This window comes from Oncorhynchus mykiss, chromosome 23 (genome assembly GCF_057628025.1).
Source record: "Oncorhynchus mykiss isolate SJ-2025 chromosome 23, ASM5762802v1, whole genome shotgun sequence".
NCBI classification, from domain to species: domain Eukaryota; kingdom Metazoa; phylum Chordata; class Actinopteri; order Salmoniformes; family Salmonidae; genus Oncorhynchus; species Oncorhynchus mykiss.
Window position 1 is genome coordinate 26,080,374 of NC_143044.1, and position 256,819 is coordinate 26,337,192.

The window sequence follows — 256,819 nt, forward strand, 5'->3', positions numbered from 1 at the left end:
ACACATTGGGACACAGGCTATTCCATGGGGAAATCCCGATTCCTGTCCCCTCACGAACTAGCCTATAGAAACTCAATTGGTAGTTAATTCCTCTTAGCACTACACTAACTCTCTGACTGAGCTTTGAAACAGAGCCGTCGTTGTGTCTGAATGGGTTCAGTGTCAGAGATGGTGAGGCTGTACAGTATGTACTGCTCCTTGCCCTTAGGGCCTTATCGCCCAGAGGTTGGTGGGAAAGGGTTGTTAAATGCCAGTCAACATTACACAGAGACATTTCTTTATTTATGTTCCCTTTTGTATTTTAAACATTTGTACATAGTTACAACACTGTATATATACATAACATGACATTTGTAATGTCTTTAATCTTTTGGAACCTCTGTGAGTGTAATGTTTACTGTTCATTTAATTTTTTATTTTCACTTTTGTATGTTATCTACTTCACTTGCTTTGGCAATGTTAACATATGTTTCCCATGCCAATAAAGCCCCTTTAATTTAATTTAATTGACATGATCCACTGTTTGATGATTCATGGTGAGTGGTGTCTATTGTATCAATTAATGGAGAACATTTGGAACGTTGCTTGAACCAGTAACCTTGTTACTGTGCCATAAAGGTTCAGACCCCAAGGCAGAGGCCATACTATGCCTTTATATAGATAACACTTATAGACTAAGTGAAAATCGCTAGATAAATGCTATCCATTATTTTTTATAATTTAATGATTCTTAAGTCATTGCTCAATTGATAGTGTCCGGGTTCATACGTCTACACATGAGGTCCAGTACCAGTCTATAACCTGACTGATACCTGAGACCCCAATCACTGTTGAACTCTGAATGACCCTCTACCTCCCTCTCACTTTCTCTTGCTCTCTCACTCTCTCTTGCTCCCCCCCCTCTCTTTCTCTGTTTTTGTAAACTGTACGCATTTATAAACTGAATTGCTGCCAAGAACATTACCCCCACTTCTCTGATCACCCTCAACCCATCTATTCCCCCTTTCTCACCCACCACCTCCCTCTCCTTCCCCATTCTCCAAGGCTATAATCCCCACCTCTCCTCTTCCACCTCCCTCTTTCCTCTCCTCCTCCAGCCAGTGTACTGCTCCTGTGCTAATATAATTCACAGCTGAAATTAGATGCACTGATGGAGTGCAGCCGTTGCATTCTCCCCAACAGCCTCTCTGTGCATTCTACTATATTAGGTGAGGCCCTATGACACTTTAATCCCTATATAGCACACACATTTTTACCAGAATCCATATAGCTTTTGTCAAAAGTAGTGCGCTAAATAGGGACCAGGGTGTCATTTGAGAAGCACCCTCAGAGCGTATTCACAGGACTGACTGATGATGAGGGTTGTGGGCAGGACTCTCGTTCAGTTTTGAACCGCAGCAGTTGTGTTTTTTTAACTGTTAATTTATTCATCTGTGACTCTGCCAACATGTATAGCATACATTTCCTGCTGCATTTACAGTTAGTGTAGATGTGTGTGTGTGTGCATGCGCAGGCACGTGTGTGTGTGTGTGCACCAACTAATGAAAGTAATTGCCTTGGGCAGTCAGTTGGGCTTGTGATAGAGTGCGTATATTTGATCATATAGCTTGGAGCTCAGTCCATCCAATGCTTCTTCCATACAGCACACTGAGTGGGGGTAGCGTCTCATTTGACCGATACTATATCTGCATTTCTTTCTTTTGCGGTTGGTTGTATGTGGTTGTGAAGTGACTGTTGCAATACACTGATGCTGTTGAACGAAATGCAAATTTGTATCCAATGACGGGAGACCTACTCAAATAAACTAAACTGTTATTTGTCACATGCTTCAGCTGTAGACAGCTGTAGACTAACAGTGAAATGCTTACTTACAGACCCTTCCCAACAAAGCAGAGAGAATAATAACACAGAACTTGGTTATATACACAGGGTACCAGTACCGAGTTAATGTGCAGGGTTGTGAGGTAATTGAGGTAGATATGTACATATACACTACATTGACAAAAATGTGGACACCTGCTTGTCAAACATCTCATTCCAAAATGTGTTCTCCCTTTGCTGCTATAACAGCCTCCACTCTTCTGGGAAGGCTTTCCACTAGATGTTGGAACAGTGCTGCGGGGACTTCAATTCATCACAAGAGCATTAGTGAGGTTGGGCACTGCTGTTGGGCGATTAGGCCTGGCTCGCAGTCGTCATTCCAATTAATCCCAAAGGTGTTCGATGGATTTGAGGTCATGGCTCTTTGCAGGCCAGTCAAGTTCTTCCACACCGATTTCAACAAACCATTTCTAAATGGATCTCGCTTTGTGCACTGGGGCATTGTCATGCTGAAACAGGAAAGGGCTTTCCCTACTTTCCCAACTGTTGCCACAAATTTCGAGGCACAGAATCGTCTAGAAAGTCATTATATGCTGTAGCGTTAATATTTCCCTTCACTGGAACTAAGGGGCCTAGTCCCAACCACGAAAAACCGCCCCAGACCATTATTCCTCATCCACCAAACTTTACAGTGCATTGGGGCAGATAGTGTACTCCTGGCATCCGCCAAAACCCAGATTCGTACGTCAGACTGCCAGATGTGAAGCATGATCCATCACTCCGGAGAATGGGGTTTCCATTTCATAAAGCTCTCGACAAACAGTTATTTTGCTGACGTTACTTCCAGAGGCAGTTTGGAACTCGGTAGTGAGTGTTGCAATTGAGAACAGACAATTTTTACATGCTACGTGCTTCAGCACTCGGCTGTCCTGTTCTGTGAGCTTGTGTGGCCTTCCACCGAGCCGTTGTTGCTCATAGACGTTTCCACTTCACAATGACAGCACTTACCGTTGACCAGGGCAGCTCTAGCAGGGCAGAAATGTGACGAACTGACTTGTTGGAAAGGTGGAATCCTTTGATGGTAACACGTTGAAAGTCACTGGGCTCTTCAGTAAGATCATTCTACTGGCAATGTTTGTCTATGGAGATTATATGGGTGTGTGCTTGATGCTATACACATGTCTGCAATGGGTATGGCTGAAATAGCGAATCCACTCATTTGAAGGGGTGTCCACATACTTATGGATATATAGTGTATATGATTTTTTTAATATTCACTATTAGCAATTGCTGATTTTATGTTCAATACAATTCAACAAAAAGGTAATGTATTGTTGTTTTGCTATAGATTTACTGCAGCATACTGTTAATTATGGTGCATTGTGGATTAATATTGTGGGAGGAGAAATAATAGCTCATTAACATATTTTAAGGCGTGGTAAGTGGCTATGTTGATTTATTACCATTAAAAATATGTTTGTTGCACCCGTTAGTGAGAGTCTTGTACCAATTTAAGTTATATGTGGTATTAATTCCCAAGAAATGTAATTTATAAAGGGAACAGATCAGAGTGGTAGCTGGTGTAGGCCCACCCACTTCGGAGCCAGGCCCACCCACTGGGGAGCCAGGCCCAGACAATCATAATTAGTTTTTCCCCACAAAAGGTTAATTACAGACTGAAATACTCCTCGGTTTCATCAGCTGTCCGGTTAGCTGGTCGCAGATGATCCCGCAGGTGAAGAAGCCAGATGTGGAGGTCCTGGGCTGGCATTGTTACAGGTGGTCTGCAGTTGTGAGGCCTGTTGGACCTACTGCCGAATTCTCAAAAATTACATCAGACGCGGCTTATGGTAGAGAAATAAAGATTAGAGTCTCTGGAAACAGCTCTGGTGGACCTCCCTGCAGTCACTTTCCCTTAAAACTTGAGACATCTGAGGCATTGTGTTGTGTGACAAAACTGCACATTTTAGAGTGGCCTTTTATTGTCCCCAGCACAAGGTGCACTTGTGTAATGATCATGCTGTTTAATCAGCTTCTTGATATGCCACACTTGTCAGGTGGATGGATAATTTTGGCAAGGAGAAATGCTTACAAACAGGGATGTAAGCAAATTTGTGCACAAAATTTGAGAGAAATAAGCTTTTTGTGCATATGGAACATTTCTGGGATCTTTTAACACTTTACATATTGCGTTTATATTTTTGTTCAGTATATTTACCCATGTCCATTTTATCTGTTTTTCCCTGTAGTCACACCCAGTTTGGAAGCCTTTGTTTAGGCCTCTATAAGTGCAAGTAATATAAAACTCCTAGTATACATTAATTTGCTGTAATGTGCAAATGCCTACAGGCAACCTGCTTGCTCTAATACCTTATAATTACAGTAAAATATTGCAGAAATAATTTGATTACAGTTTAATAGTTACTTTTATTGTGTTGTACTGTGTTTTATTGCTCTGGTTACCATGAATATCTGTATCCTTAACTTCAACAATATTTTCAGTAACGGTTACCGAAATGTTTTACTTGCTATGACTCTTGATATGTGTTTTGTTTAATCAACCTTGGTAAAATGCACTGACTGTAAGTTGCTAAAGACAAGAGTGCCCGCTAAATGATCAAAATGTAAATGTAAATGTCAACATTTAAACTTCCAAATAACAATGGGTAGTATGTCGCTGCATGGGTAATTCCAGTAATATACAGTAAATTAGATTACAGTAACATGTTTGGTACTGTAAAATGGATTACCGTAAAATCGATTACAGTAGCTGTAGTGGCCAATTACTGTATGTTACTGTACATTTGACCAGAAATGTTTTACAATGTACACACACGTGCATGTGTGCACACACACAACCACTCCGACCAGAAACTGGCAAGAGAAGAACTGACCCTTTAATTGGATACATGACGATGATGTCTGTCCAGTTAATGAGCCTATAGGATGATAACAAGACAGATATAAAATGTTTTCCTTATATTTTTTCCCCCCTTGTTATGTTTATATTTATTTTTCTGTTTCTGGGGTTATTTTGATGTGTGGTGACCACATTCCAGTCTTCATTGTTTATGTTATATAATAATGACATTTCCTCATGGTGAATTAAACATATACATTGAACCCATTAAGTACATTGTAGCTAGTTACTAATACTAGAATAATAGAACACTTGGGAATGTTCGACTGAAAGAACAGAATTTAAAACTGTCTGTGGTGCAGGTACTTATTTATCATTGTAGAGAGAATAACTACAGTGTAGAGTGAAGAACTACAGCAACAGGGTCAAAGTTAGGTCAGGTGACTAGCAGGACTAGACCGTGGTCATAGGATGAAGACCCTTAAGGCAGAGTACGTCTGTGAATCATATGATATGAGAGGCCCATTTCATATAGCTTGGTCTCTTGTTCCTTCCTCTATAGGATTTATGCCATCTATGTTCACAACCTACTGGAAGGCTAGCTATCATCATATTATAAACCATATTCCAGAAATACACTACACTACATGCTCGTCGAACATCTAATTTCAAAATCAAGGGCAATAATATGGAGTTGGTCCCCCCTTTGCTGCTAAAACAGCCTCCACTCTTTTGGGAAGGCTTTCCACTAGACTTGCTGCCACTCGGATCTGTCCTCTGGATAAATTGAATTGTTAGGGAAACACTACCACATATCACTTAAATTGGTACAGCACTTTCAGTAATGGGTGAGTGAGAAACAACAATACCCTGCACCCACTAGAGTTCAAAAGGTTTTTGGTGCTCCAAAAATGCGGTATGGTACTGTATTCTGAATTACAGTAAATTGCTGGCAGCAATTGGCCAGTAAGTTGCAGTAGAGTTTCAGGACAAGGTCTGTAGAATGCCTAAAATACAGTATATTACTGTATTCTGTGGATGTACAAATGTCTCACTCATGGGTGCAACAAATACAGCCTCTTACAAGGCACGGCTTAAAATATGCTAACGCCCACAAAATATTTCCACAATTTCAAAGCCAGGTATGTCTTGCTCTACCATATGGGAGTCTCTCAAAGCAAGCCTACGTGGCCAAAGTATTTATTATACAGCCAACCAAAACCAAGCTCGCTCTCAGCCACCTCTGGACCTGAGCGAGTCCATATAAAGAGCGCCAACAACTCCAATCTGAATTTGATTAATTTTCTACCAGGCAAGCTGAACATTTACTCTTGTGAGCTCGATACAGAGTGTATGAACAAGGTGACAAGGCCAGTAAACTCCTTGCACATCACATTCGTAAATCTGAGGCCTCACGTTTAATCCCACAAATAAGGACCCTGTCTGGTGCCACCACAGTTATACATAAAGAGATCAATGATCAATTTAAAAGTTTTTACTCTATGCTATACACCTCTGAATCTCCTCAATACCCTTTGCTCATTGATTCATTCCTTAATGGCTTGAATATGCCTTCAATTGATACAGTCGCCCATGACTGTCTAGAAGAACTTACACCTGAGGAGATTGCAACAGCAGTGTCCGCAATGAAAAGTGGTAAATCACCGGGTCTGGATGGTTTTCCAAATTAATTTTACAGGATGTTTTCTGGTCTGCTTGGCCCATTCTTGTCTCAATTATTTGCAGAGTTCCTTAATACCTCAAAGCTACAGTCTAGTCTTATCAGGCTTCAATTTCATTACTATTAAAGAAAAACAAAGACCCCCTGGAATGTGGATCCTATCGCCCAATCTCGCTTTTAAACTGTGATTACAAAATCCTAGCCAAGCTTTTAGCCATCCGTATGGAAGGCTCGCTACACCAAGTAATACACTATGTCTGATCAGGCTGGCTTTGTGAGAAATAGGCATTAGTTTTTCAATATTAGACGCCTTATGAATATACTTTACTCCCCAGCATCGGGGGACCCGGAGGTGGTGGTCTCACTTGATGCGGAAAAAGCTTTTGACCGCGTTGAGTGGGACTACCTAACAGCTGCCCTTTATAGATTTGGCTTTGGCCCCAAATTCATTGCGTGGATAAAGATTCTTTATTTTTCCCCCATGGCTTCGGTACGGACTAACAACTTGTCCTCTGACTATTTTCCCTCGCACCGCGGATCCAGACAGGGTTGTCCACTCTCCCCCTTGTTGTTTGCTCTGGCAATCGAGCCTCTCGCCATTGCACTACACCCTAATGAAGCAATTCAAGGTATAATCAGGACGGGCTTAGAGCAGAATGTCTCGCTATATGCTGACAACCTCCTTTTGTTTATCTCCAACCCTGATACCTCATTGCCACGTGCCCTATCTGTTCTTAAAAAGTTTGGATCAATCTCAGGGTACAAGCTGAATCTAGGCAAGAGTGAGCTTTTTCCTGTAAATAAGGCTGCTTTAAAGTGCTACTTTGCAAGTTTTCAGTTTAGGATTGTCCGGGATCAATTCACCTACTTGGGAGTAAAAGTGACAAGGAAATATTCAAATTTGTTTCAGGAAAACTTGGTTGCTCTAGCAGACAGTTTGAAACAATCTTTTACCTTTGTAATTCGCTACCTCTTTCTCTTATTGGAAGGATTAATGTCATTAAAATGAATGTGTTGCCAGAATTTTTATATTTATTTCAATGTTTACCCATTTTTATTCCAAAATCTTTTTTTAATTCACTGGATCAAACATTCATGTATTTTATTTGGGATGGCACGGTATCATGGATTGGTAGAAAACATTTACAGAAGCCTAAGACACTGGGTGGTTTAGCTCTACCAAATTTTCAGACATACTATTGGGCTGCAAATTTCAGAGCCCTTTTGTACTGGCTGCAGACTGATCCTACTGGCCCTAGACCACTCTGGGTCCAGATGGAGTCTGAATCATGTAAACCTGCTGCACTTTCTTCTGTGTTGTGCTCATCTCTCCCAGTGTCCCTAGGCAAAAAGTGTGTCAACCCAATTGTAAAGCAGTCTCTTAAATTTTGGAATCAGTTCAGTTTAGCCTTTAACCTCCGGGGCTTTTCTCTGTCAGGCCCAATCAATCAGAACATTTTATTTCCTCCATCTTTGAATGATGGAGCTTTTGCTATCTGGCACTCACTAGGCCTCTCCTCACTAGCCCAATTATCCTTTGATGATACATTTGCCTCTTTTGCTCAACTACAGGAAAAGTTCAACCTCCCCCAATCCCAGGAACTTTGTCAGAGCTAACACACCTGAATTTCCCCATAAGCCTGCGAATACAGCTATGGAGAGCATCTTTGAGCTGAACAAGCTTCATAGGGGCGTAATTTCAGATGTATATGCAATCATTAATGACTTACAAAACCCTTCTTTGGTGCCTTTAAAGACTCGATAGGAAAAGGATTTGGGGGAGGAACTTGGGGAAGACACCTGGGAAGCTGTGCTGCACAGGGTGCATTCGTCCTCTTTTAGTACTAGACACAGCGTCATTCAATTCAACGTGGTCCACCGTATCCACTGGACCGGGGCCAAACTTGGAAGAATATTCTCTGATTTTAATCTTACCTGTGTCAGATGTAAAACGGAACCAGCCACACTGTTGCATATGTTTTGGGGCTGTCATAAACTGTCAGGTTTCTGGGAATTCATATTTAAATGTTTCTCTGAACTATATGACACTGTTATAGATCCGTCTCCCCTTACAGCCCTTTTTGGTGTACTGCCCATAGCTACCCCCTGTCAAGAATCCAGTTGGACATTATATACAACTCTTTTAGCTAGCCGGCTAATACTACAGAACTGAAAGATGGCAGTTCTCCCATCTTAGAAATATTGGGTGAGAGATGTGTTGTGCTCTCTGAAACTTAAATTCAATACACGTGGGAACCCCAAACTGTTTTATGAGGCTTGGGCAGTCCATCCTCTCATATTAAAACACAAACAAGTCTGTATTTGACTCCCCTGTGACTGGATGAGCATTTTTTTTGTGTGTGTGTGTGGGGGGGGGGGGCATTAAAGTTGATGATGTGCTTATTGATTGTGCCCTGCGGATGCCTTGTTCGGTCAGATGCTAAAATGTGAGCTTGTTTTGCCGTTTAAATGTTGTTGTTTTCTTTTACAATTTGTTCATGCTCACATAAAGTGATGATTATTTTTCTTCTTTTTGTAGCATTGTAAACATTTTATTTGGTCCAGTGGATGGTTGGTCTGTGGCCATGACTGTCTGTGAGTGGTTGCATTTCTCCACCCCTATCCCTTGACTGCTTACAGGAACAATGGTGAGGTGTTTCTTCTGTCCCTGTACTACAGATTGCCCTTTAACCTTCTGCCCGGTGTGTTTAACTTGTCTAAAGTATGGAATCTTTAAAGCTAGTTTTTTTTTCTTCTTCTATTTGAGTATATTGTTTATATTGTTTTGTGTTGTCTTGTGTGTAAAACTGAATAAACAGAGTTTTCAAAAATATATATATACTTCCACAATGCACCAAAATGAATACTGTAAAACACATTTATGGTATTTTACTGTTCATTCTACAATGTATTACTGTTGAAATTATAGACAGGTCTTACAGTATGCTTTAAAACAAATGTGCAGTATTTGAATGTGCATTCTATGGTAATCTACTGTATTCAGTTTATACAGTATCATACTGTTGACTAATGCAGTAATTTACGGATACAATTACAAAAACTGGATACAGTGTATGTGTGGTGTCGGGGTTATTTTCATATTCCAAAGTTAAATCAGTGGGGAGCATCACAGCGTGAAACAAGCATTCTTAGCCCCATGCAGCACTGGGCTCATACAATATTGAATCTTTTGTCCACTGCAGACTCTATCTGCATGGCTGTGAATAGAAGGGAGAGAATTGGGGCAGAAAACTCTTAACTCCATTCCAAAGATCTGTTCCTGAACACTGTTTTTCTGTTTGTTCACAGATGTGCACTTCTGCCATTTGAGTGCTTTGAGTTGGATACCAACGTTTGTTTTGTAAATAAAGTCTGTGAAAGCCAGTGTGTGTGCATCATACTGTAGTGTACAGTATGTCCTAATACTTTGAAATACGCTGTTATTGTAAGAGCCTTGATCAGTGGGATACGAACGTTGAAATTCTGGTCACTGCTTGTGCTGACTGAATACAATGGGATATAACCCCCCCCCCCCCCCCCCCCCCCCCCCCCACACACACACACCCCATGGTGAGACAAAGCTGAATAGATGAGCTGCCCAGTCTGTTTACAATCCAACTACAATCCTTTCAGATCTCCGAAAGAGAATAATCAAGGATCCAGAGCAATAGGGAAAGCTATGAGGTTGTTTTGGATGGATTGGGCACTATACGCACTACTGTATTATTATTTTGATGGAGTTTTGAGTCCAAATATGTTTTTTTTTTTGCAGTGTGCAGACACCATCCCTGTTCTGGCTCCACACACCTGCAGTACACTGATTTAAATTCAAGAAATGGAGTTCAGCAATCACCTGCCTTCACCTATACAGTGAGCACCATAATTAAGAACATAGAGTACAGTACTGTACAGCAGGGTACAGTAGTATAATTCATTCCCCAGGAACATCTTGACACTGACTTTCCTCCACCCTTCATAAAGACGGATATGAACTATATGAAAGCTTTGCCCTGCAGTGCTATACTGTTTAAATGGAAATGGCGCCTTTCCCCAAAATGCCCCTGGAGATGGAATGTACTGTAGATGGGAGTGAATAATCCATATATGGCTGGATCGGGGGCGTGGTCACACACACACACACATTTTGTTACGGTGGTCCAGGATTGTAAAAAAATATTAACTTACAAATGGGCAAGTTTACAAGGCGAAGGGGGGCCTACCAGGGAGGACTTACTTTGGTACAGTTCAATCAGTCTTAGGGCCATGGCCATTCATACTGTACTGAATACCAGTGTGACTGTTAACCTGTTATGGCTGCATCCCTTTGTTCTCAATTTCCGCCTGAAGACATACCCTAATCTAACTGCCTGTAGATCAGCCCCAGAGGCAAGGATATGCATATTATTGGTATCATTTGAATGGAAACATTCTGAAGTTTGTGGAAATGTTGAATGTAGGAGAATATAACACAGTAGATCTGGTGAAAGAAAATAGAAAGAAAGAGCATACATTTTCTGTTTTTTATTGTTGTAGCATCATCTTTCACATGTACTAGAATAGCCACACAGTCAGATAGGATGCTGGAGATAATTCTGATGGATAACACAAGAGGGCAACTGTAGGTGCGCAAAGTCTCAGACTGATAACTTCAGGAATGGGTGAGCTACATGACATTTAGCATGAAGACACCCAGGTGTCCCACACAAGTTGCCCAAATGTACCCAAGTGGCCGAATTGGTGAAATGACCTATAACTATATATAATGCAAATAACTATAATGCAAATAACTATATACAACATATCAAAAAGCAATTCTAACACACACACACACACACACACACACAAAAAAAAATGTTAAAAAAAAACATTACACCCTTTGGAAGTCCTCGACACAATATTTTGCTGCCTGTGCCATGTCCCATAGCAGTCTCTTTCTGATGTAAAGCAGAGGCAAACTGAACAAGTGGTGCATTTCATGCGACACAGAACACAACGACGCCTTCATGCTGTGCCCTTTTGGCCCTGAGGCACAGTCATGCCTGCAGTAATGAACTGTGGCATATGAACACCACTGGGGGCAGAGGTAGAGCGAGCAGCTTGGCACCGGGGGCTCCCAGTCGGAGTCGCTATCACTGTGAAAGAAAACATTTAAAAAATATTTGTATTGTATGAGCCTTTTATCATCACATAAAATAAACAGATATGTATTGTATAGAGCAGAGGGTGAACAATCACTAAGGTGAAGTGCTGTTCCATTCAACTCCGGCCATTGTTGTGGGCCTGCCCTCCCCTGAACAGCACCCAATGGCTATTTCATATGGAAATGGGGAGGAGTAGCAGGCGCAGTGGCCATGTGTGTGTTTGCTGTTCTACTCCATACCATTTGAATAAAAAAATTGAAAATATAATCTGACATGGAAAATATATATATATCTGACATGGAATATATATATATATACACACACACACACAAACAAACCAACACACACACACACACACACACACACACACACACACACACACACACACACACACACACACACACACACACACACACACACAAACAAACCACACATTTCATTGCAATTTTTAAAAGGTGAATTTGTCTCCCAGTGTCTGTTGGAAATCAGAATGAACCAGGTTTTCCTGTAGGATTTTGCCAGTGCTTAGCTCTATTCTGTTTATTTTTTACCAAAAAACTCAGTAGTCCTTGCAGATGTCAAGCATACCCATAACATGATGCAGCCACCACCATGCTTGAAAATATGAAGAGTGGTACTCAGTGATGTATTGTGTTGGATTGTCCCCAACATAACGCTTTGTATTCAGGACATAAAGTCAATTTCTATGCCACGTTTTTTGCAGTTTTACTTTAGTGCCTTATTGCAAACAGGATGCATGTTTTGGGATATTTTTATTCTGTACAGGCTTCCTTCTTTTCACTCTGTCATTTAGGACAGTTTTCTCCTTTCACAGACATTCAACTCTGTAACTGTTTTCACGTCACCATTGGCCTCATGGTGAAATCCCTGAGTAGTTTCCTTCCTCTCCGGCAACTGAGTTAGGAAAGACGCTTGTATCTTTGTAGTGACTGGGTGTATGATACACCATACAAAGTGTAATTAATAATTACACTATGCTCAAAGGGATATTCAAAATAGTTTACAATAGATGCCCTTCTTTGCAAGGCATTGGAAAACCTCCCTGGTCTTTGTGGTTGAATCTGTGTTTGAAATTCCTTGCTCCAATGAGGGACCTTACAGATAATTGTATGTGTGGGATAAAGAGATGAGGTAGTCATAAAAAAATTATGTTAAACACTATTATTGCACACTAATTCAGATTGATTCACACTATGAAAGCTCATCAGTCTATGAACTCTATGAGCTTGGAGGCACTTACTATCTTACCTGCCTGTTTGTGGCCTCCTCTCTCCCCCTCTCTGCCAGTCTGTCTGTCCATGGGTATCATCATGGCTGCCTCTCTACTGTTAACACATGCATTACACCTTGTAGAGACGGGAAACTTTGATGGGGGTGGGGCCACAAAAAAAGATGAACTCATCATCTCGGGTCTGCTTACCCACATCCAGACCCACACATGCAGTCAGAGCCGGCCCTGCTTTTGGTGACATTTTGTTGGGGAAACACCAAGTGATGTAATGACTCACTGATAGACATCGGTCCCAGTTAAAATGTAAGAAATGAGTGCATCGGCCCAGGGGACCCCAAACTGATCCAAATGTAGCATGCATCGGTCAGAAAATCTATTCAAATGTTGCAAATCGCTGGTTCACGAACATGGTGCAAGGAAAACAACCTCTAACCTCAACGTGAGCAAGACATAGGAGCTGATCGTGGACTACATGAAAAGGAGGGCCGAACACACCCCCATTCACATTGACGGGGCTGTAGTGGAGCAGGTTGAGAGTTTCAAGATACTTGGTGTCCGCATCACCAACAAACTATCATGGTCCAAACACACCAAGACAGTCGTGAAGAGGGCACGACAATGCCTTTTCCCTCTCAGGAGACTGAAATGATTTGTGATGGGTTCCCAGATCCTCAAAAAGTTTATTATCTATACACAATAATCTGTACACAATTCCTGGCAGTTGGAAATGTATCCGTTTTTCCATGGCCTGCATACTAACTTAACATTCCACCCATTGAGCCTGTTTGGAATGCTCTGGATCGAAGTGCACAACAGTGTGTTCCAGTTCCCTCCAATATCCAGGAAATTCACACAGCCATGGAAGAGCAGTGGGACAACATTCTACAGGCCACAATCAAAAGCCTGATCAACTCTATGCGAAGGAGATGTGTCATGCTGCATAAGGCAAATGGTAGTCACACCAGATACTGACTGGTTTTCGGATCCATGACCCTACCTTTTTTAAGGTATCTGTGACCAACAGATGCATATCTGTATTCACAGTCATCTGAAATCCATAGATTAGGGCCTAATTCATTTATTAAAATTGACTTATTTCTTTTATGAACTGTAACTCAGTAAAATCTTTGAAATTGCTACATGCTGTGTTTATATTTTTGTTCAGTGTAGATGCATATCAAATCGTCTTGAAACAGAAATATGCACATCAGAAGGAGTTTCTAACGTTGGGGGTTCCTCCGGCTCCTATGCACCTGGCTGGGATACAGTAAATGATGTGGACAATATTTTCTCTTTTTTGAAATAAATGTTTTTATGAAAACCGAAACAGCATTTGATGTGTAAACAATATAGTGTCTTATGAGCAGGGTTTGTGAGAAAAACACTAAACAAAATCAGTTGTGGGCGGAGCAGTTGCCGTACCAGTCGGTGATATAGCCCGACAGGATGCTCTCGATTGTGCATCTGTAGAAGTTTGTGAGTGCTTTTGGTGACAAGCCGAATTTCTTCAGCCTCCTGAGGTTGAAGAGGCGCTGCTGTGCCTTCTTCATGACACTGTCTGTGTGGGTGGACCAATTCAGTTTGTCCGTGATGTGTACGCCGAGGAACTTAAAACTTACTACCAATTTAAGTTTTCTCTGAAATTGAATCACTCTAACCAATATGCTCTTACTAAGCTGTCACAAGTGCACTAAATAACTGCCTCAACCTGTAAAATGAAGATTAATACAGGATCAAAAAATTCACTCCCAGAGCTTAAAATTAAGCGTTTAGAGCCATCCTCCCAGGATTACTGAAACCAACTTCAAAAGCTCATCTTTCTAATCCTTTATTATTGATATGGGAAGGTAGGGAAATAGGGAGTAAAATGTACCATTAGAGTCCCATTAAACATTCAGCATAATAAGGGGCTACGGCAACGTCACAAAAGATTTAACATACTCGCTATTCAAAACTAAGACGAACCGTAAATACTGTATGATTTTAAAAGATTTCATTGTTAGTTAATTAAGAAACATTTGAAAAACATTAGGCTATTAGGATCCTATGGTTCCCGCCTCTCTCTGGGGTTTTCTCTTCTGTGTATTGAATAACTCCCCTCTAATGACATTGTGGTGTGTGCTAAATAGGCTTGGACTGATAGTTTCTCAGTATTGAACACACACACACAGACACAACATGGGTTCAGATGAGAGGAACATTTAAAAAAAAATTAAAACAAAATGGAAAAGTACAGTATATGACCTTGCTGGTATTTCAACGAACTTTAATCTCATAACAGTACATGATGTAACCGAAAATATCAACATTGACGATGATGTCAAGTCTATCTTCATTTACTCACATTTAAAGGTCAAGAACAACATCCGACGCAAAGTAGTCAGTGTGACACTAATAATCCACTGTAGCCTCTCCTCCCACACAAACAAACACCCCATGGTCACGCTACAGACAGGTAACTTGTTGTGTGTCCCAAATAGCACCCTATTCCCTATAGTGCACTACTTTTACCCAGGGACCACAGGGCTCTGTGGTGGACCATATACGGAATAGTGTGGTATTTGGGATGCATACCTGTGTGTTCCTTACAGGGGCTGTCCACAGTAAGTGTGTGTTGACAGTGTGTATGTTCCCTACAGAGGCTGTACACAGTAAGTGTGTGTTGACAGTGTGTATGTTCCTTACAGGGGCTGTACACAGTAAGTGTGTGTTGACAGTGTGTATGTTCCTTACAGGGGCTGTCCACAGTAAGTGTGTGTTGACAGTGTGTATGTTACTTACAGGGGCTGTCCACAGTAAGTGTGTGTTGACAGTGTGTATGTTCCTTACAGGGGCTGTCCACAGTAAGTGTGTGTTGACAGTGTGTATGTTCCTTACAGGGGCTGTCCACAGTAAGTGTGTGTTGACAGTGTGTATGTTACTTACAGGGGCTGTCCACAGTAAGTGTGTGTTGACAGTGTGTATGTTCCTTACAGGGGCTGTCCACAGTAAGTGTGTGTTGACAGTGTGTATGTTACTTACAGGGGCTGTCCACAGTAAGTGTGTGTTGACAGTGTGTATGTTCCTTACAGGGGCTGTCCACAGTAAGTGTGTGTTGACAGTGTGTATGTTACTTACAGGGGCTGTCCACAGTAAGTGTGTGTTGACAGTGTGTATGTTCCTTACAGGGGCTGTCCACAGTAAGTGTGTGTTGACAGTAGGTATGTTCCTTAAAGGGGCTGTCCACAGTTGGTGTGTTTTGACTGTAAATAAATACTGCAAACAACATAACAGATGCCCTGACCTTCCCCTATGGGGCCCTATGAGGGGTCCCAAATGTCATGCAGTGTTAGTGGTGCATGCACACGCACACACACACACACACACACACACACATAGGCATGCACACACACGCGCACATATGCAGACACACACACATGGTAGCATGCACACACACACACACACACACACAAACACAGACACGCACATCACATTCACACGCACACTCACCACATTCACACACACACTCACACACAGCGGGGGACTGGGATGTAAGCAATATTTGCTTTTGTGTGTAAGGAGAACGCTCCATGTTACATTAGATTAATCCACACACTCAGATGGGAGGGCAATGACCCAGATTAGCCAAGCGCTAAGTCTCTCTCTCTGTGTGTGTGTGTGTGTATGCTATAATAAGCATCAAATATAGCAGTGAATTATACTGTACATTTCCCAGAGAGAGTGTGCTCCAGATGGCTATTTCAGTCAGGCAACACAAAGGGCAACACATTCTCATAGTGAGAAAAAGACAGTGGTGAATTTGCGTTCCTCTACTCTTCTCCCCAATGTGTGCACTTGTTTACTCCACTCTCTTTTATTTTTACGCCTTGGGTATAGATTGGTTTTACATGAGCAGAATGTGTGTGTGTGTGTGTGTGTGCGTGTGTGTGTGTGTGTGTGTGTGTGTGTGTGTGTGTGTGTGTGTGTGCGTGCATGCATGTGTGTGTGTCTTCAGTCACGCATGTGTGTATTAGAGGGATAGAGAGGTTAAAGATCAAAGGCATTGAACAGTGTGTCGTAAAGGCTTGTAGTATTATCATAGCTATGTGTCTATCTTCAGAACAGATCAAAGACACCATCGGTTACAGTACAGCCAACTCTCCTTAATCACCTTTTAGCACACATTCTTCTAACATATCAACAACAACCTCAATAAAATTGTGTTCATATACTGTAGCTCTAAATGCACTCATGTCATGGTGATTCAGGTTCCAGTCCGAGTCACTGGTCAATCCAAGGTGTGTTGTCGACAAACGCATTGCATTTTATTTTTGAAGGTAATGCTCGAGTTGACATATGCAGCAGCGTTTGCCATAAACGTCTGGGATATTGCCTTTAAAGCAGCAGTTGAAACAATAACAAAGCTGTCTCCTAACCCTTGTTCCGGTAAAAAGCTGAGGGATGGGGCTGGAGAAATGTAACCACTCTCAAATTCATAGACAGAGCTATGGATGCAAGGACTGACCATCTGTGATATCAAAATGATAGTTTCACCCATGTTTTGAAGATATATAGTGTTTGTTTACATTTAGTTTGTTTGCAAACATCGGAGTAAAACAATAAGTCATTGAAACACACACCCCCCGCCCTTCTTCTACCCGGAGAAATGTTTATTTCTGTCGGTGCGATGCACAAAGAATCCCGGTGGCTGTACCGACTCCGACAGCTTATCCCCAGAGAGCCATGTTTCCATGAAACAGAGTATGTTACAATCCCTGATGTCTCTCTGGAAAGCAACCCTTGCCCTTATTTAGAGACTGGGCATTGGCAAGTAATATACTCGGAAGAAATGCGTGGTGTGCGGGCCTCCGAAGTCTGATCAGAAGGCTGCTCCGTCTACTGCTTCTGAGGCGACGTTGTTTTGGGTCAGCCTCTGGAATCAGTTCAAATGCTTTGGGTGGTTCGGACAAAGGATCCGCTTCGGGAAAGTCATATTCCTGGTTGTAGTGCTGATAAGTTGACATCTCTCTGATATCCAATAGTTCTTCTCGGCTGTATGTAATAACACTTAAGATTTTCTGGTCTAACAATGTAAAAAATAATACCTAAAAAAAACAAAATACTGCAAAGTTTCCTAAGGACTAGAAGCGAGGCGACCCTCTCTGTCGGCGCCATCTTGCAAAGTAAAACGCCATTCAACGGCTGAGGGTTGATGGTCGAGGGCTGTCTACTTTGCGCTTGAACTGCAGCCTGTACATGTGTTACGTACAAACACGCATACACAGTTTCCATTGTAAGGAAATCTGAACCTTTGAATATGTGTTGAAACAGCAGCTGTGGAAATGTTATGGTTGGCTGAGATGATGGTACCACTGAAAAACTCTCCAGACACTGAACAGACGTGTGAATACACATACATACATGCGCATGCCTACCTATGTGTGCTTAAGTACACAGAACCACTAAAACGAGTATCTAACAAGCAAGATAGTTTGGGAGTTGAGAGACAAGAGAGCAGTGAAGAAAAATAAGTGAAGTGAGAGAGGGAGCAGGAGAGGTCAGGGGAGAGGACAGAGCTGAGAGGACAGGGGAAGAGGAGAGAGAGATAAGAAGAGAGGGGTGCGAGGAGGAGTCAAAGAGAGGGTGTGCTGCACTAACGTGAAGAGACAGGGCCAGTCAGGGGAGCATCTGTTTTTAGAACTTTTCCTCTGTCTTACCTTCTCCTCCCTCTTTCCTCCTCCTCCTCTTTCCTCCTCCTAGAAGAGGCTTGGGGGTAGCTTTAGGTCAGTGGGGGTAGCTTTAGGTCAATGTTGAGCAACACGCCCCTTGCCACGGTTACACAGGTGATGATGATGATAATGATGATGATGATGATAATAATGGTGGTGATGATGACAATCACACATACACAGGCAAGTCTACTCAGCCATTTGTGTGTGTGGCTTAATTTACACATAGGCCATGAATTAAAAATCAGCTTTCTTGATTAGAAAGTATGGAGCTGATGTAGAAGGAAGTGTGTGTGTGTGTGTGTGTGTGTGTGTGTGTGTGTGTGTGTGTGTGTGTGTGTGTGTGTGTGTGTGTGTGGTCTTGTTCCTCTATCCTCGTGGGGACCTAAAATCCCCAAAAGTCCCCACAAGGATAGTAAAACAGAGAAAATGTTCCCTCTTCCCGACGAGGAAAAAGGCTATTTTAATTTTAGAGACTAGGTTTAGGGTTTGGGTTAGAATTCAGGTTAGGGTAAGGGGTTGGGGCTCGGGTTAGGAGTGTGTGTGTGTGGGGGGGGGGTGATGTATGTAAACACAAGCGTCACTGCCTTCGACCGGCAGCTGTGTCTCTCTCTGACACGCACGTACACAAGGACGAGGTCATGCACGGACAAGCATGCACGCATATGCACACATGCGCTCACTCACTCATGCTCATACACACTCATTCACACATACACACCACATTCAAGTTAGCATATTCTACACAGTATTTCTCTCTCATAACATAATAGCTGTAGTTTCCCCGCCCCTAGCTCCACGTAAACACACATCTATTGGCTGTAAGAGCCCCAGGCAGCTCCACGGAGGTAAAGCCAGTGGACTAGAGAGAAGGTGAAAGGTCAAATCTCCTGTTCTCCCTGTGGCACACAGAGATCCTGCTCCATAAGAAACTCAGTGAAGGGTAGTGAAGGGAAGGGGGAAGGAGGGAGAGGGGGAATGTGGGCCTTGAGGGGGAAAGGCTATACGGACACGCATGGTGCTCAAATTGAGGACATATGTCGTGCAGCTGAGAGTCAAGTGTGGAGACGAAGGGATTAGTTTATGCTGGCAAACTGGCAACAACAGTAGCATGGCGCTAGTTAAAAGTGTAAAAAGAAAGTGATGATTATTTTGTTGGGCGAGGGAGAAATAATTTGTAGCATTGGTCAGCGGCATGTATTCATGGATACCAAGGGAATCCAGGCTTCTCCAAAAAGTTTACCAATAAATAATTTATCTTCGTCTCTCTGTTTCATAAATTAACCTCAATTTGCTAGGGGCTGAATGTATCTCACCGGAGAAAGCATCTGAGCAAACAAAACAGTGCCCCTCTGTCTCAGGAAGTGTAGCCCATCTACAGTGGCTTGCGAAAGTATTCACCCCCCTTGGCATTTTTCCTATTCTGTTGCATTACAACCTGTAATTTAAATGGATTGTTATTCGGATTTAATGTAACGGCATACACAAAATAGTCCAAATTGGTGAAGTGAAATGCAAAAAATTTGAGAATTAAAAAAAACTTTAAAGTTGTGCATGCATATGTATTCACCCCCTTTGCTATGAAGCCCCTAAATAAGATCTGGTGCAACCAATTACCTTCAGAACTCACATAATTAGTTAAATAAAATCCACCTGTGTGCAATCTAAGTGTCACATAATCTGTCACATGATCTCAGTGTATATATACACCTGTTCTGAAAGTCCCCAGAGTCTGCAACCCCACTAAGCAAAGGGTACCACCAAGCAAGCGACACCATGAAGACCAAGGACCTCTCCAAACAGGTCAGGGACAAAGTTGTGGAGACGTACAAATCAGGGTTGGGTTAAAAAAAAACAGAAACTTTAAACATCCCACGGAGCACCATTAAATCCATTATTAAAAAATGGAAAGAATATGGCACCACAACAAACCTGCCAAAAGAGGGCCATCCACCAAAACTCACAGACCAGGGACCCGGGCGCGAACCAGGGACCCTCTGCACACATCAACAACAGTCACCCACGAAGCATTGTTACCCATCACTCCACAAAAGCTGCGGCTCTTGCGGCCCTAGATTGTGTGTTTCTTGTTTGAAGTTGCATTAGTGCAATAATCAGGTTCTCTTCTTTATAAGGGTGCTATTCTATTTGTGTAATATAGGATTTGTGCAATTTAGATTTATTTGTGTGTTTTTTGTTAGCAATAGGGCAATAGTGTAATAATTTGATTCTCTTTTTTATTTTGTATTTATATACTACAATTTGTTTCTATTTGTCTTTGTTACTTTTTTTATATTTATGAGTTATTTTTGTATATAATTTCATATTTATATCGTTTTAAATATTATGATTATTTGTGTTGTTCCAAATGTCTGAATAAAAATGACAGTGTTTTTTGGGGGGGTTCGTCCAGGGAGCCGTACAAGCCAGAACCGACACTTTGGGGGGGTTTCGTCCAGGGAGCCATACAAGCCAGAACCGCCACTTTGCGGGGTTTCGTCCAGGGAGCCATACAAGCCAGAACCGACACTTTGGGGGGGTAGGTCCAGGGAGCCATACAAGCTAGAACCGCCACTTTGGGGGGTTTCCTCCAGAGAGCCATACAAGCCAGAACCGACACTTTGGGGGGTTTCGTCCAGGGAGCCATACAAGCCAGAACCGACACTTTGGGGGGGTTTCGTCCAGGGAGCCATACAAGCTAGAACCGCCACTTTGGGGGGTTTCGTCCAGGGAGCCATATACAAGCCAGAACCGACACTTTGGGGGGGGGTAGGTCCAGGGAGCCATACAAGCTAGAACCGCCACTTTGGGGGGTTTCCTCCAGAGAGCCATACAAGCCAGAACCGACACTTTGGGGGGTTTCGTCCAGGGAGCCATACAAGCCAGAACCGACTCTTTGGGGGGTTTCGTCCAGGGAGCCGTACAAGCTAGAACCGCCACTTTGGGGGGGTTCGTCCAGGGAGCCATACAAGCTAGAACCGACACTTTGGGGGGGGGTTGGTCCAGGGAGCCGTACAAGCCAGAACCGCCACTTTGGGGGGTTTCGTCCAGGGAGCCATACAAGCCAAAACCGACACTTTGGGGGAGTTGGTCCAGGGAGCCGTACAAGCCAGAACCGCCACTTTGGGGGGGTTCGTCCAGGGAGCCATACAAGCTAGAACCGACACTTTGGGGGGGTTCGTCCAGGGAGCCGTACAAGCCAGAACCGCCACTTTGGGGGGTTTCGTCCAGGGAGCCATACAAGCCAAAACCAACACTTTGGGGGAGTTGGTCCAGGGAGCCGTACAAGCCAGAACCGCCACTTTGGGGGGGTTCGTCCAGGGAGCCATACAAGCCAGAACCGCCACTTTGGGGGGTTTCGTCCAGGGAGCCATACAAGCCAGAACCGACACTTTGGGGGGGTTTCGTCCAGGGAGCCATACAAGCTAGAACCGCCACTTTGGGGGGTTTCGTCCTGGGAGCCATACAAGCCAGAACCGACACTTTGGGGGGTTTCGTCCAGGGAGCCATACAAGCCAGAACCGACTCTTTGGGGGGTTTCGTCCAGGGAGCCGTACAAGCTAGAACCGACACTTTGGGGGGTTGGTCCAGGGAGCCGTACAAGCCAGAACCGATACTTTGGGGGGGTTCGTCCAGGGAGCCATACAAGCCAGAACCGCCACTTTGGGGGGGTTGGTCCAGGGAGCCGTACAAGCCAGAACCGATACTTTGGGGGGTTTCGTCCAGGGAGCCATACAAGCCAGAACCGACACTTTGGGGGGGTTCGTCCAGGGAGCCATACAAGCCAGAACCGACACTTTGGGGGGTTTCGTCCAGGGAGCCATACAAGCCAGAACCGACTCTTTGGGGGGTTTCGTCCAGGAAGCCGTACAAGCTAGAACCGACACTTTGGGGGGGTTGGTCCAGGGAGCCGTACAAGCCAGAACCGCCACTTTGGGGGGTTTCGTCCAGGGAGCCGTACAAGCTAGAACTGACACTTTGGGGGGTTGGTCCAGGGAGCCGTACAAGCCAGAACCGTTACTTTGGGGGGGTTCGTCCAGGGAGCCATACAAGCCAGAACCGCCACTTTGGGGGGTTTCGTCCAGGGAGCCATACAAGCCAGAACCGATACTTTGGGGGGGTTGGTCCAGGGAGCCGTACAAGCTAGAACCAACACTTTTTAGGGGGTTTCGTCCAGGGAGCCATACAAGCCAGAACCGCCACTTCGGGGGGGGTCGTCCAGGGAGCCATACAAGCCAGAACCGCCACTTTGGGGGGGTTCGTCCAGGGGCAAAAACTGTCTGATCTTTACATAACAAACGCTTCAGTACAGCCTCATGATAAATGACACATTCTTCCTGTAAAAGTAGGCTGACATATTTAGTCAAAGCAACATTAGAGGGAGGTAGAGGTGAGAAATGGGCATAGATTTGTTTAAACTTATATTACTTCATAATATTTCATATTAAAAGTTGTGTCATGTTGGACACACTGGTTCACACTGTTTTAATGCTTCACTATATGGAGTTCTGTAGTTTGTTTGTGTAGCAGAACGACTACCCTGTGTTCTAGTACCAAGTCTACCAACAGAGTTACTGCCCTTCACATCACATTGTGCAAATGATGAGCCCAATTTCTTTACTTTGCTCATTTTGCTGCCTTGTAAAATACACTTTTAAGATAGCTTATAAAGGATCATGCTTGTTCCCAAGCTAAAAGAGTTCATGGTTTGCTCCATGATAAGTGATTCATTAGTAATTTGACCGGGTATTGATTGTGAAAGAGGAGAACGTTTGAGAAGATGCCTCTGCTGCAATGCAGCTATATCACACTGGGCCACGCATCGTTGAGTCTACAGCAACTGTAATAAATGGACACAAACACACTGTCCCTCATGTGTACACACACACACACACTCAGAGACAGACAGACAGACAGACAGACAGACAGACAGACAGACAGACAGACAGACAGACAGACAGACAGACAGACAGACAGACAGAGTTACTAATGGGCCTCTATTGAGCAGAAACCTGGTAATGATCATTCTAATCAATGGTGCCTGCGCGCATCTTTCAATCAAATGCAATGTGCTACGCAGTTGCGATTTTAGCATGTAAATCTTGGTGGGGCAAACTCAACAACAACAAAAAATCGATGCATGCCAGCAAAGCCACTACACGAAACAACACTAAACAATACATTAATTGGACTATAACGGTGACAAACGGTGCCCAAAAACTGTTAGGGCCTACATAAAGCTGTCCCAACAGCAGAGTCCCAACAGCAGTCCCAACGCCTTACCACTGCTACACCTGGCTAACAGTGGAGCCTTGTCTAGCAGTGAAACAGTTCATTCAGGCTTTACTAGCTTTAAAAAAAAACATAGCTGATATGGCTGACTTGCTTAAACAAATGTGGTTTCTACTGACAATTGAGATGTACAAACTATGGTATAAGGGGACGGCGAGAAGATAAGAGGCAATCCGTAACTTTGATTAAGACATTAAATTAATGAGCCCCTTCAAAAAAAATACTTTATTGAGCGAGCTAGGTTGGACGTAGTCAATATAACAATTTATTCAGCACTTCTGAGCTGTACAGCGACAAAATTTAGAACACCAAGTCAGAACTGTAGGATAAATACAGGTGGCATATAAGCAGACAATGAAAACTCTTACAATATTTGATGATGACATTTCTCTAAGATGTTATCGCAGGTACATCAAAATGCTTATGTTTCCAGCTCCATCAGTTCAGTATTACCGAACCATACAAAACAACTAATCCCTAAAAATGTAAAGAAAGACATCAAGAAATATCAGCACTGGAATATAAATCTATATGTATATTATGGTGTGTATAGATAGTATGGACAGTATATGAATATAAAAGGTGTGTACAGCAGTAGTTGAGATGAACCTTGACGAAAATACAGTATATTCATATGAAGTGGGTAAAACCGTGTGTAAACATCATTAAAGTGACCAGTGTTCATGCATGCAATTCACTCGGAAAGTAGTCAGACCCTTGACTTTTTCCACATTTTGCTTTGTTACAACCTAATTCTAAAATTTATTAAATCGTTTATTTCCGTTATCAGTCTACACACAATACTCCATAATGACAAAGCAAAAACTGTTTTTTATATAAAGACAAAATGTTTTGAAATATCACATTTACATAAGTATTCAGCCCCATTACTCAGTACTTTTTTGAAGCGTCTTTGGCAGCGATTAAAGCATACATAAGAGTCTTTTTATGTATGAAGCTACAAGCTTGGCACACCTGTATGTAATAAATGTAAATGTGGCACACCTGTATGTAATAAATGTAAATGTGGCACACCTGGATGTAATAAATGAATCACAAGTCACTTAAAAAAATGCCACTTGATATAATGTTTACATACCCTACATTACTCATCTCATATGTATATACTGTACTCTATACCATCTACTGCATCTTGCCTATGCCGCACGGCCATCACTCATCCATATATGTATATGTCCATACTCTTATTCATCTCTTTACACTTGTGTGTATAAGGTAGTTGTTGTGAAATTGTTAGATTACTTGTTAGATATTACTACACTGTCGGAACTAGAAGCACAACCATTTCGCTACACTCGCATTAACATCTGCTAACCATGTGTATGTGACCATTAGCATCTGCTAACCATGTGTATGTGACCATTAGCATCTGCTAACCATGTGTATGTGACCATTAGCATCTGCTAACCATGTGTATGTGACCATTAACATCTGCTAACCATGTGTATGTGACCATTAGCATCTGCTAACCATGTGTATGTGACCAATGAAATGTTATTTTATTTTATTTGAGGAGTTTCTCACATTCTTCTCTGCAGATCCTCTCAAGCTCTGTCAGGTTGGATATTTGATGATGACATTTCTCTAAAACAGGCTATAGGCTACATGTGCACCACCAAGTCAGAACAGTACGCTAAATTAAAAAGTGAAAATAGACCAAATTGTTAAGGTGAGGCACATGGGCTGCTAACATCGTACACAACATACACTTAGTATTACTTTCTTAGCTAGAGTATACATATCTCCCTGGCATATTACATAATTCATGTAAGAGATTGGTATTTTGCCAACATCTATTTAGGCATATTAAAACACTTCCGTCTTTTCCGATTACGAGTATGATCCGATCCAACTATGAACTGTCAATTACGGATGTGATTACGAATACGAGTATGGTCAGCCCTACTTGTGTGGTGTGTGTCTTTCTGTGTGTGTGTGTGTGTGTGTGTGTGTGTGTGTGTGTGTGTGTGTGTGTGTGTGTGTGTGTGTGCGTGTGCGTGTGCGTGTGTGTGTGTGTGTGTGTGTGTGTGTGTGTGTGTGTGTGTGTGTGTGTGTGTGTGTGTGTGTGTGTGTGTGTGTGTGTAACTGAGTTAAACCTCTGTGGAGAGTCCAGTGGAAGATAAACACAGAGAGAGAGATCATCTCTAATCCTGGATTGAAGCAGGATCCTTTAGCTCAATTAAACTTCTCTACACACACACACACACACACACACACACACACACACACACACACACACACACACACACACACACACACACACACACACACACACACACACACACACACACACAGGAGCCTCACATTCACATACACAAACTTACTAAAATATCTTTGTCATCTGTCCCTCTGATCTATATATTTGTGTCTGTGTTTTATTTAATGTGATGCTACACAATGTTAAGTCTGTTTGCAGTCGGTGTTTAATTCTTCAACATTATTTCATTCCACTGCAAACACTCAAAAAACTGTTTTCCACTCAGGAACAATGACAGCAAGTTACACACTCAAAATGTCAACATAACACAAATACACAAACACAACACAAACACACGCACACATGCACGCACACCGTGTGTTTAACTAAGAGCAACAGTTAAAAGTATTGTCTCCACTGGGGCCTGAAATTTACTTTCCGTCCTGCTGCACACCCAGAGAAACAATGAGCCAGGTTTCATCTGTCGTCCTTATGTATGTGTGTGTGTGTGTGTGTGTGTGTGTGTGTGTGTGTGTGTGTGTGTGTGTGTGTGTGTGTGTGTGTGTGTGTGTGTGTGTGTGTGTGTGTGTGCGTGCGTGCGTGCACGTTTTAGTTTTTTAGTTTTAGTTTTTTTTCTACACTTTGGACAAAAATCTATTTGGGTTTTCCATTGGGTTTTCAAGACTTTGGGTGGTTTACAAGCTACTTAATCTGGGCCCGGTTTCCCAAAAGCATTTTAAGGCTAAATTCAACATTAGAACCATAGGATCCTGGCAGGTAAATGCGGCCAAGCGATGTTTCAAATAGGCCTAGCTCTGTGTGTCACTATCACTAGCTATCACTAGCCAACAGGGAAAGAAGCTAGGTAGCTAACTTGATTCTAACTTGATGTATTACTAACGTTAAAAGGCATTGGCTTGGTGTAAACATGAGTGACAGAGAGTTTCATTTCACCATATTTTTACACCAGTCTCTGCGATATTCCTTTTAAATCCAGGTCACATGCAGATTGACTTCATAATTTAAACATAATCTAACCATCACTTTATGTATTACCCTCCTCCATGTGCAGGAAGTGACATCCCAAAAAACAAACACAAACTATAAACCCAAGTGGCTCTTAGCCTCCCACACATGCTTTCTATCCTCAACACAGAAACAAAAAAAGTGTAACATATGGTAATAGTTAAATCATATATACAAATATTTGTATCCAACTTAGACTAAAGAAAAACTAGCAAATCAGGTCTAAAAAATGCATATTTGTCAAAAACTTTATCATTTCCCCCCTCCCTCCCTCCCTCCCATTTCTCATTACTAAATTAACCACAGTGAGTAGTATGGCTGGTCCATTAGTCCTGGCTGGTTGTATGTGAAATCCCTCCCATCAAAATTATAGAAATGTAATCCTGGAGCAGCTCGCCCACACAGATGTCATCCAGCCAGCCAGCCAGCCAGGCTAAGAGAGCTTTCCTAAACTTTACTAGGGTCAAATCAAACCAAATCAAAGTTTGTTGGTCACGTACACATATTTTGCAGATATTATCGCAGGTACAGATGTTATCACAGGTACAGATGTTATCGCAGGTACAGATGTTATCGCAGGTACAGATGTTATCGCAGGTACATCAAAATGCTTATGTTTCCAGCTCCATCAGTTCAGTATTACCGAACCATACAAAACAACTAATCCCTAAAAATGTAAAGAAAGACATCAAGAAATATCAGCACTGGAATATAAATCTATATGTATATTATGGTGTGTATAGATAGTATGGACAGTATATGAATATAAAAGGTGTGTACAGCAGTAGTTGAGATGAGCCTTGATGAAAATACAGTATATTCATATGAAGTGGGTAAAACCGTGTGTAAACATCATTAAAGTGACCAGTGTTCATGCATGCAATTCACTCGGAAAGTAGTCAGACCCTTGACTTTTTCCACATTTTGCTTTGTTACAACCTTATTCTAAAATGTATTAAATCGTTTATTTCCGTTATCAATCTACACACAATACCCCATAATGACAAAGAAAAAACTGTTTTTTATATAAAAACAAAAAAATTGAAATATCACATTTACATAAGTATTCAGCCCCATTACTCAGTACTTTGTTGAAGCGTCTTTGGCAGCGATTAAAGCTTAGAGTCTTCTTATGTATGAAGCTACAAGCTTGGCACACCTGTATGTAATAAATGTAAATGTGGCACACCTGTATGTAATAAATGTAAATGTGGCACACCTGGATGTAATAAATGAATCACAAGTCACTTTAAAAAATGCCACTTGATATAATGTTTACATACCCTACATTACTCATCTCATATGTATATACTGTACTCTATACCATCTACTGCATCTTGCCTATGCCGCACGGCCATCGCTCATCCATATATGTATATGTCCATACTCTTATTCATCTCTTTACACTTGTGTGTATAAAGTAGTTGTTGTGAAATTGTTAGATTACTTGTTAGATATTACTGCACTGTCGGAACTAGAAGCACAACCATTTCGCTACACTAGCATTAACATCTGCTAACCATGTGTATGTGACCAATGAAATGTTATTTTATTTTTTGGGTAGGGAGTTCCTACATTCTTCTCTGCAGATCCTCTCAAGCTCTGTCAGGTTGGATGGGGAGCGTCGCTGCACAGCTATTTTCAGGTCTCTCCACTGTCTCCACCTTCTAGCTCTGGCTGGGCCACTCAAGGACATTACAAGACTTGTCCCGAAGTCACTCCTGCTTTGTCTTGGCTGTGTGTTTAGGGTTGTTGTACTGTTGGAAGGTGAACCTTCGCATCAGTCTGAGGTCCTGAGCACTCTGGAGCAGATTTTTATCAGTGACTCTCTGTACTTTGCTCCGTTCATCTTTTCCTCGATCCTGACTAGTCTCCCAGTCCCTGCCACTAAAAAACATCCCCAGAGCATGATGCTGCCACCACCCTGCGTCACCGCCAGGTTTCCTCCAGACTTGATGTGTGGCATTCAAGCCAAAGAGTTCAATCTTGGTTTCATCAGACCAGTTATTCTTGTTTTTCATGGTCTGAGAGTCCTTTAGGTGCCTTTTGGCAAACTCCAAGCGGGCTGTCATGTGCCTTTTATTGGGGAGTGGCTTCTGTCTGGCAACTTTACCATAAAGGCCTGATTGGTGGAGTGTTGCAGAGATGGTTGTCCTTCTAGAAGGTTCTCCCATCTCCACAGAGGTACGCTTTGTCAGAGTCACCGTCGGGTAATTGGTCACCTCCCTGACCAAGGTCCTTCTCCCCTGATTGCTCAGTTCTTGGAGATTCTTGGAGACCTTCAATGCTGCAGACATTTTTGGCACCCTTCCCCAGATCTGTGTCTCGACACAATCCTGTCTCGGAGCTCTACAGACAATTCCTTTGACCTCATAGCTTAGCTCTTGCTCTGATATGCACTGTCAACTGTGGGACCTTATATAGATGGGTGTGTGCCTTTCCAAATCATGTCCAATCAATTGAATTTACCACAGGTGGACTCCAATCAATTTGTAGAAACATCTCAAGGATGACCAATGGAAACAGGATGCACCTGAGCTCAATTTCGCGTCTCATAGCAAAGGGTCTGAATACTTTTTTTTTTAAAATACGTTTTTTTTGTGTGTGTGTTTTTTTTATACATTTATAAAATTCCTAAAAACTTGTTTCACTTTGTCATTATGGGGAAATGTGTGTAGATTGGTGAGGATTTGTTTCTCTCCATCCATTTTGCACTAAGTCTGTAACATAACAAAATGTGGAGTAAGTCAAGGAGTCTGAATACTTTACAAATGTGCTGTACATAAGCTGTCTCTAAGGTACAGGGTAGAATACCAGGCGGTAGCCGGCTAGTTCAGGGCAGGGTACTGGGAGGAGGCCGGCTAGTGGTGACTATTTAACAGTCTGTTGGTCTGGAGATACAAGCTGTTTTTCAGGCTCTTGGTCCCAGCTTTGATGCACCTACAATATACTGTCTCCACCTTCTAGATGGTAGCAAGGTGAACAGGCCATTGCTCAGGTGGCTGAGGTCATTAATGATCTTCTTGGACCTTCCTGTGACACCGCGTGAATACAATACTGAAAGAAGAGAAACTATATCATCGACTGTTCTACAGGCAGTGAGGGCGTCATACCATACTGAATACAAAAAATATATATACTATGTTCTAGGGACTGACAAGAGAGAAAGCATCCCGTCATTGGGATTTGGGAGTAGGTTGGATATGGTATTATAACTATAGGCAGACTATGGACAAGTGATTTGAAAAAATAAACACAACATGTAAAGTGTTGGTCCCAGGTTTCAGGAGCTGAAATTGAAGATCCCATACCTTTTTCATACACACAAAAAGCTTATTTCTCTCAAATTTTGTGCACAAATTTGTTTACATCCCTGAGCATTTCTTCTTTGCCAAGATAATCCATCCATCTGACAGGTGTGGCATATCAAGAAGCTGATTAAACAGCATGATCTTCACTCAGGTGCACGTTGTGCTGGGGACTCCTCTAATAAACCACAGCAAGATTGTTGACCTGGTGTCTCAATAGTGTTCTGAAGTGGCTTCTCTCCATTTTTCTCCCCCATCTGGTTTTTGACTACTCTCTAGAATAGCCAAGCCACATATGACCTCTAGTGGAGAAATTGTAGAACTGCATCCAAGTGTGATTCTAATGGAAATTCAATAGATGGCGTAATTATCAAACAAATATATTGAGTAGGGCTGGACTGTGACTGCACCCACATACACACACAGCCAGTGTAACAGGCTATAGGGTCAGAGGTGGCAGGCATCAAAGATAGAATCAGTAGGTGGGCTGGAGGCTGGGTTATTGACTCACAGTCAATATTTGAAGTGCAAAGGTCCCTGATTCACCCCTCTATCTGTCTCTAACACCCTGTCTGCATCCAAAATGGCACCCTATTCAGTACACTACTTTTGACCAAGGCCCATACTTGAGATACATTTCTCCATATTCAATGAATGACCATTGTGGGGAGAAAACCTCCAAATTATTACTATTTATGATCCAGCTAGCTCTCACAGTCTCATGTCATCCATATTTCTCCATATTTCTCAAACGTCAAATTTCTAAGTTGTTGCAAACATCACATTTCGAGGTTACGTTTAGCCAGTAACTCAGAAATCTTAAGGTTAGGTATTAACTCCGAATGGTTAAGGTTTAAGGTTTGGGATAGGCTTAATTAAAACAAAAATCTCAAAAACATTTTTATATCGCTGGATTCAAACAGGCACCACAGGCAGATGCCATCCACCATCGCCGTCTACAATGCCCTAGCAAAAAGGAAACATATTTGAAATTAAGAGTGCTCCTGGTTGCCCCTAGTGGTTGGTTGTTATGTCATCTCCCGACATCCTCAGACGTGGATGGACATTGAATACTGACTTGTATCACGGGTGGCTGTATGACATAGAAGTCTACACACTACACAGCCATGTCTCAGTGCAGCTGATCAGCATAACAAACGCCATTCTCTTGACACAGTGTCACCAAATCTCAGTGGAAACTATGTGGTAGGCCTAGACTATTATCAAATTCCCATCTAGATTGATGTGTGGTTATCTCAAAAGTAGATGGCAGTAAAAAGTGTGAATGGTTGTGTGATGTCATGACACTTCAGTCGACAGGTGTGGATGTGTACGGTGACGTGTCGCTAAGAGACCTGGCCAGGGGTGTGACCTAATAGTCTAAATCAGGGGTGTCAAACTATTTTTGCCCTGGGGGCTGATTTCGGTCTTCAACGAGGACTGGAAGATCGCACTGAAAATTGGTTATATTTCCTCGCAGTCAAAATTGACAAAAAGTAGTCTTCTATCGTTTTGGGAATTTTTTATGCTCTCTGTAGCTTAAATTTCGGTGATTATCAGCAAGCTGGACACAGTTAACAAACTATATGAATGTAGGTCCATTATAATTTCTACAAAGTTTCGAGTTCCCCTTTTGTTTTTTACTCAAACCACCCACGGGCCGGATTGGACTCCCTCACGTTCCAATCTAGTCTGTGAATTCACCTAGCCTGTGTTTTCAGATCAGTAAGAAAATAGAAGAGTAAACAAGGAGAGGAGAGACGAGGAGAGCAAGCCACTTTAGACTTAAGATGCAACCCAGTATTTCCGGTTTGTCTAGATTCAAGAGTGATTAGTTGTCTGGCTGAGAGACTGTGACCTGTTTGTCTAGAGAATTTGTGTCACTCAGACTGGTGGTAAGCCTCCAACTGTATATTTTGACAGACAGATACGGGTTGTAACATTTTAAGTTTTTAGGACATCACCATCAGTGTTATAATCCGGTGCTTTTTGTTATTAAAAAAACAATCTGGAAAAGTTTCGGAATGGTCTAATTTCCCCAAAAATAAGATAAAGGCTTGATTGACAGGAATGTGTGTGCGCGTGTGACAACTGAAGCGTGTATGAGTGTGTGTGTGTATGTGCGACTGTGTGAGTGCATGAGTGCGTGCTTGCATAAGCGTGTGTGCGCATATGTACTTGTGTGCGTATGTGTGTGTGTATGCGTGCATACATGCCTGCGTGTGTGTGTGTAGGTGACAGCTGATCTAACAACAGAAGCACGTGGCTGTCTAGGTGTTAAACCGGTCATGGAGGGAACAGGGAGGCGTCTCTTGGCATGGCGTGCTACAGCCACAGGGACTGTTTGTTTTGGAAGAGAAGAGTCCATCGTTACACAATAATCTTTGTCCAACCCACACAAGAACAGTCACACCATAATTTCCAAGCCACTTCTAAACAAGTAACAACATAACAAATGTCACTTTTTATAAAGGAACTATAATCGATACAACAATGACACGCCCTACACAGACCCCCTATGGTTCCCTTCACACTATAAGGGCACAAGGCGAGACCCAGATGCAGACACGGGAGGCAGATGGTTTGAGTCTCTGATATTTATTATAATTCAAGGGGTAGGCAACAGAATGGTCGTGGACAGGCAAAAGATCCAAACCAGGTCAGAGTCCAAGATGTACAGAGTGACAGGCAGGCTCGGGGTCAGGGCAAGCAGAATGGTCAGGCAGGTGGGTTCAGAGTCCAGACATGCAAGGGTCACAACTGGGAGGACTAGCAAAACAGAGAGAAGGAAAACAAACAACAACAAAAAAAAAGCAGGGAAATGGAAAAACCACACTGGTTGACTTGACAAACAAGACAAACTGGCAACAGACAAGCAGGGAACACAGGAATAAGTACCCAGGGACTAATGAGGAAACAGGTGACACCTGGAGGTGGGTGGAGACAATCACAAAGACAGGTGAAACAGATCAGGGCGTGACACACACGCAGAAAACATTAGATACAGAATGTAGATACAGAATGTCTTGTTTCTCATTGACTTGTGTGTCACAGGCAGGTTGTTTCCTGGGCTATATCTATGAAGAGAATCCCAGGACCATGTTTCCTGGGCTATATCTATGAAGAGAATCCCAGGACCATGTTTCCTGGGCTATATCTATGAAGAGAATCCCAGGACCATGTTTCCTGGGCTATATCTATGAAGAGAATCCCAGGACCATGTTTTCTGGTGCAAAATACATGGCCTTCAGGCTGAAAATAACAAACACTTGGTAAAGGTGAGATTAAGCAGGCCTCCTCGAGAAGACACCCCACCCCATAGCATCCCACTATTAAACTGAACAAAAATATAAATACAAAATGCAACAATTTCAAAGATTTTACTGAGTTACAGTTCATATAAGGAAATCAGTCAATTCAAATAAATAATGGATTTCACATGACTGGGCAGGGGTGCAGCCATGGGTGGTCCTGGGAGGGCATGGCCCCACCAACTTGGAAGCCAGGCACACCCCCTGGGGAGCCAGGCCCAGCAAACCAGCATGAGTTTTTCCCCACAAATGGGCTCTATTACAGACAGAAATACTCCAGGTAGATGAATTATCTTGGCAAAGGAGAAATGCTCACCAATAGGGTTGTGAACAAATTTGTGCACAAAATTTGAGAGAATTAAGCTTTTTGTGCATATGGAACATTTCTGGGATTTCTTATTTCAGCTCATGAAACCTGGGACCGTCACTTTACATTCATATTTTTGTTCAGTATAGGATCCCCACTGGTCACAGGTGCAGTTTGTCACCTGTGGTCAGGAACAGGGGGAGGAGAGAGAGGGAACAAAGAGAGAACAAATGATGACACTAGAGGGTGAAATTATGAAAGTGTGAATATAATTCAAAATTCATGAAATAATAATAATAAGCATAAACATGAACATTCATACATACACTTTCTCATACTCAGCCCCCCCCCTCTTCTAGATAGAGATGGCAGGCACCCGGTGAAGGCTTCCCTTTGTGCACATTGTGCATACATATATTCCTGTGATAGCTCAGTATGCTACTTGCAGATGAAATGTTCTGCTTGTTTCAGCAATGTTGTGCTTTAGTAGAGCAGAATCTGTTAAGTTTGTCCCCTGCTGTTGGAATTAATGTCACGTTAATGTCAAGTTAGTCACAGATACCTGAGGTGCACTGCATGAGTGTCAGTGTGTGTGGGTGTGTGTATGAGAGAGAGAGAGAGAGATGGTGAATGCTTGGTATTGTAGTCAGGTTAAACCTCAATAGTAGATGGTTCATTCACACACAGACCCAGCTAGTAAATTGTACTATGGACACTGACCCATCATATACAGGTAACTTCCCATACAAAGGAAACACCAACATACGGTGGAGTGGGTAACAGGTGCGCTCTCTCACTTCATTAGCTGGCTGCTCTGCCATATATGACAATGACTTCAAATGCAATCCCAAGAACACTGGGAAATGGCAGCACTCTTAAATGTTTTCAAAAAAATACAAAGAAACGCATAGTGGTATTCAAAACATTAGTCAACAAACAGTTGTTAAGGAAACACCAACAGAAAGTGGAGTGTGTAACAGGTGCCCAACCTCACTGTCTTAGCTGGCTGTGCTGCCATACAGTGCCTTCAGAAAGTATTCACACCCCTTGACTTTTTCCACATTTTGTTGTGTTACAGTCTGAATCTGATTATATTGAGATTTTGTGTCACTGATCTACACACAATACCCCATAATGTCAAATAGAAAGTATGTTCTAATAAGTGTTTTCAAATTAATAAAACATGTAAAGCTGAAATGTCTTGAGCCAATAAGTAGTCAACCCTTTTGTTATGGCAAGCCTAAATAAGTTCAGGAGTAAAATTGTCACATTATAAGTCGCACGGACTCAATATGTGTGCAATAATAGTGTTTAACATTATTTTTAAATGACTACCCAATCTAAGTCGGGTAGTCGAGTAATCTAAGTCGAGCAGTGAATTTCAAACACAGATTCAACCACAAAGACCAGGGAGTTTTTCCCTTGGTTCGCAAACCTATTGGTAGATGGGTAAAAAAAAACTAAACAGACATTGAATATCCCTTTGAGCATGTTGCAGTTATTAATTTGACACTTTGTATGGTGTATCAATATACCCAGTCACTACAAAGACACAGGCACCCTTCCTAAATCAGTTGCCAGAGAGGAAGGAAACCGCTCAGGGATTTATTTATTTAACCTTTATTTAACTAGGCAAGTCAGTTAACAACAAATTCTTATTTACAATGACAGCCTACCCTGGCCAAACCCTAACCTGGACGATGCTGGGCCAATTGTGCACCACCCTATGGGACCCCAATCATGGCCGGTTGTGATACAGCCTGGAATTAAAACAGGGTCTTTAGCGACGCCTCTAGCACTGAGATGCAGTGCCAGAGACCGCTGCACCACTCGGCATCCCAAGAAATAAGCTTGCTGCGAAGGGGGCTCGAACCCACGCTAGACTGTGCACTATTGATTGGGAGTCAACTGCTTTAGCAGAGTAAGCCACCAGGAAGCAATCACCATGAGGCCAATGGTGATTTAAAAATAGTTAGTTTAATGGACGTGATAGGAAATAACTGAGGATGGATCAACAACGTTGTAGTTACTCCACAATACTAACATAAATAACAGAGTGAAAAGAAGGAAGCCTGTACAGAATACAAAAATATTCAAAAACATACATCTTGTTTGCAGTAATGCTCTAAAGTAAAACTGTAAAAATATGTTGGCAAAGCAATTCACTTTTTGTCCTGAACACAAAGCGTTATGTTTAGGGCCAATCCAGCACAACACAAAACTGAGTATCGCTCTTCATATTTAGAAGAATGGTGGTGGCTGCTTCCTGTTATGTGTATGCTTTTTTATCTGCAAGGACTAGGGAGTTTATTCTCATAAACATAAACAGAGTAGAGCAAAGCACAGACAAAATCTTAAAGGAAAACCTAGTTCAGTCTGCTTTCCAACAGATACTGGGAAACAGATTCACCTTTCAGCAGGACAATAACCTGAAACAAGGCCAAATGTAAACTGGAGTTGCTTACCAAGATGACCTAGTTATTACAAGTGACCTAGTTATTACTAAAATTGGCTTGACAATCTATGACAAGACTTGAAAGGACTGTCTAGCAATGATCAACAACCAACTTGACACAGCTTGACACATTCTTTAAGACTAATGGGCAAATATTGTACAAACCAAGTGTGCAAAGCTCTTATAGACTTACCCAGAAAGACTCTGTAAGCACAGCCAAAGGGGATTCTAACAGGTATTTACTCAGGGGGTTGAATACTTATCTAATCAAGATATATTAGTGTTTTATTTTCATTTTCTTATTAAAGATAATTCTTCCTCCACTTTGACGTTAAGTATTTTGTGTAGATCATTGACAAAAACTACATTTAAATCCATTTCAATCCCACTTTGTAACACAACCAAATGTGGTGTGAATACTTTCTGAAGGCACTGTACATGACAATGACTTCAAATGAAATCCCAAGGAAATTGGGAAAGGCTTCACTCAATTTATGTATTTTCGAAGACAAAAAAGACTTAACCTCATTTCACCTTTCTATTTTAGGCTGGGCATGCTAACATGCTTCGGCAGTGATGCCTTCATCAGCTCATTGGGAGATGTGCCAAAGCCACAGTTTTTTTTATGCAAGTGCCAAGGTGATAATTACATAATTAATTGCCCAGACCTGTGTGAGGGTGGTGCATAGTGGTATTCAAAACAAACGGTGACATTATACAGTATATACAAATACATACACACATATGGCTTCTAAGTAGTGTTTTGCCATAGCATATTTAATATTGCCAGTGCAGATAGCTGTTTTATGTTCAGATATTCTTATTTTTAAACATATTTTTGTTTGGCCCACATACTGTAGGCTGTACCACATGGGCACGTAAGAATAAACATAATGTTGGTGGAGTTACAATTGATGAACTGTCTCTGGTAGAACTTTCGGCCAGGTAAAGGGTGTGTGAAGTACTTACAGTTTGCTGTGTTGTTACATTGAGCACATCTTCCACACTTATAGTTCCGTGTAGAGGTAACCAGTTTGAACGGTCAGGCTTTTGGAAAGATTGGACGAGGGTGTCCCTGATTGTGCGTGCTCCTCTATATGAGGACAGAGGGGGATTTTCCGCCAGAGGCTGGAGCATCCTCACTGGGCACATTTTTGATTTACTTTTGGTTGAGTTGTCAACTAACGTGAAATCATTGTAAAATCAACAACAAAAAATTACCATGTAATTAGATTTAGGTTAAAAGTTGGGTTACAAAATGACAAAATGCCCTCATGTTCTAATCCAAACAGTTTTACAAGTTGATTCAAGTTGATTCAACACATTTATTTTTGGGGTTTAAATACGTGGAAACAATGTTGATTGAACCAGTATTTGCCCAGTCAGTTTGTAGAATAGGCTACTGTTTTGGCATTTTTGATTTGAACAATGACTGAAGTCATGTTACAATGCACAGTCATGCCATGCTGTTCATTTGGGGCTTCTGAGCTAGAAGTGACGGTCTGGGCATGTCCTGAGCCTGGAGGTGGGCGCGCTGGAGGATTGGACTACAATATCCTCTGGAACCTGTGTCAGCTCTTTGAGTGTAGAGCAGTTGCGACTCAGGCGTAGAAACTGGCCAGGCAGGATATCTGTTTTGAGATGTCACGGATGATTACTATAGAAGAGGAGGACAGTATTCCTCTCTTGGTTTCCGATAGATGGTAGTGTGGATTTTGATCATCCTTGAATATTTTGAGATCTAGGAAGTTGATGCTGTTGGGGTCACTTTCAACAGTGAATTAGAGGAAAGTCCTTGTGTTGTTCAGATAACAAAGTAATCCAGATTCTCTTTAGATAAACACCAAAATAAAATGATGTTGCCAATTTAGCGCTTTAGCGTAATATGGGTAAAAGGGTTATTGTCTTCATTGTGAACACGAGTAATGAGTAGTACATCTGAATCAATTTGACAGTCATTTAAGCAGTTGAGTAGATATTTTGTCTTAAAAAGGATGGCAACTTAAAAAACATTTTTCTGAAAAAAAATCTATGAATTTCGAAAGGGGGTCTGTGACTGATTCTATGCCGTTGATAATACGGTGGAGGGTGAGCAGGGTTCTTATGTACTTTCAGAAGGGAATTAAGGACTGGGGTGACTGGATAGGTGACATTTAGGGATTTGTGCTCATGCTTGGTGATCCAGTTTTGGTCAAATGCATGTTGTAACAAGCTATCAATTTCTGAGGGTCCAACATAAAGTGTCTTAATAGGGCGTCAGGCTACCACGAGCCACCAGAACAGCTTCAATGTGCTTTGGAATAGATTCTAAATGTGTCTGGAACTCTATTGGGGGGATGCGAAATCATTATTCCATTATTTGGTGTTTTGTTGATGGTGGTGGAAAACACTGTCTCAGGCGCCGCTCCAGAATTTCCCATAAGTGTTCAATTGGACTGAGACACACACGCACGCACGCACGCACGCACACACACACACACACACACACACACACACACACACACACACACACACACACACACACACACACACACACACACACACACACACACACACAACCCCCCTTTAAACGTTTGAGACCCCTCTTTCAAAGTCACTAGCCATGGGAGCCAAAATAAGGGGCAACTGGCATTTTTATACATGACCCTAAGCATGATGGGGTGTTAACTGTTTAATTAACTCAGGAACCACACCAGTGTGGAAGCACCTGCTTTCAATATACTTTGTATTCCTCATTTACTCAAGTGTTTCCTTTATTTTGGCAGTTACCTGTCCATCTCTAATGGTAACTCTTTGCAGATTGGAAATATCACACGTCTGCGCTGTGCTTGCTTACGACAATATGACTCACACACAGCCTTAGAACCTGATTAACAAGCAGTGTTTGGGTTTTCAATGGAATGATGTGGCAGTACTGGAAGACAATGATATATCCAGTCTATGTAGTGTCAGAATAATGAGTGTGTATTATGATTACGAAACCAGTGTGTGTCCTTGCATTGGTTGAGATGAGTCACAATGTCATACTGGCTTTGTTTTTTGACCCTGTCTTTGTGGCAGAGCCATCAGGCTAAACTACCTGAAGATGCTGGAACGTCTGTGCATAAATTATTTGTTTATTCTTTTGTGTGCATGTTTATTCGTTTGTGTGCAGGCTACTTTCTAAATGTAATCCATTATAGTTACTACTTACCTGTACAGCATTTGTATCAGTAATATAACTTTTGGATTACCCAAACTCGGTAACGTAATCTGATTACTTTCCATTACTTTTGGATCACTTTCCCTTAACGAGGCATTAGAAGAAGACAAAAATGACCCCTCAAAAGCATTTGGTGTGTGATCATAGTGGTCTCTGACTTGTGGCCAGACTTGCCCAGGAGGAACAAATTTAAAGCTGCACTATGTAACTTTTTGGGGCGACCTGACCAAATTCACATAGAAAGTGACCTGTCGTTTTTTTGTGAAAGCAAGTTTAAGAAGTGGTAGATCTGTTCGGTGCACTATTTCTATGCTTCCCAGTCTAAAGTTTAGTTTTTGCGTCTTTTACTTTCGGTTTTGTAAACCAGCTTCAAACAGTTGAAAATATATTTTTGGGGGCTATGGATTAGGTGAACTATTAGAATTTTAGCAACCAGGAAATGGCAGAGCTATTTCTGCAAAGTGCACCTTTAAACTTCTGCCTTTTTTCAAAGCCAAATTGAAAGTCATTGAGAACAGAAATTATTTTAAAGCAATCCAAGAAGTAATCTAGTTTTCCAAAAGTATTTGTAATCTGATTACAATATTTTAGATGTAATCAGTTACTCCCCAACCCTGGGTGTGTGCGCATCTCTTTGTATGTGTGTCTGTATTGTTTAACCAGCTCTCTCAAGAGACAGCTATGCAACCACCCAAGGCCCTAGCCTTAGGAAAAGCATAGAGAACAGGGAAACATGAGAGATGTGAAGGATAAAAGAGATGGAATATTATACTAATTATTCTGAATCACTTTTATGATGTTTCACCTGTTCAACCCCTCTCTCTCTCATCTCCTCTGACTCTAGGAAAGGGTCCTAAAATAGTCTCTCAATCCATTCCTTAGGGATCCATAGGTGGTGAATATTTTTGTTAGACTAGCACTTACACACCTGGTTCAACTAAAAAAAATATTACCAAGAATTAAATTAGCTGAATCAGTTGTGGTGGGTCGGATCAAACCTTTCAAATATTTCAGACAAAGGACTCAATATAACTGATGTCTAATCACTCTGAACTACTTTCTGTTATCAGTCTTAGTGAATAAATGTGTCGTAGCCAAGTTTACAAGAAGTACGAATTATATTTCCCCACTTCTCTGAAACATGGAAACTGGTAAGAATCTTATCAAACATGCAGGTAGAATGTTATCCTTGAAACCTGGAGGTGAAGAAACCCTGTTTAGAAGGTAACTAAGACTCTCTCTCTCACAATCCCTCTCTGACTGTCCTGTGAGAACTCCATGACAAATGAAAGACTGGTATTGGATCTTGATCAGTAGGCACGAAACGTAAGAAAACAGTCCAAAATGGTACTATCTGAACTTGTTCGGCTCACCCTGATGTTGCAAAATATTTTTCAACAGTGTGCCCTAATGAACATGGCCCTCATGTGTCAGAGTTTTGGGCAACATCAGGGTGAGCCGAGTGTCGGTACAGCTTCTCTCTGACCAAGGAGGACTGCTGGCTCACTGTATGGTGAGCCACCGGATAGGGTGTGCTTTACTACGTAACAGTGGAACATTGAGGTTTTCAAGATGGATTCAAGGTCCAAGGCATTTCACTTAATGATTATGTGTGACTGTGCGTGCATGCCTGCATCTGTACGTGCATGTATGTGTGTGTGTGTGCATTATCTCAACAAGAATCCATACGGTCATACTACCCTTGTTCGATCCAGGTCTTCTCCATACCTTTCAGTGACTCCCTCTACCAGTGTGATCCCGTAGACCAGTAGACTACTTGACAGTATCATACCGTAAATCCTTTTAGGAGACATATCGGTCTCTGGGTGACAGGCACACATGGTTGCACGTCTATGGGTGACCGACTTACCTGTCCGGTAGTTTTGACACATGTACAGTACATTCTATGACCTATTTCCACAACTGAGTTATTGTCTTACAGGTGCTGTACAGCTGAATTCAAATTAACTATCCCCTTTAAACTCCACCAGGGTGGAACATTGGTACAGTACTTTAGAACCCCACTGACCTGGGGAATCTATTCTAGATGTACAAATTAGAGGTTGACCGATTATGATTTTTCAACGCCGATACCGATTATTGGAGGACCAAAAAAGCCGATACCGATTAATCGGCCGATTACACATTTTTTAAATAATGTATTTGTAATAATGACAATTACAACAATACTGAATTAACACTTATTTTAACTTAATATAATACATCAATCAAATAAATTTAGCCTCAAGTAGATAATGAAACATGTTCAATTTGGTTTAAATAATGCAAAAACAAAGTGTTGGAGAAGAAAGTAAAAGTGCAATATGTGCTATGTAAGAAAGCTAACGTTTCAGTTCCTTGCTCAGAACATGAGAACATATGAAAGCTGGTGGTTCCTTTTAACAGGAGTCTTCAATATTCCCAGGTAAGAAGTTTTAGGTTGTAGTTATTATAGGACTATTTCCCTCTATACCATTTGTATTCCATTAACCTTTGACTATTGGATGTTCTTATAGGCACTTTAGTATTGCCAGTGTAACAGTATAGCCTTCGTTCCTCTCCTCGCTCCTCTCTGGGCTCGAACCAGCAACACAACGACAACAGCCACCACATCGAAGCAGCATTACCCATGCAGAGCAAGGGAAACAACCACCCCAAGGCTCAGAGCAAGTGGAGTTTGAAACGCTATTAGCGCGCGCTAACTAGCCAGCCATTTCACTTCGGTCACACCAGCCTCATGTTTACCGCCTGCTTCTGCCTACCACCGCTCAGTCAGATACTTAGATACTTGTATGTTTGTATGCTCAGTCAGATTATATGCAACGCAGGACACACTAGATAATATCTAGTAATATCATCAACCATGTGTAGTTAACTAGTGATTATGATTGATTGTTTTTTATAAGTTTAATGCTAGCTAGCAACTTTCCTTGGCTTACTGCATTTGCGTAACAGGCAGTCTCCTTGTGGAGTGCAACTAGAGAGAGGCAGGTCGTTATTGCGTCGGACTAGTTAACTGTAAGGTTGCAAGATTGGATCCCCCGAGCTGACAAGGTGAAAATCTGTCGTTCTGCCCCTGAACGAGGCAGTTAAAACTTCTTGACGCTACCCATCCCTGTCGCGGGATCATTTTCGTCAGCAACCGCTGAATAGCATAGCGCAACAGTCAAATAATATTACTAAAAAATATTCATATTCATGAAATCACAAGTGCAATATTGCACAACACAGCTTAGCCTTTTGTTAATCCACCTGTCGTCTCAGATTTTGAAATTATGCTTTACAGCGAAAGCAATCCAAGCGTTTGTGTAAGTTTATTGATAGCCTAGCATAGCATTATGTACACTTAGCATCAGGAAGCTTGGTCACGAAAATCAGAAAAGCAATCAAATTAACCTTTTACCTTTGATGATCTTCGGATGTTTTCACTCACGAGACTCCCAGTTACACAACAAATGTTCCTTTTGTTCCATAAAGATTATTTTTATACCCAAAATGCCGAAGTTAGTTTGTCGCGTTATGTTCAGAAATCTACAGGAAAGAGGTGTCAAGACAACGCAGAAGGAAATTTCAAATAGTCTTCATAATGTCCATAGAACCATGTCAAACGTTTTTTTTATAATCATTCCTCAGGTAGTTTTTAAAATATATATTCGATAATATATCAACCGAGTGTGTAGGTTTTTCAATAACAGCGGGAGGAACAATGTCGGCTTTACTCTGTAGCGCAAAAACTCACTCTGAGAGCCCCCATCTATCCTCTTACGCAATGTGATCTTTCACGCTCATTTTTCAAAATAAGAGCCTGAAACTATGTCTAAAGACTGTTGACACCTTAGGGAAGCCAGAGAGAAAGGAATCTGGTTGATATTCCTTTAAATGGAGGAAAGGCATGCATAGGAACAGAAGGGTTTCAAAATGAGGCACTTCCTGATTGGATTTTCCTCAGGGTTTCGCCTGCAATATCAGTTATGTTATACTCACAGACAATATTTTGACAGTTTTGGAAACTTTAGAGTGTTTCCTATCCTAATCTGTCAATTATATGCATATTCTAGCATCTGGTCCTGAGAAATAGGCCGTTTACTTTGGGAACGTTATTTTTCCAAACATAAAAATAGTGCCCCCTAGTTAACCCCACCGTTTCTAGGCCGTCATTGAAAATAAGAATGTGTTCTTAACTGACTTGCCTAGTTAAATCAAGATTAAATAACAAATTATAATAATTTAAAAAATAAATAAAAATCGGCATATTGGTGCCTAAAAAATACCGATTTCCGATTGTTATGAAAACTTGAAATCGGCCCTAATTAATCGGCCATTCCGATTAATCGGTCGACCTCTAGTACAAATGTAGTCCGTTTCAATCGCTGTGCTTTCTCTTAGCCCCTGCCTTTGGCAATGTCTCTAGAACACCGAATAGACCGACAGAAACACACTCTTCTCTGAGTCCCCAAATGTCCTCTAAACAAGACTAATGAGACACACGGTTATGCTTTCAACCGTGATGTTTATGCTTCCCAGAACACAAACAGAACCACTTTGAGACAGCAGCCCTGCTAGCTGAGTATGTGTATGTATAACACAATGTAGCCAGAGATTTGTGGGAGACGAGGCTGGATGCTAACCAAGTCATTTAATAGGAAACGGGCCTAGATGACTGCCTCTTCATTACCACTCTGTAAACATCTGTCAGTGTTGGTCCATCCCAGGCAGACAACACTCCAGAGACCTGTGCCTCACTCTAATACTTTACTCATGATGTACTCCTCCCTCACACTGAGTGTTTGGCAATGTTAACTGGCTGGCTTGTTGAGCCTAGCTGATGTAAATCCTCAGACCATGTTTCAATTCCTCCCTTCCTATCTCCCTCCCTTCCTTCCTTCCTTCCTCACTCCTTCAATGCTTCACTACCTCGAAGTTCACTGATTCACTCTGAACTGCAATACAGGTCTAAAGAGAGATGAATATGGGCTGACCAGAGTACCGTGTCAGTTATATACACACAAGCAATGATAAACAACAGAAGAGGTTGAAACATATTGTTTATTAGAATTTCAGCTCATCAAAATGAAATGTAAACGAACCAGAAGTCAGTGAGATGCTACTCAATGTGTTAGTGTTAGTGAAGCAGGAGGACATCTTGTTGTGTGGACATATTATTCATAACGTGACAAAAAAATATGGAGAGGGAGGGAGAAAAATAAGGAGAGAGACAGGCACAGACAGAGAAAGGGGTAGAGATACTGTATAAAGCAAGAGAGTGTGTGAGACAAAGCGAGAGAGCTAGAAAGACAGACAGAAACCATTGGTAGATACAGTATATGGAGCGAGAGAGAGAGAAATACAGAACGCTGTGGATGTTGCTTAACAACCCGTGAGAAACTATCTAAACAAACCCAGATGAATGGGCAAGACTGAGAACAGTCTCATCATGTCACATTTTATTATTTTTGAATTTAAGCCTTATAGTTACGGTGGTATATTCTGTTCATCATGCTGTTGGCTAACCTACCATGCTTCTACAACAGGTTTCCCCAAACTCTGGCCCTGGAGAGCATCTGGATGTGCAGGGTTTTGCTTCAATCCATCACTAACATACCTACTAAACAAAATCAATTCATCATGGTCTTCAGTCTGACTCTGGACCATAATAAGTTGCATCAGCTGTGTTGGCGCTGGGCTGGAACGAAAGCCTGCACCACTCATAGATCTCCAGGAGTTGGAGATAGATCTCCAGAGTTGGAGACCCCTGTTCAACAGTGTTATTAGACTACTTGTGCAACACTAATGGACTGAGACCCACATCAGAGCCTCTTACAAATGGCTTTAAAACAACAACGGCAATAGAAGAGCAACTTGGTACAAAATCACAATATAAAGGCTTTTTTTCCCCTTTTAAAGGTTTTTCTTCAAAGAACGTAGTGGCACTGATAGTGCAGTCCTTTTAAAACCTGACAACAGTTTATGATGGTCCCCCATTCTATTAGTAAGCTTCCATGTTGTGATAGTTTGTCATCTTTACAGAGAGGGCTATAGAGGACAGAGTAGTCTGAGGTGAAGACCAGGACCATTAAATGCCTCTTTCCCCAGTTTGCTCCTGTATCTTGAGGTGAACAACACAGGTCAGGTTGCAGAGAGTAGTTGTACTGTACCATGACCTATATTACTTACTGAGGTATCCATATCAACTCCAGTTCTCAGGTTAAGATGGGATAGAGCAGTGAACTGGTTGTAGAAGGGAGGATTTGACTTTTTCCTCACTCACTCTGGATTATAATTGCTGTCTTCCAATTGCACTGGAGCTGTGTTTGATTCCAAACGGTGGCATTATCCTGACATTTTGAAGCTACACTATTCCCAGTTGGCAAGATCTTCATGTCACGGTACCAGACATCACACCATATTTGAGAATGGCTGGAGCAAGATCTGTTTGAAACAGACAGGCCCCAAACTAGATAGCATCTCTCAGGTCTGTGGAAGAAAGAGACACATCTGTGAGTCAGGAACAGAGATATACATTCTGGGTTCATTTACTGGTGTTGTTTTGATGCGTCACCACCCACAGGACACAAACTGGTTGAATCAATGTTGTTTCAACGTAATTTGTCAACATATTGGTATGTGAACTCTATGTGGAAAATACATTGGATTTGATAAAAGTATTTAACTGTTGTTTTGAGGGTGAAATGTCAACCACAGGATTATATAATAATAGCAACACAATTTCAACATAGACAAACCTTGTATAAAATATGTTGAATTTGTACCTTCAAACCAACATTAGATCTTCAACGTTATATCCACTATCAGAAAAATAACTACAGGCTGGGCAGCACATCCAACTGGAGAATGGGTTTATCTACAGCTACCCTTTGGTCTCCCATCAAGGGAGGTGCACAATTGTCCCAGCGTCATCCGGGCTAGGGTTTGGCCGGGGTAGGCCGTCATTGTAAATAAGAATTTGTTCTTAACTGACTTGCCTAGTTAAAAAAGGGTAAAAATTATATATTACTGTTCAAAAGTTTGGGGTCACTTAGAAATGTCCTTGTTATTGAAAGAAAAGCTACTTTTTTTGTCCATTAAAATAACATCAAATTGATCAGAAATACAGTGGAGACATTGTTAATGTTGAAATTACTATTGTAGTTGGAAACGGCTGATTTGTAATGGAATATCTACATTGGCATAGAGGCCCATTATCAGCAACCATGACTCCTGTGTTCCAATGGCACGTTGTGTTAGCTAATCCAAGCTTATCATTTTAAAAGGCTAATTGATCATTAGAAAACCCTTTTTTAATTATGTTAGCACAGCTGAAAACTGTTGTTCTGATTAAATAATCAATAAAACTGGCCTTCTTTAAACTAGTTGAGTATCTGGAGCATCAGCATTTATGGGTTTGATTACAGGCTCAAAATGGTCAGATACAAAGAACTTTCTTCTGAAACGCGTCAGTTTATTCTTGTTCAGAGAAACGAAGTCTCTTCCATATGAGAAACTGCCAAGAAACTGAAGATCTCATACAACTCTAACCAGAATAGAAAGAGTGGGAGGCCCCAGTGCACAACTGAGCAAGATGACAAGTACTGTATATTAGAGTGTCTAGTTTGAGAAACAGACGCCTCACAAGTCCTCAACTGGCAGCTTCATTAAATAGTACTCGTCAGTCTACCCGCAGTCTCAACGTCAACAGTGAAGAGGCGACTCCGGGACACTGGCCTTCTAGGCAGAGTTGCAAAGAAAAAGCCATATCTCAGACTGGCCAATAAAAAGAAAATATTAAGATGGGCAAAACAACACAGACATTGGACAGAGGAACTCTGCCTAGAAAGCCAGCATCCCGGGGTCTCCTCTTCACTTCTGACGTTGAGACTGCGGGTAGACTGACGAGTTTCAGAAGAAAGTTATTTGTTTCTGGCTATTTTGAGCCTGTAATCGAACCCACAAATGCTGATGCTCCAGATACGACTATGTAGATATTCCATAAAAAAATCTGTAGTTTCCAAATACAACAGTCATTTACAACATTAACAATGTCTACACTGTATTTCTGATCAATTTGACGTTATATTAATGGACAAAAAATGTGCTTTATATATATATACAGTGGGGAGAACAACTGCCGATTTTGCAGGTTTTCCTACTTACAAAGCATGTAGAGGTCTGTATAACTTAATAGTTGGTACAGAAACCTTTGTTTGCAATTAGAGAGATCATACGTTTCCTGTAGTTTTTGACCAGGTTTGCACATACTGCAGCAGGGATTTTGGCCCACTCCTCCATACAGACCTTCTCCAGATCCTTCAGGTTTCGGGGCTGTCGCTGGGCAATACGGACTTTCAGCTCCCTCCAAAGATTTTCTATTGGGTTCAGGTCTGGAGACTGGCTAGGCCACTCCAGGACTTTGAGATGCTTCTTACGGAGCCACTCCCTAGTTGCCCTGGCTGTCTGTTTCGGGTCGTTGTCATGCTGGAAGACCCAGCCATGACCCATCTTCAATGCTCTTACTGAGGAAAGGAGGTTGTTGGCCAAGATCTCGTGATACATGGCTCCATCCATCCTCCCCTCAATACAGTGCAGTTGTTCTGTCCCCTTTGCAGAAAATCATCCCCAAAGAATGATGTTTCCACCTCCATGCTTCACGGTTGGGATGGTGTTCTTGGGATTGTACTCATCCTTCTTCTTCCTTCAAACACGGCGAGTGGAGTTTAGACCAAAAAGCTCTATTTTTGTCTCATTAGACCACATGACCTTCTCCCATTCCTCCTCTGGATCATCCAGATGGTCATTGGCAAACTTCAGATGGGCCTGGACATGCGCTGGCTTGAGCAAGGGGACCTCGCGTGCGCTGCACGATTTTAATCCATGACGGCGTAGTGTGTTACTAATGGTTTTCTTTGAGACTCTGGTCCCAGCTCTCTTCAAGTCATTGACTAGGTCCTGCCTTGTAGTTCTGGGCTGATCCCTCACCTTACTCATGATCATTGATGCCCCACAAGGTGAGATCTTGCATGGAGCCCCAGACCGAGGGTGATTGACCGTCATCTTGAACTTCTTCCATTTTCTAATAATTGCACCAACAGTTGTTGCCTTCTCTCCAAGCTGCTTGCCTATTGTCCTGTAGCCCATCCCAGCCTTGTGCAGGTCTACAATTTTACCCATGATGTCCTTACACAGCTCTCTGGTCTTGGCCATTGTGGAGAGGTTGGAGTCTGTTTGATTGAGTGTGTGGACAGGTGTATTTTATACAGGTAATGAGTTCAAACAGGTGCAGTTAATACAAGTAATGGGTGGAGAACAAGAGGGCTTCTTAAAGAAAAACTAACAGGTCTGTGAGAGTCGGAATTCTTACTGGTTGGTAGGTGATCAAATACTTATGTCATGCAATAAAATGCAAATTAATTACTTAAAAACATACAATGTGATTTTCTGTATTTTTGTTTTAGATTCCATCTCTCACAGTTGAAGTGTACATATGATAAAAATGACAGACCTATACATGCTTTGTAAGTAGGAAAACCTGCAAAATCGGCAGTGTTTCAAATACACGTTCTCCCCACTGTGTATATATATATATATATATATATATACACAGTGGGGAGAACGTGTATTTGAAACACTGCCGATATATATATATATTGTAGCTAAGCCCTGTTTCCCCAGTTTGCTCCTGTATCCTGTGGTGAACAGCACAGGGATTTACCGGTTACAGAGAGTAGTTGTACTGGACATTGACCTATATTACTTACTGAGGTATCCATTTCCAAAGGTAATGACGTCAAATGACAAAAGTAATATTGAATTGTGTTTGGTTGACAACAAAATATCACCATTTAATGAAATGAATCTACTGCTTGGATAGTTCCATCTAAGCCACTGGTTTGATCCCATTCTTTTTGGTTGAGTTGGAGAATCGAACCTAGTATTTGTTAACAGGCTATTTATTGTATTTCAAAAGTGATAGTGAATTGTGTTTGGTTGTCAACGCAACAAAATATCAACAGGTGATCTATCTTCTGCTTGGATAGTTCCATCTGTGCCAGTGACTTAGTCTGGCTTTACTTGCAGTTACAAATTATTAATTGATGTGTTGGGTTCACGTCTCCATCTCAACCACAAATCTATGTTAAAGAATAGGACAAAATCAAACCCTTTTTAAAGTTTCATTTGATTCCTTCAATTTAGATTTTTGTTTTTGTTGTATAGTATACATTTTAAAGTGAAAAATCTGCATCTCATTGTAATTCCGTTACCATCGAATTGCCCTAAAACATCCATGGCCACATTTTGAGGTTACCATAACTAAACATCTCTTCCTATGTAATTCTATAAAGCGTGCATGTTCAGAACAGCATGCATAGGTCATCGCAAGTCTGTGGAGATCTTCACAATTGCTCTAATAATCTGTGCAGAATCTCAAACAGCATTGATCACTTGCACTATGTACTTTGAATGTAATCTCAACTGCAATCCAGGTCATTTGGTTCTTCTACAAAATGAAGCACAGCGATAACACTTTAATCTATTGTATAAATAAACAAAAGATCTGACATTATATTCCTATTTGAACTTTGCTGTGCTCTTAAACGGTTGAAAGTGCAGTGATAGACATTTGAAACTGTAACGGTTTTCTTTATGAGAAGGAGAGTCGGACCAAAATGCAGCGTGTAGATTACGATCCATGTTTATTGTGACTATAGCAACACGAATCTAAATACAAACAGTGTAAAATAATAAACGTAATGAAAACCGAAACAGCCTAAACTGGTGCAAACTAACACTAAGGACAATCACCCACAAACACACAGTGAAACCCAGGCTACCTAAATATGGTTCCCAATCAGAGACAATGACTAACACCTGCCTCTGATTGAGAACCATATCAGGCCGGACATAGAAATAGACAAACAAGACATCCAACATAGAATGCCCACCCAGTTCACGTCCTGACCAACACTAAAACAAGGAAAACACACACGAACGATGGTCAGAACGTGACAGTACCCCCCCTCCAAGGTGCGGACTCCGGACGCACAACTTAAACCTATGGGGGAGGGTGTGGGTGGGCATCTGTCCGCGGTGGCGGCTCTGGCGCTGGACGTGGACCCCACTCCATAACAGTTTTAGTCCACCTCCTTAGCGTCCCTAGATAGGTGACCCTTCTTAATGACAGCTCGGGACAGAGGGGAAGCTCGGAACAGAAGGACAGCTCGGGACAGAGGTAGCTCGGGACTGATGGGTAGCTCAGCACTGAGAGGAAGCTCAGCACTGAGAGGAAGCTCAGGCAGGTGGTTGGATCCGGCAGATCCTGGCTGGCTGGCGGTTCTGGAAGATCCTGGCTGACTGGCGGATCCGGAAGATCCTGGCTGACTGGCGGATCCGGAAGATCCTGGCTGACTGGCGGTTCTGGAAGATCCTGGCTGACTGGCGGATCCGGAAGATCCTGGCTGACTGGCGGATCCGGAAGATCCTGGCTGACTGGCGGATCCGGAAGATCCTGGCTGACTGGCGGATCCGGAAGATCCTGGCTGACTGGCGGATCCGGAAGAGTCTGGTCGACTGGCGGATCCGGAAGAGTCTGGTCGACTGGCGGATCCGGAAGAGTCTGGTCGACTGGCGGATCTGGAAGAGTCTGGTCGACTGGCGGATCTGGAAGAGTCTGGTCGACTGGCGGATCTGGAAGAGTCTGGTCGACTGGCGGATCTGGAAGAGTCTGGTCGACTGGCGGATCTGGAAGAGTCTGGTCGACTGGCGGATCTGGAAGAGTCTGGTCGACTGGCAGATCTGGAAGAGTCCGGTCGACTGGCAGCTCTGGCTGCTCCATGCTGACTGGCTGCTCCATGATGACTGGCAGCTCCATGATGACTGGCAGCTCTGGCTGCTCCATGCTGACTGGCTGCTCCATGCTGACTGGCAGCTCTGGCTGCTCCATGCTGACTGGCTGCTCCATGCTGACTGGCAGCTCTGGCTGCTCCATGCTGACTGGCTGCTCTGGCTGCTCCATGCTGACTGGCTGCTCCATGCTGACTGGCGGCCCTGGCTGCTCCATGCTGACTGGCGGCCCTGGCTGCTCCATGCTGACTGGCGGCCCTGGCTGCTCCATACTGACTGGCGGCCCTGGCTGCTCCATACTGACTGGCGGCCCTGGCTGCTCCATGCTAACTGGCAGCTCTGGCGGCTCCTTGCAGACTGGCAGCTCTGGCGGCATCCTGCAGACAGGCAGCTCTGGCGGCTCCTTGCAGACTGGCAGCTCTATGCAGACTGGCAGCTCCTTGCAGACTGGCAGCTCCTTGCAGACTGGCAGCTCCTTGCAGACTGGCAGCTCCTTGCAGACTGGCAGCTCCTTGCAGACTGGCAGTTCTGAACAGGCGGGAGACTCCGGCAGCGCTGTAGAGGAGGAAGGCTCTAACAGCGCTAGACAGGCGGGAGACTCCAACAGCGCTGGAGAGGAGGAGGGCTCCGACAGCGCTGGACAGGCGAGGCGCACTGTAGGCCTGATGCGTGGTGCTGGCACTGGTGGTACTGGGCCGAGGACACGCACAGGAAGCCTGGTGCGGGGAGCTGCTACCGGAGGGCTGGGGTGTGGAGGTGGTACTGGAAAAACCGGACCGTGCAGGCGCACTGGAGCTCTTGAGCACCGAGCCTGCCCAACCTTACCTGGTTGAATGCTCACGGTCGCCCTGCCAGTGCGGCGAGGTGGAATAGCCCGCACTGGGCTATGCAGGCGAACCGGAGACACCGAGTGCAAGGCTGGTGCCATGTAAGCCGGCCCAAGGAGACGCACTGGGGACCAGCTGCGTAGAGCCGGCTTCATGGCATTAGGCTCGACGCTCAATCTAGCCCGGCCAACACGCGGAGCTGGAATATACCGCACGGGGCTATGCACCCGCACTGGAGACACCGTGCGCACCACTGCATAACACGGTGCCTGTCCGGTCTCTCTAGCCCCCCGGTAAGCACAGGGAGTCTGCCCAGGTCTCCTACCTGGCGTAGCCATACTCCCTGTTAGCCCCCCCCCAAGAAATTTTTGGGGCTGCTTCTCAGGCTTCCATCCGCTACGTCGTGCTGCCTCCTCATATCTGCGCCTCTCCGCTTTCGCCGCCTCCAGTTCTTCTTTGGGGCGGCGATATTCTCCTGGCTGAGCCCAGGGTCCTCTTCCTTCTAATTCGTCCTCCCATGTCCATACCTCCTCTTTGGGCTGCTCCTTTGGGCGGCTACACTCCCCTGGTTTAGCCCAGGGTCCTCTCCCGTCGAGGATTTCCTCCCATGTCCAGAAATCCTTATTGCGCGTCTCCTCGCGCTGCTCCTGCCTGTTGACACGCTGCTTGGTCCGTTGGTGGTGGGTGATTCTGTAACGGTTTTCTTTATGAGAAGGAGAGTCGGACCAAAATGCAGCGTGTAGATTACGATCCATGTTTATTGTGACTATAGCAACACGAATCTAAATACAAACAGTGTAAAATAATAAACGTAATGAAAACCGAAACAGCCTAAACTGGTGCAAACTAACACTAAGGACAATCACCCACAAACACACAGTGAAACCCAGGCTACCTAAATATGGTTCCCAATCAGAGACAATGACTAACACCTGCCTCTGATTGAGAACCATATCAGGCCGGACATAGAAATAGACAAACAAGACATCCAACATAGAATGCCCACCCAGTTCACGTCCTGACCAACACTAAAACAAGGAAAACACACACGAACGATGGTCAGAACGTGACAGAAACCAAAAATCAAATTGTTTTTCTATTGGAATTTGGTTGTACTTTTAGATGGTTGAAAGCATAGTGATAACACATTGGAAATTCAATACATTTCTGGCTGTCTTATTGAACGGGTGAATATACAATAGGTTGTAATCTCATTGATCAACGTAAACCAAATATTACCCAATTATCCACGTTGAAATGACGTGGTGTCCCCAGTGGGCAGTAGCCACTGGAAACAAAAATAACTTGAAAAATGATTTTTTTTTTTAAATAGATGAAAGCTAGCACAGTGCTATAGATAGCATCACAGCTGTCCCTGTGTGTATGAAGCGGGCCGTAACTCTTCAAACGTATCCCAAATCTTGATTTAGAAGAACCCCGTTGGGAGTATAGTTTACCTACCTAACTAAATAACTGTCACCATGTCTCATCACTCCTGGGTATATTTAGAGAGACTAGCTGAATAGGGCTTAATGACGGCTTCTCTAATGGAGGCTTCTCTAATGGCTTGTGTTGCTTTTCCTTTCTTTCCTCCCTTTCATCTCCTCCATCAATGCCACGGTCATGTGATGTTTGGTCTCCAACCAGCTATAGCCTTTTTTGAATTTACTGCAGCATTCAATTCACTGCTTCTCCAGCCCACATCACAGACTCACATTAGAGACCTGTCCTGGCTTGTTAGATTCAATCATACGTGGTGTGTGTGTGTGTGCGCGCATGTGAGTGAGTGAGAGCGAGAGAGAGTGTGTGTGTCTGCATGTGTGTGCTACTTTCCGTTTTCAGGGTCTAGAGGTATAAGAAGATAATTGAGAACAGAGTGTGCATCTGAAATAAATCTATTCAGGAAATCTCTGGTGGAACTCTCTCCCCCTCTTTCTCTCTTCAATCTCTCTACAGAGAGGTCAGGTGCTCTTGCCAGGTTCACCTGCTCCAATTAACTCGTGCGTCTTACAGAGGAGAGACAGAACTCTGGAGATCAGTGGTGACATGGAGGAAATAGATGAGAAGAAGAGAAAGCAAAGGAGAAAGGACAAGATGATGGAGGAGGGAAAAAAGATCAAGACAAATGTGTGAGAGAAAGTGAGAAAGGAGATGGTGAAAAAGGGAAAAGACGGCAAGCGGAGAAAGAGAATGGTGAACAATTTCATCTCATGTAGAGGACATTTTTTTCCCTTCACCTGGAGCTGCTATATTTTTTTACTCTGCTTCACTAATATGGACCCTCTACTCTACCCTCTCTGGAACGACATTTATTGGATATTTCAAACTTTTTAACAAATCAAAAACTGAAAAATTGGGCGTGCAAAATTATTCAGCCCCTTTACTTTCAGTGCAGCAAACTCTCTCCAGAAGTTCAGTGAGGATCTCTGAATGATCCAATGTTGACCTAAATGACTAATGATGATAAATACAATCCACCTGTGTGTAATCAAGTCTCCGTATAAATGCACCTGCACTGTGATAGTCTCAGAGGTCCGTTAAAAGCGCAGAGAGCATCATGAAGAACAAGGAACACACCAGGCAGGTCCGAGATACTGTTGTGAAGAAGTTTAAAGCCGGATTTGGATACAAAAATATTTCCCAAGCTTTAAACATCCCAAGGAGCACTGTGCAAGCGATAATATTGAAATGGAAGGAGTATCAGACTGCACTACACTGCAAATCTACCAAGACCTGGCCGTCCCTCTAAACTTTCAGCTCATACAAGGAGAAGACTGATCAGAGATGCAGCCAAGAGGCCCATGATCACTCTGGATGAACTGCAGAGATCTACAGCTGAGGTGGGAGACTCTGTCCATAGGACAACAATCAGTCGTATATTGCACAAATCTGGCGTTTATGGAAGAGTGGCAAGAAGAAAGCCATTTCTTAAAGATATCCATAAAAAGTATAGTTTAAAGTATGCCACAAGCCACCTGGGGGACACACCAAACATGTGGAAGAAGGTGCTCTGGTCAGATGAAACCAAAATTGAACTTTTTGGCAACAATGCAAAACGTTATGTTTGGCGTAAAAGCAACACAGCCCATCACCCTGAACACACCATCCCCACTGTCAAACATGGTGGTGGCAGCATCATGGTTTGGGCCTGCTTTTCTTCAGCAGGGACAGGAAAGATGGTTAAAATTGATGGGAAGATGGATGGAGCCAAATACAGGACCATTCTGGAAGAAAACCTGATGGATTCTGCAAAAGACCTGAGATTGGGACAGAGATTTGTCTTCCAACAAGACAATGATCCAAAACATAAAGCAAAATCTACAATGGAATGGTTCAAAAATAAACATATCCAGGTGTTAGAATGGCCAAGTCAAAGTCCAGACCTGAATCCAATCGAGAATCTGTGGAAAGAACTGAAACTGCTGTTCACAAATGCTCTCCATCCAACCTCACTGAGCTCGAGCTGTTTTGCAAGGAGGAATGGGAAAAAAATTCAGTCTCTCGATGTGCAAAACTGATAGAGACATACCCCAAGCGACTTACAGCTGTAATCGCAGCAAAAGGTGGCGCTACAAAGTATTAACTTAAGGGGGCTGAATAATTTTGCACAGACAATTTTTCAGTTTTTGATTTGTTAAAAAAGTTTGAAATATCCAATAAATGTCGTTCCACTTCATGATTGTGTCCCACTTGTTGTTGATTCTTCACAAAAAAATACAGTTTTATATCTTTATGTTTGAAGCCTGAAATGTGGCAAAAGGTCGCAAAGTTCAAGGGGGCCGAATACTTTCGCAAGGCACTGTAACTAATCCTAGTTTGTTCTTACCTTAGTTCCTCTCTTTTAGTAGGCCTATACGGCTCTTCCATTTAACATCAGTGCTTTTATGGGAGATTGCAATTTGTCTGAGTAACTGTATATAATTGTTTAAATGCCAGTGCTTCCCAACCCTGGTCCTCGTGTACCCCCAACAGTACACATTCTCATTGTAGCCCTGGACAAACACATCTCATTCAGCTCATTGAGGGCTTGATGATTAGTTGAATCTGGTGTGCTTGTCCAGGGTTACAATCAAAATGATTACTGTTGGGGAACTGGAGGACCAGGGTTGGGAAACACTGGTTTAAGCAGCTAGCTGGCAGAGTGCCTGTCTTGCTCTGTTTGTCTGTCTATCTATGTCTGTCTATCTATGTCTTTCTGTCTATGTCTGTCTGTCTATGGCTGTCTGTCTATGGCTGTCTGTCTATGGCTGTCTGTTTGTCTGTCTCTCTGTGTCTGTCTCTCTGTCGGTCTGTGTCTGTCTCTCTGTCTGTGTCTGTCGGTCTGTGTCTGTCTCTCTGTCTGTCTGTGTCTGTCTCTCTGTCTGTCTGTGTCTGTCTCTCTGTCTGTGTGTGTCTGTCTGTCTGTACAACCAACAAAATATCAGAAAGCAAAACTCAGTCTGCTTACCTCAGGTGTGTAGCCTATAAGTTGTTATGGCCATGAACCGGAATTGATGTCTGATCCTCTGTGGCTGAGCTGTGATGAGTTCAGAACTGGGAATTTTGCCAACCCCAGTTCAGACACATTCGTTGGAGTTGGTTAGGAGAAAGAGAGTCAGTAGTGTAGGGGTGCTGCTAATCCATTAGCTCCAACTCAGTTGATGGTGTTGTCTCTTGACAGGGTATGATGATGTTGAATCTCCCATAGTCCTGATGTGCTTGTAGTGTCCATTGATTTGAGTACATAATAACCAAGGAATGTCTGAAGCAAATGGCACTGAAAGTGCATAAAAACTGTTAATACTGTCATATTTCCTATCACAAATATAATGTTCAAAGGGTATTTTCATTGGATACTCTCTCTGTCTTGGGTTAGACGTCGCTATATGTTAATAATAATACTTGAATGTGGTTATTACAGTTTGTGTTACCATTGTAATCAATAAAGATAATTTACAATGAGAACCTCTAAGAATAAAAACAAATACACTTTTCCCCTCAATGTTCTAATATGAAACCTGCTAAAAAGGTGTAGAGCACACCATCATTACAACACATCTGGTCCCTTCTTTGGACATCTGCCTCCATTTTAAAACACAAGCCAATTCAAGGCCGTTGTCACAATTCACAACAACTTCATATGAGCCTATTCTTCTTCCTCCTTTTCCTCCTTGTTACCATGGTCTGTGTTGAGACTTCACAGGGTCCCTGCCACTTGTGTCCTGCCCAGCGAGGAACCTTATTCTGGGGCTGAGATCTGAGGCCTGCTCCCTGAATCACTCCCTCCAGGGCTAGTCTTGTATTGATCCAGACTGAGCCGTATTGACTTGAGCTGGGTTAGCGCTAGCCTGCTAAGTTTTGCAGAGCTGAGGTAGGTTCTCTCTGTCTCTCCTAGAGAGGCGTATCTTACGTGAGTCCTCACTGTAACCCATGCCTTTGGGTGTCAAACAGGAGATAGAGATACAAGAATAGCTCCTAGGAAGGTTGAATATTGTACAGAAATATCCTCTTTTGAAACATAGTTGTTATTCCAACACACATGCAAGCGACTCATTAGATGTGTGCCCATTTTCAGTGGTGCAAAAACTTTTAAAAAAGACCCATTGCAGCCGTTTTTATATCTATATCCAATCATTTCTAGGTAACAATTAAGTACCTTACCTTAAAATGGACAAAATGGACTGTCTGGGAGTGGTCTGTGTGGGGAGGGGAAAACTTAAAACTAGCTGTTATTGGCAGAGAGGTTAGAAACTCTCTTTGTTATTGGTCCATTAACTAATTTACCAGGGTGTCACCAGGCAAGCCGAAACTCCCGCCAATGCAAACAGGTTGATTAGACGACTGTATTTCCAACTAGCAAATATTAGGGAATAACACTGATTTAAAAAAATCACACTTTTACAGTGTTCGTTTCATCAACTGTTGTACAATATTCTACAAAACACAGGAAAAAAGCATTTCGACTGCACTGGGCCTTTAAGTAGGACAAATGGCAGGCTATCTCCCTCTCATAATTCAGATCAGGCTAGCTGCTGTTATATAGACTTGCCTAGAGTCCATTTACTCTGTGAGCAGCATGGGTCATCCACAAATGATCTCTGCACCCCTCGGTTTGGGGCCAGTTTCTCAAGTTCCTCCCGATGAGTATTACTATTCTTGACTTGGAGAAGGAGATAAAGTCAGAGCCTTACAACAGGCCCTTCAGCATGTAATGACCGAGTCATAGGTTCAATTGTCGCTGGGGCCACCAATACAAAATGTATGTACTCACTGATGTAAGTCGCTTTGGATCTGCTAAATGGCCTATATTAATGTCCCAGTTCAGTCCTCCCACCACAGGGGGAGCTACCTCCCTGACACAGATTCCCTCTACTACACAGAGCTCTCGTCCGGTTTGGGCAACAGCTGTGTGTGCTTCCTCTTCTCTAGGATCCTGTTGAGTTCCTCAGTGAAGGAGTAGCAGAGAGGAGAACTGCTGTCTGCGTCACTCTGTCTTAACAACACATAGCTGTTACCGTGCATCCTCCGCAAGACGCTGGGTAACGTCGCCGATAGGCCGTTGGGGCTGGGGAAGTCTTGCAAGTCACACTCTGATTGGTTGAGGGCAGAGTGGGGTGTCTGAGGAGGCGGGGGGAGAGGAGGGGCAGGGGGTGGGGGGTCCTTGTTGGGGGACGACTGGCCCTCCCCAGGGACGATCTGGAGGAAGCCCCCTTCATGCGCGTCACCGTCCCCCGGTTGTTTGGAGACACCGTTACCATTACAGATCCCATTCCCATTACAGTGGCTGGAGATGGTCTTGAGCTCTAGGTGGGTGGAGCTACTGTGGCGTTTCTGATGCTGCTTCCTGTGTTTTTTCTTCCTGTTTGTGTGATTGGCAGATGCAGCGGCGGCAGCGCGGAGAGAGTACTTCCCCCTGTGGCCGCCCCGAAGACAGAAGCCCACGTAGAGGAGAACCACTGTGAGAACCAGACACAGACCCCCTAGGATGGTGATCATGGACAGGTACATAGCCTCCATGCTCCTGGGGGAGAGCAGCTCCGAGGTGGGGGGGAGATGGGCCGGGGGAGGGGGTAGCAGGGGCCTCTCTGAGGAGGGGGGTGCGCTGGGTGGAGGAGGGGGGTCAAGGCTGGATGAGTCAGAGTCCCGGGGGGTGTAGTAGGAGTAGTCTTCCTTGGTGGGGTCCATGGGCAGGGGACGGGGTTGGGGCATGTCTAAACGAACTGTCACAGAGTACGTAACCACGGCAACCCGGATGCCATTCTCAAGGGCGTGGCAGGTGTACTCGCCGCTCTGTTCAGGTCGGGACTCAATGACCAGGAGGCCATCATTTCCCACTCTGAAGCCGGAGTCCAGGCCGTAGCCCTGCAGCTCTGACCCACCCAGAGTCCACACTGGGGTTGCCAGGTTGGAGCTGAGTTCACACTGGAGCAGCACGTCATCTCCCACCATCACAGACCGGTTCCGGTGCTGGACTAGCTCTGAATGAATGGCAACACACATACAACATGAGTATCCTCTCAAAATAAGACTGATATACTGTTATGGCTTTCAGAATAGACACTAAAAGGCCCAATACATTGTCCTATGTGTTTGGGAGTTATATGCAACTTCTATACAACTTATCAGACTGCATATATGACTCTAAAATCACTGGTGCATAAAGAATTCAATATGTTACATTCTCCCATTTAAAACAATTGCATCATAATCAGAAAAGCTTGAGGATCTCAAATCCTGAATTGCATAGTATTTTCTAACTTCTTAGTATGTAAAGTGCATCAATGTATAAGTCAGATTCTCTTCTGAAAGTTCTCTTCAGACCTATCAGAAATATGATTAGAGGTGCTATGGAAACGAGGGTGCTGCAGAGACAGCATGCAGCATGCATAACCAACTTTCAAATATTAACACTTAAATCCCTCAACTTTCCAGATAAAATACATCTGCACGACAATACAACTAAGTATGGTCAGATAAGGCCTGTCTGTGTACCGTCTGCTGTGTCGCTGTCACATCCTCTGTTCCCATACAGGACGTCCTGACTCAGGTTAGACCTGACAGGAGAGGAGAGGAGGAGAGACTGTTAGCCTGTCATCAAGTACACACACACACACACACACACAGAACTATTCATGTCACGTTCACCAGCACAGTCAACAAACATTACGCCCAGTTCAGCATTACGCAACAGTTGTGAATGCATTGCAGAGATTGCAACACAGACAGAGATATATAGAAGATAAGATAAGTCAAATCAAACACACAGACACAAGGGCACCAGCTAAAATGATATTACTCAACCCCATCACCTGACAGTGACGTGATGACACACACACACCTGTCAGTCTGTGCTGTGATGTCCACACAGTCCTGTCCATCCCAGCCACAGTAAGGGTCCCGGGAGAAGACACAGTCGTAACAGGAGGTGTACCTGCTACAGGTGGAGAGAGGCAGCTGGACCACACCAGAGGGAGAACCTACATACACACTCATCTAGAGGGGAGAGAGAGAGAGAGAGAGCCTCTCTGTGTTATTGAAAATGGGCTAGAGCAAAAGCCAACAGCAGTGGATCTGGGTTAGCGGTCCTTCACTTAGAATGACAATAAACAAAACATACAAAACATAATACTGGCCGTGTGAGTGAAAATGTGCACCTGTGCGTGTGTGTACGTGTGTGTACGTGTCTGCACGTCCGTTTGTGAGTGTGTACCTGTGTGTGTGAGATGACCAGGCTATCCACAGGCTGTGGTTGGTCAAACAGCTGCAGCTCCTCTATGATGTGTAGATGGCCCTTGACCTCCACAGCCCTGTGCAGCCAGCCATCGTCTGAAACAGGAGACAGAGACAGGGTCACAACACACACACACATACAATGGGATGTACTGTACATATGGTCTGAAGTCTGTTCCATTCCATTACTGGGATGATTGGTGATCGCAATAATTGACTACCTAGTGACACACAAATGAATCACATGTACGCAAACACACAACATAACACATGCACACCATAACCCTCCCCCTCTCTACACCCCCACCAACCTGTGCCCATGAACAGTACATGGTAGTTCTGCCCGTCCAGCCCCTCCACCCTGTGAGCCGCCAGCTGGGTGTAGTCTGTGGTCCTCCTGAACAACAGAGGGCGCTGCTCTGTAGACATGACTTGCTGGGACATCAGAGGGTGTCTCCTCACAAAGTTCAACACGTCGTCTGGCAAGGAGGTGGAGGAGTTGATACCTCTGGATCTCAACTGGTCTGTTATACACTATAGACGAGGGAAGAGGGTATGAGAAGGATGGAGAGAGAGGGGGATGAGAGGAAGGAGTTGACACTTCTAGATCTCAACGGGTCGGCTATACACTGGAGCGAGGGGTTAAGAAAAATACATTCAGAAGAGAGAGGGATAGAGGAGAGAAAGAGGTAGAGTTGAGGCCTCTGGCTCTCAAATGGTCTGGATGGATGGATGAATACATTAATGGGGATAGATACTGTAGATGGATAGAGAGAGATGAGTGGAAGATATAGCCCTGGAATGGTAATCGAACTCATCAAACACGTGTGTTTGATACCATTCCATTTACTCCATTCCAGCCATTATAATGAGCTGTCCTCCCCTCAGCAGCCTCCTGTGACCTATTAGCCACTATGAGTTGAAAAGTCAGTGTGTGCAAGCTGCTTATCTTTCTCCACCTGACTAAGCGAACAACTTCTCTGACTTTGTCCTCTGTAAGATGTCATTGCCAACTCTGCTAAGAGGCTTTGACACTGCCACTACAGTTAAGACCCAGAACCGTTACTTCTTCTACCCCATTTCACAGCTAGACCCGGAGAGCGGAAATTAAGCTTTTCGGCATTGAAACGACACTACTGTGGATCACGACCCGTCTCATTAATGATGTCATTCCTTTGGAACCTATAATAAGTCATCATCATAACTGCACAGAGTCTCGGCCCAGCAATAATCACCATAGAAAATGGCTTTCAACGACATAAGCTCCTTCCATTTGATCCTCATCCAAGAAGCTGCCACTCAGCTCTATGATCACTTTTTCCATCTTTCCTCTCTCTCCTTCCCAGTCCCTCCTCCTCAGTCTGTTTATCACTCTGTTTTTATAAACCCCTCTCTCCCCCTCACTCCTCAACCTTTCTCCCTCCCCACCCTTTATTGTCTCAATCTCTCCCTCTCCCCAGTTCTTCATGTGAGTATTTAGACTCAGTAGATTGGATGTTGGGATGCTGGGGAAAGAGGAGATAGATTAGGGGAAACTCTAAGAAGACCTGACTGGGCCTGTTATATAGAAGTCTGCTTGGACAGCAAAAGACAAGGCGTGTGTGACACTCACTGATCCAGGTCGTGGGTCAGGGACCTTGCCAGTGTACTCGCTCCATTTGGCTCCAGAGTCCTGGTTCTCTATGTAGGGCCCATCAAAGACCCGCTGGAGCTCAGACAGAGAAAACTGGCACACTGCCGACGCCTTCACGTTCTTCCTATAGTACACACACACACACACACACACAATTTAAGGTTGCCGTAACATAAGAAGACGTTGATATGATCAACAGTTGCCCTAAACAGTTTGTGATATCCCACATAAAGAAATAGGGTTTGGGACTATTCCATCTATTCCACTGGTTTCATTAGGTTGGACAAGATAAATGAAGTCACTCAATTAAGAATTCCCAAAATATTGGAGAGAAAACTAATACTATTTGGACCAGGTCTGGTGAAGAGGTACAAGTGACTGTCCCAATCCAGGAGAGCTCATAGCTAGGTTCCTAATACAAACAGTGCTGTCTCCAGGGACATGGTCTGTAAACACTACAGCACTCAGAGAGGACACGTCACAAACTGATTCGGTATAAACATCTCTCTCTCCCAATGGATATGTTCATTGACCTGGGTCACACACACACACACACACACACACACACACACACACGACCGCCAGCAGTAAACCTTAGGTGTTACTACAGCGCCAGCTAAAATAGATCAGGATCAGAGATTGACATAGAGGAGATGAAGAGAGAGAGAGAGAGAGAGAGAGAGAGAGAGAGAGAGAGAGAGCAGGGGGCATGGTGACAAAGAGAATTGTTCAAAGCTAATCAAGAGAAGCTCTACGTCTCCTTTGACAAGTAAAAAAGGGAGTGAGGTGAACAGAGAGAGGGAGAATGAGAAGAGTGTAGGCGTGAAGGATAAGAGAAGGTATGAGTGGGAGAGAAGAGAAGGAGAGGTAAACAAAAGAAGGAATGCGGCCCTTTATGGGAATGGAAAAAAAAGACTGGGAGAGAGCGTTAGTGACCAGAGCTGAGCTACTATATCACCTGATACTCAGACAGTCAGAGGACATTGCGGTCTCTCATACACACAGCCAACCCATCATTGACATTGCCAAGTGTAACCTGACCATAGAGGTCATAACTACAGTCTCTCTCTCATATACATCTCATATACATCTCACATACATCTCATATACATCTCACATACATCTCACATACATCTCACATACATCTCATATACATCTCATATACATCTAGTTCTACTACTACTCACCACTCGAGACCAAAGACGCCGTAGAACAGCGTGTCGTGAGGTGTGTCCCCCGACAGCGTGTACACACTCCTCAACACGTTGAAGTGGAAGTCATATTCCGGCAGGGAACACACCAGTCTGGCCTTCAGGAACGATGTCCACCTCTTCTGGAGGGTCAAAAGACCTCCTCGGTCTCCCTACGAGAGAGGGAGGAGGAGGGAGGGGGGAGGAGGAGGAGAGTAGGAGGGTAGAGGAGGAGGGTGGAGGGAGAGGGGGATGGGAGAGGAGAAGATGGGGGGGAGTGAGAAGAGGACAGGGGAGAAGAGGAGGATGAAAGAGAAGAAGAGGGAACAGGAGGAGAAATAAGGTTAGCACTCAACATATGGACAACCTAAACTAAGTCCAGAGAACATGCCTTTCTTGGGCACAAAGGAGGGTCAAGGGAGGTTATCGTATCTGCAACGTTGTTTACTTTTTCAATCTACAGCTCCCCCGGAGCTAAGACACGAGACAGAGAGCATAGCCATGGGAGTGTGTGTGTGTGTGTGTGTGTGTTTGCATCTGTGTCTGCTTAGCAACAGCACAGCCCTGTGAAAGCCCATTAGCAACCCTGTTGAGAGGGGTGATACACACTAGACATCAGGTGCACTCTGCATTCGAGAGTGTTATCTGCTGCTGAGAAGCGCACACACACACACACACACACACACACACACACACACACACACACACAGCTCAGAGGGCAAGCCAGAGGCAACGTAGACATCAAAACACACTCTCTCTTTCTACTAAAGTCGAGGGCAAGCGGTTTTTCAGGAGCACAATGCTCAGAAGTGTTGACCAGGTGGTATTGTATCTAAGCTGATCAAATCAGATCATTTGACACCTGTCCTCAACAAATAATATCTCACTTTGACATTTTCTTCAGTGTCTAAAAGTCCTTGCCCTGGTACAGTAAGTCAGTGCCTAATGCCCACAGGGCCACCCTACCCTGCTCTTCCTTCATCTCTTTCTCCCTCCTCACCACTCTCTCCTGGCTTCACATGGTGTCTGCTCCTGGCTCTTCTCAACCTCCCTTCCAACCCACACCCTCCTCACTCCCTTACACCTCTCCTCACCTTACATACTCGTCCAACCTGTGCCACTCTAATGTGGCTGTAGTATGGTGTCTCCTCCTGGCTCTTCTCAGTAAAGAAGTAATAGATTTTATCGTCATCTCCGGTGGTACTGCCCTCACTCTCCCTCACCAGGGCACTGCCCACAAAGTCAGCCTCTGGGGAACAAAGAAACACAGACAGCGTAATGAAACATGCCAACTCTTCACTTAGAAATGAATTAAAACTGTTCAAGCAAATAAAACCTATCCTTTTAAATAACAGGCAGAACAGAAGGTGCTGCTTGTCTTCTTTGAAGATCTGGTGACTTGAGCATGAAAATAAGCATTCAAATAGATCTTTGAGAAGGACCATAAAGGCCAAAGAACCTGGAGAGCGGGAGGGAGGGGCTCATAGGTATAGGTCCTTTGAGAGGATTTGATCCAAACCCAGGGTACTCACCATCTAACCAGCGTGTGTTCTTTGTAAGGATCTCTTCTAGCCCCAGGGTACTCACCATGTAACCAGCGTGTGGGTGCCTCCTCTGTCCTCACCGTGGGGGAGGGGAAGTTACGTCGGACATCCGGGAAGCCCCGGAACTCATACTGAGACGCTGTGTACATCTGCTGGTCTGGACCAATACAAGAACAGCAATGGTTATTGGTAGGTTTACATTTCAGAACAAGTATGACATCAGCATTGAGCATAAATAAAAATTGTGAAAAATACCCCCCCCCCCAAACAAAAATAAATATATATAATAATTGTTTTACAATTTGTGTTCAAATTAAAAATGTATATATATATTTTTTTATATCTACACCTGGCCAAAACATTGTCTCTCATGTTTGGTGACAGAACACATCGCCATAAAGGATGTACAGTAGTCATGTATACAGGGTCTAAGAATGGTTGTCTTACCTACGATGAGGCCAGTGTAGCCTGTAGCAGGTCCATATGGACACTTCTCTCGGCCCTCCTCAAACTCAGATGATACTTTAAACCTCCCCTCATCCTACACATGAGAACAGGAGGTTAGGGCAGCTAGTGACACAGTGCTATAAGGGGAAAGCGGGATACCTAGTCAGCTGTACAACTGAATGCCTTCCACTGAAATGTGTGTTCCGCATTTAACCCAACCCCTCTGAATCAGAGAGGTGCGGGTGGCTGCCTTAGATCGACATCCACGTATAGCATAATGTTTCATATTGTGTCAATTACTGTGGAAGGGGGAGAGAATCGACTGACACAATAGCTTGAAGGAGTTTTTCTAAATAGCTAGAATAGAAATAACCCATTGAGAAATTATTATTACATGTTTTATGCATGTTCATTCTATGACTTAGTATGCTTCGATTCCTTACTATGTATGCACAGAGAGGTCTGAAGGCGTAAGTCCCACACATGTAGAGATGAGTTGAGTTAAATCTCTGGAGAAACCTGATGTGGTTATAACACTCTGTCTGTTGAGAGAGAGAATACATTAAGAGAGAGAGAGAGAGAGAGAGAGAGAGCCTATGAGACATGAGAGAGGGAGGGAAAGAAATGTTGAGATGAGTAGATTTAAACCTCCTTGGGAGAGAGAGGGATAAAGAGAGGGTGAGGAAGAGAGCTGGAGAGAGAAAGAGAGAGGTTGTGATGAAGGCACTCTGCAAAATAATAAACATATCACAGAGAATAAGAAAGAGAGAGAGGGATAGGTTGTGCTCTAAGGAGAAGATGCACACTAGCTGGGATATGAAGAAATAAAGATACCTACCTTATTGTCTTTCCCTTTGCTCAGACACTGCTGTTTTTGCTCCGTCGAGGCTTCCCATTCAATCTGATAGGAGAAAGAGAGAGAGCGAGAGAAAGGGAAAAAGGGAGAGAGACAGCGATAGAGGGAGAGAGAGACAGCGATAGAGGGAGAGAGAGACAGCGATAGAGGGAGAGAGAGACAGCGATAGAGGGAGAGAGACAGCGATAGAGGGAGAGAGAGACAGAGAGAGTTAGACAATAAAGGATCAGTTCAGGTGAGAGAGAGACAGCGATAGAGGGAGAGAGAGAGAGTTAGACAATAAAGGATCAGTTCAGGTGAGAGAGAGACAGCGATAGAGGGAGAGAGAGAGAGAGTTAGACAATAAAGGATCAGTTCAGGTGAGAGAGAGACAGCGATAGAGGGAGAGAGACAGAGAGAGTTAGACAATAAAGGATCAGTTCAGGTGAGAGAGAGACAGCGATAGAGGGAGCGAGACAGAGAGAGTTAGACAATAAAGGATCAGTTCAGGTGAGAGAGAAAGAAGGGAGTGTTGTTCATGACAGTTTGAAATGTTTAATCTGTACAAATCTATCACACACTTCTACTACTTGATCTTTGTGGAGCATCTATACTATGTTACTGGAACGTTAACAAGGGTTCTTGGCTAACTACGTTTACAACAGTTTTATGGCAGGGTGTCATGTGAAACAGGGCGTTGAGTTTCTGTCCTAGTGTGGCTAGATTAAGTGACAGAAGATCATAATTTTGTGCCCTTAAGGATAACTAGACAGTGGGCTAATGTTCTTGGAGAGACAGTCACTGCGTCCTAATAATATCTCCCTTTTCCTGAAGTGTACACTCGTTCACTACTTCCCAGTTCCCACAAATCTGAAAAGCATTGGATTGGTGTAGGCATGACCCACATTTTTTATATCAGTCATGTCTTTCAAATCATTGGAGGAAAGTGAACAAGTGCACACTTTGGGAGGAAGGAGTGATAATTAGGACCTAGCCAATGACTCAAGGTGGGGTTGTTTACCTTGCAATAAAGATATTTTGTATAAAATAGTGGGAGTGGTAAGATCCTAAATCCTCTACTGTAAGTTCCCTGAAATCACACGTATGCACAATCTTGCTCTCCCTCTTACAGTGCGAGCTGTGCTGTCTGAGATGTCTGTGGCGTTGAGAGAGAACGCGGCCCCCCGGGCCCCCACATAGAGAAGACCCTTGTCCTCCTCTAGTAGCAGAGTACTGTAGTTCACTACTGAGGACTGGAAACGTCTGCAGCCCAACAGACCTGGGGGGAGATTGAGGACGGGAGGGATGAGAGGAGGGATGAGAGAGAGCGAGAGAAAGAAAGTTAAGAATGAATAATCATTTATTAAAGTACGTGTGTGCCTGTGGGTGCGTGTGCCTGTGGGTGCGTGTGCCTGTGGGTGCGTGTGCCTGTGGGTGCGTGTGCCTGTGGGTGCGTGTGCCTGTGGGTGCGTGTGTGTGTGTGAACCTGACTCAGCAGTATAGCATCTGCTCTAATTAGTTCTCCAGTTGAGAGGCTATGGTATACTAATGACCAGACATAGTGATTAGGGTCGGCATCAGGAACATAGAGATATAATAATTAGCAAATAATTCTAAAACATTTGGAAATATTTAACTTTTATCAATTACAAACCCTCCCCTAGACTGAAATAAAAACACTAAACCCTCCCCTGGACTGAAATAAAAACACTAAACCCTCCCCTGGACTGAAATAAAAACACTAAACCCTCCCCTAGACTGAAATGAAAACACTAAACCCTCCCCTAGACTGAAATGAAAACACTAAACCCTCCCCTAGACTGAAATAAAAACACTAAACCCTCCCCTAGACTGAAATAAAAAAACACTAAACCCTCCCCTAGACTGAAATAATGTTTAAACCATGTCCCTCCCCAATATTCCTCCATGTAGGCCTACCCCGTTCTGTAAATTAAACATGGTCCTTAAGGCAGGTTTTGTGCACAGGTTTTGTGCACAGGTGCACTCCATATTAGCAGAGCAAAACAAGAACATTTAAAATGTTAGGATTTGTCATCGTTACCCCTACCTCCTTGGTACATGCATACATCTGACTATGAGTGATTCCTGTCAGATCCACATTATGACCTAAAGTGAAGAACATTACAAAATATTACATTTTCCCTATAATTTATTGAAAGTGCTTCAGCAGTAACCCATGTACCTAGGGTTATTATTATATCCTACTTTTGACCAGGACCCATGTAGATCACCAAATAGGGAAAAGGGTGGCCCCTGCTAAAGCCCTAATTTATCCAGCTGTATTTCTCGCAGTACAGGAAGTTAGCGGGCTAACCCATACTGTGTGGCTAATTAGCGTTGGAGGCTTACTCACACTGAGAATCAAACACAGAATTTAGCAGCTGTCGCTAACACTGCGAGGGGTCACAGAGGACTACGAGAACTATGTATACAATGTTCAGTTGAGGGGTGGCTAGCAGTGGTTCTGGTTCGATACTTCTGCAGGTGCTAACTACTAATCCCTCACTAGGCTCTGTGTGAGTACAATGCAGACCAATAGATTTTAAAGTCTGTGCCGTGCTCCAGGATGCAACCCCACTCAGTCCTACACGCCAAACCCACAGGCGTCCAATAGAAGTGCAAGATAAATTGTCCGGTCAACAGTCCATTGAACACATCCCAAACACTTTACCTTGGTGTGAGACTGGGATCAGGGCTCTCTGACATCTGCAAGAGGATAAATACACATTGCACAAAGGAAAGGATGCGAGAAATCGTTTACATTCAGGCTGGCCAGTGTGGCAACCAGATCGGCGCAAAGGTGATGTATAATATAAAGAGATAAAAATTCAGTACTCAGTCCCCCGCTCTCTCTCTCTCTATCACTGTCTTGTTCTCCTTCTTTCTATCATCAATATCATTTACTTTTTCAGAGGTGTTTGGTTAGATTTGACTGTGCTCTCTGTCTAGTTCTGGGAGGTGATTAGTGAGGAGCATGGAATCAACTGCACTGGGGACTATGTGGGCGACTCAGACCTTCAGCTGGACAAGATCAGTGTCTACTTCACCGAATCCTCGTGTGAGTCTCTCTGTGTCTTTAATACAGGAGTCAACATTCTATGTCAATCTCTGTAAACATCCTTTGTGTATTTACATTAGTGTATTAATAAAATGTTTTAGTGCAGTAACAGTGATCAAAGTAATTCTCATTGCGCTCTCAAATGTATTAGGGAACTACATGCAGCAATGTGCGCATTTATCCAGTCCATTCCCTTAATCATGTGTCTCTGTGTGATTGTCTCGCCCCAGTCTCCAAGTATGTCCCCAGGGCCATCCTAGTGGACCTGGAGCCAGGAACAATGGACAGTGTGCGCTGCGGACACATAGGACACCTCTTTAAACCGGACAATTTCATCTTCGGTCAGTGGGGGTCTCTGCTTTGTGATGATGTCACCAAACCAATTTTGCTCACTGTGTACATTAATAGCTGCCTAAATCATCCATAAACCAGCTTAAGTTATCCTTATAACAAACTACCTTATCTCCCCCCATGCTCTAGGTCAGAGTGGAGCTGGTAACAACTGGGCTAAGGGCCACTACACAGAGGGAGCAGAGCTAGTGGAAGCAGTGATGGACGTGGTGAGGAAGGAGGCAGATAACTGTGACTGTCTCCAGGGCTTCCAGCTTACCCACTCCCTGGGCGGGGGCACAGGCTCTGGTATGGGGACCCTACTCATCAACAAGATCCAGGAGGAGTACCCCGACCGTATGATGGCCACCTTCAGCGTGGTCCCCTCCCCTAAGGTATCGGACACGGTGGTGGAGCCCTACAACGCCACCCTCTCTGTTCACCAGCTTCTAGAGAACACAGACAAAACTTTCTGCATCGACAATGAGGCGATCTACGACATCTGCTTCCGCAAGCTCAAGCTCCCCACACCCACCTACGGAGACCTCAACCACTTGGTGTCGGTCACCATGAGCGGGGTGACCACATGCCTTCGCTTCCCAGGCCAGCTCAACGCCGACCTCCGCAAGCTGGCCGTCAACATGGTACCCTTCCCCCGCCTGCACTTCTTCATACTGGGCTTCGCCCCGCTCACTAACAGGGGGGGCCTGCAGTACCGTGCTCTCACCGTGCCTGAACTCACCCAGCAGGCGTTCGACGCCAAGAACATGATGGCAGCCTGCGACCCGCGTAACGGGCGCTACCTCACTGCGGCGATGGTGTTCCGGGGTCACATGTCTATGAGGGAGGTGGACGAGCAGATGCTGGCCATTCAGAACAAGAACAGCAGCTACTTTGTGGACTGGATCCCCAACAACATTAAGACAGCGGTCTGTAATATCCCACCCCCTGGACTCAAGCTGTCCGCCACCTTCATAGGTAACAATACAGCCATCCAGGAGCTGTTCAAGCGTCTCTCTGAGCAGTTCACCGCTATGTTCCGTCGCAAGGCCTTCCTGCACTGGTACACGGGAGAGGGAATGGACGAGATGGAGTTCACCGAGGCCGAGAGCAACATGAATGACCTGGTGTCTGAGTACCAGCAGTACCAGGACGCCACCACTGAGGAGGAGGTGTTTGAGGATGAAGAGGAAGAAAAAGGAATAGCCTGAGATCCAGAACCAAAATGTAACTTTCTTAAACCATCAAATAATGGGCCGTACCAACACCAACAAAATCGACAAAATGATGGTGCAAATGCATCCAATGACATTTTCACATGACATTTTTCATGATTTTTTGTTGTTGCTTTGTCTGAGTGTCTATAGCAGTTAGCCCAAGCAGGGTCCCAAAATGCCTTGCCGTCTCAGAAATGGATAGTGACTTCAAGTAGCACTTATTATGTATATAACCCATATTGAAGCCACTTTGTAATTAACTTCTTGTCCTGAATGCATTATGTGTTACGCAATATTTATTTTATTAAAGTTAAGATTTTTTTACTGCACAATGTTTGGAATTCTATTTCTATGGTTATGGTTGGTGGGAGTCAAAGTTCACCTTTATAATAAACTTGCATGCATCTATCATCGCATTTGCAGAGGAACAATAAAATAATATTCCTAATGTCATAAGGAGGTCTAGGCTACAGGTATGCACTATGCTATTTTAGGCATATGTGAAGCAGCTCGCTTGCCAGCCATGGTCCCAGCAATTTGAAAAAAATATTTTTGAATTTCGCGCGCTGACTTTTCAGTGGAATGTTGTCGAGGGGTTCCGTCTGCCCTAGAAAGGTTAATACAATTGGTTGGCCTAGGCTACAGCATACAAATCAGCTGGACAAAAATAGTTGTCTGTGTGAGCGACCTGCTCCACCCGCAGCATGAAACATGCGGCCACGCCGCAATGATCTGTCGGGACCCGCAGGCTCTCTAGCCTACATTCGGTAATAGTAGTCCTAGTCACTGCAGCCTAATATGTTAATTTAACTCACGACTTAAAAGTTCATCGAACTCACAAAGTTAAAAAGACCATTCTGAATAGAGGCACATTCGGGGCTCAGCCCCAGGGGTAAATTATTTTAGGAGGTCTAGAATTTTTTTTCCTTTTCTAAACACATTACATGGAGACATGTAGAATATTTTTTAATACCACAAAAATTAACAAAATGACACAGACAAACTTAGATAATTATAAACAATCTTGTCTTGAGTGTAACCAATAGCCTAGGCCTACGGAAAGAGGGGAGACAAACAGATTGTACCATATGACATCCATCTAGCCTGGTGGAGAAAATGATAGTCCTAAAAAAAAAAAATCTTTCCAGAGGCACAGACTCAATGATAAAGAGTGTGAAGGCTGGGCTTAGTAACCGCAGTGCCCAGGATCATGATCCCACCTAGACTATCTTGGTCAATTCTAAAAGGGAAAAACAAAATGTTCCCGGGGAGGGTCCTTTTCAGACAGACAACTATCCCAACAAATGGCCTGTAGGCAGACATGCCAGAACATTCAAATTCAAAATGAAAGTGGCTTTCAGATGTATATTTTTAGGCCACCCGTGGAGTAAATGTCATTCCGGTTCATCTGCTCTGTTGTATTGTCATCACATGTTAAGGTTGAACACTGAGTTCCTCAAAAGCCTGTGCAAAACAAACTAAGTTGGAATAGTTACCACTTTATTACTATATGTAATCAGTAATGTTAGTATTATTAATATTATATTGGAATATGTAATATGCGTACATATTTAAGGAAAGTTTTAATTTGCAGTGTACAAACTTAAACATGATGAACAGAAATTACATTTACTCTAACGGGTGGCCAAAAATACATATATGAAAGCCACACCTCCAATCTTCTGATAGGCTGCCACCTCTACAAGATATTATTAAAAAGGTAAAAATAATACCTTGACAAGAGGGACTCATCAAAGACCGTTTTCAGAGGGGTTCCTCAAGGAACCTTTTTGAACTGGAAAGGTTCCCCCAGGGTGGTAATTCTTTCAGGATCAGTTTAGCCTTTTGTTCACAACTAATAACATCACATGGACAGGGGGAATCTGTTGCTAGATCAACATTCCTATCCTGATTCATGGAAAGAGAAGACTTGTGGACAAGAAATGTCTGATTTCTTCACCCCGTGAAGGTACTCACACACTTAATTATCAACAATAACTGTACACTCATAAAAAAAAAGGTTCTGGGCTGTCCCATAAAAGAAGATTTTTACCTGGTATAATCCTTTTGGTTTTAATGTACAGTTGCTTGGAAAAGTATTCACCCCCCTTTGCATTTTTCCTATTTTGTTGCCTTACAACCTGGAATTAAAATATATTTTTGGGGGTTGGTATCATTTGAGGTACACAACATGCCTACCACTTTGAAGATGCAAAATACTTTTTATTGTGAAACAAACAAGAAATGATACAAAACAACTGAAAACTTGAGCGTGTATAACTATTCCTTTTGGAAAACACCGTACGTGTTTGCTTATTTTTTTCTGGCCACTCTTCCATAAAGCCCAGCTCTGTGGAGTGTATGACTTAATGCGGTCCTATGGACAGATAACACTGAAGGAGCTCCACAGCGGCGATTGAATTATCTTTGGTCTCTTTGTTGCTTCTCTGATTAATGCCCTCCTTGCCTGGTCCGTGAGGTTTGGTAGGCAGCCCTCTCTTGGCAGGTTTGTTCATTCCATTTTTTAGTAATGGATTTAATGGTGCTCCGTGGGATGTTCAAAGTTTCTGATATGTTTTTTTATAACCCAACCCTGATCTGTACTTCTCCACAACTTTGTCCCTGACCTGTTTGGAGAGCTCCTTGGTCTTCATGATGCCGCTTGCTTGGTGGTGCCCCTTGCTTAGCGGTGTTGGAGACTGGTTACTGTCAGAACAGGTGTATATATATAGAGGTCATGTGACAGATCATGTGACACTTAAATAAAGCCCACCTGTGTGCAATCTAACTAATTATGTGACTTCTAAAGGTAATTGGTTGCACCAGATCTTATTTAGGTAAATACCTATGCACGCACCCCTTTTCCGTATTTAATTGTTTAGAATTGTAACGGCTTTCTTCGGTAGAAGGAGAGTCGGACCAAAATGCAGCGTGGCTATTGCGATCCATGTTTATTTAACAATGATGAAACATGAACTGTACAAAAACAATAAACGTAACGAAAACCGAAACAGCCTAAACTGGTGCAAACTAACACAGAGGACAGGAACAATCACCCATGAAACACTCAAAGAATGTGGCTGCCTAAATATGGTTCCCAATCAGAGACAACGATAAACACCTGCCTCTGATTGAGAACCACTTCAGACAGCCATAGACTTCACTAGAACACCCCACTAAGCTACAATCCCAACACCTAACAAAACCCCAGGACAAAACACATCACATACAAAAACCCATGCCACACCGTGGCCTGACCAAATAAATGAAGATAAACACAAAATACTTCGACCAGGGCGGACTCCCGGACGCACCTCAAAACAATAGGGAGGGTCCGGGTGGGCGTCTGTCCATGGTGGCGGCTCCGGCGCGGGACGTGGACCCCACTCTATCAATGTCTTAGTCCCTCCTCCTCGCGTCCTAGGATAGTCCACCCTCGCTGCCGACCATGGCCTAGTAGTCCTCACCCAGAATCCCACTGGACTGAGGGGCAGCTCGGCACTGAGGGGCAGCTCGGCACTGAGGGGCAGCTCGGCACTGAGGGGCAGCTCAGGCGGGTAGTTGGATCCGGCAGATCCTGGCTGACTGGCGGATCTGGAAGAGTCTGGTTGACTGGCAGATCTGAAAGAGTCTGGTTGACTGGCAGATCTGAAAGAGTCTGGTTGACTGGCAGATCTGAAAGAGTCTGGTTGACTGGCAGATCTGAAAGATCATGTCTGACTGGCGGATCCTGGCTGACTGGCGGATCTGGAAGATCATGGCTGACTGGCGGATCCTGGCTGACTGGCGGATCCTGGCTGAATGGCGGATCTGGAAGATTCTGGCTAACTGGCGGATCCTGGCTGAATGGCGGATCTGGAAGATTCTGGCTGACTGGCAGCTCTGGCTGCTCCATGCAGACTGGCAGCTCTGGCTGCTCCATGCAGACTGGCAGCTCTGGCTGCTCCATGCAGACTGGCTGCTCCATGCAGACTGGCTGCTCCATGCAGACTGGCACCTCTGGCTGCTCCATGCAGACTGGCAGCTCCATGCAGACTGGCAGCTCCATGCAGACTGGCAGCTCCATGCAGACTGGCAGCTCTGGCTGTGCTGAACAGGCAGGAGACTCCGGCAGCGCTGGAGAGGAGGAAAGCTCTGGCAGCGCTAAACAGGCGGGAGACTCCGACAGCGCTGGAGAGGAGGAAGGCTCTGACTGCGCTGAACAGGCGGAAGACTCCGGCAGCGCTGGAGAGGAGAAAGGCTCTAACAGCGCTAAACAGGCGGGAGACTCCGACAGCGCTGGAGAGGAGAAAGGCTCTGGCAGCGCTGAACAGGCGAGGCGCACTGAAGGCCTGGTGCGTGGTGCTGGCACTGGTGGTACTGGGCCGAGAACACGCACAGGAAGCATGGTGCGGGGAGCTGCCACCGGAGGACTGGTGTGTGGAGGTGGCACAGGATGGACCGGACCGTGAAGGCGTACTGGAGAGCTTGAGAGCAGGGCTGGCACAGGACGTGCAAGGCTAGGGAGGTGCACAGGAGGCCTGGTGCGTGAGGCTGGCACAATCTTCACCAGCCGACTAACACGCACCTCAGGACGAGTATGGAGCACTGACCCAGGTGCCATCAAATCCCCGACATGCTCCGTCGGGCGAATATCGTACCTAAAGCACCAACACAGCAACTCCCTCATAACTCTCTCCTCCAATTTCCCCATTAACTCCTTCACAGTCTCTGCTTCGCTCACCTCCAACACCGGCTCTGGTTCTGGTCTCCTCCTTGGCTCCTCACGGTAAACAGGGGGAGTTGGCTCAGGTCTGAACCCTGACTCTGCCACACTCTCCCTGAGCCCCCCCCCCCCCCAATACATTTTTGGGGCTGACTCTCGGGCTTCCTTCCACGCCGCCGTGCTTGCTTCGCAAAGTCCATTCTCCGATAACCTTCCACGCACTGCTCCAACGAATCCCAGGCGGGCTCTGGCACTCTCTCTGGGTCGACCGCCCACCTGTCTATCTCCTCCCAAGTAGTATAGTCCATACTCTTGCTGTCCATAACGTCCTCCCATGTCCTTTCCTCCTTTCGCTGCTGTTGCCCGTTACCACGCCGCTTGGTGCTGTTGTGGTGGGTGATTCTGTAACGGCTTTCTTCGGTAGAAGGAGAGTCGGACCAAAATGCAGCGTGGCTATTGCGATCCCTGTTTATTTAACAATGATGAAACATGAACTGTACAAAACCAATAACCGTAACGAAAACCGAAAAACACAAACTAACACAGAGGACAGGAACAATCACCCACGAAACACTCAAAGAATATGGCTGCCTAAATATGGTTCCCAATCAGAGACAACGATAAACACCTGCCTCTGATTGAGAACCACTTCAGACAGCCATAGACTTCACTAGAACACCCCACTAAGCTACAATCCCAACACCTAACAAAACCCCAGGACAAAACACACCACATACAAAAACCCATGCCACACCCTGGCCTGACCAAATAAATGAAGATACACACAAAATACTTCGACCAGGGCGTGACAAGAATCTTTTGAAACAATACTTTTTTTCATTTCACTTCACCAATTTGGACTATTTTGTGTATGTCCATTACATAAATCCAAATAAAAATCTATTTAAATTACAGGTTGTAATGCAACAGAATTGGAAAAACACCAAGGGGGGTGAAAACTTTTGCAAGGCACTGTAGAACCATATGTGGAAAAGGAACCAAAAAGGATTTTCCTTTTAGGTTCTTAATAATCACTTTTTTTTTTACAAAGAGTGTACTGTGTAGCTACTTATCTAGCGACTTATCAATAACAAGTGACTCTCTATGGGCCGATTTCCCAGGACTAAGAAGCACTTCCAAGGTACAATCTCTACTGTTTGTTAGTTTAGAAATAGGCTAAGTCTGTGTACGGAAAACCACCCTTATATGCAGTAGAGGTTGCTGAGGGGAGGACGGCTCATACTAATGGTTGGAACGGAGCAAATGGAATGGCATGAGACACATGGAAATTACATTTACTCTACATTTACTCCACTCCAGCCATTATCACCTGCCTTTGCTCCCCAATTAAGGTGCCACCAACCTCCTGTGCTTATACGTTTTATATGTATTACACTACGTTGCTGGAAAACCTTGGTAGAGCATGTGCGAAGTTAGGTCTTGTGATGCCCATGTGAATTTACTTTCTTTTTCGGCTTCAGCCCAGCCTAACTGGCAAGTTTCTGTGTTTCATTTCTTATACTAGGTTTGAAATCCTATCTTTCTTCAGGTTTTTTTTACTTCCCAGTGACTAACATTGAGATTCATCAGACACAAAGGAAAGGTTCCATATTACATTACTTCTGGATGACAGTATTACGAGCCTATTGTATTCTCTCCCCTGGAATCGTGTGAGATCTTCTGTAAGCAGAATTGTGAAAGACAATGCCATTCTCTCTCTCTCTCACACACACACACACACACACACACACACACACACACACACACACACACACACACACACACACACACACACACACACACACACACACACACACACACATACCTGTCATTAAGAGTGGGGACAATGTGTGTTGCAGAGACAATGCCTGAGTTTAGGGGTGGACTTAGTGATTTGGAGGCCCCAGGCAGAGACCAGTCAGGGTAATCCTAGCATTTTGCTTCACTAAGGCAGAAGAGAGTATGAAGGAAAATAATAATACAGATAAACTCTTGGTAAATAGTATGGTCTATAGCATATCATGAGGTATTCTTTTATAAATATATGCATTTGAAGTCGTAAGTTTACATACACTTAGGCTGGAGTCATTAAAACTCATTTTTCAACCACTCCACAAATTTCTTGTTAACAAACTATAGTTTTGGCAAGTTGGTCTACTTTGTGAATGACACAAGTAATTTTTCCAACAATTGTTTACAGAGACTATTTCACTTATAATACACTGTATCACAATTCCAGTGGGTCAGAAGTTTACATACACTAAGTTGACTGTGCCTTTACACAGCTTGAAAAATTCCAGAAAATGATGTCATGGCTTTAGAAGCTTCTGATAGACATATTGACATAATTTGAGTCAATTTGAGGTGTACCTGTGGATGTATTTATTTGCTTGACATCATAGGAAAATCAAAAGAAATCAGCCAAGACCTAAAAAAAAACATTTGAGACCTCCACAAGTCTGGTTCATCCTTGGGAGCAAATTCCAAACGCCTGAAGGTACCACGTTCATCTGTACAAACAATAGTATGCAAGTATAAACAACATGGGACCACGCAGACACGTTCTGTCTCCTAGAGATGAACGTACTTTGGTGCGAAAAGTGCAAATCAATCCCAGAAAAACAGCAAAGGACCTTGTGAAGATGCTGGAGGAATTATCCACAGTAAAACTAATCTTATATCAACATAACCTGAAAGGCAGCTCAGCAAGGAAGAAGCCACTGCTCCAAAACAGCCGTAAAAAAGCCAGACCACGGTTTGCAACTGCACATGGGGACAATGATCCCACTTTTTGGAGAAATGTCCTCTGGTCTGATGATTTTTTTTTTGAATGTTTGGCCATAAAGACCATTGTTATGTTCGTAGGAAAAGGGGGAGGCTTGCAAGTCGAAGAACACCATCCCAACCGTGAAGCATGGGGGTGGCAGCATCATGTTGTGGGGGTGCTTTGCTGCAGGAGGGACTGGTGCACTTCACAAAATAGATGGCATCATGAGGTAGGAAAATTATGTGGATATATTGAAGCAACATCTCAAGACATCAGTCAGGAAGTTAAAGCTTGGTCACAAATGTGTCTTCCAAATGGACAACAACCCCAAGCATACTTCCAAAGTTGTGGCAAAATGGCCTAAGGACAACAAAGTCAAGGTATTGGAGTGGTCATCACAAAGCCCTGACTTCAATCCCATAGAAAATGTGTGGGCAGAACTGAAAAAGCGTGTGCAAGCAAGGAGGCCTACAAACCTGACTCAGTTACACCAGCTCTGTCAGGAGGAATGGGCCAAAATTCCCCCAACTTATTGTGGGAAGCTTGTGGAAGGCTACACGAAACATTTGACCCAAGTTAAACAATTTAAAGGCAATGCTACCAAATACTAATTGAGTGTACAGTATGTAAACTTCTGACTCACTGGGAATGCGATGAAAGAAATAAAAGCTGAAATAAATCATTCTCTCTACTATTATTCGGACATTTCACATTCTTAAAATAAAGTGGTGATCCTAACTGACCTAAGACAGGGAATTTTACTAGGTTTAAATGTCAGAAATTGTGAAAAACTGAGTTTAAATGTGTTTGGCTAAGGTGTATGTAAATGTCAGACTTCAACTGTATATATAATTTTGTTGTTGTTGTAATTATTATTATTATTATTTAATGTTACTTGTGTCAGGCCAACATCAAACAAATATTTACATATGTAGATATATTTAAATTACAAAATGAAACAGATCATAACCAACAAACACCAAAACAAATAAAAAAACATACAAAAACAATAAGAATTACACATTCCCTTTCAGTTCTCTGCTCTTCATTTTTCATTGCTTTAATATTTTTTTCTCACTCATTTCATTAACATTTTCGTTACATACAATTCATAATTTGAATGTCACAAAATGTGTGGCTGTGGTAAGAATAGCCATTGGTCCATTCTTATATGAACATGCCCTCCAGCTTTGTTTTGACATTTTCTCAGAACATCTTTAAATTCAAAACAGATGGCCATGAGCGCATTTTCCTTCTTACACTTACAACTGGTATCAGAGAATTCTGCTTTCAATTTATTACATTTAATGGGAGTCCTATGAACCCTTTGCATAATCTTACACTGCATCTCGACCTTTCTGGTACCAGAGGTGGAAAATGCTATCAGAGATACCAGGAGGAATTACCTTGTTATTTATAAGGGGAGTCAGAACAGAAAAGTAATCCTTTCTCCCAAGGTGTTTGCAAATCTCTCTCCAGATCTTAAAGGTGCTGTTAAGAATCGGGTTATGTTTCACTTCTGTGCTGACTGAGTTTCTATCACCAGTCATAACACTGATTAATGAGTATGGAGATGTGAAACAGGAGTCATTACTGACCCAATTAGAGCAATGTTCATCCTGAGCCATTCTGCAGTTATGCGAGCACGACATGCCCAGTTATAAAATAGAAAATTAGGTAGTGCCAGGCCTCCTAAATTATACTGCAGCTGCACTACTAATTTGTGGTATTTTTCTGTGTTGTGCCATATAAAATCTGAGAGGTATTTATTGAGTTCATTAAAATATATATATTTTGTTATATATAATGGCATCGTCTGGAGAAACAAAAGTCTGGTGAAAACCTTCATTTGAAATCAGATGAATTCTACCCATCCATTATGATGGCAGGTCCATCCACCTATCTACGTCTTCATTAACCCTAAGTACAGGTGCAAAGCTGCTATTAGACAGGTTAGCTGCTATTAGACAGATTGTGAAGTTTATTCAACAAGAAAAATTGTCAATTTGAACGGAAACTCATTCAAAGTGTTGTCACTCAAGCTCCCTAGGGGCATAGCTTCTGATTTATAAAAATACATTTTGTATCAGAAAAAGGAGCTAAACCTCTTAATTAAGTCAATAAGAATGGGAATAAAGGTTTCTGGGTAAGAAATTAATAGCAACATTTCATTGCATATAGAGATATTATTATTTTTTAATTTTATTTAACTAGGCAAGTCAGTAAAGAATAAATTCCTATTTACAATGACAGCCTACCCCAGCCAAACCCGGACGACACTGGGCCAATTGTGCGCCGCCCTATGGGGACTCCCAATCAAGTCCGATTGTGATATTGCCTGGATATAATGTTCTTTCATAATAAGAATGACAGCCCCTCTGTTTTTCTCTTATAGGATGAGTAAAAGACTTTGCCTATACAGTCTCGCTTTCATTTCTCATGTTCCAAGTCAGTCAGTACTTTTTTTAGGCGAATGAATTCCTTTCAAAATAATAGTAGGTATCTTTAAAATCATGGGGGTTTGCTGTTGTTACAGAATCCGCAACAAGCAATGAAAGAGCAATAAAACCTGTCTGATCATTTTTTAACATATTTGGCAACATTAAGATAAAGAAAAACCAACCTTATACATCCAACATTACATAACAAAATATAAACACTTCTGCTTCTGAAAATAAATATAACGTGGTCTAGGTCATCGTCTCCTATGAGCATCTTCATCATTGGTCCAAATAAATGTTAAGATTTTACCATTAGCTACCCTGGTACCGTCTACCTTCCAATGAGGCCTTTACCCAAATGGAAGTAGATATAAATGCAATTAAAACTGCATTCAATGTTGCATTCAGTCAGAAAAGCCATTAGCTGATAGATAATTCATATTGAATTAATTATTATAACCTAATAATACTAATGATAAAGTCATAATAATAGTAATAGTGCGCTGGGAAGGAGAAAATAAAATTCATGATTACAAACCATTAATTAAACAAGCTCCTAGTTTAATAAGAACACAGTAGACTTAAGAAAGAAGAGGGATTTGTTCATGACAGCTGGCTTCTTAATCGAATGCCAGAACAAATCCCATTCTGCTTCCTATTATAGACAGCAAAGTCAAACAGAACAACCTCTCAATATTTGAATCCCAGTCAAAGTCAGGGCGAGTCTATAGTGGCTCATTAATCTATCAACCTTAATTATTCGGGCCAAATTATGATTGTCGTCCAACCGCTCAAGTAATTTTATCCCTCTGAGCTCTCAGCTCCAACATAAAAAAACATAGTCCTAATAAATTGAACCTTTCATGAGGAGTAAAAAAAAAAAAAAGAGGGGTCTTTGGAACCTTTATCCTGAGAGCGGACAGACACCCAATCAATATAAAAATCCAAACAGAATAGACTCGTACAATCGACTACTGTTGACCATAGGTGCGCTCGACCCCATCCGCCTCGAGCCGTTGGTCGGCTGAGGCCCCTGCCCCCTGGGTCCAAAGGGATTTTCCAAGGATGAGAAAGACCCCGCCCAGCCGGCCGCCCCGACAAGCATAGAGACGAGCGCACCCACAAACCCCACTTCCACATAAAAGTAGCATCATACGTTGAACCAAAATAAATCAGATCTATGAATAGTTAAATATAATTTTCATCCACACAAAACATTAACAGTACCAGTCAAAGGTTTGGACACACCTACTCATTCACTAATTTTCTTAATATTAAAAATGTTCTACAATATAGAATAATAATGAAGACATCAAAACTATGAAATAACACATATGGAATCATGTAGCAGCCAAAAAAAATTTAAACAAATAAAAATATATTTAATATTTTAGATTCTTCAAAGTAGCCACCATTTACCTTGACAACTTTGCACACTCTTGGCATTCTCTCAACCAGCTTCACCTGGAATGCTTTTCCAACAGTCTTGAAGTTCCCACATATGCTGAGCACTTGTTGGCTGCTTTTCTTTCACTCTGCGGTCCAACTCATTAACAAGGCACACCTGTTAATTGAAATGCATTCCAAGTGACTACGTCATGAAGCTGGTTGAGAAAATGGCAAGAGTGTGCAAAGCTAGCACAGACTGGAATATGATCTGGGATTCATCGAATGGCATTGAGGAGTATACCACCGGTCATCGGCTTCATCAATAAGTGCATCGATGATGTTGTCCCCACAGTGACCGTACGTGCATATCCCAACCAGAAGCAATGTATTACAGGCAACATCCGCATCAAACTAAAGGCTAGAGCTGCCGATTTCAAGGAGTGGGACACTAATCCGGACTCTTATAAGAAATCCCGCAACACCATCAAACAAGCAAAGAGCCAATACAGGATTAAGATTGAATCCTACTACACCAGCTCTGACGCTCGTCAGTTGGGTCAGGGCTTGAAATCTATTACAGACAAAAAAGGGAAACCCAGATGAGAGCTGTCCTGTGACGCGAGCTACCAGACGAGCTAATTGCCTTTCACGCTCACTTCGAGGCAAGCAACACTGAAGCATGCTAGCGTCGCACCTCGACAACAGCCAGTGAAATTGCAGAGTGCCATATTCAAATACAGAAATACTAATTTCAAAATTCAGAAAACATACAAGTATTTTACATAGGTTTAAAGATTAACTTCTTGTGAATCCAACCACCATGTCAGATTTAAAAAAGGCTTCACGGCGAAAGCATATCTTATGATTATTTGAGAACATCACCCAGCAGACAAATCATTACAAACAGTAACCAACCAAGTAGAAGAGTTACACAAGTCAGATATAGAGATAAAATTAATCACATACCTTTGATAATCTTCATATGGTTGCACTCAGAAGATATTAATTTACTCAATAAATGTTTGTTTTGTTCGATAAAGTCTCTTTATATCCAAAAATCTGTTTTTTCCACACGTTTTCTTCAGTAATCCACAGGCTCAAATGCAGTCACAACAGGCAGACAAAAAATCAAAACTGTATCCGTAAAAGTTCATAGAAACATGTCAAACAATGTTTATATTCAATCCTCCGGATGTTTTTAGCCTAAATAATCAATAATATTTCAACCGGACAATAACGTCGTCAATATAAAAGGTAAACAAGAAAGGCACTCTCTCGGTCGTGCGCATGAAAAAGCTCTGTGACACTGCAGGGTCCACTCATTCAGACTGCTCTTACTCCCTCATTTTTCAAAATACAAGCCTGAAACAATTTCTAAAGACTGTTGACATCTAGTGGGAGGCATAGGAACTGCAATTTGTGTCCTAAGTCAATGGATACTGTAATGGCATTGAATACAAAACCAAAAAAATCCTACTTCCTGGATGGATTTTTCTCAGGTTTTAGCCTGCCAAATCAGTTCTGTTATACCCACAGACACTATTTTAACAGTTTTGGAAACTTTAGAGTGTTTTCTATCCAAATCTACCATGCACATCCTATCTTCTGGGCCTGAGTAGCAGGCAGTTTAATTTGGGCACGCTTTTCATCCAAAATTCCGAATGCTGCCCCCTACCCTAGAGAAGTTAAACAGGTCAACATTCACAAATCCGCGGGGCCAGACGGATTACCAGGACATGTACTCAAAGCATGCGCGGACCAACTGGCAAGTGTCTTCACTGACATTTTCAACCTGTACCTGACCGAGTCTATAATACCTACATGTTTCAAGCAGACCACCATAGTCTGTGTGCACAAGGAAGCGAAGGTAACCTACCTAAATGATTACCGCCCCGTAGCATTCATGTCGGTAGCCATGAAATGCTTTGAAAGGCTGGTCATGGCTCACATCAACAGCATCCTCCCGGATACACTAGACCCACTTCAATTCGCATTCCGCCCCAACAGATCCACAGATGAAGCAATCTCAATCGCACTACACAATGCCCTTTCCCATCTGGACAAAAGGAACACCTATGTAAGAATGCTTTTCATTGACTACAGCTCAGCGTTCAACACCATAGTGCCCAAGAAGCTCACCATTAAGCTAAGGACCCTGGGACTAAACACCTCCCCCTGCAACTGGTTCCTGGACTTCCTGACGGGCCAGCCCCAGGTGGTAAGGGTAGGCAACCACCCGTCTGCCCCACTGATCCTCAACACTGGGGCCCCTCAAGGGTGTGTACTTACTCCCCTCCTGTACCCCCTGTTCAACCACGACTGCTTGGCCTAACACAACTCCAACACCATCATTAAGTTTACTGACGACACAACAGTGGTAGGCCTGATCACCAACAACGATGAGACAGCCTATAGGAAGGAGGTCAGAGAACTGGCAGTGTGGTGCCAGGACAACAACCTCTCCCTCAATGTGAGCAAGACAAAGGAGCTGATCGTGGACTACAGGAAAAGGCAGGCCAAACAGGCCCCCCATTGACAGGGCCGTAGTGGAGAGTTGAGAGTTTCAAGTGTTCACATCACTGACGAACTACCATGGTCCAAACACACCAAGACAGTCGTGAAGAGGGCACGACAAAACCTTTTCCCCCTCAGGAGACTGAAAAGATTTGGCAGATTTTCAAAAAGTTATACAGCTGCACAATTGAGAGCATCCTGACCGGTTGCATTACCGCCTGGTTTGGCAACTGCTCAGCATCTGACCGTAAGGCGGTACAGAGGGTAGTGCGTACGGCCCAGTCCATCACTGGGGCAAAGATTCCTGCCATCCAGAACCTATATAATAGGCGGTGTCAGAGGAAAGCCCATAAAATTGTCAGAGACTCCAGTCACCCAAGTCATAGGCTGTTTTCCCTGCTACCGCAAAGCAAGCGGACCAAAAGGCTCCTTAACAGCTTCTACCCCCAAGCCATAAGACTGCTGAACAATTAATAAAAAGGCTATTTACATTGACCCCCCCCCCCATTGCTGCTACTACCTGTTTATTATCTATGCATAGTCATTTCCTCGACTAACCTGTACCCCCGCACACTGACTTGGTACCGGTACCCCCTGTATATAGCCTCGTTATTGTTATTGTGTCACTTTTAATTTTTTACTTTAGTTAATTTGGTAAATATTTTCTTAACTCTTCTTGAACTGCACTGTTGGTTAAGGGCTTGTAAGTAAGCATTTCACGGTAAGGTCTACACTTGTTGTATTCGGCGCATGTGACAAATAAAGTTTGATTTGATTAAAGAGGTGGTTGGGTGTTTTAAACAGCCTTTCTGAATATCATACTTCCCATTTCTACTTTAAAGAATCTCAAATATAAAATCTATTTTGATTTGTTTAACCCTTTTTTGTTTACTACAAGATATGTATGTGTTACTTCATAGTTTTGAAGTCTTGAAGACTATTATTCTACAATGTAGAAAATTGCACAAATAAAGAAACACCCTTGAATGAGTAGGTGTGTCCAAACTTTTGACTGGTACTGTATATGCAGTTAGCCTGTATCGTCCCGTTTGAATGACATGAAGCATGTGACCAGAATGCAATAGTCACCGTTAGTCACCGGCTATTTCACCAATAAATCATATCCAGTTGAAGTGCGTAGTCGTACAGCATACTTCACAACATTACATCATGAGTCATGACTGTCATTTCCTTAAGTCTTTAGTGAGTGCTTTATATCCATTTGACTGTAGTGTGTCCGCTCCCTAACATGCATGCCTGCCCCTGCGTCACTGACCGATTCAGAAATAAAAAGGTGTGGGCTATATGTGCCCAAGCATCCCCCGACATGTAGGTCTACTTTAGAGGCAGGTTGATTTAAATCAAATGAGAATAGTAAATATTCTATAGCATGGTGATGGTTCATAGACCAAATGTAATTTGAGTCAATAGAAGGTGGTAGGCTACTCACATAGAGTACATCTTCTGGTGATTCAAATGTCATAAGGTGACACTTTTGTGTCAGGCTTAAGGTTGCCGGGAATATCATGGAGAACCGAATCCTCTTGCTTATCAGCTCCTCACAGATTCCGTTGAAGCCCCGGCGTTTTTTCCCGTACACTGGCAGAGAGGTCTTGTTGGAAAGAAATCCCAACGCCTTGTATTAGAGTGGATTCTTTGTCTTTGCCACTGACAGGATTGTCTCTTCATCAGTGTAGTTGTGAAGTTTAATGCAGACACACTTCGGTTGGTCTCTTCTCACCTGCCCGGGACCATGGTGCCCTCAGTCAATTTTCATGATGCCCTTCTTCGTCTCCAAGCCAAGCAGAGTTGGTAGCCATGTACCAAAGAATTGGATCGGACTGACCACTTCGGTTCCTTCTCTCAGATTTGAAATGTTAATATTGCCTCTGCGACTTCTGTTCTTAAAATTAGACAACGCTTCCGTCCGGTTTTCCACCGTTTTCTCCAGTTTTGTAACGCTTACAGTTAGCATGAAGTCCTCAGCGGTGGAAATGCGCTTCTCTCCTTCCTCGATTCTCTTCACATTAACATCCAATTTAGTTTCAATTGTAACAAGGGTGGCGGAAAAAGTCTTTAATTTCTCGTCAATTATATTGATAAACTTTTCTGTAATCGCTTTGACAGGTTCTGTGTTTGGTGAAGTTCCAGCCAGCTCTGCTATACTGTTTGCGGTGGCTTTGTCCTCCCGACACCCTAAAAGATGTCTGTTTTTCTCCTTTCTGGTTAGTGCTTTTGGTCGATTCATGAACACTAATCTAGATGTCACATTTAGATGCTGGAATCTCTCGCTAAAACTTGGGTTACACACAAAATAAAGACAAAGTATTTTCATGTTTACCAGCCTTCAGCACGTCGGTCGTGAATCCCATGTACTCTAACTCAGGCGAGCAGAACCTTGAAACGTCCTTAATATTAAAGATTGCGCACCAATTGTTGTTAACAAAGAGACCCCCCCCCCCCCCCCCCCCCGACCTTACCAGACTCTAATTCTGTCCTGCCAACATGTATATTATCCATGTCCTTGTTCAGTCATGACTCTGAGAAGCATAGTATATTACAATTCTTAATGTCCCATTGATAGGATAGTCTCGAATGGAGTTTGTCTAGTTTATTCTCAAGTGATTGCACATTCGCCAATATAACAGAGAATAGAGGCGATTTATTCCCTCGCCACCATATCTCATCAGGGTGCCCGCGCACCGGACTCTATAGCGCCATCTCCTTCTTCGAGTGTCGGGGATTTGGGCCTTGTCCGGAAAAATCTAGAATGTATTTTGCCTCCGACTCACTGAAGTAGAAGTGTCCCTGTCTTAATCAAGGTTAGTGATATCTGTTTTCATGTCCAGAAGCTCTTTTTGGTCATAGGAAAGGATGGCAGAAACAATATGTACAAAAAAAGTTAAGATCAGCTAAAAACAAATACACAAAATAGCACAATTGTTCATGAGCCCATAAAAACATCCTCTTTCTAATACAGAAAGATCAAATCCATTGTCATTATCCCAGAGTACATTAGTCTGAAAAATCGAATACATCCTGAGAGTGAGAGGAGGAGACGAGATAAGTTTAAGTTATAGTCACAGTTGTTCTTCTATAAACCCACAATGGTGTTATAGAGTTCACCTCTCCTAGTTTGGACAGATGAGTGAAGCTGTAGCTCTCGCTCTCTCTCCCCAGATTAATGAGAGAGAGGGCGAGAGAGAGAGAGAGAGAGAAGGGATGGGGGGAGGGGGATTCCAAAACAATATTGTTTCCTTCTATGCGTCCGAGGTGTGTGTGTGTGTGCTTACCGCTGGTAGTTATGGTGATTCTGGGGGTGACATCCAGGTCTATGGGGGGTCTGAATGGGTATCCCACTGTCACACACACACCGCAGCCCAGGAGCAGGAGCAGTGCGGGCAGGGTAGTACACACACACACTGCCATCTCCACACACACACACACCCAGCCAGGGGGAGAGAGCTGCCCTCCTACTACTCCTCAGAGAGGTGGAAACAACACACTCACTCGGGAAAACACACACTCATGCACATGCATTCACATAAACACACACTAGCGAGCTGCCATTCTTCTACTATTCAGAGTAAAGAACTCACACACTCACACCAACTCAAGCAAAGAAACACGATTGCTCCCACACACACCGCTGGAAGGCAGTCTTCTCTCCTCTCGGCAGACACACACACACATACATATATACTCTCTACCACATACACGCCAACAGACACTGGAAGTCTCTCTCGCTCTGTGCTGAAGCCTGAACCAGCTGGCTCATCTCCTTGCTGCAGGTTCCATCTATAGAGAAAACACACAAAAACAAGATAACTGTTAGACTTAACCAATATCATCTACACATACAATACCAGTCAAACGTTTGGACACACCTACTCAAGAGTTTTTCTTTATTTGTACTATTTTCTACATTGTTGAATAATAGTGAAGACATCACAACTATGAAATAACACATATGGAATAATGTTGCAACAAAACAAAGTGTTAAATAAATCAAAACATATTTTATATGTGAGATTCTTCAAAGTAGCCACCCTTTGCCGTGTTGACAGTTTTGCACACTCTTGGCATTCTCGTAACTTGCTTCACCTGGAATGCTTTTCCAACAGTCTTGAAGGAGTTCCCACATATGCTGAGCACATATTGGCTGCTTTTCCTTCACTCTGCGGTCCAACTCATCCCAAACCATCTCAATTGGGTTGAGGTCGGGTGAATGTGGAGGCCAGGTCATCTGATGCAGCACTCCATCACTCTCCTTCTTGGTCAAATAGCCCTTAAACAGCCTAGAGGTGTGTTGGGTCATTGTCCTGTTGAAAACCAAATAATAGTCCCAAGCGCAAACCAGACGGGATGGCGTATCGCCGCAGAATGCTGTGGTAGCCATGCTGGTTAAGTGTGCCTTGAATTCTAAATAAATCACAGGCAGTGTCACCAGCAAATCAGCCCCTCACCATCACACCTCCTCCTCCATGCTTCACCGTGGGAACCACACATGCGAAGATCATCCGTTCACCTACTCTGTGTCTCACAAAGACATGGCAGTTGGAACCAAAAAGCTCATCAGACCAAAGGACAGATTACCACTAGTCTAATGTCCACTGCTCCTGTATCTAGGCCAAAGCAAGTCTCTTCTTCTATTGGTGTCTTTTAGTAGTGGTTTCTTTGCAGCAATTCCACCACGAAGGCCTGATTCACACAGTATCCTCTGAACAGTTGATGTTGAGATGTGTCTGTTACTTAAACTCTGAAGCATTTATTTGGGCTGCAAACTGAGGTGCAACTAACTCTAAATCACTTATCCTCTGCAGCAGAGTCAACTCTGGGTTTTCCTTTCCTGTGGCGGTCCTCATGAGAGACAGTTTCATCATAGCGCTTGATGGTTTTTGCGACTGCACTTGAAGTTTTCAAAGTTCTTGAAATGTTCCAGATTGACTGACCTTCATATCTTAAAGTAATAATAGACTGTCATTTCTCTTTGCTTATTTGAGCTGTTCTTGCCTTTACATGGACTTGGTCTTTTACCAAATAGGGCTATTATCTGTATACCACCACTACCCTGTCACAACACAACTGATTGGCTCAAACACATTAAAAGGACATAAATTACACAAACTAACATTTAACAAGGCACACCTGTTAATTGAAATTCATTCCAGGTGACTACCTCATGAAGCTGGTTGAGAAAATGGCAAGTGTGCAAAGCTGTCATCAAGGCAAAGGATGGCTACTTTGAAGAATCTTAAATATAAAAATATAGTTTCATTTGTTTAACACTTTTTTGGTGACTACATGATTCCACGTGTTATTCAATAGTTTTGATATCTTCACTATTATTCTACAATGTAAAATTAAAACAATAATAATTAAACCCTTGCATGAGTAGGTGTGTCCAAACTTTTGACTGGTACTGTAAGTCTGATCTATGTCAGATTTATTTTATAACTCCAAAGGACAGAATATCACTAAGACATTTAAATATTCAGCAATCATTATCATAACCACAGCAATCATTACTATTCCATATAACTGTATCAATTGCATGTGTATTCCTCAACCCATCACTGTGTAATATGTATAATAAACCAAGTAAACACTTACAGATAAGATAGCGATGGAATGCAATCGAAATCCAGAAGCATGAAATTAGTGTGAGCGTTAAAGCACTAAAATCCACAGAGAAAAGGAGAGAATATAACATTCACATTGGTTGATGAGGCGGAGGAACGACAGCTATCTACAAGTGTTTCTACAGGCTGCAGAGGAATGAGAGGTGGACAGAAGGGCAGAGGGACAGAAGGGCAGAGGGACAGAAGGGCAGAGAGGCAAAGGGAGAGACGTTGTGTGGAGAGAAAGAACGTAGAGAGTCAGAGAGAGGACAGAAAGAGAGAGTAATAGAATGATCCTGCTGCCCACTATAGTAGAAGGGGAGATAGCTTATAGACTGATAGAATAAGAGGAGAGGAAAGATAGAAAAGTAGTTTGATGGGTGCAGTATAACATAGAGCAAGTGTCTAGCTTCCCCTTTAGCTCTCTTCAGTTCTATGGCTTTAGGTCATAAGGAATCACATGCTGTAAAAACACTCGTAGCCCTCCTGTGGAGCAAGGCTCACCCTGTTTCATCTGATTTAGCAGGGTGCTTATCTTTCCCTATTTCTGTGTCTCTTGCTGTCTCTGGGCGATTCTATGCCAGTGTAGGCTGAAAATATTTTTGGTATCTCAGATAGTTCTGGCAATTCTCAAAGAAACGTCATTGGGAGGAAGGATCTCTGACATGCTATTTACATTTATTATTTTTTTTATCAGAAAAAAAAATCATGATGAAAGTGGCCCTTTTTAGACCTATACATACCTCCTGTAAGAGCCTATGAGCCAAGAACCGTATATGATACAGACCAGGGCCCAGCTTCCCAAAAGCATCTTAAGGCTAAGTTAATCGTGATAACCATTTAGCTCAATAGTTCTAATGATGAACTTCGCCTTAAGACACTTTTGTGAAGCTGGGCCCAGGGCTCTAAAGTGCGACAAAACATTTTGTTGTGCGACATGGAATTTTATTTTGGGAGCACTGTGCGACCTATGAAAAGAACCTCCCGGATAATAATTGTTCTAATGATAAGGCCTCACTGTACTGTACTGTTGTTTCCAAGTTCCCTAGAGAAACAATCTAGTGAAGACTCATTAGAGTCACGGTTGCACCATTACTACAACGAAAACGGCCTGCTTCTAGACCAACCAGATCAAAAGATCGGACACATATTACGGCACAATTATTTTTCTTCCTATAACGGATTGCCGGGATGGCATTTTACATTCATAAACCATGTTGTGGGCCTTCTAAAACGACTTGCGTGTCGACGTTGTTAACCATTTGTTTAGTCTTTGTTTAGTCATGTTTCCTCATTGCATGGCTAACAACCTGGTAACTTCCCCAGCGTATTTGGGGGGAGAGAAAGAAAGGAAACGGGATAGCTTCTTCATGAGATCAATGGTCCTAGCAATGAATGAATGACAGGTCTCTTGCATGTTGTCATCACAAACTTGACTTTTTTAAAGAAACAGCGTAGAATCTTTTATGTAATGCATTTCAATAAGAAAAATAGTAATTTTACACAATGTAGGAACCTAATATTCTACAAAGGACTTTGTAATTTCAATGACAGGTATTTGTAGCAACATTTGAACTTTTATAATAAACTAACGTATTTACAGTTTTACATTCTAGCACAACACATGCTTCAAAAGTAGATTGAATTCATGTAGGACCAATATAGGCAGGTGCTCCTAAATTTCTAACTTTTTAAAGTTGTGAGCACCAGTGCTACCAATCTTGTATTTTTATTTATTTATAGCCCTGACACAGAAAGCATCTTAGAGTCATTATACTCCATATAGTGTGCTGTACATAAAACATATGAATATCTCAAAAGTATCCTTTTGATTTAGCGTGTTTTTAGATAAATTGTTAGGAACAATATACTCTTCAAACACATACAATTTCCAGAGTGGGCTCTCTGGTCATTTTAATGATATGACAATTAACCAATCCCAGTCCTCCTTTAGGATTGCACATGCCGTAAATCACCAGCAGAGTTGCTGTTGAATCCATTTTCCCATTCACTGTGTTGGTGGTGCTCATAAAATGTATGGTACCTTCCGAATTAGCAGAGAGCTCACTGGGAATGTGATGTACTTCTATATTGTTGCAAGCGATATGTCTTAAAATGAGAAAAAAAGGGTACTATCGAGATATTAATAATATGTTAAAAGTTGAATACATTTGTGAAAATGTGTATTTCAGAATCTAGACATACTCCTTATGTTAGAGCACAATGTAAGGAGTGTAATGACACCATTTTAAGACTACCTTCTTTATCTAAGATTCTTGAATCCTTGGCTAATGTACAACTTTGTTCCTTTTTATCTGATTTTTGTATTTTTAAAATAAACCAATTAGGGTTTAGGCCTGGGCATAGTAGTACCACAGCAACCACGCTAGTTGTTAATGATCTTGACAATGCCTTGGATGCAAAAAGAGCTGTGCTGCCTTGTTTATGAACCTGTCAAAGGCATTTGACACTGTTGATCATTCTGTTTTGCTGAAGATGTTATCAAAAATAGGCAGCGACAGAACTCCATGTTGACAAAAGGTGTTCCTCAGGGTTAAATTTTGGGTCCATTATTGTTCACCTTGTATATTAATAACATAGGAAACACTGTTAATACTTGTAACATTCATCTCTATGCAGATGGCACAGTTTTGTATTCCTGTGCCACCTCGGTGTAGCAGACCATTCGTGAACTTCAGCATGACATTGATTCAATTCAGAAATCACTTACAGTTCTTAAATATGTGTTAAATACAAGTAAAACCAAGCTCATGCTGTTCTCTAGGTCACAAAATGTTGACCCTGAGGATCTGCATATTTGCGCTACAAATGGAGCCCAAATTGAGCTTGTTTCTCAATATAAGTAACTGGGTGTCAACAAAACAAAGGAGATGATCGTGGACTTCAGGAAACAGCAGAGGGAGCACCGCCCTATCCACATCGAAAGAATCGTAGTGGAGAAGGTGGAAAGTTAAGTTCCTCAGCACACACATCACAGAAAAACTGAATAGTCCACTCACACAGACAGTGTGGTGAAAAGGGCGCAAAAGCGCCTCTTTAACCTCAGGAGGCTGAAGAAATTTGGCTTGTCACCTAAAACCCTGACAAACTTTTACAGATACACAATCGAGAACATCCTGTCGGGCTGTATCACTGCCTGGTAAGGCAAGTGCACCACCATCAACCGCAAGACTCTCCAGAGGGTGGTGCGGTCTGCAAACTACCTGCCCCCCGACACCTACAGCACCCAATGTCACAGGAATGCCAAAAGGATAATCAAGGACAACAACCACCCGAGCCACTGCCTGTTCTCCCCGCTACCATCCAGAAGGCAAGGTTCATACAGGTGCATCAAAGCTGGGACCGAGAGACTGAAAAACAGTAAGGCCATCAGACCGCTAAACAGCAATCCCTAACTCAGAGAGGCTGCTGCGTACATAGAGATTCATATCACTGGCCATGTGTATGTGACCAATAAAATGTGATTTGATAGATTGATGACAAGTTGTCCTTAATAACGCATATATAAAATCTGACTTAGATCCAAGATTGTTTTTTATATCGAAATAAATCATACCCCAGTATTGAAAATAGGAGAAAGATTGTTAAGACAACGCTTCTCCCTGTATTGTATTTTGACGATATTGTTTACATGCATTCGGCAACCTCTGTTTTGAAACCCTTGGACACAGTCTACCATTCCGCAATATGTTTTATCACAGGGGACAATTTTAGGACCCATTGGAGTCTGTATAAAAATGTGGGATGGACCTCTCTGTCTGTAAGAGAGCTGCATTCTCTCTTTTATTTCATTACAAAGCAGTCTTACAGAAACTGCCTCCGTATGTAACTTCATTAATGAAGTTAAGAATCATAAGTTACCAGACCCGTTCTCAGGAATGGATAACACTAGAGATCCCTTCAGTCTCCACATATGTGGGAAAATGTGCAGTTTATTTTTGGCCCTAATACGTGGAACAATCTGCAGAGTTCACTGCAGTTACATGTGCTGGTGCCACGCAGGAAGTTTACGTTATTGATTATATTGTTTTATACACATATGTGTATGTTTTATTATTCTGTTTTTATTGTAAATATGACTCCCTGTTTAAATAAAGGTACAAAAATTAAGATGTCTGTATCAGGTATAGGTCTAAAAAGGGCCTAAAATGTCCACTTTAATCATTATTTACCCCAAAAAATGGTGTGTAATACAAATGTAAAAAGCATGTCATAACATCCTACCTTCCAATGTGAGAATTGCCAGAACAATCTGATATACCAAAACTATTTTTACACTGGAGTGGAATCTTCCCTTCTCCATCACACACACACACACACACACACACACACACACACACACACACACACACACACACACACACACACACACACATACAACTATATACTCTCTAATAATAATAATAATTTGGTGGGTGCTTATATTTGTCCTATTTCACACATACAAGTGTGTATTAATACGCATGTGTGAATATGAAATATGTTTTTGGCATATCCCAACTCTCCCTGAGACACCCTCGGAGAGTGGGGTCATGGTCAGGGTCTGCCATTATCAACGGCAACCCTGGAGCAATTAAGATGAAGTGCTTTGCTCAAGGGCACAGACTTTTCTCAAACAGGTGTACGAATGCACACGCAAACACACTACTATAAACACCCTCAGTCTTCGCCTTCCTAATGTTGTCTCTCTTTCGTGTAATCATTCACTCTCTCATTCCATAAAACAAACCCACCGGAACTCTCGCTCTTACCCCCATTTACTCTCTCTCTCACACACACACACACACACACACACACACACACACACACACACACACACACACACACACACACACACACACACACACACACACACACACACACACACACACACACACACACACACACACACACACACACACACACACACACATCCAAGAGGAGCCTGCAGAATCTCACTTTAGACATCTGTAGATTCTGTATCTGAAAACATCACAACACTCCACAATGCTGTCATGACAACAGATTGCATTGCGGTAGCTAGCTACCTTTTTACCTCTGGATCAGGTAAGCAGTAGACCGCAGGTGTAGAACATAGAAGTAGAGCAACATACCTGTAGATCAGGAGCACACAGAATAGAAATAGAACATACTAGAAGAGATACATAGTTCCACTGATAGAAGGCTATAATATTATGCTATAGTTTTCAAATAGTCCCAAAAATTGTGCATAAAATGTCACAGGGAGAGTCTGATTGTTATCATTTCCCTAAAGTTTCCAATCAGTCAGCTTGTCAGAGATGAGGAGCTCTTATCTTAACAGAGGGAAGGCTGAGTCAATCACAGAGTGCTGCTGGGCAATTACACGTTAACAGAATGACGCTGAGACTCCGATTTTTCACTTCAAATGAAAGCCAAACAAAAACCATTGATTGCAAAGTTAAACAAACCAGTGATGGGGTCAATTCAAATTGAAGGCACTCAATTCAGGAAGGGATTTTAATTTAAAAACAGTGTAAGTGCTGTTTGAAAAGACAGCTTGAAATTTGGCGGGATGGAGTTTTGGCCTGCCTAGTGACATCACCAGGCTGTAAATTAGTTAATAGACCAACTAGAAAGAGAGCTCCAAACCTCTTTCAATAACAGCTAGTTTTAAGTTTCCCCCTCCCCACTCAGACCACTCCCAGACAGTTCTTGCTTGAGAAATTGCTTTTTGCTAAGGTGCTTTTTTAAATTTATTTTTATAAAAAATGTATTAAAAATAAATCACAGTAAGGTACTTCATTGTTACCCAGAAATAATTTGATATTTAAACAAAAACGGCTGTATTGGACCTTTAAATATCTAATTCGAACTAAGATCCAAAGATATCTGCAGAAAGAACGGGGTGTCAACTATGACATGACACCTTGAGTTTGAAAAAATAAATTGTGGTTATTGAACTACAGTAAGTAAGGTGGATTAACACCCTGTAACATAATTATGGTAACAGAATGACATCATGGGTCCCTGATCTGTACTATACAGAAATGCATAATTATGAATGTCATTCTCTTCATGGTGATGTATCCTGAATAGGTACACAAAGGTAGAAAAATGTAATAACCTCCATAGCATGTTTGGGTATTATTCTACACAGTGGCTATTATTCTAATGAGCTCCGCACTCAAACAAGACCACATTTGGTTGGTTTGGACTAGAGGTCGACCGACTATGATTTTTCCAACACCGATACCGATCATTGGAAGACCCAAAAAAAGACGATACCAATTAAAATCGGCCAATTTTGATATATATATATATATATATATATATGTAATAATGACAATTACAACAATACTGAATGAACACATTTTATTTTACTTAATATAATAAATAAAATCAATTTAGTCTCAAATAAATAATGAAACATGTTCAATTTGGTTTAAATAATGCAAAAACACAGTGTTGGAGAAGAAAGTGAAAATGCAATATGTGCCATGTAATAAAGCTAAAGTTTAAGTTCCTTGCTTAGAACATGAGAACATATGAAAGCTGGCAATTCCTTTACACATGAGTCTTCAATATTCCCAGTTAAGAAGTTTTAGGTTGTAGTTATTATAGGAATTTTAGGACTCTCTCTCTGTATACCATTTGTATTTCATATACCTTTGACTATTGGATGTTCTTATAGGCACTGTAGTATTGCCAGCCTAATCTCGGGAGTTGATAGGCTTGAAGTCATAAACAGCGCTGTGCCTCAAGCATTGTGAAGAGCTGCTGGCAAACGCAGGAAAGTGCTGTTTGAATTAATGCTTACGAGCCTGCTGCTGCCTACCACCGCTCAGTCAGACTGCTCTATCAAATATCAAATCATAGACTTAATTATAATATAATAAACACACAGAAATACGAGCCTTAGGTCATTAATATGGTCAAATCCGGAAACTATAATTTCGAAAACAAAACGTTTAACCATTCCGTATTTTATCGAACGGGTGGCAACCCTAAGTCTAAATATTATGTTAAGATTGATTGTTGTTAATCAGATAAGTTTAATGCTAGCTAGCAACTTGCCTTGGCTCCTCCCGTAACAGGTGGTCAGCCTGCCACGCAGTCTCCACGTGGATTGCAATGTAATCGGCAAACAAAAATGCAGATTACCGATTGTTATGAAAACTTGAAAATCGTCCTTAATTAATCGGTCGACCACTAGTCCGGACTGCATCACATTTGTGCCAATCATGGAGGTCTATGTTTCACAAGGTTGGACATCACTGTACAGCACAGTTCAGTACAGTATAGTGTCATACAGTTCAGTAAAGTACTAAACTTTAAAGTACTGTATTGTACTGACCTATACTCTACTCTAGTTTTTTACTGTACTGTGGTTCCAGCTTGCCTCTGAGAATAACATTGACATATACACAGACATGGTGACTGAGTTCATCAGGAAGCATATAGGTGATGTTGTTCCCACTGTGACTATTAAAACCTACCCAAATCAAAAACCGTGGATAGACGGAAGCATTCGTGCAGAACTCAAAGCGCAAATCCCCGCATTTAATCATGGCAAGGTGACTGGGAATATGGTCTAATACCAACAGTGTAGTTATTTCCTCCATAAGGCAATCAAACAGGCAAAACGTCAGCACAGAGACAAAGTGGAGTCGCAATTCAACGGCTCAGACACAAGACGCTTGTGGCAGGATCTACAGACAATCACGGATTACAAAGGGAAAACCAGCCACGTTGCTGACACCAACATCTTGCTCCTGGACAAGCTAAACATCTTCTATGCCCACTTTGAGGATAACACAGTGCCACTGACACGGCATGCACACAAGGACTGTGGCCTCTCGTTCTCCGTGGCAGATGTGAGTAAGACATTTAAATGTGTTAACCCTCTCAAGGCTGCCAGCCCAGACGGAAGAATGATGTTCATTAACTATAGATGAGCCTTCAACACCATAGTACCCTCCAAGCTCATCATTAAGCTTGGGGCCCTGGGTATGAACCCCGCCCTGTGTAACTGGACTTCCTGACGGGCCACCCCTAGGTGGTGAAGGTAGGAAAAAACACCTCCACTATACTGATCTTCAACACAGGGTCCCCACAATGGTTTATGCTCAGCCCCCTTCTGTACTCCATGTTGAGCCATGACTGTGTGGCCACGCACGCCTCCAACTCAATCATCAAGTTTGCAGATGGCACAACAGCAGTAGGCCAGATTACCAACAATGACAAGACAGCCTACAGTGAGGAGGTGAGGGACTGGGCGGGGTGGTGTCAGGTTAATAACCTCTCCCTCAACGTCAATAAATTGAAGGAGCTGATCGTGGACTTCCGGATACAGCAGAGGGAGCACGCAGTAGAGAAGGTGAAAGCTTCAAGTTCCTCGGCGTACACATCATTGACAATCTGAAATGGTCCACCCACACAGACAGTGGAGGTGAAGAAGGACCAACAGTGCCTCTTCAAACTCAGGAGGCTGAAGAAATTTGTATTGGCCCCTTAGAACCTCACAAACTTTTACAGATGCAGAATTGAGAGCATCCTGTTGGGCTGTATCACCGCCTGGTACGGCAACTGCACCGCCCACAACCGCAAGGCTCTCCAGAGTGTTGTGCAGTCTGCCCAACACATCACTGGGGGCAAACTGCCTGCCCTCCAGGACACCTACAGCACCCAATGTCACAAGGCCAAAAAGATCAAGGACAACAGCCATATGAGCCACTGCCTCTTCACCCCGCTACCATCCAGAAGGTGAGGTCAGTAAAGGTGCATCAAAGCTGGGACCGAGAGACTGAAAAACAGCTTCCATCTCAAGGCCATCAGACTGTTAGATAGCCATCACTAGTCGGCAACCACCCGGTTATTCAACCCTGCACCTTAGAGGCTGCTGCCCTATGTACATAGACATGGAATCACTGGTCACTAATGATGAACACTAGTCACTTTAATAACGTTTACTCATTTAATTTGTGTTATACTGTATTCTACTGTATTTTAGTCAATGCCACTCCGACATTGCCCAACCTAATATTAAAATATTTCTTAATTCCATTATTTTCATTTTAGATGTGTGTATTGTTAGATACTACTGCACTGTTGGAGATAGCGAAATGCTTGTGTCCCTACACCAGCAATAACATCTGCTAAATATGTATATGTGACCAATACAATTTGATTTGTACTGTCCAAACTTCTAAGACCCCTTCTCCATCTGTTTGACCATAAATCAAAGCCTTTACTTATTCCTCATTTTTAGGATGGAAATGTGTTAAAAATGTATATGTCTTCATTTCTCAAAAATATAGACTCAGCTTTCATTTAACACCAAATTTGATGTGCTCCTATGAACTTCACTTTAGTGCTCATAGGGCTTTTTACATGGAAATGCCATCCAGCATTCAGATGGCCTGTCAAAAAAAAAACTCTTAAAGATGTGACAGAGGAGGAGAAAACGTCTTCATCAGTTCCTCACTGTCTGGAGGGATCCAGGATCATCAGACAGACGGACAAACAGGGTAGTGTAAAGAAGTGTCCATAAAGCACACAATGTCTTAGTTCTGACAGTCAAGTGTATGAAGAATCTTTATTGAGTACACATGTGTGCGCAGACACAAACTTGCATGCTGCACACATACAGCAAGATGTGTGGATAATATTGGGCTACTGACCTGTAAACTGCTTCATGAGAAAAATACATCAATTGATCAATCTTAATGATGCAACCACAGGCAAAATCGGGGAGGGGTGAGACATCTACACTTCTCTACAGAAGATAATCCCATCAACCCTTTGCCCTGTTTGCCAGTCTGCCAGCCCAAAACATACCCCATGCTGCTTCTTACCCTCGCGCTAATCCAGTGGTTGTCAGAGTGGGTCCCCAGTCCTTTCCATAGGGTATTAGCGATTAGCTTACGGGACTCATCATTTACAGTAGATTCTGACTATGACCCACTGTGAGATTCCTTAGAACTCATCCACTAAACCGAGTTTAGAGTATTAGGCAATTACTGTGTGTCAATGAGCTCTGTCTAATGAGGATATGGCAGATTGGATGACTAAGGCAGCTCCATCCGAGATGCCCTCGTTCACATCTCAATATAAAGCCTTTTATTATGAATGTAAGAACTCTTTATGAAGGACCAACGATGGCTAGATAACTTATAATGACAAATATATCCAGCCCCCTTTCACATCTTGGTATAAAGCCATATTACACAGACAGTCTTTGTGTGTGTGTGTGTGTGTGTGTGTGTCAGCCTTCCTGATTAGTTCTACATCTCTTATCTATAATCCTTTTTCATTTATGATCCTTCCTTCTCTAAAAGTTAAAATAAAATCCTTGTGTGTGCGCTCGTGTCACATGTGTAGTGAAAATGTGTAGTGACAATTAGTGAAAAAGATGACAGTCGTTGCCATTGAATTTACATAGAGGCAGAGAGACAGTGTTTTTGGTCAAATAAAAATATATGGGAACAATTTAATGAATGTAAACTGTTTTTCTCTCACAACAATACACTCCCCCAGCTGGAACATGGAAATCTATAACACCATTCACTAATAATAGTTTCCCTTTATTCAATGGAATAAAGAGTAGGAACAAATCTGTGTATGACACTGATGGTCTCTACAGTATAAAATAAAGAAGAGGATAACACAAAAGAGGAAGTATGAATTAAAGTTATTGAATGCAGCTAACAGAGAAGAGACACAAAAAAGACAACAAGACACTGACTCGGTACTGGTACTCCTTGTATATGGCCTTGTTTTTGTTTTTATTGTGTTAATATCTCCTTTTTGTTTAGAAAATATTTCTAAATATTTCTTACTTTTTAACTCTGCATTGATGGGAATGGGCTCGTTCGTGTAAGTAAGCATTTCACTGTAAAGTCTACACCTCTTGTATTTGGAGTATTAGATTTGATATTATTTATTCCTCCTCTAGAATAAAGAATAACTTTAAGACCAGTTACGCACTGCTTATAATGAATAAATGATTTGTTAAACATTTATGGAGTCAGTACCCAACATTATTATCTTCACATTCTCCAATCAAATTGGGAATTGTAGCATTGATTGCACTTGATGTCATTGATACCTTCAGTATGGAAGAGAGTAGTAATAATCTGATCATTACCAATCTCATCACTGTGTTTTTAGATGATACAATGGCCCTTGTTCCATTTCTAAAATGTACAATTTCCTCCTCCCTTCCTTGAGGTAGGCCTAATCCTTGATCTTCTATGACTGTAATGGTGGGAATGCATTTGAAGTGGTACCTTGCTGTCACCTATCCAGTAATGTTAGATCTGGGGCCTATGTATCAAGTGTCTCAGAATAGGAGTCCTGAGCTGGGATCAGGTCCTCCCTGTCCATTTAATCTGAATCAATGTGATCTACCTGTGGTCCCTGGTGCTCTGATGTGATTCTCATGCGAGGTTACCTGGTATCCCATGCTAACAATGCTGGCTGATTATGACTCACAAATCATTGTAATCCATAAACAACAATGAACAAAACACTAATCTGTTATCTGGTCTCGTGGGTGGGTATATGAAACAAACGTCTAGCAACCCAACATTTGCAAGTTCGAATCTCATCACGGCCAACTTCAGCATTTTAGCAACTTTTCAACTACTTACTACTTTTACCTACTTTGCAACTACTTAGCATGTTAGCTAACCCTTCCCCTAACCCTTTAACCTAACTCCTAAATTTAACCCTAACTCAAATCAAATCAAATGTTATTTGTCACATACACATGGTTAGCAGATGTTAATGCGAGTGTAGCGAAATGCTTGTGCTTCTAGTTCCGACAATGCAGTAATAACCAACGAGTAATCTAACTAACAATTCCAAAACTACTACCTTATACACACAAGTGTAAAGGGATAAAGAATATGTACATAAAGATATGTGAATGAGTGATGGTACAGAACGGCATAGGCAAGATGCAGTAGATGATATTGAGTACAGTATATACATATGAGATGAGTATGTAAACAAAGTGGCATAGTTTAAAGTGGCTAGTGATACATGTATTACATAAAGATGCAGTAACTCATAGCCTAGCTAACGTTAACCAGCTAGATTACGTTAGCCACCTAGCTAGAATTCGTAACATATCATACGTTTTTCAAATTCGTAATATATTGTACATTTTGAAAATTCATAACATATAACATGAATTGTAATTCGTAACATATCTTACAAAATGGTTGATGGATATCCACAAATTAATACATATGATATGAAACGTAACATATACTAAATGGAGTATCTCGGATTTAAGTACAGAATAATACGAAATACTCTGACACCAGGTTGACATAGGCGGCTTGTCTATTTGCCTCTCAGAATGGTCATTTAAACTCCACTATACATGTCTTGGTAATAGAATAACAGGTAGACACTAAATTGATTATGATCAACTGTCTTGAGTGGATAGCCTTTCACCGGTTATTTAGACAGAAGTCCCAAACGCGCTTTTCTGTGACAGGGTAGGAAATTCATCTAACAGAGCTCCTATAAAAAGCGTTTAGCCTATACTAAATCAACTAGCATGTAATCAATTTGAGTTCGTTTGCTGTAAGTAGGCTATATTTCTACATAGGCATAGCCTATCAATGATAAACAACTGATTTTCTGTCAGCGTCTATGCAGTTAGGTATAGCCTATATAGCCTACTACTTTTTATTGAACACCAGTATCGTCATTTGTCCATTGTCTCGATCTTTTTCCGCATCTGCCGTACACTCATGCTGTAGGCTACTGTAAAGCAGCAGGTAGCCTATCCAAAACGCAGATAAATTAATCATACAGTCACAAAGAGCCGCAGTACACGGAGATAAAGTCATTCTGTTTTACCTGAAATTATGGGGGGATTCCTTGAAGATACGGTGTTCGGTGTAAAAAAATCCCAATGCGGTGTGTTTGTAATCTACAGTGGACTTTCACCCACAGCAAACTGTGGCAGCCTGACAAACAAGAGGTGTGGAACCTTCGTCACAGGTGACCACGCCTCTTCGTGAATGTTCAGGAATAAACTAAAACTCTATCAGTAAGACAAAACTTAAGTTTGACAGAATGCTAGAAAATATCATCAAATTAATTATATTCCTTTCTCTAAATTTAGCATGTAGTTCTTGATTTTTTTCTGGCTTTTTCCATTCTTCCATTACATTTTCTCTCCATGAGTTTCATGGAAGTTGACAGCTGAAATAAGAAGATATCAATGGGTACATTTGATCAATAATCATTCAGAACGGTGTCTGTGTAAATTAATTTAAAAAACAGCAGTGTGTCCTTCCTTAGCTTAGCTGTACACCTACTATGTACTTACAGTGCCTTCACAAAGTATTCATATCCTTTGATTTATTCCACATTTTGTTGTGTTACAGCCTGAAATCAAAATGTACTAAAACATTTTTTTATCATCCATCTATAAATTTTGCCACATTTACTGAAATTAAATAAATGTAAATATCTGATTTACACAGGTATTCACACCCTGAGTCAATACATGTTGTAATAACCTTTGGCAGCGATTACAGCTGTGAGTCTTTCTGAGTAATAACACGACTCAGGATAAGACCTAGAGGCAAACAGTTAGAATCTCAGATGTTTATTACAAAAGAGGGGGCAGGCAAGTGGCAGGTCCAGGGCAGGCAGAGGTCGGTAATACAAGACAGCTTCAATAAGGGACAGAACGGCAGGCACACTCAGGATCAGGGCAGGCAGAGGTCAGTAATACAAGACAGTGAACAAACAGGGACAGGGGTCTGTGAGACAGAGGTTTGATCCTAGACACATGAAAAGTGAAGATGTATACGGAGGGTGCAGGGCAACAGAAGACAAACAGCAGAGGGGCTAAGAATCTTAGAGATGGGGAAAGGGACGATAAAACGGGGGGAAAGTGTATGGGACTCCGCCCGAGACGATAGCCGGGAGGAGGGGTCTGGTGGCGGTCTGCCTGTTGCCGATTTGTGGAAGTGGTCTTGGGAGGAGCGTACTGGGCTCTCTTCTAGGTACGGCGAAAGTGGCAGATGAATATCTGGGCCCAGGGTATGCTGATCTCTGCCTCAGGGAAGAGCAGGAGCTGATATCCCATGGAACACTCGAAAGGCGAGAGACCAGTGGCCGAGCAGGGAGAGTGTTTTTTTTTGCGCATTCCACCCACACGAGTTGCTGGCTCCAGGTGGTGGGGTTGGCGGAGACAAGGCAATGAAGAGCTGTCTCCAGGTCCTGATTGGCTCGCTCCGACTGGCCGTTGGACTGGGGGTGAAAATTGGAGGACAGGCTGGCCTACAACTCAATGAGGGTGCAGAACACCACCAGAACCGGGACGAGAACTGAGGACCGCGATCGGAGACCATGTCTACCGGCATTCCATGTCTACCGGCATTCCATGGATCCAGAAAACATGCTGCACCATGAGCTGGGCCATCTCCTTGGCGGAGGGTAACTTTGGAAGGGGAATATAATGGGAGGCTTTGGAAAACCTATCCACCACCGTAAAGGATAGGGGTGTTGCCATCTGATGGAGTGAGACCAGTGACGAAGTCCAGGGATATATGGGACCAAGGGCGCTGATGAACAGGGAGTGGTTAAAGGAGGCCAGCCGGAGCTTGCCGCAGCACAGGCGGTGACATACGCAGAGACTTCAGGAACCATGGTTTGTTCACCAATAAATATCAATCCGGGAAGAAGAAGGGTGTGGGTGTGTTTCATGATTAACTACTTACAGTGCCTTGCGAAAGTATTCGGCCCCCTTGAACTTTGCGACCTTTTGCCACATTTCAGGCTTCAAACATAAAGATATAAAACTTTATTTTTTTGTGAAGAATCAACAACAAGTGGGACACAATCATGAAGTGGAACGACATTTATTGGATATTTCAAACTTTTTTAACAAATCAAAAACTGAAAAATTGGGCGTGCAAAATTATTCAGCCCCTTTACTTTCAGTGCAGCAAACTCTCTCCAGAAGTTCAGTGAGGATCTCTAAATGATCCAATGTTGACCTAAATGACTAATGATGATAAATACAATCCACCTGTGTGTAATCAAGTCTCCGTATAAATGCACCTGCACTCAGATAGTCTCAGAGGTCCGTTAAAAGCGCAGAGAGCATCATGAAGAACAAGGAACACACCAGGCAGGTCCGAGATACTGTTGTGAAGAAGTTTAAAGCCGGATTTGGATACAAAAAGATTTCCCAAGCTTTAAACATCCCAAGGAGCACTGTGCAAGCGATAATATTGAAATGGAAGGAGTATCAGACCACTGCAAATCTACCAAGACCTGGCCGTCCCTCTAAACTTTCAGCTCATACAAGGAGAAGACTGATCAGAGATGCAGCCAAGAGGCCCATGATCACTCTGGATGAACTGCAGAGATCTACAGCTGAGGTGGGAGACTCTGTCCATAGGACAACAATCAGTCGTATATTGCACAAATCTGGCCTTTATGGAAGAGTGGCAAGAAGAAAGCCATTTCTTAAAGATATCCATAAAAAGTGTTGTTTAAAGTTTGCCACAAGCCACCTGGGAGACACACCAAACATGTGGAAGAAGGTGCTCTGGTCAGATGAAACCAAAATTTTACTTTTTGGCAACAATGCAAAACGTTATGTTTGGCGTAAAAGCAACACAGCTGAACACACCATCCCCACTGTCAAACATGGTGGTGGCAGCATCATGGTTGGGCCTGCTTTTCTTCAGCAGGGACAGGGAAGATGGTTAAAATTGATGGGAAGATGGATGGAGCCAAATACAGGACCATTCTGGAAGAAAACCTGATGGAGTCTGCAAAAAACCTGAGACTGGGACGGAGATTTGTCTTCCAACAAGACAATGATCCAAAACATAAAGCAAAATCTACAATGGAATGGTTCAAAAATAACCATATCCAGGTGTTAGAATGGCCAAGTCAAAGTCCAGACCTGAATCCAATCGAGAATCTGTGGAAAGAACTGAAAAGTGCTGTTCACAAATGCTCTCCATCCAACCTCACTGAGCTCGAGCTGTTTTGCAAGGAGGAATGGGAAAAAATGTCAGTCTCTCGATGTGCAAAACTGATAGAGACATACCCCAAGCGACTTACAGCTGTAATCGCAGCAAAAGGTGGCGCTACAAAGTATTAACTTAAGGGGGCTGAATAATTTTGCACGCCCAATTTTTCAGTTTTTGATTTGTTAAAAAAGTTTGAAATATCCAATAAATGTCGTTCCACTTCATGATTGTGTCCCACTTGTTGTTGATTCTTCACAAAAAAATACAATTTAATATCTTTATGTTTGAAGCCTGAAATGTGGCAAAAGGTCGCAAAGTTCAAGGGGGCCGAATACTTTCGCAAGGCACTGTAAATCTAATTTTAGACCTTGCAGTGAAATGCTTACTTATGAGCACCTAACCAATAATGCAGTTTTAAAAAATACAGATAAGAACAATAAATAAATGTAACAAGTAATTAAAGAGCAGCAGTAAAATAACAATAGCGATACTATATAAAGGGGGGTACCAGTACAGAGTCAATGTGTGGGGTAATATGTACATGTAGGTGGAGTTATTCAAATTACTATAGACAATAATAACAGAGAGTAGCAGCGGTGTAAAAGGGGGGGGGGGAGCAATGCAAATAGTCTGGGTAGCCATTTGATTAGGTGTTCAGGAGTCTTAATGCTTGGGGGTAGAAGCTGTTTAGAAGCCTCATGGACCAAGACTTGGAGCTCCGGTATCGCTTACCGTGTAGTAGCAGAGAGAACAGTCTATAACTAGGGTGGCTGGTGTCTTTGACAATTTTTAGGGCCTTCCTCTGACACTGCCTGGTACAGAGGTCCTGGATGGTAAGAAGCTTTGCCCCAGTGATGTACACCTCCTAGTAATCCGTCTAGCCCTGCGGCCTTGTGAATGTTGACCTGTTTAAAGGTCTTACTCACATTGGCTGCGGAGAGCTTGATCACATAGTCTTCTGGAACAGCTGGTGCTCTCATGCATGTTTCAGTGTTATTTGCCTCGAAGCGAGCATAGAAATAGTTTAGCTCATCTGGTAGGCTTGTGTCACTGAGCAGCTCTCAGCTGTGCTTCCCTTTGTAGTATGTAATGGTCTGCAAGCCCTGCCACATCCGACAAGCGTTAGAGCCGGTGTAGTACTATTCAATCTTAGTCCTGTATTGACGCTTTGCCTGTTTGATGATTCGTTGGCAGGCATAGCGGGATTTCTTATAAGCTTCCGGGTCAGAGTCCCGCTCCTTGAAAGTGGCAGCTCTGGCCTTAAGCTCAGTGCGGATGTTGCCTGTAATCCATTGCTTCTGGTTGGGGTGTACGTATGGTCACTGAGCGGATGACGGCGTCATCGATGCACTTATTGATGAAGCCAATGACTGATGTTGTGTACTCCTCAATGCAATTGGAGGAATCCTGGAACATACTTCAGTCTGTGCTAGCAATCACAGTACTCATGGTGTGATTGTGATAACATACAGGAACTCAAGTCCTTGTGTTCACCTGGCCTAGAATACCTCACAATCAAATTGCGACCATATTACCTCCCAAGAGACTTCTCTTCGGTTATAGTCACAGCCGTGTATATTACTGCAACGGCCCTCAAAGTACTTCACTGGACTTTATGCCAACTGGAAACCACATATCCTGAGGCCGCATTTATTGTAGCTGGGGATTTGAACAAAGCAAATTTGAGGAAAACGCAACCAACATATTGACTGCAGTACTCGCGCTGCTAAAACACTCGATCACTGCTACTCCAACTTCCTGGATGCCTACAAGCCCCTCCCCCAAATCTGATCACGACTCCATTTTGCTCCTCCCTTCCTGTAGGCAGAAACTCAAACAGGAAGTACCCATGCTAGGGACTATTCTATGCTGGTGTCTGACCAATCGAAATCCATGCTTCAAGATTGTTTGGATCACACGGGCTGAGATATGTTCCGGGTTGTATCTGAGAATAACACTGATGAGTATACTGATACGGTGACTAAGTTTATCAGAAAGTGTATAGGAGATGTTGTACCCACTGTGACTATTAAAACCTACCCTTAACAGAAACTGTGGATAGATGGCAGCATTCTGGCAAAACTGAAAGCTCGAACCACTGCATTTACCATGGAAAGGTGACTGGGATTTTGGCAGAATACAAACAGTGTAGTTATTCCCTCCGTAAGGCAATCAAACAGGCAAAACATCAGTATAGAGACAAAGTGGAGTCGCAATTCAATGGCTCTGACACAAGTCGTATGTGGCAGGGTCTGACACAAACACAGACGCCTTGCTTCTGGACAAGCTAAACACCTTATTTTCCCGCATTGAGGATAACACAGTGCCACTGACGCGGCCCGCTCCCAAGGACTGTGGGCTCTCCTTCTCCATAGCCGACGTGAGTAAGACATTTAAGCGTGTTAACCCTCGCAAGACTGCCGGCCGAGACTGCATCCCTATGCGCAGACCAGCTGGCTGGAGTGTTTACGCACATATTCAATCTCTCCCTATCCCAGTCTGTTGTCCCCACACACATCAAGATGTCCATCATTGTTCCTGTACCCAAGAAAGCTAAGGTAACTGAACTAAATGACTATCGCCCCGTAGCATTCACTTCTGTCATCATGAAGTGCTTTGAGAGGCTAGTTAAGGATCATATCACCTCGACCTTACCTGACACCCTAGACCCACTTCAATTTGCTTACTGCCCCAATAGATCCACAGACGATGCAATCTCCATCGCACTGCACACTGCCCTATCCAATCTGGACTAGAGGAATACCTATGTAAGAAGTGTGTTCATTGCCTGTAGCTCAGCATTCAACACCATAGTACCCTCCAAGCTCATCATTAAGCGCGACACCTTGGGTCTGAACCCTGCCCTATGCAATTGGGTCCTGGACTTCCTGACGGGCCGCCCCCAGGTGGTGAAGGTAGGAAACAACATCTCCATTTCACTGATCCTCAACACTGGGGCCTCACAAGGGTGTGTACTCAGCCCCCTGATGTATTCCCTGTTCACCCATGACTGCATGGCCACGCACGCCTCCAACTCAATTATCAAGTTTGCAGACGACACAACAGTAGTAGGATTGATTGCTAACAATAACGATACAGCTTACAGGGAGGAGGCGAGGCTCTGGGAGTGTTGTGCCAAGAAAATAACCTCTCATTCAATGTCAACAAAATAAAAGAGATCATCGTGGACTTCAGGAAACAGTAGAGGGAGCAACCCCCTATCCACAGCAACGGGACTGCAGTGGAGAAGGTGGAAAGCTTAAAGTTAATCTGCGTACACATCACTGACAAACTGAAATGGTCCATCCACACAGACAGTGTGGTGAGGAAGGAACAACAGCGCCTCTTCATCCTAAGGAAGCTGAAGAAATATGGCTTGGCACCTAAAACCCTCAAAAACCTTTACAGATGCACAATCGAGAGCCTCCTGTCGGGCTGTATCACCACCTGGTATGGCAACTGCACCGCCCGCAACTGCAGTGCTCTCCAGAGGGTGGTGCGGTCTGCTCAACGCATCACTGGGGGCAAACTACCTGCCCTCCAGGACATCTACAGCACCCGATGCCACAGGAAGGCCAAAAATATCATCAAGGACAACAACCACCCGAGCCACTGCCTGTTTACCCTGTTATCATCAAAAAGGTGAGGTCAGTACAGGTGCATCAAAGCTGGGACTGAGTGACTGAGAAATAGCTTCTATCTCAAGCCATCAGACGGTTCAATAGCCATCACTAACACATTAGAGGCTGAGGTAGAGGTACCTCAGGTACCTCAGGTATTACTGATGAGCCTGGTCTTTTAGTTGACAGGTAGAAATTAAATGACCGGTAGAACCACAATACAGACATCTCTTGGCGTTCAGTCTGCTTAAATGTTCAGCAGGAGACAATCTAGCTCTGCCAAGTTACATAGGCTCCGGAGGAGGTGAGTCAGCAGACCTCGGTGATTCCCGAGGGAACTCGGGTAACCTCAGATTCTCTTGGTAATGGAGACAATAGGGACTTTCGGGATTCCTCTGAGGGTGCTGTACTGCAGCGCCAGCTGTGACATCAGAGACTCTGGGTTCGCGCCCAGGCTCTGTCGTAACCGGCCGCGACCGGGAGGTTCGTGGGGCGACGCACAATTGCCCTAGCGTCTTCCGGGTTAGGGACGGCTTGGCTGGTAGGGATGTCCTTGTCTCATCGCGCACCAGCGACTCCTGTGGCGGGCCGGGCGCAGTGCACGCTAACCAAGGTTGCCAGGTGCACGGTGTTTCCTCTGACACATTGGTGCGGCTGGCTTCCGGGTTGGATGCGCGTGTTAAGAAGCAGTGCGGCTTGGTTGGGTTGTGTATCGGAGGACGCATGACTTTCAACCTTCGTCTCTCCCGTGATGTATTGTGTTGGATTTGCCCCAAACATAACATTTTGTTTTCAGGACATGAAGTTAATTTCTTTGCCACATTTTCTGCAGTTTAACTTTAGTATGCATGTTTTTTAATATTTGTATTCTGTACAGGCTTCCTTCTTTTCACTCTGTCATTTAGGTTAGTATTGTGGAGTAACTACAATGTTCTTGATCCATCCTCAGTTTTCTCCTATCACAGGCATTAAACTCTGTTTCAGCCGTTTTAAAGTCACCATTGGCCTCGTGGTGAAATCCATGAGCAGTTTCCTTCCTCTCCAGCAACTGAGTTAGGAAGGACGACTGTATCTTTGTTGTGACTGGGTGTATTGAAACACCATCCAAAGTGTAATTATTAACTTTAGTAAGCTCAAAGGGATATTTAATGTCTGCTTTTTAAAGATCCATCTACCAAAAGGTGCCCTTCTTTGTGAGGTATTTGAAAACCTCATTAGTCTTTGTGGTTGAATCTGTGTTTGAAATTCACTGCCCGAATGAGGGACCTTAAAGATAATTGTATGTTTGGAGTACAGAGATGAGGTAGTCATTCAAAAATCATGTTAAACACTATTATTCCACACAGAGTGGGTCCATGCAACGTATATAACAGAGTCCATGCAACTTATATAACCTGTTTAACTAATTTTTACTCCTGAACTTATTTAGGCTTGCAATAACAAAAGGGGTTGAATACTTAATGACTCAAGACATTTTAGCTTTTCATTTTTAATTAATTAGTAAAAAAATTCTAAAAACATAATTCTACTTTGACATTATGGTGTATTGTATGTAGACCAGTGACACAAAATATGTATTTAATAAATGTTAAATTCAGGCTGTAAGACAACAAAATGTGGAAAAAGTCAAGGGGTGTGAATACTTTCTGAAGGCACTGTTTGTGCATCAATTCAAAACACAACTGGAACTTTACTGACACCTGCTGGGTGAAGACAGACATTATTGGCATTCAGTCGGCCAAACAAAGCCGATTGGTACAGTTATATACTAAGGCTGCAGATCATTACAGAAACAGGGCCAGAGGGCCAGAGCTGAACGGGGTGTGTAGAGGAGTTCAATGGACGCCCTTGGCTAACTTTAAATCAAAATAATTATCTTCTGTATAAAGCTTTGGTGAAGATAGGCCTAATCAGAATAAGATGGCAGTTAGAACATATGAATGCATTTGCTGCAGGGCTGGACTACCGCATTTGGGGACCCAGGGCACCAACCTCCAGGGGGCTCCCCCCCACCCCCCTTTAAGAAAACAGGTTGGGTGAGGGAGAATGAGACTGAGAGAGAATTTTGCTGTTTTTAAGCAAATGTCCTGTAATTCTACACATTTTGACTGACCAGGTGAATCCAGGTGAAAGCTATGATCCCATGTTGATGTCACCTGTTACATCCACTTCAATCTGTGTGTAGATGAAGGGGAGGAGACAGGTTAAAGAAAGATTATTAAGCCTTAAGACGATTGAGACATGGATTGTGTATGTGTGCCATTCAGAGAGTGAATGGGCAAGACAAAATATTTAAGTGACTTTGAACGGGGTATGGTAGGAAGTAAGAAGTGCAAGACTGCTGGGTTTTTCATGCTCGACAGTTTCCCATGTGTATCAAGAATGGTCCACCACCCAAACACATCCAGCCAACTTGACACAACTCTGGGAGTCATTGGAGTCAACATCAGTCAGCATCCCTGTGGTACGCTTTCAACACCCTGATGAATTGGGGCTGTTCTGAGGGCAAAAGGGGGTGCAACTCAATATTAGTGGGGTGTTCCTAATGTTTTGTACACTAAGTGGATATCAAATATTACAAGTTGATGTGAAAATACTTTTAAGTCTAAATTTCTTTTCAGGGCTAGGTTTTATTTAAATGTTACCACCCATCAGTATTGCATTGTTTATTAATCAGACAAACCTGCAAGTTTCTTCCTCTTCAAGAGTTGTGACCTAAAATAGGTCAATAGGTCAAGTTTAACTTCTTTTTGAGATAGTCTGTATGAAAAAAAAGATATTACCATTTTATAAATGGTCAAATTGCGTGCCATATTATTGCATTTTGGAACTCCACTCCCCCGTTACCTCAAGATGAATAGTTTTGACCATTCAAATCTACTGCAGATATCTACTGCAGCCCTCATCCTCCTCATACAACACCCGTTCTGCCAGTCACTTTCTTTTAAAGGTCCCCAAAGCACACACATCCCTGGGTCGCTTGTCTTTTCAGTTCGCTGCAGCTAGTGACTGGAACAAGCTGCAACAAACATTCAAACTGGACAGTTTAATCTCAATCTCTTCATTCAAAGACTCAATCATGGACACTCTTACTGACAGTTGTGGTTACTTTGCATGATGTATTGTTGTCTCTACCTTCTTGCCCTTTGTGCTGTTGTCTGTGCTGTGTGTTGTGTTGCTACCATGTAGTTGTCATGTTGCATTTCTGCCATGCTGTGTTGTCATGTGTTGCTTCCTTGCTATGTTGCTGTCTTAGGTCTCTCTTTATGTAGTGTTGTGTTGTCACCCTTAAATATATATATGTCTTCATTGGGGCGGCAGGGTAACCTAGTGGTTAGAGTGTTGGACTGGTAACTGAAAGGTTGCAAGTTCAAATCCCTGAGCTGACAAGGTACAAATCTGTCATTCTGCCCCTGAACAGGAAGTTAACCCACTGTTCCTAGGCCGTCATTAAAAATAAGAATTTGTTCTTAACTGACTTGCCTAGTTAAATAAAGGTTAAAAACATATATTTTTTAAACTACAGTGGAAATAACTTATGATGAACTTCACAGGGTGGTGAAAGCGCACAGTGATCTTGATGCTCTTTTCCAATAAATATTGAGGGTCTGATCTTGGTGACATGATGATCGATGCTTGACTATCATTTGACAAATAACCTTACTTTGCTACCTGACAACTTTACGGTTTTTACTTTTTCATTGCCGTTTATATTTTTAGTTTTTCCCTTACTCAACTTTTTTTCATTCAACTTTTTGACCACCATTTCATTACGTTTGCAATCGCAACAAATAATCTGCTCAGACCCCAACCAAGGATCATCAAAAGTTGTGCTATAAATTCTCGAACAACACAAAGATTCCTAGATGCCCTTCCAGACTCCCTCTGCCTACCCAAGGATGTCAGAGTACAAAAATCAGTTAACCACCTAACTGAAGAACTCAATTTAACATTGCACAATACCCTTGATGCAGTAGCACCCATAAAAACAAAAAACATTTGTCATAAGAAACTAGCTCCCTGGTACACAGAAAATACCTGAGCTCTGAAGCAAGCTTCAAGAAAATTGGAACGGAAATGGGGCCACACCAAACTGGAAGTCTTCCAACTAGCTTGGAAAGACGGTACCGTGCAGTATCGAAGAGCCCTCACTGCTGCTCGATCATCCTATTTTTCCAACTTAATTGAGGAAAATAAGAACAATCCTAAATTTATTTTTGATTCTGTCGCAAAGCTAACTAAAAAGCAGCATTCCCCAAGAGAGGATGGCTTTCACTTCAGCAGTGATAAATTTATTATCTTTTTTGAGGAAAAGATCATGATCATTTGAAGCAAATTACAGACTCCTCTTTAAATCTGCTTATTCCTCCAAAGCTCAGTTGTCCTGAGTCTACACAACTATGCCAGGACCTAGGATCAAGAGAGACACTCAAGTATTTTAGTACTATATCTCTTGACACAATGATGAAAATAATCATGGCCTCTAAACCTTCAAGCTGTATACTGGACCCTATTCCAACTAAACTACTGAAAGAGCTGCTTCCTGTGCTTGGCCCTCCTATGTTGAACATAATAAGCGGATCTCTATCCACCGGATGTGTACCAAACTCACTAAATGTGGCAGTAATAAAGCCTCTAAAATCAAGAATCTAAAATATAAAACATATTTTGATTTGTTTAACACTTTTTTGGTTATTACATGATTCCATATGTGTTATTTTAGAGTTTTGATGTCTTCACTATTATTCTACAATGTAGAAAATAGTACAAATTAAGAAAAACCCGAGAATGAGTAGGTGTGTCCAAACTTTTGACTGGTACTGTATTTAGGCTAATAGGCTATGCTAGGCTACCTTGTAACAGAGATTTTGAAGGAATTCAATACATTCTATACCGTCTCTGCCTACCAAAACTTGCACATTATTTAAAAATGAGTGAATTATCAACATGAGGTAACCCACGAATCACACAGTAAGTACGACCAATTTAAAATAGAACCCAAGAGCAGAAATGTCTGGAGAAACAGGGCGGGGTCAGCGGTGGGAGGGGTCAGCGTGTGCTGACCCTGCCGAAAAAAAGTTTTCAATCGTGGGGCTTTCCAGGAATGTGCGGTTCGCCTTCAAAATTAAAGTCCCTCATTAATTGTGATGTAAACGGATACAAATAGTGGAATCATGCCATATTTGGACTAGATAATGTTAGACAAGGTTGGGATGTTGTTACCTAATTTTTAATGGAATACAATAATGAATTAGTTCGACATTAAACTGAAAAAATGGCTCTTATTGCAGTACTGTATTTTGTGCGTATTAAATATTAATATTGCACTGTACAGCCTAACCTATGTATTGTGCAACAATGTAAATGGGGGTATCAGCCTACTCAGTGACACCCACAGAACATAACTATGTAGAGTTTACACAAATATTAATGTCTTAGCTATTATTGCAGGACTTCGACTGCGGAAAATCACTTTTCTAGTCAGTCTATTGTGGTTATTGAACATTCATATTGAACTCTACAGCCTTACCTATGGATTGCGCACCCATGAAATGGGGTATCAGCCTACACAGTGGCACCCACAGAACACAACTATGTGTTCTACAGCTGCACCATTGAGAGCATCTTGCCTGACTGCATCACCACTTGGTATGACAACTGCTCGGCATCTGGGGCCGAACTCCCTGCCATCCAGGACCTCTATACCAGGTGGTGTAAGAGGAAGGCCCTAAAAATGGTCAAAGACTCTAGCCACCCAAGTCATAGACTGTTCTCTCTGCTACCACACAGCAAGTGGTGCCGGAGCACCAAGTCTGTAACTAAAAGGCATCTGAACAGCTTATACCCCCAATCCATAAGACTGCTGAACAATTAGTCAAATGGCTACCCAGACAATTTACATTAAACCCCTTTATTATTTATTTATTGATATTAATTGTTTTGTACTGGGTCTATGCACACTCACTAGACTCTACCCACACACTCACACATACAACACTGACACACACATGCATATTGACGCCACACACACACACATAGACAAACTCTACATACGCTGATGTTACTATTTTTATTATCTATCCTAATTGCCTAGTCACTTTTACCCACATGTACATACTGTATTACCTCAATTACCTCAACAACCTTGTACCCCTGCACATTGACTCAGAACTGGCATCCTGTTTCCATTGATCATCCTTGAAATGTTTCTACAACTCCACCTGTGGTAAATTCAATTGATTGGACCTGATTTGGAAAGGGATACACCTGTCAATATAAGGTCCCACAGTTGACAGTGCATGTCAGATCAAAAACCATGCCATGAGGTCAAAGGAAATGTACGTAGAGCTCCGAGACAGGATTGTGTCAAAGCACAGATCTGTGGAAGGGTACCAAAAAAAATTCTGCAGCACTGAAGGTCCCGAAGAACACAGTGGCCTCCATTCTTAAATGGAAGACGTTTGGAACCACCAAGACTCTTCCTAGAGCTGTCCGTCCAGCTAAACTGAGCAATCGAGGGAGAAGGGCCTTGGTCACGGTGATGACCAAGAATCCGATGGTAACTCTGACAGAGCTCCAGAGTTCCTCTGTAGAGATGGGAGAACCTTTCAGAAGGACAACAATTTCTGCAGCACTCCACCAATCAGGCCTTTATGGTAGAGTGGCCAGACGGATCCCACTCCTCAGTAAAAAGCACATGACAGCCCACTTGGAGTTTGCCAAAAGGCACCTAAAGACTCTTCGACCATGAGAAACAAGATTCTCTGGTCTGATGAAACCAAGATTGAACTCTTTGGCATGAATGCCAAATGTCACGTCTGGAGGAAACCTGGCACTATCCCTATGGTGAAGCATGGTGGTGGCAACATCATGCTGTGGGGATGTTTTTCAGTGGCAGGGAATGGTGGGTCCCCCAGGACAGGGGGTTGAGGGCCTAGCAGGCCTGGAAAGGGCCTGACAGGGCAGCGGATTTGGAACCCACTACTAAGACTGAAGACTGCAAGCCAGGTATGGCGGGAGGCTGTAAACCTAGCTGAGCAGGGAACTTATAGCTAAGCGCTATAGCCAGGTGACTGGGTGCCTAGTGGGACAGGAGACCCAGGGCCTAGAACTAGGGCAGGAGGTTTGGTGTGTAGCCCTGAAGGAGCTGACTGCTTGCCGACTGATCAACTGAGGCCAGAGGCTGCTGACCTAGTTGGGCAGTGAACGTATAGCTTGATGGAGCAGTGAACTGAGGGCCGACTAGAGTTGGAGACTATAGGGTTGGAAGCCTAGTGCTGATAACTTTGGACCTGACAGAGAAAGCGACTCTGGACCCAACAGGGAAACTGACTCTGGACCTGCCAGGGAAACTGACTCTGGACCTGCCAGGGAGGAAGGGAACTGTGTTAGACCTCTGCTTTAGCTGCAGGCTGTGGCTCCAACCTGGGGGGCTTGGGCTCTGGGCAAGGAACAGGGAGGGGCTCCTGAGGGATAACAGGTGGCGTCTTTGTGGCTGAAAGTTCCAGGATAGCAGACAGTTGAACCTTGGGCATCTGCCTCAACTAGCAGGGACTCCTCAAAGGGAGTAGAGGACTACTCTGAAACGGCAGCCAGAACAGTTCCCATGGCAGCGACTGACTGTGGCTCCACGACTGGACAGGGAGTCTCCTTGAGGTGTCTCTGACTTGAGGTGCACGGGGTGGAGCCGTGGAGTACGTCCAAGTGCAATGATTGGTAGGAAATGAGATAGGTGACAGATCTGAAGGGCAGGCAGGTTCAGAAGGTCTTTTTTAAAAAAAAATTTACAGCTGCTCTGAACGACCAGTTGAAAAATGGGGAGGGGTTGGGTTGTGGGCTCAAAATGCACCACTGCTCTTGAAAATACACCACTCATTGCTTCAAGCTACAACCCGCCACACCCATCAAACAGAGGAAACGTAGACTACCTGAAAGTTTGTTTAAGAACGCTGAATGATACTTTTGGGAAACGTGTCATTCAGTACAACCCGTTATGAAACATAGCAAACGTTCAATTGAACCGAACAAACCCCAGAACTGACTTTCTCATAGTTGTTCTACAAAGAAATGACCAAGCGTGGTTACTTTCTGAACTGATAGAGTTAGTTTACAGTAATACAGAAATTATTGATATTTCAGTTGCGGTTGGGATATACTGACCAATTATCAGGAAAGTTTGGGATGTAATTTCCCTTAAAAATTCACCAGAAACAACATTTTCACAGTTATTTATTTTTTTTAAAGTAATGCCCCTGGACCGCCCTAGACGGTTGCTGACCCTGAAACCCACTGACCCAGACCCACCTAATATGACAAAGTTACGCCCTTGAGTATAGCCGAGATGATGAGATTATCATGTACAACAGTGTGACATTATTTTTATTTGTCAAACGGCAGCCAAGCATCGATCATCATGTCACCAAAATAAGACTCTCAATATTTATTGAAAGGAGCATCAATCTCATCACTGTGTACTTTCACCATCCTGTGAAGTTAACCATCATTTATTTAATATGTAATAAGCTGCATGCTTTTCATGATGTCATTAAATTTTTTATCCAACATGTACTTCACTCACATAAAAAGGTTGGATGGTAATTGAAATAAAATTTTGGACGATCGTGTGCATGCTTACAGGAGACTTTTGAAGTAGCCTAATCAAACTAAAGCATTGTCACTGGTTGTGTTTATGCCACATATAAAAGGCAATACATTTTGAATTAAACATTCAAATCACATGGCTTTTGCGCCATTTTGTACTCAATTTGTACTAGCCAATTTTGTACTCACTTGAAAACAATAATGCAATTATTAATTGCATTGTGGTGTTGTAAGCTAGTCTAGGTAGAATAATTGTATTGTTCCTAAACAAGATCAATAGGGAGCTTTTTAAACTGCATGTCTTCACTGTTCTTTCATGCGCAATGATGCACCTGGCCTATCAGCTATTCCTATTTGTTCTTGTGACTTCATATAGACAATTGATGCAGTTTGAATAATTGTATGTGAGGTATTAGTTAGCCTATTGCAGATCTGGACCAACGATCCACCTACCACTGATCCACCTACCACTATTGTCACCCCCCCACCACACACACACACACACACACACACACACACACAATATATATTTCGAAATTTCCCTTACATTTCAGACATATCTGCTTCCACAAATTATTTGACTGGTGTTCTTGTTTCATTTCCTTCCTTCCTTACTCTTCGTTCCTGAGAACAAATCCTACACTCTACCTTCACAGCTGATCCTGGATGGAACCATTTGGGATGTGAGGGGAATTATTTATCAAAAAGTTACACATTACCACGTTTAGAGGAAATATAGACTAGCATAATGAAATCTTGAACATGACTATGTTATTTTGATAACAGTAATGCAATACATGTTAACAACATACGTGTGTATTCATTAGAAATAACGAAAAATATTTCCTTGTTGCCCTATGGCTAGACCATTCCAAAGCCAGCTGTTCATAACAATGACCAAATAATATTTAGCTACGATAGCCGTCTAGAGGACCACATTTAATTTATTTCAATTCGATTAATTTCTGCGGACTTGTGGAGAAGGACATCGGTCTACAGAGATATATGTAACTTTGTACTTTTGACTGATGGAACAGTTGACTGTAAGTAGCCTAGCCTACTACAGCAAAGGTAGACATGGATCGAGCAATGTCCCTGTAGCCTAGTTAGGGTGGTTTTAATTTGTTGCGGCTATTATGCCACTCAATGCGACTGATGACCTCTTCCTGTGTTCTAAACAGTAGCATCCCATGTTATAGATGTGTAGGACTCATAAAAATGGAATAGCGTTAATATGTTGCATCATATTTAGTGGTCAAACGTTTAACCTATTTTCTGTCAGAATCGCGGGACTGCGCGTTGACAGATGACGGGTGCGCGCTTCAACATAGGAAAATGTGACACACCGTCCATGCAGGAGGTAAGACAGCTGTTCGTTTAAAATAATGCATTTTCGTATCTTGAGTTTCAGGGACATTGTCAGGGTGATATTTTTTTGCCAAATTTGGTTTTAAAGGACTTGAAGGACATACAGCTAGATTTGGGTCTATGTATGAGAATAACAGTCAGTTTATTGTGAAAATATTCATCCGACAGCTGTCAAGTACAGAGGTTGCTATTGTCTTATTTCTTGGAAATAACTAGGCACCCCTCTCTTTCTTCCTCTTTTATTCACCACTTTAGAGTTCAACGGAACATTCTAGAATGCACTGAACAATTCCTTCGAGATATTTATTTATCGTGTGTGTGTGTGTGTGTGTGTGTGTGTGTGTGTGTGTGTGTGTGTGTGTGTGTGTGTGTGTGTGAGAGAGAGACAGTGAAATGACTGATTATTACTATTTTAGGGATCTGGGGCACAGGAGGTTGGCTGTGGATATTAGAGAGTCTTTCCTCTGCTTGCTCGCTTGCTCTGTGCTCATACAATGGAAACAGCAAACCTATTTTTTTCCTAATAGTTGTTTTAACAGTCCTGATAGTTGTTCAGAAAGTATGTGAACAATCATAGTATACATACATTATAATAAGTAGTGGTTATTGATTGAATGACTCCCAAACTGTATGTAGCAGATCATCCCTTCTTTTCTCTACCAGCTATAAATACATTTTATGGACGCTATATGGTCTTGCTAAGGCATATGTCTTACTGCAGTGATAATTCAGATGCTCTATAACATTTTGTTAATGTTAAAGCTAACTCTCTGTCAGTCTATTATGAGATGATGTGAACTCTGACCTCTTGCGGTTTGTGTACTGATGATGAGGAAGCTAACTGTTCTAAACTGCTAACCCTTCCTTCTGCCTCTGACCAGGTCCAAGCACCACCATGCCTCAGGTACACAGCCTTGTTATACTTTGTTGTATTATACATTATACTTCATAATATAAAGATACTCCCATAGAAATAGAATGTATTTCTATGGATACTCCATGTCGAGTTGCTAGGTTACTGATGTAATGGGGGCTATTGTACAATATGAGAACTGATAGTCATCTGTCTTTCCCTCTCTCTTTATCTTTCTCTCTCTGGCCTCCTGCCCTTCTCTCTTTGTCTTTCCCCCACTTGCTCTTCAGCCAGGTAGCAGTGGGATGGAGCCTTTCTTTGGTGAGGCGTATGGGACCCATGGGTTATCTGTGACTTCAGAGCCATTCACCGTCTCTCCTACTGGTGGCAGCATAGAGTCAGATCAGGTAGGTGCAGGGGAAAACATTTTATTTTGGCCACGAGTCCTCTTGTCGTGTGACCCACATCTGAATCAGTCCCAAAATTACAGCAACCTTTGGAAGTGAATACCAGATAATACTAAACAATTGCAAGTGTCTTCAATTACATTTTTAACCTCTTCCTGACCAAGTCTGTAATACCCATGTTTCAAGCAGACCACCATAGTCCCCGTGCCCAAGAACGCCAAGGTAACCTGTCTAAATGACTGTCGCCCGTAGCACTCACGTCTGTAGCCATGAAATGCTTTGAAAGGCTGGTCATGGCTCACATCAACACCATCGACCCAGACACCCTGGACCCACTCCAATTCACATAACGCCCCAACAAATCCACAGATGATGCAATGTCTGTTGCACCCCACACTGCCCTTTCCCACCTAGATGAAAGCTATAGCTATGTGAGAATACTGTTAATTGACTACAGCTCAGTGTTCAACACCAAAGTGCCCTCCAAGCTCATCACTAAACTAAGAACCATGGGATTAAACAACTGCCTCTGCAGTTGGATATTTCACTTTCTGAAGGTGGTGAGGGTAGGCAACAACACATCCGCCAAGTTTACCCTCAACAAGGGGGCCTCTCGGGTGTGTGCTTAGCCCCATCCTGTACTCTCTGTTCACCCAAGACCTCGTGACCGCACACGACTCCAACACCATCATCAAGTTTGCTGACGATACGACAGTGGTAGGCCTGATCACTGGTGACGATGAAACAGCCTTTAGGGAGTAGGTCCGAGACCTGTCAGCGTGGTGCCAGGATAACATCCTCTTTCTCAAGGTCAGCAAGACAAAGAAGCTGATCGTGGACTACAGGAAACGGAGGGCTGAGAACGCCCCCATTCACATCGCTGTAGTGGAGACGGTCAAGAGCTTCAAGTTCCTCTGTGTCCACATCACTAAGGACCTATCATGGTCCAAACACACCAACACAGTTTTGAAGAGGGTATGCCAACACCTCTTCCCCCTCAGAAGGTTGGAGAGATTTGTCATGGGCCCTCAGATCCTCAAAGTTATACAGCTGCACCATTGAGAGCATTTTGACTGGCACGTGATGAATAAAAATCGCGTAGCGTGTAAAAAGCGTCTGTCCTCGGTTGGAACACTCACTACGAGTTCCAAACGGCCTCTGGCAGCAACACCAGCATAGTAACTGTTTGTCGGAAGCTTTATGAAATGTATTTGTATTTGGCCGAGCAGCCGCACACAAGCCTTAGATCACCATGTGCAATGCCAAGTGTCGACTGTAGTGGCGTAAAGCTCACCACCATTGGATTCTGGAGCAGTGGAAACATGTTCTCTGGACTGATTAAATAATGGTCTGGGGCTGTTTTTCATGGTTCAGACTAGAGGTCGACCGATTAATCGGAATGGCCGATTAATTAGGGCCGATTTAACAAAAATCACTTTAACGGAAATCTGTATTTTTGGACGCCGATTTAAAAATATATATATATTTTTTTAAATCTTTATTTAACTAGGCAAGTCAGTTAAGAACACATTCTTATTTTCAATGACGGCCTAGGAATGGTGGGTTAACTGCCTCGTTCAGGGGCAGAAAGACAGATTTTCACCTTGTCAGCTCGGGGAACCAATCTTGCAGCCTTACAGTTAACTAGTCCAACGCAATAACGACCTGCCTCTCTCTCATTGCACTCCACAAGGAGACTGCCTGTTACGCAAATGCAGTAAGCCAACGTAAGTTGCTAGCTAGCATTAAACTTATCTTATGAAAACAATCAATCATAATCACTAGCTAACTACACATGGTTGATGAAATTACTAGATATTATCTAGCGTGTCCTGTGTTGCATATAATCTGACTGAGCATACAAGTATCTAAGTAAAAGCAGGCGCGTAAACATTCATTCAAACAGCACTTTCATGCATTTTGCCAGAAGCTCTTCGTTGTGCGTCAAGCATTGTGCTGTTTATGACTTCAAACCTATCAACTCCCGAGATGAGGCTGGTGTAACCGAAGTGAAATGGCTGGCTAGTTAGCGCGCGCTAATAGCGTTTCAAACTCCACTTGCTCTGAGCCTTGGGGTGGTTGTTCCCCTTGCTCTGCATGGGTAACGCTGCTTCGATGTGGTGGCTGTTGTCGTTGTGTTGCTGGTTCGATCCCAGGGAGGAGCGAGGAGAGGGACGGAAGCTATACTGTCTGCTATAATAGTCAAAGGTTAATGAAATACAAATGGTATAGAGGGATATAGTCCAATAATTACTATAATAACTACAACCTAAAACTTCTTACCTGGGAATATTGAAGACTCATGTTAAAAGGAACCACCAGCTTTCATATGTTCTCATGTTCTGAGCAAGGAACTGAAACGTTAGCTTACCTAGCACATATTGCACTTTTACTTTCTTCACCAACACTTTGTTTTTGCATGATTTAAACCAAATTGAACATGTTTCATTATCTACTTGAGGCTAAATTTATTTTATTGATGTATTATATTAAGTTAAAATAAGCGTTAATTCAGTATTGTTGTAATTGTCATTATTACAAATACATTTTTTTTATTTAAATCGGCCGATTAATCGGTATCGGCTTTTTTGGTCCTCCAATAATCGGCAGCGGCTTTTTTGGTCCTCCAATAATCGGTATCGGTATCGGCTTTTTTGGTCCTCCAATAATCGGTATCGGTATCGGCGTTGAAAAATCATAATCGGTCGACCTCTAGTTCGGACTAGGCCCCTTAGTTCCAGTAAAAGGAAATCTTAATGTTACAGCATACAATGACATTATAGACGATTTTGTGCTTCCAACTTTATGGCAACATTTTGTGGAAGGCCCTCTCCTGTTTCAGCATGACAATGCCTGTGCACAAAGCGAGGTCCATACAGAAATGGTTTGTCGAGATCGGTATGGAAGAACTTGACTAGCCTGCACAGAGCCCTGAACTCAACCCCATCGAACACCTTTGGGATGAATTGGAACGCCGACCTGGAGCCAGGACTAATCGCCCAACATCAGTGCCTGACTTCACTAATGCTCTTGTGGCTGAATGGAAGCAATTCCCCGCAGCAATGTTCTAACATCTAGTGGAAAACCTTCCCAGAAGGGTGGAGGTTGTTATAGCAGGAAAAGGGGGACCAACTCCATGTTAATGCCCGTGATTTTGGAATGAGATGTTCGACAAGCAGGTGTCCGCATACTTTTGGTCATGTAGTGTATGTTTTGTCTCTGTGCTGTAGTGTGTGGTGGTGATGTTGGGGCCCCCAGCCCTGTCCCTGTGTCGAGAACAGCAGCGTGGATGTGAGTTACTCAGTGATCTCTTAGAAGACTCTACCACTGATGACACACACACCTCCGAGCGTCGCTGGGACGTCTCGGCCCTAGATGACATTACACGCTATACCAAAGGCAGCCCAGAGAGGACTCCACCGAGCTGCGAACGCTCTTCCGTCTCACCTGAGGTAGGGGTTACTTATAACCGTAGATTACCCAGATTAACATCATCACTGACCTTATCCATTAGATCGCTGGAAGTCACTCCTTAGGAACTCTGCATTTGGGGAATGTAAATCTAAGTCACCCTGGTTTAACGCTCGCACACATCGCACTGATTGTGGCTCTAGCGTTTGTCTGCCGAATGTTAAGAGTGCTGTGTTTTAGGGACCACCTGGTGTAGATGTCTGAGTGCCAACATTTTTCACGTGATTCTACATGTAAAATCGGTGTGCTCTCGGTTCGAAAATTACGTTCAGAGATACTAAGTACTCTCGGCCAGCAAATGCTATTGTTGTGTCTGAGCCCTTAACCTCTACCTACTCTGTTTTGCTCTCCACAGGGAAGCAGAGAAGAACCATGGTTATCCCCGAGACTAGAGTGCAGACAGCTGAGGAAGGCTGGACACCACCCCCTGACTGGGAGAGATCCAGGGCCCTGGAGCCAAGAGGCTAGAGGGCAGGAGAGTGAAGATAGGAAAGGGCTGCATCAGGTGGTTCAGGAGGAGAGGGTATCACTTCCTGTGGATCTGGAGGTCCACAGTGAAGAACATAACTACTCTCTACAGAGTGAGCTAGACACTGAGTCTAGTCAAGGAACAGACTGTGATATTGGAGAGGAGGAGAAAGGGGAAGAAGATGAGAAAGAGGAGGGGAGAGAAGCCATGGAGGAAGTGAAGGAAAAGGAGGAGCTTCAGCCCCATGTGAGACCAAAAAAACGCTGGTGTTACTGGGAATGTAGCCTCTACAGTGAGGCAGACCTGGGGAGAGATGGAGAAAGAGATAGCAGGAGAGATGAGGGAAAGGATGAAGAGAAAGATGGAGACATTATCTGGGGCCCTAGCAACCTACCCAGCACCATGTGCCTGATAGGGGGGACCTCCACCAATGGTGAGACCCCAAGGCCCACAAATGTACAATGGAATGAAAGATGTAAAACATTTTACATTAAATTGAGAACATATACAGTGCCTTGCGAAAGTATTCGGCTCCCTTGAACTTTGCGACCTTTTGCCACATTTCAGGCTTCAAACATAAAGATATAAAACTGTATTTTTTTGTGAAGAATCAACAACAAGTGGGACACAATCATGAAGTGGAACGACATTTATTGGATATTTCAAACTTTTTTAACAAATCAAAAACTGAAAAATTGGGCGTACATAATTATTCAGCCCCCTTAAGTTAATACTTTGTAGCGCCACCTTTTGCTGCGATTACAGCTGTAAGTCGCTTGGGGTATGTCTCTATCACTTTTGCACATCGAGAGACTGAATTTTTTTACCATTCCTCCTTGCAAAACAGCTCAAGCTCAGTGAGGTTGGATGGAGAGCATTTGTGAACAGCAGTTTTCAGTTCTTTCCACAGATTCTCGATTGGATTCAGGTCTGGACTTTGACTTGGCCATTCTAACACCTGGATATGTTTATTTTTGAACCATTCCATTGAAGATTTTGCTTTATGTTTTGGATCATTGTCTTGTTGGAAGACAAATCTCCGTCCCAGTCTCAGGTCTTTTGCAGACTCCATCAGGTTTTCTTCCAGAATGGTCCTGTATTTGGCTCCATCCATCTTCCCATCAATTTTAACCATCTTCCCTGTCCCTGCAGAAGAAAAGCAGGCCCAAACCATGATGCTGCCACCACCATGTTTGACAGTGGGGATGGTGTGTTCAGCTGTGTTGCTTTTACGCCAAACATAACGTTTTGCATTGTTGCCAAAAAGTTCAATTTTGGTTTCATCTGACCAGAGCACCTTCTTCCACATGTTTGGTGTGTCTCCCAGGTGGCTTGTGGCAAACTTTAAACAACACTTTTTATGGATATCTTTAAGAAATGGCTTTCTTCTTGCCACTCATCCATAAAGGCCAGATTTGTGCAATATACGACTGATTGTTGTCCTATGGACAGAGTCTCCCACCTCAGCTGTAGATCTCTGCAGTTCATCCAGAGTGATCATGGGCCTCTTGGCTGCATCTCTGATCAGTCTTCTCCTTGTATGAGCTGAAAGTTTAGAGGGACGGCCAGGTCTTGGTAGATTTGCAGTGGTCTGATACTCCTTCCATTTCAATATTATCGCTTGCACAGTGCTCCTTGGGATGTTTAAAGCTTGGGAAATCTTTTTGTATCCAAATCCGGCTTTAAACTTCTTCACAACAGTATCTCGGACCTGCCTGGTGTGTTCCTTGTTCTTCATGATGCTCTCTGCGCTTTTAACGGACCTCTGAGACTATCACAGTGCAGATGCATTTATACGGAGACTTGATTACACACAGGTGGATTGTATTTATCATCATTAGTAATTTAGGTCAACATTGGATCATTCAGAGATCCTCACTGAACTTCTGGAGAGAGTTTGCTGCACTGAAAGTAAAGGGGCTGAATAATTCTGCACGCCCAATTTTTCAGTTTTTGATTTGTTAAAAAAGTTTGAAATATCCAATAAATGTCGTTCCACTTCATGATTGTGTCCCACTTGTTGTTGATTCTTCACAAAAAAATACAGTTTTTTTATGTTTGAAGCCTGAAATGTGGCAAGAGGTCGCAAAGTTCAAGGGGGCCGAATACTTTCGCAAGGCACTGTATGTCCATTTCAACAACCACGGTGTTGGAGACCCAACACTCTGGCAGTGTTAATTTATCAACACTCATTCGGTGGGTCACATATACACACTAGGAAATTCAGATGTAAAATGTACTGTCAGTTGCGTATTGAGTGGTTGGTGAAGCATACAATTACATTTAGTAATTTAGCAGATGCTCTTATCCAGAGTGACTTACAGACAAAAACCCTGTGTGTTCCCTAGGTAAGCAAGGCCAGAGGAAAGCCCGTCGTACAGACGCCAGTGACCTAACCCCTAGCCCTGTGAAGCTACAGAGCCTGGGGGAGCAGCTCCACACACTCAGCTCTGCTCTGGAGGGCATGACTCCTGTCAGTGACCTGCCTGTTACTGCCAGGGCACCAACACGAAAGGAGAGGAACAAACTGGCCTCCAGGTACACATACACCCCGGGACACATGCACACGCACACTGACTTTCCTGTCTAACTATAGAGACCTAATTTTCTGGTGGCTTTTCCACACAGCACTTTCAGACGTCCATTTGATTTGCACAGCAGGATGTGTATAGCTACAGTAAGTGCTAGTGAGGGTGAGTGTAGTGGAGCATAAGTCCTGGCGATAGGTTGGTAAACTTCTCTCTCTCTCGCTCTCTCTCGCTCAAGAGCGTGTCGGCTGAAAAAGAAAGCCCAGCATGAAGCCAACAAAATCAAACTGTGGGGGCTGAACCAGGAGTATGGTGAGTATTTATGCCGATCATAATCGGTGACCCACCTAAAGCTGTTGTTATGGGGTCTAGTGGTGAACCACGGTGTAAAAATGTGTTTCTAGCCAGGACCATGTTTCAAGTAGTTGAAAAGTTCGTAATTAACCATTGGATTGCTAGACGTTCGCGTTAAGTAACCATCTGTCTTATGTAACCATACCAAACGTAACATATCATACTCATTTGAGTGTCCCGTATTTACATTTACTGTGTTACATCTGGTCCTAAAGACCAGGCTGCCATTTTAGCTCCTTCAGTCAATCCTTCATGTCTCTGATGGTGTAATTCCTTCAGATTGCCTGCTGGGGGCGGTGCTGCAGATAAAGGAGCTGATCCGCCAGAGAGTGGAGAGCAGAGAGGAAGAGACAGAGCGAGGTGCTCTGAGAGATCGACTGGAGGACATTCTGAAGGAATCAGCTGGTGACTATGTAGATTGTTTGCACTTTCATGGGACCCTGTTAGTGTATGTTAATTGTGTGGATGTTTATGTGCTTCCATGTCTGTGTGTGTGTGTGCAGGGCCACGTGTAGCAGGTCGAGGCAAAGTGTTTGTAGAGAGGATCTTGAAGAACCATGCCGGGGGACAGAGCACCAGAGAGACTCAGGGAGAAGGAGGGTCATCGGACCCTAGCCTCTAACCTCTTCTCCCCACCAGAGTCACTATCCTGTCCGCTTCTCCCTTCACTTCGCACTTTCTGACATGGAGAGAAGGTAGGACAGATAGACGGACACACACACAAACTCTTAGGTAGATAGGATCTGGGTGAACTGTCTTGTTAGGCTTGCACTGTGTCTTGGTCTCTAGCTGCTACAGTATAGTTGATGAGTGTCTCAGAACGGTAACATATGGTGTGTGTGTTTGTGTATAAGGGAGTGTGCATGATTCCAGTGTATTTATTGCATTATGTACTGTAGTATACCCCATTGTGCCTAAAGGAAGACACTGTGTGCTGCTAGCTAGTTGTAGTTATACACTATGTATTCTCGGAGAACAGGGAGAGGAGTGACAGTGAATATGGTGCTTATAACAGTGGACACGATGAGTAAGCTGTTTAGCTTGACGTCCATTTAGAATTGTACTGTAAACCAAAAGGGCATGGATAAACAGACAGACGAGGGACGACTTTGGCATCATGTGAATGTTGCACAATGGTTCTCAAAGATGCTGCTTGCATGGTCGTTTTATGTCTCTGCTATCCTTTAAGGTAAATGCTATTTTTGTCTATCTCTACAGATCCTCTTTAAAACTGCTAATAATAATGTACTGTACTGCTCTACAGATGAACCTGTGTAGAAAGGATGATAATAATAACCTTAAACCAGGAATGCGCAACTCCGGTCTTCAGGAAGGCAATGTGTTTACTGGTTTTAGTTTTTTCCTGCAAATCAGTGACTGACTTCTACCTGGGAAACCTGGGCCCATGTTCACAAAGAGTCTCAGAGTAGGAGTTGATTAAAGGCTAGTTTTTTCCTTTTAGATCATAATGGATGGGATTCCATGGACAGGGGGACCTGATCCTAAATCTGCTCTCCTACTCTGAGACACTTTTTTGACATGGGCCCAGGCGTGTGTTCTCTCAGCAATGAGCGATATTAATTGATAAATTAAGTGCCACAGGAAGATAAGACAACCAGCGGACGCTGCTGCACCCCTGAATACCAGAGTTGTCCATCCCTGTCCTAAACCCACAGTACTGTAACTGTTAGATTCAAAGATTTTGATCTCTCTATCTAGGTCTATGGTACTTTGTGTAGCCTGTGCCTTTGAATGCTCTTTGAGAGTAAATACTAACACGCACAGAACCACATCTCTCTTTGCCTCTCTTTGTGCTACTAATATTTCTATATAATACAATATAGAAAACACAACTTCATCTGTGGTTAAAAAATACAAATTTTATAACCCCTACAAACCTGAACGTTTACTATTCTATCTTTGCAAAAATGGAAGTGAGTACATCTTTCCTGCTGTGATTTCTGAGAGGAAAAGCATAGTGTACCCATTTGATGTGTAGTCTTTATAATCCCAGGGCCCATGTTCATAAAGTGTAATCTGAATAAGATTAGGACAGGGAAGACCTAGATCCTAGACCAACACTCCTACGCTGAGATACTTTATGGATATGGACCTAGAGCTTTCCTGCACTCATAGTCCTGTCATTGTACTTAATGTACTTGAATGTAGGAGCACAGTAGTCGATTTACTTGAACGATGGAGCACAGTGAGAAGTACAAGTTCCTGCTATAGCTTTACTAACACTGCAGTAGTCATGAACTGCCCTGCCACAGATGCCAATAATCCTCAATTGAATGGACGCTTGATCATATCCTCAATTAATCTCAAACAATAATTCCAAATAATAATGGAACATTTCATGACTGCCCACAAAAGTATTATGTCTTAACATGCATGCATAAACACACATGAAAAGAAGTGACATGTATGTTAACATGTCACAGCACAGGAACCATATAAAGGATCATAACAAAAAAATGTAGTATCTTGCACATTTATTGAAGTTGATTTTCAAAGAAGTACTGTATATTGTGATCAAGGGAAAATATTGATCAGGAATGGATTTGTCTGGGAAATGACCATGTATGGAGTCATACGCCCTAACAGACCCGAGGCAGTCGTTTCAGAAAGCTGTGTATTGTCCAGTTATCTGCTAGGATAGTTAATCCCAGTCTTATTCAAGCTGTAGCCTATTCATCTGAGCTTGCAGTAGTTCTTATGTAATAAGCCATTTTGTTATGTGTGTTAACCCCTTTATGAACCATTTATTAGCTCTGACTGTGCATGAAAAAGAAACAAACTAAAAAGATAGTGTTTTACAAATAGAACACATTGTTTTGTTCAGTCTGTGTAAATGTATATTTTACTATGTTGAAGCTGCTGCTATAGTATGTCAATAAAAATCTATATTCTTAAAATACCAAGTGTTTTATGAGTTGATTATATGACGTTTGCGCATTTCATACTATTTATACTGAATTGGAAAAAACAATGGGCTATGATCATCTTCAACAGGGACATCAATGTGAAATATGTCTGGAGTCTGGTCTGTATGCTGTATCATGTGAACTGTAAATGAGATATTATTTTGCATGCTCAGCAAAACCACACACACATAAAGGTACAACGGGTTCTCGTAGACATCGACCAGGTCATCAATGAAGATGGAGAAAACAAGTGGGCCGAGAATTGATCCTAGTGGTACAGAGGCATTAGTGGGAGAAAGTTCTGAGGCTTGGCCAGACAATACAACTCTGCTAGATCTGTTGTAGAGGTAACTGCAGCCATGTCAGAAGCTGTCCAGATACCCCCTTGGAGCAGAGTTTGGTACATAGAGGGCCTAACCTCTGCACTGTGGTGTTGGGTACATAGAGTTAGGGTATCGGCAGTTTGAGACAGTTCAAGGTTGAATTGTAGTGGCTTGAGACTTCTGCTAGACTTTATTAATGAGTCCACATGTTATCTGGTACGCGGGGTGATGGAAAGCAGATAGATTAGCAAATTCAGTTAGGTTAGTAACTTCAGCTAGGTTGGCAAATAAATTGCAGTGCAGGGAGTGATGCTGTGTAAGGAAATGAGCTCCAGTTCTTCTCTCCTTGAGGAATATTTATCCTGTCCTGTCTGCGGCGACATCTTTAAGGATCCTGTCCTCCTGACGTGTAGCCACAGCATTTGTACAGTCTGTCTGCAGGAATGCTGGAAATACAAGGAATCTCTGGAATTTCCAGTTCGCAGGAAAATTAGCTTATTATAGGAATTACCTCTCCCCAACACGGCTCTGAATAACCTGTGTGAGGCCTTCTTACAGGAGAGGAGTCCAAGAGCTTCAGCACGGTCCAAGGTGCTCTGCAGTCTGCACAGCGAGAAATTTAAGCTCTTCTGTCTGGAGGACAAGCAGCCCATCTGTTGGGTGTGTCGAGGGTAAAATAAACATACATCTCATGACTATGTCTGTAGATGAGGCTGCGCAGGGGCAGAGGGTAAGATAGGCATTGAGAAAAACATAAATGGGAATATCTCTCTCTGTTTTCAACCAATACATTGTAAACAAACACTTGGGGGATGTTTCCCGACACAGAATAATCACAATCCTGGACTAAAAAGCATTTTCAATGGACATTCCCCATAGAGAACAAATAGTAATGGTGTCTTTTTGTAGGCACTAACAGAGGCTAACTCCGCCATGGCACGTTGGGCAAAGCCTATGGTGAAATTAATGTTGGAGGTGTTTTGGATGAAAGACTAAAATAAGGTCTGTGGTAAACACAGGTTTACAAGATCTTATACATTTTGTTCTATGAGAATCTTCACATGCTAAGGTCACTTTTTGTGCATTTTTTGCCATACATCCCAAAATTCCATGCTTTTCTCATGTAACTTCCACCATAGCAAAGCTCAATTAACCAGAGGTAGAAAATACTAACGCATTTCCGTTTTTTAGGACTAAAAACTGGTGAGCTCTATTGAGCTTGTTTCTTAGTCCAGGACTAGGCTTAATCAGTGTCTGGGAAACCGCACCTTGAACTACTTTTGTTGTCTGAATGAGTCTGGTAGGTTTAAAATTCGATTTTGCTACATTCATTTCCTTTACTTGTTTTTAAATGGGAAATGTAATTATTGTGATCCTGGCATAATAGCTATTTTGTGTCGCAAAAGCAACAGGATTTTACCTGCTACACTGGAAGCAACATGTTTGGCCAGTGCAAGGTTTTATTCAAATGAATAGGAGTCTCTGCATAATGCATAGCGTAGCAAGCCAGTGAGTGCACATGGGGGCTTCTGACACTGAGATTTGCAGAAAGGAGTTCAAACAATACTCTCCTGTAAAATGAAGAGATTGTCTCCTCAGTGATGTTCTGTTTCATTTCAGGAGTAACTCCAGACTGCCCTGTAGCTCCTTCAGGAGAAGATGAAGGTCTTCAATGAAGTTAAACAAACCTGTGATCAAACAGAATAGCATATTAAGGTACACTGCCTGTGGAAAGTATTCAGACCCCTTGACTTTTTCCACATTTTGTTACGTTATTGCTTTATTCTAAAGTTGATTAAATACAAAAATGCCCTCAGCAATCTACACATAATAACCCATAATGACAAAGTGAAAACAGGTTTTTGATGTTTTTGAGACTCGAAATTGAGCCCAGGTGCATCCTGTTTCCATGATCATCCTGATCATCCCCATGAGATGTTTCTACAACTTGACTGAAGTCCACCTGTGGTAAATTAAATTGATTGGACATGATTTGGAAAGGCACACACCTGTCTATATAAGGTCCCACAATTGACAGTGCATGTCAGAGCAAAACCAAGCCATGAGGTCAAAGGAATTGTCCGCAGAGCTCCGAGACAGGATTGTGTCAAGGCACAGGTCTGGAGAAGGGTACCAAAACATTTCTGCAGCAGTGAAGGTCCCCAATAACAAAGTGGCCTCCATCATGCTTCAATGGAAGAACCACCAAGACTCTTCCTAGAGCTGGCCATTTCAGTGGAGATACTACTACTACTTTTTGATAAGCGGTTTAGCTAAAAAACATGTCCATTATTATCGGCATACAGTCCCCAGTTATTGGCCACCTTACTCTTTTGTTCAATTACAAGATATATCCATTTAATTATGTTTAAAAAAGAGACACCAACCTCGTATCCAAAGTATTTACTAGATAGTTGACTAGTTGGCTAGTCTTTGAGTTAAAAAAAAGACTTGCCTGTCAACTTTTAATTTCATTTCTTCATCAACATCTTCTTCAGTGTTTTATCCAAATAATGCTTCATTATTTGTTTTACAGATTAATCTTATGTTTTGAGAAAGTAGATAACAGGTTAATACTAACATATACATTTGAAGTCGGAAGTTTACATTCACCTTAGCCAAATACATTTAAACTCAGTTTTTCACAATTTCTGACATTTAATCCTGGTAAACATTTCCCAATAACGGTTGGGATGGTGTTCTTCGGCTTGCAAGCCTCCCCCTTTTCCTCATAACATAAAAACAATTCAAACATAACGATGGCCAAATTTTTGTTTCATCAGACCAGAGGACATTTCTCCAAAAAGTTTGATCGTTGTCCCCATGTGCAGTTGCAAACCGTAGTCTGGCCTTTTTATGGCGGTTTTGGAGCTGTGGCTTCTTCCTTGCTGAGCGGCCTTTCAGGTTATGTCGATATAGGAAACGTTTTACTGTGGATATAGATACTTTGTACCTGTTTCCTCCAGCATCTTCACAAGGTAATTTGCTGCTGTTCTGGATTTGATTTGCACTTTTCGCACCAAAGTATGTTCATCTCTAGGAGACAGAACACGTCTCCTTCCTGAGCGGTGTGACGACTGCCTGGTCCCATGGTGTTTCTACTTGTGTACTATTGTTTGTACAGATGAACATGGTACCTTCAGGTGTTTGGAAATTGCTCACAAGGATGAACCAGACTTGTGGAGGTCTACAATGTTTTTTTCTGAGGTCTTGGCTGATTTCTTTAGATTTTCCCATGATGTCAAGCAAAGAGGCACTGAGTTTGAAGGTAGGCCTTAAAATACATCCACAGGTACACCTCCAATTGACTCAAATGATGTCAATTAGCCTATCAGAAGCTTCTAAAGCCATGACATCATTTTCTGGAGTTTTCCAAGCTGTTTACAGGCACAGTCAACTGAGTGTATGTAAACTTCCGACCCACTGGAATTGTGATACAGTGAGTTATAAGTGGAATAATCTGGCTGTAAACAATCGTTGTGAAAATGACTTGTGTCATGCACAAAGGAGATGTCCTAACCAACTTGCCAAAACTATAGTTTGTTAACAAGACATTTGTGGAGTGGTTGAAAACCTAGTTTTAATGATTCCAACATAAGTGTATGTAAACTGCCGACTTCAACTGTAGATGAAAGGGACTTCATCACTCACTGGAGACCTGAAAAGAACCTCACTCAGAGAACTGTGCATGTCAGTGTGTGGTTAGACAGCCAAATCCTTAAAATAGACCATAGAAATACCAAGCTAGTTCTGGGACAGTTGAAGTTGTACCAAAGGTTTTTATGCTCCTTGTTCTATCTGTGGTTGTACTCTACACAAAACTTATTTTAATATGCTAGGTAAAAGTGTAGGCATACTGTCTTTATAAGAAAGTCAATATGATAGCCTATATACAGTAGAAAATGTTTGGTCTTTATAACAAACACACCCATCTACTCCTGGGTTCGAACCTGGTGTTCTGTACCACCAATTAACCCTTTTGTATTTTCCTTTTAACTTTGTAATGTAATTGTGGCATGAATCATTCATGCTGATATGAAAATAAAAATGCATTTATCATTTTTACATTCCTATTAGCGTTTAAGCATTGCATTTTCGAACTGGCACTGATCACCCTCAATAGGATTTTATTGATGTAACAGTGGATAAAGGATTGTCACACACTATTGTAGGGGAATGTATAAGTACAATCCAGTTTAAAATACAATCCAGTTTAAATACAGTATAGTAATAGAAAATCAACATTAGTAGAACTATAAGAAAATCAGTTCAGTCAGTTCAATTAATTGAAGTTTCCCCTACATGCTGATCAGTTTATGAGCTTTTATATAAACGGTTGGGATCTGGATTGGGCAATAATAAACTGATCCTGGATCTGTACCTACGGGAAACTATGCTCAAGTAGGTGGAGCTTGTACGAGTTCAGTTCGGGCTACAGAGTTGCGTGGAGCAAGGAAGAAAAACGAGGAATCCAGGAAAAGTACACCCAAGTTTGTCATGGCTGCGACGGTGTGGACAGGCCGTACTCGGCAGGCAGTGACAACCCTAGGGACGGTGACAAGAGCCAGTCACTCAGCTGTCAAGTCCCACTACGACGCGGTGATCATCGGAGGAGGTAGGGGGACAAGGGAGACTGGCAAAAGCTGCACCGGGCTGCATAGTGAATGACGCGGGCTTTCCGATTCTAGTGCGACGGTTACTTTTTTTCACGCCGCTTGTGCAATTTTATTGACACAAAGTTGCAGGAGCGCTATACTTGTTCAATGTTGCTGATCATTTGTACGTTTTGTTTAACGGCTTTCTTAACGGTACCCAAAACTTTATTTTATGAAAATGTAAGATAGGCAGGCTACGGTAACACAACACTGTTATAGGCTAATTTGGAGTCGTTGGCCGGTCATACATTGTTATTTTAATGCTCTGTTAAAAACAACCCAATTTTGGATTATTTTGATACCCAGTGTTGGGTAAATATTGGACACAACATACACTGGATTATTTTTACCCAGCTAGTTGAGTTGCGTGAATAACCCAAAATATTCACATATCTCCCTCACTAACTTTAAGCACCAGCTGTCAGAGCAGCTCACAGATCACTGCACCTGTACATAGCCCATCTGTAAATATCCCATCCAACTAACTCATCCCCATACTGTTATTTATTTATTTGTTTTGCTCCTTTGCACCCAGTATCTCTACTTGCACATTCATCTTTTGCATATCTATCACTCCCGTGTTTAATTGCTAAATTGTAATTATTTCACCACTATGGCCTATTTATTGCCTTACCTCCTTTATCTTACCTCATTAGCACACGCTGCATATACGTTTTCTGTTATTATTGACTATATGTTTGTTTATTTCATGTGTAACTCTGTGTTGTTGTTTTTGTCTCACTGCCAAAATTCAGTCAACCTTTTTTTTTCTTCAAACTTTCTCATATGTCAACTAGAAAAGTATTATTTGGGCATCTTACCTAAAAAAAAGTCTGTGAAAGTAATTACACACACACACACACACACACACACACACACGTACCTCCATAAAGTATTCATACCCCTTGACATATTCCACATTTAGTTGTGTTACAGCCTGAATTCAAAATGGATTAAATATATATATTTTTTTCTCACACCCATCTACACACCCTGTAATGACAAAGTGAAAACATATTTTTGCAAACTTGTTTAAAATTAAATACAGAAATATCGTATTTACATAAGTGTTTACACTGAGTCAATACTTTGTAGAAGCACGTTTTGCAGCGATTACAGCTGTAAGTCTTTCTGGGTAAGTCTCTAAGAGTTTTCCACACCTGGATTGTGCAACATTTCCCCATTATCTTTTTCAAAATTCTTCAAGATCTGTCAAATTGGTTGTTGATAATTTCTAAACAACCATTTTCAGGTCTTGCCATAGATTTTCAAGTAGATTTAAGTCAAAACTAACTTGGTTACTCAGGAACATTCACTGTCTTCTTGGTAAGCAACTCCAATGTAGATTTAGCTTTGTGTTTTAAGTTGTAGTCCTGCTGAAAGGTAAATTAATCTCCCAGTGTCTGGTGGACAGCAGACAATACAAGGTTTTCCTCTAGGACTTTGCCTGTGGTTAGCTCCATTTTTTTATCTTGAAAAACTCCCCAGTCCTTAATGATTACAAGCATACCTATAACATGATGCAGCCACCACTATGCTTTAAAATATAGATATTGGTAGTCAGTAATGTTTTTTATTGGATTTGCCCCAAAAATAGCACTTTGTATTCGGGGCAAAAAGTGAATTGCTTTGCCAATATTTGTTTTTCGTTTGTTGCAATGTTAGTTTAGTGCCTTGCTGCTAACTGGATGCATGTTTTGGAATATTTTATACTTTACAGGCTTTCTTTTCACTCTGTCAGTTAGGTTAGTATTGTGGAGTAACTACAATGTTGTTGATCCATCCTCAGTTTTCTCCTATCAGAGCCATTCAACTCTGTAACTATTTTAAAGTCACCCGTGTTATCATGGTGAAACCCCTGAGTGGTTTCCTTCCTTTCCGGCAACTGAGTTAGGAAAGACACCTGTATCATTGTAGTGACTGGATGTATTGATACACCATCCAAAGTGTATATAATAACTTCACAATGCTCAAAGGGATATTCAATGTCTGCTTTTTTACATTGGTATCCATCTAGCAATAGGTGTCATTTGAGAGGCATTGCTACCTGTTCTTTGTTGTTGAATCTGTGTTTGAAATTCATTGCTCTGCTGAGAGACCGTACAGATAATTGTATGTGTGGAGTACAGAGATGAGGTAGTCATAAAAAATGGTAATGGTACAGGACGGCAGGCAGGGTCAGGTCAGGCAGAGGTTGGTAATCCAGAGGTAGGGCAAAGGTACAGGACGGCAGGGTCAGGTGCAGGCAGAGTGGTCAGTCAGGCGGGCTCAGATATCGTTTTCTGAAAATTGTCAACAACCAACTTGACAGAGCATCAGTGGCGACCTGTCATTCAGGGCCGGTGGGGCAGACAAATATTTTATTGAGTTAATAAAGCCACATACAAACATGGTCTCTTTCTTAAGGCAGCTCCAAAATGCAGGTGTTTCAGCCTAGCTCAGTGATTTCTGTGTGGAGGGGTAGCCAGCCGAATATACAGAGCGTAGGCTTTGGTAATCATCTCTAGTTGCGCTGAGATTGGCCCAGTGTTCTGTTGCTCATGGGGACACTATGTCACCGCATAATCTATTAGGAGAGCTAGGCAGTTCAAGCCCCCTTTGGTACTGCCATAGATTGATGGAAAATCACGTTCTATCTACCGTAGCTTTGATTGGACTGATCATGTTACTTTCAAAATATTAGCTCGGAAGCTAAACGAGCAGTCATCATCATGAATCATGTCGACAATCTACTGGCAAATCCTTTTCAAGCCTTGTCATATGAAGATAAATTATATATAAAAGGTATCGGTGCTCATTGGCCATTAGACATAAACATTACACAATAAGTCGGAAAAATCGCAAATTCAACAATGAGTGGTTTGGAGGGAATCAGTGGCTAACTGCAAGCGTTGCAAAGCAATCACTATTTGTCTTCCCCTGACTGCTAGTCGATGGAGAGGGTGTGTGGTAGAGGTCGACCGATTAATCGGAATGGCCGATTAATTAGGGCTGATTTTTAATTAGTGCCGAACACATTCTTATTTTTGAATGACGGCCTTGGAACGGTGGGTTAACTGCCTCGTTCAGGGGCAGAACGACCGATTTTCACATTGTCAGCTCGGGGGATCCAATCTTGCAACCTTACAGTTAACTAATTCAATGCAATAACGACCTGCCTCTCTCATGGTGCACTCCACAAGGAGACTGACTGCCTGTTACGCAAATGCAGTAAGCTAAGGTAAGTTGCTAGCTAGCATTAAACATATCTTATAAAAATTATAAACAATCAATCATAATCACTAGTTAACTACACATGGTTGATGATATTACTAGATATTATCTAGCGTGTCCTGCGTTGCATATAATCTGACTGAGCATACAAGTATCTAAGTATCTGACTGAGCGGTGGTAGGCAGAAGCAGGCCCGTAAACATTCATTCAAACAGCACTTTCTTTGCGTTTTGCCAGCAGCTCTTCGTTGTCCGTCAAGCATTGCGCTGTTTATGACTTCAAGCCTATCAACTCCCGAGATGAGGCTGGTGTAACCAAAGTGAAATGGCTAGCTAGTTAGCGCGCGCTAATAGCGCTGAGCCTTCTAGTAGTTGTTCCCCTTGCTCTGCATGGGTAACGCTGCTTCGATGGTGGCTGTTGTCGTTGTGTTGCTGGTTCGAGCCCAGGGAGGAACAAGGAGAGGGACGGAAGCTATACTGTTACACTGGCAATACTAAAGTGCCTATAAGAACATCCAATAGTCAAAGGTTAATGAAATACAAATGGTATAGAGGGAAATAGTCCTATAATTCCTATAATAACTACAACCTAAAACTTTTTACCTGGGAATATTGAAGACTCATGTTAAAAGGAACCACCATCTTTCATATGTTCTCATGTTCTGAGCAAGGAACTGAAATGTTAGCTTTCTTACATAGCACATATTGCACTTTTACTTTCTTCTCCAACACTTTGTTTTTTCATTATTTAAACCAAATTGAACATGTTTCATTATATACTAAATTGATAGGCTAAATTGATTTGATTGATGTATTATATTAAGTTAAAGTAAGTGTTCATTCAGTATTGTTTTAATTGTCATTATTACAAAAAAAAATAAAAAATAGGCTGATTAATCGGTATCGGCTTTTTTGATCCTCCAATAATCGGTATCGGTATCGCCGTTGAAAAATCATAATCGGTCGACCTAGTGTGTGGTCCAAGTCTGGGTTGAAGGATTTAAAACATCTGTCTGAAATGGTCTCTTCATCAAGCTTAAAAGGACAAACATTCACTCACAACACCATGGGCCAGTAAAGGTAGAATAAATTGGCCATGCTGTCAATCCAGCATGACTTCCTCTTACTAGAGCTCCGACCTGAAGATCACTGATGTCATGATCCGACCTTGTTTTTTTACGAGTTCCCCGTTCTCAAAGAATCTTTGATGCCACAAGAAGGGCAGCCGCACCACCTTCCTGTTCAAGTGAGCACAGCACAACAACTGTCAGTCCAAAAATGTCTTGTATGCTACTGTATAAATGGGCTATATGCTTTTCTTCACAAGGAGGTGATGTTATATAATGTTGTTGGGTCTGTAACCATGTTTGCCAGTGACAGTCTCTTTTCAATAAAAAGAAAATGTTCAGTAATAGACCCGTGTATTTACAGTTGATATTGCGAGGGTGGTTTTGTTTGCACAATGCGCTCTCTGTGAGTCGGTATATTGTCTATAAAAGTGGATCCTTAGGATTGTATTTTCCTAGGCCTAATAAAATAGTTAAAATGGTAGGTTAACCGCGTCTCTGTCTCTGTGTGTCTCTGTGTCCGTCTCTGTCTGTGGTGACTTAAAGAAGAGTAAAGATAAATTCATCAAGATGTTGAGGCCTTATCTGAAATAACGTCTATGTGAATTTCTGTCGGTGTCCATTTTGAAAGAGCTGACGGAATAGGCCTTATTCGTTGCAGCTTGTTTGCTTGCACTTGCTTACATTTAGAGCTACAGTAAGTGTTAATGATATAAGAACAAACATTAAGAATTTACTGAACATCAATGTAACGTCTGTGTATGGTTCAAATGTTAACTCATGTTGGCGTTCGTTTTTATTGAAGGACAAATCGGTTCTTATCGACTTACACAAATCCACAAGGTGTCAGTAGAAACCACATTTGTTTAAGCAAGTCAGCTATGGTTTAAAAAGTCAGTAAATGAGGTTGAATAAACTGTTTCGTTGCTAGATGATAGCCACAGGTGTAGCTGTGGTAATGAGTCACTCCATGGTGCTGAAGGAAAGCCCCGCTGTCTGACAGCTTTAGGCCTAACAGTTTGTGGGCACTGTTTGTCACCCTTATAGGGCAATTAATGTATTGTTTAGTGTTGTTGTTGTTTTTTAGCTTTGCTGGCATGCATCTTAAACAAATGGTTGAGTTTGCCCCACCAAGATTTACATGCTAAAATTGCCACTGCAGAGCATGAATAATAAATAAAAAAGTTCAAATATTGTACAATCCAGGTGTGTAAAGCTCTTAGTGATTTACTCAGAAAGACTCACAGCTGTAATTAAATAAAATCTAATTTTATTAGTCACATGTTGCCGAATACAACAGGTGTAGGTAGACCTTACAGTGAAATGCTTACTTACGAGCCCCTAACCAACAATGCAGTTTGAAAAAAAACATGGATAAGAATAAGAGAAAAGTAACAAGTAATTAAAGAGCAGCAGTAAAATAACAATAGCGAGACTATATAAAGTGGGGTACTGATACAGAGTCAATGTGCGGGCGTACTGGTTAGTTGAAGTAGTATGTACATGTCTGTAGAGTTTATTAAAGTGACTATGCATAGATGACAAAGGTGATTATATCATTAACATGTATTGACTCAGGGGTGTGACATTTCTGTATTTAAGTTTCAATAAATTTGCAAAAATGTCTAAACATGTTTTCACTTTGTCATTATACGGTATTGTGTGTAGATAAGTGAGAGAAAAAATCTCTTTAATCAACTTTTAATTCAGGCTGTAACACAAAGTGTGGAATAAGTCCAGGGGTATGAATACTTTCTGAAAGCACTGTAAAGTAGAAACAAAAAGTATGATATACTGTATAGTCAAATGTACTACTATGATGATGATTATTATGTAATTCTGTTAGGTTCTAAATTCTGGTTCAATAATCTATACGGATACCAAAGAAAGCTCAGGCTAGAATTATTCACCTGACTGGGTTATGCAGCTGCAAGAACACATACAAAGTTACAAGCACATGTATTCATAACCTCCGACTAGCCCCCCCCCCCCTTCCCAGCTAGAACCCCCTTCGATGTCTAGAATGAACAATCAGTCTTTATTGCTGGGCAGGTGTTCTTACTCCTCCACACCTTTCATATCAGTCTGGAGAGGCCTTGAGTTAGGGAGTACACATTCTTGCAGTCCACTATCAAAAGTAATGTGAGCATTACATTGTGAAAGGCAATTACTTTATACAGAAATGTATTACAATGTGAAACATGTATTTCTAGATGAAACAATGATTAAGTTTGGTGACAAAGTGACTATGATTTTGTGTGTTGCACTCAGTCAATTGAAAATGTGGTTAAGAGTTTTGAAACAACTGCCTTTTTGTTTTGAGTTGTGTAAATGTACCATATACTTGTGAAAATTTCACCAAAGCGATAAAAACTAATAGTAGATATTGAATATCACTTGACATTCAACATTTAAAAAAAATCCAATGGCAGGTTGTGAGCATGTTGAGAAGTATTTCAGTGTTAGTTTCATTATCCTTATACAGTACATAAGTAGGACATTTAATAGTAAATAAGGGTATTGTAAAGCAGTTGGCTACAGTAAAAACAGAGCACAGTGTTGTATGCCATTTCTGCCCGATGCAACATTGTACAACATCCCCTTTTCTACTTGACTTGTCAACTGATACAGTATCGCCTGTCTCTGTGTGATAAGAGACAGGCAATAATACCAGAGAAACCAGTGTTTGGAGGATATATTGGCATGGTGGTGTTAGTGTCGAGACGAAGTCCACTCATTATCTGAATTTCATTGATACACCGGCTTCTCCAAACACCGGCTTCTCCAAACATTTATTCATACTATTCCATCCTTCCACAATTAGGGCTGTTGCGGTGACTGTTTTACCGCCACACAGGCGGTCATGAGTCATGAAGGCAGTCAAATACCCATTGGTTCATTCTAAATGTTCCGTTACCATGCTGACAATGTTCTTATCCCTTGCTTTCTAGCTAGCCAACTTTGGCTAACAGAGTCATGCAAACAGTGCAGCCAAAATACCACCAAAGTAGCTGCATTTGTGTTGTTGTTTTTTTCCCACAATGATACAGCCATAACAATGAGCTAATGATGCACAATTTTGCCTGCCGTGGAACATTTGCTCTCTCGCCACTGTTGAAAGGAGCTAGCCAACTACACAGCTAACACAATCACTTAAAACTTAAGATGGAAAGACAGCAAACTAGCTGAATTTAATTTAATTTGACCTGTTTTTCTATTGTCATTTCTTTGTACACATCCATAACAATGATGCTGATTCATGATTTTGACTGGCTGAGAAAAGTTGCCTGCCTGTCTCTCGTCCAAACTCCCGACAAGTTCATTACTATGAGACAGCTAGAGATCGAATTTCAATATTGAAACAATGTTGCAGATGTCAGAGAGACAGAAATGTTTCTATAAATCTCCTCTGTTGAAAACCAAATGCCAGTCTAAAAGAAATGGGAGATAATGTCTATGTGCTTTTTAGAGTGGAGCTCAAGTTTATAAATTGCCTTGCTTTGCTGATGAGACAGTGGATTACGCAGTGAGATGGAACAGTGAATATGCATTTCAACGTCATAGCCCAGGTGGTGGTAACTTGTGGAATAACCTAACGTAGCAGGTTTAAAATAAACGCCTGAAACTAGATCCCCCTACATAACTGTCCTTAACGAGAGAAAAAATCTGTTCAAATCAGATGTATTTATATAGCCCCTCATACATCAGCTGATATCTCAAAGTGCTGTACAGAAACCCAGCCTAAAACCCCAAACAGCAAGCAATGCAGGTGTAGCTAGGAAAAACTCCCTAAAAAGGCCGAAACCTAGAGAGGAACCTGGCTATGAGGGGTGGCCAGTTCTCTTCTGGCTGTGCCGGGTGGAGATTATAACAGAACATGGCCAAGATGTTCAAATGTTCATAAATGACCAGCATGGTCAAATAATAGTAATCACAGTGGTTGTCGAGGGTGCAACAGGTCAGCACGGCCAGGTGGACTGGGGACAGCAAGGAGTCATCATGCCAGGCAGTCCTGAGGCATGGTCCTAGGGCTCAGGTCCTCCGAGAGAGAGAAAGAAAGAGAGAATTAGAGAGAGCATACTTAAATTCACACAGGACACCGGATAAGACAGGAGAAATACTCCAGATATAACAGACTAACCCTAGCCTCCCGACACATAAACTACTGCAGCATAAATACTGGAGGCGGAGACAGAGGTTCTCTTCTGCACTGTTCAACCAATCCAGTATATATGCGTGTCGCCTTGTTAACGTCCAAAAGCGGAAGTCACAGGCTCTCTTTCCATTTCCCCTGAAAATTGTAACATCCGGTTGTTGGGGCATCTGCAGAGACTACTTGTGGAATAGACACTGGCTGGAATGCGGTTTTAACCAACCAATCAGCAACCAGTCTTTCCACTTTGGCCTATTGAAACACACTGGCTGATAGAGAATTATGATGTAGTATTTACAGCCACATCCATATATGATTTGGTTTTGCCTTACAACATAAATTGATGTCAGATTGATACATTCATGAGATACACATATAGAAATCTACAGTGTTCAGCAGTTATCAATCTACATACATTAACTAGTGTCGTGTCTTTACTATCATTAAATTGAAGAGTTTTAGTTTTTATCAAAGATTCTCTGTAATTAGTATTACACGATCAACTGATTAATCATGTAACTGTAATTAACTAGGAAGTCGGGGCACCAAGGAAAAATATTCAGATTACAAAGTTATCATTTCCCAAAATAACTTTTCAGATATTTTATCTGATCAATTAGTCTTCGAATTAATGAATTATTTACTTTACCTCACGTTAGTCTCATTCCAAACATCATAAATGGTTGGTTATCTGCACGAACCCAGTCTTCACTATGAGTCTTCCATACATCAATTGTCTTAAATCATTTATTTATTACTAACTAAGTAATTCACAGAAATGCATAAACAAACAGTAAATATGGTTACAAGAAATTATAGGAGAATGTGTCCTAGTGGGCTAAACCGGCATGGCGGCTTGTTAGACAAAAGGGGAAGTGGGGGTCGACAAAGAGTCACTACAGAGTGATAATTATAACAATTGAAACGCTAATCCTTTGCACATGAACGCTCACTCATTAGGGAACAATTGCAATCAATATATATATTTACGCTCAGTGTGTCGTCGGGATCTTTGTTGAAAAGTTTGTTTCTGTTGGAGAATTTTGTCCGTCTCTCTCTCTCTGTCTTGGCTAGAGGGGATAGTTCAGAGTGACATTCATTCATGGTTATAGAATGGATGTTTTGGCGGTTGTCGTTCTTCGCGTTCAATGATACTGAATTCCTAGCTGCAGACTAGTAATTAATATCAAAGACTTGTTCTTATTCTGTCGGTATCGATAGTCTAAGAGTTTAACCACATGGTATGGTTAAAAGATTCAGCAATGGTCTACAACCTTCGTCCTCTCCTAATGGAGAAAAACATGATCTGGTGATAATTTCCCAAAGTTGGGTTTTATTCGGAATTGCAGGCTGATCCAACTTTGATGTAATGTCCTTAAAACAAGTCAAAATGAGGCTCAGTAGTGTGTGTGGCCTCCACGTGCCTGTATGACCTCCCTACAACGCATGGGCATGCTCCTGATGAGGTGGCGGATGGTCTCCTGAGGGATCTCCTCCCAGACCTGGACTAAAGCATCCGCCAACTCCTGGGCAGTCTGTGGTGCAACGTGGTGTTGGTGGATGGAGCGAGACATGATGTCCCAGATGTGCTCAATTGGATTCAGGTCTGGGGAACGGGCGAGCCAGTCCATAGCATCAATGCCTTCCTCTTGCAGGAACTGCTGACACATTCCAGCCACATGAGGCCTAGCATTGTCTTGCATTAGGAGGAACCCAGGGCCAACCGCACAAGCATATGGTCTCACAAGGGGTCTGAGGATCTCATCACGGTACCTAATGGCAGTCAGGCTACCTCTGGCAAGCACATGGAGGCCCCCCAAAGAAATGCCACCCCACACCATGACTGACCCACCGCCAAACCGGTCATGCTGGAGGATGTTGCAGGCAGCAGAACGTTCTCCACGGCATCTCCAGACTCTGTCACGTCTGTCACATGTGCTCAGTGTGAACCTGCTTTCATCTGTGAAGAGCACAGGGCGCCAGTGGCGAATTTGCCAAACTTGGTGTTGTCTAGCAAATGCCAAACGTCCTGCACGGTGTTGGGCTGTAAGCAAAACCCCCACCTGTGGACGTCGGGTCCTCATACCACCCTCATGGAGTCTGTTTCTGACCGTTTGAGCAGACACATGCACATTTGTGGCCTGCTGGAGGTCATTTTGCAGGGCTCTGGCAGTCCTCCTTCTGCTCCTCCTTGCACAAAGGCGGAGGTAACGGTCCTGCTGCTGGGTTGTTGCCCTCCTACGGCCTCCTCCATGTCTCCTGATGTACTGGCCTGTCTCCTGGTAACGCCTCCATACTCTGGACACTACGCTGACAGACACAGCAAACCTTCTTGCCACAGCTCGCATTGATGTGCCATCCTGGATGAGCTGCACTACCTGAGCCACTTGTGTGGGTTGTAGACTCCGTCTCATGCTACCACTAGAGTGAAAGCACCGCCAGCATTCAAAAGTGACCAAAACATCAGCCAGGAAGCATAGGAACTGAGAAGTGGTCTGTGGTTATCACCTGCAGAACAACTCCTTTATTGGGGGTGTCTTGCTAATTGCCTATAATTTCCACCTGTTGTCTATTCCATTTGCACAACAGCATGTGAAATTTATTGTCAATCAGTGTTGCTTCCTAAGTGGACAGTTTGATTTCACAGAAGTGTGATTTACTTGGAGTTACATTGTGTTGTTTAAGTGTTCCCTTTATTTTTTTGAGCAGTGTACTATGTGGCCATGTGGCAGGGTCTTCTCAGGAATTTACGACCTCTCTCTGACCACAGCACCCTAGTTGAAGGAGGCAAGGGGGAGGCAGGGAGAGGAGGATGGGGCTTGCTATACCCAAAGAGGCCAATGCCACCCCCTGGTGGTGTGGATCTTGTTTGTCCTGCAAGTTACAAATCAACATAAAATCATGAACACATGATGTCCTGTTTGTAGATCATCGTTGCAGTCCCCTCTGGTGGTTGAACTTGGTAGGCTTCTCTGAAAGCGGAGCAGTCCACCACAAGGATGGCAGTTGATGCCCGGTTGTTGATCGCCGTTGCGGTCCCTTCTAGGGATGTACCTTGGTAGGTTCCCTGGAAGCTGCAAAGCACCCCAGGGAGGGAGGGTTGGTTGGTGATCGCCGTTGTGGTCCCCCCCTCTCTGGTGGTTGACCTTGGTAGGCTCCCTGACAGCGGGGCATGCCGCCACAAGGATGGGCCGTGGATGTCCGGATTTGGGGTCGCCATTCCTGACCCGTCATCTGGTCGTCGTCCAGACTGGAAGATCTGGGAGGTAACTTAGGCAGATGTTAACAACGCACACACACTCATGAAATATATATAATTATATTCATTCCCCAATGAGTGGCGTTGTGGCACTAAGTAATGGTTGTATGGGAACTTTGTTTATGGCTCTATCACTTCCTAAGTGTCAAAGGAACTGAACTGAAAAGGAATGAAAGCATAAACAAAAGATATACAAAATATAGTTCTCACACAAAAATCATCTAATTGGACTGTTCTGGTAAAATGACTATCATGGCATTGTCTCTAATGCCATATCTAGGGTTTTCCTACTTGGTGTGTTGCTTAGGCACTATCCTAAGTTGATCAGTTTACGGCTGTAGGGCACTAGTTTTGGGCAGTCTACCGGGATGACCTATGGACTTCTGGGAAGAAAACTGGTGAGTGCTGTAGAGTCAAAGGCCTAGAAGTAAATGTTCAACTTTACTAAGGCTGGTATTTTGCTTGGACCCTTAAGTGATCCTAGCATAAATCCTAATTGGATGTTCCGTTGTGCATGTGCGTTTATGCTTACACAAGCGTGCATGTCAAGGGAAGAAAACCAAGTAACCTGGCAGATTACAACTGGTTCAGAATGAGTCTGACGTAGTCAGGTCATTTTCAGGTCAATAGCTGGAGGTTAGTCAGAATTGGTGTCAAGGGAGTCTGTAGTAGTTTTTACTACAAGTCATAGCTATGTTATCCACGGAGGAGCTAACCTCACGACGGAAGTACTCTTTAAGTATTGGACCAGTCGTACGTGGTGTGATCGTGGTTAATGATTCTAATAATTTTCCTCCTGAATGGAGGATACTACAGTGCCTTGCGAAAGTATTCGGCCCCCTTGAACTTTGCGACCTTTTGCCACATTTCAGGCTTCAAACATAAAGATATAAAACTGTATTTTTTTGTGAAGAATCAACAACAAGTGGGACACAATCATGAAGTGGAACGACATTTATTGGATATTTCAAACTTTTTTAACAAATCAAAAACTGAAAAATTGGGCGTGCAAAATTATTCAGCCCCTTTACTTTCAGTGCAGCAAACTCTCTCCAGAAGTTCAGTGAGGATCTCTGAATGATCCAATGTTGACCTAAATTACTAATGATGATAAATACAATCCACCTGTGTGTAATCAAGTCTCCGTATAAATGCACCTGCACTGTGATAGTCTCAGAGGTCCGTTAAAAGCGCAGAGAGCATCATGAAGAACAAGGAACACACCAGGCAGGTCCGAGATACTGTTGTGAAGAAGTTTAAAGCCGGATTTGGATACAAAAAGATTTCCCAAGCTTTAAACATCCCAAGGAGCACTGTGCAAGCGATAATATTGAAATGGAAGGAGTATCAGACCACTGCAAATCTACCAAGACCTGGCCGTCCCTCTAAACTTTCAGCTCATACAAGGAGAAGCCTGATCAGAGATGCAGCCAAGAGGCCCATGATAACTCTGGATGAACTGCAGAGATCTACAGCTGAGGTGGGAGACTCTGTCCATAGGACAACAATCAGTCGTATATTTCACAAATCTGGCCTTTATGGAAGAGTGGCAAGAAGAAAGCCGTTTCTTTAAGATATCCATAAAAAGTGTAGTTAAAGTTTGCCACAAGCCACCTGGGAGACACACCAAACATGTGGAAGAAGGTGCTCTGGTCAGATGAAACCAAAATTGAACTTTTTGGCAACAATGCAAAACGTTATGTTTGGCGTAAAAGCAACACAGCTGAACACACCATCCCCACTGTCAAACATGGTGGTGGCAGTATCATGGTTTGGGCCTGCTTTTCTTCAGCAGGGACAGGGAAGATGGTTAAAATTGATGGGAAGATGGATGGAGCCAAATACAGGACCATTCTGGAAGAAAACCTGATGGAGTCTGCAAAAGACCTGAGACTGGGACGGAGATTTGTCTTCCAACAAGACAATGATCCAAAACATAAAGCAAAATCTACAATGGAATGGTTCAAAAATAAACATATCCAGGTGTTAGAATGGCCAAGTCAAAGTCCAGACCCGAATCCAATCGAGAATCTGTGGAAAGAACTGAAAACTGCTGTTCACAAATGCTCTCCATCCAACCTCACTGAGCTCGAGCTGTTTTGCAAGGAGGAATGGGAAAAAAATTCCGTCTCTCGATGTGAAAAACTGATAGAGACATACCCCAAGTGACTTACAGCTGTAATCGCAGCAAAAGGTGGCGCTACAAAGTATTAACTTAAGGGGGCTGAATAATTTTGCACGCCCAATTTTTCAGTTTTTGATTTGTTAAAAAAGTTTGAAATATCCAATAAATGTCGTTCCACTTCATGATTGTGTCCCACTTGTTGTTGATTCTTCACAAAAAAATACAGTTTTATATCTTTATGTTTGAAGCCTAAAATGTGGCAAAAGGTCGCAAAGTTCAAGGGGGCCGAATACTTTCGCAAGGCACTGTATTTATTAGTGACATGTGTGTTAACCATTGGAAGAGTGCACTGGAGCTTCCCTTCCACGTGTTGCACTCTGAGTGACTCCTATGTCGTTATTGTCAAGGGTAATTGAGTGGTTAGGTCTCAAACCTTCTTACTGATTTTAGCTAGACTGACTGTCGCTGGTATTGGTACTGGTTCTCAAAGGGACCAGTTATCCTAGCGATTTATTCTAAAATATAATACTACCGGAGCACATGATTGGAGCATTTTACTAGTTGTATTGTAGTTGAACCTACACATGGCAAGGAATGATTATTGTTGCCATTTGGTTTGGAGGTGGACAAGTCCACTGGACTTCCTTTACGACCAGTGTGGTACACCTCAGTACTATCTTAGATGTGTTCTAAGATAATCCCCGTCTAGGGGCATGTCTGCTCCTCACTGTTCTCATAGGGGAGTTTACAACTGGATTTGATTTATGCTCTGGCGGCCTCGTACGGTGTTGTCTGTATGTTCGACCCCCCCCACGGCCTCGATGAGGCTCATCATGGGTCTGGGCTACTATTCCCCCCCTTTGTGTCTCGGGACCCCCCCACCAGCGGGTGGTGTTGGTGTCCGAGGCGCAAACGAAAAGGTCGGACCCTATGTACGAGTTGTCAGTGGCCGCGTTATGAGAATGGCTGTAATCTTTCAACCAAATCTCCTGGTGTTTGTGTTTCAAAACCCTCAGTGGCTGTCGAGGCATGTCAATCACCACCGCGTCCGCGTGTGGCAACCTATTCAGTACCTGCGAACTGAGACGAGGATATCGGTCTGTGATATCGCAAAGTGTTTCACCAGTGGGAGTCATCGGGTCAGTTGCTGGACTGACGCCATTAGTATCATTGTAAGGGGTGACAGTCCCCAACAAAGCGGAAGGTGTATCATCGGAAGCAGAGTATACTCTGCGCATCAATGTTTTTCTTGCTGAGACGGCCGCAATGCTTGCGGAAGTGTCCGAAGGGCAAGAGGAGTTCATCTCAACTACCGTATTGGACGACTGCAAGGAGGAGGGAAGTTGCGTATTCACAGAGACAGCTGGCTCGAAATCATGAAAAGAATGGTCAATCAGGTTGGCTGATGGAATGTGTCGAGATAATAATATCTCCTTGGGTCGGATTCTGCCCCAAGAGGTTTCTAAACGTCTTTTTCCCAAGGGGTGCTTTCGACAGATACCCCTCTTGAATGACTGCGTTGCAGCTAGCGTTAGGGGAAGACAGTGTTGTCAGTGGAGAAGGCACTGTGGCCTGTGACCATACCTGGTTGGTTTTCCAATCCATCAATGGCAGTAACCGATCCATCAAGTCTGCTCCAAGTAGCAGGGTTACAGTTTCGAGGCTGGTAAAATACACAGGGTGAACGAGCGATACGTCCTTGAAGTGTAGTTTCAGCATGACTCTCAATGTGAGAGACGAGGTAGTCTGAGTGAACCCTCGAAGTGTAGGGTCGCATCATTCCATTTTTAACCAACGTTTAGTTGGCTTCAAAGCCCTTTTGAGATCGTAAAACAATGTTTGAGAGATGAGTGATATTGTCGCACCCGAATCAATTAGCGCATGACAAGTTAAGCAGTCCTCCAGGACTGTTTCCAGATATGGCCGTTTAGATTTGTGGTTAGTGGACATATTTCCCACAAAGTGGAGTGGTCGTTTGCAACGACGTGATGTGCCATTGCTGTTCATGGTGGAAGCAGATTGACATTTCCGATTTTGAGTGGGCTTTGCTTTAACGAAGCGTTTTACCTTTTTCTTCGCAACTTTTGTATCAGAGTCTATAGACAAAGCCCGGGGGCTTGTTTCTTGATCAAGCGGGCCCTGGATAGGGTCTTGAATGAGAGCGGGAGAAATTTGAACTTTAACGTCCTTGAATTGGGTGTTAATTCCTGCGGACCTGGTGTCCGGTAATTTCTCGTCTAGTCCTTGTGACTTATCTTCTACCCTTTTCTCAAATTGTTCTCGCTTTAGTTCTTCCCGTAGTGGAACTTCTGGAGAACATTGATCTACGGTTTGATCGTCCTTCAACCCTTTGTTACCCTTGTGCTCTGACACTTTTTGTGGGCTGGGTGCAGGAACGTAGTGAACAGGTCGATTGTAGCGGTAGTCATGTTCATGGCGACGTACTTTACAGTTATTTCGACCGCAGAGGTTATTGGAATCATGGTTTCATGGTAGAAACTGTTGTTGTGCATCATCTCTCAACGCTTCAATACCTGATAATGCACCCTCTAACTGGGGTGAGTGCTCCTGGTCAAACTTCAAAACCGAGTGGTCAGGGCTCTTAGCGTTGTGAACTTTTGATGCCTCAAAAGCTGTGCTTGCAAGCTCTCTGAGTTGTAAGATAGGCAAGCCAACGTGGGCGGCAGGGCCCAAGTAGGTAATGAAGGTAGGATACATGTTCGACAGGAACATTTGTTTAAAAGGTAACAGGTCTTCCAAGCCTGTTTCAGTGAATAGGCCAAAGTAAACTGAACGAAGCCTATGATAGTAAGCTTGTGGGTGTTCTTTCTGAGCTTGTTTGACGGTGTTAGCCAGTGAGCTATCGTGTTTGCGAGTCGCAGAACCACTGAATTCTAATTTCAAAGCTGTGGCAAGTTTAGCGTAGTCATTTAGCACATGTTGCTGTTGTAGACGAATGAACCTTGTCAAGTGTCTATTCGACGTTCGCTTCAACAGGTAAACCCTGTCAGAACACGTAGCATTCGGGTAGCCATCCAACGCGTCCTCTATGTCAGCTAGGAACATCTCAGTATCATTTGGCTGACCTGGAACGGGGTCAAAGGAGGGGAAATTCTTGATGAGTTTGTCAATGTATTCCGCGCCAAGCGGGCGGAGAGGGTTGGCTTCATCCTGTGGAGAGATTGGGGCCGAAAGGCCAAGAGGAGAAGCCACGTCTTGTTGTTGCTCCGGTTGCTTGGATTGGTTGTCACACTGTAGAGCGCGACCATTCTGGACTTCCTCCAGATGGTACCTAAGGGTGGTATTCTGCTGCATTGCAGAGTCCACTTGAGCACTTAGAGTACTGATTTTGGACACGTGAGTGTCACACTTGCTCCTTTCGGTCTCAAACTTATCTGTCATGGTTTGCAGATAGAGGTCTTGAGTACGGAGCGAGAGATTTAGTGATGAGATTTCCTCCGCTTGCTTAGAAATCAATATGTCCACCTTCATCACCTGAGTTCTCTCATCATTCATTTGGTCAGCATCTTCAATGAGTTCTGCTGATTTGTCATCCAACTTTGTCATTGTGTTCATTAACTGATCGTCTTTGGTCTGCAGCGTTTTGTGTAGAACCGTGTTACTCTGAGTAACGTTCAACAAAACTGCATGCATTTTATCAAGTTGAGCGCTCCTGTTTGTAGATAACTATTCAGATTTATCTAGTTTGGCGTGAACATCATCGTATTTAGTTTTGGCTAAATCGAGTTGTTCCTGTAGCATTTGATTTTGTTCCTGTAGAAGACAATTTTGTTGAAGAGCTTGTGCTTGTCCATCATCATACGTTTTTGCAATTACATTTAATTGTTCAGTTTTCAAGCGCAGTTCCATAGCTAGCATAATTGATAAATTTTCTGCATTTGTCATTGGTTTCCCGGTTCTCTCCACCTGTCCCTTTATGTCTACCATTACTTGCTTGTGCTTCAGCTGTGCACTGCGGTATTGGACAGATGCCAATCTCGGGTGGCAAGACATCAGGGCTAGACTGGAGAGAACCTTTACGAGGCCTGCGACCAATGGTTGATTTTGGAAAGCGTTGTTGTCTGCTTTTTCTTTATAAACAGATGTTTGACACTCATATCATTTTTCATTGTAGGACACAATGGACTGGTAGCGGTAAGTGGATATTTGCTTATCCAAATATATCCATCTCCATGAATGTGTGACATATCTCACTTAATTTACGTGTGTGTGTCTACATGCATTATGTTAATAGTTGTGAGTGGGTGTGTGTATTCACAGGCAGCCTATCTGCAGAAGGGTGGGCTGAAGACAGCAGTTCTGGAACGCAGACATGTTCTGGGAGGGGCGGCAGTGTCGGAGGAAATCATCCCAGGTGAGGTTCACTCTCTCTGGTGACAGACTCCTGCTACAGAATGTCCCTCTGGAGGTCATGGTAGTGCAGCAGGGTGTTCAGTAGAGTCAACACAGACACTAAAAGAGTAGAAAACCTGCTTACACATAAAAAAAATTGTGTTCTTATTGTAGAAGCTCAAGTTGTTTACTATGTAGTTAATGTGTTTCCTTTTCATGTCTGTATGTCTGTCTGCAGGTTTCCATTTCTCCCGGTGTTCCTATCTCCTCAGCCTGCTCAGACCACACATCTTCAGAGACCTGGAGCTCAAGGTGAACGACCAGCCATCATACTTGATATATCAGTGATCTTCTATGTAACGTCTATGGTGACCCACAGGGTTTGCATGCTTTTGAAAGAATGAACTGATCATTATGTCTTTGAATATTTAAATCAATCAGGTGTGTTACAGTGGCTATCACAAGTATTCACTCCCCTTTCATCACATTGTATTGTGTTACAAAGTGGGATTAAATTAATTTAATTGTCGTTTTGTGTCAACGATCTACACAAAATACTCTATAATGTCAAAGTGGAAGATGAATTAAAAATAAAACAGTAATATATCTTTATTAGATAAGTATTCACCCCCCTGAGTCAGTACATGTTAGAAACACGTTTGGCAGGGATTACATCTGTGAGTCTTATTAAGTTAGTCTCTAAGCGCTTTGCACACATGGATTCTGCAATATTTGCCCATTATTATTTAAAACATTCTCAAAGTTCTGTCAAGGTGTTTGGGATCATGGCTATACAGCAAGTCTTGTCATAGATGTTCAAGCTGATTTAAGTCAAAACGGTAACTAGGCCACTCGGGAACATTCCCTGTCTTCTTGGTAAACAACTCCAGTATAGATTTGGCCTTGTTTTTTAGGTTATTGTCCTGCTGAAAGGTCTGATGTAAAGCAGACCGAAGCACATTTTTCTCAAGGATTTTGCCTGTGCTTAGCTCCATCCCATTTCTCTTTATCCTAAAAAACTCCCCAGTCTTTGCCGATGTCAAGCATACCCATACCATGATGCAGCCACCACCATGCTATTCTGTGTATTTTATTATTTTTTCTCTGTCATTTAGGTGATTATTGTGGAGTCACTACAATGTTGTTGATCCATCCCCAGTTTTCTCCCACCACAGCCATTGAACTCTGTAGCTGTTTTTAAATCACCACCATCCCTGAGCAGTTTCCTTCCTGTCCTGCAGTCCAGAAGGCCAACTGTATCTTTGATGTGTCTGGGTGGTTTAATACATCATCCACAGCATACTTATTAACTTGACCTTGCTTAAAGAGATATTCAAAGTCTGATTATTTTTATTGTTACCCATCTACCCATCACTGCCCTTCTTTATCAGGCTTTCGAAAAGCTCCCTGGCTTTGTAGTTGAATCTGTGCTTGAAATTCAATAATTGACTGAGGGACCTTACAGATTAGTACAGTTAAAGTCGGAAGTGTACATACACTTAGGTTGGAGTCATTAAAACTCATTTTTCAACCATTCCACACATTTCTTGTTAACAAACTATAGTTTTGGCAAGTCGGTTAGGACATCTACTTTGCGCATGACACAAGTCATTTTTCCAAAAATTATTTACAGACAGGGACCACGCAGCCGTCTTACCTCTCAGGAAGGAGGCGCGTTCTGTCTCCTAGAGATGAACGTACTTTGGTGGGAAACGTGCAAATCAATCCTAGCTGGAGGAAACAGGTACAAAAGTATCTAAAGTAAAATGAGTCCTATATCGGCCGCTCAGCAAGGAAGAAGCCTCTGCTCCAAAGCTGCCATAAAAAAGCCAGACCACGGTTTGCAACTGCACATGGGGACAAAGATCGTACTTTTTTGGAAAATGTCCTGTGGTCTGATGAAACAAAAATTGAACTGTTTGGTCATAATGACCATCATTATGTTTGGAGGAAAAGGGGAAGGCTTGCAAGCCAAAGAACACCATCCCAACCGTGAAGCACAGGGGTGGCAGCTTCATGTTGTGGGGGTGCTTTGCTGCAGGATGGACTGGTGGACTTCTGACCTAAGATATTTTACTCTGATTAAATGTCAGGAATTGTGAAAAACTGAGTTTAAATGTATTTGGCTAAGGTGTATGTAAATTACCGACCTCAACTGTATGTATGGGGGACTTACTATGTATTATGTGACTTATTATGCAATTTTGTTAAACCAGATTTTACTCCTGAACTAATTTAGGCTTGACTAAAAAAATACTTATGCAACAACTATATTTTAGTTATATAATTTGTAAAAATGTGTAGCATTTTCTTTTCACTTTGACATTATGGAGTATTTTGTCTAATTAAATCTATGTATTTCAATCTGTAGGTCAACAAAATGTGAAATAAATCCAAGGGGGGTGAATACTTATGATACCCACTGTATGTGTGTGTGTGTTCAGAAACATGGACTGAAGTTGTACATGCGGGACCCCCATGCCTTCACCCCAATGTTGGAGGGGGGGGTAGGGGGTCTCCCCCCTCGGTCTCTACTGCTGGGCTCAGACCTGGCCATGAACCAGAGGGAGATCGGCAAGTTCTCTGAGACAGACGCCAAGGTGGGTAGCAATATAAGATAGACAGCTTACTGTACAGATGCTGTGTATTGTAGATGTTAGCTCACTTAGCTCTATTAGCTAGTACTCAGTAGGCTACAGTAAAAGGAGGAAATGTAGGGGAGTAGTGATTGTTTCCCCCTCTCCTTGTTATGTGATTAACAGTAACTCTTTCTGTGCCTCTCCCTTTCCCGCTCCCACTCTCCCTCTTTGCCCCCCCCCCCCCCCCCCCCCCACCACCAGGCGTACCCAGAGTTTATAACCCACCTGGATAAGTTAGCGGTGGCCATCCACCCCCTCCTGGACTCGCCCCCAGTAGACATCGCAGGGTTAACCGGGGGGGCCCTGAGAAGGAGGATGGCAGCACTGAGGAGTGCCTTGCCCCTTGTCCAATGTGGTACTAAGTTGTTTTCCTACATGTTTGTAGGGTGAATAAACACAGCTGAAATGTTAAATAATGACTCTATTATTTATAATACAATACATCTGTTTTTTTATTTTTCAATATATTGCATAATAATACTCACCTTTTCTGTTGTGTGTTTACAGGCTTGAAACTAGGCAAGAACATTCCAGACTTCTATGAGATCATAACTGCACCAATAATGAAGGTTGATAGACCACCTATATCACTTTGTTTCCTTCACTTATCATCGCTTCCATTTAGACTGTGATTAGTAGAATGATGTGAGTTGGCCTACTCACACTCCAGTACCACCCTCTTGCTTAACAGGCATGGTTGTTCCCTTTCAGTATATACTATGGGGAGTAAACAACCAATCATATTCACCTGAAGTAAACTAAAATCACTCCCAACGGGCCAATGGATGCAGAGTTTGCCCTCGGAAGCTCTGCCTTCCTGGCTATAATACCAGGGGTCGCATTAATTTCCTAGATTCTCAGCTCTTTAGCTCGCCTGAAGGAAGAATGTGCAACGCAATTGACAAACTTTTCAGGTGTCGATCCAGCAGGACAGCTACTCTCAGACCCTGAAGTATTACGACAGCTCCTCTGGTGCTTTGTTGGGCCAGCCCTGTGTGATGAAGGTCACCAGCTTGGAGAGAGTGGGGTCGTCTGCTGATGCCTTCTGGAGCTCCTGCAGTGTTGGAGTGGAGTGGGGAAATCCCCTCGGCAGGGAGGTGAAATCACACAAACTCAATGGCAGGGTGGAGAAGAAACACTTTTCTCCATTGAGAGTGAGGTTGTGTTTTTGCCAGTGCAGTGAACACACTGTGTAGGTGCTCATCATGGACCCTGATGGTAGGCCTGTGAACAAAGATATCATTGAGGGAGATGGCCACCCCGGGATCCCTGCGAAGAAAGACGTCAAGATCTTTTGGAAGCAGCTGGGGGCAGAGCTGAATCCAAATGCCATGAGCTTGTAGCGGAAGACCCCTAAGTGGGTGATGAACGCTTTGAGGTTGTGGCTGCTTCAGTGTAGCAGCACCTGTAGGTATCCCTGGAGCTGTAGAACAGGGCAGTGAACTCTTCTGCAGGGGGTATTTGTCTGGGATGTGGCCCTATTTGCTGCTCTAAGTTCCACACAGGTGGAATGATCTCTTTTTTACCACCACCAGCTTTGCGATAGAGGGGGATGCATCAATAGCCTCGATGATGTCTTCCTCTAGCTGGCACCGGAGCTCGGCATCGATGTCTGCATGCAGGGCCAGTGGGACACAGCGTAGAGGTTGTATGACGGGGGTCTCTCCACTTGAGGGTGGGGCGACGGCGTGTATAGGGTCTGAGCAGAGTGGTCCGTGTCAGTGAGAGCAAGAGGCTGGAGAGGGGAGGCTAGATTTGCAGCAGATCCTGCAGTGGACTCCGCTTGGAAAGCTAACTGGAGTGCCTTTGCCAGTGACAAATCATCAGGTTCAAGTAACAGTCTTTCACATACTTTCTTGTTGTTTGTATGCTCGATTAGTTGGTCATGTACCATTTCCTCCTGCAGTGCCCCAAATTTACACTAGCTAGCTAAGCCCCATAGATTTGCCACACACTGGTGTACAGACTCACCAGGCAGCTGATGGTGCCGTCGGAACTGAAACGGATGGAGACGGGCACTTTGGGGTGTAGAGAAGTGTGTCTCCTTGAGAGCCACAGCATCAGCAAAACCCGAGTGTCCCGAACACATGCTGTCCCTCTGCGCAGTGTAGCACCAGTGCTTTTAGCCTAGCGTCACTCACGTCTTGTAAGCCCAGTGCAGTAATGTATGTTGGGGGGCTTTACTTGGCTCATCGCGCTCTAGCGACTACTTGTGGCGGTTGTCAGTTGAACAGTAATTCCTCCGACACATTGGTGTGGCTGGCCTCCGGGTTAAGCGGGTGGGTGTTAAAGAAGCTCAGTTTGGTGGGTAATGTTTTGGAGGACACGTGACTCGACCTTCGCATCCCGAGCCAATTGCGGAGTTGCAGACAAGATCAAAATTGGGGAGAAAAAGGGGCAAAAATATATATATATTTTTTATGATAATGCAACTTTCTAATAGAGAATTACATGCATAATCGCATTTGCAGACTTATGTAAGATTGCCTATTATTCCTAATGTGATGAGTAGATTGGATAGTCATAATTTAGGCTAATACTATAACTCAATCACTGTTTGCAACAAAAATCAAATGTTCAATGATGGCTGAGCTCATGTAGCATAGAGCAGGCCTAGGCTATATCAGGTACATTTCTTCTTTCTTTGCATGGGAAAAATGTGGCCTTTTATAAACACATTTCATGCAATTCTGCTACACTTTATATGACTGGAGACATCAGCAGAATATGTTTTATAGGACAAATTATAGGGTAGCCTACTGCTGACGGTGACAAAAAGGTACATAAAAACGACGTTGTCCATATAATAGGCCTACGAGAAGGGGCGATACTAATCGAATATGACATCCATCTAAACTGGAGGAGGAAGTTATTGTCCAAAAACAAACTTTTAAGTAGCACTGACCCAATAATGATAAATAGTGAATATGTGCAGTGTGCTTTCACTGGGGATATTGCAAATGCTCTCCGCCGGTGCCAATAAGATAGGCTATACTTTTTGTTCACTCAATTAAATTGAGAATTTAAGACAGATGAGTCTTTTCATTGTTTTCTCTTTACAGCAACAACCATTTTCTTTCCAAAATATGTTTTCCCACATTGTATTTTGAAATATTGCAATATGCCTGGCTTAGCCTCTATTTTTCACAGACAGTCGCAACTCAAATTGCATTCGCTGCCTTTCCTTCTGGCTATAGGCAATTGATTTTAAACAGTCCACAAACCTTACTTAAAAAAATAAGAATCAAATCAAATGTATTTATATAGCCCTTCGTACATCAGCTGATATCTCAAAGTGCTGTACAGAAACCCAGCCTAAAACCCCAAACAGCAAGCAAGGCAGGTGTAGAAGCACGGTGGCTAGGAAAAACTCCCTAGAAAGGACAAAACCTAGGAAGAAACCTAGAGAGGAACCAGGCTATGTGGGGTGGCCAGTCCTCTTCTGGCTGTGCTGGGTAGAGATTATAACAGAACATGGTGTGCCAAGATGTTCAAATGTTCATAAATGACCAGCATGGTCCAATAATAATAAGGCAGAACAGTTGAAACTGGAGCAGCAGCACTGCCAGGTGGACTGGGGACAGCAAGGAGTCATCATGTCAGGTAGTCCTGAGGCATGGTCCTAGGGCTCAGGTCCTCCGAGAGAGAGAGAAAAAAAGAGAGAAAGAGAGAATTAGAGAGAGCACACTTAAATTCACACAGGACACCGAATAGGACAGGAGAAGTACTCCAGATATAACAAACTGACCCTAGACCCCCGACACATAAACTACTGCAGCATAAATACTGGAGGCTGAGACAGGAGGGGTCAGGAGACTAAGCCGGATTGGGGCGTGCTTTTACTGTATATCCTCATAGTATGTTACAGTGGGGCAAAAAAGTATTTAGTCAGTCACCAATTGTGCAAGTTCTCCCACTTAAAAAGATGAGAGAGGCCTGTAATTTTCATCACAGGTACACTTCAACTATGACAGACAAAATGAGGGAAAAAATATCCAGAAAATCGCATTGTAGGATTTGTAATGAATTTATTTGCAAATTATGGTGTAAAATAAGTATTTGGTCAATAACAAAAGTTTATCTCAATACTTTGTTACAGTGGGGCAAAAAAGTATTTAGTCAGCCACCAATTGTGCAAGTTCTCCCACTTAAAAAGATGAGAGAGGCCTGTAATTTTCATCATAGGTACAGTCTTCCCAGCCTGGTGCAGGTCTACAATTTTGTTTCTGGTGTCCTTTGACAGCTCTTTGGTCTTGGCCATAGTGGAGTTTAGAGTGTGACTGTTTGAGGTTGTGGACAGGTGTCTTTTATACTGATAACAAGTTCAAACAGGTGCCATTAATACAGGTAACGAGTGGAGGACAGAGGAGCCTCTTAAAGAAGAAGTTATAGGTCTGTGGGAGCCAGAAATCTTGCTTGTTTGTAGGTGACCAAATACTTATTTTCCACCATAATTTGCTAATAAATTCATTAAAAATCCTACAATGTGATTTTCTGGATTTTTCTTCTCCTCATTTTGTCTGTCATAGTTGAAGTGTACCTATGATGAAAAGTACAGGCCTCTCTCATCTTTTTAAGTGGGAGAACTTGCACAATTGGTGGCTGACTAAATACTTTTTTGCCCCACTGTATACCGAGTGACTGACTGAAAGGGAGTATACATTTATGAATATAACTACTGTTCCCTAAAGGAGGGAACGAGGTATAACATATTTTGGGCCGCACCTTCAGTTGATTTGAGCTCGCTGAAGAGCAGTACTGAATTGAGAAAATGAATGCGAGCCCCGGTATCATAGCTAAGAAGGCGGGGCTTCCGAGGGCACGCTCCTTACCCATTGGACCGTTGGGTGTGATTTCAGTGAATATGATTGGTCGTTGAGTCACCCATAGTATGTTATACCTAGTTCCCTCCTTCAAGGATCAGTAGTTATATTAATAACTGTACTTTCTACTCTGTTTCTCAGATCCTAAACCAATGTTTTGAGTCAGAGCTGTCTATATATTTAGCCCAGGAATGGGCCAAAATTCACCCAACTTATTGTGAGAAGCTTGTGGAAGGCTACCTGAAACATTTGAAAGAAATAAAAGCTGAAATAAATCATTCTCTCTACTATTATTCTGACATTTCACATTCATAATCTTAACCTTAACCTGATCTAAGATGGCAGTGTTGGACTAGTAACTGAAAGGTTGCAAGTTCAAATCCCCGAGCTGACAAGGTACAAATCTGTCATTCAGCCCCTGTTCCTAGGCCGTCATTGAAAATAAAAATGTTTTCTTAACTGACTTGCCTAGTTAAATAAAGGTAAAATAAAAAAAATAAGACAGGGAATTTTTACTCAGATTAAATGTCAGGAATTGTGAAAAACTGAGTTTAAATGTATTTGGCTAAGGTGTATGTAAACTTCAGACTTCAGCTGTATGTATATATATATATATATATATATATATATATATATATATATATATATATATATATATATATATATATATATTCATATATATATATATATATATATATATATATATATATATATATATATTCATATATATATATATATATATTCATATATATATATATATATATATTCATATATATATATATATATATATATTCATATATATATATATATATATTCATATATATATATATATATATATATATATATATATATATATATATATATAGATATTCATATATTCATATATATAGATATTCATATATTCATATATATATATATTTTGCTACAATATTGAATAAGAATATTGGCTTTGCTGTCTAACCCTTCCTCATCTGATTCTAGTTGCGTCCATGTTGTAAAGCTTTACAGCGTCTTCTGTGCCTTGCTGAATATCTATACTATTTATTTTTAATTTTCAGATCCTGAACCGTTGGTTTGAATCTGAGCCTCTTAAAGCCACACTGGCTACAGATGCTGTGATAGGAGCTATGACCAGCCCTAACAGCCCTGGCAGTGGGTGAGACACACACACACATACACACCACACACACCCCTCTCAGAATTAAATAGAACGTTATATTGTATATATGTTTTGGACAATAATGTTTCCCCCTTTGTATCTCCTATCCGCAGGTATGTCCTCCTTCATCATGTGATGGGGGAGCTGGAGAAGGAGAAGGGTGCGTGGGGTTATGTGGAGGGGGGCATGGGAGGGGTGTCCAAGGCCATTGCTAGCTCTGCCCGCTCCCACGGAGCGGACATCTTTACTGAACAGGTCAGCTGGCTGGATAGGCACGGCTTTCACATTTGTTCTATTCTATAGTGTTTTTCAGTTCATGTTAAACTGTAATGGTCCAGCTGATTTATAATCCAGTGAATAAACATACATACAGCCAGATAGGACAGATTTAATTTCCCCAGGAGTGGTTATCTAGTGGTTCCCTAGTTGGTAACTCAACCTTTTGAATTTAACAGCTAATGGAAAATATAATGTGTTCTTGTGTGATATCTGTGAGTGGGTGTGCATGCATATGGGTTACAGGATGTGCATCAGGTCTTGGTTGGGTCAGATGGCAGTGCCAAAGGGGTGGTCCTGAAGGATGGCACAGAGATCTACAGCAGAGTGGTACTGTCCAACGCTACACCCTACGTCACCTTTAAAACACTCACCCCTCAGGTAATGCATCTTACAGGTAACACACTTTCACATCTTAACACACCTCAAGACTGGTGATTAACTTTAATCTCCAGTCAGATTGAATATGAGACTGGCAATGTGAGACTATCCCATTGGAGAACAAGCTCAAAATTCCATAGCTCATTCACAGTGCCTTCAGAAAGTATTCAGACCCCATGATTTTTTCCAAATTGGTTAGGTTACAGCCTTATTCAACAAAATAAATCCTAATCAATCTACACACAAACCCCCACAATGACAAATCAAAGCAGGTTTTAAGAAATGTTTGCAAATGTATAAAAAAAACAACTGAAATATTACATTTACATAAGTATTCAGACCCTTTACTCAGTACTTTGGTGAAGCACCTTTGGCAGCGATTACAGCCTCGAGTCTTCTTGGGTATAACGCTACAAGCTTGGTACACCTGTATTTGGGGAGCTTCTCCCGTTCTTCTCTGCAGACCCTCTCAAGTTCTGTCAGGTTGGATGGGGAGCGTTGCTGCACAGCTATTTTCAGGTCTCTACAGAGATGATCGATTGGTTTCAAGTCCGGGCTCTGGCTGGGCCACTCAAGGATATTCAGAGACTTCCTGCGTTGTCTTGGATGTGTGCTTAGGGATGTTGTCCTGTAGGAAGTTGAACCTTCACCCCAGTCTGAGGTTCTGAGCGCTCTGGAGTAGGTTTTCATCAAGGATGTCTCTGTAATTTGCTCTAACCACTAGGCTACCCTGCCACCCCAATTGTCTTAAATAATTTATTTATTACTAACTAAGTAATTCACAGAAATGCATAAACAAACAAACAAGGTAAATGTGGTTACAAGAAATGATAAGGGAATGTGCCCTAGTGGGTTAAACCAGCATCGCGGCTTGTTAGACAAAAGGGGAAGTGGGGGTCAACTGAGATGAGACACTACAAAGTTGATAATTATAACAATTGAAATGCTAATCCTCACTCATTCGGGAACAATTGCCATTAATATATATATTTATACTCAGTGTGTCGTCGGGATCTTTGTTGAAAAGTTAGTTTCTGTTGGAGAGTTTTGTCCTCTCTCTCTCTTTCTCTCTCTCTCTCTCTCTCTCTCTCTCTCTCTCTCTCTCTCTCTCTGTCTTGGTTAGAGAGGAGAGTTCAGAGTGACATTCATTAATTTGTTATAGAATGGATGTTTCGGCGGTTGTCGTTCTTCACGTTCAATGATACCGAATTCCTAGCTGCAGACTAGTAATTAATATCAAAGACTTGTTCTTTTTCTGTTGGTATCGATAGTCTAACAGTTTAACCACATGGTATGGTTAAAATATTCAGCAATGGTCTACAACCTTTGTCCTCTCCTAATGGAGAAAAACATGGTCTGGTGATAATTTCCCAAAGTTGGGTTTTATTCGGAATTGCAGAAAAGGGGCTGTCCCAGGATGCCTGACCCTAACTGAGCTCAGGGACGGTCCTCTGATTTAGTTCAAATCAAAAGGGAATTGTATTTTCCTTCATTAAACAGTCCAAAATCATATTACACAATTTTACAAACAGTGTCATACTCACTCATTCATTTTATACAACAATTAGATGTAAACCTCATATCTGAGGCTATTATATAAACAGCGTTATGGTAATGTGGCCACACTGTCTCCCATGAGCTTCCCCAAGTTGTAACAAACGGACCAGTTCGTAGCTGGATTCTTCACCGATCTTTTATACTTTCTCCGGAACATGAAATTAGTTCGTACCTCAAGTTCTGTGAGGTGGAAGAAATTCCTTTGTGCTCTATGAAAATTTACTCTGCCTCTTATACTATGTGGCCATGTGGCAGGGTCTTCTCAGGAATTGACGACCTCTCTCTGACCACAGCAGCCTAGTTGAAGGAGGCAAGGGGGAGGCAGGGAGAGGGGGATGGGGCTTGCTATACCCAAATAGGGCAACATCATGACATGATGCTGTCACCACCATGTTTCAATGTAGGGAGGGTTCCATGTTTCCTCTAGACATGACTCTTGGCATTCAGGCCAAAGAGTTCAATCTTGGTTTCATCAGACCAGAGAATCTTGTTTCTCATGTTCTGAGAGTCTTTAATTGTCATTTGGCAAACTCCAAGTGGGCTGTCATGTGCCTTTTACTGAGGAGTGGCTTCCGTCTGGCCACGGCCTGATTGGTGGAGTGCTGCAGAGATGGTTGTCCTTCTGGAAAGTTCTCCCATCTCCACAGAGGAACTGTAGAGGTCTGTCAGAGTGACCATCCGGTTCATGGTCACCTCCCTGACCAAGGCCCTTCTCCCCCGATTGCTCAGTTTGTCCAGCCGGCCAGCTCTAGGAAGAGTCTTGGTGGATCCAAACGTCTTCCATTTATTAATGATGGAGGCCACTGTTTTATTGGGGACCTTTATTGCTGCAGAAATGTTTTGGTACCCTTCCCCAGATCTGGGCCTCATGTCGGAGCTCTACGGACAATTCCTTAGACCTCATATCTTGGTTTTTGCTCAGACATGCACTGTCAACTGTGGGCCCTTATATAGACAGGTGTGTGCCTTTCCAAATCATGCCCAATCAATTGAATTCACCACAGGTGAACTCCAATCAAGTTGTAGAAACATCTCAAGGATGATCAATGGAAACAGGATGCACCGGAGCTCAATTTGGAGCCACAAAGGGTCTGAATACTTATGTAAATAATATATATAATATATATTTATTTTTTCATAAATTTGCGCATAATTCAAAGAAACGGTTTTCACTTTGTCATTAAGGGGTATTGTGTGTAGATTGCTGAGGATTTCTTTTTTATTAATCCATTTTAGAATAAGGCTGTAACATAACAAAATGTGGAAAAAGTCAAGGGGTCTGAATACTTGAAAAAGTAGGCTATTGAAAAGACAATAGCCTATATACATTACTTTCAGGAAGACATCAAACATTGTTCAAAAAATATTGTACTCAGAAGTGTAATATCGTGTTTGTGTCCTCTTACCTTAACCCTAACCCTTCTGTTTTGCTTCTCACAGAGTGCTCTTTCTCCAGCGTTCATCAAAGCTGTAGATCAGATAGACTACACCTCCCCTGTCACTAAGATTAATGGTACGACCCTTATCATATCTACCTCATACTTTTCTTTTGTGTTGAACTACCTTTTTTTCTCAAGTACTTACTGAACTTAAGTACTTAAAGTACTTACTTTAAGAAACCCTTAGCGTACAATTTCTGTAGCCACGAGGAAATCGAATTAACATAATAAAACTAAATCGCCATCAGAATTTGTCTGATTAAACTAGAGATATCTGTTTTTTTGCATGGACTGTGTCTCAATCCACTGCCCTTCCGCATTTGTTGTGAAAGTTGGCAGAGCTAGAGTGGTGTTTGTCAGACCATGAGACCAAATAGGTCTTCTCACAAAGTTTTATCAGCTGTATGGGTGGCTGGTCTCAGAAGATCCATCAGGTGAAGAAGCCGGATGTGGAGCTTACACACACGGATGTGGAGGTTACACACGGCTGGCGCCGTTACAGGTAATCTGCGGTTGTGAGGCCGTTTGTACGTACTGCAAAATGACATTGGGAGACTGCTTATGGTAGAGAACTTAACATTAAATTATCTGGCAACAGCTCTGGTGGACATTCCTGCAGTCAGCATGTCAATTGCACGCTCCCTCAAAACTTGAGACATCTGTGGCATTGTGTTGTGACAAAACTTCACATTTTAGAGTGGCCTTTTATTGTCCCTAGCACAAAGTGCCCCTGTGTAATGGCCATGCTGTTCAATCAGCTTCATGATATGCCACACCTGTCAGGTGGCGGGATTATCTTAACAAAGTAGAAATGCTCACTAACAGGGATGTAAACAAATTTCTGGCCAAAATTTGAGATAAAAAATATTTTTGTGAATATGGAAAATGTATAAAAAAAATGTATAAATGTGTATATATATATATATATATATATATATATATATATATATATATGTATATATGTGTACGTGTGCACACACGCAGTACCAGTCAAAAGTTTTGACACATCTACTCATTCATTCTTTATTTTTAAAATGTTCTACATTTTAGAATAATAGTAAAGACATCAAAACTATGAAATCATACATATGGAATCATGTAGTAACCAAAAAAGTGTTAAACAAATCAAATATATTTTCTCTTTTAGATTCTTCAAAGTAGCCATCCTAGATGACAGCTTTGCACACTCTTGGCATTTTCTCAACCAGCTTCTTGGGGAATGCTTTTACAATAGTCTTGAAGGAGTTCTCACATATGCTGAGCACTTGTTGGCTGCTTTTCCTTCACTCTGCGGTCCAACTCATCTCAAACCACCTCAATTGGGTTGAGGTCAGGTGATTGTGGAGGCCAGGTCATCTGGTGCAGCACTCCATCACTCTCTTTGGTCAGATAGCCCTCACACAGCCTGGAGGTGTGTTATGGGTCATTGTCCTGTTGAAAAACAATGATCGTCCCACAAAGCGCAAACCAGATGGGATGGCCTATCACTGCAGAATGCTGTGGTAGCCATGCTGGTTAAGTGTGCCTTGAATTCTAAATAAATCACAGACAGTGTCACCAGCAAAGCACCATCACACCTCCTCCTCCATGCTTCACAGTGGGAACCACACATGTGAAGATCATCCGTTCAGCTACTCTGTGTCTCACAAAGACACAGAGGTTGGAACCAGAAATCTCAAATTCGGACTCATCAGACCAAAGGACAGATTTCCACCTGTCTAATGTCCATTGCTCGTGTTTCTTGATCCAAGCAAGTCTCTTCTTCTGGATTAATTGTCAGAGTAGAGGACCTTATGCATTTCAGGTAAAATAATAAACCAATGTTTATATCCCAGGACAAATGATTTAGCAACAGCAAGGTAGCTAGCTAAATTGCCATGAATGTTTCATGTGTTTCGACCTGTCCATAAATTAATATAGTTGGTTCAGAGTTTGTTTACATTTTTTAACCTGCGTGTCCTGATCCCATCTGGTGTGGATGAACAAAATCAACATGCGTCTCAGTGTCGTCACACGTCATCAGAGTGCGCATCTGAACACTGTGTGCTGGAAAACACCCGGTTGTTATTTTTGATTAAAACAAAACCGCTATTAATTAAATAAGATTTTGAAACCTGTTTTTGCATGGATTCCGCGGCGCGTTTAGCTTTAAACAACTAGGAACCACCGCTAACCAAACAACAGTGCTAGGTGGCTGTACTACAGACACCGGTCGTCATCGTGGGAAAGAAACCAACCTGGATACTAAGGAGATCCTGAGGGAAATCGCCGAATACCAACAGCTTTACACGATGGAGGAACAACATACTCCATCATGGAAAGATCCGACTACCTCGCAAAAGAACTCTACCCCGACAAAAGAAAGAAAAACAGATTAATCTACAGACACGGACGATTTACTTACCGTTGAAGTAGAGGCTAGTGCTCCGGCTGGAATCCATGCAACACTGGAAAAGTTGTGTGAGGAGGTAGCAGGGCTAAGGGGGAGTATGGGGTTTAGCCAGAGTGAAATTCTCACTCTCCAAGGAGAGAACAAGGCACTCAGCCAAGGTAAAAATCCACGATTCCAACATGGATTGTCTACTCAAGGAAAACGTGGTGATGGATTCACTGCTAGTCATACAAAGTCGTAGCATGCGTGAAAATCTAATGTTTTCTGGGATTCCTTAGGACGCATCCAATAATCCAGATGGTGCGATCAGAGAATTCATGTAATCCGCCTTGAAACTTCCTCTAGATAATTCACTGGGATTGATGATCCCTAAGCCAGGGATCATCAACTAGATTCAGCCGTGGTTCGTTTTTTTCTGCAGTGGATGGTTGGGGGGCAGGAACATAATTACAAATAACTTGGACCCATTCTTCCTAACAGTGGCAGTGGATAAGCTTCCTAACTTTTTAGCGGCCCCCACACCAGACGGCAAGCCTGGCCCACACCACCAGTGTTCTATCCATCTCAACTGTGAGAGTGTGGAGGTGTTACAGACAGCCTACGAAGACTGCAAGGAGGGACGGCCTTCGTTCAGGTAAACACAGACACGCATGTACGGACTCACACACATCCAGGGACCCACACAAGTGCATACAGGTTCACATACCACACACACACTCACTCGCTCACTCACTCACTCACTCACATTCTTCCTTTTCTCTCCCCTACAGGCCCATGATCGAGATGACCATTCCATCGGTGTTGGACCCAACTTTGGCGCCCCCTGGTAGTCATGTGGTGTTACTGTTCACCCAGTTTACACCATATAGTCTGGTGGGAGGGAGAGCGTGGACAGACCAGGACAGAGAGGCCTTTGCAGACTCCGGTTAGAACGCACACACACACGTGGAAACACTCTTAGAGCAGTTGTCACTGATGCTAGTAACAGAAACATTGTCACTCACACAGAAAGTCATCATCCTCACAAGATTTTGTATAACATTTTACTGCTCATCACAGGCATTATTGAACTTATATGAAACTGACTATGTCTCCTTGTGCCTGTGTATCTGTGTAGTATTTAGCTGGATTGAGCAGTATGCCCCTGGGTTCAAATCCTCCATTGTTGGCAAAGACATCCTGACTCCCCCCGACCTGGAGAGGATATTTGGCCTAACTGGAGGGGTATGTGTGTGTGCTTGTGTGTGTGAAAATGTCTGTGTATGCAGTGTGTGTGATGGTTCACATCCACAATGTACGTGCATATCAATATTTCAAGTCGATTTTCTAATAGCTAGTAGTAGAGTAGATAGTATTCCACTGGGAAGTAGCATGTATTTATACAAAGTTCTGATTTGCACACCACCAAACACCAAACCACAGGCTCTGAACCAGGATGTGATTTATATAGGAGCGTCCCTCTTCTTCCTGCTTTCCTTTTGTCAGAGAGAGTGTGTGTATGTGTGCTAACTAACGGCATTGAACGGTTTATGGTTACGCCAACAGTTACCATGATACTGTCCGTCAGAATCAAAGCTCATATCTGGTATTCAAAGTAGTTCAACCACTTGGGTCTGCGGTATTTGTGTAAGTGTTTCTGGTTCATGGCTCATTTTGCATGCTTAAACTACTGTGCACTTTTACACTGCTGCTTTCACAAAGCCGATGAATGGACTCTGAAAGTGCAGTTTAAAGACTTAAGTCTAAGACTAGTGCAGTTAGTAAGTCCCAAGAGTATTACCAGCTTGACTATGTTCTCATCTACTCATTCACGGACTCAATTCCATTTCTCCTTATTTCATTCAGTCCTGTTCTTTCCATTCTCTCAGTTCCCCATCAGGGAACAACCATAGAGACATGGAGGAGTGAGTCAAAGCCCCTGTCTTCTTAGTCATGCCTAAATGAGAAGTGGGGTTAGCAAAGTTATGCCCTAAACCTTACCCTTACTGACCCCCCCTATTCTACTTTAATGGCTAAGAGGGTGGAAACTCCCCCTAGCCCATGATCACCAATCCAATGCAATCCAATGCACTTCAGGGAGAACAGGGCAAATTGGACTTATTTATGTAGTATGGTATTTTATCCTCCACAGAATATCTTCCACGGAGCAATGTCATTGGATCAGCTCTACCTCGCTCGACCTCTGCCCTCCCTTTCAGACTACCGTTCACCAATCAAAGGGCTTTATCTTTGTGGCAGTGGCTCCCATCCAGGTTTGTGATTGGTCATAATTGGTTTATTGGAATTCTATCCGATGCCAGCTCCTAGTCATTCTAGTGTGTGTGTGTGTGTGTGTACCGATGTAGGATCTTCATTTAAGCCAGTTTGCTACAGTGGGAAAATAATCCTGCAGCAACAGGAACTGTGAATTATTATGTGGATCATAATGAATGGATATTTTTGAAGGGGTTGATACATTTTTCATTGGGCAAATCCAGGCTGAAATGTCAAAATGGAAATTACAAACTTTGGAAGCCTTTTTAAACTCAAATACAGTAAAAGTTTGCAAATAAATTCTCAGCAAATAAAGAGTGATCAAATGGAGATCCTATATCTCTCTCTGTGTGTGTGTGTGTGTGTGCGTGCGTGCGTGCGTGTGCATTCACTCTTGCATGTGGACCAGTACAAAAAAAAGAAAATGCACTCTACTGTAAGTCGCTCTGGATAAGAGCGTCTGCTAAATGACTAAAATGCCAATGTATTAGTGTGTGTGTGTTTCTCCTAAGGTGGTGGAGTGATGGGGTCTCCAGGGTGGAATGCTGCTCTGGCTGCCATGGCTGACCTGAAACGTGGCTGAAACCTTAACCTTAACCTTCTGACGGGATGAAGGGCGGGAGATTTGGACATCCATGCCAATACCTTAACACGGCCCTCCCAGTTGTAGGGGCTTCATAGCCCGGTGCACCGTTTGGGCAGTTTTTAAATTTAGGAATACTGAAATGATTTCCAATGTGCAAACTCTTCCCACCCGGTGCCCTTGGTTAGCTAAAATGAACACTCTGTTTCTAGAGGAACGATCTCAGATCCACAAACCTCAACTCTCAATGAAGAATCACAGATCTCCATCCATTTCCATCCACTTGTATGGTACTGTGACACCATGACACACACGTCTTTTATTAAACATTCAACTGATTCCGACTGATGACATCCCAAAGTGAAGCTAATTCAATCCTTAAGCATACTAGAATTGTAGAATAGAACACTATAAGGAGTTGAAATCTGTAATTAAACATGAATGACTTAACAAAAGCTCAAACTCAAAAGCTCTCAGCCTAATTGAAGAAAATAATGTGCACTCCACATCAGTGTTTCCCAACTCCAGTCCTCCTGTACCCCCAACCGCACACATTTTTGCTGTAGGCTTAAAGAAACACACCTGATCAACTCATAGAGGGCTTGTTGATAAGTTGACAAATTGATAAGTGGGCTTTATCCAGGGCTACATTTGGGGGTACTGGAATTGGTATACACTGCTCTACGTGACACACACACAATTAATCTTCAAAGAGGTAAACAAAACAGAAGTAATAGTATGACATCAATTACTGTTTTGATTGTGTTAAACGCTGAAATGTATATGTGTTTTGTGAACAAAACTTACCAGAGGAATCTTTAAAATCAATTTCTATTGCTTAAACATTTTATGAACATTGCACAAAATTAATCTAGCTGAAATGGCATGCAGATGTGCAGCTATCTATCTCTTTGTCTCTGCCAGTGTCATTCTGTCTTAATTGAATATTCTGGTCCAAATTAAAACCATGTTTTCAGATTGACAGAATTGTTTCCATCCTATCTATTAAATGATGATATATCATACAACAAGTAGGAATCCATAGAATTACATAGTCATTTCATAGGACATCTGTGAGGAATCTCTCTGTCACTCAATGTTGTGTTTCTAAACACCCATCTATAGGTTATTACAGCAGGCCTATGTGTGTTATGGATCACCAAGCACTTAATAATTATGGTAATTGAATGCATTTACATTAACATATGGCTATAGTTGCTTTATGTTGAGTCTACAAGAGCAATTCTTCAACATCTTGAGTTTAAGGCTGCTTTCCAGGCATTAAACTATGTTTGGGAATCCCCCAACAGTCCATGTAAATTAGGGTGTAACTGTAAGGGGTTGGGAGTAGCATAGGCTAAATAGTAAATTAAGAACTATGCTGCGTTCATAACATTTTGTAAATTTGTAAATACCTGCACAGGACTGGGAAAACTCCCCTTGAACGCCGCTCCAACTGGTAATGACTACTGGGAAACTACAATCTATAATCTCTGATTGTTATTACAAGAAAACTTAGAAGGAAATTAGGAAAAAATATAGTTAAAATGTACATTCACCACCATTCAAAAGTTGGGGTCAATTAGAAATATAATTGTTTTTGAAAGAAAAGCACATTTTTTTTGTCCATTAAAATAACATCAAATTGATCAGAAATACAGTGGAGACATTGTTAATGTTGTAAATTACTATTGTAGCTGGAAATGGCTGATTTTTTAAATGGAATATCTACATAGGCGTACAGAGGCCCATTATCAGCAACCATCACTTCTGTGTTCCAATGGCATGTTGTGTTAGCTAATCCAAGTTTATCATTTTAAAAGGCTAATTGATCATTAGAAAACCCATTTGCAAACAGCTGAAAACTGTTTTCCTTCTTTAGACTAGTTTAGTATCTGGAGCATCAGCATTTGTGGGTTCGATTACAGGCTCAAAATGGCCAGAAACAAAGACCTTTCTTCTGAAAGTTGTCAGTCTATTCTTGTTCTGAGAATTGAAGGCTATTCCATGCAAGAAATTGCCAAGAAACTGAAGATCTTGTACAATGCTGTGTACTACTCCCTTCACAGAACAGCGCAAACTGGCCCTAACCAGAATAGAAAGAGTGGGAGGTCCCGGTGCACAACTGAGCAAGAGGACAACTACATTAGAGTGTCGAGTTTGAGAAACAGACGCCTCACAAGTCCTCAACTGGCAGCTTCATTAAATAGTACCCGCAAAACACCAGTCTCAACGTCAACAGTGAAGAGGCGACTCCGGGATGCCGGCCTTCTAGGCAGAGATCCTCTGTCCAGTGTCTGTGTTCTGTTCCCCATCTTTTTTTTTCTCTTTAAAGTTTTAGTAGGTTTTCTTGTTTTTCAATCAACCAACAAAACACATTCCACATTCACAGATGTGACAGACTTAAAAAATAAAAAAAAATACAATAATAAAACAAATAAAAACATAATAATAAAAAAAACTTTAAAAAAAACTTGCAGCAGCACTATCAAGTTTCTTATTAGCTATTTCCAGCCTTAGCTGAGACGACAAGCAAATAATGAGTTTTTACAGCACCTTACACAACATGTATCTGTCCATTTCCCTAATCATCCCATTCACTCTGTTCTGTTTTCTCTGAAATATAGTTGATTAGTGGAGACCAGAGTCTATCAAACTTGGGCTGTCTCTTGCGGAGGTCATAAGTGAGCTTTTCAATAGGGAGAAAGTCAACAATCCGGTCAATCCACATTTTAAATGTAGGAGAAGTATTAGAAGCCCACAATAGAAGAATACATTTCTTAGAAAAGTATGTGTTAGTCATAAACACATTTTCTCTGTCAGGATCAAGAACAGGATCATATCAAACTGTACATCTAGTATTTTCTGTGCAGCAGTATGTATAGATTGCCAAAATCTGGCAATCTCTCTACAGCTCCAAAATACATGCATATGGGTTCCACTTACAGAGGTACATCTTTTACAGTTAGGAGAAATATCTGTTTTCACTCTATGGAGTCGCATTGGAGTATAATAAAATGTGTACAAAAATGTTTTTTTTTTACATTAGTAGAGGAGCAGTATACCCTGTCGCAAACCTCCGCCTCCTCTTGGAAGTAAATGAGGAAATGACATGTCTAATATAAAGATATATATTTTTTTTAATGGATCTTGGCACATTGAATTCACTGCAGAGCTCTTGAAAGGATTTCAGTATAGTGGTTTTCTGATGAAATAGGTCTGAAAAGGTCCTGATCCCTAGAGTATGCCAAAGATTAAAGGCATCACTCAGGGCTTTTGGCAAGTCTGGGTTGCATACTATAGGCGAGTGAGAACATATTTGGGAGGAAATGCCCAGGTATTTCTTACAGCCCTTCCACGCTAGTAGGGTGCTGTAAATCACAAAGGTTTTGGCTATGTTGCCCACTTCACTACAGTTATTAATGAATATAATTGAGCTTAGGGGCAATGAACCACAGGATTGGGCTTCTATCTGAATCCACGTTGAGTCTTGTCTGTTTGTGATCCATGTTAGCATGTTGCGGATTTGGGCAGACCAGTAATACATTTGAAGGGAGGGAAGGGCAAGACCACCCTTAGATTCAGGTTTCGATAGAGTGGAGAACTTGATCCTAGGTTTTTTATTGCCCCATATAAATTTGGTGATGCTTTGGTTAGTTGTTTTGAAAAAGGAAACTGGGAGATAGCATGGGAGCATCTGAAATAAATAGTTCAATCTAGGGAGGATGTTCATACGGATGACATTAATTCTTCCGACTAAACTAATTGGGAGGGGATCCAGGTTTGGAGATCGTTCTTGATTCGATCCATGAGTGGAAGATCATTTTCCTTGAAAAGGCTATTCAGATCTGGTGTTACGAAGATCCCAAGGTATTGAAACCCCTGTGTCTTCCATTGGAACGGACACAGTGTCTTCATAGAGCTGGTGAGTGTAAGATTGAGAGGGCAAACAGTGGATTTGTTCAAATGTATCTTATATCCTGAAAACTTGCCATACTGAGCAATTGTGTCTAAAATGGGAGGGATTTCTAAGGGTTGGATATGTAGAGCAAGACATCATCCGCGTAGAGCGAACTCTTGTGCTGCAGGCCGCCTGTAGAAACACCCATAATACTTGGATTGCTCCTTATCAACTCTGCCAGAGGCTCCGCCCCCAACAAGTAGAGCAGGGGGGACAGCGAGCACCCTTGTCTTGTGCCCCGTCCCAAAGGGAATCTGTCAGGGTTCAGTACGTTAGTAGTCACCATGGCATTTGGATGAGAGTATTGGGACTTAATTAATTTAATAAAGTTCGGGCCCATATAGAACTGAGAACAGTAAGCTCCACTCCATCCTGTCGAATGCCTTCTCAGCATCCAGTGAAGCCAGCAGGACAGGGGTCTTCTGTGCGTTTACTTGATCAATAATATCAAAAGGACAGCAAATGTTATCAGAAGAGTACTTGTCTCTAATAAATCCAGTTTGGTCCGCTTTTTTGGGGGGAAGAACAGTGTCTAGTCTTTTGGTGAGCAATTTGGTAATTATTTTGTAGTCAAAATCCAACAAGCTTATGGGCCGGAAGGACGAGCAGGATAGAGGGTCCTTGTCTTTTTTGAGAAACACTGTAATGCAAGCTGTGTATATAGAGTCTGGGAGAACTCAGTTTTTGCAAAAAATCATCCAGCATTGGCATGAAAATAGAGCTAAGCTGGAGCCAAAAAGCTTTGTAGAACTCTCTGGGGAATCCATCCGGGCCTAGGGACTTATTAGGTGGCATGGAGGTAATTGCCTCTAGGACCTCCTCAGGAGTGAAGGGGGAGTTGAGATCTTCTTGGTCGGTCTCTGATAGTTTAGGTAGCGAGATTCCGTCTAGGAAGGAATGGAGTTCTGCCTCCATATGTTTTCTCTCAGAGGTATATAGTTTGCAGTAAAAATCATGAAAAGTTAAATGTATCTTTTTTGGGTCATATGTGACTTCGTCCTCTGCTGTTCGCATAGCCATGATTGTACACTTTGACTGCTCTTTTTTTAATTGGTAAGCAAGCAATCTACTAGGCCTATTTCTATACTCATGGTATTTCTGTTTAGTAAAGAAAACTTTTTTTTTTATCTCCCGGGTATAGTCCAAGTTCAGTTCGGCTTTGGCTGCTTTAAGTTGACTCCGGGAGGTGCTGTCTGGGGATTGTTTATGTACGTTTTCACAGCGTTCCAGCTCCTTCTCAAGATCTAGCCTGTGTGCTTCCATTGCTTTTTTCTTAGAGGAAGCATATGCAATTAGATGACCTCTTAGTGTGGCTTTGGCAGCGTCCCACATTGTGGCCAGAGAAACAGGAGAGTCTTTGTTGTCTTGTGTGTAGTTTTCTATCCATGTAGTTACCAGTGTATGGAACGCTTCGTTTGATAACATGGAGGTGTTGAATTTCCAGCTCTTTGACCTTGGAATGTTTTTGCAGAGGTCAACTAGTCAACGTCATCGAACAGTAATCGAACTCTACTGCAAGTCATCTCTGGGTACAGGTGGATAATAGTTAATAAACGGTGTACATAAAATAACAATCTCTGAACACCCAAGCCGAGTTCCCAAACAACTCGACATATCCCATTGGATCTATTTCCTCTCCGCTCAGTCTCAATTCTGTGTTCCGAAAAAAGAAAAAAAAACGGGAACAGTTAGCAACGCACAACGTCTCCCCCTCCCCACCAAAGAAATGCCTCATCCTCTCCGCCCCGCATTGAGTAAGTGATAACATCCCCTGATAACAGCCCCCTGTCCAGACCACATTAAAAAAGAGGGAGAAAATAAAATCAATATCCCAGCCTACATATACCTCCCCCCCAAAGGACATAAGGCATTTGGACCAAATAAAACAGAAATGTTGAGGCAAATCCTTAAGAGGGATCTATAGGATAAGTTGTTCATTTTTATTAAAACGTAATATCAACAGGATAAGGCCATAGGCATAAAATTGACACATTAAGCTTCTCGTTAGGTCTGTAAGTGTGTTGTAATCGACAGCGTATAAATGGTGGAGGCCTATGTGAAAATGATAACTACAAATAATAATAATTTAAAAAAGGGAAACAAAAGTAGGCTGAAACTTTAGTAGGCCTAGGTTAGGCTATAGAGCCTATCCCTCTCAGCTAAAAGAAAATAAATATAAATTAGACTGCTATAATGGCATTTAGCGGGGCGGGTGGGTCTTTGGATGGCAGCTATATGTTGTCTTACCTCCTTAAGTAATAACATTAATCGCTTTTAGTCATTGGTCCATTTCTCAGGGACCAGGATTGTCCTTCAAAAAACATTTTGCCTCTTCGGGAGTTTTGAAGTGTCGCAGGGCTCCTTGGTGAAGAATCCTTAGCTCATTTGGGTATTTGAATCCCCTAAAGATGCCTTGGTCAATGGAGTATTTCTTCTCTCTGCGCTTTCGACGTATTCCAGCTGACAGGACCTGGTGTAAAGTGAGTTTGGCGTTTCCCACTATAATAGTGTTGATTTTTGCTGTCTGTAGGACTCGTTCCTTGACGGTGAATCTCAGGAAACGTATGGTGATTGTGCGAGGCGGTTGTCTGGCTGCTGGTGGAGGCCTCAGTGCTCAGTTCTATGGGCCTGTTGGTGGACATGTGGAGCCACTCGGGAAGTTTGTCTTGCAGGTAGCGGATCAGTGGCATGTTCCCCTTTTCTTTTTCGCCCAGATTTAATAGAACACAAATATTCCTTTGTCCCCTGTTTTCCAGGTCCTCTGTTGTCTCTTCCAGATGCTCTATTTTCTTTTTAGCATATGCTATTGTTTCCATGACGTCTGTCAGTGAGTTTTCCATGGATAGGATTCGCCCCTCTGCCTCATCCAGGCGCCCCGCGTTGATGGTTATCTTGTTGTTGATGTCAGGCAAAGTATTTTCCAGGGTTGTCACCTTGCCCCCGTATTGCACTGAGCTGAGAATTAATGCCATCTAATTTGATGTTGTGTTCTGTACGTTGGGATCTCAGCTCAGAAAGGATGTATTGAGTGCGAGGTTGGCATTTGTTGGGCCTCTTGCTCCTGGCTAATAGCGCTAGCTTTTTATGAAGCTAGCTGCTTCTTGGAGGCTTTTTCCACCACTAATGCTCGAGTCCGGGTAAAAATGTTGCCTTTTGTAGACGCCATGACTTTTTGACTAAAGCTAAAGGAGTTTTAACTTGAAGTGGAGGTAAGATTAAGAATTGGAAACTACTTGTGCACTACTTGTGCGGAGCTCTTAGTTCATGAGGCCATCTCGTTCAAGGGTCATGTGATCCCCCTGTTTCCCATCTTAATCTTTTCTTTTTATTGGCCAGTCTGAGATGTGGCTTTTTCTTTGCAACTCTGCCTAGAAGTTAAGCATCCCAGAGTTGCCTCTTCACTGTTGGCGTTGAGAATGGTGTTTGGTATCCAGGCTACTGGTACCCGGGCTAGCTTAATCTCAGTTGAGTTAACTTTAAAAAAAATCACTTTTTGAAGGTACTCTTCCTGCTTCTAGATTCTATTTCTATGTGAAAAACTTCTGTAAACATTAAACATGCTTAAAAATCGACCTAGAATCATGAAGAATATTGCAAATCTCAAAGCCCAAAAGGTAGGCTACCATTATGTCAGATTGTGAAATGCACATTCAAATACATTTCTACCTGTCTGTAAAAACATGGCCTGTAAAAACATTCACATGGACCAGATTGACTCACTCTCCCCACTATTTATTGTTTGTGAGGATTCACCCTCTTTAGAGAATTATTTTGTAACTTATCCGCACCTCAAACGCAGTAGTACCAGTATGCAAATCAGTGAGCGAAATGAAAGGCTCTTTTCTCCAATGCGATTCGGTTCCCGACGTTCACCAAAAAGATCAATTCAAAAAGAGCCGTTCATTTGCGAACTACCCATCACAAGTTGGCATTGTGTGGTACCACCAACAACAATATGCCAGGAAGCCCCGACTACTCCAGTATCTCAGAAATTGAACGTGACAAGAGTGAGGATGAATTACCTGCAGTGGCAGGTGCGGTGTAGAACGTCGAGTTCGGGCCTAGTCCCGATGAAGACAAGGATGATTCTGGCCCAGTTGGAGTGAGATTTTTGGAGAGAATGGATCGTTGCCTTCTGGCTGATCCATATGTGGTGTCCGGATTAGAGGTCGACCGATTATGATTTTTCAATGCCGATACAGATACCGATTATTGGAGGACCAAAAAGGCCGATACTGATTAATAGGCCAATTTTTAAAATGGATTTGTAATAATGACAATTACAACAATACTGAATGAACACTTATTTTAACTTAATATAATACATCAATAAAATCAATTTAGCCTCAAGTAAATAATGAAACATGTTCAATTTGGAATAAATAATGCAAAAATAAAAGTCTTGGAGAAGAAAGTAAAAGTGCAATATGTGCCATGTAAGAAAGCTAACGTTTCAGTTCCTTGCTCAGAACATGAGAACATATGAAAGCTGGTGGTTCCTTTTAACATGAGTCTTCAATATTCCCAGGTAATAAGTTTTAGGTTGTAGTTATTATAGGAATTATAGGAATATTTCCCTCTATACCATTTGTATTTCATTAACCTTTGACTATTGGATGTTCTTATAGGCACTTTAGTATTGCCAGTGTAACAGTATAGCTTCCGTCCCTCTCCTCGCTCCTCCCTGGGCTTGAACCAGCAACACAACGACAACAGCCACCATCGAAGCAGCATTACCCATGCAGAGCAAGGGGAACAACTACTAGAAGGCTCAGAGCGAGTGACGTTTGAAACTCTATTAGCGCGCTCTAACTAGCTAGCCATTTCACTTCGGTTACACCAGTCTCATCTTGGGAGTTGATAGGCTTGAAGTCATAAACAGTGCAATGCTTGACGCACAACGAAGAGCTGCTGGCAAAACACAAAGAAAGTGCCGTTTGAATGAATGTTTACGTGCCTGCTTCTGCCTACCACCCCTCAGTCAGATTATATGCAACGCAGGACACGCTAGATAATATCTAGTAATATCATCAACCATGTGTAGTTAACTAGTGATTATGATTGATTGTTTTTTATAAGATAAGTTTAATGCTAGCTAGCAACTTACGTTGGCTTACTGCATTCGAGTGCAACGAGAGAGGCAGATCATTTTTGCGTTGGACTAGTTAACTGTATGGTTGCAAGATTGGATCCCCGAGCTGACAAGGTGAAAATCTGTCGTTCTGCCCCTGAACGAGACAGTTAACCCACCGTTCCTAGGCCGTCATTGAAAATAAGAATGTGTTCTTAACTGACTTGCCTAGTTAAATAAAGGTTAAAAAAAAGTTTTAAAAATCTGCAAATCGGCACCCAAAAATACAGATTTCTGATTGTCATGAAAACTTGAAATCGGCCCTAATTAATCGGCCATTCCGATTAATCGGTCGACCTCTAGTCCGGATGGGTGGAGGAGAGGTTAGAGACTGTTGAATTGGTGAAAGTACCCTAAAGTGGACTCGTGCTGATTTTTTGTGTGTTTTCCATCCAGAGTGCACCACGCGCTTCGGGACAAGACTTGCTTGTTCTCTGGAGCACAACACCATTGGAAGTAGTAATAACTGGAGTGGCGAGAAGTTCTGAGGAGGACCAACAGAAATAGAGGATTCCTGGTGTCTGTGATGCAGTCTTTACCCGACAAAGTCAAGTTAGGATGGGTCAGTTATCTCATGAGAGCTTTTGTTCCGAACCAATTACGGTGTTTTAGGTGCCAAGCATTTGGTCATGTCGTATCAGTGTGTAGAAGGGAGATTCCTAGATGTGAGAAGTGTGCAGGAGGGCATGAGACAAAGGAATGTGTATTGTCAGTGGAAAAAGCTATGTGTGTTAACTGTAGGGGTACCCATGGTGCTTGAAATCAGAAGTGTCCGGTGAGAGAAAGGCAGGTTGAGCAATGAAGAATAGTAGAGGAAAAGAGGTACAGGGCAAGGGATCCTAAGAGGCTCCATGTGAGTAGGCAGAGGCCAATAGAGAGTGATAGAAATAACGTGTTTCAGTAAGGTTGGCTTCTTAGCGTTCAAAGACATGGTTATCAACTGTATCTCAGAAATTGAACATAAATAACAGAAAATAGATGTTGCGGTGGCAGATGCAGAGAAGTACTTCGGTGTACACGATTTTATTGCAGAGGAGTTACAAGGTGTGTTGAATGATAGCGTCCCGTCTTCCCAGGCTGCCGGCCTGGTGTAGGATCAGATAGGCCCAAGTAGTGCAATAGTGGTGAGGTTTTAATAGGTGTAGAGTTAAGGCGTCTGCATGTTTCCCAGCTGAAACAGTTTGGTAGAGTTTGTGCTTATATTATGACATTTTCTGACTTTTTTTAGTTTTGGACTTCCGTTTTTTTCCGGCTGTTTAGGCAGACAACATTTTTTCTTGAGGCAAGTGATTGGTCAACACTAGGGATTCTCCAATAAAGTATTTGTTGTCATTCAAAGAGACAAAGTTTTCATGCTAATTTTTTTTATTGAAAAATACTGCACCAAACATCTTAGTTAGATGTAAAATGTGTGACTAGGCTCTTTTAAGCAAAAACGTCAAAATGAATGACCGATTTCTTGTGTTATCTTAGATTAATTCTGTCAATTTTGAGGAAGTGTATACTGGCTATAGCATCTCTTTTTTTAAGCAAAGGTCTTTTAAGGGAGTATGGGAGCATACTCCTTTGGTTCAGCTAATGTTAGCCCGAGTTCAGCTAGGTGCCAGCAGGCTGACGCATTTAGTTGGTAGGGCTTTTATTTAAAAACAATTCTGTCCTCTTTTTGTCACAAAGTGTAATGAATTCCAGAACAGTAGGCAGAAACACAGGGTAAGATAAGAGAAATACTGGCCTCACACTCCAGTACAGTAGGTGGCAGTGTACATTTGGTTACGATCCGCCAATTCATATTTGTAGAAGAAGGAAGCCCTGACAAAACCTCCCAGATTCCCGCAGACAGCGATTGTTCCCATGTTCTAATCATGTTTACTTTGTAACAATGTGTTTGGTTTTATTAACGGGTATTTGAGACGATAATGCTGGATGGTGGTCGCAGTCATGCGGTTCACACGGGACATTTGCAGGCTGCTGGGGCTTGGGAGCGGTAAGAAATCTCCACTTTTTCCCAACTCTTCGAACTTTCCTCCATAGTCGGCAAACACTTCACACCCTGGTTCGAACCTGGCCTGTATCACAACCGGCCGTGATCGGGAGTCACATAGAGGGGAGGGTTTGGCCGGGGTAGAACGTTATTGTAAAGTAAGAATTTGTTCTTAACCGACTTGCGTAGTTCAATAAAGGTTCAATTAAAAATAATATTTCGCCTTGGAACTATGATATTAAAAATGTCAGGGAGTGTTTGTAACGTGCCAAATTACACGGGAAGAATAGCTACTTTGTAACAAAGTTCGGCTCTTTTGCTGCTTGTTGATGATTAGAAGTTGAATTGCATTAAAAATAATAGGGTTTACACATGCCTGTCCACCTAGCCTTTTTTGCTACATTGGTCTAATGTGGTGGTCGACCGAGCGAAGGGGCAACTCTCACAGTGGTAAATGTTGGTTTGATTCGATATTCGGACCTTCAGACTTCAATAGCTGGCGAACGGTCTGAGCTACATACCTCCGGGCTGGCTCTTTATGAAGGAATACAGGTGTACAACATTGCACAGGATTTATTTTCCCGATTTTGACCCGAGTTAAATAATCTCACACAGCAACGTTGTAGGCAGCCTCGAGCACTGTCAATGGAACTAGTTAGGGACCGTCAATAAAGTGCATTCTCACAATATTACATTTTCAATAGCTGTTTCACCATGTGACTTAGCAACCTAATTTTAAACATTCCCGTATTCCTTACATAGAGGCAAGTTGCACAACTTTTTAGTTCTCAAATATTCCTACATTTGTATTTATACAAAATCACTTAAAATTCAATAGCTCTTTGACCATGTGACCTAGACAACACAAACCAACTTTGGAATGTTCACAGGGTAGGGACACATTGCATACCCTTTGGTTTTCCCATTTAAGTGCATATATCAATATTTGAAAATGCAACATTTCAATAGCTCTTCAAGCATGTGACTTAGCAACCTAATGTCAACTGTCCATTATTCGTTATATAGAAAGGCATGTTGCACACCCTTTAGTTTCCTCATAAAATGATTCCTACATAAAAAAATATATATTATAAATACAGCACTTAAAATTCAATAGCTACTTGATTACATGACATAGGCACCTTAAAACAATTTTGTATTGTTTACAGGATAAGGGCACACATCGCACAGCCATGGATTTCCCATAAAGCACCCAACTCTGACTCCCTCAGTTCCACACACCAATAAGACGTTGTGCTCTGCAAAGTTGAACCGCCAGGTTTTGTGCGTTCTCAAGTGTTGTGTTGAACAGTTTGTCAGATTGTCACCTCTTACCTGGACTACTGCAACACTCCTCTCTATAGCCTCCCTGTCAACCCTCTTCAATGTGTTCAGAATTCTGTTCAGTGCTCACCCTGAAAGGTACATCTTTTGGTGTTGCCGTTACGGCTCAATATTTTTTCAGGCATTCTGATGGGGAAGGGCAAAATATGGTGTTCTCCCTCCTCTGGGTCCTTATCTAATGTTATGGTATAAAGTAAGACTGTTGACCATTGGACTTTATGCTACCTTTCACTATTGTGCACGTTGTCTCAAAGGTTTAATAGCATTCACACTCGTTGTTGGTTTCTCTATCCTTGAATCCTTAATTTTACACCAATGGAAACTTCCCTACAACCACACCAAAACCTGGGAAAATATCACATCCACTCCAACTCCTATGCTCACCTACAAATCTCTCCATTTCCTGGTTCTTTCTTACCTCTGACATGCTTCCCACCTAAATCCCCTGTCACTCACTCTACTCATCTGACTCTGGCTTCACCCCCAACACCAGACTCATGGCCAATGGGGACCTGCAGTGCCTTGAGCTCTGCTTCACTCCTCTGAAACTCCTGGACCATTCATCACACCATTTGCATATTTAAATCCAGACTCACAAAACAGTGCCTTTGGAAAGTATTCAGGCCCCTTTACTTTTTCCACAGTTTGTTAGGTTACAGCCTTATTCTAAAATATATATTTTTACCTCAATCAATCTACTCACAGTACCCCATAATGACAAACTGAAATATGACATTTACATAAGTATTCAGACCATTTACTTAGTACCTCGTTGAAATACCTTTGGCTGCCATTTACAGCCTTGAGTCTTGGGTTGTACACTTGTATTTGGGGAGTTTCTCATATTCTTCTCTGCAGATCCTCTTAAGCTCTGTCAGGTTGTATGGGGGGCGTCGTAGCACAGCTATTTTCAGGTATTTCCAGAGATGTTAGATCGGGTTGAAGTCCGGGCTCTGGTTGGGCCACTCAAGGACATTCAGAGACTTGTCCCGCAGACACTCCTGTGTTGTCTTTGCTGTGTGCTTAGGGTCGTTGACCTGTTGGAAGGTGAACCTTCGCCCCAGTCTGAGAAGCAGGTTTTCATCAACGAGCTCTCTATACGTTGCTCTGTTTCTTTGCCTCAATCCTGACTAGTCTCCCAGTCCCTGCTGCTGAAGAACATCCCCACAGCATGATGCTGCCACCCATGCTTCACCGTGCCAGGTTTTCTCCAAAAGTGATGCCTGGCATTCAGGCCAAGGAGTTCAATCTTGGTTTCATCAGACCAGAGAATCTTGTTTTTCATGTTCCATGCGGGCTGTCATGTTCCTTTTACTGAGGAGTGGCTTCCGTCTTGCCGCTCTACCATAAAGGCCTGATTGGTGGAGTGCTGCAGAGATGGTTGTCTTTCTGGAAGGTTCTCCCATCGCCACATATGAACTCTGGAGGAACTCTGTCAGTGACCATTGGGTTCTTGGTCGCCTCCTTGGCTCAGTTTGGCCAGGCGGCCAGCTCTAGGAAGAGTCTTGGTGGTTTCAAACTTCTTCCATATAAGAATGATGGAGGCCACTGTGTTCTTGGTGACCTTCAATGTTGCATAATTTTTTTGGTCCCCTTCCTCACACAATCCTGTCTCGGAGCTCTACGGATAATTCCTTTGACATCATGGCTTGGTTTTTGGTCTGAAATGCACTGTCAACAGTGGGACCTTATATAGACGACAGGTGTGTGCATTTCCAAGCAATTGAATTTATCAAAGGTGGACTAAAATAAAGTTGTAGAAACATCTCAAGGATGATCAATGGAAACAGGATGTACCTGAGCTCATTTTTGAGTCTCAAAGCAAAGGGTCTGAATACTTATGTAAATAAGGTATTTCTGTTTTAATAAATTTAAAAAAAAATGCTTTAAAGCTGTTTTCACTGACATTATTGGGTATTGTGTGTAGATTGCTGAGGATAAAAAAGTAATCCATTTTAGAATAAGGCGGTAAAAGTCAAGGGGTCTGAATACTTTCCGAAGCACTGTATGTTACCCTCCACCCATTCTCCCATTCCTTGCAAGAACCCAACAAATATATATTTCTCCTCTGCTAGCCTCTATACACTGGCTTCCTGCTAGAGATGATTTTCAAGGTTTTACTGTTAAATGAACTTATTCCTACTTATCTCTGATTTTAGTCTTGCTCTACATAATGTACCTACACGTACACTACGCTCACAAAAAGCAGGCCTTCTTATTGTCCCTAATTTCAAAGGAAACAGCTGGAGGCTGGACTTTCTCCTGTAGGCTGCCTCTTTTATGGAATGGTCTGCTGATCCATGTGAGAGAAGCAGACTCAAACCTCAACCTTTTGAGTATTTACTGAAGACTCATCTCTTAAGTAGGTCCTATGATTGAGTTGCTCAGGGGTGCTAAGGTGGACGTCAAGGCACAGGCAAGAGGAACCACCCTTGCGGTCTGCCTGGCCAGCTCTCCACTCTCTCCTGGGATTCTCTGCCCCTATTACGGTGACCAAGTCACTGGCCTGCTCACACACTCCCATGTCGCCCCTATAAGGGCGTATCACTGCATGCCAGGCTTTGTTCACTATACTATACTTCCTTATGTGGGTTGAGTCACTGACATAATCTTCCTGTCTGGTTTTGCGCACCTTAAGGCTAGTGCGTGGGGGAGAATTTCCTGGGCTATACTCGATCTTGTCTCATGGTAGTAAGTTAGTGATCTGCTGATTTCCCTTGAGTGGTATGGGGCTGTGCTTTGGCAAAGTGGTGTGGTGTTTAACCTGCCTGATTGGCCCTTTTTCGGAAGTCATTTTTAACGGCGCCACAGTGTTGCCCAATCCCCAGCATCCATTATGCAATAGCCTATGTGCCGGTGGGCTAGGGTCAGTCTGTTCCTCTGGTGTACTGTGCAATCTTAGAGGACAATCGAAGTGAGCATGCCCATCTGTTTCTCCTTACACACATTGATTGATGTTGTTGTACATTTCTCTTTCTTGGTAGAGCACAGTTTTTACCTAGCACCAAATGTAGTTCACAAACAGAAGTAGACTATGTTCTACTTAGCACTTTTTCTCTAAGAGTATACATCAATAATTCACTCTCATTTGCCGTTCAGTATGTTGCAGGAATTATGTAATTTGTCAGTTTGTCAAATGTTTTGTTGAATTGAATATTTAAATCCAATTTCTAGTGGTTTATTGCTCTTTCAAGTCCTTCCGTAGTTTGATAATGAAAAGCATTGTGGTTAATCTCTTCTATTACTCTGACTCCATAGACTCCTGAAGTTTAATGTTGTGGTGATAAATGTGTCCTATGATTTCACCGGCGGGAATAGATGCATCTTTCTTCTTTCTAGTGATTCAAATCACTTTTATTTGATGATAATGAACATCCTGATTTATCCAAACATATATTGAAGGATGACAGAAATGGGTACTAATGCTGGCAGCTACAGACTTGAGGTATAAGTTAGGACAGAGGGGGAGATGACTGAGTCAGGTTTCCAGTTTAACATTTGTTTATTTAAAAATGTTGACATTTAGCTGTCACTCTTATCCAAAGCGACTTAGTTAGTGCATTCATCTTAAGATGGCTAGGTGGGACAACCACATCTCAATCATAGTAAGGAGCATTTTCCTAAATATAGTAGCTATCAACAAAGTCAGTGGGGGTGGTGGTGAAAGCAAATGCACGTGTTAGTTTACAAAAGGGGTGCTGTGGGATTATCTAAGATGCTTTTTTTTTTTAAGAGATAGGTTTTAAATGTTTTCGGAAGATGGGTAGGAACTCTGCTGTCCTAGCTTCAGGGGAAACTGGTTCCCCATAGGGGTGCCAGGACAGAAGAGCTTTTATTTGGGATGACTGAGACCTGCCTCCCGTAGTGCTGGGAGGACCAAGAGACCAGAGGTGGCAGAATTTAGTACTCGGGTTGGGGTGTAGGGTTTGAGTATAGCCTAAATGTTTGAAGGGGCTGTTCCTCTTGCTGCTCCATGTACCATGGTCTTGGAAGTTGATGCAAGCTTTGACTGGAAGCCAGTGCAGTGTGCAGAAGGAGGAGAGTGACATTGGAGAAGTTGGGAAGGTTGAATACCAGGCGGGCAGCAGTGTTCTGTATCAGTTGCATAGGGTTGATGGTACAAGCAGGGAGCCCGGTCAACATCGAGTTGCAGTAGTCCAGACGGGAGATGACAAGTGCCTGGATTTGGACCTGCATCGCTTCCTGTGTGAGGCAGGGTCGTACTCTATGGATGCTGTAGAGCATGAACCTGCAGGAGTGAGTCACTGCTTTGATGTTTTCAGACAACGACAGCGTGTTGTCCAGGGTCACAACAAGGTTCTTTGGGAAGGGGACACTGTGGAGAGGTCTTGGTGCTGGCAGGCCTTACCCGGGAGGAAGAGCAGTTCTGTCTTGTTGGACTTGAGGTGGTGGACCGACATCCAAGCTAAAATATCTGCCAGGCACTCAGAGATGCATGTCACCACCTACACTACTGTTCAAAAGTTTGGGTCACTTCTTGTTTTTTAAATAATTTTTTTTGTCAATTAAATTAACATCAAATTGATCAGATACAGTGTAGACATTGTTAATGTTGTAAATTACTATTGAGCTGGGAGCTGCTTTTTAAAAAATCATAAAAAAAATAATATATGGAATATCTACATAGGTGTACAGAGGCCCATTATCAGAAACATCACTCCTGTGTTCCAATGGCACATTGTTAGCTAATCCAAGTTTATCATTTGAAAAGGCTAATTGATCATTAGAAAACCCTTTTTGCAATTATATTAGCACAGCTGAAAACTGTTCTGATTTAAGACGCAATAAAACTGGCCTTCATTAGGCTAGTTGAGTATCTGGAGCATCAGCATTTGTGGATTTGATTACAGGCTCAAAATGGCCAGAAACAAAGAACTTTCTTCTGAAACTCGTCAGTCTATTCTTGTTCTGAGAAATGAAGGCTATTCCATGCGAGAAATGAAGGCTATTCCATGCGAGAAATTGCCAATAAACTTAAGAGCTGGTACAACGCTATGTACTAATCCCTTCACAGAACATCGCAAACTGTCTCTAACCAGAATAGAAAGAGTGGAAGGCCCTGGTGTTCAACTGAGCAAGAGGACAACTACATTAGTGTCTAGTTTGAGGAACTGATGCCTCACAAGTTCTCAACTGGCAGCTTCATTAAATAGTACCCGCAAAACACCAGTCTCAACCTCAACAGTGAAGAGACGACTCCGAGATGCTGGCCTTCTAGGCAGAGTTGCAAAGAAAAAGCTAAGACTGTCCAATCAAATGTTTTATTTTTTTAAAGATTGGCGAAAGAACACACACTGGGCAGAGAAATTATTGGAGTGTTATGGACAGACTAATCTAAGTTTGCGGTGTTCGGACCACAAAGAAGAACATTGAGATGCAGAAAAAAATGAAAATATGATGGAGTGCTTGATGCCATCTGTCAAGCATGGTAGAGGCAATGTGATGATTTGGGGGTGCTTAGGTGGTGGTAAAGTGGGAGATTTGTACAAGGTTAAAGGGCCTTCCTTCAAGATCCAAGATCCAATTGGCTTCAAGGAGCCAATTTCCTCCAACTGGACAATGACCCAAAGTACAGCTCCAAACTATGCAATAACTATTTAGGGAAGTAGCAGTCAGCTGGTATTCTGTCTATAATGGAGTGGCCAGCACAGTCACCAGATCTCAACCCTATTGAGCTGTTGTGGGAGCAGCTTGACCGTATGGTACGTAAGAAGTGCCCATCAAGCCAATCCAACTTGCTTCAGGAAGCATGGGGTGAAATTGCTTCAGATTACCTCAACAAATTGACAACTTGAGTGCCAAAGGTCTGCAAGGCTGTGATTACTGCAAATTGAGTATTCTTTGACAAAAGCAAAGTTTGAAGGACACTTTCAATTAAAAATCATTATTTATAACCATGTCAACGTCTTGACTATTTCCCATACATTTTGCAACTCGTGCAGAGCCTTTCATGGAAAACAAGTACTTTTCTAAGTGACCCCAAACTTTTAAACGGTAGTGTAGGTGTCAGAAGGGTGGGAAAGAGAAAAGTATGCAGATGACACTCAACTAGCAATAGGAGAGACCATTTTGAGGGTATGATGGAGCTGAGTGATTTGGTGAGGGCCTAGAACCGAGCCCTGGGAGACAACAGTAGTGAGTGCGGTGCAGTGACAGATTTTCTCCACGTCACCTGGTAGGAGCGCACTGCAGGTTAGGGTGCAATCCAAGAGTGTGCAGAGCCTGAGACGCCCAATCCCTGAGCGGGTTTAGTTTAGTTTATTTTTTTATTTTTACAGGGACAGTGCACATTAATCAACGTTTCAGTAAAAGTGCCGGTTTTAGCCAGCCGGCTAATTTTCAACCGCAGTCCCTGGGCAGGTTATTAAAAACAATTACAATATAGACAATAGCAGCATAGAACAAGCAAGACATAGCAACATAGAACAAGCAAGACATAGCAACATAGGACAAGCAAGACATAGCATACAGACAGAGCAACATAGGACAAGCAAGACGTAGCATACAGACAGAGCAACATAAAACAAAAAGCAGCAAGACAAAATTCATAAAAGCAACAAAGTGTTTCCACACCTCACAAGCTACAGACAACAGAGGGATAGTTCTAGGGTGGAGAGGAGGATCTGATGTTTCACTGTGTTGAAAGCAGTGAATAGATTTAGGATGATGAGAACAGAGGGTCAGCTTTGGTAGTGAGGAGAGCCTCTGTGACACAGAGGAGAGCAGTCTTGGTTGAGTGACCCTTGATGCTTGACTGGTTAGGGTCAAGAAAATTGTTCTGAGCGTGATAGCGATAGAGTTGGTCAGACAGCATGCTCAAGTTTTTTGTGAAAGGATACTGGCTTATATTTGGACGTCGGAGTGGTCGAATGTTGGTTTCTTGAGGAGGGGAGTAACTGGACGTTTTGAAGTTAGAGGGGATGCAGACAGTGGTTAGTTGAGGGAAGTGAGGAATGGGAGGAGGGGACGGAGTTGAGCGGGCAGGTTGTCGGACGGCTTCTTTCAAGGTAAGAAGACGATAAAGTTGTACATTTTTCATAGAACTATTCCTTTAAATGTCTGAAAGGGGCCCAAACAGACTACAATATTAGCCGTATTATGCCACGATTTTTGCCGTCCCATGTTCACGTTTTGGGCATATTCTTAGGTCGTAAACTATTGTCGGACGTCTTTGCTCATTCACTGTGACGGGATCTAGGTCTGCCAATTTAAGAGCCCCTACGTGTGGTTGTAGGCTCCGACAAAGTGTATTGTGGCTGGTCTTCTGAGCCGATCCCGGTGACTGACCAATAGGAACAGGGCCTGCACGGAGTATGCCTACCACAATAAGATTATTGTGACTTGTTAGGTTAATATAATAGTTAAATGTAAATGTTTAGATGCTTTGCAAGAAGAATTTCCTTCATCTTGTTTACATGACACACCTGAATTCAGGATACCTGATGGGATTTTGGTACATGCAAACAATTGGCAATCGAAATAAATGTTTACCACAGCGACCTTGTTGTTATTGGGAAGCCTGTTTTGATTCTGATTTCAAACCTGTACAGTTTATATGTGAATTAATGTGAAGATGCATACTTTCAGTTTTTCCAAACTCTCTTCACTCGGGCATAAGCATAGAGGGAGGCTTGCGCTGCTGGTCTGGCACATGCGGAGATCAAATACACCTTTGCATTTGACACAGCCTACATCGGCTGACGTAGCCTCGCAAGCCAATCACTGAATGTGACGACCGTACTGAAGCAAATTGTACAGTCTGGCAGGTTTAAAAACATATACTTCTGTGTATTGATTTTAAGAAAGGCATTGGTGTTTATGGTTAGGTACAGTCGTCCAACGATTGTGCTTTTTTCGCAAATGCGCTTTTGTTAAATCATCCCCCAGCGTTGCATCGATTATATGCAACGCAGGACACGCTAGTTAAACTAGTAATATCATCAACCATGTCTAGTTAACTAGTGATTAGGATTGCTTTTTTATAAGATAAGTTTAATGCTAGCTAGCAACTTACCTTGGCTTCTACTGCATTCGCGTAACAGGTGGTCTCCTTGTGGAGTGCAACGAGAGGCAGGTGGTTATAGCGTTGGGCTTGTTAACTGCAAGGTTGTAAGATTGGATCCCCCGAGCTGACACGGTGTAAATCTGTCGTTCTATCCCTCAACGAGGCAGTTAACCCACCGTTCCTAGGCCGTCATTGAAAATAAGAATGTGTTCTTAATTGACTTGTCTAGTTAAATAAAGGTATACAAATAAATAAAAAATCGGCACCCCAAAATACTGATTTCCGATTTGTTATGAAAACCTGAAATCGGCCCTAATTAATCGTCCGTTACGGCCGATTAATTAGGGCCGATTTCAGGTTTTCATAACAAATCGGAAATCGGTTAATCGATTAATCGGTCGACCTCTACTTCAGACCTCCCCTCCCAGAACATTTTTGTTGACTTTGTCCATGTTCAGCAATTGTAGGGCTGTGACGGTCTTGGAATTTGAGGTTATGGTAATTGGACAGGCAAATGTACACTGTAACCGACGGAACAATTTTGTTTCCACACTTATTTACATGGATATGCTTCTTAATTAAACCTATTTGAAACGAGCCTTAACTTTGTTATTATCATGGAATTGCATTGTTATTACTTAAACAATAAATTAAGAAATGCCAGGTTGGAGAGGATCTATGGCATTTTCTTATTGATAACATTAACCCTTTCACACGTACCATCACACAGGTGTGATCATTCTACAGTGGTCCCTGAAGAGTACCATCACACCCGTGGGATTTAGAACGCTTATTTAGAACGGCAAGTTTCAAATGACGCAACAATCAGTATTTGAGTTGGCCACACTTTTTTTCAGGAACTATTTACCCAAACACAGTTCTTACAATGTTTTATGTCCAGAATGTGAGCAGTTTGTTTTTGGATGCAATGTTCAGATATTCACAGAAGTATCTATAGCATAACACAATCATCCAAACCTAGCGCTAACTGAGGAAAGATTGACGCAACACAAGCGGTCATATTTGTGTAACTCTCGGCTGTCAAACTACAAAATGAATTAGCTAATATCAATTACTATTTATAATTAGTCACATCACGGGTGAGCTCACCATTGATCGAAATAATTGAGTAAAACACTTTCTAGAAATCCAAATTAATCCGACGATTAGTTTTAGCGCGCCACCATGCTTTTTTCCTCACAGAAACCTAAGATAAGAGAAGGCGAGATGAGTTTGGTCTGTTTTATAGTATGCATTTTGAAGGGATGTGTCGTCCACCGTTATTCATATCCCACCATTCACTTCCTGAAGTTCTCAAAGAATTTGTGAACCCTTACTCACTTCATTTTGTTATATCATCTTTGGTCCGACAGACGATTACGTGAAACCCAGAATGCGTTGTATGACAACAAACATGGCTCCACACACATAGCTAGAATTAGCTTAGCTCATCATAATCAGAACAACCTTCAAAAGTATTTTACACACACTTTACAATCTATTCAAGAATCGGAATACATGATTTATCACAGTTACTTGAAAATGTGAATAAATAAGTAAATATAGCAATAATTACCACACAAAATAGTGTTAGAGATTTATTGATACAAATGGCGTGTGCCAGCAGTCAATCACGTAACCTCTCACTCGGAGCCATTCAGTGTTGTTTATGTATGTAGCTAGTGAGCTAAGCTGTAGTATTAGCAATGTCTTTCAAAAAGGATATTCGTGGATATTCTGGATATTTAAAAAAATTCTGACAGTCTGAGTATGAAAGTCAGGAATCAGATACTGACAGTGACAGTCACAAGCTGCCCCCCCCCCAACCTTGAGAACCCTGAATCTGAGGACCCCTTGTCCACTGAAAAAGTCCCAGTTCCCTTTGAAGATGCTGGTGGTGATGGAGGCAGACCGACAATGGATGAAGTACAGGAGTTCTGTGGTAGCTGGAAGTCTGACAGCCATTTCACACCTCCTGGCCCTGCTGTTTGCTTTGATGAGTCCCTGTCTGGAGTGCAACGCCCCTTGCCATTTCCATCTGAGGCAAAGTGCTTCAAGTTGTTTCTGACAGAGGAGCTGGTGGGAGACATAGTAGAGACCAATCGCTATGCCTTGGAGCTACAGGAGAAGAGAGAGCCAGGAGTGGGGGGGACAACTACAATTAGTGAAATGTATACCTTCCTGGTAACAGTCCTCATGGGGATAGTAAAGAACTCCCTAAAGAGAGAACTGGAGCACAGATCCTATGTTTGCAACTCCCTTCTTTGCCACCCTCTTTTTCCCAAGACCACTTCCTAGTTCTGCTGTGATGACTGCATTTCATCAACAATGCTACTGCCATCCTAAATGACCCATTATACAAAATAAATGTTAACTGGCAGTGCAGTAGCATGGCAAACAAGACATCCATGTCCTCTCCACTGTCCATAGAGCAACCATGTCGGCCACAGAGAAGAGGGAGAGAAAATCAAACCAGACTGCATGCTTGACTAACCTCAAAATGGGGGTGGTGGATAAGGCGGACATGATAAACAGCTTTGTGGAATGTACTCCGAAATTGACCAAGTGGTACAAGATGTTTTCCCAGGGTAGCTTCAAATGACAACAAGCCAATGCTTCTGACACAATTAGCATTGTTTTACAGAGCTAATAGAAGAATGTAGCTAGCTACATAAGCATGATTTAATATAACACCATACAGGTTATGAAATGAGTAACGTTACCTCCGGTGTCCGCGGTTATAAGGAATATACACAAGTATTATGCTACAGTAGTAATGACATAACACGACATGCAGAAACTATTATAATGTAATAAGGCACTTACTTTGATAGAAATGCACACATTTCCAAAGTTGTTATTGGTAATAAAAACAACTACGACTGCTATGCAGGCAACAGATGGGAAATGTGCAGGCCAAGAGATGAGCAAATGTCTGCAGACTTGAACTGCACAAACAATTGGGAAGTGTTTGAGGAATTTTGTCCGGGTCAGAAATGTCAAAATTAATTTGTCCGTAAAAGTATAAATTACTACTTTTTATGTGAGTGAATGAATGAGGCGGGACACCACAATTCAAACTGTTCTTAGAAAGAAAGAAAAAAACTTGCTGGAAAATAATTTGAAATTGACAAGTTGAGAACAGCCTATAAATAAAAACAGGCTGCGTGCCTTGATTTGAGGGCAGTGTGGATTAAATGTACTGTTGGATAACAATCACATTCTGGAATGTTCTAACGTCACGTGCATAAAAAAAACTTGCACTGGGGGCGACCGTTCGAGATATTTGGAGCTCACGCATGAAAGGGTTAATGGAGTCCAAATAAAGACATGCCTACAATGTCCTTTTCTGCTGGCTTTCCTGCATTTAAAAAAAAAATTCAATACACAACCTATTTCGATGCACGAAACCATTCAAACGAAATCTCATGGGTTTTCTCCCACTTTATCAAAAGTATTCGCATACGGTCACAAACCCTGCTGCTGAGGTCATTTGATGGCATTGGCATGAACTCAGCAAAAAATGAAACGTCCTCTCACTGTCAAAATCTGTCAATCAAAAGTATCAGTCAGTGTCTGGTGTGGCCACCAGGTGCATGAGGTACTGTAGTGCATCTCTTCCTCATGGACTGCACCAGATTTGCCAGTTCTTGCTGTGAGATGTTACCCCACTCTTCCACCAAGGCACCTTTAAGTTCTCAGACATTTCTGGGGGGAATGGCCCTAGCCCTCACCCTCCGATCCACCAGGTCCCAGATGTGCTCAATGGGATTGAGATCCGTGCTCTTCGCTGGCCATGGCAGAACACTGACATTCCTGTCTTGCAGGAAATCATGCACAGAACAAGCAGTATGGCTGGTGGCATTGTCATGCTGTAGTGTCATGTTAGGATGAGCCTGCAGGAAGGGTATCACATGAGGGAGGAGGATGTCTTCCCTGTAACGCACAGCATTGAGATTGCCTGCTATGACGACAAGCTCAGTCTGATGATGCTGTGACACACCGCCCCAGACCATGATGGACCCTCTACCTCCAAATCCGATCCCGCTCCACAGTACAGGCCTCAGTGTAACGCTCATTCCTTTGACTATAAACGCGAATCCGACCATCACCCCTGGTGAGATAAAACCGCCCTCATCAATGAGGACAATTTTTACCAGTCCTGTCTGGTCCAGCACAGTGGGTTTGTGCCCATAGGCGACATTGTTGGTGATGTCTGTTGAGGACCTGCATTTCAACAGGCCTACAAGCCCTCAGTCCAGCCTATTGCGGACAGTCTGAGCACTGACGGAGGGATTGTGCGTTCCTGGTCTAACTCGGGCAGTTGTTGCCATCCTGTACCTGTCCCGCAGGTGGGATGTTCGGCTGTACCGATCCTGTGCAGGTGTTACATGTGGTCTGCCACTGCTAGGATGATCAGCTGTATGTCCTGTCTCCCTGTAGCGCTGTCTTAATCATTTCACAGTACGGATATTGCAATTTATTGCCCCAGCCACAACTGCTGTAAGCTGTTAGTGTCTTAACGACCGTTCCACAGGTGCATGTTCATTAATTGTTTATGGTTCATTGAACAAGCATGGGAAACTGTGTTTAAACCCTTTACAATGAAGATCTGAAATTATTTGGATTTTTACGAATTATCTTTGAAAGACAGGGTCCTGTGATTCTTCTTAAGAAATGGATTCCAGACAGGCTACTTTAAGAAACTTTCTGAATGGACAAATAGGCCTATAGAAAGAATCAGTGAACTATTATTTGAATGGATGTTAAGAAAAACAGACTTCATTGACTTACTGTGTGAGGTGAAGAGAACTTAATGGCAAGTCCAGCTTATTAGTGGTAGTGAGTTGACCCCCCCCCCCCCCCCTCTGTTCTCATCTTAAATCTATCCACAGACATCCCCAAATGCACTTCAGACCTTTTTTTGTATTGAGCTAATTAAGTTGACTTGTTTTGTGTTGATGCATTTTCTGGGTAAGCTAAATCAAGATCATTTCTATTTTTTTAAGATACTCCTGACTTGTTTCAAGCCTGTTTTATGTTAAAGTCAGCAAAATGTTCTGCCAGTGCACTAAAATAATTTGTCTTGGTAAGATATCAATGCATTCTAATGGTAAGTGGTATCTAGGTAAGATTTTAAAAAATTGCAGTGTGGGCACTTTTCTACATTTTGCATGAAGCAGACCAGGTACTTTTATGCGTGCTCAGGTGCACGCTCTGTCAACAATTTAACAGGACAGAGAAAAGTCTTTACTATGGATTAAATGACATGATATGCTATTTCATAAAATACATTCTCTAATATTACCTGATTAAACAAATTATGTAAATGTAATTAACTAGGAAGTCAGGGCAACACGGAATAATGTTTATGGAGCTGTTGTCTTCCGAATAAACTCTTAAAGATAATATAATCTTTTATATCAATAGCAGTCAATTATTAATCGTCACCTTATTCAGTCTGTCTTATCTTCACGAACACTGGCTAACAAGTTGAATCAGCAATACAACATTTGGTTTAATTATTTATTTACTAAATACCTAAATAATCACACAGAATGGCATACACAAGATGGATCATACATTGATTAATAATTGTCATACAAGAAAACGTGGACGAAACAGATATGACGGCTGGTTACACAAAGAAAGGGGGTTGGGTTTGAATGAAAGCGTGGGAAGACTGAGGAACAAAAGGATTGGGTCTCTATCGGACCTCATGAAGCAATGCTATTGTAAATAGACTGTTATGCATTCTAATTAACCGCCCATTTGGAGAAGGAAAATGCAAGAAATATTTACTCTGAGCTGCGCTTCGATAGTTTGGTCGTAGATGGAAGGCTGGGTTGCCCAGCAGAGATCTCCCTTGTCCTTTTGAAGAATATGTATTGTGTTAGAACGGATACGTGGTAGTACCCTGTCGTAAGAGATTGTCCGTCCTTTCCTAGCCCACATATACAGCTGCTGCTGATGACAACTCGACATCTAGGATGTATCACTTCTTTAGTGACTAAGAGTAAAGTTCATACCAAGTTGCCATACTATAAGCTCTGGGAACATTATTTTTCCAAACATAAAAATAGTGACCCTAGCTTCGAGGTTTTAACATAATTGCAAAAGCGATTTCTAATGATCAATTAGCCTTTTTAAAATGATCAACTTGGATTAGCTAACACAACGTGCCATTGGAACACAGGAGTGATGGTTGCTGATAATGGGCCTCTACGCCTATGTTGATATTCTATGAAAAATTTGCCGTTTCCAATTACAGTAGTCATTTGCAACATTAACAATGTCTACACTGTGTTTCTGATCAATTTGATGTTATTTTAATGGACAAAAACATTTGATTTTCTTTCAAAAACAAGAGTTTCTAAGTGACCCCAAACTTTTAAACGGTTGTGTGTTAAATAAAAAAAACATTTCACCGCTAAACTTACTGTGAACGTTTCAGTTCTGTGTTAAGAGCTTCACTGTCTGTTGTTGCCCAGTTAGTTAAAAGGGGAAGATGTCAATTAAAATATCCATCCTATCTGGCCTTGTGCCTTCTCTGAATCGTGGCATTGAACGCTTTAGCAGGATTCTTTCTCTTCACAACTGGCTACTTGATTATTGCAGCTCAATGGGCGTAACTTTTTATTGACAATTTCGATGCCTTTTGGAAACAACACATTTTATAAGGATGTGATCCACTCAAATCAACTATTTTAATGACATGCCAGTAACAAATACTGACACTACACATCCAGGTATATCTGACCAAATGATGAAAGACCAGCATTGTAATTTTGAATTCCGTAAAGGGACTGTGGAAGAGGCGAAAAAATTGTCTCAACAATGACGAGCCACAGGGTTTAACAACTTGAATGGAAAATTACTGAGGATAATAGCAGATGATATTTGCCATTTTCAATTTAAGCCTACTAGAAAGTGTACCCTCAGGCCTGGAGGGAAGCAAAACTCATTCCGCTACTTAAGAATAATAAAGGCCCCTTTACTGGTTCAAATAGCCAACCGATCAGCCTGTTACCAACCCTTAGTAGTAAACTTTTGGAAATTTTTTTTTGACCAGTTACAAAATAGTTACCTGTAACAGAACACATAGGGTGTTCTTCACTGCGCCATTTGTGAGGCCCACAAACATGCTTCTTTGACCTTTAGAATAAGGGATTGTCAGCTCTATTCATTGCAATTCTATATAAAACATTTCACAACATTTGCCTGCTGAACATATCCTTTTTTCCCCTTCTCTGCTATGCTGACTTGTGGGAGCGGAGGTGTGTCTCTGAAAGCTCCTCAGATATGCTGTTTTCACTAGAGAATGACCAATGGTCGGCCGAGCTGATATAGTGGGCCGACATTGGCCCTTTTTCTAGTCTATCTGCTATCGGTCGACTTTGCCGATAGTCACTCTACATAGCAAAACTGCTGCTATGGCAGCTGCTACTCACCGCCTGAACCAAGAGCACTGCACAATGCAGAGGAATGTTTAGCTGGGAAAATGAGCAGCAGCAAGCTAGCTCATTCTCCAACAGAAAGGTGCAGTATAGAGAAACGGATGAAATGACAGTGACCCAAATCAAACTTCTGTTTAAGTCACTAATAACGAGGCTTGTGTCGACGTTCCTGACATGCATGCAATATGCAGATGGCTATGTTCCCTGTTAGCAAAGATTAGGATAATTAACTTTTTCATCTGTGGTATTAACTAGCTAGCTTTATTAGCTACTACTGTATGCTATCTAGCGGGCTAGGATAACATGGTGCTAAGTTATCAGATGGGAGATAATTGCAAATATAGCTAGCATTAACTGGTTATCATTTTGAAAATGCACCATTTTTGGCAACGAGCCATCTGACTTGTGTAACCAGAGTTTCTAAATATTTTTGGTGTAACATTTACTGGTGTGCTCATCTAACAAGCCACAATCGTATCTGTAAATTGACAGTTTATAGTCGAATTAGATTGTCATAATAGGAAAGAATTAAGTGTGTTTAAAATGCCTAAAATAAAGGTTGGCAATAGGTTTAGCTACCTAAGAATCTGCCTGCATGTTTATGGACCAAGAAAGCTTTAGATCAGTGCCTGTGCCTTCTCACTTCTCAAACTATGTGCAGATTTGAGTCATTCAGACACATATTAGATATTGTGCACATTTATGGCTTGGTAGCAAATGTCATCGCCATTGAGCTAGTTATCTAGTAGCAGTAAACTGCAGCCAGCAAGTGATATGATTGATGAAGAGATATGTGAAAGGGAGCGGTATTACAACCTCGCTCTATCAAATCATAGCAGTAGGATAAAGTTACAACCAGCCCATTTCTTGACAAATAGCTGAACTAGACAATTGAGTCGTTAAAAAAAAATATATAAAAAAAATAATAAAATTGTCCTGGCAGCTGAGTTTTTAAAAAAAATTTTTTAGAGGTGTCCTGACAGCTTAAAACATTGTTACTTGTTTCATAAGCATCCGTGATCACATTGTGATGTTACATTGAACCATTTTATATTTTCAAACTAACAGCAGTCCCTAAATGATGTTAATATGTCCCAAATGAAAGGCAAACCGATTGTCATCTGTAGCACCAGATTAGCCAAAATAAGCTCAATAACGCAATGCGTGCACACTCTCCTACTGAATATCCATTCACCTGTGTTGTTAGTATGCCATCTTAATTTACCCAGTTTATCAAGAGATTGATCGTTCAAATAAAATTATTACCATTAGGTTGGTTAAAAACAAAGTCAAATTTGTTTGATTTAAAAATATATATGTTTTGTCTGTCTCTGGCAAATTTTGTCATCAACATTTTCTAATTTAATATTGAATATCTGCCTAAAATATCGACCAACGGCCTCCTTGACCCCCAAAAATCGTCATCGGCCCTAAAAAAGTTCATATCAGTCGTTTTCACACACGGCTCATTAGTCCACTGAGATCAACATGGGGCATGGTGTCACAGCCAGGCTATCACTGAAAAGCTAACTGCAAGCCCTGCAAAGTTTATCCCTGTGTAAGGTTATCTTATCAAGGACATGTTTCTAAACCAGTCATATGTCCACCTCTTGATTGCCATTTCACTTCTTTTGAATGCCCTCGTTTTGGTCATCTATTGTTCTCATCAGAATTCAGAGCTTGTTTGAAATGTAAAAATAGAAAAGATTGACTCTGGTTTGCTTAAGGCACGCTTCGACAGTAGAAACAAAAACGGTTCTCCTTCTGCATAAGGAAGTGTTCAGTCATAAGACTTCTGTGTGTGACTGACTGACATGAATCAGACCTCAGTGAAGCCGTGACCTCGTACAAATCTTTATTTGACTGACCTTTCACAGTTCAGATGTTGAAGTTAGCCTGGTTTCTAACCTAATCGATGTCTGGTGTAGAGAATGGGTTATCTTTGAGCATGTAATGTACAAATAGAACCCTTATGTACTACTTAATGTATGTTGTGCTTTTTACCCAGAAACCTCCAGTGCTCAGCACCAGGAGGAGATGGAATGTGGAGCAGTGACCTCTGAGCCCACCGACATCACACAGGTAAGGTAATGATGTCACACTGTCCAAGGTAAGGACATGTTACACTGAAGGACAAGGGGCTGTATGTTTGACAGTGTTCGGTGCATTGTGGTCTTGAAGTTTGGCTAAAAGTATGTGGACAACACTTCAAATTAGTGGATTCGGCTATTTCAGCTACAACTGTTGCTGACAGGTGTATAAAATCGAGCACACCACTATGCAATCTCCGTAGACAAGGGCAGTAGAATGGGCTTTCTGAAGAGCTCCGTGACTTTCAACGTGGCAACCCTGCCACATCCGATGAGTGTCAGAGCTGGCATATTAGGATTCTATTTTTTTCCTGTATTGATGCTTGGCCTGTTTGTTGGTTCGTCGGAAGGCGTAGCAGGATTTCTTATAACCATTAGGATGTTGCCTTTAATCCATTGCTTCTGGTTGGGAAATGTACTGACTATCACTGTGGGTACAACATTATCGATGCACTTAATAATGAATGTGTGTGTTAGGAACAGGACATCAGTGGAGAGGACTGTCTGAGCGAGGAGGAGAAGGCCAAACACAGAGCGGCGCGACGCAGAGCCAAGAGGAAGGTGAGCAACACACTCGCACATTAATTCATACACACTGTACATACGCACACACTTACTCCTATCTATCTATCTATAGATATAGATATATACACACACACACCAAATCTTCCTGAGCCATAGTGTTTGGTTAAAAACTGAGGGACCTGCTCTGTCCATAGTGAACCACATATTTAGCACCCAATCTGTGTATCCTGATGCTGTTACTATGTTCCTCTCAGCGTCGACGGGAACGCAAGAAGCTGGAGCAGGTGAAGAAGCCTGAGGGCACTGACCAGGTTAACGACAAACCAATATTACATGTATTCTGAATTAATCTAAATTATGCGATGCTTAACAGCCTCATTTACAATGATCAGAAAAAATGTCTGTATAAAAAGGAATGGACAGTTTGCATTTCAGCTAATTTATGATATGCTCTCTCCTTGTTTTCCAGGATGTGGAGGATGATGGTAGATCTGAGGAGGAAGAGGATAAAGATGAGAGTGAGTCTGAGGTGGAGGTAGAAGAGGAGGTAGAGAAAGAAGATAAAACAGCCATCCCTCGCTCTAAGGAACCCTCTTCCTCATCGCCAGCCCCCTCGGGAACTAAAGGACCCCAGAATACCGCTGCACGAACATCTGAAGAGGTAGGGACAGATTGACTCGTTCATTTGGGCAAAGCAATGGCGTAGGTGCCTGGTCCTAGATCTATTTGTGTTGTGGCACCTTAATTGGGGAGGATGGGATCATAGTAATGGCTTGAATGGAATGGTATCGAACACATGGATTCCATGTGTTTGATACCATTCCAATTACTCCATTCCATCCATTATTATGATCCATCTTCCCCAGGCTAGTTTTTAGGGGAGCTGTGTGTATTTGAGGAGTCTTCATATACAAGCTGATGGGGCACCTTAGTAAACCATTCTCTCTCCTTCTCCCTCTCTGCTGTAGGAACTGGAGTGGGATGTGAGCAGTGCGTTCTTTGCAAACGCTGCTAGCCACATCCGGCCAAAAGGCATGACCAAACCTGGCGCCAAGTCCAAAGAGAATAAGGAGAATGAGGGCAGAACCAGAGAGGTAAGTGGACCCTGAGTTCTGAGATATCTACATTGCTGACGCGTTGCTATCGTAAAAGTGGTGATAGCCACTATAGCTAGCTAACTAGAGATTTGCTGTGGTGGATGGTTTGTCAATAGCTGTCAGTCTGAGGTGTTGGGGCCAAGGATCGCTAGCTACTTTGGTAGCTTTAAGTTGCTATGGTAGGAGTGTTGTTGGCTGAAGATGACTGGCTAGTTACTTTCTGTGGTAGATGTGTTGATAGTGCAATGGCGCCGGAGAAGAAGGCTGACGTTTTACGTGTTTATTTGCATTGTTTGTAACTTAGTTGTAACTTAGTTTACTTATTTTGTACGTAATGTTGCCGCTACCGTCTCTTATGACCGAAAATAACTTCTAGACATCAGGACTGCGATTACTCACCATGGACAGGCAGAATCCTTTTTTTTCCTTTAACGAGCCCAACGCGAATGATATACTGCTTTCTCGGGAACAGGCCCAGATCCCTGTGATTTGCGTGGAGAGGAGGCGGAGAAAAGGGGGCCAGAGGGCGGGCTGCCTTCAGCGAATTCGTAGGAGATCGAATAAACCCCTACTTCCTTCCATTCTGCTAGCAAATGTGCAGTCTGGAGAATAAAATCTATGACCTACGCGGGAAGATTAAACTACTAACGGGACATATAAAACTCTATCTTATGCTTCATGGAGTTGCATGGAGTTGTGGCTGAACATACAGCTGGCTCGTTATACACTGTACCGGCAGTTTAGAACAGCTGCGTCTGGTAAGACGAGGGGCAGCGGTCTATGTATTTTTGTCATTGGCTTCATCAATTAGTGCATCGATCGTCCCCACAGTGACCGTACGTACATACCCCAACCAGAAGCCATGGATTACAGGCAAACATCCGCACTGAGCTAAAGGCTATAGCTGCCACTTTAAAGGAGCGGGACTCTAACCCGGAAGCGTATAAGAAATCCCGCTATGCCTTCCTGTTGAACCATCAAACAGGAAGTGTCAATACAGTACTAAGAATGAATCGTACTACACCGGCTCCGACGCTCGTCGGATGTGGCAGGGCTTGCAAACCATTCCAGACTACAAAGAGAAGCACAGCCAAGAGCTGCCCAGTGACACGAGCCTACCGGACAAGCTAAACTACTTCTGTTCGCTTCGAGGCAAATATGATGACTGATCACGCTGGATGACTGATCACACTCTCCGCAACCTATGTGAGGCAGATCTTTCACCTGTTATGGCTGCATCCCTTGTTCTCAATTTCCGCCTGAAGACTAATCTAACTGTCTGTAGCTCAGCCCCAGAGGCAAGGATATGCATATTCTTGGTATCATTTGACTGGAAACATTCTGAAGTTTGTGGAAATGTTAATTGAATGTAGGAGAATATAACACAGTAGATCTGGTGGAAGAAAATAGAAAGAACGTTTTCTGTTTTTTATTGTTGTAGCATCATCTTTCACATGTACTAGAATAGGATGCTGAAGATAATTTTGATGGATAACACAAGAGGGCAACTGTAGGTGTGCAAAGTTTCAGACTGATAACTTCAGAAATGGGTGAGCTACATAACATTTAGCATGAAGTCACCCAGGTGTCCCACACAAGTTGCCCAAATGTACTCAAGTGGCCGAATTGGTGAAATGACCTATAACTATATACAACAATGCAAATAACTATATCCAACATATCAAAAAGCAATTCTAACACAATTGTTTTAAATAAAAATGTTTACATTTTTTTTTGAAAAATAACATTTAAAAAAAACAGGGGTAGACCGTTTGGAAGTCCTCTACACAATGCTATGGGACATGGCACAGGCAGCAAAATAGTCTCTTTCTGATGTAAAGCAGAGGCAAACTGAACAAGTGGTGCAGGTGATGGGGAACTTCATGCAACACAGAACACAACGACGCTTCCATGCTGTGCCCTTTTGGCCCTGAGGCACATTCATGCCTGCATTAATGAACTGTGGCATGTGAACACCACTGGAGGCAGGAGTAGAGGGGGCAGAGGTAGAGCGGGCAGCTTGGCACCGGGGGCTCCCAGTCGGAGTCGCTATCACTGTGAAAGAAAACAAAAAAAAATATTTGTATTGTATGAGCCTTTTATCATCACATAAAATAAACATATGTATTGTATAGAGCAGAGGGAACCGTCACAAAGGTGAAGTGCTGTTCCATTCAACTCCGGCCATTGTTGTGGGCCTGCCCTCCCCCCAACAGCACCCAATGGCTATTTCATATGGAAATGGAGAGGAGTAGCAGGCGCAGTGGCCAGGTGTGTGATTGCTGTTCTACTCCATTCCATTTGAAAATGGAAAATATATATATCTGACATGGAATATATATTATATTTATATATATATATATATATATATATATATATATATATATATATATATATATATATATATATATATATATATATATATATATATATATATATTATATACCCAAACAAACACACACACTTTAGCCAATGTGTACTTTACACATTTCATCACACATTTCATTGAAAATTGCAATAAATATATATATTTTTGCACAAAAAAAATATATATTTATATTTCATAAAACGGCATTAGCACCTACCCGTCCAGAAGTACATCCTGTTCTTGCAGAAACAGCTCCTCAATGTTTGAATCATAACACTCAAAGATTCCTCAAACAAAAAATCTGTCTCACTTTCCCGATCAATCTCTTCTATAATCTGGTGCAAATCTGTATACTTAGACTTCGCTTTTCCTGATTTATTCGCCATGGTGTATTCAATGAAATTGTTGAAAAAACACTTTCCAAAATACTACTTTCCAAAACACTGCTGTGCGTAACAAGCGTGACTGCAACAACTCTGATGGTCAAGGCAAGGAATGAAGTTCGTTACGCATGCGTTTACAAACAAGGGATGGTGGTCCTACCCATAACCATCACATACTGGTGTTTACCTCAGCTCATGGGCGGTCTACCCAGCTAGATTTCAAGATCATTGGGCAGAAATACAGTCAATCAACGAAGCTTCGCTGATATTATTGGTGCGCAATGAAGTCATTGCTCGTTGTCTTCAAATCAGTTCACTTCGGTCAAAACTCCCCGCAAAAAAAACAATCAAGTTTGGCTGTGTTGCAAACATCCAGAGGTTTGCACTGAAACCAACTGACTAGATAAATGATTGTTTAGTGTGTGTAATTACGTCGAATGCTCCGTAAAAAGTTGATAAAGTTGGAATTCACGACACAAACGGTTTACAAAATGTTACGTTTTAGGCTATAAAAATAGATTTTATCAAAGAAAACGGAAATTCATTTGATCACTGGGACACTCAGGAAGAGACACGAGCAAGATATCAGAATATAAGTCATAATTTTACCTTCAGATGTGAATGTGTCAATACTGTCATGGCAGAAAATGTTTTTTTTGCTGATCGCTCTTCTCAAACAAAAGCATTGTATTTGTTCTCTGTAATAGCTATTTTAAATCGGAAAACATAGTTTGATTACCAAGATTCTAATCTTTTGAAGGGTGTAAGACACTTGCATTTTCAAGAATGTTTAATGTTACGACGTTGTATTTTTAGCTGTCACTCTGAAATTTCCCCTGATGTTGATCCCTGTACAGGGATCGCAGCCATAAGAGGTTTTAAACAAAACAACATTCTCGTAGTACACAGATTACCAGGACGTGTACTGCGAGCATGCGCTGACCAACTGGCAAGTGTCTTCACTGACATTTTCAACCTCTCCCTGTCCGAGTCTGTAATGCCAGCATGTTTTAAGCAGACCACCATAGTGCCTGTGCACAAGAACACTAAGGTAACCTGCCTAAATGACTACCGATCAGTAGCACTCACGTCTGTAGCCATGAAGTGCTTTGAAAGGCTGGTCATGGCTCACATCAACACCATTATCCCAGAAACCCTAGACCCACTCCAATTTGCGTAACAGATCCACAGATGATGCAATCTCTATTGCACTCCACACTTCCCTTTCCCACCTGGACAAAAGGAACACCTATGTGGGAATGCTATTCATTGACTACAGCTCGGCATTCAACACCATAGTGCCCAACACCATTATTAAGTTTGCCGATGACACAACAGTGGTAGGCCTGATCACCGACAACAAGAGGTCAGAGACCTGGCTGTGTGGTGCCAGGACATCTCCCTCAACGTGATCAAGACTAAGGAGATGATTGTGGACTACAGGAAAAAGAGGACCGAGCACTCCCCCATTCTCATCGACGGGGCTGCAGTGGAGCAGGTTTAGAGCTTCAAGTTCCTTGGTGTCCACATCACCAACAAACTATCATGGTCCGAGCACATCAAGACAGCTGTGAAGAGGGCACAACAAAACCTATTCCCCCTCAGGAGACTGAAAAGATTTGGGGCGGGTTCTCAGATCCTCAAAAGGTTCTACAGCTGCACCATCGAGAGCATCACTGGTTGCATCACTGGTTGCATCACTGCCTGGTATGGCATCTGCTCGGCCTCTGACCATAAGGCATTACAGAGGGTAGTGCGTACAGCCCCGTACATCTCTGGGGCAAAGCTTCCTGCCATCTAGGACCTCTATACCAGGCGGTGTCAGAGGAAGGCCCTAAAAATTTTCAGACTCCCTAGTCATAGACTGTTCTCTCTGCTAACGCATGGCAAGCGGTACCTGAGCGCCAAGTCTAGGTCCAGGAGGCTTCTAAACAGCTTCTACCCCCAAGCCATAAGACCCCTGAACATCTAATCAAATGGCTACCCAGACTATTTGCATTGCCCCTCCCCACACCACTGCCACTCTTGTCATCTATGCATAGTCACTTTAATTACATCTGCCTACATGTACATACTACCCGGTGCCCCCTTACATTCACTCTGTACCGGCACCCCCCTGTATATATTGTTATTTTTTTACCGCTCCTCTTTATTACTTGTTACTTTTATCTCTTATTCTTATCCATATTTTTTTGAATTGCAGTGTTAGTTAGAATTTCACTAAGATGAAACCTGTTGTATTCAGCGCATGTGACTAATACATTTTTGATTTGAAATGGCATGGGTGACTAAAATAAATTGTTAACATTTTTACAACAATAATGCAGGCACTAGGGATTGGGTTGCGAACATGAGGGTCTGGGCAGATGAGATGTTTGTAAGTTGTTGTTTATATGAATGTTCGTTTTTGGAGTGTAAAAAAAGGGACATATTATAAATAAATAAATAATTAATATTTACCTCTAGCTTCCATCGTGTACATTCAGATAACCTTGTCCAACTCGGCCTACTATCCCCCCAGAAATATTGCTATTGTTGCAGATTGTAACCAATGCCAGCCATAATTAACTATATGGCTATAAGACTTGGCTACAGGTTAACACATTTACAGCTCTGAATTTATTCCCTAATATTCAGCAAATAGCATTAGCTCTTCCAATAATAAAGCAACCACAACTCTCATTTGGACTGCGTGAGTGGCAACAAATATGAATAAAAGCACACAGCAAAATAGAGCTAATGATGTGATCAGAGCAAAAATGGCCTATTAGAAAGCAAAGATTATCAAACACTATTATTTCTAATTGTGGTAAGTTACAATTTTAAGTGTCATTGTGGCACATCAGTTCAAAAGAGAGAAGAGTGATTGAAGTGACGGCCTTGGAGCTGTGTGTGTGAGAGAGATGGGTCTGCTAAATCAGCCCGAGCAACTGAAATACATTGTCCGCCAATAAGAGGACTGCGTTAGTCTGCAAAGCCATGCATGCTAATGATGGAAAGGAGCCTCATGCCAAATTGAATGTCCATTAGTCTCACGTGGAATTCTCTTCTCGTTACGTTTTAGTCATTTCTAATCTTAATTTTTATGTTATTGTTGACAAAATTAACACTGCCCTGCAGCCTGTTAGATTTCACCCTGACTATGGGTGACTTGTACAATTTTTCACTTCAGCCACTCGGTTTACTTTAAACGACTGGTATGTCCTAGAAACGTTGTTACAGCATGTAATGTAAGATTATTAATATTCTTATACAAAAATATTTTCTTAAGTAAGCAAAAGACAAAAAGTGTTACATTTATTCTCGGTCTCCACTAGTGTTGATGGCTAGTTGTTGGCTGTGCAGGTTCAATGTTCTCCCTAAGGAGAGGTGAATTCTGAACATGGAAGGCATGATAAACACTTCTTTGGAATGTTTGAGTTTTACCTCGTATAGTCTCTCTCACGCACACACACACTGCTGCCTAAGTGTGCAGGCTAGAGCACGGTCGCTCGTGTCGCTGAGTCGGAAGTGATCAACAATTTGATCGATTTATAAATGATTTCTCTGGTTTTGGTCTAGGTGAATGAAACGGATGCTGTGACTAAGAGAAGTGCCTTGTTGACAGGTGAGTGTCTATATGTCCATCCAGGTTACACTCGCACACACAACTTGCTGTGCAAACATGCTCAGATTTTGTTTGTATACTTGAGTCTCTGACTGTGTGTGTCCTGTAGAAAAAGGGATCAAGCTGGTCCAGGAGGGCCAGTATTCTCAGGCAGTCAGTATGTTTACAGAAGCCATCAGATACAATCCAAAGGATTACAGGTAATATCACACCATTACATGTTGTACATTATATCACTCACTATTAGTGCTGAGCGATTAACTGAAATGCCGGTCATTTTTTTTTTTTTTTTTAAACAACTAATTCACTGATATCACTGAATTTCTTTTATTTTATTTTTCTGTTAGCTCAATGTGCACATTGCGCTGTAGTTTCTCTAGAGAGAAATCCGATCGTGGCCAAGCTGTGCGACATAGTATGGTGTTGTAGCTTCCGACAGGCCAATGTTCTACATCGTTTATTACGGAAAACGTGATAATTAACTTCAATGACCATAATCCATTGTGCGGCTACTTGTCAGTTTATTTTACGGCTGCTGTGTACGAGACGTGATTGGAGAGTACTTGCTTCGAGCTATTGGTATTCAGCAGTCATAAAAGTATGCCTTATTTTTGAACTACTAAAATAGTAATTTTGGCAGACCGCATAGACAGCAGCTCAATAGAGTTGAGTTGATGACTTTAAATGAAAAAATAGTAGTCAAATAAAAACATTTGATATACACAACTGAAATATTTTATGAAAGTAATGTGAAATAATCATGGTTAATAGGTGATAAGCAGTCATGGGCAGCCACTACCATCATGGGACTTTTATTAATTGTTTTATTCTGTTATAGCATCCAACCCACAATGCATAGTGCATTTAAAAAAAGATACAGTTGGGCAAAAAAGTATTGTCAGCCACCAATTGTGCAAGTTCTCCCACTTAAAAAGATGAGAGGCCTGTAATTTTCATCATAGGTACACTTCAACTATGACAGACAAAATGAGGGGGGAAAATCCAGAAAATCACATTGTAGGATTTTTAATGAATTTATTTGCAAATTATGGTGGAAAATAAGTATTTGGTCACCTACAAACAAGCAAGATTTCTGGCTCTCACAGACCTGTAACTTCTTCGTTAAGAGGCTGTTCTGTCCTCTACTCGTTACCTGTATTAATGGCACCTGTTGGAACTTGTTATCAGTATAAAAGACACCTGTCCGCAACCTTAAACAGTCACACTCCAAACTCCACTATGGCCAAGACCAAAGAGCTGTCAAAGGACACCAGAAACAAAATTGTAGACCTGCACCAGGCTGGGAAGACTGAATCTGCAATAGGTAAGCAGCTTGGTTTGAAGAAATCAACTGTGGGAGCAATTATTAGGAAATGGAAAACATACAAGACCACTGATAATCTCCCTCGATCTGGGGCTCCACGCAAGATCTCACCCCGTGGGGTCAAAATGATCACAAGAACGGTGAGCAAAAATCCCAGAACCACACGGGGGGACCTAGTGAATGACCTGCAGAGAGCTGGGACCAAAGTAACAAAGCCTACCATCAGTAACACACTACGCCGCCAGGGACTCAAATCCTGCAGTGCCAGACGTGTCCCCCTTCTTAAGCCAGTACATGTCCAGGCCCGTCTGAAGTTTGCTAGAGAGCATTTGGATGATCCAGAAGAAGATTGGGAGAATGTCATATGGTCAGATGAAACCAAAATATAACTTTTTGATAAGAACTCAACTCGTCGTGTTTGGAGGACAAAGAATGCTGAGTTGCATCCAAAGATACATTGCATACCTACTGTGAAGCATGGGGGTGGAAACAACATGCTTCGGGGCTGTTACACGGACGACTGATCCGTGTAAAGGAAAGACTGAATGGGGCCATGTATCGTGAGATTTTGAGTGTGAACCTCCCATCAGCAAGGGCATTGAAGATGAAACGTGGCTGGGTCTTTCAGCATGACAATGAGCCCAAACACACCGCCCGGGCAACGAAGGAGTGGCTTTGTAAGAAGCATTTCAAGGTCCTGGAGTGGCCTAGCCAGTCTCCAGATCTCAACCCCATAGAACATCTTTGGAGGGAGTTGGAAGTCCGTGTTGCCCAGCAACAGCCCCAAAACATCACTGCTCTAGAGGAGATCTGCATGGAGGAATGGGCCGAAATACCAGCAACCGTGTGTGTGAACCTTGTGAAGACTTACAGAAAACGTTTGACCTCTGTCATTGCCAACAAAGGGTATATAACAAAGTATTGAGAAACTTGTTATTGACCAAATAATTATTTTCCACAATAATTTGCAAATAAATTCATTAAAAATCCAACTGTGATATTCTTGATTTTTTTTTTCTTCTCATTTTGTCTGTCATAGTTGAAGTGTACCCATGAGGAAAATTACAGGCCTCTCGTCTTTTTAAGTGGGAGAACTTGCACAATTGGATGGCTGACTAAATACTTTTTTGCCCCTGTGTGTGTGTGGTGTGAGTTTAGTGGATAGACCATATGGTTCAAGCGTTAATAGCCTAATTCATGGAAAAAGTGTCTAAACAGTGGCGATTTCAATTAACTCTGCAATGCTTCAAACTATTGAATTTGTCTTTATGCGCCAAAACATTAACAACAAAGACCTATTCAACATAGTAAAACCAATACGTTTGAAATACAAATATTAAGGGTATTTCATGCTGAAACCCTCATATTAAACACCAATGGTGTTCACTCATCTTATTTGATTATTTTGTATGTTTTATGTGATAAGGTCACAGACGGCCAAAGAATCTGAACTACCCAAAAAGGCCACTAGATGTCAACTGATAAAATGTAAAGTTACCCAAATTCTGGTAGTTTACTGGTAAACTTTGAAAGTTTCAAGTAATATATTCTCCCTTTGCAACCTGACCTCTAACGCCAATACGCTTATTATATATCCGACATCAATACATTGGCAGAAGTGTATATGACATTGATAAATAACAACCATTTTTCCTCTATCTCTATGCATATGTCTGTTTGTCTATATCTCTAGGTTCTTTGGGAACCGGTCGTACTGTTATAGCTGTTTGGAGCAGTACCCCCAGGCCCTGTCTGATGCTGAGAGGTCCATCCAGCTGGCAGCTGCCTGGCCTAAAGGACACTTCCGCAAGGGCAGCGCACTCATTGGCATGAAGGTGGGCCACAGACTACATCACTTTAATGTTCTGACCTGTCCTATTCTATTGTCATGTATTGTAATCTATTCTATAGGACGCATATTCTGCATTTACTGGTTTTTCATCAGTTCTGTCATTTTTATGCCGGCCTTTTGTGTCTTTACCTCTGAACGTGTGCATGTGTGGGTGTGTGTAGAGGTACAGTGAGGCGGAGAAAGCCATGGAACAGGTGCTGAAGCTGGATGAAGACTGTGAGGAGGCCGTCATCGATCTCTTCAACTGCAAAGTCTTACAGCTTATGGTACACACACGCTCACTCACACTCTTGTTGAATCCCAAGCCACCACCTTGCCCCTACCAACACTCTTGGAGTGTTGCTGACGAAACTCAGAGGGTGTCTTCCAGAGAGTGGTGAGGGGATCAGTTAACCCATCAACTTCGGGACTCACTCGTGGCTTGAATGATACAATTCATGTTCCACTTTAAAATAATAAAACAAGCATGAAATTCGAATGAACAAATCACCCCTGTTGTTTTACAAGATGTTAACCTCAGTAACAGTTAAAAACGCTTGCATTGGACATTTATCAATTAACAATTAAGTACTGTGATTGTTTTCTATCAAAATGGTAAAAAAAAAAAATTCTTAGCAAAGAGATATTTCTCAAGCAAGAATTTGGCTAAAACTATCTGGGAGTGGTCTGAGTGGGGAGGAGGAAACTGAAAACTAGCTGTTATTAGCAGAGAGGTTTGGAACGCTCTATTAACTGCTTCACCTCCTGATGATTGCACTAGGCAGGGCAAAACTCTATCCCACCACACTGAAATCTCAGGCGGTCTTTTCAAACAGCTCTTACACTCCAAGGACATCATCATTTTCACAATTTCACATATTATCCCAACCTCATCGTGTTGGAACATCACATTTTTTTACTGCACAGGGTCGTTAAACATTTCATTTTAGAGGCATTTAATCTGTTATGTATCAACTCTGGAAATCAGACATAAACAAATGCATGGGACATATAATTAGGCACACCTCCATTCTCCACACCTCCATTCTTTTGTATCAAATTGTGTGTCAGGATAGCACTTCGCTCTGGAGCCTGCAGCCTTGCTGGCCTGGCCAAAGTGGCTACCGGAGGAGGGTCTAATTAGCTCTGTCACCCTTGATAATTTTCACTCCCTCAGCTTTGGACACTTGTGCATATGGCGGAGGTGCACTTGAACGCTTAAGTGGAGGAGCGAGGTGAAGGAGAAGGGAATGATTTTGGATTCAGCCGCTCGCTCGCACGCGCGCGCACACACACACAGCCCCTTCAACTTCAGAGTACTACATCAAATATTAATACACACACAATTCAAGCCTGCGTACACACGTGCTGATGTGCTGTCCATGGTCACACAACACGTATGTGAAATGGCAGCCTTTGGTTATGTTCTAGATCTACTAAATTGGCTAATTTCCTTTCCTTCATGACAAGCAGCTAAGGACAGGATGACTGGAGTTTAGGCCAGGTTTTCAACTCTCCCCTGGGACCCCCAGCCGTTCCATGTATTTTAACTACATCACATTTGATTCAACTTGCTAACTAATAATCAAGTCATTGAATAGGTGATCAGGTGAGTTAGTTCAGGGCTGCAACAAATTTGTATAACATCTAGGGGTGTTACTGTTCATGCACTTATGAGTTTTAGGGTGCATCTTAATAGTCTAAAGTGGTCTCCTACATCTGCACTGATCTGAAAACACAGGACAGGGGAAAGCATTGTGCTGCATTCATAAGTTTACATTTAACTCTCCAATCACTCTCAAAGCAGACAAGGAGAGGAAGCCACTAGACTGAAGGGATGGATCTGTAGTCTTGCCTCCTAACTCTCTCTCTCCTAACTCTCTCTCTCTCTCGCTGTCCCTCCTTTTCTCGCTCTTTCTAGGAGCTGGGTTTTGAGGAGATGCAGAGTGTGTTGCTGCTGGAGAGATTCACCAGTGTACAGGCTGTACTGGCTTCACCTGAGGCTTCTAGGGGTGAGGACTGGGGCTGTGGCGGTCATGACATTTTGTCGGCTGGTTATTGTCATGCAAAAGACTGCTGGTCTCACGGTAATTGTCGTTAATTAGGATAAACACGATTAGCATTTCCAGGCCTCCGCACATGCGTGCCTTTTGAACATCTACATTTAAATCAATTTAATATACACATCACAAATGTTTATTTTAGGTACGTCTAAATAATATAATTTAACTTAGCTGAATAAAATAGAAAGGCACTTGCATTGGAATGCAAAAAATAGCCTATAATTTGAAACAGGTCCTATATGTTAGATTTATTTGTCAACTATAGTTGTAAATGATACAAACTTTAGACTCTTAGAAATCAAAACATACAGATGGTTTGAGAGAAAAAAAGCTTGCTCTGTTCCTTGTCTCAGCCTGCACACGATGGTCTCTCATAAAATGATCTTATTTTTGCTATTCTCAATTTATTATTGTCTTTACTAATATTTAAAGTTAGTTTCTTAATTTAGAATGGCCCATTATCAAATGGGCAGGGGAGTAACGATGTCATCCATATGCACTCGAATAGCTGGTTCGTTTTTCAATCATGTCGGTTATTTCACTCCACGCCTTAAACACCGTTGGAGGAGCATGCATCCTCTCGCTGCGCGACAGGTAATACTCCATCCAAACCCTGTATGCCATGGGCTACAGTAGCGTGTTTTCACAACAAAAGAGAAAGGAGAAATTAATGGAGAAGGAGATGGAAACACAGTGGTGAGATTCTGTGGCTAAAAGGAATGTGTCAGCCTATTAATTCTGAAAATACAAGCATCGCCTAGGCCCAGACTCATGGATAAAAAGTTTGGAGCATCAGGTCCATCCAGTATGCATAATAATACGGTCCACGCTCAAAGGCAATTACTAGAATTTGTTTAATTTTGAAGTATAGGCAAGACCATTTATGTACCAAAGACATCTTAAATCGTGTGTGAAATGAGGTAGGCTGTGTTGTATAACACAATAGTTATTTTTTTTAAAAATGTTTTGGTGGTTGGCTTCGGCTAAAAGGTGTATGTGCATAAGCTCTAATATGCGTATGGGTGTTTTGAATGAATCATCACCTTAGAAAGCACTGTTCATTTTGTTGTTAGGTTTTGAAACAACATCCACAATGACCATATTTTACACTCAGTTTCAAACAGTTGTTGAACTTCTTTCTTCAAATTGATCACAGTGAGGTGAGTTTTAAAAGCACATACTGTTTTGATGGGTTTGTCATTTTCGATTCCATTTACATTGATGTCAGAGCGGTTAAAGGGACAATAGAGCCCTGAGTACCAGGCCAGTAGCCTGGGGCGGCAGGTAGCCTTGCAGTTAAGGTCGCTGGTTTGAATCCCAGAGCTGGCAAAGTGGAAAAATCTGCCGTTCTGCCCTTTAACACCCCTTATAAGATCTGGTCGCCGGGTGCCGACAACATGGACGTCGATTAAGGCAGCCTCCCCACAGATACAGAGCTTTCCATGCAGAACTTTCCATTAGTGACCTGATGGTTGTTAGCGAGTTGGGTATTACCAACGCATGTCCAGAGTGCATAAGAGGAGATTACCATGACTCAACGGTCACGTGGAATTTTACTGTGGTCATGACTGCCAGTGTGGTCATGACTGCCAGTGTGGCAGTAATACGGTCACTGCAAAAGCCCTAGTTACGACGCTCTCACACACATTTTAAAAACTTTATTTGAATCCACAAATTACTTTACATTTGAGAAGGATTCAAACATTTCAAAGTACATGGCTATCTGGACACTTATGGATATAGATAGCACGTTCTACAGAGCTACACTACAAATGTCACCTGACATGGAGCAGTACCTTGCTAGCTGCTTTGTCTTATCCAGGCACAAACGCCACCCACCCACCATCTAGGCTGTGCCAGTACATGCAATTTCTCGTCTAAACCTAGAGGGCAGCAATGTCAGGAATTTGTCTAATTTCAATGACTGGGAAAGAAAGCAACACATTTTCTAAGTTATTGCTCTGGAATGTGAAGGTTGCACATAAATGTTTTTTTTTTAAATGTAATAATTAATTTGTCTTCCCTCTCCTCAGTGGTGAGCCAGGACTCCTCATTCAGCCTGCCAGGGTAGGTGGATATTAGCCAATCATGTTTACCCTAAAGGGGTCATGGCCCCTGATTTTAAAATATAATAACATATACACTATCGTTCAAATTTTTGGGGTCACTTAGAAAATACCTTGTTTTCCATGATAACATATAAGTTGCAAAATTAATAGAAAATATAGTCAAGATGTTTGACAAAGTTATAAAGAATGATTTTTAATTGAAATAAAAATTGTCCTAACTCTGCTTTGCTGCAAATGGAGGATTCTTTGACGAATCACAGCCTTGCAGACCTTTTGCTTTCTAGTTGTCAATTTGTTGAGGTAATCTGAAGTTGGATTGGCTTGATGGGCACTTCTTACGTACCATACGGTCAAGCTGCTTCCACCACTACCTCAATAGGGTTGAGATCTGGTGACTGTGCTGGCCACTCCATTAGAGACAGAATACCAGCTGACTCCTACTTCCCTAAATAGTTATTGTGTAGGTTGGAGCTGTGCTTTGGGTCATTGTCCTGTTGTAGGAGGAAATTGGCTCCAATTTAAGCGCTGTACACAGGGTTTGGCATGGTGTTGAAAATTGGAGTGATAGCCTTCCTCCTTCAAGATCCTTTTTAACCTGTACAAATCTCCCACTTTACCACCACCGAAGCACCCCCAGACCATCACGTTGCCTCCACCATGCTTGACAGATGGCATCAAGCACTCCTCTAGCATCTTTTAATTTTTTCTGCGTCTCACGAATGTTCTTTGTGATCCGAACACCTCAAACTTTGATTCGTCTGTCCGTAACACTTTTTTCCAATCTTCCTCTGTCAAGTGTCTGTGTTCTTTTGCCTATCTTAATCTTTTCTTTTTATAGGCCAGTCTGAGATATGGCTTTTTCTTTGCAACTCTGCCTAGAAGGCCAGCATCACGGAGTCGCCTCTTCACTGTTGACGTTGAGACTGGTGTTTTGCGGGTACTATTTAATACTACATCATACAATGACATTCTGGACAATTCTGTGCTTTCAACTTCGTGGCAACAGTTTGGGGAAGAACCTTTCCTTTTTCAGCATGATCCCCGTGGACAAAGCGAGATCCATACAGAAATGATTTGTTGATTTTGTTGTGGAAGAAAAAGACTGGCCTGCACAGAGCCCTGACCTCAACCCCATCGGACACCTTTGGGATAAATTGGAATGCTGACTGCAGGAGCCAGGCCTAATCGCCCAACATCAGTGCCCAACTTCACTAATTCTCTTGTGGCTGAATGGAGCAAGTCCCTGCAGCAATGTTCCAACATCTAGTGGAAAGCCTTCCCAGCAGAGTGGAGGCTGTTAAAGCAGCAAAGGGGGGACCAACTCCATATTAATGCCCATGATTTTGGAATGAGATGTATATACTGCATACTGTATACAAGATACAAATAGGAGAAGATATGTAACTTCAAAATACAGAAATCATCCCTGTATGATGCTGCAAAATGCATCATAGGGGGATCATTTCTATATTTTGAAAGTTAAATATCTTGAAAACTTGAGTGATGACAAGAAAAACAATTTGGTACTATGTTAACAATGGACTAATGAAACAAATACCAAAATATAGTTTTTGGTGGAGTTTTCCTTTAAGTTCAGATGGTTAAGTTCAAGTGTCAAGATTAAATGCTGGAAGTGTTTGGCATAGGGTTATGCTGTACTCTTCATTTTCTTATGCTAACTAACACACAGGCCTCAATATATTTGGCATTTGGTTTAGTAGGATATAGTTATTTCACACTGTCATCAATGTTTTTACTAATATCTCTAATCACATACTTTGGTAGCACTTTACAATTTTTATTTTTTATTTTTTTATTTCACCTTTATTTAACCAGGTAGGCTAGTTGAGAACAAGTTCTCATTTGCAACTGCGACCTGGCCAAGATAAAGCATAGCAGTATGAGCAGACAACACAGAGTTACACATGGAGTAAACAATTAACAAGTCAATAACACAGTAGAAAACAAAGGGGGAGTCTATATACAATGTGTGCAAAAGGCATGAGGTAGGCGAATAATTACAATTTTGCAGATTAACACTGGAGTGATAAATGATCAGATGGTCATGTACAGGTAGAGATATTGGTGTGCAAAAGAGCAGAAAAGTAAATAAATAAAAACAGTATGGGGATGAGGTAGGTGAAAATGGGTGGGCTATTTACCAATAGACTATGTACAGCTGCAGCGATCGGTTAGCTGCTCAGATAGCTGATGTTTGAAGTTGGTGAGGGAGATAAAAGTCTCCAACTTCAGCGATTTTTGCAATTCGTTCCAGTCACAGGCAGCAGAGTACTGGAACGAAAGGCGGCCAAATGAGGTGTTGGCTTTAGGGATGATCAGTGAGATACACCTGCTGGAGCGCGTGCTACGGATGGGTGTTGCCATCGTGACCAGTGAGCTGAGATAAGGCGGAGCTTTACCTAGCATGGACTTGTAGATGACCTGGAGCCAGTGGGTCTGGCGACGAATATGTAGCGAGGGCCAGCCGACTAGAGCATACAAGTCGCAGTGGTGGGTGGTATAAGGTGCTTTAGTGACAAAACGGGTGGCACTGTGATAGACTGCATCCAGTTTGCTGAGTAGAGTGTTGGAAGCCATTTTGTAGATGACATCGCCGAAGTCGAGTATCGGTAGGATAGTCAGTTTTACTAGGGTAAGCTTGGCGGCGTGAGTGAAGGAGGCTTTGTTGCGGAATAGAAAGCCGACTCTTGATTTGATTTTCGATTGGAGATGTTTGATATGAGTCTGGAAGGAGAGTTTGCAGTCTAGCCAGACACCTAGGTACTTATAGATGTCCACATATTCTAGGTCGGAACCATCCAGGGTGGTGATGCTAGGCGGGCATGCGGGTGCAGGCAGCGATCGGTTGAAAAGCATGCATTTGGTTTTACTAGCGTTTATTTGGTGTATTTGGTTTTACAATAACTCCACGTAGTAAAGCATTTATAATGGATCAGTAAATAGTGTATTCATCATTTATTAATCAATACTCCATAGATAATATGTTTAATATAGGTCCTTATGAACCATTTACTAATCATTAGTTCCGTTTTTTTCACGGCCTCATCTAAAGTGTGAGCTATTTATACTTTATAAATACTTAATACATTTTTTGAATGACCAGCGAAATTCCTCACAAAATGATAGACATGCCATTGGTAGACATTCCAGCAGTACCTAATTCTCCTTAAGGTCTCAAAATAAACTAGAGCGCCGGTGGTTTTAGTTGCCCCCCCCACCCCACAATTTTTATTGTGCCATATAAAAGACTGTAAAAACACCAGTTATTTTAATTTTGGAAATATGTTCCAAAGTATTCCTACGCATAACAGAGGATCGTATATACGAATGTAAGCAAGGTTTGAAATGATCATGTTTTTGTCAAATGTATCTGTTTGGATTTCTTTCGGTCAAATTGCAGTGTTATAAATTATTTGTAATTGTGTTCCGGAACCCCGACCATTCACTCACAAAAAAATCATCACATGGCTGAATCTAGTTGATGATCCCTGACCTAGAACATATCAATGGTAAAAGAATAAGGAAACAACAAAGTATGTTACAGGAAATACAGTCGTGGCCAAAAGTTTTCAGATTGGCACAAATATTAATTTTCACAAAGTCTGCTGCCTCAGTTTGTATGATGGCAATTTGCATATACTTCAGAATGTTACGAAGAGTGATCAGATGAATTACAATGAATTGCAAAGTCTCTCTTTGCCATGCAAATGAACTGAATCCCCCAAAAACATTTCCACTGCATTTCAGCCCTGCCACAAAAGGACCAGCTGACATCATGTCAGTGATTCTTTCGTTAACACAGGTGTGAGTGTTGACGAGGACAAGGCTAGAGATAACTCTGTCATGCTGATTGATTTTGAATAACAGACTGGAAGCTTCAAAAGTAGGGTGGTGCTTGGAATGATTGTTCTTCCTCTGTCATTCATGGTTACCTGCAAAGAAACACGTGACGTCATCATTGCTTTGCTCAAAAAGGGCTTCACAGGCAAGGATATTGCTGCCAATAAGATTGCACCTAAATCAACCATTTATCGGATCATCAAGAACTTCAAGGCTTCAGGCACCCAAGAAAGTCCAGCGAGTTGATTCAGCTGTGAGATTGGGGCACCACCAGTACAGAGCTTGCTCAGGAATGGCAGCAGGCAGGTGTGAGTGCACCTGCATGCACAGTGAGGCGAAAACTTTTGGAGGATGGCCTGGTGTCAAGAAGGGCAGCAAAGAAGCCACTTCTCTCCAGGAAAAACATCAGGGACAGTCTGATGTTCTGCAAAAAGTACAGCTGCTGAGGACTGGGGTAAAGTCATTTTCTCTGATGAATCCCCTTTCCGATTGTTTGGGGCATCCGAAAAAAAGCTTGCCTGGAGAAGACACGGTGAGCGCTACCATCAGTCCTGTGTCATGCCAACAGTAAAGCATCCCGAGACCATTCATGTGTGGGGTTGCTTCTCAGCCAAGGGAGTGGGCTCACTCACAATTTTGCCTAAGAACACAGCCATGAATAAAGAATGGTACCAACACATCCTCCGAGAGCAACTTCTCCCAACCATCCAGGAACAGTTTGGTGACAAACAATACCTTTTTCCAGCATGATGGAGCACCTTGCCATAAGTAAAACGTTATAACTAAGTGGCTCGGGGATCAAAACATTAATATTTTGGGTCCATGACCAGAAAACTCCCCAGACCTTCATCCAATTGAGAACTTGTGGTCAATTCTCAAGAGGCGGGTGGACAAACAAAAACCCACAAATTCGGACAAACTCCAAGCATTGATTATGCAATAATGGACTACCATCAGTCAGGATGTGGCCCAGAAGTTAATTTACAACATGCCAGGGCGGATTGCAGAGGTCTAAGTCACTTTGAGCGCGGTATGATTGTCAGTGCCAAGCATGCTGGTGCCAGTATATAGGAAATTATCAGCCTCCTGGGCCATTCATGCACATTGTATGCATTTTACCGAGAATGGTGAGACAAACAAAAACATCCAGTCAGTGAAAACAGCTACTTGCTGAGAGGTTGAAGGAGATGAATCATGCAAGCTAACAGGTGAGCTACAAACAGGCAAATAACGGATCAGTACCACAGTGGTTTGCAGTACGGCATCTTATTTGTGTGGATCACTAGTGTTTAACCTCATGAAACTCTGAGGGCAGTATTTAATTTTTGGATGAAAAACGTTCCTGTTTTAAACAAGATATTTTGTCACGAAAAGATGCTCGACTATGCATATAATTGACAGCTTTGGAAAGAAAACACTCTGACGTTTCCAAAACTGCAAAGATATTGTCTGTGAGTGCCACAGAACTAATGCTACAGGCGAAACCAAGATGAAATTTCATACAGGAACTGAGCCAGATTTTTGAGGCGCTGTGTTCCAATGTCTCCTTATATGGCTGTGAATGCGCAAGGAGAGAGCCTACACTTTCTGTCGTTTCCCCAAGGTGTTTGCAGCATTGTGACGTATTTGTAGGCATATCATTGGAAAATTGACCATAAGAGACTACATTTACCAGGTGTCCGCTGGGTGTCCTCCGTCGAAACTATTGCGCAATCTCCAGGTGCGCGCATTTTTCCATTTTGAAGAGAGGAGAAACCAAACTGCCAGGAGTGACTTATCATCGAATAGATATGTGAAAAACACCTTGAGGATTGATTCTAAACAACGTTTGCCATGTTTCTGTCGATATTATGTAGTTAATTTGGAAAAAAGTTTGTGTTGTTATGACTGAATTTTAGGGTTTTTTTCTCAGCCAAATGTGAAGAACAAAACGGACCGATTTCTCCTACACAAATAATCTTTTTGGAAAAACTGAACATTTGCTATCTAACTGAGAGTCTCCTCATTGAAAACATCTGAAGTTCTTCAAAGGTAAATGATTTTATTTGAATGCTTTTCTTGTTTTTGTGAAAATGTTGCATGCTGAATGACAGGCTTAATGGTATGCTAGCTATCAATACCCTTACACAAATGCTTGTTTAGCTATGGTTCAAAAGCATATTTTGAAAATCTGAGATGACAGTGTTGTTAACAAAAGGCTAAGCTTGAGAGCTAATATATTTATTTCATTTCATTTGCGATTTTCATGAATAGTTAACGTTGCGTTATGCTAATGAGCTTGTGGGGATAATTACACTCCTGTTTTTTTTCGTAGCCAAACGTGACGAACAAAACGGAGCGATTTGTCCTACACAAATAATATTTTTGGAAAAACTGAACATTTGCTATCTAACTGAGTCTCCTCATTGAAAACATCCGAAGTTCTTCAAAGGTAAATTATTTTATTTGAATGCTTTTCTTGTTTTTGTGAAAATGTTGCATGCTGAATGCTACGCTAAATGCTACGCTAGGTATCAAAACTCTTACACAAATGCTTGTTTTGCTATGGTTGAAAAGCATATTTTGAAAATCTGAGATGACAGTGTTGTTAACAAAAGGCTAAGCTTGAGAGCTAGCATATTTATTTCATTTCATTTGCGATTTTCATGAATAGTTAACGTTGCGTTATGGTAATGAGCTTGAGGCTATAAATAGGATCCCGGATCCGGGTTTGCTCGTCGCAACTGGTTTTAACATGATTTTGGAATGACTACCTCATCTCTGTACCCCACACATACAATTATCTGTACGGTCCCTCAGTCGAGCAGTGAATTTCAAACACAGATTCAACCACAAAGACCAGGGAGGTTTTTCAGTGCATTGCAATGAAGGGCACCTATTGGTAGATCGTTAAAAAAAAGCAGACATTGAATATACCTTTGACCATGGTGAAGTTATTAATTACACCCAGTCACTACAGATATACAGGCGTTCTTCCTAAATCAGTTGCCAGAGAGGAAGAAAACCACTCAGGGATTTCACCATGATGGAAATAGTGACTTTAACCTCTCTGGTATCAGCGTCCTACCTCGACAACAGCAAGTGAAATTGTAGGGTGCCAAATTCAAAACAACAGAAATCCCATAATTAAAATTCCTCAAACATACAAGTATTATACACAATTTTAAAGATAAACTTCTTGTTAATCCAACCACAGTGTCCGACTTCAAAAAAGCTTTACGGCGAAAACACACCATGCGATAATGTTAGGTCAGCGCCTTGTCACACAGAAAACCATACAGCCATTTTGCAGCCAAGGAGAGGGCTCACAAAATTCAGAAATAGCGATTCAATTTATCACTAACCTTTGATGATCTTAATCAGATGGCACTCACAGGACTTCATGTTACACAACGAATGTGTGTTTTGTTCGATAAAGTTAATCTTTATGCCAAAAAACCTCAGTTGAAATTGGTGCGTTATGTTCAGTAATCATTGTCTCAAACAAACATCCAGTGAAATTTCAGAGAGCCACATCAAATTACAGAAATACTCATCATAGACATTGATGAAAGATACAAGTGTTAGGATGACATAGGATTAAAAATAAACGTCTTGTTAATCCAGCCGCTGTGTCAGATTTCAAAAGGCTTTACGGCGAAAGCACACCATGCGATTATGTTAGGTCAGCGCCTAGCCACAGAAAACCATACAGCCATTTTCCAACTAAGGAGAGGTGTCACAAAAGTCAGAAATAGCGTTAAAACGAATCACTTACCTTTGATGATCTTCATCTGGTGGCACTCCCAGGTCTCCATGTTAGACAATAAATGTTAGTTTTGTTCGATAATGTCCCTCTTTATGTCCAAAAACCTCTGTTTTGTTGGTGCGTTTAGTTCAGTAATCCAAAGGCACAAAGCGCGATCTCAACATCCAGACGAAAAGGTAAATTTCTTTACATGTATAACCTTTAAATGCTTCCAGTGCTTCAGTCTTTCAACCGCAGACTATTTTAACTTTTACTGGGCCTCTAAAGGTAGTAACTCTAAACGTAATGGGATAGTTCAGCAACAAAATGTGTTCAGATATTTGTTTCCTTATGTTGTAAGCAGTCTACGGACCTCTTGGATATAGGGGGCGCTATTAACATTTTTGGATGAAAAACGTTTTAAACAAGATATTTTGTCACGAAAAGATGCTCTACTATGCATATAATTGACAGCTTTGGAAAGAAAACACTCTGACGTTTCCAAAACTGCAAAGATATTGTCTGTGAGTGCCACAGAACAGATATTACAGGCGAAACCCAGAGAAAAATCCAATCAGGAAGTACCGCATTTTTTGAAACCGCCTCATGCCAATGACTCCTTATATGGCTGTGAATGAGCTACGAATGAGCTTACGTTTTCCACGCATTCCCCAAGGTGTCTACAGCATTGTGACGTCTTTTTAGGTATTTCCATTGGAGAATGGCTGTAAGGGACCATATATAGCGAGTAGTCACATGGTGTCTCCCGGAGAAAATCTTGCGTAAAACACTGAGGTAGCCATTTTTCCAATCGCTTCTTATGAGAAACCAATTGCCTCGACGGATATAATGAATGTGTGTTTTGTTCGATAAAGTTAATCTTTATACCAAAAAACCTCAGTTGAAATTGGTGCGTTATGTTCAGTAATCATTGTCTCAAACAAACATCCAGTGAAATTTCAGAGAGCCACATCAAATTACAGAAACACTCATCATAGACATTGATGAAAGATACAAGTGTTAGGATGACATAGGATTAAAAATAAACGTCTTGTTAACCTTTCTGATCTCCCCATCCCGGATCCGGGATCGTGAATACAGACTCAAGCTCATTACCATAACGCAACGTTAACTATTCATGAAAATCGCAAATGAAATGAAATAAATATGCTAGCTCTCAAGCTTAGCCTTTTGTTAACAACACTGTCATCTCAGATTTTCAAAATATGCTTCTCAACCATTGCAAAACAAGCATTTGTGTAACAGTATTGATGGCTGACGTAGCATTTAGCATTAGCATTCAGCATGCAACATTTACACAAAAAAACAGAAAAGCATTCAAATAAAATCATTTACCTTTGAAGAACTTCAGATGTTTTCAATGAGGAGACTCTCAGATAGCAAATGTTCAGTTTTTCCTGAAAGATTATTTGTTTAGGACAAATCGCTCCGTTTTCTGCATCACGTTTAGCTATGAAAAAACCCCTGTATCCAGGATTGTGTAAATCTATCAGCAAGCTCATTAGCATAACACAACGTTAACTATTCATGAAAATCGCAAATGAAATTAAATAAATATGCCATCTCTCAAGCTTAGCCTTTTGTAAACAACACTGTCATCTCAGATTTTCAAAATATATTTCTCAACCATAGGAAAACAATCATTTGTGTAAAAGTAGCTAGCTAGCGTTAGCATTTAGCGTTAGCATTTAGCGTTAGCATTAGCGTTAGCATCCAGCACGCAACATTTCAACAAAAACATAAAAGCCTTCAAATAAAATAATTTACCTTTGAAGAACTTCTGATGTTTTCAATGAGGATACTCTCAGTTAGATAGCAGATGCTCAGTTTTTCCAAAAAGATTCTTTGTGTATTTGAAATAGCTCCGTTTTATACATCACATTTGGCTACCAAAAAAAATCAGAAAATTCAGTCCTCAAAACGCGAACTTTTTTCCAAATTAACTCCATAATATCGACTGAAAACATGGCAAACGTTGTTTAGAATCAATCATCAAGGTGTTTTTCACATATCTCTTCATTGATACATCGTTCTTGGACACATGGTTTCTCCCCTATATCAAATGGAAAAGTACGAGCAGCTGGCAATTGCGCACCGAATTCCACGCAGGACACCAGGCGGACACTTGGAAAATGTAGTCTCTTATGGTCAATCTTCCAATGATATGCCTACAAATACGTCACAATGCTGCTAAGACCTTGGGCGAACGACAGAAAGTGTAGGCTCATTCCTTGCGCAATCACAGCCATATAACGAGACAATGGAAAACAGAGCTTCAGAAATTCTGCTAATTCCTGGTTGATGCATCATCTTGGTTTCGCCTGTAGAATGAGTTCTGGGGCACTTACAGACAAAATCTTTGCAGATTCTGAAACTGAGGTAGCCATTTTTCCAATCGCTTCTTATGAGAAACCAATTGCCTCGACGGATATATTATCGAATACATATGTTAAAAACACCTTGAGAATGGATCCTAAACAACGTTTACCGTGTTTCTGTCGATATTATGGAGCAAATTTTGAAAAAAGTTTGCCGTTATAGTTGAAGTATTTTTCGGTCGATTTCTCAGCCAAGCAGGATGAACAAACGGGACCTTTTTCGCCTACAAAAATATTATTTTTTAGAAAAAAGGAACATTTGCTATCTTTCTGGGAGTCTCCTGAGTGAAAGCATCTGAAGTTCTTCAAAGGAAAATGATTTAATTTGGTTGCTTTTCTTATTTTCGTGAAAATGTTGCCTGCTGCCAGCAGAGCCTAGCATAGCATTATGCCATGATAAACTTACACAAATGCTTGTCTAGCGTTGGCTGTAACGCATATTTTGAGAATCTGAGATGACAGTGTTGTTAACAAAAGGCTAACCTTGTGTTTGAACATATTTATTCATTTCATTTGCGATTTTCATGAATAGGAAAGTTGCATTATGGTAATGCGCTTGAGGCTGTGATTACGCTCCCGGATACGGGATTGCTAGTCGCAAGAAGTTAATCTCTCAGCATAAACCAAAGAATCTGTCGCGGCAGAATGGATTGTGTAGGATAACTAGCCGCAGTAGTTCCAGTGTTTGGGTTTTCACCACTGACTATTTGGACTTACCAGGATTGGGTGAAGGCAGTGCTGAAACTTCAGCTGCGAGTATATTTTGCGAGGGTGTAGACTTCGCAAACCGAAAATTCAAAATTCTAACACGTGGACCTACAACCTAGTCACACATCTGACCAAATTACAATATTTTAATTTGCTGCCAAAGGAGGGTCAACCAGTTATTAAATCCAATGGTTAACATACTTTTCCCACCCTGCACTGTGAATGTTTACACGGTTTGTTCAATAAAGACATGAAAACATATAATTAGTTGAAGCACACTATGTTTGTCTATTGTTGTGACTTAGATGAAGATCAGATCAAATTTTATGACCAATTTCAGAAATCCAGATAATTACAAAGGGTTCACATACATGAAAAACTTGCCACTGGAAGTCCTAGATGGCAGAAAGCTTGGCCCCAGTGATGTACTGGGCTGTATGCACTACCCTCTGTAGCGCCTTACAGTGGGATGCTGAGCAGTTTCCATACCAGGCGGTGATGCAACCCGTCAGGATGCTCTCGATGGTGCAGCTGTAGACATTTTTAAGAATATGGGCACCCATGCCAAATCTTTTCAGTCTCATTTCAGTCTCTCTTTTCAGTCAGATGGGGGGGGCAAAGGCATTGTAGTGCCCTCTTCACAACTTTCTTGGTCTGTTTGGACAATGATAGTTTGTCTGTGATGTGGACACCAAGGAACTTCAAACTCTTGAACCGCTCTACTATAACCCCGTTGATGTGAGTGGGGGCGTGTTCGACCCTCCTTTTCCTGTAGTCCATAATCATCTCCTTTGTCTTGCTCACATTGAGGGTGAGGTTGTTGTCTCTGGGACTAAGTATGTAGCCCTGATGTTGAGGATCACCATAGCAGATGTGTTGTTGCCTACCCTTACCACCTGGGGGCGGCCTGTCAGGAAGTCCAGGATCCAGTTGCAGAGACAGGTGTTTAGTCCCAGGGTCCTTAGCTTAGTGTTGAGCTTTGTGGAGCTATAATGTTGAACACTGAGCTGTAGTCAATGAACAGCATTCTCACATTGGTGTTCCTTTTGTCCAGGTGGGAAAGGACAGTGTGGAGTGCAGATGAGATTGCGTCATCTGTGGATCTGTTGGGATGCTATGCTAATTGGAGTGTGTCCATTGTTTCCCATTTGCCAGTTGGTCCGCGTATGCTCTGAGTACACATCCTGGTAATACAGCCTTGTGAATGTTGACCTGTTTAAAGGTCTTGCTCACGTCGGCTATGGAGAGCGTGATCACACAGTCGTCCGGAACAGTTGGTGCTCTCATGAATGCTAAACACTTTACATTTTGTTAATAAATGTGTGAAAAACTAGGTTACTAGTTGTGAGAGTAATGATTAATAAATAGTGAATAAATGATTTACTAATCCATTATAAATGCTTTATTGCGTGAAGTTATTACAAAGTGCTACCCATAGTTTTTTGTTCTGGGATCTGTTTAAAATAGATTGTCCTTTGGGATTCTGATCCTATCATCGTCACCCATCACAATTGCATGGTTGCAGGCACTGCTTTCTGCAACCATGCAGTTTTACTGCTCTTCCAGAAGGCCAGCTCAGTTTGCCAGTTGTGCCTCCTGTTCATAGCTGTACAGAGGCAAAACAACGATGGCACAATACATTTTAGGTGCATTTACAATGTCTAGATTTACCCACAGGAGCTTAACACTCACATTCATTGATTAGTGTTTACTGTTAGTGGTCCACATTCAGTGTTTACAAAAACAGTATTTTCCTAATCTATGATTGGTTCTCTTTCTCAGAGGTTGCAAACATAGTTCTGTATTTGTCTTACAGCAGTGGTTCCCGACTCCAGTCCTCGAGTACACCCAAAAGCACGCATTTTTGTGGTAGCCCAGGGCAACCATTCCTGATTCAACTCATTGAGGGCCTGATGATTCGTTGACAAGTTGAATCAGGTGTGCTTGTCCGGGGCTACAATAAAAATGTGTACTGTTGCGAGTACTCGAGGACCGTGAGTTGGGAACCACTGTCTTACATGGCGTGAAACCTGGGCCCATCAGCAAGATGTTTATATCCAAGCCTACACCAAACCACATGGCAGAAGGAAAAGTGAGGTAAGCTATAAAGTTACTGTATTTTATTGTTTAAGATCTCATAATTTATATGGAAGTACACTCTACAAAGGAATGCTTGGACTGTTGCTGGATCTCTCTGTGCTGAAGGTGACAGAGACTTACAGGGATTTCCAAATGCTAGACAAACCGCTGGTTACCACCATGTATAACAGCCGTGGAGTGCAGAGGCCTAACGGGAATGGCTGGCTAGAGCCCATACAGTCTTTTGACTGTGTGTGTGTGTGTGTGTGTGTGTGTGTGTGTGTGTGTGTGTGTGTGTGTGTGTGTGTGTGTGTGTGTGTGTGCGTGCCTGCGTGCCTGCGTGTGTGCGTGCGTGCATGTGTGTGTGTTTTTAGAATAGACAAGTCACTTCAATGTGTAGAGAACACAAAATGTAAAATTACTAAAATACTGGGCTAGGATACTCTTAATCAGGATTCTTTCGCTCTAGGATGATTAATGAGACTGGAAGCAAACTTTTAAAATAGAAAAACTAAAGGTGGCATATTTGATCACAACTGGTAAATGGTAATCAACTGATAATCAAGGTTTAAAATAGCATGTCAATGCCAGTATCACAAATAATTCAAGTATCAAATTGGGATGTAAATATTAATATCACATATAAATGAATCAATATAAATTATGAGAAGTCAGATTTCGCTCCATTTCCCTCTAGGCTGAAGAAAACGGTATCTTCACACCTCCTTGGCCCATTTCTTGACAAGAGCAGGCATGCCACAGTGAAGAGCTGGTGGATGCTTCCTGCAGTAGCTAGGGGAATATTGGTGTCAAACAACTTGTTCTCCTTCACCCTCTGAATCACACCCTCCACGTGGTCTCTTGTGTCTGATGAATTTCTTCTGTTAGCATTTGGCTCTGTTTTGAGTGAAATGGGGGATGTTAAATCTTCTTTGGTACAAGGTCCTCGACGAGGAACCCCTTGTCGGGCATTACTGCCCTGTCCTCTGTGAGAAGCTGTTGGATGCCTGACTGAAATGTCTTTATCACTGATGGAGCCTGTGTACAGCGAGGACACAAATGTGATCAGTCCATGAGGAGCTATTCCCACTAATTCCTTCATTGTGCAGTGGGATTTGTAGTTGGAGAACATCTTATTCTGCAGCAGAAGTGAGGATGGTGTCTGACACATAAACTCGGTGCAGTCAACAATGACCTGCATGTCGGGGGAAAGCTTTTAAATTCCTCCAGCAAGTTGGCCTTTACTTTCTCTTGTAACATCAAGATGGTCCCTTCTCTGAGCAGTGTGTACAGGAAGTTGGCCCACGCGATGATGATCCTATGTCCTTCAACCCCAGAGGTAGATATGTAAGGAAGAGGAATATCTCATCCACTGGCTGCAACACCTGTCTCTGTAAACAAAAGCAGCAAACCCCCTCCATTTCCCTCTAGGCTGAAGAAAACGGTATCTTCACACCTCCTTGGCCCATTTCTTGACAAGAGCAGGCATGCCACAGTGAAGAGCTGGTGGATGCTTCCTGCAGTAGCTAGGGGAATATTGGTGTCAAACAACTTGTTCTCCTTCACCCTCTGAATCACACCCTCCACGTGGTCTCTTGTGTCTGATGAATTTCTTCTGTTAGCATTTGGCTCTGTTTTGAGTGAAATGGGGGATGTTAAATCTTCTTTGGTACAAGGTCCTCGACGAGGAACCCCTTGTCGGGCATTACTGCCCTGTCCTCTGTGAGAAGCTGTTGGATGCCTGACTGAAATGTCTTTATCACTGATGGAGCCTGTGTACAGCGAGGACACAAATGTGATCAGTCCATGAGGAGCTATTCCCACTAATTCCTTCATTGTGCAGTGGGATTTGTAGTTGGAGAACATCTTATTCTGCAGCAGAAGTGAGGATGGTGTCTGACACATAAACTCGGTGCAGTCAACAATGACCTGCATGTCGGGGGAAAGCTTTTAAATTCCTCCAGCAAGTTGGCCTTTACTTTCTCTTGTAACATCAAGATGGTCCCTTCTCTGAGCAGTGTGTACAGGAAGTTGGCCCACGCGATGATGATCCTATGTCCTTCAACCCCAGAGGTAGATATGTAAGGAAGAGGAATATCTCATCCACTGGCTGCAACACCTGTCTCTGTAAACAAAAGCAGCAACCCCCCCCCCCCCCCCCCCCCCCCCTTTTTGCCCTCAGAACAGTCTCAATTTGTCAGGGGGCAAGGACTCTGCAATGTGTCAAAAGCTTTCCACAGGGATGCTGGCCCATGTTGACTCCAATGCTTCCCACAGTTATGTCAAGCTGGCTCGATGTCCTTTGGGTGGTGGGCCATTCTTAATACACATGGTAAACTGTTGAGTGTGAAAAACCCAGCAGCATTGCAGTTCTTGACACAAACCAGTGTGCCTGGCACTTACTACCATGCCCTGTTCAAAGATACTTAAATATTTTGTTTGCCCATTCACCCCCTGAATGGCACACATGCACAATCCATGTGTCAATTGTCTCAAGCCTTAAAAATCTTTCTTTGACCTGTTTCCTCCCCTTCATCTCCACTGATTGAAATGGATCTAACAGGTGACATCAATAAAGGATCATAGCTTACACCTGGACTCACCTGGTCAGTCTATGTCATGGAAAGAGCATGTTTTGTACACTCAGTGTATACAGTTTATACACACTATACCAGTATGAGAAGGACCAGAAAAAAATCGCAAGCTAGTACAGGGTAAAATGGTTAAATGGTTAAAATGGTTAGTGGTTAAAACAGGAAGTAGTTTGCTGGAAGCAGATTGCCATGACATTTATTACCAGTTAGTTGTTTTATGACGCTTGTAAGTAACGTATTGGTTTTGCTGTCCTTCGTGGATTGTTGGACACACCTATCCCTCTAACCCCGCCTCCACGTCAAAAGAGTACCAAAATTTGGTGGAGAGAAAAGATGACGTGAAAAAGGTGGAAAGACATTGTCAAGGACAAGAACCAAGAGTGAAAATGAGTTGTTTGACCAACGGAACTAAGATTGGATGCAAACATCAACTGAATTCTTTGAAAATAATTTTCAATATGTTTGAATTGTTCATACAATTCAATATTTTTAGTTTACATATTTTTTTCTTTAATGTTTCAACATGCATTACTTCACTTTTCCTTAAAATATTTGATTTACATTCATTTTTTATTTTGGGCCAATTCTTTTGAACTGAAATTAGCTCCAAACATCTGGTGCAGACACACATCCTCTCCATACCACCTGGCAGGAGTGATCTGTCAGGTGGGATGTAATCCAGAAGTGTGCAGAGCCTGAGACACCCAGCCCTGAGAGGGTAGAGAAGAGGATCTGATGATTCATGGTGTCGAAGGCAGCAGATCGTTCCAGGAGGAACAGAGGAGAGAGTCAACTTTGGCAGAGCTAAAAGCCTCTGTGACACAGAGGAGAGCGGTCTCAGATGAGTGAGCTGCTTGAAACCTGACTGGTTAGGGTCAACAAGATTGTTCTGAGAGAGATAATGAGAGAGTTGGTCATAGACAGCACGCTCAAATGTTTTGGAGAGAAAAGAAAGAAAGAATACTGGTCAGCCAGTAGTTAAGGATGAGTTGATGAGAGAAGTGATGAATGGGAGAAGGTCTCCAGATAGAAATGTTGGTTTCCTCCATTTCCGCACAGCTGCCCAACAGCCCTGTTCTGTGAGCATGCAGTGTTATATTTGAAAAGAACCAAACAAACACGTTCTCAGTTGAGGTTGACGTTTATCTAAACAAGTAGCATCTTACATACAACGGAAATAGAAAAACCAAATCACCTAGTGATTTCCGATAAAAACATATTAACAAAACAGACCGCACAATTGATGATACAAATCATGGATGCTATACTAAACAATCAGTGCTGAACACAACACAACACGGTGAGTCACTCAGCCGTGGAGCGGGTGGGGAGGGCCGAGCTGTCCTGGAGGAAAGGGGACAGTGAGAGTCAAAGGATGCGAAAAGGGAGGTTAGTAGTGTCGAAGAGGCAGAGTCAAGAGAGCAAAAGGGAGAGATTATAGGATTAAAGAGGCGAGAGTGGTGGGAGAGAGAGAGCGGAGATTGCGATGGCGCATGACCATCTGGGTAGGAGCTGAGTGTGTAGGTTTGGAGGAGAGATGGAGAAAAAAGAAGCAAAGCAGTGATCAGAGACATGGAGGGGGGTTGCAGTGAGATTAGTAGAGGAACAGCCTCTAGTAAAGATGAGGTCAAGTGTATTACCTGCCTTGTGAGTGGGAGGGGACTGATGAAGGATGAGGTCAAAAGAGGAAAGGAGTGGAAAGAAAGAGTGTCAGGGGGTTGAAGTCACCCAGTACAATGAATGGTGAACCATCACTGGGAAATGAGCTTATCGTGGAGTCAAGCTCATTGAGAAACTTTCCAAGGGCACCTGGTGAGCAATAGATAACAACAATGTTAACCTTTTGCGACGAGCAAACCCGTATCCGGGAGCGTAATCATAGCCTCAAATGCATTAGCATAACGCAATGGACATAAATACCCCTATAAACTTTTCCTATTCATGAAAATCGCAAATGAAATGAAATAAATATATTCAAACACAAGCTTAGCCTTTTGTTAACAACACTGTCATCTCAGATTTTCAAAATATGCGTTACAGCCAACGCTAGACAAGCATTTGTGTAAGTTTATCATGGCTCTGCTGGCAGCAGGCAACATTTTCACGAAAATAAGAAAAGCAACCAAATTAAATCATTTTCCTTTGAAGAACTTCAGATGCTTTCACTCAGGAGACTCCCAGTTAGATAGCAAATGTTCCTTTTTTCCAAAAATATTATTTTTGTAGGTGAAATAGCTCCCGTTTGTTCATCATGCTTGGCTGAGAAATCGACCCTAAAATGCTACAACCAAACTTTTTTCAAAATTTACTCCATAATATCGTCAGAAACACAGCAAACGTTGTTTAGGATCCATTCTCAAGGTGTTTTTAACAAATATATTCAATAATATATCTGTCGAGGCAGTTGGTTTCTCATAAGAAGCGATTGGAAAAATGGCTACCATGTGACCACATGCCATATATGGTCCCTTACAGCCATTCTTCAAGGGAAATGCCTAAAAAGACGTCACAATGCTGTAGACACCTTGGGGAAAAGGTGGAAAACGTAAGCTCGTTCGTAGCTCATTCACAGCCATATAAGGAGTCATTGGCATGAGGCAGTTTAAAAAAATGCGACACTTCCTGGTTGGATTTTTATCTGGGTTTCGCCTGTAACATCAGTTCTGTGGCACTCACAGACAATATCTTTGCAGTTTTGGAAACGTCAGAGTGTCTTCTTTCCAAATCTGTCAATTATATGCATAGTCGAGCATCTTTTCGTGACAAAATATCTTGTTTGGATTGCCTGAGGTGGTGAAGACGTGAAGAGAACACCGCCTACAACACAACACACCTACGAATTAGCAAGACATTTACACAAATAGGCCTGAAACTAAGTCCACAGCAATAGTCACAAGTACTGAGCAATCTGACAGTTCAAACAGCAATGATTAAGTAGGCTAGTAGGTAGAAGATCCCTCTCAATGTGTTCTCCAACTCATAAAACATTTTAGAAATAGACTCAGTGCCGTTATCTTGCAAGGTGAGGTATTGAACGTTTTTGAAAAAGGGGTGTCATGAATTGTGACCCCTACATTCTTGAGTAAAACATTTCTTACTTGTTAATAAACAAAATATCTTTCTCTGAGCAAGTGTTTTAAGTATAATACTCACATTTTTTGGAGCTCAGTATTTGAATTATTTACTATATACAGTCATTTTTTTCTCCTCTTTATCAAGGGTGTCAATAATTTCAGACCCCCAGTGTATATTGTATGCATGCCAGTTAAATAAAAGAAATTCAAATAACACCCTTGCCTTTCTGCTAAATAACTAAAATGTAAATGTAGTTAGCTGGTGAATTTATGAGTGGCCCCAGTGAGTATCAAACTTATGACCCTAGCTTTGCAAGCGCCATGCTCTATAAACTGAGCCACACAGGACTAGGTAGGTGTCTTTACCACACCACATTCTCCACATTCACCCCACCTCTGTCCCCCAGCCTGTCACTCCATCTCTTTCTCTTTAGCGGGATAATCAGCTCAGCTGTGTTCCAAGTTCCAACCAGGTAATGCCTGCCTGCTAGGGAGTATTCCCAATGGGCCTTGGTCAAAAGTAGTGCACTACATAGGGAATATGATACCATTTAGGACACAACCTAACGCCAACAGTCAAACAGGTAGGTTTCATTAAATTATCACAACAAATTACCTGAACACGAACCCAATCCCTCAGCCCACCTCAGTCTGTCTCTCCATCTCAGTCTCATCAGAAATGTTCCAACCAGGTAATTCCCTCTGGAGTTTGTGTGTGAGTGTGGCTGTGCCGCCAGAGCCGGTCGGCGCTCAGTCGCTGCGGAAATGCATTTTTTTGTTTAATTTCAGGGTTATTGATCGAAAGGCACTTTATGGCTGTATGACATCCATAATCACAACAACACTATGACAGGAGTGATAAATAACAGGAGGGAGGGAGGGAGGGAGGGAGGGAGGGAGGGAGGGAGGGAGGGAGGGAGGGAGGGAGGGAGAGCCCAGTTCCATCTCTTACAGTTCTCTGTATTAATTACTGTACGCACGCACATATGCACACACACACACACACACACACACACACACACACACACACACAAACACACACACACACACACACACAGACAGACAGACAGACAAACACACACACACACAGACAGACACAAACACACACAAACACACCCACACACACACACACACACACACACACAAACCAAATCACCATCACCACAATCATCTAATTGATCTCACTTCAATAACCATAAATTACTTTTTATTTTCCCAACGCAGCTGAAATCTGTTTGTTTAAGCTGGTGTTTAAAGGATTGGACCCGCTAGGTCAGGGTAATTAGAAAAGGCTACTGTAGTTGATGTAATTATGACGATTAGCAGAGCAGAGTTACTGCAGGCCTGCTAGCTTGCAGAGCAATTTACGTTTTATTCAATACTTTCATAATACATTTCATGTTACTGGTCATTATTGAGCATGGAAATTGAAGTAGAGAAGCATGATAAGGTATCTATTTTAACAGTCAATTGCAAGAAGAGGCTAAAGACAGGCATAAAGTTGGTCTTGTCCAAAACAGATTTATCACCTTTGTGTAGTTAGTCTGTCCAAGGCTTTTTAAACTATGTGGCTCCCCAAGGCCAAAATAAATAGATTCAACCTTTATGGTCCATTCTATGATAGATATAGAGGGCCCTGGATAATAATATTACAGTTTTTTTTGATTGCTAAACAACAGTGGGCACAACTGGAGTCACATGTGCAAAACTCTAACTACAGTCTGCACTACCAACAGTCACCTGAGCTAAACAGTTCACATCACCTGCAAAACTCATTCCAAGCAACACAACTCTTAACACATGGCTCAAAACACGCTCAGTGCAGCCAAACACTATGCACAACCCTCAATGAGATAACACACACTGTCACTCAGAACACACTGAGAGTAAAAACACTAGCATCAATCACCAATACAGAAAATACAAACTTTTCATCTTTACAGTTTGAACAATTTCAGTGACTTCATAGTAATATTATGAAGTAATATTTTCTTCAAAGAAAAGAGTGACATTCTTTCACATGATTTATTAAAATTTTTAGAACATAACAATTCTTTAAGGTAAATGAAAATTAGCAGTTTGCTTCAATAGTCTGTAGTAATTTGCGGAATTACAGTAATGAGAAAAAAAAGGTAGAAACTAAAAGTACATACTGTAATTCAAACAAATAATTGAGGGGCTAATCCTGCCTCTCTCTAGCATCAGGCCACAGGTTTTCTTCAACATCACATCTAATGTTTTCTCTTGCCATGCACCTGGGGAAGAACCTTCTGTAGTGCCTTATCCATCCCTGGCAGTCCTCTGGACTCGTGTCCTCACATCCGGCACGCATGGCTTCCAAAAGAGACATTTGGTCATGTGGGTGGTGACCAAACACTTTCCACCTCCAGGCAGAGAAAAACTCCTCTATTGGGTTGAGGAAGGGTGAATATGCAGGCAGGTACAAAACCACAAATCTGTGATGTGCTGCAAACCAATCTGTGACAGCTGCAGAGTGGTGAAAAGCAATGCAAACTATGACAAAAACTTGGGGGTTTCTTACTGGCTCCCCCTGTTCTGCTGGCACTAGCTGAGCATAGAGCTGTTCTAGGAAAGCTATAAGCCTTTCTGTGTTGTATGGGCCAATGAGTGGTGTGTTGAGAAGCAAACTATCATTGGCCATTGCAGCACACATGCTGATATTTCCCCCCCTTTGGCCTGGAACCTCCACAGTGGCCCTTTGACCTATAACATTCCTTCCTCTGCTCCGTGTTTTGGGAAGGTTAAATCCAGCTTCATCGATAAATACAAATGAATGTGGTCTTTCCAGTGCTTCCACCTCCATTACTCTCTGAAAAACAGTAAGTGCACAGTTTTACTGTAGAAATGCTAGTGTTTTTTTTTTACTGTAAATATTTTGTATAGCTGTGTACGTAACCTCAGACGTCTTACCTGGACATATTGGTATCTTTTCTCTTTTACCCGTTCACTGTTTCTCTCGAACGGTACAGTGTATAACTGTTTCATTGTAACTTGGTGTTTCTTTAGGACTCAAGCAATAGTTGTTGTGCTGACAGAATTAACATTTTCAAATATATCATTATCAGCCAGCACTCTATCTTGAATCTCCCGCAGTTTTATTGCATTGTTGACAACAACCAAGTCAACAATAGCATTTTTCTGCGCATCTGAAAATATTTTTCCTCTTCCTTTGGGTCCTGTTGTAAAAATATATTTTACATTCAAACTTACTGTAATATATATCTGTGTAAATATTCTATAAATGCAATACAAAATAGATTCCTGTAATGTTTTCATTTACTGTAAGGATGTAACTCTCACCTGTTTGCATGATGGCAAATTCGCATTACAGATGCCACTGTGGATCTTTGCAGATTGGGTTGCACCCTCAACCCTGCCTCTCTCAATGAGAGACCATGGTTCACGACATGGTCTATAAGTGTAGCCCTTATTTCATCTGAAATAACAGCTCTTTGTCTTCTTTGTCTTCCTCCACGCATCCGCCCTCTCCCTGCCACCCTTCTCCCTCCACGAACCCGTCTTCCTTGTTCCATTTCCAAAATGAGTATTTCTGAGCTCTACCTATATATACTGTAATATGTGTGTGTGTTCACTAACAAGTCTAAAACAAGACACCTGCTTAGCCTTTCAGCTGAAATTGCAATCAGCAGTGTTTGAAAGGCACAAGGCTGAAATCTATTCCGTTTTGAATGTGTGGTTCACAGTTTTGACAGCAGTGTGTTAGCATTTGAACAAAGTGCTGTAAATCCACAGTGTTGTGCAGGTTGTGGTTAAAGTCATGGGATAAGTGTGTAGAGTTTTGAAAACTTGTGTTCAAGCAATGAAAAACGAACTAGAGTTTGGTCCACATGAACTGCTGCTGTGCAGACTGTAGTTAGAGTTTTGCACATGTGACTCCAGTTGTGTCCACTGTCGTTTAGCAATCGAAAAAAACTGTAATAAACACAATTTACAGCCTAGTAGCATGACATCATATTGAGTCTGACATTTGATACATGGACATGTTTGCTCTATTTGAGTCGTTTTATTGGGTATTTGTGTAGATATTCAAAGCCACATAGCTGGATTGGCGTGTATGGTATTTCGTTTTCCACAGTGAGTGTAAACACTCAGGACTATTTCCACCTTACATCCTGGCAGAAACGGGTTCTGCTCAGTGGGTGAACTGGCAGATGCTATGGGTTAGCGGGAAACATACCCTGGGGTTACTGTGGGCACTGGGCAGTCAAGAAACAACACACACACACAATCATGCATACATACAATCACGCACACACAAACACACACATACACACACAGACATGCATACACTCATGCAAGCACACACACTTTGGCTCGAAGCCTGACGAAGACCCATAGCGATCAAAGAATAGTGGCCAGTCACCCAACCCTTGTCTCACACCCTCCTACCCACTCTCTTGAACTGGAGAGGGCACCATAAGCTATGTTTTTCATCAGCCAAGACTACAGTAGAGAAGAATGGACAGGAGGAGGGTTGAGGAGGGTGAGGAGGGGTGAGGGCTGCCGCTAATAAAATGTCTCAAGTCAAAAGGGTGATACTGACGCAGGGTTAATAAGGCTTTGCACACGCTTTTATTTGTGAGGGGAAGGAAAGGTCTGCGTTGCATTGGAGAGGTCTACCCTGGCACACACACCCTGACAAACACATCCTGACACACACATCCTGACACACACACCCTGGCACACACACCCTGACACACACATCCTGACACACATCCTGACACACATATCCTGACACACACATCCTGACACACACATCCTGACACACACATCCCGGCACACACATCCTGGCACACACATCCTGACAAACACATCCCGGCACACACATCCTGGCACACACACCCTGACAAACACATCCTGACACACATCCTGACACACACACCCTGACACACACATCCTGACACACACATCCTGACACACACACCCTGGCACACACACCCTGACACACACATCCTGACACACACATCCTGACACACACATCCTGACACACACATCCCGGCACACACATCCTGGCACACACATCCTGGCACACACACCCTGGCACACACACCCTGGCACACACATCCCGGCACACACATCCCGGCACACACATCCCGGCACACACATCCCGGCACACACATCCTGGCACACACACCCTGGCACACACACCCTGGCACATACACCCTGACACACACATCCCGGCACACACATCCTGACACACAAATCCCGGCACACACACCCTGACACACACATCCCGGCACACACATCCCGACACACACATCCCGACACACACATCCCGGCACACACATCCTGGCACACACATCCTGGCACACACATCCTGCCACACACATCCTGACACACACACATACACACACATCCAGGTACACACACATACACACACAAACATACACATGCATTCTCGCATTTCAGATTTGACATTTTATTATTTATAGTTTTACTGCACTGTGGGAGGAGAGCTTGCAGGTAAGTATTTAATTTACACCTGCCGTAAAGGAGAGAGAACTAGAAGAGAGAACTAGAGAGACAACAGTCAAGAGAGAAAATGAAAAAGAAAGGTGATTTTGGGCCTTTAAACTAGAGTTACTCCCCAAAATAATGAGATTGTAACCTTCACATCAAGCTGAGACACTGGAAGGTACAGTGCTATACAACTATTGTGCTGTATCATGTTTCTTATATCAATGAGGAAGCTAGGAGGACACGATGGAGTGAACTAGCTACTGCACATGGATACAGAATGAACCCACCGTGAGCCGTGACAACAGAAACTGTTTGCTTGTCCCAGCTTCGGATGACTACAATACAATCATCACTCTCTGTGTCATTTCAGAAAGATACTGCATAGCTGTTCACACCAGTGCTTCACACGTTTCATAGTTATTTGTATGTAAGACTACCCTCAATGTACATTCTCTTTGAATGTGTCCCAAAGGGCATCCTGTTTCCTACATTGTGCACTACCCTATGGGACCTGGTCAAAAGTATATAGAGAATAGGGTGCCATTTGGGGCGCATTCTTCCTCATTATTAGGCAGGAGACCCTTGACCTAATCTTGGACAAGACCTGTTAAAGACAGGCAGCCTCTCCTTATCTCCATGCCCTTGCAGTGAGAGCCTGATTACGTCCCAAACTGCACCCTATTCCCTATATAGTACTTTTGACTAGGGTATATACTTTTGACTAGGGCCCATAGGGCTATGGTCAATAGTAGTGCTCTATGTAGAGAATAGGGTGTCATTTGGGATGGAGACCCTATTGATATGCCACCTCGGCTATATCTTCATGCCAAGATGCTTCCAATTATGCGCGTCATTGGAGTGAGGCGGGCCGACGAGCGTTTCTGTTAAAAACCGTCCCGTAGTTCTAATTCGATCTCGCTGCTTTTCTGCTTTTACCTAAAGGGATAAAGAGAGTGTGAGAGGGGGGGGAGGGATGGGGGGAGCGGGATAGTCTTCTAAAACCCTTCCCTAGGCCACATAGAGACTTGGGTCTCGTTTCAATCAATTGTGGACTCTTTTGGTATAGAGGAACTATGTCACTGCCTATGTCGACGGGGGGAGGGGGGATCCCGGGACTCTCCCAACAAATCACGAGGCAGACATGACAAAGCGACGCAATTGAAAACCAAAGTGTAAAAAAAAAGGAAAAACCTTTTCAATGGTTTCAGTTAAAGTAGTTGATGCAAACTAGCCACTTGTGAAATGCACTCATCTTCATCTTGCTAGCTACTATTTTGCATTTTATTCAAACGGATACACTAGTGATGTAGGCAGTGGTGGAAGGAGGAGGGAGATGGAGATGGGAGGAGAGAGAGAGAGAGAGACAAAGGGAGGAAGGAGGAGGGAGATATAGATGGAGGGAGAGAGAATATGATCATGCTGCTTTCAGATACAGGGATGGTATGGCTTCCACACATGAGCGGGCTTAGAATTCGGATTAGTAGAAAGGACAAAACCCCTCAGTGTCTGATTTCTTGGCCAGTACACCCAACATGGCATAACAATGCAAATTGTTATAATAAACATAAATTATTGTGAACCCGAAGGCATTTTTCCACATTGTGTGGACAATAAAGGTTTTCTAATTCTAACTCTAAATTTATCAGCCATTCAAATGTGTACACCAAATATGGCCGCAAGTCTAGGTTCAAGAATTCAGAAATTATACCATTATTCTAGCCGCCAGTGTAACAACCAAGGAACATTGTTTTGATTAATTCTAATTCTGTGGTTCTGCACTTCACCACTTTACTTATTATCAATACTCTGTACTGTGTTTCCATTGGGACCCGGTGGCTCATGTTAGCTCCCAGAGCTATTGCCTAGGCTTTAGCTCATGGTAGTGGGCTAACTCTTAACTCAGCCTTGACGTATCATTATGTGTTGCAGTGTGTAGGCTACTCTTTCCAGTGCCCCAGAGAGCACAGTTTAAACCCTTTCGCACAAGGGACAACAGTCTGAATAAAGACACTGTGACTCAGCTGCTGTAACTGGCAAAGTGGTGACATGGGCAACGAGGAAAATAATAGGCAATGGGAGACAGAATGGAGAGAAAGAACGAGAGGGAGAGAAAGAGAGAGAGAGAGAGAGAGAGAGAGAGAGAGAGAGAGGGGTACCTCTATATAAGCCTCTAGGTCTCAGGAAGGCCTACTGTATGACGAGGAATGTGGCCAGCCGTGAGTGCGTGATGTAGCTATCGGTCATAACTCTCCTTATCAATGTCTGTGTCTGTGTCAGGACCTTCAACTCTCTCTGTCCTAGACTGATCCAACCTCATCTGTCTCTCTCTCTGTCCCTCGCTTGTCCTCTCTCTCATCACTCCATCTTCAGGCCTCTTTTCCTTTCTTCTGTGGATGAGGTGGTAGCCTTAGTACAATTACGGATAACTTCTTGCAGTGAAATTAAATTCTACCTTTAGCCCTCAAATATCCCTCAAATGTTAAGAATGTATTTGTTCTTTCTTCCTTCTTTAATCTCTCCTAGTCGACCATTGAGCGCTCAACGTAGTTTCATAACCTACCAGGAGAGGGTGGCACTTCTCTAGTAATGTTCTGTGATTTTTTACATTTGTTTTATTTTAGAATATAGAATGCCATATAGGACTGGCATCATCCTGCCAGTATAGAACTGTGGTCATTGAAGAAAGTTACACTATAACCTAGTCTAAAAGCTTCTTGACAATTCGTCTTCATGATTTGAAGGTGAAGGCTAGGTGAAAACAATATGGGGATTGGGAATTGGAGAAGTAAGACATTTGAGAAATTGCTTTCGCCTGTCAAGTTTTTATTAATCAATGCAGGTGGAGATGAGATAAAGCAGGAGGAAAAAGGAAAAGAAACCGCATTAGATACTGAGATCTTTCATTTCTATCTCCTTCACCCTCATTTCATTTAATCTTAATCTCACTCTGCCTCCTTTCTCTCTCTCTCTTCTCCCTCTGCAATCCTCTCTCCTTGCTCCAGCCTGTAATCAGGCTGGTTAGTGGTAGCCATTTGGAGTGGTATATAGAGAGGTATATATAGCAATAATTGTCAGGGAGTTGGGCTGAGACTGGCCATAGCATGTGTACTCTCACAGAGCTCACACACATGCACGCGGCGAGCATTCACGAACACAGATGTTTTATTGTCACATACATCACGTAGGTGCAGTGAAATGTGTCATTTTACAGGGTCAGTCATGGTAGCACGGTGCCCCTGGAACAAATCACGGTTAAGTGCCTTGCTCAAGGGCACATCAAAAACACACACACACACACACACACACACACACACACACACACACACACACACACATACAAATATTAAACATACTCTTACTCTCTGGAGTCTAATCTACTGTACACTCCCACATGGTTATAAGAAAAATGTAAAATGAAAAATGATTTAATAACTATGTTTATTCAGATGAAAATTGAATACGTCCGGTCAAATGTGTTTTCCTCTCAAAATGATGGGAGAATTATGCAAATAGGGTTTTCATTTAATTGAGTCCTTAGTCATTAGCATATAGGAGCCATTCTAGATGATGAGTATGATGTGTTAGTGTATGTGTGTCACAATCAGGATGTCTGTCTCTCTGTTTCTATGCAATATACTGACTTCATGAAACATTAAGAACAGCTTCCTAATATTCAGTTACACCAGCCTTAATTCATCGGGGCATGGACTTTACAAGGTGTCGAAAGCGTTCCACAGGGATGCTGGCCCATGTTGCCTCCAATGCTTCCCACAGTTGTGTCAAGTTGGTTGGATGTCCTTTGGGTGGGGGGACCATTCTTGATACACACGGGAAACTGTTGTGCGTGAAAAACCCAGCGACGTTGCATTTCTTGACACACAAACCGGTGCACCTGGCACCTTCTACCAATACACATTCATAGGCACTTAAATCTTTTGTCTTTCCCATTCACCCTCTGAAGGGCACACATACACAATCCATGTCTTAATTGTCTCAAGGCTTCAAAATCCTTCTTTAACCTATCTCCTCCCCTTCATCTACACTGATCGAAGTGGATTTAACTGGTGACATCAATAAGGGATTGTACGTTTCACCTGCCTTCACCTGGTCAGTCTATGTCAAAGAAAGAGTTCCTAATTTTTTGTACACTCACTGTATATACAAATAACAACTTTAGAGAGGACAGGGATGAGGATTCAAACACACACACATATGCAGATACCAAACCATGCACACGTGCACAAACATTCACGCGCGCATACACACACACACAAGCGTGACCGCGCATACATTTGTGCACACGTGCACCCACACACGTGTCATCCATCTTCCACGTGTCACTCCTGCCTTTATATGAGAGAAGCCTGCGCCATATCATTAGCTGTGTGTTTGAACCAGTAATGTCCGGCTCAGTGGTTTGAGCTGTATAATGCTTTACATGCTGTGACAGTCAGAATGGCCTGGATGTCCTTCAGAGGGACAGGGGGTTGGCCAGGCAACAGCAGGCCACACAATATACAGATGTAGGATCTTCACTTGACCAGTTTCTCAGGACAGGAAAATGATCCTGCAGCAACAGGAAATGTGAATTATTGTGTGGATTATGATGAATGGACATTCTTGTGGTTGATACATTTTAGGTTAGTGCAAATCAAGTCTGACATTTTTAAGTGGAATTTACATACTTTAGAAGTATTTTTAAACCTCAAATACAATACAAGTTTGCATTCCCTTCTGCGCAGGGTGATTAACTCAAGATTCGACAACTCTAGGCCTAACCTGGGTGCTGGGAAGACAACCCACTGCACAACACCTCCCTAGTTGGTATTTTATTAGGATCCCCATTAGCTGTTGATAAAGCAGCAGCTACTCTTCCTGGGGTCCACACAGAAGATGAAGCCAGGCTTTCCGTTCATTTGAGCAATAAGATGGAAGGGAGTTCCATGCAAAAATGTCTCTGTATAATACTGTACACTTTCTTGAATTTGTTCTGGATTTTGAGACTGTGAAAAGACCCCTGGTGGCATGTCTGGTGGGATAATCGTGTGTGTCAGAGCAGTGTGTTAGTTGACTTTTCAACACATTAACATTTCTTAGAAAAAGAAGAAGTGATGCAGTCAGTCTCTCCTCAACTCTTAGCCAAGAGAGACTGGAATGTATAGTCTTTATATTATCCCTCTGATTACAATGACGAGCAAGACGTGCCACTCTGTTCTGGGCCAGCTGCAACTTAACTAGGTCTTTCTTTGCAGCACTTGTCCACATGACTGGACAATGATCAAGATAAGACAAAACTAGAGCCTGCAGGACTTGCTTTTTGGAGTGTGGTGTCAACAAAGCAGGGCATCTCTTTATTACGGCCAGACCTCTCCCCATCATTACAACCATTGAATCTATATGTTTTACAATCTAAGGTAACACCAAGTAATTTAGCCTCATCAACAGCCAAACCATTCTTTACCAGATTCAGCTGAGGTCTAGAGCTTAGGGAATGATTAGTACCAAATACAATGTTCTTAGTTTTAGAGATGTTCAGGACCAGTTTTACTGGCCACCCATTCCAAAACGGACTGCAACTCCTTGTTAAGGCTTTCATTGATTTCATTAGTTGTGGTTGCTGACACGTATATGTTTGAATCATCAGCATACAGTGACACACAGGCTTTATTTAATGCTAGTGGCAGGTCACTCACAAAAGAAAATACGGCCTAGAGAGCTGCCTTGCGGTACACCACACTCTACATGTATAACATTAGAGAGGCTGAGTTCAATTAGATAGATATCTCTGAATCCACAATATAGCAGAGGTTGAAAAGCCATAAAACATACTTTTTCTCCAGAACAGGTTATTGTCAATAATATTGAAGGCTGCACTGAAAGTCTAACAGTACAGCTCCCACAATGGTATTATCAATTTATTTCAACCAATCATCAGTACATGTTGAGTGTCCTTCTTTATAAGTATGATGAACGTCTGTTGCCAATTTGTTTACAGAGAAAAAGCATTGTATTTGGTCAAACGCTATTTTTTCCGACTAAGAGCTGGCAGCAAGCTGATGCAACTCTTGGGTAGCTTCCCTCCAGGCCTGAGGACAAACACCTTCATCTACATTCAGATTAAAGATGTGACAGATAGGAGTGGCCATAGAGTCAGATACCATTCTCAGTAGCTTTCTTTAAATTGTCAATGCCAGGAGATTTGTCATTATTGATCGATAACAATAATGTTTCCACCTCTCCCACACTAACTTTACAAAATTCAAACTTACAGTTATTTTCTTTCATTATTTATATTTGTTGCATGAATACGATGTCACAGTGTTTGTTGTTGGCATTTTCGCCCTAAGTTTAACCACTTTGCCAATGAAGTAATTATTAAAATGATTGGCAACACCAAATGGTTTTGTGATGAACATGCCATCTGATTCGATGAATGATGAAGTTGAATTTGTCTTTCCGCCCATAGTTATATTTGAAGTACTCCATCATTTTCCATCATTCTTTATATCATTCATCTTGGCTTCATGATATGGTTTCTTCTTCTTTTTGTTGAGTTTAGTCACATCATTTCTCAATTTGCAGTAAGTAAGCCAGTCAGATGTGCAGCCAGACTTATTAGCCACTCCTTTTGTCCCATCTCTTTCAACCATACAGTTTTTCAATTCCTCATCAATCCATGGAGCCTTAACAGTTCAGTTTTAGGTGCATTTTTATCAATAATTGGAAGAAGCATATTCATATTCATAAATTCATCAAGTTTAGTGTCTGGATGCTCCTTCTTAATGTAATGTGTGCATTGGGAGTCGGGAAGCAAGTTCAGGGAGTGCATAATTTAATAAACAAATGAACAAAAAAAAGAAACATGAACAACGCACAGACAGGAAACTAAAACAATGACACCTGGGGAAGGAACCAAAGGGAGTGATATATGGGGCAGGTAATCAAGGAGGTGATGGAGTCCAGGTGAATCTGACGCGCAGGTGCGCGTAACAATGGTGACAGGTGTGTGCCATAACGAGCAGCCTGGTGACCTAGAGGCCGGAGAGGGAGCACACGTGACAGTACCCCCTCCCGGACACGCGGCTCCAGCAGCAGGACGCCGACCAAAATGACGATCCCGGGGATCAGGAGCGGACGACCGGCCAGTCCAGGCTGAGACGCGAGAACATGGCGACCTAGAGCGCCGGAGAGAGAGCATATGTGACGGTACCCCCTCCACAGCACATTTGGCTCCAGCCGCAGGACGCCAACCAAAGGGACGATCCCGGGGATCCGGAGCGGACCGGTCGGCCTGAGGCGCAGAAACCTGAAGAACCGGCTGAGACGTGAGAGCCTGCTAAGACCTCACTGTTTGCCTCGGTCTAGGCACGGGAACCTGTTCACCAGCTAAGGCATGGAAGCCCATCAAACCCACTGATGCATGGCATCCTGTCAGCCAGCTGAGACATGGGAGTCTATCGATTCCGCTGAGATATGGAATCCCATCGAGCCAGCTGAGGCAGGGGGACCGACAAAATGGCTGAGGCCTCCCAGGCAGCTCCGGTTCGGACACCGGGACTCGACATCATCTCCAACACAAAACAAAAACAAATAAAAACACAACCTGATGCTTCCCTTTGGTGAGGTGTCGTTCTGTAACGTGTGCACTGGGAGAGCATAATTTAGGAAGTTCAGGGAGTGCATAATTGAATAAAAAAATGAACAAAACAAGAAACACGAACGACGCACAGACAGGAAACTGAAACAGAAACAATGACACCTGGGGAAGGAACCTAAGGGAGTGATATATAGGGCAGGTAATCAAGGAGGTGATGGAGTCCAGGTGAGTCTGATGATGCGCAGGTGTGTGTAATGGCGGTGACAGGTTTGAGCCATAACGAGCAGCCTGGTGACCTTGAGGCCGGAGAGGGAGTACACGTGACATATTTTTAACATCGTCCACATAAAGAGTCCCAACAAAAACCTTTGTATGATCTTATACACTATTTTAGGCCCAGCTTTTGGAACTTTGGTTCTCCTAGATATAGCCACTATATTTAACACCCCAAAAGAACAGGCTTTAGATGAGGCAGGTGAACCTGCAACCACAGCACTTCAATAAAACTTCTCTAGGCATTACAGGGATATGGCTCTGAATATATACAGTGCCTTCGGAAAGACACCTTGACTTTATTCACATTTTGTTACGTTACAGACGTATTCTTAAATTGATTAAATGAAAAAAAATCCTCAGCAATCTATACACAATACCCCATAATGACAAAGCGAAAACAGGTTTCTAGAAATGTTTGCAAATGTGTTAAAACTAAAAAACAGAAATTGAGATCAGGTGCATCCTGTTTCCATTGATCATTCTTGAGATTGTTCAACCATTTGATTGGAGTCCACCTGTGGTAAATTAAATTGATATGTAATGTCCCACAGTTGACAGTGCATGTCAGAGCAAAAAAAAAAAACATGAGGTTGAAAGAATTGTCCGTAGGGCCTGAGACAGGATTGTGTCGAGGCACAGATCTGGGGAAGGGTAGCAAAACATTTTTGCAGCATTGCAGGTCCCCAATAACACAGTGGCCTCCATAAGTTTGCCAAAAGGCACATAAACACTCTCAGACCATGAGAAACAAGATTCTCTGGTATGATGAAACCAAGATTGAACTCCTTGACCTGAATGCCAAAGCGTCACATCTGGAGGAAACCTGGCACCATCCCTACGGTGAAGCATGGTGGTGGCAGCATCATGCTGTGGGATATTCTTCAGTGGCAGGGATTGGGAGACTAGTCAGAATCAAGGCAAAGATGAACGGAGCAAAGGACAGAGAGATACTTAATGAAAACCTGCTCCAGAGCAAAGGTTCACCTTCTAACAGGATAACGACCCTAATAAAGACCCTAAGCACACAGGCTTCGGGACAAGTCTATGAATGTCCTTGAGTGGCCCAATCAGAGCATGGACTTGAACACGATCGAACATCCCTGGAGAGACCTGAAAGAGCTTGAGAGGATCTGCAGAGAAGAATGATCAATGGAAACAGGATGCACCTGATCTCAATTTCTGTTTTTTAGTTTTAACACATTTGCAAACATTTCTAGAAACCTGTTTTCGCTTTGTCATTGTGGGGTATTGTGTATAGATTGATGAGGGGGAAGAAACAATTTAATCAATTTTAGAATAAGGCAGAAACCTAACAAAATGTGGAAAAAGTCAAGGGGTCTGAATACTTTCAGAGGGCACTGTATAGCTACACCTCCCCATTTTTTTATATACATTTTTTATTTCACCTTTATTTAACCAGGTAGGCTAGTTGAGAACAAGTTCTCATTTGTAACTGCGACCTGGCCAAGATAAAGCGTAGCAATTCGACACATACAACAACACAGAGTTAAACATGGATTAAAAAAAACATACAGTCAATAATACAGTAGAACAAAATAAAACAAAAAGTCTATATACAGTGAGTGCAAATGAGGTAAGTTAAGGAAATAAATAGGCCATGGTGGCGAAGTAATTACAATATAGCAATTAAACAGTGGAATGGTAGATCGGCAGAAGATGAATGTGCAGGTAGAGATACTGGGGTGCAAAGGAGCAAAATAAAGAAATAAATAAATACCAGTATGGGGATGAGGTAGGTAGATAGACGGGCTGTTTACAGATGGGCTATGTACAGGTGCAGTGATCTATAAACTGCTCTGGCAGCTGGTGCTTAAAGCTAGTGAGGGAGATGAGAGTCTACAGCTTCAGAGATTTTTGTAATTCGTTCCAGTCATGGGCAGCAGAGAACTGGAAGGAAAGACAACCAAAGGAGGAATTGGCTTTGGGGGTGACCAGTGAGATATACCTGCTGGAGCGCGTGCTACAAGTGGGTGCTGCTATGGTGACCAGTGAGCTGAGATAAGTCGGGGCTTTACCTAGCAGAGACTTGTAGATAACCTTTAGCCAGTGGGTTTGGCGACGTGTATGAAGTGAGGGCCAACCAACGGGTTGTGTATGGGGCTTTGGTGACGGATGGCACTGTGATAGATAGACTGTATCCAGTTTGTTGAGTGGAGTGTTGGAGGCTATTTTATAGATGACATCACCGAAGTCGAGGATCGGTAGGATGGTCAGTTTTACGAGGGTATGTTTGGCAGCATGAGTGAAGGATGCTTTGTTGCGATAAAGGAAGCCAATTCTAGATTTAATTTTGGACTGGAGATGCTTAATGTGAGTCTGGAAGGAGAGATAAGTATTCCTGTCTCTTCTATAGATTTTATATCCTTGTATTGCTACTGATGTATCATCAAAGGAATTATCTAACTGATTCTCGGAAATGGCTAATATATGAACGTTATCTGAAGTTAGCAAGTTATTGGTTTCATTAACCTTATTTCTAAGGCTTCATATATTAATCTCAGGCCGACTCTTTTCTCTGTATATATCAATGAAGTTGCTCTTGCTGCAGGCGATTCCCTGATCCACCTCTACGCAGACGACACCATTCTGTATACTTCTGGCCCTTCCTTGGACACTGTGCTATCTAACCTCCAAACGAGCTTCAATGCCATTACAACACTCCTTCCGTGGCCTCCAACTGCTCTTAAACGCTGCCTGCACCCGCACGCCCGACTAGCATCACCAGCCTGGATGGTTCCGACCTAGAATATGTGGACATCTATAAGTACCTATGTGTCTGGCTAGACTGTAAACTCTCCTTCCAGACTCATATCAAACATCTCCAATCTAAAACCAAATCTAGAGTCGGCTTTCTATTTCGCAACAAAGCCTCCTTCACTCACGCCGCCAAACTTACCCTAGTAAAACTGACTATCCTACCGATCCTCGACTTAGGCGATGTCATCTAAAAAGTAGCTTCCAATACTCTACTCAGCAAACTGGATGCAGTTTATCCCAGTGCCATCCGTTTTGTTACTAAAGCACCTTATACCACCCACCACTGCGACCTGTATGCTCTAATCGGCTGGCCTTCGCTACATATTCGGCACCAGACCCACTGGCTCCAGGTCATCTACAAGTCCATGCTAGGTAAAGCTCCGCCTTATCTCAGTTCACTGGTCACGATGGCAACACCCACCCATAGCACGCGCTCCAGCAGGTGTATCTCACTGATCATCCCTAAAGCCAACACCTCATTTGGCCGCCTTTCCTTCCAGCTCTCTGCTACCTGTGACTGGAACGAATTGCAAAAATCACTGAAGTTGGAGACTTTTATCTCCCTCACCAACTTTAAACATGTGCTATCTGAGCAGCTAACCGATCGCTGCAGCTGTACATAGTCCATCGGTAAATAGCTCACCCAATTTACCTACCTCATCCCCATATTGTTTTTATTAATTTACTTTTCTGCTCTTTTGCACACCAGTATCTCTACCTGCACATGACCATCTGATCCTTTATCACTCCAGTGTTAATCTGCTGAATTGTAAATATTCGCCACCCTCCTCATGCCTTTTGCACACAATGTATATAGACTCTCTTTTTTTTTACTGTGTTATTGACTTGTTAATTGTTTACTCCAGGTGTAACTCTGTGTTGTTGTCTGTTCACACTGCTATGCTTTATCTTGGCCAGGTCGCAGTTGGTCATGAGAATAAAGGTGAAATAAAAAACAAAAACAGACACCCATCTATTGTATATGACAGATTTCTATCCATTCCAGTTCTATGAAGATGATAGTGTGAATGACAGTTCTATCCACACTAGCTCAATGACAGTGAAAGGGTGAATGACGGTTATACTGGATCAGTCTGGTTCTATGTAGGTGACATAGAACTATCAGTCCAGTTCTATGAGGGTGAATGACAGTTCTATCCATTCCAGCTCTATGTCAATGAAAGGATGAATGTCTATAGATATCAGTGACAGGGTGTGGGTCGTATACAGGGACAGGTCTGTCATTGAGAGGTGAACACAGTCCCCATTGTAGCCAGCCCTGAGATCCCTTGAGGGGGCAGGCTGGCTGGGTCTGGTGCTACCGCTGTTTCTCATAACAACAACACGTGTTGCTAACAGAAAGCAGACTAGTTCAGTCAGGATAAAACATGAACAGGGCGGCTGGCGGAGTGTTTATCAACTCACCTCCCTCTCTCTTTAAGCTCTCACTCTCTCTGTCTCCCTCACTCCATCGCTCTCTGGCAGTCGTTCTCTCATGTTCCGATCTCTCACGATAAGCAGGTATCTTTGAGTGTATGTCTGAGTGTGTGTTCGTGCATGCATGTACAGTATGTACACTATCCCAGGTGCGTCTCTTTCAAGTCTTTTGTCCATCCTAAGCATCTGTTTTAAGTCTGTACTGAGGTTGGGGTGTGTGTGTGTGTGTGTGTGTGTGTGTGTGTGTGTGTGTGTGTGTGTGTGTGTGTGTGTGTGTGTGTGTGTGTGTGTGTGTGTGTGTGTGTGTGTGTGTGTGTGTGTGTGTGTGTGTGTGTGTGTGTGTGTGTGTGTAAGAAACCAGTCAGGGAATGTTTTGTGTCAGGTGTTTGGTTATCAAATCAAGCTTTCATTTTTAATAAAACATTTTTGAACTTTTGGGTGCTTTCAACCCACCCCTCCCATATCACAGTTTGGAATTCTTGAATTCGACCATTCGTTTCTGAAGGGCTGTGTGTACTTTAGTTACAGAAATATTTTGGGGGATTTTCTCACTTCCCCACAGGAATGATCTGTGCTGAGTATTTGCATATGATTTCGGATCCAAGACGGCGTAGCAGTGGGACACTGTTTTGTTTTTTGTTTTGATTGTCTTGTCCCTTCCCTTGTACATATAGTTTTTCTTTGCATATATTTTTATTATTGTTAATCTCATTTTCCATCTACGGACTGAACATACTCTCCTGCAACCCGCCTCACCCAACGTGGTATGGATCTGCTATTTTTACACTTTTGAACCGGAACCCCCTTCAGAAGCTAGCCAGCTAACTAGCTGCCAGGCTAACTAGCTAGTAGTCAGTTAGCCACTGCTAGCAGTCATCACTGTTAGCATCAGCCTCAGCCCAGGCAACTCCTGCCAGTCTGCACCATGCGATATCTACCCAGAGCATATCGGACTGCTTTTCTCTACCACATCTCCGGATTCCTACCACTAGCTCTGAACCTTCACTCCGGATCCTTGCAGCTAGCTAGCTGCTATCCGAGTGGCTACTCCTGTCTAACGTCTCTGTCCTGAAGCAAGCACCGGCTAGCCGAAGAAATCCATCAGATAATTCCTGTGCTTCAATACCTCTTCTGCCTATTGGCCTGGACCCTTTGCTGCTGACACGGAGCCCTGCCGATCTATCACAACTGGTCTTACGACATAACCGTCCGAGGAGGTTTCAACAGGCTCTCCCGTTGCAACGTCCCCCTGAGCCTGCTGCCTGCCCTGACCTACTAGTTGTCTGAATCGCCGTGCCTCCAGCTCGCCTAGCTACTCACTGGACCCTATGATCACTCGGCTACACATGCCTCTCCATAATGTCAATATGCCTTGTCTATTGCTGTTTTGGTTAGTCATTTTTGTCTTATTTCACTGTAGAGCCTCCAACCCTGCTTAATATGGCTTAGCTATCCCTTATGTTCCACCCCCCACACATGTGGTGACCACACCTGGCTTAAATGGTGCCTTTAGAGACAGAACCTCTCTCATTGTCACTTAATGCCTAGGCCTCCACTGTACTCACTTCTGACCATACCCGTCTGTACATTATGCCTTGAATCTGCTCCTTTTATTCTCTGTTCCGATCGCACTAGACAACCAGTTCTGGGATATGCTTAACACCCCGGTCGTACTACAATCTAAGCTAGATGCCCTCAATCGCACACAAATTATCAAGGAACCTACCAGGTACAACCCTAAATCCGTTTTCCACCTGGCTACCCCTATCCCGGCCAACATCTCAGCACCCCCTACAGCAACTTGCACAAACCCCGAAAGAACTGCAACATCTGGATTCCTACAAATCATCTGGGCTAGACAACCCTAGACCCTCTCTATCTAAAATAATCCTCCGAAATTGTTGCAAACCCATTACTAGCCTATTCACCCTCTCTTTAGTATCGTCTGAGATCGGAACACTGCCGTGGTCATCTCTCTCTTCAATGCGGGAGACACATTAGACCCAAACTGTTATAGACCTACAGTTGAAGTCGAAAGGTTACATACACCTTAGCCAAATACATTTTTCACAATGACTGACATTTAATCAGAGTAAAAATGTCCTGTATTAGGTCAGGTAGGATCACCACTTTATTTTAAGAATGTGCAATGTCAGAATAATAGTAGAGCGAATTATTTATTTCAGTTTTTATTTATTTCATCACATTCCCAGTGGGTCAGAAGTTTACATACACTCAATTAGTATTTGGTAGCATTGCCTTTAAATTATTTAACTTGGGTCAAACATTTTGGGTAGCCGTCCACAAGCTTCCACAATAATTTGGGTGAATTTTGGCCCTTTCCTCCTGATAGAGCTGGTGTAACTGAGTCAGGTTTGTAGGCCTCCTTACTCGCACATGCTTTTTTAAGTTCTGCCCACAAATTTTCCATAGGATTGAGGTCAGGGCTTTGTGATGGCCACTCCAATAGCTCGACTTTGGAAGTATGCTTGGGGTCATTGTCCATTTGGAAGACCCATTTGTGACCAAGCTTTAACTTCCTGACTGATGTCTTGAGAAGTTGTTCTTCGGCTTGCAAGCCTCCCCCTTTTTCCTCCAAACATAACGATGGTCATTATGACCAAACAGTTCTATTGTTGTTTCATCAGACAAGAGGACATTTCTCAAAAATAACAATCTTTGTCCCCATGTGCAGTTACAAACCGTAGTCTTGCTTTTTTATGGCAATTTTGGAGCAGTGGCTTCTTCCTTGCTGAGCGGTCTTTCAGGTTGTCAATATAGAACTTGTTTTACTGTGTATATAGATACAGTACTTCTGTACATGTTTCCTCCAGCATCTTCACAAGGTCCTTGTTGTTCTGGGATTGATTTGCACTTTTCGCACCAAAGTACGTGTCTCCTTCCTGAGCGTTATGACAGCTGCGTGGTCCAATAGTGTAAATACATGCGTACAATTGTTTGTACAGATACACATGGTACCTTCAGGCATTTGAAAATTGTTCCCAAGGATGAACCAGACTTGTGGAGGTCTACAATTTTTTTCTGAGGTCTTGGCTGATTTCCCCGATGTCAAGCAAAGGGGCCTGAGTCTATCAGTAGGCCTTGAAATACAGTCACAGGTACACCTCCAATTGACTCAAATGATGTAAATTAGCAATGACATCCATTTCTGGATTTTTCAAAGGTGTTTAATTAAAGGCACAGTCAACTTAGTGTATGTAAACTTCTGACCCAATGGAATTGTGATACAGTTAATTATAAGTGAAATAATCTATCTGTAAACAATTGTTGGAAAATGACTTGTGTCATGCACAAAGTAGATGTCCTAACCAACTTGCCAAAACTATAGTTTGTTAGACATTTGTGGTGTGCCTCCAACTGCTCTGGAATGCTAGAAAAATGAAATGCATGCCCTTCAACCGATCGCTGCCTGCCTGCCCGCCCGACTAGCATCACTACTCTGGACAGTTCTGACTTAGAATATGTAAACTATAAATACCTAGGTGTCTGGCTAGACTGTAAACTCTCCTTCCAGACACACATTAAGCATCTCCAATCCAAAGGTAAATCTACAATCGGCTTTTTACCAATACTCATACACTTATAAAAGTATA

The 256,819-nt window shown here is 42.4% G+C and overlaps 6 protein-coding genes and 2 long non-coding RNA genes across 12 annotated transcripts in view; 4 read left to right on the top strand and 4 right to left on the bottom strand.

Moving 5' to 3' along the window:
• LOC110502653 (leucine zipper putative tumor suppressor 2 homolog) overlaps positions 1 to 142 on the bottom strand; it is a 100,358-nt gene extending 100,216 nt beyond the window's left edge. The window contains exon 1 of the mRNA XM_021580862.3: positions 1 to 142. This exon is cut by the window's left edge and continues 696 nt beyond it. The gene's annotated coding sequence lies outside the window, so the exon portion shown is untranslated.
• Positions 143 to 44,610: 44,468 nt separating this feature from the next.
• LOC110503108 (semaphorin-4G) lies at positions 44,611 to 103,848 on the bottom strand. The gene is made up of 16 exons (XM_036960335.2): positions 103,524 to 103,848; positions 88,338 to 88,842; positions 67,733 to 67,881; positions 66,606 to 66,668; positions 66,211 to 66,309; positions 65,768 to 65,861; positions 65,364 to 65,477; positions 64,871 to 65,025; positions 63,774 to 63,949; positions 62,566 to 62,710; positions 61,265 to 61,487; positions 60,934 to 61,049; positions 60,562 to 60,716; positions 60,216 to 60,277; positions 56,692 to 59,701; positions 44,611 to 46,056 (listed from the first exon to the last, which is right to left on the bottom strand). The coding sequence occupies exons 2-15, from the start codon at positions 88,471 to 88,473 to the stop codon at positions 58,596 to 58,598; spliced, it is 2,793 nt and encodes a 930-aa protein (XP_036816230.2). The 5' UTR covers positions 88,474 to 88,842; positions 103,524 to 103,848; the 3' UTR covers positions 44,611 to 46,056; positions 56,692 to 58,595.
• Positions 69,260 to 71,302, top strand: LOC110502655 (tubulin beta-4 chain-like). Its single transcript, XM_021580863.3, has 4 exons — positions 69,260 to 69,423; positions 69,573 to 69,681; positions 69,912 to 70,022; positions 70,162 to 71,302. Exons 1-4 carry the CDS (start codon positions 69,367 to 69,369, stop codon positions 71,220 to 71,222), a joined length of 1,338 nt encoding a protein of 445 aa, XP_021436538.2. The 5' UTR covers positions 69,260 to 69,366; the 3' UTR covers positions 71,223 to 71,302.
• Positions 103,849 to 111,762: 7,914 nt separating the features above from the next.
• LOC149972551 (uncharacterized) lies at positions 111,763 to 119,545 on the bottom strand. Its single transcript, XR_016491025.1, has 4 exons — positions 119,438 to 119,545; positions 113,137 to 113,308; positions 112,973 to 113,049; positions 111,763 to 112,788 (listed from the first exon to the last, which is right to left on the bottom strand). It is a non-coding gene; the product is annotated as an uncharacterized LOC149972551 (long non-coding RNA).
• A 202-nt stretch (positions 119,546 to 119,747) lies between these two features.
• LOC110502657 (uncharacterized) lies at positions 119,748 to 131,258 on the top strand. 2 transcript variants are annotated; one of them, XM_021580864.3, is made up of 10 exons: positions 119,748 to 119,933; positions 120,173 to 120,250; positions 121,140 to 121,162; positions 121,402 to 121,518; positions 124,749 to 124,970; positions 125,345 to 125,891; positions 127,807 to 127,996; positions 128,225 to 128,298; positions 128,620 to 128,745; positions 128,844 to 131,258. In XM_021580864.3, the coding sequence occupies exons 3-10, from the start codon at positions 121,154 to 121,156 to the stop codon at positions 128,960 to 128,962; spliced, it is 1,404 nt and encodes a 467-aa protein (XP_021436539.2). In that variant the 5' UTR covers positions 119,748 to 119,933; positions 120,173 to 120,250; positions 121,140 to 121,153; the 3' UTR covers positions 128,963 to 131,258. The 2 variants fall into 2 exon arrangements, with proteins under 2 accessions (XP_021436539.2, XP_036816233.1); XM_036960338.2 differs by having other exon boundaries at positions 119,791 to 119,933; positions 121,406 to 121,518.
• Positions 131,259 to 135,981: 4,723 nt separating this feature from the next.
• On the top strand, positions 135,982 to 172,898 carry pyroxd2 (pyridine nucleotide-disulphide oxidoreductase domain 2). Its single transcript, XM_021580865.3, has 16 exons — positions 135,982 to 136,205; positions 154,197 to 154,216; positions 154,343 to 154,436; positions 154,653 to 154,726; positions 156,859 to 157,014; positions 157,255 to 157,408; positions 157,561 to 157,622; positions 162,935 to 163,032; positions 163,149 to 163,290; positions 163,558 to 163,692; positions 166,690 to 166,762; positions 169,561 to 169,714; positions 169,851 to 170,005; positions 170,198 to 170,304; positions 171,212 to 171,332; positions 171,846 to 172,898. Exons 1-16 carry the CDS (start codon positions 136,088 to 136,090, stop codon positions 171,914 to 171,916), a joined length of 1,734 nt encoding a protein of 577 aa, XP_021436540.1. The 5' UTR covers positions 135,982 to 136,087; the 3' UTR covers positions 171,917 to 172,898.
• LOC149972552 (uncharacterized) lies at positions 160,605 to 226,669 on the bottom strand. Its single transcript, XR_016491027.1, has 3 exons — positions 226,550 to 226,669; positions 226,118 to 226,179; positions 160,605 to 160,689 (listed from the first exon to the last, which is right to left on the bottom strand). It is a non-coding gene; the product is annotated as an uncharacterized LOC149972552 (long non-coding RNA).
• On the top strand, positions 182,763 to 217,316 carry zgc:123010 (RRM_SF domain-containing protein). Of its 4 annotated transcripts, none has more exons than XM_090217200.1 (12): positions 182,763 to 182,992; positions 201,825 to 201,898; positions 202,390 to 202,467; positions 202,686 to 202,742; positions 202,901 to 203,092; positions 203,400 to 203,525; positions 209,841 to 209,886; positions 209,996 to 210,086; positions 212,904 to 213,045; positions 213,224 to 213,328; positions 214,963 to 215,128; positions 217,138 to 217,316. In XM_090217200.1, the coding sequence occupies exons 1-12, from the start codon at positions 182,932 to 182,934 to the stop codon at positions 217,173 to 217,175; spliced, it is 1,176 nt and encodes a 391-aa protein (XP_090073326.1). In that variant the 5' UTR covers positions 182,763 to 182,931; the 3' UTR covers positions 217,176 to 217,316. The 4 variants fall into 4 exon arrangements, with proteins under 4 accessions (XP_090073326.1, XP_090073329.1, XP_090073327.1 ...); XM_090217203.1 differs by having other exon boundaries at positions 214,963 to 215,053; XM_090217201.1 differs by having other exon boundaries at positions 182,783 to 182,992; positions 202,384 to 202,467.
• Positions 226,670 to 256,819: the final 30,150 nt, after the last annotated feature.

What these genes read in the sequence shown, in the direction of transcription:
- LOC110502655 (XM_021580863.3), top strand. Translation starts at nt 69,367, where the DNA reads ATGCGAGAAATCGTTTACATTCAGGCTGGCCAGTGTGGCAACCAGATC. An exon ending in GCAACCAGATCGGCGCAAAG is followed by an intron (nt 69,424 to 69,572) that starts GTGATGTATAAT and finishes CTCTCTGTCTAG; the next exon opens with TTCTGGGAGGTGATTAGTGA. An exon ending in CTACTTCACCGAATCCTCGT is followed by an intron (nt 69,682 to 69,911) that starts GTGAGTCTCTCT and finishes GTCTCGCCCCAG; the next exon opens with TCTCCAAGTATGTCCCCAGG.
- LOC110503108 (XM_036960335.2), bottom strand. Translation starts at nt 88,473, where the DNA reads ATGGCAGTGTGTGTGTGTACTACCCTGCCCGCACTGCTCCTGCTCCTG. An exon ending in AATCACCATAACTACCAGCG is followed by an intron (nt 67,882 to 88,337) that starts GTAAGCACACAC and finishes ATCTCCCCCCAG; the next exon opens with GTCTGTTGGGCTGCAGACGT. An exon ending in AGGTTGGACGAGTATGTAAG is followed by an intron (nt 63,950 to 64,870) that starts GTGAGGAGAGGT and finishes CCTCTCTCGTAG; the next exon opens with GGAGACCGAGGAGGTCTTTT.
- LOC110502657 (XM_021580864.3), top strand. An exon ending in GCTCTTCCGTCTCACCTGAG is followed by an intron (nt 124,971 to 125,344) that starts GTAGGGGTTACT and finishes TGCTCTCCACAG; the next exon opens with GGAAGCAGAGAAGAACCATG. An exon ending in CATTCTGAAGGAATCAGCTG is followed by an intron (nt 128,746 to 128,843) that starts GTGACTATGTAG and finishes GTGTGTGTGCAG; the next exon opens with GGCCACGTGTAGCAGGTCGA.
- pyroxd2 (XM_021580865.3), top strand. Translation starts at nt 136,088, where the DNA reads ATGGCTGCGACGGTGTGGACAGGCCGTACTCGGCAGGCAGTGACAACC. An exon ending in TCTCTGAGACAGACGCCAAG is followed by an intron (nt 157,015 to 157,254) that starts GTGGGTAGCAAT and finishes CCCCACCACCAG; the next exon opens with GCGTACCCAGAGTTTATAAC. An exon ending in CCCTGTCACTAAGATTAATG is followed by an intron (nt 166,763 to 169,560) that starts GTACGACCCTTA and finishes TCTTCCTAACAG; the next exon opens with TGGCAGTGGATAAGCTTCCT.
- zgc:123010 (XM_090217201.1), top strand. Translation starts at nt 182,932, where the DNA reads ATGGTGGTCGCAGTCATGCGGTTCACACGGGACATTTGCAGGCTGCTG. An exon ending in CTGCACGAACATCTGAAGAG is followed by an intron (nt 203,093 to 203,399) that starts GTAGGGACAGAT and finishes TCTCTGCTGTAG; the next exon opens with GAACTGGAGTGGGATGTGAG. An exon ending in TACAATCCAAAGGATTACAG is followed by an intron (nt 210,087 to 212,903) that starts GTAATATCACAC and finishes CTATATCTCTAG; the next exon opens with GTTCTTTGGGAACCGGTCGT.